General features: G+C 37.6%; 17 protein-coding genes across 35 annotated transcripts; 11 read left to right on the forward strand and 6 right to left on the reverse strand.

Moving 5' to 3' along the window:
* Nucleotides 1–3805: 3805 nt before the first annotated feature.
* Nucleotides 3806–16892, forward strand: LOC114152533 (mucin-2-like). Its single transcript, XM_028030446.1, has 23 exons — nt 3806–3869; nt 4068–4323; nt 4416–4533; nt 4851–4941; nt 5032–5159; nt 5247–5463; nt 5812–5937; nt 6017–6131; nt 6691–6841; nt 6937–7044; nt 7124–7193; nt 7293–7430; nt 8345–8509; nt 8683–8777; nt 8860–8983; nt 9077–9332; nt 10080–10146; nt 11413–11592; nt 11705–11944; nt 12025–12181; nt 12563–12676; nt 13130–15755; nt 16856–16892. The coding sequence occupies exons 1-23, from the start codon at nt 3806–3808 to the stop codon at nt 16890–16892; spliced, it is 5643 nt and encodes a 1880-aa protein (XP_027886247.1).
* Nucleotides 16893–17776: 884 nt separating this feature from the next.
* LOC114152538 (intestinal mucin-like protein) lies at nt 17777–24357 on the forward strand. The gene is made up of 16 exons (XM_028030459.1): nt 17777–17942; nt 18370–18617; nt 18773–18956; nt 19036–19216; nt 19319–19500; nt 19628–19697; nt 20654–20754; nt 21564–21595; nt 21678–21855; nt 21946–22050; nt 22153–22193; nt 23339–23437; nt 23525–23653; nt 23743–23782; nt 23874–23991; nt 24104–24357. Exons 1-16 carry the CDS (start codon nt 17801–17803, stop codon nt 24312–24314), a joined length of 2061 nt encoding a protein of 686 aa, XP_027886260.1. The 5' UTR covers nt 17777–17800; the 3' UTR covers nt 24315–24357.
* Nucleotides 24358–26086: 1729 nt separating this feature from the next.
* LOC114152557 (mucin-2-like) lies at nt 26087–47404 on the forward strand. Its single transcript, XM_028030486.1, has 44 exons — nt 26087–26910; nt 27118–27373; nt 27466–27583; nt 27913–28003; nt 28188–28312; nt 28397–28613; nt 28925–29050; nt 29130–29244; nt 29936–30086; nt 30182–30289; nt 30369–30438; nt 30538–30675; nt 31183–31347; nt 31521–31615; nt 31695–31818; nt 31912–32167; nt 32281–32333; nt 32432–32535; nt 33388–33542; nt 33684–33822; nt 34769–34879; nt 34967–35146; nt 35377–35616; nt 35700–35856; nt 36293–36412; nt 36534–37295; nt 38628–40501; nt 40655–40829; nt 41161–41408; nt 42124–42313; nt 42419–42617; nt 42702–42877; nt 43015–43084; nt 43665–43765; nt 44460–44491; nt 44570–44747; nt 44838–44942; nt 45044–45084; nt 45194–45313; nt 46295–46393; nt 46481–46609; nt 46699–46738; nt 46830–46947; nt 47060–47404. Exons 1-44 carry the CDS (start codon nt 26838–26840, stop codon nt 47268–47270), a joined length of 8355 nt encoding a protein of 2784 aa, XP_027886287.1. The 5' UTR covers nt 26087–26837; the 3' UTR covers nt 47271–47404.
* Nucleotides 47405–50405: 3001 nt separating this feature from the next.
* Nucleotides 50406–62841, forward strand: LOC114152567 (mucin-5B-like; the record flags this gene model as incomplete). The annotated part of the gene is made up of 30 exons (XM_028030498.1): nt 50406–50539; nt 50651–50689; nt 50792–51053; nt 51172–51286; nt 52257–52347; nt 52431–52537; nt 52623–52836; nt 52934–53059; nt 53750–53867; nt 53987–54125; nt 54259–54363; nt 54472–54541; nt 54656–54793; nt 54874–55038; nt 55116–55210; nt 55324–55450; nt 55537–55789; nt 56387–56436; nt 56526–56632; nt 56732–56883; nt 56986–57124; nt 57210–57317; nt 57997–58176; nt 58263–58502; nt 58628–58784; nt 59320–59448; nt 59968–60118; nt 60232–60275; nt 60385–60558; nt 60662–62841. Coding segments are annotated over exons 1-30 (6054 nt in total), but the record flags the coding sequence as incomplete, so codon positions are not given.
* A 12-nt stretch (nt 62842–62853) lies between these two features.
* Nucleotides 62854–76100, forward strand: LOC114134233 (mucin-2-like). Its single transcript, XM_028000672.1, has 19 exons — nt 62854–68686; nt 69174–69382; nt 69780–69951; nt 70045–70289; nt 70378–70561; nt 71094–71295; nt 71383–71561; nt 71657–71726; nt 72753–72880; nt 72968–72999; nt 73077–73245; nt 73347–73451; nt 73717–73757; nt 73832–73954; nt 74404–74505; nt 74612–74740; nt 75031–75070; nt 75427–75550; nt 75643–76100. The coding sequence occupies exons 1-19, from the start codon at nt 62914–62916 to the stop codon at nt 75818–75820; spliced, it is 8205 nt and encodes a 2734-aa protein (XP_027856473.1). The 5' UTR covers nt 62854–62913; the 3' UTR covers nt 75821–76100.
* Nucleotides 76101–77618: 1518 nt separating this feature from the next.
* gtf2h1 (general transcription factor IIH, polypeptide 1) lies at nt 77619–85589 on the forward strand. Of its 2 annotated transcripts, none has more exons than XM_028004567.1 (15): nt 77619–77807; nt 78149–78317; nt 78453–78645; nt 79888–80053; nt 80161–80254; nt 81090–81239; nt 81340–81419; nt 81520–81653; nt 81736–81823; nt 81914–82002; nt 82844–82961; nt 83650–83740; nt 83844–83959; nt 84056–84148; nt 84325–85589. In XM_028004567.1, exons 2-15 carry the CDS (start codon nt 78164–78166, stop codon nt 84409–84411), a joined length of 1653 nt encoding a protein of 550 aa, XP_027860368.1. In that variant the 5' UTR covers nt 77619–77807; nt 78149–78163; the 3' UTR covers nt 84412–85589. The 2 variants fall into 2 exon arrangements, with proteins under 2 accessions (XP_027860368.1, XP_027860377.1); XM_028004576.1 differs by lacking the exon at nt 77619–77807 and adding an exon at nt 77911–77929.
* Nucleotides 85590–86795: 1206 nt separating this feature from the next.
* On the forward strand, nt 86796–101057 carry hps5 (HPS5 biogenesis of lysosomal organelles complex 2 subunit 2). 2 transcript variants are annotated; one of them, XM_028028170.1, is made up of 23 exons: nt 86796–86964; nt 88371–88513; nt 89471–89581; nt 90774–90838; nt 90942–91134; nt 91399–91529; nt 91927–92145; nt 92221–92292; nt 92385–92473; nt 92731–92909; nt 93208–93366; nt 93597–93756; nt 94630–94747; nt 95066–95212; nt 95646–95714; nt 95802–96355; nt 96466–96586; nt 97429–97578; nt 97665–97784; nt 98692–98805; nt 98897–99003; nt 100002–100293; nt 100675–101057. In XM_028028170.1, the coding sequence occupies exons 2-23, from the start codon at nt 88406–88408 to the stop codon at nt 100733–100735; spliced, it is 3339 nt and encodes a 1112-aa protein (XP_027883971.1). In that variant the 5' UTR covers nt 86796–86964; nt 88371–88405; the 3' UTR covers nt 100736–101057. The 2 variants fall into 2 exon arrangements, with proteins under 2 accessions (XP_027883971.1, XP_027883963.1); XM_028028162.1 differs by having other exon boundaries at nt 88401–88513.
* A 1914-nt stretch (nt 101058–102971) lies between these two features.
* On the forward strand, nt 102972–113088 carry epx (eosinophil peroxidase). The gene is made up of 16 exons (XM_028028227.1): nt 102972–103359; nt 103420–103510; nt 103577–103752; nt 103937–104069; nt 104768–104897; nt 104982–105188; nt 106084–106450; nt 106527–106687; nt 107188–107446; nt 107526–107696; nt 108409–108646; nt 108717–108928; nt 108998–109162; nt 109768–109851; nt 109939–110035; nt 110778–113088. The coding sequence occupies exons 1-16, from the start codon at nt 103272–103274 to the stop codon at nt 110833–110835; spliced, it is 2637 nt and encodes an 878-aa protein (XP_027884028.1). The 5' UTR covers nt 102972–103271; the 3' UTR covers nt 110836–113088.
* Nucleotides 112814–122747, reverse strand: rab3il1 (RAB3A interacting protein (rabin3)-like 1). Its single transcript, XM_028028195.1, has 10 exons — nt 122456–122747; nt 119803–119986; nt 119573–119668; nt 119251–119328; nt 118905–119141; nt 115533–115661; nt 115325–115437; nt 114018–114117; nt 113878–113944; nt 112814–113792 (listed from the first exon to the last, which is right to left on the reverse strand). The coding sequence occupies exons 4-10, from the start codon at nt 119314–119316 to the stop codon at nt 113707–113709; spliced, it is 798 nt and encodes a 265-aa protein (XP_027883996.1). The 5' UTR covers nt 119317–119328; nt 119573–119668; nt 119803–119986; nt 122456–122747; the 3' UTR covers nt 112814–113706.
* Nucleotides 122748–125287: 2540 nt separating this feature from the next.
* On the forward strand, nt 125288–132910 carry best1 (bestrophin 1). The gene is made up of 9 exons (XM_028028183.1): nt 125288–125579; nt 127792–127886; nt 128661–128894; nt 129040–129194; nt 129294–129371; nt 129453–129605; nt 129685–129765; nt 129851–130002; nt 130083–132910. Exons 1-9 carry the CDS (start codon nt 125428–125430, stop codon nt 131167–131169), a joined length of 2187 nt encoding a protein of 728 aa, XP_027883984.1. The 5' UTR covers nt 125288–125427; the 3' UTR covers nt 131170–132910.
* A 264-nt stretch (nt 132911–133174) lies between these two features.
* fth1b (ferritin, heavy polypeptide 1b) lies at nt 133175–135915 on the reverse strand. 2 transcript variants are annotated; one of them, XM_028028218.1, is made up of 5 exons: nt 135836–135915; nt 134366–134469; nt 134121–134267; nt 133797–133922; nt 133175–133702 (listed from the first exon to the last, which is right to left on the reverse strand). In XM_028028218.1, the coding sequence occupies exons 2-5, from the start codon at nt 134465–134467 to the stop codon at nt 133544–133546; spliced, it is 534 nt and encodes a 177-aa protein (XP_027884019.1). In that variant the 5' UTR covers nt 134468–134469; nt 135836–135915; the 3' UTR covers nt 133175–133543. The 2 variants fall into 2 exon arrangements, with proteins under 2 accessions (XP_027884019.1, XP_027884010.1); XM_028028209.1 differs by having other exon boundaries at nt 135733–135905.
* A 1330-nt stretch (nt 135916–137245) lies between these two features.
* Nucleotides 137246–147797, reverse strand: incenp (inner centromere protein). Of its 7 annotated transcripts, none has more exons than XM_028002563.1 (21): nt 147562–147797; nt 145635–145782; nt 145424–145531; nt 144610–145229; nt 144458–144503; nt 143778–143838; nt 143558–143693; nt 143129–143165; nt 142852–142936; nt 142614–142754; nt 141707–141724; nt 140214–140323; nt 140005–140125; nt 139822–139929; nt 139379–139509; nt 138663–138783; nt 138414–138503; nt 138227–138256; nt 137971–138030; nt 137699–137855; nt 137325–137506 (listed from the first exon to the last, which is right to left on the reverse strand). In XM_028002563.1, exons 2-21 carry the CDS (start codon nt 145772–145774, stop codon nt 137331–137333), a joined length of 2496 nt encoding a protein of 831 aa, XP_027858364.1. In that variant the 5' UTR covers nt 145775–145782; nt 147562–147797; the 3' UTR covers nt 137325–137330. The 7 variants fall into 7 exon arrangements, with proteins under 7 accessions (XP_027858330.1, XP_027858364.1, XP_027858382.1 ...); XM_028002581.1 differs by having other exon boundaries at nt 140086–140125; nt 143778–143841; nt 147562–147795; XM_028002554.1 differs by having other exon boundaries at nt 143778–143841; nt 147562–147795.
* Nucleotides 147798–148488: 691 nt separating this feature from the next.
* Nucleotides 148489–157113, reverse strand: pgghg (protein-glucosylgalactosylhydroxylysine glucosidase). Of its 2 annotated transcripts, none has more exons than XM_028004225.1 (14): nt 156831–157113; nt 154746–154990; nt 154469–154679; nt 153329–153764; nt 153127–153246; nt 151974–152105; nt 151790–151901; nt 151039–151111; nt 150415–150551; nt 150190–150323; nt 149309–149404; nt 149137–149234; nt 148834–149057; nt 148489–148722 (listed from the first exon to the last, which is right to left on the reverse strand). In XM_028004225.1, exons 2-14 carry the CDS (start codon nt 154987–154989, stop codon nt 148646–148648), a joined length of 2094 nt encoding a protein of 697 aa, XP_027860026.1. In that variant the 5' UTR covers nt 154990; nt 156831–157113; the 3' UTR covers nt 148489–148645. The 2 variants fall into 2 exon arrangements, with proteins under 2 accessions (XP_027860026.1, XP_027860018.1); XM_028004217.1 differs by having other exon boundaries at nt 154746–155046; nt 156831–157112.
* A 2433-nt stretch (nt 157114–159546) lies between these two features.
* Nucleotides 159547–183604, reverse strand: LOC114153378 (protein phosphatase 1 regulatory subunit 12A). 6 transcript variants are annotated; one of them, XM_028031904.1, is made up of 24 exons: nt 183230–183603; nt 174581–174711; nt 174318–174436; nt 172788–172944; nt 172546–172690; nt 172373–172447; nt 172171–172250; nt 169260–169453; nt 169042–169151; nt 168761–168955; nt 168513–168595; nt 168203–168292; nt 167902–168003; nt 165713–165814; nt 165549–165639; nt 165329–165460; nt 165137–165239; nt 163982–164085; nt 163806–163877; nt 163640–163726; nt 163460–163564; nt 162779–162829; nt 162495–162545; nt 159547–160704 (listed from the first exon to the last, which is right to left on the reverse strand). In XM_028031904.1, exons 1-24 carry the CDS (start codon nt 183503–183505, stop codon nt 160618–160620), a joined length of 2742 nt encoding a protein of 913 aa, XP_027887705.1. In that variant the 5' UTR covers nt 183506–183603; the 3' UTR covers nt 159547–160617. The 6 variants fall into 6 exon arrangements, with proteins under 6 accessions (XP_027887705.1, XP_027887714.1, XP_027887722.1 ...); XM_028031913.1 differs by having other exon boundaries at nt 163818–163877; nt 183230–183505; XM_028031921.1 differs by lacking the exon at nt 162495–162545 and having other exon boundaries at nt 183230–183604.
* Nucleotides 183605–184768: 1164 nt separating this feature from the next.
* pnpla2 (patatin-like phospholipase domain containing 2) lies at nt 184769–194475 on the reverse strand. The gene is made up of 9 exons (XM_028031953.1): nt 193989–194475; nt 192162–192394; nt 191913–191978; nt 190182–190391; nt 189564–189624; nt 189010–189210; nt 187972–188104; nt 187037–187159; nt 184769–186789 (listed from the first exon to the last, which is right to left on the reverse strand). Exons 1-9 carry the CDS (start codon nt 194173–194175, stop codon nt 186471–186473), a joined length of 1533 nt encoding a protein of 510 aa, XP_027887754.1. The 5' UTR covers nt 194176–194475; the 3' UTR covers nt 184769–186470.
* A 4723-nt stretch (nt 194476–199198) lies between these two features.
* Nucleotides 199199–209979, forward strand: pidd1 (p53-induced death domain protein 1). The gene is made up of 15 exons (XM_028004230.1): nt 199199–200360; nt 201600–202013; nt 202125–202277; nt 202377–202422; nt 202522–202723; nt 203656–203805; nt 203909–204082; nt 204569–204716; nt 204799–204934; nt 205030–205180; nt 205261–205384; nt 205483–205598; nt 207042–207149; nt 207404–207600; nt 209282–209979. The coding sequence occupies exons 1-15, from the start codon at nt 199886–199888 to the stop codon at nt 209514–209516; spliced, it is 2829 nt and encodes a 942-aa protein (XP_027860031.1). The 5' UTR covers nt 199199–199885; the 3' UTR covers nt 209517–209979.
* Nucleotides 209980–210950: 971 nt separating this feature from the next.
* On the forward strand, nt 210951–229484 carry slc25a22a (solute carrier family 25 member 22a). Of its 4 annotated transcripts, XM_028035258.1 has the most exons (12): nt 210951–211173; nt 213442–213629; nt 218993–219189; nt 219290–219415; nt 219544–219599; nt 219678–219768; nt 221168–221222; nt 225333–225393; nt 225548–225692; nt 225775–225929; nt 226018–226093; nt 226214–229484. In XM_028035258.1, exons 3-12 carry the CDS (start codon nt 219170–219172, stop codon nt 226365–226367), a joined length of 939 nt encoding a protein of 312 aa, XP_027891059.1. In that variant the 5' UTR covers nt 210951–211173; nt 213442–213629; nt 218993–219169; the 3' UTR covers nt 226368–229484. The 4 variants fall into 4 exon arrangements, with proteins under 4 accessions (XP_027891059.1, XP_027891050.1, XP_027891067.1 ...); XM_028035249.1 differs by lacking the exon at nt 213442–213629; XM_028035266.1 differs by lacking the exons at nt 210951–211173; nt 213442–213629 and adding an exon at nt 214529–215545.
* The last annotated feature ends 5384 nt before the right edge of the window (nt 229485–234868 follow it).

The raw sequence follows: 234868 nt of genomic DNA on the forward strand, positions 1-234868 counted from the left end.
GAGGAAGCTGTCACTTACTATGCAAAGAAATAAAAATATATGGGTAGTTGGAGCATTTATTCTATGGTAAGAAATGATGTTTGAAGAAGTAGATTTAAACCTAAATATAAACTAACTTTATGTAAAAAGACAGCAGTAAAAGTTGTATAGCTTACAAGGAAACCTCCAAATCAGACAAACCCTGAGTCAAGAAAAAGTTTCTCTCCAGGTTGTTTACTGTCATCTCAGGTGAGTGAGGTAATTTTATTACCTTCTCAAGCATAGTAAAACTTACTTATATCATTAGTTTTTGCACTGTTGAATATAACTACACGTAAGCTTAATTATTTAAAGATCAAAATTAACTATCTAAGGAAAGATGTGCTAGTAAAGATTACCTGACAAAAATAAATCCTCTTTTCTTTCTTCACTTTAGAAAATAAATTCAAGTATAAAATAAATTGCATTAAAACATTCCTACTTTTCAGAGTCCCACTTCTCATTTATTAGGTTATGTTTTTTGATGCAAAAATTCTGTAAAGACTGCAGAAAAACAAGTCTAAAGGAGATTGGTTCAGAAAAGCGATGAACTCAAGTGACCTTGATGGCAGTGATGTGTGTATAACCCCACTGCCACGCCCTCAAACACCCTGATATGAACTCTTTCACCTAACGGTAAGTGTCTTGCATGCTGATGTAAATACAGATATTGCTTTGCAGTACACAACATTTTCAAAACTCATCAACAGTAAAAATTAGACAGCTTAATCTCCATGGAGTTACAGGAGTGGGAAAAAGTATTTGCACTGTTACAGATTTATTCTATTTGCTTTTCTTTGCAACACGTCGGTGTCTCAAATCCTCAGTCAAATTTTAATCAGAGCTAACCTGAGTAAATAGATGCACTTGTTTTCAATCAATCAATCAAATTTTATTTGTATAGCACATTTCAGCAGCAAGGCATTTCAAAGTGCTTTACATCATTACAAACACAGAAACACAATGCAACATAGAATCAACAATCAAAACACGACATTAAGTCAGTTTCCATCAATAAATTTGTAATTGATTACGTTTCAAATACAATCCTAAACAGGTGGGTTTTTAGTCGAGATTTAAAGGAAGTCAGTGTTTCAGCTGTTTTACAGTTTTCTGGAAGTTTGATCCAAATTTGTGGTGCATAGATGCTGAAAGCTGCTTCTCCTCGTTTGGTTCTGGTTCTGGGGATACAGAGCAGACCAGAACCGGAAGACCTGAGAGGTCTGGAAGGTTGATACAACAGCAGCAGATCTTTAATGTATTGTGGTGCTAAGCCGTTCAGTGATTTATAAACTAACAACAGTATTTTAAAGTCTATTCTTTGAGCTACAGGGAGCCAGTGGAGGGACTTTAAAACTGGTTTTAGTGAGAACGCCAGCAGCAGCATTCTGGATCAGCTGTTTGATTGATTTGTTGGACAGACCTGTGAAGACGCTGTTGCAATAATCAATACGACTGAGGATGAACGCATGGATGAGTTTCTCTAGATCTGGCTGAGACATTAGTCCTTTAATCCTGAAAATGTTCTTCAGGTGATAGAAGGCCGACTTTGTAACTGTCTTTATGTGGCTCTGAAGGTTCAGGTCAGAGTCCATCACTACTCCCAGGTTTCGGGCCTGATCGCTGGTTTTTAGTTGTAATAACTGCAGCTGTGCATTGACTCTAGATCGTTCCTCTTTAGGTCCAAAAATAATAACTTCAATTCTGTTTTTCAAATAAATTTAAGATAGAAAAGTATCCAAACCAATGTATAAAGAAGTAATTATTCTCAAAGCAGCTTTTAAATCTATTGCAGTAGTTTAAGAAAAACTTCAACTCTCTTTTTCTTTTTCCCACACATACTGTAGGTTTTTTGACATTAAACAGATTTATTCAAGGTCATGTCCACTCTTTCACCAGATCTACAAAATCCTCATTTTGTGTGGGTTTTTGTGCCATTCAGAGTGGCCATCTTTAAATCCCCTTTTATCTTGACCAGATGTAAAAGCACCCACATCTTCAAAAAACTTTCACTTTTGTCTCGTATTTTCGCTCGGTGATGGGACACAAATAAAGTCAGCCAGACTGAACTGTTCTCTTATTTGATGCCCTCTGTGCATCTCAACCTTGGGGAAACAGAACGGGTTCCACACTTGAGTTCTGAGTTTCAAGAATTAAAATTTGAGTAGAGTTGGAGGAGACCTTTGTACAGAAAAGAGTGAATGGGTATAATATTGTAGGAGAGTAATTGCTCTACATATTAATTGGTCTTTAATGAAGAGAGACTGATGTATGTCTACAGGGGTTTGATGAAAGTAAAAGTAAATTTACAGATGTTTAAAGTGATGATCCAACATATATTATCTATGATTAATCTTAAAGAGATGGTTTGTAATGACTTAAATTTACTCATTTGCATTTACTTTTAAGCTATGCTGTGTAATTCAGTGAGTAAGTAAATATTCAATAGACAGCATAAGTGACAGTAGTATCCGCTGTACTGCAGTACATTCAAACAACCATGCATTATCTACTGTACATATTGACTTTAAAAACTTTTTATTGATTGATTTGAAAATCCTTGTTCCTTATGCACTGATTTGAATTTTTAAAATCTGTTATTTTTAATGTTTTAAAAATATAATTTATTAGTTAAAAGTACCAGAATTAGTCAGAACTTTTTTTTGTGTGATTTCATAATTTACTTACAACACAGCTTGTGCAAATGTTGTAGTACTTCACAGTTCAAACTGTAAGAAAGATTTCTAACCTTTATCAAAGCTTAGCTTTATTAGTACTTCAACATATTGGCTTTCAAAAATATAGTTGGTGGTGTAATTACTGCATTACGTGGCTGCATCTTAACGCGTTTCCGACCCGCATCTTGTCTGCTAGCTCACTGAAACAAACAATTAATACACCTCTTATATACTCTTATATAGCGTTGTCTGGAAATGATGTGATTCACTTCAGGTAGAGAATGGCAGCTCACACGGATCCACATTTGCATCTACATCCTGCACCAAATGAATTTCATTTGAGCAACGCGACACAAAGGATGTTTTTGTTACTTACTCAAACAATCTCATGAGTTGTGGTTTCAATTTGATTAAAAAGAAATGCAGTTGATTTCAAATTAGTAGAAATTTCCAATTATTTTTTATTTAAAAAAAGAAAAGAAAATGCAAAGGTCATGTTTAGTATAAAGGAACATTAGCTGTACCTTTGTTTGTGCTGCTTGGGCATCAGAAGGAACATTAGTTTGTGGTTTTTATAAACTACAACTAATACTTTTGTTGACCAACACTTATCATCGAAGGTTACGTATTCTGTAAAAGTGTTCAAACAGCTCTACTTTCTTTATACCGTCCATCTAAGAAGGTACTTGCTCACATTTTTTATATATTATGAATGTGTCATAGGTGAGACTTGGGTAACCTAAACCCAAAATAATGATCTTAGAAGAAACATAAATGAAAGTTTACCTTTACAGATTATAAAAACCTTTGACTACTTGAAGTAAACATATTTTAAAACTCATTAAAGACTTTTGGCTTATTCGCTCTGCTGGAGACCGTGTCAACATAATTCTGGACTAGATGAGTGACAAGGAGTTTGATGTTTGATTAAGACAATGCGGCCTTTGTGATAAGATCAGATGACCATACTGACAATATTTATCATCTTGGCATCTCACCAGTAGCCACCAAAAGGTGTTATCAAAACAATGGGAAATATTAATATAAAAGGGCCTCTGCTTCAGCCTCACTATTTTCTGCTTTGAGACAACAAGCCCACAGTGGCAAGCATGAAGTGGACCGTGGTGTGGTTGTATTTCTTCAGTTTTGCTGTTGAAATCCAGGCCACACTGGGTAAGACTGACAACTTTTAAAATCTGACTGCATGGCTTTCTCTGAAATTCATTATCTGTTGTTTGTAAATCATGTCCAATAAGTGCTAGCATTTTAAATCTCCTTTTCCAAAAGATAATTATTGTTCTAAACGTAATGTGTAGACATAAAGAGATAACTGTCTTTTCTTGGGGGTTTTTTTGTCTTTTACTGTTCTAGCTGACAACCATGTCAACAACATCTGCAGCACTTGGGGCACGCAGCACTTTAAGACCTTTGATGGTGATGTGTTCCAGTTTCCTGGCTTGTGTGAGTACAACCTGGTCAAAGACTGCCGCGAATCCGAGAAGAAGTTTTCTGTGCACATTAGACGAGAAGAAAATGACGGAAATATAACAATACGTTATGTTGTGGTCACCATCTCTGAAAATACATTCAACCTAACCGAGACTGAGGTCACTGAAAATGGGAATCCGTAAGTAAAACACACACAACAATACACTAATTAACACATTTTTACATTGTGTTTGTCATTTAAATCTTCAAACTTTTATTCTCTTTTATCAGAGTCACTCTGCCACACTACAGTGGGGGAGTAAAGGTGGAAGAAAGTACATTTTACATCAGGCTTCGAGTTACTAAAGTCGGCATTACTGTCATGTGGAACCGTGAAGATGCAGTCATGGTATACACCTTTTTGTTTGAGTCAATATTTTTTTCCAAATCAATAAATCACATCGACTGATTACATATAGAGGTCAGAGTTAAAATAAATACATTAGCTCTCATTGCTGGATGAAACAATTGGAGATACAATAAATTTCTGGTGAGAGGAAATTATGAGATAATAAAAACTGTTTGGATTGTTGGAAACATTGGACTTTAACTTAACACTTTTGAACATTATAGGCACTGTAAAAGAACAGAGACTTTGACATTTTCTTTCTGGTATGAATAATGAAAAATAAAATCAAACATGATCCTCTCTGTATTGTGATTCAGGTGGAAGTTTCAAACAGATACAAGAACCAAACTTGTGGCCTTTGTGGAGATTTCAACGGCGTCCCTGTCTATAATGAGTTCATGGATAATGGTATGTAGTTTATTGAAGTGTGTAAAATATTAGAAAATAAAATAAAATCAGTCATATCTTTAATGTACATTACTTCATCTTCATGATCAGGTTTTAAAATGACTCCCATTGAGCTTGGAATCAAACACAGAGTCCATCTGCCAAACGATGAATGCAAAGACCCTCATGTGGAAGATGATGAGCCAAAGACGAATGTGTCACATTCATGCAAAGCATTTGTAAGTTTAACTCACTTGGTTTTCCACTAAAAATGTTAAGTAATAACATGGTGACTTTTTGATTTCCGTCATTTTTCCTCACTACAGCAAACTATCTGTGAAAAAATATTTAACGGGGATTCCTGGAGTTCATGCACCAGCCTGATTGGTGCTGAAGCTTTCATCAAGGCATGTGTGGTAGACATGTGTGCCTGTAACAACGGTACCAGTGACTTCTGTGTCTGCAGCACAATGTCTGAGTTTTCTCGTCAGTGTTCGCACGCAGGAGAACAGCCACCCGACTGGAGGAAACCTGATTTCTGTGGTATGATTCATGTTTGTCCCTTTACTCTAATTCACAGAATAACGGGTACAGAAAGAAATATTACAGAACCAAACAACAAAGGAATGTTTATCATTTCAAAGGATGACAATATTATTTCCCATCTTTCTCAGTTTCTGTTTATAAGTATGGTATAGTGCTTTAAAGGTTGAAGCTCGTCAGATTGTCATATATTTTATACAGTGTTGAATATATTAAAAATCTATACATAGCATTCAAATTTGCCGGAAGTGACATCAAATTTTATTAATTTTTTAAAAATCCTGCATGATATTCTGCCCAAATATTTCTATGAATTACCTTTATGTATGGCACCATTTATCTTCACAGGTAAACAGTGTCCCTACAACATGCAGTATGAAGAAAGTGCTTTTCCTTGCATGGATACTTGCACACATCAGGACACAAGATTAGTGTGTGAGGACCATAAAACAGATGGCTGCTTCTGTCCTCCTGGTTAGTTCTCTTTACATTTAAAATGTGTATTCTGCCACTGTTAATTCATCTTCACCCAATGAAACTGTTTTTCTCTCAGGAACGGTGTTTGATGATATTTCTGAGAGAGGCTGCATCCCTCTGTCTGAGTGTCAGTGCAAGCATGACAAAATCTACGACTCTGGAGAGGTTTACCGTCATGAAAAAACAAACTGGTAGGTTTCAAGGTGTTTACGGAATGTCTTCTTGATGGTAAACGTATCTTTTTTGTTGCAAAGCTGGCAGAATTTCATAAAACATACATTAAAACAATAAATCTTAATGTATTTTATTGATATTTCATACAATAAACCAAGTCAAAATTACATAATTTTGAAATGTATGAAAACTTATAGAACTCACATTATTCAAAAGTAAAGTTAGAAAATTATACATATATATATATACTGTGTATATATATAGTTGTACTCAGCTCACTTTACACTTGTACCTGTTTCTAGCTTGGTACATCAAGAGATTGATGTCTAATTTTTTCTGTTCTTGCTTAACAAAAGCGTCGCCATAGCATGATTTTGCCACCATCAAGTAGAAATGGTGCATTCAGTATGATGCAAAGAGTTTTCTATATGAAAATTATGTAGCTTTGTTACTTGTACAAAATTTTTAAACTGTTGCTTTTCTTCCACTTTACAATAATGTCCTGATTTGTGTTGGTCTATCATATTATATACTTAGAAAATTTAAATAAGTGTAATAAAGATTTGTATTTTTCAGTACTTGTTCAGAGGGGAAGTGGGAGTGTGAGACTTTCGAGACCCCGGCTACATGTGCAGTTGAGGAAGGTTTACATTTCACAACATTTGATGGTACTACTTATACCTTTCATGGAAATTGTCTTTATACCCTGGCCAAGGTGGAGAGCAAGGTAAATAATGAGTCATTTTCTAATTGCTGATAAATAATACAAAGCAGACATGAAAGTGAAGATTTCTCTGTGCCCAAATGTTTTATATATCTCAGGATGGAGTAAGTCCAAACTTTACTATTCGGGCCCAGTTGGGACAATGTGGAGAAAAAAAATCTGATATTTGTCTAAAGGCTCTTAAAATCCATCTGGGCGTAGATAATGTGAGTAAATTACAGATGTTAGTATTTACATTCTCACAATATCAACAGATCACTCATAATTGGTTCTGTCTTTCTACAGGTATTAATGTTTACATCTGAGGGAAAAGTTCAACAGAATATGGAGGACATCAGTTTGCCATATTACTCAGGTGGGTCTGACAAAAAGCAAGTTTTAATTGAGCTCATTTTTTCAGTAATGGAGTTTCTATTTGTGTAACATCAGGTGACTTTTCTGACATTATTTACAGGGGACATCAAAATATTTCATGCTTCATCTTTTCATATTTTGCTCAATGCCAAGTTTGGCCTCCAAATTCAGATCCAGCGTGTTCCTGTTATGCAAGCCTACATCAGTCTGGAAAGCAGCTACAAAGAAAAGACACGTGGTGAGTTTTATGTTTTCCTTTAATTTAGCCAACTTCCTTTATAGACCATGTATTGTATGATAATACAATACATGGTCATGGTCAAAACCACACAGGGTTCTTGTGCAGTCAGGAACTGCATGGAAAAGAGTAACATTTCATTTCAGTGTTTAAAGATTGTAGGAAAGTATGGAAAAAATCAAAAGATGGAGAAATATTTGCATTTTCATACTTTATTCTTTCTGTCACATTTCATAAACTTTTTTCTTGTGCCTCTTCTTCCTTTTCTGCCTCTGTCCTATCTTTGTTTTTTCCTTGTTTACTTTCTTGTGTCCATCCTTCCTTCCTTACCTCATCTTCTGTCCTTCTATGCTTTCTTCTTCTTTCCTTGCTTTTGTCATTCCTTCCTTTATTGTTTCCATCCTTTTTCATGTACTGCTAGCTTTCTTTCCAGGTGTAATAATATCAAGCATCTTTTCACATTGATGTAATTTGGCAGTGCAGATAAAAACAGATTTGACTGATAAAAATAAAAATTTTTCAAACTACTGTTATGTTGAGGGTTCTGTTTATGTGTCCCACTTCAAAAGCGTTGGTGGGTTGGATGTGGCGCCCTGGGCCTTGAGATTAATATATGTGAACTAAAATATACTTTATCTGTTTGTCAATCTGTCAATATAGACTAATTAAATGGTATATTTTTTATACTGCTAAAAAAAGACAAAACAAGTACAATAATTAACATTCATGACTATGTTATACATTTGAAAAATTATTGTTAAATTAATAATATATATTCCACAATAGAGGTAATGCAACCTGAAACACATGAAAAACTTCAAGAATCATATGTTCAAGACAAAAAATAAAGAAATTTTCCTCCAGTTTGGATGTTTCAGAGACTAAGCAGTTGTTCTTCTGAACATGTTCTTCAGGTTTATGTGGAAACTACAACATGGCTTTGAATGATGATATGAGGACTCCACAAGGGAGCCAAGAAGGAACTGCTGTAACTTTTGGTAATTCTTGGAAGGCTGACCAAACATGCCCAGATGCAGGCAAAGAACTTGATAGACCCTGTACCGACAGTATGGAAACTGGTAAAAAATTAAATTTAACAATGATTTTTTTTCCAATCAAATGAAGCCCATTGTAGTATTCTATTTAACAGTAAAGCTTTTCTTTTGTTGCTTTGTGAGTATATATATTTAATTTGTATTCAGTATATTTCAGGTTATTGGAAGTGTAAAAATAATTTTACATTTAATTGTAGAGAATTATGCCCGACATTGGTGCGAAATGCTCAGAAATTCAACTGGTTCATTTGCAAACTGCCATTCAGAGGTTAATCCTGACTATTACTACAAGGTACAACAACAACCTCTTCTTTCAGATTTTAATTCTGTTTAATTGGACTATAATTTTCTTAAAGTGTTCTTTTTTTATGCAGCGCTGCCTTTACTCCACCTGCAGCTGTGAGAAAAGCGAAGACTGCTTATGTGCCGTCTTCACCTCTTATGGTCGGGCTTGTGCAGCAAAGGGAAAGTTTGTGACAGATTTTGGAAACCAATGCGGTAATGTGTCTTTAAGTTTCATGACAACACATTAACTGTCATATATAAGTCTTGTAACAGTTAGGTAATTTTCCCATATTATCCACAAAACAGAGAAACACACAAAGAACTGTCCATCAACTCAGATCTTCACTTACAATCACCGGAGATGCCAGCTGACCTGTAGTTCACTGAGCTCAGATCAGCAGAGCTGCACTTCACATTTCTTGCCAGTGGTTGGCTGTTTCTGCCCTGATGATCTCTATCTGAATGAAAAAGACACTTGTGTACCCAAAGAAGAATGTTCCTGTTCCTATAAAGGAGAATACATTGAAGCAGGGAATTCTCTCAACATCGATGCTGAGCACTGGTGAGTCAGAAGAAATCTTAAATAATACGGTTACTGACGTTTTTTTTCTCCCAGTAACTAGCATTATGCTACATATCTGTTACATTGTAAATCTTTTGATGCTTTTCCCAAGTGTGTGCAACGACGGAATGCTTCACTGCCATCCCCGGATAAACCAGTCCTTCAGTAAGTTACTGGGCCATTCATTTCCTTGCTTTCCCATAGCACTGGTACTGGTGTAATCTTGTGAAATGTGAACAAGTACGTTCTTTTTGTACAGCATGTCCTGCTTCAAAAGTGTACTTCAACTGCTCCTCTACAAGCGCCAAAACCCTTGGACCACATTGTGCTAGAAGTTGCCTGAATCTGATTGACAATATTTGTGTGAGTTTTTGTCTTGTTAATCTTTGACGAGGATCAGAACTCCTGATATATATTTTTTTCATCTTTAACAATATGTGGAGCTTTTGTTTATACGCCACTGCAATGTGCTCTGTGAACATATCAGCTTGTGTGAGTATCTTCAAACTAACTAAACATAATGAATACTGGTTAAACAAGGGCCACTAAAATAGACCATGTGTCACATGTGACACTTGGTGGTTCTGTACTGATGTCTTTCACAGACTGTAGATCTCTTAAGACAGTAAAATAGCTTTAATTTAATGTTGGTTGAGGTAGGCTCACCCAACAAATTAATGTTTACAGCGAAAGATGTCAACTATTTCTGAGTACTTTTGAAGAACTGTGTATATCTTATTTTTCCAGGATGCATCAGAATGTGTATCTGGCTGCATGTGTCCTCCTGACCAGCTTGATGATGGCAAAGGCTCCTGTGTGAAAAATGAAAGTGAATGTCCATGCCAGCACAATGGTAAATTCTATAAACCTGAAGGGACATTTCATCAAGATTGTAACCTCTGGTAAATAAATATACTACTTGTGCTGCATTTTTTTAGACTTAAAACAATTTTCTGTTGAACATTTTAAGTTTGAATTTGATGCATTTAATAATTCTGCTTAATTCTATACATTTATTACATATTTAGTACTTGCAGAGGTGGAAAGTGGATATGCACAATGAACAATTGTTCACAGAGCTGCATTATTTATGGAAGTGGACATCACAAAACATTTGACATGCAACGATATGAGTTTCAAGGACATTGTTCTTATGTTGCTATCAAGGTAAGTTAATGCAAAAACCCTTTTAAAAACATTTGTCTGCAGCTGGGTTTTGGTTACTAGGAATTAAATGGGATTATTTAATGAATGAATAATGTGAATATCACTACACAGCAGCTGGAAGGAGATTACTTGGTAAAATGCAGATGCTAGCTATCAGACACAGGATCTTTGTTAGTAAAAGATGACTCACTACTTTGTGCACATCAACAAACTAGTTTAAGAAAAGGGAAAGTCTAAGAATCAAGCAGACATTTGTGTTTGAAATGATTTAATAAATTTAGGTATGATCTTAAAACTAAATATCTATGTTTCCTGAAAATAAAGCATTTGCATAGGCAGCCATATTAATAGGAGAGTATGACAGTATGTTCTTTTGAGGAGCAATTTATGTGTAGTATTCTTAGTTTGTGGGGTTTAATTAATTAAAACTAAATATCTATGTTTCCTGAAAATAAAGCATTTGCATAGGCAGCCATATTAATAGGAGAGTATGACAGTATGCTCTTTTGAGGAGCAATTTATGTGTAGTATTCTTAGTTTGTGGGGTTTAATTAATTAATTTATTATTTGTTCATTATCTGTTCTCTTGAACACAACTTAAATAACCTATTTTTGTTCAGAATAATTGTTTTAATAAAACAGCAGAGAGTGACATTGAAGTCATCACAGAGGATGAACCATGTGGATCCACAGGCACAACATGTTCCAAAACTGTCAGAATTCAGCTTGGGGTAAGGCAAAATACAAAGACACAAAATGCTTTCTCCAAACTTAACAACTCCTTCAAGTAGCTTTAGGTATCAAAACAGATGATACAAAATCAAATAGTACTAAAAATATTGAAAAAAATGTTTTGTTTTGTTTTTTTGTTGTTTGTTTTTTTTACAAAAGTTAAATATTCTTTATATTTCAGAGAGCTACGATCATCCTGTCAGATGGAGCATACAAAGAGGAAGGTTTGGAAAATGGCACAAAAAAAGAATATCGAATAACAAATCTGGGCTTTTATATTGTGCTAGCTTCTAAAATAGGTCTAACTGTAATTTGGGATCGCAAAACATATTTTGTTATCCAGCTGGAATCACAATTCATGGTAAGTCTCAGCAATTGATTATGAGAACAAACTACAAACTTGGCAATGTTGAGGCTAATATTAAAACATGGCATAAGATGTGCCAATGACTGACTTGTTTATATTTGTGCAGGGTCAAGTGTGTGGACTGTGTGGAAATTTTGATGGCAATGGAGAGAACGACTTCACCACCCGGAGTGGGTTGGTAGTGAGCAGCCCATTAGAGTTTGCAAACAGCTGGAAAGGGGACAGCTCTTGCTCAGATGTGGATAAGCTTATTGACGCTTGTGAAAAAGCACCTCATCGAGACCATTGGGCAAAAATGAAGTGCAACATCATAAATGGAGACACATTCAAAGAATGCCACTCCAAGGTAGTACAACGGTTGTGTGTACAGTGAAGATGTTGCACTAAAAGTACAAAACCCATCCATAATTTTGCATGCCTAAACAGGTAGAGCCTCTTCTGTTCTATGAAAACTGTGTGAAAGACACATGTGCCTGTGACACTGGAGGGGACTGTGAGTGTTTCTGTTCAGCTGTTGCAGCTTATGCTCAAGCTTGCAATGAAGCTAATGTTTCAATTTCATGGAGAACTCCAGAAATCTGTCGTAAGTAAACAATATCTTCTTGCACTTTTTTAAAAAGTTTGTTAGATACCTAGTAAAGAAATAAACTGTTACTGGACAGATAACTTGAGCATAGTTATATTAACAAAACAGGAAATATTACTATGCAAAAGTTGCTTTAATTTTTATTAGCTATTGAGTCAATAATGAAGTGGGAAGAAACTCTAAAAACAAACATAAATATGGTCTGTAAAAATATTGAAAAGGAAAGGAGCAACACAGCCTTCTAGATTTTTCATCAAAAAACAAAATACTCTAATAACAAATATCAATTATTTTTATGCGATGATGGTGTGATTTTAAAAGAAAATCACACTTTAAGTTGACAGTTTTTTAAGTATTGTTTCTGCACTTTATTTTTAGCTGTCTTTTGTGATTACTACAATGATCATGACTGCTTATGGCACTACCATCCTGGGACTCCAAAGTCATACCAGACTTGTTCAAATTATTTTCTACATGTTCCAAAGCTTGAAGGTAAGTTGTGATTTAAGGCTTTCTGAAATAACAAGTAACGATGACTAAAATGAATTTATTCAAGCTACCCATTTGGCTGACTTTATGAGGAAAATAAAAGATTATTGTAAGCAAAACGATTTAACACAACAAAAAATAAAAGAGTTTATATTTCTTGTGAAAGCAATGTTTAACATATTACTATTTATAACCAAAAATGCTTACAAAGTCTATGTTGCAATTTTGCAGGTTGTTACCCTCATTGCCCAGAAAAGGCCATTTTTGATGATGAATCAAAAAAATGTACGCCAGAATGTACACCAGGGAAAATAATTATATTTACTACAACAACCACAACTCCCACCACATCAACTGAGTCTACAACCATACCAACTGGAACCACAGAATCCACAACACTATCAACTAAGTATACAACTGTAACATATCCTAGTACTACCACAACTCCCAACACAGAATCCACAACACCTACACAATCCACCACAACTGAAACACCAACTACAACACAAATAATTACAACTCCCACCACATCAGCTGAGTCAACAACAATACCAACTGGAACCACAGAATCCACAACACCATCAACTAAGTATACAACTGTAACATATCCTACTACAACCACAACTCCCACCACAGAATCCACAACACCAACAGAATCTACCACAACTGAAACACCAACTACAACACAAATAATTACAACTCCCACCACATCAGCTGAGTCAACAACAATACCAACTGGAACCACAGAATCCACAACACCATCAACTAAGTATACAACTGTAACATATCCTACCACAACCACTATTCCCACCACAAAATCCACAACACCAAAAGAATCCACCACTACAACTGAAACACCCACTACAACCACGACAATTACAAGTACCACCACGTCAACTGAGTCTACAACCATACTAACTGGAACCACAGAATCCACAACACCATCAACTAAGTCTACAACTGTAACATATCCTACTACAACCACAACTCCCACCACAAAATCCACCAAACCAAGAGAATCTACCACTCCAACTCAAACACCAAGTACAACCACAACTCCCACCACATCAACTGAGTCAACAACAATACCAACTGGAACCACAGAATCCACAACACCATTAACTAAGTATACAACTGTAACATATCCTACTACTACCACAACTCCCACCACAGAATCCACAACACCAACAGAATCTACCACAACTGAAACACCAACTACAACACAAATAATTACAACTCCCACCACATCAGCTGAGTCAACAACAATACCAACTGGAACCACAGAATCCACAACACCATCAACTAAGTATACAACTGTAACATATCCTACCACAACCACTATTCCCACCACAAAATCCACAACACCAAAAGAATCCACCACTACAACTGAAACACCCACTACAACCACGACAATTACAAGTACCACCACGTCAACTGAGTCTACAACCATACTAACTGGAACCACAGAATCCACAACACCATCAACTAAGTATACAACCGTAACATATCCTACTACTACCACAACTCCCACCACAGAATCCACAACACCAACAGAATCTACCACAACTGAAACACCAACTACAACACAAATAATTACAACTCCCATCACATCAACTGAGTCAACAACCATACCAACTGGAACCACAGAATCCACAACACCATCAACTAAGTCTACAACTGTAACATATCCTACTACAACCACAACTCCCACCACAAAATCCACCAAACCAAGAGAATCTACCACTCCAACTCAAACACCAAGTACAACCACAACTCCCACCACATCAACTGAGTCAACAACCATACCAACTGGAACCACAGAATCCACAACACCATCAACTAAGTATACAACTGTAACATATCCTACTACAACCACAACTCCCACCACAAAATCCACCAAACCAAGAGAATCTACCACTCCAACTGAAACACCAAGTACAACCACAACTCCCACCACATCAACTGAGTCAACAACCATACCAACTGGAACCACAGAATCCACAACACCATCAACTAAGTATACAACTGTAACATATCCTACTACTACCACAACTCCCACCACAGAATCCACAACACCAACAGAATCTACCACAACTGAAACACCAACTACAACACAAATAATTACAACTCCCACCACATCAGCTGAGTCAACAATGATACCAACTGGAACCACAGAATCCACAACACCATCAACTAAGTATACAACTGTAACATATCCTACTACAACCACAACTCCCACCACAAAATCCACAACACCAACACAATCTACCACTACAGCTGAAACACCAACTTCAACCCCAATAATTACAACTCCCACCACATCAACTGAGACTACAACCATACCAACTGGAACCACAGAATCCACAACACCATCAACTAAGTCTACAACTGTAACATATCCTACTACAACCACAACTCCCACCACAAAATCCACCAAACCAAGAGAATCTACCACTCCAACTGAAACACCAAGTACAACCACAACTCCCACCACATCAACTGAGTCAACAACCATACCAACTGGAACCACAGAATCCACAACACCATCAACTAAGTCTACAACTGTAACATATCCTACTACAACCACAACTCCCACCACAAAATCCACCAAACCAAGAGAATCTACCACTCCAACTCAAACACCAAGTACAACCACAACTCCCACCACATCAACTGAGTCAACAACCATACCAACTGGAACCACAGAATCCACAACACCATCAACTAAGTATACAACTGTAACATATCCTACTACAACCACAACTCCCACCACAAAATCCACCAAACCAAGAGAATCTACCACTCCAACTGAAACACCAAGTACAACCACAACTCCCACCACATCAACTGAGTCAACAACCATACCAACTGGAACCACAGAATCCACAACACCATCAACTAAGTATACAACTGTAACATATCCTACTACTACCACAACTCCCACCACAGAATCCACAACACCAACAGAATCTACCACAACTGAAACACCAACTACAACACAAATAATTACAACTCCCACCACATCAGCTGAGTCAACAATGATACCAACTGGAACCACAGAATCCACAACACCATCAAATAAGTATACAACTGTAACATATCCTACTACAACCACTATTCCCACCACAAAATCCACAACACCAACACAATCTACCACTACAGCTGAAACACCAACTTCAACCCCAATAATTACAACTCCCACCACATCAACTGAGACTACAACCATACCAACTGGAACCACAGAATCCACAACACCATCAACTAAGTCTACAACTGTAACATATCCTACTACAACCACAACTCCCACCACAAAATCCACCAAACCAAGAGAATCTACCACTCCAACTGAAACACCAAGTACAACCACAACTCCCACCACATCAACTGAGTCAACAACCATACCAACTGGAACCACAGAATCCACAACACCATCAACTAAGTCTACAACTGTAACATATCCTACTACAACCACAACTCCCACCACAAAATCCACCAAACCAAGAGAATCTACCACTCCAACTCAAACACCAAGTACAACCACAACTCCCACCTCATCAACTGAGTCAACAACCATACCAACTGGAACCACAGAATCCACAACACCATCAACTAAGTATACAACTGTCACATATCCTACTACTACCACAACTCCCACCACAGAATCCACAACACCAACAGAATCTACCACAACTGAAACACCAACTACAACACAAATATTTACAACTCCCACCTCATCAACTGAGTCAACAACCATACCAACTGGAACCACAGAATCCACAACACCATCAACTAAGTATACAACTGTCACATATCCTACTACTACCACAACTCCCAGCACAGAATCTACCACAACTGAAACACCAACTACAACCCCAACAACCACAACTCCCACCACATCAACTGAGTCAACAACCATACCAACTGGAACCACAGAATCCACAACACCATCAACTAAGTATACAACTGTAACATATCCTACTACTAAAACTACTCCCACCACAGAATCCACAACACCAACAGAATCTACCACAACTGAAACACCAACTACAACCCCAACAACCACAACTACCATCACATCAACTGAGTCAGCAACGATACCAACTGGAACCACAGAATCCACAACACCATCAACTAAGTATACAACTGTAACATATCCTACTACAACCACTATTCCCACCACAGAATCCACAACACCAACACAATCTACCACTACAGCTGAAACACCAACTTCAACCCCAATAATTACAACTCCCACCACATCAACTGAGACTACAACCATACCAACTGGAACCACAGAATCCACAACACCATCAACTAAGTATACAACTGTAACATATCCTACTACAACCACAACTCCCACCACAAAATCCACCAAACCAAGAGAATCTACCACTCCAACTGAAACACCAAGTACAACCACAACTCCCACCACATCAACTGAGTCAACAACCATACCAACTGGAACCACAGAATCCACAACACCATCAACTAAGTATACAACTGTAACATATCCTACTACTACCACAACTCCCACCACAGAATCCACAACACCTACACAATCCACCACAACTGAAACACCAAGTACAACACAAGTAATTACAACTCCAACCACATCAATTGAGTCAACAACAATACCAACTGGAACCACAGAATCCACAACACCATCAACTAAGTATACAACTGTAACATATCCTACTACTACCACAACTCCCACCACAGAATCCACAACACCTACACAATCCACCACAACTGAAACACCAAGTACAACACAAGTAATTACAACTCCAACCACATCAATTGAGTCAACAACCATACCAACTGGAACCACAGAATCCACAACACCATCAACTAAGTCTACAACTGCAACATATCCTACTACAACCCTTACTCCCACCACAAAATCCACAACAGGTTGTCCTAAATGGAATAAAATGGTAAGTTGCATAACTAAAAACCCTATATCAAGCTATTTTTTAAATTAGTAAAATGTTGTTTTTTTTTTATTTTTACTTTACTTTGTTTGATGTCATGTTACTACAAATTTATAGTAGTTGTAGCAACCTATCCCTGAATATCCTCTTTTCTTTATTACAGCAAAATGAGACCTTTTATTTTTGCAACTGCACCATGGCCAAATGTATTGGAAGCAATACTCTTCAAATAGTACCCTATGAATGTCCACCCATCAAAAACATAACCTGTTCCAATGGAAAATCTCCTGTTCTGGTATATGATGAATTTCAATGCTGCCAACATTATCAATGTGACTGTAAGTTATTTGGTTAAAATCTTTAGGAAATATACCAAAAACTAAATATTTTGACCACTCAAAAAAGAAACAATACAACAATATATTATAATGAAGATTAATTTTACGAATCGTAACAGTGATTAGCACAAATAGTGTTGCCAATTGGTTGAGAGTAGCTATTAGCCTAATCAAGCACAACTGCCTAGCTCTTTTTCGCAAAGGGATTCTCCCATACAGCTCAAATAGCTTTTTGGCAATGTGTCATTTCTAGACTCTTCAGGACATCTGTGGATTATATTCTTTCTTTTTACAATTGGTGTGAGCCGCAGCATACAGCCTACTTAATCTTATGCAAGTGGTCATAATATATTGGCTGATCAATACATTCAGTCAAATGCTTCTGTATTAAACAGAATAAAGATTTTATTTCTTTTTTTCACTCCAGGCGAGTGCAAAGGGTGGGGAGATCATCATTACAGCACATTTGATGGACTATCCTATAAATACCATGGAAACTGTTCCTATTATTTGATGAAAGAAATTGCTCCAAGGGATGACTTGGAAATGTACATTGATGACATCCATTGTGATCCTTTTGAAGATCCTTCATGTCCTCAATCTTTAAATGTAAACTATGGAGCTGAACATATCAAACTGGTCTATTTTATTCTCAATGGACAACCAGATTTGAAGGTAATACAAGATGATCCCCCTCTGACTATCAGCTTTCATACTGAATACAAAAGACAAACAAACATGACTTGACCAATATACAATGTACTTGCATGTGGGATCAAATGTCTGTTTTAGCCTTTTTTGATATCTTAATTCTTGTGATTAATTTGCAGGCATTTACGAATGAAGTGAGTCTAAAGCTCCCTTATTGGAAACAAGGTGTTAAAGTGATGAGCACTGGCACTAATTTAGTTTTAGAGATCCTTCGTCTAAATGTGGTTGTTAAATTTGGAAGAACTGGATTTAGTATCAACCTTCCATATAAGTACTTTGGAGGAAACACACAGGGTCATTGTGGTAAGAACTCTCTCAGAAGACCATCTGTGTTTATCTTCTGGTTTGAATGTAGATAATGACACTTGAAAATTTGTGACAGGAACTTGCACCAACAGTCAAGCTGATGACTGCTGGCTGCCTGGAGGAACAGTATCAGAAGGTTGCACTAAAATTGCTGATGGCTGGCTTCTAGAGAAAGATAGAGGCTGCAAGACTGGAGGAGAACCACCTTTGAAACCTCCCTGCAGTTCAAGTTCTGTATGTAAACTCCTTAAAAGCAGGTACTTTGCAACTTTGTTCTGTATGTATTATTTTTCATTGTAAATTAGATTGTAAGCTTTCATTATTTTCTCTTATGATGTGTCTTTTTCATTTTCCACCAGTGTCTTTGCTCAATGTCATTCCCGGATCTCTCCAGATAATTACTACAATGGATGCGTTTCTGATAGCTGCCATGTTCACAATGGAGCGAATGCAGTAGAGTGCTCAAGTTTAGCGACCTATGCTGCTGCCTGCTCTGACGTTGGAGTTTGTATTCACTGGAGAAACCACACTGGTCCATGTGGTACAATATTTCTTTTTGTCCAAGTGGAAATCTTAAAACCAAAAAGAAGTTTTTCAAATCTAAATTGTAATTTGTGCTCACAGTTTGATTAAATAAAACAAACTAAATTGTTGTTCTTCACCAACAGCCAGTGACTGCCCATCAGACAAAATTTATAAACCTTGTGGACCTGCAGATCAACCATCTTGCGAAGACAGGTGAGTTATAAAAAGTAATTTAATATATAAAGTTATTTCCTCATATTATTATGCTAGGGACTAGTTGTTTTTAGTGAAAACAAAAGAAAATTGAAAAAAATTGTGAAAGCAACTCTGATAATATCAACACCTTCCTTTTGAATCAAACTTGGTTTATCAGGTGTTGCTGATTAAAAGGTTAGATGCTTTATAATATAAATAAGTAAATACCTGAATATGTTTTAATAGGCCTCAAGAAGTCTTTCTGAGAGTTTTCTCTTGTGTTTTAGTTACTTCTTTCAATCTGTCAATTCCGCAGTTTTGATCAATTCCACCTAATTTGTTTGCTTTTATAAAAAATACAAAAACAAAAAAAAGAAACCACTCAACTTCAGCAACATTTAACGTCAAAATTATTCACACCTCTGGCAGAGACAGAGTTTAAATCATTTTAATCTTCCAATAAGTTTAGAAAAGGAAATTAGACCTTATTTATTCTTTGGAGATGTCTTAAACAATGGCAAATGTAACAGAAGTATAATCCATCCATTCATTGTCTATACCCACTTATCCATTCAATGTCCCAGGGGACCTGGTGCCTAATTGCAGGAGTTCTTGAGAAAGACAAGAACTCTTTGTCTTGAACACAATGCCAATCCATCACAGGGCAATATAGCAAAGAATAACCATGAACAAACAATTTATGGGCAAATCAGAGAGAAACAAAATATCTAAAATGCTTAGTCTACAAAGCAGAAGTATTAAAATTTTGTTTTCAAGGGCCAGTGTACTGCAACTTTGTCTCATAAATTTGTCTCATCTTTAGCATACCTGAAATTGAAACCCATAAATGCAGCATAAGTAGCAATATAACTTAAAAACCCAATGATAGCAATATTAATAGCAAAACACTAACCACTAAAGGAGCAATTAAGATGCAATAAGGAATAATGATTTTTTTTTGGTTGTTGTTGCAGTCCTAATGATCCAGGTATGAACTTCACTACAGAGGGCTGCTTTTGTCCTGAAGGAATGAAACTATTTAGCAGAGAATCAAAAATATGCGTTAAAAATTGTGGTAAGTATGTAAGAACAATTCTGAGGGTACTGTATGTTTTATTCATAAGATTCAAGATTGAATCGTTGGTTCCTTCTGTTTGCTTTTCTAGCTGTCTTCGAGTATAATTAAGGGTCTTATACATTCTGGTGATGTTTATCAGTGTGCTATCCAAAATAATTTGCAGTTTTTACAACTACTGTTTCCATAAATATAAAAATACCAAATTTATCTTTTAGTTCTTAATGAGAGAAAAATAATGTCCACAACACATCAAAACAATTGTCAACAAATGAGAACTGCACGTTTTGTGACAAAAATAAGCATAATTATAAGGCGGCAAAATGTTACCGAGCCAAGTTTACCTTTAAATGAACATCAAAGTGTTTCGCCTAGTGTATAACCAACAAACCCAAAAATTGTGCTGACATACATTAAATGAGCTTAACCTATCCTATTATTTGGGTTTTCCCACTCTGTCTAAAAATATCTAATATACCGTTTGCTTGCAGCATATTTTTAATTATTTGTCCAAAAGGGTACATTTTGGGAATTTTGTCTCTGTTTGACACATCAATCAATCAATTTTATTTATAAAGGACCCTTCATACTAAAAGCAGCTCAAAATAACTTGTAACATCTTACAAATTACTAGTACTCACAAAAAAACCTGTTGAAATTGTAGTGTTCATAATTTTTATTAGGTGTGCAGTACTTGGGGAATGGAAAAGTATCTTAATCCAAATCACAAATAAAAGTGACTTATTTCAGCATTAGCAATTTAAGAGAGAAGATACTCACATAATTATGTTTATACTATGTTTTAACAGGCTGTCTTGACCCTAAAGGGACGCCCCGTGAGGTGAGCCAGACATGATTGTCATGTAAAGTCCTCTACTTCTTCCGTTAGATATTAAACTCAACACTTTGGTTTCTTTTTTTAGTTCAATGAGACATTTGAATACCAATGTCAGAACTGTGTCTGTGATGAGTCCACCAAAACTGTGATCTGCAAGCCTAAGAAGTGCAAACACACAGCTTTTCCAAGATGCATGGATCCAGGATATGTTCTTGTCAATCAAACTGATCCATCAAATCCCTGCTGCAATGTCCACGTTTGCCGTAAGACACAGCAATAATGCTGATTACTGTTTGCTGCTCGTAAGTCTTTAAATTTGTAATAAACTGAGTTTTCCTTCTTTGTGTAAACAGAATGTCAGGTCCACACTTGTCCGGACATCAACATGAACTGTGATGTTGGATTTAAGCCAAACATCAGTGTTCCAGAGGGAAAATGCTGTCCAGAACTTAGATGTGGTGAGTCTATAAAATCAGTTTGAACCTGCATAGTGCCAAATGGATAAAGAATCACTTTTATGAGACCTTTTTTTTTACATGATGGCTTATTTTCTTTCCTAGAACCTAAAAAAGTCTGTGTGCTAAATGATGTTGAATACAGGGTAAGGGACATATATATTGAGGAGTTCTTTTAATATATGTTTTAATTTTATGGTATAACAATGAATTTATGTGGAATTGTCAGCCTGGTTCTTCAGCTCCTGGCCAGAAATGTGAGAATTGCTTCTGTTCCTCAAACTCTTCGTCTGGTGGTCTGATGGAAATAAAGTGTGAGAAAAAGCAGTGTGAAAAAAATTGCAGAAAGGTGAGGAAGCCAATGTAATGTGTATGGGAATATGGTCACTCTGATGGGAGAAAGTGTTGACATGAAGTTAAGGTACTAAAAATATAAATGAGATTCAGGCATAATCTGAGATATCTACATGTAAATGTCCACTAACATTCTCTGCACTTGTAAACATAGGAACATGGATTAAGAAATGCCAGCTAATGCTAAAGGAAAATGGATTCAGAATGCATAATAATACATGGACTTTAGGGCTTATTTACAAATGTTAAAACTAACTGCTTTTTTGTGGAAATCAGACAAGCTAAACATATAGTAAAATCTATACATTGAACAGTTCATCATTTTTGTTTATAATGTCTCAATTTTCAGTATGGTGGGCCAAATTTTATTGTTCAGTTATAATGTTTGCTGTTGTCAGAAGATAAAATGTACAGTATATTTAACAGTTTCTTAATTAGAGTTTAGAAAAATTGTGTTTTGCCAGCGGTTCAATATCAATATAGCGGAATCATAATTGCCATTCCTGGTTTATTTCTAAGTATGTTTAGGTGTTGCAATTTCCCTGAGAAAGTAAAGACATAAAGCAGATTAAAAATCTGTGGCAAGATTCAAATATTGAGGAAGATTGGGCAAAAATTGCGATCTCCACATAAGCAAAGCAATATCCCAGAAAACTTTTTAAAAAACTATTTTCCACTGAAGGTTTTACAAAAAGTAGTGACTCTGACTTCACCTAACTGGATTTTGTTTGTAAAGGTTTAGAAAATTATGTAACATTTCTGTTCAATTGTGTACAAGCTTGTCTTGGTCTAGTGGAGAAGATCCAAATAAAGAACTTTGTAAATGGGGGGTAATTGCTTGACAAAATGTTAAAAGGGACAAGAGGTGTGAATAAATTTACAAGTAACTGTATTTTAATCTGACCTTCAATTTAATTGAATTCGCTTCTTATTTCAGGGATTCAAATATGTAAAATCCAAATCAGATGAGTGCTGTGGGACATGCCAACAGACACACTGTGTATTCAGTGTTAATGGCACTGAGATACTCTTACAGGTAAACTGAAACATCGCTGTACATTTGTATTAATTTCAATAAGTCTGAAACACCCAAGTATGTGGTTATCTGTGTGGTAATTTCCAGGAAGGAGAAACCTGGTCACCACCAGAAAATAAATGTGAAAGTAAGACTTGTGTTAAGAATGGTGAGACTTTTACAGTCACCAATCAACAAATCATTTGCCCAGCATTCCAAGAGAGCAACTGCAAGAATGTAAGTGTCTGGTTTAATGCATAGATCTAGATTGGATCATATATGGAGAAAAATTCAAACTTTTTGTTGTTGTTTTGTTTTCTATTCAGGACACAATTCAGACTGCAGCAAATGGCTGCTGCAAAATCTGTGAGTATGATTATTTTTCTTTTCTTTACAGTTAAAGATACTGAAAAAAGCACAAAAACTGACATTTTTCCTTCCTCTCACATTTTTAAAGGTGTGGAAAAAGAGAAGGCCTGCAGACTGGTTAGCCGGAAAACTCCTATCAACCACAATGGCTGTCAGTCTAAATTGAATATGCCGTCATGTGAAGGATCATGCGACACTTTTACCAAGTAAGTATGACATTACTTTTAGTTTTTCTTCCTCTGGAAAGTTATCAAATCATTTATTAAGCAGTTGTGAAGTAAAGAATGTGCTGATTTTTTCTGTCCTTGATCCTTTCAGATACTCTGAAGCAGCAGGTGCTATGGAGCATTCCTGCTCCTGCTGTAAGGAGAGAAGTGCCAGCAACCGCACTGTTACCCTGGCGTGTAAAGATGGTGCGCACGTCCAGTTCACTTATGTGCATGTGGAGGAGTGCGGCTGTGGTCACACAGAGTGCACAACACCCACTGCACTGCATGTTCGCAGAAAGCGACGCTTCACACTGCAGTGACCCAACCCTCTGTCCTCATGTGGGATACAGATGTATCTCCAAGAATCATTTAACTAATCATTAAATCTCTCACAAAATAACTGATATTGTGGAGTTTATTTATCAGCTGATTGAATAAAAAGATGCAAGTGAAATCAAGTCTTCTGTCTTTTATTGTCTTGTGTGGGCCAGCCATCTCAGCTACAGCTTGTGGTTCCTATTTATAAGAATAGTTATTCTTAATACCCTGATCTCTGAGTAATTACCATATTTGCATTTTTTCTGATTTGTTAGTGAGTTAGGGTTACCCTAACCCAATTGCAAGACTCAGCATAGTGGCATAAAATCAGTAACCATTTAAAACAGTCCAAGGTTAGGGCACAAAAATTAATTCCAATCAGAGGTATCTGAAACAAGTCCAAAAACAAGTTGAGTCAAAATCACTGCAAGACAAAGTTAAGATAATGGCAGGAATGCTTGACATAAGGGACAAAGGCAAACTGGCAAGGGGAAACTGTACAGTATAAATGGAGAAACTAAGGCATACAATGAGACACGGGTGGTTGACTATAGACGGGAACCTCAGCAAGTGAAGTTCTCTAAAACAAAACAGGAAGTACGTGCACCAAATAAACTGTAAGATCTCAAACCAAAATATACAACTGTAAATCAATCAGCAGAGCTGGACATAATTGACCTGACTTAGACACTCTAGAGAATCTAAATACACAACTAGAATTTTCTTTTCTGGTTAAGAAAATAAAAGCCTAGGAGATCAAGGCCTGAACTTAAAATGATTCAGCTCAAAGTCATTTGAACAAATTTACATTTTAGCATGTGTGAGAACAGCAGAACTAGTTTATTTTTCTTTGTACTGTATTCAAACTTCATAAGATAAAATTAGTTATGATGTAGATCTTGATATTTTAAAACAAACTTGTAAAGCTAACAAGTGATAAATCATTGTTAGTTCTTATACAAATTCATATTTGTACTTTCAACCTTTTATATTAGATCATATTACACTAAACATAATCTGCAACTTTTGCTGAAGATGATGAATCACATAAAGTAAGGATTTAAAAAATATAAAAATTAATATTTACATGTACTGATATAATTTTTAAAAAAACATCTGAATGTAGCAGTAAATTAAAACAGCCAGTGACCACAGTTTCTCACTTCTTCTTGAACTAGATTTTAATGACGGTTGGTTCTCACTTCTTCATTGCGTGACCATTCTTGAGAGACGTGTTTCTTGCAGGGCTGCAAAATCACAGCCATTTTGCTCCAAAAATTGACCCAATCTGCTCCTGGCAAGCATGATAATGCTCCTCCACACTGCACAGCTCTCTGATAGCAGACGCCATGCAGCGTGTAATACAGGATGTACCACCCCTGAAATGGTTCCACAAAATGGAGAAGACTTGTGAAGGATCTGCCAATGGAGATGAATCTGCCTGGGGCAGAACAGGTTACAGCCACGCCTGTGGAGAAGGGGCTGATGGCACCCAAAGCTCAGAGCTGGATGATTCATCATACATTTTTTGGCTATCAAGGCCTTCCTCTGTGAAATTGTGTATTTCTTTTGGAAACTTTCCTGAAAGCTCAGTGTGTTTCGTTCTTACATGTCGTTACACAAAAGTCAAATAGAAGGATATTTGTAAGGTGGCAAAGACATTTACATAGCATTGGAGCTTGTCCTGAGGTGTTTTGAAAGATGGTCATAAATCCAGGAAGGCTGAAACATTGAGTAGTTGATGACAGTTTTAATGAACACATATGATGAAAAACAAAACTTACAGTCAGACATAATTTAGAGGTGAATCCAAAATTGGGAACCAGAAACATTAGCATGATGATGAGAATAAACAAGGTACAAAAAGGAGGAACCAGGAAGGAGGAATGACAAAGAGGTAATTAAATAATTGGAGCATGAAGTTACGGGTGTGAAGACAAAGAGACTGAGGAACAAGGAATAATAATGAAACTAGAATCAATAAAGCAAAGTGCAAAAAAACTCAACAACCAAGCATATTTCCTTTTTTGTCTCCAAAGACTGAAGAAGAAAAGGAATAAGACATTAAGCAGAGAAAACAGCAAAGGTCCCTGCTGTGCAGATTACCATTAATTAGAATCTTCGTTTTCTTAGTTAATTTTTTGTCATTTCTAATTAATGACAAAAAAATTAACTTATAACACCTTAGTCATAGCTAAATGATTTAGGAGAAAAAATATAGCCAGATCAACCAATAAATTGTTTCTATGAAAGGGTAAACATGGAGATGACAAACTTGGAGCAAATCAAACATTATCTTATTTGTACTCTCCAGGAGTGTCTTCCCTGTTTAATTTTCTCACATGCTTGATGAAGAAAATACAGTACAGCATTTAGAGATATGTTGAACGTCATTGACAAGTCCACACAAAAAGGCGGTTCTAAAGCTACACAGAAATCTAAATCTATATGTGTGTGTATATATATATATATATAGCCTTGACTGTCAGCCTCACTTTTATCTGCTTTGGGTCAGAAAGCCCACTATGGCAACCATGAAGTGGACGGTGGTGTGGTTGTGTTTCTTCAGTTTTGCTGGTGCTGCTCAAGCCAGGCAGGGTAAGACTTGCATATTTTAGATTCTAAAAATATTTTCTATTGAAAATATTTTGGCACTACAACCAAAATTGTAATTTCTACTGGTTTAAAAGACAATCAAGAGGTTTGTGATGTTAAATATAATTTTCTAAAAATATAAAGTAATAAATGTGTGATTTCAAGATTATATTTTGTTCAAATTTTTGCTGTTTAATTTTGCTGTTCTAGATGACAACCATGTCAACAACATCTGCAGCACTTGGGGCACGCAGCACTTTAAGACCTTTGATGGTGATGTGTTCCAGTTTCCTGGCTTGTGTGAGTACAACCTGGTCAAAGACTGCCGCAAATCCGAGAAGAAGTTTTCTGTGCACATTAGACGAGAAGAAAATGACGGAAATATAACAATACGTTATGTTGTGGTCACCATCTCTGAAAATACATTCAACCTAACCGAGACTGAGGTCACTGAAAATGGGAATCCGTAAGTAAAACACACACAACAATACACTAATTAACATATTTTTACATTATGTTTGTCATTTAAATCTTCAAACTTTTATTCTCTTTTATCAGAGTCACTCTGCCACACTACAGTGGGGGAGTAAAGGTGGAAGAAAGTACATTTTACATCAGGCTTCGAGCTACCAAAGTCGGCATTATAGTCATGTGGAATCGTGAAGATGCAGTCATGGTATACACCTTCCTTTACCCTCCTATAAGTCAAGAGTTTTTACAAATCACTTAATCACATTGTCGTAATGTGACTGACTTAAAAGAAACACATTTAATTTTCATGTCAAATGAAACAATTAGTGATACATTAGCTAACGTCTGCTGAGAGTGCTTCAATTGTTGGAAACAGGGAACTTTTTAAAATAATTATTTATGATGTATCTTTTAACATGATAGAAATAAAGGCTTGATGGTTGAATAACATCAAAGTCAAACAAAGACTGACCTCTTCTTTCTGGCATAAACTAAAAAAATGTGAAACATGATCCTCTCTGTATTGTGATTCAGGTGGAAGTTTCAAACAGATACAAGAACCAAACTTGTGGCCTTTGCGGAGATTTCAACGGCGTCCCTGTCTATAATGAGTTCATGGATAATGGTATGTAGTTTATTGAAGTGTGTAAAATGTATTGGAAAATAAAATAAAAACTTATTCATATTCATGACAGGTGTTATGTCATGTTTATGACAGTGTCATGACAGTCTTATTCACAACCCATCAAATAAAGTGTTACCATATTCAGTCATATCTTTAATGTTCATTACTTCATCTTCATGATCAGGTTTTAAAGTGACTCCCATTGAGCTTGGAATCAAACACAGAGTCCATCTGCCAAACGATGAATGCAAAGACCCCCCTGTAGAAGATGAATCAAAGACAAATGTGTCACATTCATGCAAAGCATTTGTAAGTATATAAATCAGTTTTTTTCCAGTAAAAATGTTAAGGAAGATGTTGACTTTTTGTTTCCGTCATTTTTCCTCACTACAGCAAACTATCTGTGAAAAAATATTTAACGGGGATTCCTGGAGTTCATGCACCAGCCTGATTAGTGCTGAAGCTTTCATCAAGGCATGTGTGGTAGACATGTGTGCCTGTAACAACGGTACCAGTGACTTCTGTGTCTGCAGCACAATGTCTGAGTTTTCTCGTCAGTGTTCGCACGCAGGAGGACAGCCACCCGACTGGAGGAGACCTGATTTCTGTGGTATGATTCATGTTTGTCTCTTTATTTTTTGTTTTTATTTATTTTTTGTTTTTAAGACTGTAGTTTAATGCTTAAGAGGTTATTGGAGCCATAAAATGTTATTTAACATATTGTTCTTGCATGATATTTTTGCCTAAATGATTCTATGACTTACTAACTTCTTTATCTTTGTATATTATGTATATACACATAACCTGCATCTTAACTTGAGTCGAGCAAATCTCAATCTCGTTGTAATCTGTTGATGACAATGACAATAAATCTTATCTTATCTTACTGCTCATTATTTATGGCACCATTTATCTTCACAGGTAAACAGTGTCCCTACAACATGCAGTATGAAGAAAGTGCTTTTCCTTGCATGGATACTTGCACACATCAGGACACAAGATTAGTGTGTGAGGACCATAAAACAGATGGCTGCTTTTGTCCTCCTGGTTAGTTCTCTTTACATTTAAAATGTGTATTCTGCCACTGTTAATTCACCTTCACTCAATGAAACTGTTTTTCTCTCAGGAACGGTGTTTGATGATATTTCTGAGAGAGGCTGCATCCCTCTGTCTGAGTGTCAGTGCAAGCATGACGACATCTACGACTCTGGAGAGGTTTACCGTCATGAAAAAACAAACTGGTATGTTTCAAGGTGTTTACGGAATGTCTTCTTGATGGTAAATTCATCTTTTTTGTTGCAGCGCAGGGATTTTACCAGCACTTTCCTTTATTATATTTCATACAACAAAGGGAAAATAAGGTCATAGTGGATGAAAAACAATCAAATTCATCACAATATTCACACAAAAAAATCTGAAAAGTGTTATATGTATTTGTATTCAGTTCCCTTTTTGTCTGACATCCATTTCTAACAGCTATGCCCACTTTTCTTTGCAAAGTAGCTCAAGCTGGGTCCGATTGGATGGAGAACATCTACATCAATTTTCTGTTTAGTGTTGTTTAGTCTCAACTCCACTGCAGCCTTTAACACGTTTGCTTTCAGGATTTCCCTAAATTTAGCATAATCCACTGTCCCTTTATTTTATCTCCATGCCCATGTCATGACTCTGCCACCATCATGCTTCAAAGTGTAAATTGTGCATTCATTATTATGTGAACAGTTTTCTATGTGAAAACTACAGTTAGGAATATGATACATGTTTGCGGTTATTACTTGTATAACATTTTTAAATGTCATATTATTTCCCTTCCACTTCACAATAATGTCACATACAAAACAAAAATCACATACAATTCTGATAAAATGCTTTAAAAATTAAATGTGTATTAAAACTTTTGCAAGGTTTTATGAACAGATTTGTATTTTTCAGTACTTGTTCAGAGGGGAAGTGGGAGTGTGAGACTTTCGAGACCCCGGCTACATGTGCAGTTGAGGAAGGTTTACATTTCACAACATTTGATGGTACTACCTATACCTTTCATGGAAATTGTCTTTATACCCTGGCCAAGGTGGAGAGCAAGGTAAATAATGAGTCATTTTCTAATTGCTGATAAATAATACAAAGCAGACATGAAAGTGAAGATTTCCCTGTGCCCAAATGTTTTATATATCTCAGGATGGAGTAAGTCCAAACTTTACTATTCGGGCCCAGTTGGGACAATGTGGAGGAACAAAATTTGATATTTGTCTAAAGGCTCTTAAAATCCATCTGGGCGTAGATAATGTGAGTAAATTACAGATGTTAGTATTTACATTCTCACAATATCAACAGATCACTCATAATTGGTTCTGTCTTTCTGCAGGTATTAATGTTTACATCTGAGGGAAAAGTTCAACAGAATATGGAGGACATCAGTTTGCCATATTACTCAGGTGGGTCTGACAAGAAGCAAGTTTTAATTGAGCTCATTTTTTCAGTAATGGAGTTTCTATTTGTGTAACATCAGGTGACTTTTCTGACATTATTTACAGGGGACATCAGAATATTTCATGCTTCATCCTTTCATATTTTGCTCAATGCCAAGTTTGGCCTCCAAATTCAGATCCAGCGTGTTCCTGTTATGCAAGCCTACATCAGTCTGGAAAGCAGCTACAAAGAAAAGACACGTGGTGAGTTTTATGTTTTCTTTTAATTTAGCCAACTTCCTTTATAGACCATGTATTGTATGATAATCAAAACCACACAGGGTTCTTGTGCAGTCAGGAACTGCATGGAAAAGAGTAACATTTCATTTCAGTGTTTAAAGATTGTGGGAAAGGATGGAAAAAATAGAAGGATGGATAAATATTTGTACTCTTAAGACTATTCTTTGTAAAAGGTTTACATTTCACAACATTTGATGGTACTACCTACACCTTTCATGGAAATTGTCTTTATTCCCTGGCCAAGGTGCTCTCCACCTTGGATGGATGGTATAAGCATCTTATACCATCCACCATACTGGATGGATGGTACAGACATTTCCGTACTGTCAAAAGAAAAAAAACTTAGATAACTGAGTTTTATTTGAGAAAAAAGAGAATATTCCAGTGAGGAGGTGATACAAAAAAATTATGGAAATGTGCTGGAGCTTGGACACTTTGGTGACTTGTTGTTCTTCTGAACATGTTCCTCAGGTTTATGTGGAAACTACAACATGGCTTTAAATGATGATATGACGACTCCTCAAGGGAGCCAAGAAGGAACTGCTGTAACTTTTGGTAATTCTTGGAAGGCCGACCAAACATGCCCAGATGCAGGCAGAATACTTGAAGACCCCTGTTCAGTCACTATGAAAACTGGTAAAAAATTAATTTAACAATGTTATTTTTTTCCAATCAAATGAAGCCCATTGTAGTATTCTATTTAACAGTAAAGCTTTTCTTTTGTTGCTTTGTGAGTATATATATTTAATTTGTATTCAGTATATTTCAGGTTATTGGAAGTGTAAAAATAATTTTACATTTAATTGTAGAGAATTATGCCCGACATTGGTGCGAAATGCTCAGAAATTCAACTGGTTCATTTGCAAATTGCCATTCAGAGGTTAATCCTGACTATTACTACAAGGTACAACAACCTCTTCTTTCAGATTTTAATTCTGTTTAATTGGACTATAATTTTCTTAAAGTGTTCTTTTTTTATGCAGCGCTGCCTTTACTCCACCTGCAGCTGTGAGAAAAGCGAAGACTGCTTATGTGCCGTCTTCACCTCTTATGGTCGGGCTTGTGCAGCAAAGGGAAAGTTTGTGACAGATTTTGGAAACCAATGCGGTAATGTGTCTTTAAGTTTCATGACAACACATTAACTGTCATATATAAGTCTTGTAACAGTTAGGTAATTTTCCCATATTATCCACAAAACAGAGAAACACACAAAGAGCTGTCCATCAACTCAGATCTTCACTTACAATCACCGGAGATGCCAGCTGACCTGTAGTTCACTGAGCTCAGATCAGCAGAGCTGCACTTCACATTTCTTGCCAGTGGTTGGCTGTTTCTGCCCTGATGGTCTCTATCTGAATGAAAAAGATGCTTGTGTACCCAAAGAAGAATGTTCCTGTTCCCATAATGAAGATTACATTGAAGCAGGAACGTCTGTCAACATCAAATCTGAGCACTGGTGAGTCAGAAGAAACCTTAAGTAGTGGTTATATTTTTTTTCAGCATGAATAAAATGGTTGTAATTTGAACGGCATCTCTGTTTCATCATATGAACTTGATTCTTTTTCCAAGTGTGTGTGCCAATGGAAGGCTTCATTGCCATTCCTTGAAAAAGCAGAACACAGGTAGGTAATTGGGGCTCTCATTTCTTTACTTTCCAATAACATTGATATTGGGTTAACATTAACATTATGTATGTTGAAAGTATTTCTTCTGTTTACAGAATGTCCTCATCCAAAAGTGTACTTCAACTGCTCCACTGGGATGGCTGATGACCAGAGACCACACTGTGTTCAACGTTGTTTGAATCTGGATGATGATGTTTGTGTGAGTTGCTGTCTTGTTTATCTTTAATGAGATCATCTCCTGATTATTTGTATGTGGATTAATAGTAACCCTTTGCTAATTTGTCTATTTCTGTGTGCATCTATTACCATAATTTTTTTTCACATAATAAATAAACCATTGCAGACTGTCCTCAGATCTGTGAAAGTATAGATTCTTTTTGCATGATAGTTGTGAAAGATCAAAATAGTTATTTTCTTTTTAAAATAACTTTAAAGGTGTAGAAATACTTTGAAGTTAATTCTCCATTTAAGTTGCCTCAATAGACCAGTGCCTGCCTTTGACTGATTGTTTTGTGAAGGAAACAGTCAAACAGAAGAAACTTTCTTTGCAAATATTTATTTTATTCATAAGTTAACCTTTAGAAAAAATGGGTTATTTTCTGTGGTATAGATATGACTCGGCTGACTGTATGTTAAAAATACACCTTTTTAGGGATAGTTCATGGGTCACTGCAGCAAACCATCATTAAAAATTGTTTTAATGTATTCATGATTAAAACTCTTTATTTTGAAGTATTACTTAGCTTTTTTCACTCTTACATGTTTCAGATTATCACATGCATTTTTATATCAGACAAACATGACCTGAGTTTATGTCTTTTTTTTTCTTCAGTTCTTAACTAGGTGGCTCATCAAGCAATACTTTCATATAGCCAAAACTGGTGGGCCTCTGAATAGTTGTCTTTATTGATATATTGTTTATCACTTGAGAGAGCAGATCTGATTGAATATTAATTGAGATAGACTAATTCCATAAAATAATGCCTACAATGAAAACTGAGAATGATTAATTGCTGTGTATCTACTTGATGACTCTACATTTCCTTTCCAGGATGCATCAGAATGTGTATCTGGCTGCATGTGTCCTTCTGGTCATTTTGATGATGGTCAAGGCTCATGTGTGAAAAAGACAGAGGATTGTTCATGCAAGCACAATGGTCAATTCTATAAGCCTGGAGTCGCAGTTTACCAAGATTGTAACCGCTGGTAAAAAAAAAAAAAAAAAAAGAAAGAAAGAAAAAATCGTTATGCTGCTTGTGCTGCATTATTTAAAAAAACATTTTGTTGAAAATTTTAATTTTAAATATAATGCATTTATTTTGTTTTGCTTTTACTCTACCCATTTAGTATTTGTAGAGGTGGGAAGTGGAAATGTACATCATACAGCTGTTCACAGAGCTGCATTATATATGGAAGTGGACATCACAAAACATTTGATAAGCAGCTATATGAGTTTCAAGGAGACTGTTCCTATGTTGCTGTCAAGGTAAGTTTATACAAAAACACTTAAAATGTGTTCAAAACTGTGGTTTTATTATTAGAAAGAATATCTAAGCTTTTACCATATAAATAACACAAATATAAATTGCCTCAAAGCAATTAAAACTTTTTTTCTATGAAATGGCTAATATGCAATAACAAAACACAATAGGAATTTGAATGTAAAGCTACATCGCTTTTCAAATGTAACCATACCCCCTAAGCTTTTTCACATCTTTGTCAGATTACAACCACAAATGTCACTGTAATTTATTTTCCCTTTTTAGAGATATGTAAGTAAAGGCACTAAACACATGCACACAAAACACCCTTCACATTGTTATTCACAAAATACAACCAGCAATATGTACTTTTACTTTTACTTCACAATTATGAGCTTGTTTGTTTGCAGTGGACGATCAGACAAAATCATATCAAAGTAGATTGACGTTTGCAGTTGTAACGAAACAGTTATGAAAAATTATTGTTTTTGTTTGCACTGTATAAATGCTGCAACCTCACTGACTCCTTGAGGCTATTGCGACGCAAAAATGGAGGTTCAAAGTTAATAATAAACACACTAAATCTATTTATCTAAAGGCATAGCTACCAGAAAAAAGTACCTGGTAAAATGCAAAGAATGCCATCAGATAATTACTCTGGACTTTTGAGAAGTACTCTGACTACTTTGTCCATATTAGCAAATTAATATGTTTAGAGACTGTGTGAGCATGTTAGATTTTTCCATAGGGTAAATGCTAGAAATTCTTGAAGCATAAATATTCTTTACAGTAAAGAATATTTATTGACAGTAAGGTCAATATGTTCTACTCTATCACACAAACTAATGCAAAGGATGCTCTTGCTTTCAAAGCAAGAGTACTTTCTATAAGTTCATAATGTATAATTTTTCAGTACTAATGGAAACCAATTTTAAAAATGTATTTGTTTAGAACAAATGTTCTAATAAAACAGTAGAGGATGAAATTGAAGTCATCACTGAAGATGAACCATGTGGATCAACGGGGACAACATGTTCTAAAACTGTCAGGATTCAGCTGGGGGTAAGGCAAAGAACTCAAATGATAATACATATTGTGTTGGAATGGTGTTCATGATTTACAAAGAGTGAAATCTTCTCTATATTTCAGAAACATGTGATCATCCTCACTGACGGCACTTTTAAAGAGATAGTTTTGGAAAATGGCACCGAAATACCATACGAAATAATAAATCGAGGCTTCTATGTTGTAGTACATTCCAGCATTGGTCTAAGAGTAATTTGGGATCGCAAAACATATTTTGTTATAACACTGGAACCATATTACAAGGTAAGTCACAGTAATTGGTTTCTGGGTAAGAAATAGATATTTTCTTTTCAACTAACTCCAACCTTCGGCCATCCGCAGAATACAAACATTTCTCAGTTCCACTACAATATAGAATTGGTGACATGCTTTTTCTATATGTTGACTAAAAATGATAGATACAATCTCAGTAAAATGTGTTTCTTTACATGGTATAAAATGTGCCAATGACTGACTTGTTTATATTTGTGCAGGGTGAAGTGTGTGGCCTGTGTGGAAACTTTGATGGTAATGGAGAGAACGACTTAACCACCCGGAGTGGGTTGGTAGTGAGCAGCCCATTAGAGTTTGCAAACAGCTGGAAAGGGGACAGCTCTTGCTCAAATGTGGATAAGCTTATTGACGCTTGTGAAAAAGCACCTCATCGAGACCATTGGGCAAAAATGAAGTGCAACATCATAAATGGAGACACATTCAAAGAATGCCACTCCAAGGTAGTGCAATGGTTGTTCTAGCAATGAAAATATTACACATGAAGTATTAGAGAAAAAAACTATCATTTTCAATGCCTAAACAGGTAGAGCCCCAACCGTTCTACGAAAAATGTGTGAAGGACTCATGTGCCTGTGACACTGGAGGAGACTGCGAGTGTTTCTGTTCAGCTGTTGCAGCTTATGCTCAAGCTTGCAATGATGCTGGTGTTTGCATTTCATGGAGAACTCCAGAAATCTGTCGTAAGTGAATAATTTTCCTCCTGTATTACTATATAAAAATCTGGGTGTTTTTCTTAGTCTGTTGCAGTTTAATAAACTTTAGAACATCTAACTCTGGTACACTTCTTCTCAACCTCTCTTAATCTTCAACCTGGTATTTTCACGAGCTGTAATCAGAAATCCACTTACTGAAATAAAACTTTAGTAAGTGTGTAGTTAACTTATATAATGAGTTAAATTTATTACATTATTGAATGTATTTATTGATTTGTGACTGTAAATTTCCATGGTTAGTCAGGACAAAGGATTCTGATATAAATTATTATCATCATGAACATAATCCTCAAAGAAGAAAAAACAGCAATTTTTTTAAGATATAGCATCACTTGAAAACAAAACCAATTTTCAAACTGAAATGTTGTTCCTTTAATAAATTTTTTCTACAACTTCTTCTTAGCTGTCTTCTGTGATTTCTACAACTTCCACAATGAACAATATGACTGCTTATGGCACTACCATCCATGTACTCCAATCACATATCAGGGTTGTTCAAGCTATTCTGTTCGAAGGTTTGAAGGTAAGGTCTGAACTAAGGCATTTTGAAGTTACAAAACAATATAAAAATCAAATTATTTCCAATGCTCTCTTTGACTTCTATGTGCAATGCACTTACAATTTTCATGCATACGTTTTTACAGGTTGTTATCCTAGTTGCCCAGAGTATGCCCCAATATTTGATGAAAAAGAAAACAGATGTGTGGAAAAATGTCTGATAGAAATAAATACTACAACAACTGAACCTACTACTATAACATCCCCAACAACCACAAAATCAACAACAGAATATACCACTACAACCGGAACATCAACTACAACAACTACTACAACCACTACAACTACCACAACAACCACTACAAGTACACCAACAACCACAGAATCAACAACAACTGAAACAACAACTACAACCCCAACAACTACAACTACCACAACAACTACCCCTACCACCACAGAGCCAACGACAACTGAAACTACAACTGAAACACCAACTACAACCACAACTACCACAACAACTACACCCACAACAACAGAATCAACAACAACTGAAACTACAACTGAATCTACTACTGAAACACCAACAACAACCACAACTACCACAACTACCACAACAACTACTACAACTACCCCTACAACCACAGAATCAACGACAACTGAAACTACAACTGAAACACCAACTACAACCATTACATCAACCGAAACACCTACTACCACCACTTCAACCCCAACTACTACGCCATGTACTCCTGGTTGTGAGTGGTCAGAATGGTTTGATGTACATGATTCAAAAAAAGATAAAAACGACAATGAAACATATGACAACATCAGACACAATGGCCATGACATATGCTATCATCCTGAAAAAATTGACTGCAGATCAACTGACCTTCCCGAGATAGCCCTAAGTGACTATTTGAGTGAAACTGGACAAAAGGTTACCTGTAATGTTGACAGTGGGCTGATATGTAAAAAAGAAGACCAGCCAAGACCATACAAGTGTTTTAACTACAAGATACGGGTCTGTTGTAGCACATGTGAAATTACCACCACAACTGAATCTACAACTACAACCACTACTACAACTGAAACACCAACTACAACCATTACATCAACTGAAACACCAACAACAACTTCTACAACCACAACCACAACTACAACTGAAACACCATCTACAACAATTACATCAACTGAACCAACTACAACCACTTTAACTACAACTGAAACACCAACTACAACCATTACATCAACTGAAACACCTACTACCACAACAACTACTACAACAACTACCCCTACAACCACAGAATCAACAACAACTGAAACTACAACTGAATCTACTACTGAAACACCAACTACAACCACAACTACGACAACAACCACAACAACTACACCCACAACAACAGAATCAACAACAACTGCAACTACAACTGAATCTACTACTGAAACACCAACTACAACCACAACTACGACAACAACCACAACAACTACACCCACAACAACAGAATCAACAACAACTGAAACTACAACTGAATCTACTACTGAAACACCAACTTCAACCACAAGTACCACAACAACTACTACAACTACCCCTACAACCACAGAATCAACGACAACTGAAACTACAACTGAATCTACTACTGAAACACCAACTACTACCACAACTACCACAACAACTACTACAACTACCCCTACAACCACAGAATCAACGGCAACTGAAACTACAACTGAATCTACTACTGAAACACCAACTACAACCACAACTACCACAACAACCACAACAACTACTACAACTACCCCTACAACCACAGAATCAACAACAACTGAAACTACAACTGAATCTACTACTGAAACACCAACTACAACCACAACTACCACAACAACTACTACAACTACCCCTACAACCACAGAATCAACGACAACTGAAACTACAACTGAAACACCAACTACAACCATTACATCAACCGAAACACCTACTACCACCACTTCAACCCCAACTACTACGCCATGTACTCCTGGTTGTGAGTGGTCAGAATGGTTTGATGTACATGATTCAAAAAAAGATAAAAACGACAATGAAACATATGACAACATCAGACACAATGGCCATGACATATGCTATCATCCTGAAAAAATTGACTGCAGATCGACCGACCTTCCCGAGATAGCCCTAAGTGACTATTTGAGTGAAACTGGACAAAAGGTTACCTGTAATGTTGACAGTGGGCTGATATGTAAAAAAGAAGACCAGCCAAGACCATACAAGTGTTTTAACTACAAGATACGGGTCTGTTGTAGCACATGTGAAATTACCACCACAACTGAATCTACAACTACAACCACTACTACAACTGAAACACCAACTACAACCATTACATCAACTGAAACACCAACAACAACTTCTACAACCACAACCACAACTACAACTGAAACACCATCTACAACAATTACATCAACTGAACCAACTACAACCACTTTAACTACAACTGAAACACCAACTACAACCATTACATCAACTGAAACATCAACAACTTCTACAACCACAACTACAACTGAAATACCAACTACAACCATTACATCAACTGAAACACCTACTACCACAACAACTACTACAACAACTACCCCTACAACCACAGAATCAACAACAACTGAAACTACAACTGGATCTACTACTGAAACACCAACTACAACTGCTACAACCACAACAACCACAACTACCACAACAACTACCCCTACAACCACAGAATCAACAACAACTGAAACACCAACTACAACCACAACTACGACAACAACCACAACAACTACACCCACAACAACAGAATCAACAACAACTGAAACTACAACTGAATCTACTACTGAAACACCAACTACAACCACAACTACCACAACAACTACTACAACTACCCCTACAACCACAGAATCAACGACAACTGAAACTACAACTGAATCTACTACTGAAACACCAACTACAACCACAACTACCACAACAACCACAACAACTACTACAACTACCCCTACAACCACAGAATCAATGACAACTGAAACTACAACTGAATCTACTACTGAAACACCAACTACAACCACAACTACCACAACAACAACAACCACAACTACTACAACTACCTCTACAACCACAGAACCAACGACAACTGAAACTACAACTGAATCTACTACTGAAACACCAACTACAATCACAACTACGACAACAACCACAACAACTACTACAACTACCCCTACAACCACAGAATCAACAACAACTGAAACTACAACTGAATCTACTACTGAAACACCAACTACAACTACTACGACCACAACTACCACAACTACCACAACAACTACCCCTACAACCACAGAATCAACAACAACTGAAACACCAACTACAACCACAACTACGACAACAACCACAACAACTACACCCACAACAACAGAATCAACAACAACTGAAACTACAACTGAATCTACTACTGAAACACCAACTACAACCACAACTACCACAACAACTACTACAACTACCCCTACAACCACAGAATCAACGACAACTGAAACTACAACTGAATCTACTACTGAAACACCAACTACAACCACAACTACCACAACAACCACAACTACTACAACTACCCCTACAACCACAGAATCAACAACAACTGAAACTACAACTGAATCTACTACTGAAACACCAACTACAACCACAACTACCACAACAACCACAACAACTACTACAACTACCCCTACAACCACAGAATCAACGACAACTGAAACTACAACTGAATCTACTACTGAAACACCAACTACAACCACAACTACCACAACAACCACAACTACTACAACTACCCCTACAACCACAGAATCAACAACAACTGAAACTACAACTGAAACACCAACTACAATCACAACAACCACAACAACTACTACAACAACTACCCCTACAACCACAGAATCAACGACAACTGAAACACCAACTACAACCACAACTACTACCACAACTACACCAACAACCACAGAATCAACAACAGCAACTAAGTCTACAACTAAATCATTGTCTACTACCACCACTTCAACATCAACTACAAAACCACCTACAACTACACCCATCACATGTGCACAGTGGGGTGTGCAGGTAAGTTGCTTCACTTCAAACCCCTTTAATTAATTTTTGGAGGGGGCGGAGGGACTGTAATTATGTATTTATTTTTGTGGTATTTTTAATGTTGTTTTCTTGCTATTTCTGTTGACATCCTATCACTGGTTCTCTTTTTTTTCTTGTCTACAGCAAAATGAGTTTTTTTATTTTTGCAACTGCACCATGGCAAGATGTATTGGAGGCAATAAAATTGAAATAGTTCCATATGAATGTCCAGCTATGGAGCCCGTAACTTGTGCCAATGGGAAAGACCCTGTTCTTGTATATGATTATTATCATTGCTGCCAACATTATGAATGTGACTGTAAGTTTTCTATTTAAAAACTAAGAAATTTATAAACAGCTGAACATTATGCTCACTGTAGATTAAGTTATTCTTATCATCCAAGAAAATATCCATGTACTTAAAAGTATAAATAGCAACAATTAATCTATAACAGCCCTGGGCTTCAAATGTATTTGTTTCATAAAGAGCTTCCATGTAAGGATGAAAATATTTATTTATTTATCACTTGTGTGAAGTGGTGTGGCAAATGAAGAACCTAATTGTACTCATGAAGGGAATCATATTATTGAGACTGTTTAGTGGATAGTTTTTGTTTTTATTAAGTACTTACATTTTTCTGTCACTGTAGGTGAATGCGAAGGCTGGGGAGATCCTCATTACATTACTTTTGATGGCAAATACTACAGTTACCAAGGAAACTGTACCTACTATTTGATGAAAGAAATTACACCAATGCATGGCTTAGAAATTTTAATTGAAAATGTCCATTGTGACCCCACTGAAGATGTTTCCTGTCCTCGAGCTTTAATTGTAAATTATGGAGCACAAAGTATCAAACTGATCAACTTTAATCTTGGTGGACGACCTGATTTGAAGGTAACACGTGATGACCTTTTTTGAACAATAGCTTTTAAACTACATATACATGGTGGGTAAAGTCTTAACACGTCAACGTTTTTCTCAGAAGGTAAAAGAAATGGCACAAGGAATACGTGTTGAACACACTTGAATAAATATATAAAATATTTGGTGAAAAAGCCTATTAATATCACTGTTTTGAGGTGTGTGAACGGGCTGCAATTGTGTGAGCGTATTATTTATTATTATTACTGAAAAAATTCTATTTGATATTTCTATATGTTTTTGAAGTTCTCTGAGTCTGCCTAAGCTCTTGGGAAAAGAAATCATAAGAGGGGCACCTGGCTTGTTACAGCTTGAACAACACTCCTGTGAACATTTAGAAGTTTATAAAACTATAACTACGGTGTGTTTTGCAATTATACACATTTTTTGTGAAGGTTTATTTGATTTTACAATAGGTCCACTCTGGAAAAGACTAGTGATATCACTGTTATTCCTTCGTTATCTAAATTAGGTTGGGACAAAGTCACTTTTTGCAAGCCATCAGTGGATATTACAACAAGCTTTATTTGCACATAAGAGGAGGAATGCTATATAAAAATAAATATAAATTTGTAGACTAATTTATTTTGATTTTATCGTATGCATATACACATTACATGCTATTATCACTAACATGCAATCAAAATATTAGCTTCATACTAATATTATCTACTTCTGCTTTTTTCAGGCATTTAAAAATGAAGATGTAGAAAATCTAAGGCTCCCTTATTGGAAAGATGGTGTTAAAGTGATGAGCACTAATATTAACTTGGTGTTAGAGATCCTTCGTCTAAATGTGGTTGTTAAATTTGGAAGAACTGGCTTCAGTATCAACCTTCCATATAAGTACTTTGGAGGAAACACACAGGGTCATTGTGGTAAGAATGTCCTCTCAGAATGCATCTGTACACAGATATACAGATAGGGTTTGTATACACCTTTCAGTTTGAATGGAGAAAATGACACTAGAACATTTTTGATAGGAACTTGCTCCAACAATCAAGATGATGACTGCAGATTGCCTAGCGGTACAGTAGCAGAAAATTGCGGTGTGATGGCTGACGACTGGCTTCTGAAGAAAGATGAGGGAAAAATTGGCTGCATACCTAAACGTACACCTCCACCGAAACCATGCAAACAAAATCCAGATTCTGTTTGTGAACTGCTTAAGGACCCCTCAGGGTACTTTACAAATCGTCTTGATCTGTATCATTTTCTTCAGCTTTTTAAATAGTCTTTTTAATGAAATTTTATTTTCCACTTCAGTGCCTTTGCTGAATGCCATTCCCAGATCTCTCCAGACAATTTCTACAAAGGTTGCGTTTTTGATAGCTGCTATGTTCACAACCGGGCAGTGGAGTGCACAAGTTTGGAGACTTATGCTGCTGCCTGCGCAGAGATTGGAATTTGTATTGACTGGAGGAAGTACACTAATATATGTGGTACAATATTTTTTTCTCAACATAGAAAATTCAAAATAAAAAAAACACATTGTATTTAGTTATTATTTCCTAGCACTGGAATTTGAAATTTTGTTTTCATATTTTTACTGTTCTTTTTGTTTGCTTTTTACCAATAGCCAGCAACTGTCCATCAGGCAAAATTTATAAATCTTGTGGACCTGCAGACCAACCAAGCTGTGAGGACAAGTGAGTTCTAATAAAAAGTTGTTTTTTTGCTGCTTGTTTTAGCACACAATTAATTAGCAAATGGAAAAAAGAAACATAGGAAAAGTAAAGGAACAGTTAAAGCAACCCAGTTATATCACAATGATCCCCTTTAAATCAAAATTAGTTTGAGACAAACTCAGGTGATCTTTATTAAAGGATGAAATACTGTCACATTCAATATATTAGAATATTAATGTAAGTTCCTTTAACTCAGGAACTCAATTTACTCAGCAAAACACATTATATAGATTTATTAATATTAGAAATAATTGGAATTATTTTCCACTGGGAGATTTTAAAAATATTAACCAGATATAAATTCTTGGTCCCGTTCAGATTAGATCTAAAGCATGCCTTTGCTTTTACTTTACACCTTCTACAATTTGCATGGTCACTGGATTTCACTGTTATTGTCATGTCTCAAAAATATTCATTTATAATTAGCAATGTTTAAAATGTGATTACATTTCCCTTGGCATGAAATGCAAAGATCAAATGCAACATAAATAACGATTTTAACAATAAAACACATGATGTTTTTCATATCTAAAACTTGCAGTCCTAACGATCCAGTCATGAACTACACTACTGAGGGCTGCTATTGTCCTGAAGGAATGAAACTGTTCAGCAAAGAATCAAATATTTGCGTTAAAAGTTGTGGTAAGTATGTTAGAACAATTCTCAACATCTGTTTCGTTATTAAGATTCAACATCTTTGGTTCCTTTCATTTGCTTCTCTAGCTGTCTTTGAGTTTAACAAGAGTCTACATTCTGACGCTGTTCGTCAGTGTGCTCAATATGTTCACATTTCTGTATTCAAAATATATATGTGATATTACAAATACTGCTTCCATAGTTATTAGAGTAACGAAGCTTGGTTTGCCTTTGAATGAACTAGTGTCTTACGTAAAATTAGACAACGCAGCCAAAAAGAGTGTATGAACAAATAGTACACCTGCTTAATCTATCATTTGGGTTTCCTCTTCCCATCGAAAGATTTCTGATATACGGTTTGCTTAGAGCATTTTCAACTATCTGTCAGAGAGTACCTTCTTGGGGATTGTGTCTTTCCTTGAGACATTTTAGGACGTACAAGAAATGAACATGAAGCAATAGTGCTTCATGTTCCTGGCCCTTTGCTATTTCTATTTTACTGTAAATCTAAACCAGTTTCTTTGAGTTCATAGATACATGATACTTTATTTATTTTTTGCAGTGATTATATAAGTAAAACAGTACCAAATAGTTGAATCCAAACTAAAAGTAACTTATTTCAATAAGCTATTTGACAAGAGCATTAGCATATAGAGACAACAAGGAGACTCACATAAATATGTTTGTGCTGTTTAAACAGGATGTCTTGATCCCAATGGGAAGCCCCGTGAGGTGAGCCACACTTGATTTTCATGTACTGTTCTCTACTTGTTTTTTATACATTTAAACCAACATTATTATTTTTTTCAGTTCAACGAGACATTTGAATACAAATGTCAGGCCTGTGTGTGTGACGAATCCACCAAAACTGTGATCTGTAAGCCTAAGACGTGCCCACCCACTGCTTTACCAAAATGCATCTATCCAGGATTTGTTCTTGTCAACCAAACTGATCCATCAAATCCCTGCTGCAATGTCCATGTTTGCCGTAAGACACAACAATAATGCTGATTACTGTTTGCTGCTCGTTAGTGTTTAAATTAGTAATAAACTGAGTTCTTCTTCTTTGTGTTAACAGAATGTCAGAGCCATGCTTGTCTGGACATCAACATGAACTGTGATGTTGGCTTTATGCCAAACATCAGTGTTCCAGAGGGAAAATGCTGTCCAGAAAGTACATGTGGTGAGTCTATAAAATCAGTTTGTACATACATGAGGTCCAATGGATAAAGAATCATTTTGAGTGATCTTTGTTTTTACATAAATGTCAACTTTCTTTCCTAGAACCCAAAAGAGTCTGTGTGCTAAATGATGTTGAATATCAGGTAAGGAATATATTAAATGCATTGAGAAGATAAATATGTACCTTTTAATATTTAGTCATTGTTAGACTAAAAGTTGCAGGCTAACATTGAATTTATGTGGATTTCTCAGCCTGATTCTTCCGTTCCTGGCCAAAAATGTAAGAACTGCTTCTGTTCCTCAAGCTCTTCATCTGGTGGTCTGATGGAAATAAAGTGCGAGAAGCAGCAGTGCAAAGAAACATGCAGAAGGGTGAGGAAGACAATGTAACGTGTATGACAATGTATGTATGCGTACTTGGCTGCATACATACACACTCAACTGGCCCTTTATTTTCCAAAGGGCCAGTTGAGAATGAAAATAATTGCAAATATTAAGGTTTTACTGCAATCAATGTTATTGCATCGACATATATGACTACCTGAATCAGAGCAAGACAACATGATTACGATATTACAGTTGCCATTAAGTAAACACCAAAGGTGTTGTACAGCATTCCAGGACTAATTGGAAAAAAATAAGACACATTCTCCACTAACAGAACAGATTAACAGAAAGGTTTATAACAGCGATTAAAATTTGCAGTTTCAAATGTCTTAAGATTCTCCACTATAGCAGATGAAAATCTAGTTTTTTACATCTGTTTGACTACTTACAGAAAGTTGTAAAATCCTGTTTTATTTATGTAAAAAAAAACTTTTAGCAACATGAACTGTTTTTTTAATTACATATTTTGATGAGTAATTTGCAAGTGCCACGTCAACGAGTCCCTTTGGCAATCTATGAAAAATGTTTAGACTCTCTCTATAGAAACTCATAAGCTCATTAAGGATGGTGGACACATTTTTTTAATACTAAAGAAAGAAAACAAAATAATCCTGATTAATCATAACCTATGCTGTTTTTAGCAGTAATATTGCTATTGCATAATTTTCTGACATTGCACAGCCTCCTTAAAAGACTAGCATGTGTATCTGTAGCAAAAGTGGCTCTGCAAGCATTAACGTGGGGTTGCAAACAAATGCAGCCTTGACAAATTGTCTGATTTAGAAAATAAAATACAAAATTATATCAAATATTCACCACTTCTGTTGTAAGTTATTTTCCAGCATACACAGAATATTTGGGGTGATAACAGAAATGTTGAATGGGTGTGAATAAATTTATAATTAACTGTTTTTGTTATTATTATTTTACCATATGGATGTATTGAATTAGCTTTTTTTCTCTCAGGGATTTGAATATAAAAAACCCAACTCAGATGATTGCTGTGGGACGTGTGTGCAGACCCAGTGTGTGTTCATTGTTAATGGCAATGAGACACTCTTAAAGGTAAACCAAATCCTCTCTGTGGGTGTGTATTAATTTCTGTAAGTATAAAACAACTAAGTATGTGGTTATCTGTGTGGTCATTTTCAGGAAGGAGAAACCTGGTCACCACCAGAAAATAAATGTGAAAGTAAGACTTGTGTTAAGAATGGTGAGACTCTTACAGTCACCAGTAAGCAAATCATTTGCCCAGCATTCCAAGAGAGCAACTGCAAGAATGTAAGTGCCTGGTTTAATGCATAAACCCACACTGGATCATATACAAAGAAAAATTAAAACTTTTTGTTGTTGTTTTGTTTTCTATTCAGGACACAATTCAGACTGCAGCAAATGGCTGCTGCAAAATCTGTGAGTATGATTATTTTTCTGTTCTTTAGAGTTAGAGATACTGAAAAAAGCACAAAAACTGACATTTTTCTTTCCTCTCACATTTTAAAAGGTGTGGAAAAAGAGAAGGCCTGCAGTCTGGTTAGCCGGACAACTCCTATCAACTACAATGGCTGTCAGTCTGAGTTGAATATGCCGTCATGTGAAGGATCATGCGTCACTTTCACCAAGTAAGTATGACATTACTTTTAGTTTTTCTTCCTCTGGATGGTCATTAAATCATTTATTAAGCAGTTGTGAAGTAATGAATGTGCTGATTTTTTCTGTCCTTGATCTTTTCAGATACTCTGAAGCAGCAGGTGCTATGGAGCATTCCTGCTCCTGCTGTAAGGAGAGACGCGCCAGCAACCGCACTGTTACCCTGGCGTGTAACGATGGTGCGCACGTCCAGTTCACTTATGTGCATGTGGAGGAGTGCGGCTGTGGTCACACAGAGTGCACCACACCTGCTGCACTGCATGTTCGCAGAAAGCGACGCTTCACACTGCAGTGACCCAACCCTCTGTCCTCATGTGGGATACAGATGTATCTCCAAGAATCATTTAATTAATCATTAAATCTCTAATAAGGTATAGCATACTTTGTGGAGTTCATTTATCAGTTGATTGAATAAAAGCATGCATCTAAGTTTCAGTCTCCTGTCTTTAGTTATTTTGATTGTGGCAGTCATCACATATTCCCCACTTGCTTGCATATATTAATGATAATGAAATGTTTGAATATTTACAATTTCAGAATAATAACTTTGGTTGTTCTATGAACAATAAAAAATATCCTAATCTATATAAAACATTGACCCTTTACAGCCCTGCAAGTATAAGCATGCTTGGCAAAGCTTATACTTGTATATACTTTTTTTTGGGATACAAATGCACCACAAAATGCTAGGGATAAAACAGATCCATCCATGATCTAAGATATTAGCATGACAGAAACTTTCCGTAAGAAGGAAAGATAGAAATTATAAATTAGTAAGAAGCTTTTTTTTATTATATAAAGTATATATGTATATATATATATATATATCTGTCCTTGATCCTTTCAGATACTCTGAAGTATGTACTCTGTATGCACATTTCAGATACTCTGAAATGTGCAGTCCTTGGCACAGCCAAGATACTGCGCAGAACCCTCAAGCTCCCAGGCCTCTGGTAGAGGACCCGAGCTCAGAGGATAAGAACCACCCGCGGTGGGTGAGAAGGGAATTTTTATATATATATATATATATATATATATATGCTGTATATATCACTTCTTCTGTCACATTTGACATAGAGAAGATGACATTTTGTCTCATTGCTGTTTCAACAATGTTATTTGGCACTCACTTCAGTGTGTGAACTCCAGTTTTCTAAGAAAACTTTCAAATGTTGTGTTTATCTGACATGATGCTGATGTATTTGCAAATAGACACTCAAAGACAAAGAAATCTGAATAAACACAAGACCAAACATTCTTCTCAAGGATTTTGTAATAGGCAGAATAATTGTAGGTTTTCTTAATTCAGCTGCTTAGGTCCTAAACCAGGGGTACCTTAAGTTGGTCCTTGAGGGCCGGCATCCTGCATGTTTTAGTTCTCTCCCTGATTCTGGTAACAACCTTTTCAGCATGTCAATGTTCTTCTTAGGACTCTAATGAGCCATCATTGGATCCAGGTGCGTTAAACTAGGGAGAGAATTAAAACATGCAGGATGCCGGCCCTCGAGGACCAACTTTGGGCACCACTGTCCTAAACCAATAGACCCATACCATCACTCTCACCTGAAATTCTGAGATATTTCTTTTACAGCATATTTAACAAAAAACACTACATTTTTCTGTCATTGATCCACATAATATTGTCCCAAAAGTCTTGTGGACCATGAAGATGGTTTTTTTTAGCCACTTAGAGATCTGACTTTGTGTTTGTTTTCTGCAAACATGGAGAAGCAGAATTCAGCCTCTATGCACCACAAATCTGGAATGTCCAGAACAACCAAAACACTGAGTTCCTTTAAATCAAGGCTAAAAATCCACCTGTGTAGAGTTGCTTTTGAACCTTAATAAATGGAACATTGACCAACGTATTTGTTGTGTATTCATGACTTTAATGATAGCACTAACCAAAATATAATGTTTGTTACTTGTTTCTCAATTGTCGACGGTATGTTGTTTTTATGACTTTTTGTTTTTGTGTTTTTATGATGTAAAGCACTTTGAACTGGTTTGTTACTGAAATGTGCTATACAAATATAACGTGACTGATTGAAAGGCAGAAGAAATTTTTACTCTCTGAGAAAAAAATTATCTTGACAGCCCTGATGGCTTTCAGCGTTGGCATGACAAGGAAACCCCACCTTAAATGTTTTTTACACAGCAAAGGGGAGGGACGTCATCATGATCTTTTTCCTTCAGTGGAATAATAGAGCTTCAGGTTATGCAAAGGCATAACCTGCCTTTGCATAACCTAGTTTCAGGTTATGCATTTGCATAACCTGAAACTATGCCAGCTGGCAGTTGGTTATGTAGAAATCTTTCTTGGGGGCATCCCTCATGGACAAAATCATCAGGAAAGCTGGCTCTGTACTGGGACTAAGGCTGGAGTCCCTGGAAACTGTGGTGGAGAGGAGGACACTGAAGAAGGTTCTGTCTATTATGGACAATAAACAGAACCCTCTCCACCACATAGTGGACAGACAGCGGAGCACCTTCTCACAGAGGCTGCTCCAGCTCCGCTGTCGTAGGGACAGATACAGGAAATCCTTCCTGCCACATGCCATCTCACTGTACAATAAAAGCTAAATCATTGTTCTGCACTAATCAGTCCGATTTTGCACAACTGCACTATGGCACACTTGCTGTACATATATTTACATATACATATCTGCATTTTTTTTTTTAAATCTTTGCAAGGACTGCTCTTAAGTTGCTTTTTATATTAACAGCATTTTATATTTTTACAATTTATAGCATTTTATATTTTATTTTTATTTTATCTACAACTACTACTCAGTGGTAGTTGTTATTGTGTCTTGTCTCTATGCTGTAACTGCGAAGTAATTTCCCTGCTGAGATGAATAAAGTACTTCTATTCTATTCTATTCTATTCTATTCTATTCTATTCTATTATGACTGAAGTCCATTGTCCATGTGGTAATAACTGAGTTTTTCAACAGAACAATGCTGAAGTTCACAACGCCTGCCTAACACAGGCTTTCATCCCGGGAACTAAATCCAATTGAGAACACTTACGGTCAGATGGTCAGGAAAGTTTACAAGAATGAAGACCAGTTGCAGATAGTGGATGCCCTCAGTGAAGCTTCCTTAACTACTTGGAACAACAATCCCTCAAGCCTCCTGGAAACAATTCAGGTTAATTTATATATATATAATACCAATTCACAAATTAGATTTAGATTTCTCTTTCTCATTGTTTTACTTGTGGGGATTTACTAAGCATAACACTAGGAAAACAGATGTTGAAGGGCGAAGACAGACTTGAGCAAATATTTGATCAGTGCATGGTAGGCTCAAGTAAGTCAAGAAAAGGTATTAGTAACTCAAATACCTTTTCGTGGGAGTGATATTCATGGAAACCAAAGTCACAAACGTTGACACCCAGATGCGTTATATATAAGATAACGCATCTGAAGTGCACTAGTTGGCTCAAGTATCCAACACAGGACAGGGACGACTGAGGAACCATGAGAGGAGTCAGGCTCCTTTTAGAATGGGCGCTACCATGGCTCATTCTAAGTCTTGGACTATCTGCAGTCTCCTCTGGTATGTAAATTAATAAGAACTGATCAGAGCTCTATGCCTGACATAAAACCTTATTCTCATTTTAATTTACAATTTTTGTCTAACCGAAAAATTTCTTTCTTCTTTTTAAAGTACAAGTTCAAAAAGTGGGAGAAATGGCAGTGATTAAAGGTGAAGATTTAAATAAACAATATATTTGATTCTTTCTAAAGATAAAAATATTTGTATACTTTGAATTTCTCTATAATGAAAATTCTGTCCTTAAAAAAACAGAAGTGAGAGGTTCCCACATCAACCAGTTCTGCAGCACATGGGGGAACTTCCTTTACAAGACTTTTGATGGGGCTTTCTTCCACCTTCCCTCCACCTGTAACTACATCTTTACATCCCAGTGTAAGGGCAGCTATGAGAGTTTCAATATTCAGCTCCAGCGACAGGAAGTGGACGGGGAAGTCTCCATCACCAGAATTCTGATGAAACTGAATGGGATTGTGGTGGAGTTTGCCAACACTTCGGTTATGGTCATGAATAAACCGTGAGTTTATTGTTTTTTTTTTATGTGTTTCTCTTTTCAGATACTAGTTAATCTAAAGGTTTATACTTATGATTCATGTTTTATCATCACACTATAATTGCTTATTATCCTTTTCCAGTGTCTCCATACCATTCAGTGAGGGTGGCATTTCAATTGAGGAAACCATGTCCTATATTAAAGTTGAGGCTAAGTTGGGACTGACATTCATGTGGAATCAAATGGACTCTGTCTGGGTAAGTTTTGTTTGCTTTTTAAACATTTTTTAAAATTAAGGTAAATTAAACTAACTTTTTTTATTCAGTTCACCTTATATACTACTTGCAAGAAATTGTTTTGCAAGATATTTTGCAAGACTAGTTGGTTGAGTTCATACTCAGTTGTGTATAATCCAAATTATTTCAAACTGACCCATTAAATTTTAATGCAATCCAATTATACAGCCACATTCCACTCTAATTACATTTCATTAGATCTAAAATTAGTTGATTGTGAAATGCCGAATGGTAAAATATTAGAGAGATTTGAAAATTCTTTCTGAAAAAGGTTTTTTGGCACGTCTAGAGTCAAAAGTAGCTGTGACACTTTAGTGCCTTCCTTAGTGACGTGTAAATAATCCTACATTATTTGGACATAAGGCAAAACTCATGATTATTCATTGACTGACAAAATAGCAAATATATGGCCCTCATCAAGATCAATTACAAGTCTATAAAATAACGTTACATCAAATCTTTGAATAAAAAAAAAAACTAAACTAAAAAAAATATTTTAAAATACATTTCTGTCGCTTTGCATGAAATATATGTTTTGCTGAAATATTCGTAATCAGTCATTAACATATTCTTTACCAGTTAGAATTCCTTTGTTATAAAGTTTATAAGATTATATAAACATCTTCTGATCAGTGGTCATCAAGAAACATTTAGAAGCACTTTTAATGAAAATGAAATGTGTTTGAAAAGGAAAAGTTATTTGATAATTAAGCAAACTACTTTTGAATGACAGCATATTAAACAGGTGTCAGAGAATGTTTATACTGCTGTTTTGTAAATGTTTGCTCTTTGGGTTTTTATCCAACTGTGTGCACTGAGCACTAAAAGAAAGGCAGCTTGAGCAAAACTCAAGCCAGGTATACACAGATGGGCCAAGATTCCATCTGAAGATCTGTATTTGACTTAATTCTCAATTTCATATGCATTTAAGGTGGAGCTGGATGCCAAATTCAAGAATCAAACTTGCGGCCTGTGTGGAGACTTCAATGAAATCAAGCTTTCTGATGAGTTTGTCCAGTCAGGTATGTACTTCATGCATACGCTTCACACACAAATGGACACACATGTATCAAAGTTGAGAGTTGTGTTTTTCTTTTCAACACAGAGGTTTCCATAAGTCCTGAAGAATATGCGATGAACTGGAAAGTTGATAGTCCCACTGAAACTTGCAAAGTGGTTTCTTCCCAGGCTAACAACAATTGTTCAGATGGGGTAATTTTAAAAATTTGACATTTTGAAGCTGTTTTAGATTGATAACTTCATTCAATTAATGCGTATGACAAACTTAAACTTACAGAACAAACGCTGCAAGAAGTTGCTGTCAGGACCTGAATTTAAAAGCTGTCGCAAACTAATTGACTCTGAGTCCTTCATGAAAGCCTGTGTGGAAGACTTCTGTTACTGCAACAGCAACAGCAGTTCATGCTTATGTTCGACTGTGTCTGAGTACGCCCGACAGTGCGCCCATGCAGGTGGACAGCCAAAGCAGTGGAAGACAAAACAATTGTGTGGTAAGAGATGAAAAGGTTTTGTTCTGTATGTTTTGTACTACAGCTACATTAGAGTCATTTAATACATTGCAAGACATATTTTTTATGTTCTGGGTAGAAAAAACATGCCCTTTCAACATGGAGTATAAGGAGTGTGGTAGTCCCTGCATTGATACCTGCAAATACCGGCAGAAAAGTCAGCTGTGTGATGAGCACTGCATCGACGGATGCTTCTGTCCTGCTGGTTAGTTTCACAGTTATTATTAATTTGTAATCCAACTGTTGAACATTTTATAGTGTGATACTTGTACATTTGTCTTGTTATTTATGTTCCATAGTTAGATTGTCAAGTTAAGCCTCTTATAAATGTGCACTCTTAGCAATATCTAAGCCTTAACAGTTGAATTTATTTTGTTAAGTACACAATAGTACTCTGAGTGTTTACAAAATTTTCAACAGAGATCTTACATGTTCTCATCTCTAGCATGCTACCTTATTCAAACAGTAGTTGGCAAACTTTCAGATTAGAAAGATAAGTAAAAGCACAGAGTAGTAAAACTACTTTGAGTGTTGAAATATAAAATAGGTCACAGCCTTTGCTAGAAGCAGCCCTCTGCTTGTACAAGTTATTACAATGGGTCATTGTACAATCTATTACACAAAACTATTCATATCATCTCTAACATTAACTCTGTCACTTACACTAACATTATAGGATATTTAGATGCCACTTAAAAAAAAATCTGAACTATCCCTTTAAAATTTAAAAGTTAAAACCCTTAAAACAATTTAAAAGAATCATACATCTGTTATAGTCTCATAGTGTCAAAGCCAACACTCCCACATATATAACACTTACAGAATTTGATCTGGATTATATTAGTGTTATAATATTGACAATAATAATTACCAACTAATGCTTGTCTCCTCCAAGGTACAATCCTTGATGATATCTCAGAAAGTGGATGTGTTCCTGTTGAGCAGTGCCCGTGTTTCCACGAAGGCGAGACGTATAATACTGGGGAATCAATCATAATGCCCTGTAAAAACTGGTAAAAATAAATGAATGAATAAATGAATAAATAAATAAAAATAGATTACAGTATGCTTTAATATCTGTTTCTGAGATGGGAAGTCCAGTGAATTGACAACAGAATGTGTTTTTTTATAGCACCTGTTCAAAGGGTGAGTGGAGCTGTATAGATGCAAACTGTCCTGCTGTCTGTTCCATCAGAGGAGGCTCTCACTTCTCCACCTATGATTATAAGACATACAATTTCCATGGAAAATGTTCCTATATTTTGTCCAAGGTAAAGAGATATTAATAAAAACACATAGAACTAAATAGAAAATAAATGTTAGTTTCTTTTAAGCTGAATTATATTGAATTCCAATCAGATAATTATTTGATATCTGAATGTATTTTTCACCTTGTGGCTTTAGATTGAAGACAATGCTTTTACTGTGCTTGGTGATTTCGACAAATGTGAAAGGTCTGAAAAATCAACTTGTCTGTCTGCCGTCACACTTCTGTATCAAAATCACACGGTAAAATATTTGTCACACGTGCATGAGACTATATATTTAGATATCTGTGTGTATATATTTACATATAAAATTTACTGACTTGTGTTAGTAACTTGTGTTTTCCCAAAGATAATTGAAGTTAAAGACAAAAATGAAGTCTCATATAACCAACGGGTCTTTGAACTTCCTTTTTTCCTGGGTGAGTAGATGTTTTTTATTAGTGTGGCTTTTTCAGTGAAAATGCAACATAAATTGGTTTTGCTTGAAGTTTAATGAAATGTTTGAGATTTTATATGATACTTTCCATTTGCAGATGACATTAAAATCTTCCGTCCTTCTACATTCTTTACCATAATCCACACAAACTTTGGGCTTGATCTCGAGATTCAGGTCGTACCAATTATGCAGCTCTACATCAGAGCCGATGTCTCATTGAAGAGTAAAGTTATGGGTATGTTTATTCTTTAGGAGTTTTAATTGTGTGTTTGTGTTTTTAATTGGGCATAAAGTTTAAGTGTTATATTTATGTAGGTCTTTGTGGAGATTTCAATGATAACTCAGCAGATGACTTCAAAACTACAAGTGGACTTCCTGAAAGAACACCAGAGGCATTTGCCAACACATGGCGAACCAAATTAAATTGTCCAGATGTGAAAAATGACCTTGCAGACCCCTGCACTTTAAGCATTGACAAGAGTAAGTCATTGACATACTGTAGTTATCCATATATCACCCATAGTGCTCCACCAATTAACTTTTTTTTTCTTTTGTAGACACATATGCAAAAACCTGGTGCTCCCTCCTGACAGACACAACAGGGATTTTTTCACATTGCCATTCTAAAATAGACCCAGAAGAGTACTATGCTGTAAGCATGTAGCGCTTTCTGTGCACATCTAATTTCTATTTCTTTTTTGTTTTGCTCTTCATTTCCCATACCTTATAATGTTTAATCTAATCTTATGTCATTTACCTTCACAGACTTGCCTTTATGACACTTGTGCCTGTGAAAACAGCGAGGAGTGCATGTGTGCCACCTTGTCCTCATATGTCCATGCATGTGCTGCTGAAGGTGTATCCCTGAAAGGCTGGAGAACAGATGTTTGCAGTATGTCTAAGATGAACAAAATAGATAGAAATGCACAGTCTAAATAAAGCAATTATGCACCAAATATTCCTTTCCTTTTTCAACAGACAAATACACAACATGCCCTTCGACATTTGTGTACAATTACAAAATGACACACTGCGGTCGAACTTGCCGCTCTCTGAGTCAGTCGGACGTGACTTGCAAGGTTAAGGTTACCCCCGTTGACGGCTGTGGTTGTGCTAAAGGATCTTTTCTAAATGAGAAAGGAGTTTGTGTGTCAGCTTCAGAGTGCTCCTGTTATGCAGGAAACAAAGTGATACAACCTAGGGAGAAGGCCGATGTCCAAGGACAAACATGGTAAGGACTTCTAGGTGTCAGCAAGGGGCATACTGATATGTCCTACTCAAAAGACAAGATAAAATGTAGGTAATACTTTGTAGAAATGTAAGACTGCTCATTTTTGGTGCTTTTTGAAGGTTTTGAAATCACATACTGTTTGTAGGAATATATAATTGGTGTGGAATATTCAAGTCCAGGTTTTACCTTTTCCTATGTTACAGATTTTTAATGCTGGTCTATTTTTCAAGTGGTCTAAGTGCTGAGAAAAAACATTGAAATACTCTCCTTTTGTGCTGTCACATGAAGAACACAATTTACATACTCGGAGCAACTGCGTAGTGTTTTGAAATACTATCTTGTCATTTTAATATAGACTGCACAAACAGACTATACCTGTTTACTCCACTTAATGCAAATTACTCCTGTATTTTGAACCATTATTTGTTATTTATCTGCTTTGAAGTATAAAAAAATACTTTTTGTGGGGAAAAAAGGTATAAAATTAATTTTAAAGACAAAACTTTTTTTTGTTTTGAATGAATACCAATTTCAAGACTTTGTAATTACACTCTTAATTTTGTTTAACATATTTTTTTTTTCTGTCTTGCAATTCAGCACCTGCCACGCTGGAAAATTAAGTTGTAAAGGAGAGCCAGTAGCTGAGAGTATGTATCAAGTGCTTCAGTAAGGACAAGTTTAAACAACAGAATGCGTTAGATTGCAGTTTCTTTTAACGATGTATCATTGTCATCAGCATGCACCAGTCCCATGGTTTTCTTCGATTGCTCCAACTCCAAAGCACACTTAAAGGAAAAGGGGTCAGAGTGCCAGAGGAGCTGCGTCACAATGGACTCTGAATGTGTAAGACTCAGATGCTGGCAGATTAATACTTCTAAATAAAGAGTACTTATATGTTTAAGCAACTAAATAAACCGTAAATAAATTAACCATATTACACAGGTGAGTTCACAGTGCGTCTCAGGGTGTGTGTGTCCTGATGGCCTGCTATCAAATGGGAAAGGAGGGTGTGTAAAGGAGGAAGACTGTCCTTGCCCCCATGATGGAAAATACTATAACCCAGAAGAAAAAATCAAAGTGGACTGTAATACATGGTGAGATTTCATTCGCAGATTTAACAAGTACCAGATTTTTACACATTTCACACCATTCTGTCTCTTTTGACTATTAACTTCATATATTGATTAAAATCCTAGCACATGCAAAAACAGGAAATGGGAATGCACAGAAAATGACTGTGGTGCGACCTGCACCATATATGGAGAGGGGCATTATACTACTTTTGATAAAAAGAAATTTGTCTTTAAGGGGGATTGTGGCTACATCTTCTCTCAGGTATAGTTTGATGTGTTTTTATTTTTCTTAGTTGTTGTTCTTGTGTCAAGGTAAGTTTTGTTAAACTGACTTCAAATTGTTGCAGGATTATTGTGGAGACGATGTGAATGGTACCTTCAGGGTCCGGACCGAAAACATCCCATGTATTGAAAGTGGAAGCATTTGCTCCACCAGTATTAAACTCTACTTGGGGGTATGTAAATTTGGAGAAACACTGCATTGCATTCACAAAATACTAAGTTTTTTAGCCTGGTGATCAGTGCTTACATGCAAGAAAAAGTTTTGATGATACTAAACTATAAAAACTATATCTTTTTTTAAGTTGTAAAAAGTAGTGGTTTAAACCAAGAGTTTTCAAAGTGTAGAAAAAGCTAGCCTCCCATCAGAGAGCAAATCAACAACTAAGATTTAAGCAACCTTGCAGGTGCTACACTCGACATTCAATTCATTCCATCTGATGTGACTGACAGTTCTTTAGACTCCAGTAAAAAATAACAAATAAAAACACTGTGACCATGGAGCATCTCCATGAAAATCTTAAATCATAATTCCTTATATATATATAAAATAAATAAAATGTTATTATTTTTAAAATATGTTTATTTTTAAATATTAAGGAGACAGGATTCTCCATCCTTAATCAAATGTTTGCAATTAATTTTTCTTGTTAATTTATTCCCCTCATGTTGAGTCCCACCTGAAGAGGTTGTCATGCTGTTTTTTTTAACAATATTTAATTTAGAAAGAAAATAACTTTCCTTTAGATTTTCAGATATAACTGCAGTGCCTCCAGCTGTTCAGCTAAAGTTTTAAGCATCTAATTGAGTGTGAATGTTTCATTTGGTGTTGATGTGCTTTATTTATCATTTTAGAGGAAAGAAATTGTTCTGTCAGACGAAAGTGTCAAAGTTATCAGTCAAAGCAACGGGATTGACATACCTTTTAAAGTCCACACTATGGGTATATATGTCGTCATTGAGGCAAATAATGGCCTTCTTCTAATCTGGAATAAGAAAACAACAATCATGATCAAACTCAGCTCCACATTCAAGGTGAGTGAGGAGAATATCTAGAGTTTCTTGAATAAATATTTAAGAGCTTTCAATTCAGAAATGAGCATGCTTTTATTTTATGGCAGGGCAAAGTTTGTGGCCTGTGTGGAAATTATGATGGGGCTATCAAGAATGATTTCACTACCAGAAGCAACGCAGTTGTAGTTAATCCAACAGAGTTTGGAAACAGTTGGAAACTGTCATCCTCCTGCTCAGATGTAAACACCACACTGAACCCGTGTGCTCTGTACTCTAACAGACGTGCATGGGCAGAGAAACACTGCAGCATTATCAAAAGTGAAGTGTTTTCTGCCTGCCATGGCAAGGTGAGAAAAACTAAAGACATTAAATGCTAATGATAGTATAAATAAAGACATGTTCTTGCATAAACAACTAGAGAAGAATACTTTTCATTTGTTACCTGCATTTACAATTACGTTTTTCAAAAAAGGTGGAGCCAGAACAGTACTATGAGGCTTGTGTGGCAGATACGTGTGCCTGCAACACGGGAGGAGATTGTGAGTGTTTCTGCTCAGCTGTAGGAGCATATGCAGAAGCATGTAATGAGGCTGGAGCCTGCGTGAAGTGGAGAACCCCCACCATATGCCGTAAGTTTGGATTGGGTTTCTGAAAAGGCAGAAAATAAATTATCCCTGTTGGTGCTTGAGAACTCTGATGGCTTATGGGTAGTAATTCATGTTTGAAAATACAGAATAAAACACAGTTAAGATAACAAGCTTGCTTTTTGTTGTGTGTTAGATCTTAAAAATACATGCTCTTGCTACATATTTTATTTTCTGAAAAAAAATTACAATGTCTTGTATCTTGAACAAATACTTTTGATCTCATCAATACTACATATATTTGTGTAAAAATACTAACTTGAATTTATATTGTTGATTTCACAGATTCAGTTATGATAAATTTACCTCACCACAGAATAATTTTTTTCAGTGTGAGTTAAAAAACAAACATGTGGAAAAGGTTTTACCAGAAAGTGTTCTGTTGGACCATTATTATCTCCAGATACAGCTAAAGAGTAGTGACAATCAATTAATGAGGATAATGAGTCATGGAACTTATAAATACATGTATTACATATTCACTCAAAATATTCAACTTACTTTTATTCTGTTTTATCAGCTCTGTTCTGTGACTATTACAACCCTGATGGAGAGTGTGAGTGGCACTACGCTCCATGTGGAAAACCATGCATGAAGACATGTAGGAATCCTTCAGGGAAATGTTACAATAAACTTCCACCACTGGAAGGTAAGAATGATAAGAAAAAAAAGCATTTTAAAACTTTAATTTTATTAGATTGGTGACAAAGATATTTTATGTCAGATTTTTAAATACTCTTCAGGTAAATCCCATTAAATTATCACAGTTAAAATTGGGGATGCTTACTGAAATCAATAGGGCTTTTTGCAAACTTCCACTGCTCCAGAGCCCCTTTCAAATTATACAAGTGCAATAAAAACACAGACCCAAAACTCTCTTTGTGACTTACTTTATTTGCATAATAAATGTCAAATCCCATATTCCAAGACTGTGCTCCCCTTTTGTACTTGATAATGGCTTAGCCCTATTTTGTTGCCTGTCAAAATGTACTAAGTGCTGCAAACAGAAGCAAATCTTTATTTCTTCATCTATATCCTCACGTCATGTCAGTGCTTCGGCAGATCACCTAGCCATGCAGAACACATGAAGATTATCTGAAATCTGAAAAAAGGCTAAAGAAATTACTAAACCTTCTCTGTGCTTTTCTAAATGAATTTACTTCATAAGGGTGTTATCCATCATGCCCGTGGGAGCAGCCTTATTTTGATGAAGTTAGCATGAAGTGTGTGTCTGAGAAAGAGTGCGGCTGCTATGATGAAGACGGAAACCATTATAAAGATGGAGAGTCAATACCTGCAAGTGAAAATTGTCACAAGTGGTAGGATCCTTTCAAATATACTAATTTTGCGATGTTTAGTAAAGGAACAGGTTTCAAAAACAATATCTACCTAAAACGTCAAAATAAACTTTTATTATTTCCTTTACTCACAGTTCTTGCTCTTCAACACAGCCGAGATGTATTTATGATGTGAATGGTAAGGCAAAAATGTGTGCATATGTTTTGCAAAACAGGAGCTAGATTTTTGTCATTGTCTGCAAAATTATTGAAAACAAATCGTCATGAGCCATGTCATTATTTTGCAGCTTGTACCTGTGTCTACATGAATAACACCTACAAATATGACACTACAGTCTATGAAACACATGATGGAGATGGAACCTGCATCTCTGTTGTTTGTGGACCAAATGGAACCATTATAGGAAAAATGGTACCATGTATACATACACCAACAGCACCTTTTACATTTACTACGACTGGTAAGATAAGACACATAGAAATGCTGTGACACATATAAATTCATTTTAGAGTGTTTTGAATTAACTTTCTTTAATTTACCTTTGTTCTCATGTTGCTTCACAGCAAGTACTACAGAGCAGCCTGTAACTACAACTAAACCTGTTCCTACAGTCACAACTCAGGCAGTAACATCAATTCTGACTTTTTCAACTACAAGAGTTTCCACAAGTTCTAAAACTACAATGGTGTCTTTGTCATCGTTAAATCCATCTTCAACAACGTCTACAGTCACTGAAAGCCCCACAACTGAAATAGTATCAACCACAATACCTTACATAAAAACAACTAGCACTGAAAAACCCACAACTACAAACATAATTACACAAAAATCTACTACACCTTATACAGCAACCACAATCAAATTTACAAAAGTCTCCACAACACCTTACACAGAGACTCCTACTACAACAATAGAGACTGAAAAATCCACAGTCACAACAGCTCAAATTGAAAGTACTACTACCAATCCCGAAACATCTACTACAACACCCAGTGACTGCTATATTTGCAAATGGTCAAATTGGATTAACAATGACTATCCTGGACACAATAGAGATGGAGATTATGAAACATTAGAAAAGATTTCTGATCCAGATTTGAGTGTTTGTAGAAAACCACTAGAAATTCAGTGTCGAGCCAATTTTTTTAAAGATGTGCCTTTAGAAGATTTAAATCAAAATGTAACCTGCAGCCCTACAGATGGACTAATCTGTCGTAATAAGGATCAGACACCTCCAAAATGTTATGATTATGAAATTCGGGTAAAATGTTGCACTTACATATGTGGGACTAGCACAACAACAATTCATACAGGAAAAACTACCCCAACAATAGAGACTGAAAAATCCACACCAATAATTACATCAAAACCTACAACACCTCATATAGAAACTACAACTACTGGCACTCAAACATCTGAAACTACAAACATAATTACAGAAACAGTCTCCACAACAACAATTCATGCAAAAACAACTACCCCAACAATAGAGACTGAAAAATCCACAGTCACAACAGCTCAAATTGAAAGTACTACTACCAATCCCGAAATATCTACTACAGCACCCAGTGACTGCTATATTTGCAAATGGTCAAATTGGATTAACAATGACTATCCTGGACACAATAGAGATGGAGATTATGAAACATTAGAAAAGATTTCTGATCCAGATTTGAGTGTTTGTACAAAACCACTAGAAATTCAGTGTCGAGCCAATTTTTTTAAAGATGTGCCTTTAGAAGATTTAAATCAAAATGTAACCTGCAGCCCTACAGATGGACTAATCTGTCGTAATAAGGATCAGACACCTCCAAAATGTTATGATTATGAAATTCGGGTAAAATGTTGCACTTACATATGTGGGACTAGCACAACAACAATTCATACAGGAAAAACTACCCCAACAATAGAGACTGAAAAATCCACACCAATAATTACTTCAAAACCTACAACTCCTCATACAGAAACTACAACTACTGGCACTCAAACATCTGAAACTACAAACATAATTACAGAAACAGTCTCCACAACAACAATTCATGCAAAAACAACTACCCCAACAATAGAGACTGAAAAATCCACAGTCACAACAGCTCAAATTGAAAGTACTACTACCAATCCCGAAATATCTACTACAGCACCCAGTGACTGCTATATTTGCAAATGGTCAAATTGGATTAACAATGACTATCCTGGACACAATAGAGATGGAGATTATGAAACATTAGAAAAGATTTCTGATCCAGATTTGAGTGTTTGTAGAAAACCACTAGAAATTCAGTGTCGAGCCAATTTTTTTAAAGATGTGCCTTTAGAAGATTTAAATCAAAATGTAACCTGCAGCCCTACAGATGGACTAATCTGTCGTAATAAGGATCAGACACCTCCAAAATGTTATGATTATGAAATTCGGGTAAAATGTTGCACTTACATATGTGGGACTAGCACAACAACAATTCATACAGGAAAAACTACCCCAACAATAGAGACTGAAAAATCCACACCAATAATTACATCAAAACCTACAACACCTCATATAGAAACTACAACTACTGGCACTCAAACATCTGAAACTACAAACATAATTACAGGAACAGTCTCCACAACAACAATTAATGTAGAAACAACTACCCCAACAATAGAGACTGAAAAATCCACACCAATAATTACATCAAAACCTACAACTCCTCATACAGAAACTACAACTACTGGCACTCAAACATCTGAAACTACAAACATAATTACAGAAACAGTCTCCACAACACATTACAAAGAGACTCCTACCTCAACAATAGAGACTGAGACAACCACAACAATGTTTAAAGAGACATCCACAACACCTCATTTAGTAATTGTAACCCACCGACCTGAAAAACCAAGTACAGCACATTTAATTACAGGAAGAGTCTCCACAACAACAATTCATACAGGAAAAACTACCCCAACAATAGAGACTGAAAAATCCACACCAATAATTACATCAAAACCTACAACACCTCATACAGAAACTACAACTACTGGCACTCAAACATCTGAAACTACAAACATAATTACAGGAACAGTCTCCACAACAACAATTCCTGCAGAAACAACTACCCCAACAATAGAGACTGAAAAATCCACACCAATAATTACATCAAAACCTACAACACCTCATACAGAAACTACAACTACTGGCACTCAAACATCTGAAACTACAAACATAATTACAGGAACAGTCTCCACAACAACAATTAATGTAGAAACAACTACCCCAACAATAGAGACTGAAAAATCCACACCAATAATTACATCAAAACCTACAACTCCTCATACAGAAACTACAACTACTGGCACTCAAACATCTGAAACTACAAACATAATTACAGAAACAGTCTCCACAACACATTACAAAGAGACTCCTACCTCAACAATAGAGACTGAGACAACCACAACAATGTTTAAAGAGACATCCACAACACCTCATTTAGTAATTGTAACCCACCGACCTGAAAAACCAAGTACAGCACATTTAATTACAGGAAGAGTCTCCACAACAACAATTCATACAGGAAAAACTACCCCAACAATAGAGACTGAAAAATCCACACCAATAATTACATCAAAACCTACAACACCTCATATAGAAACTACAACTACTGGCACTCAAACATCTGAAACTACAAACATAATTACAGGAACAGTCTCCACAACAACAATTCATGTAGAAACAACTACCCCAACAATAGAGACTGAAAAATCCACACCAATAATTACATCAAAACCTACAACACCTCATACAGAAACTACAACTACTGGCACTCAAACATCTGAAACTACAAACATAATTACAGGAACAGTCTCCACAACAACAATTCCTGCAGAAACAACTACCCCAACAATAGAGACTGAAAAATCCACACCAATAATTACATCAAAACCTACAACACCTCATACAGAAACTACAACTACTGGCACTCAAACATCTGAAACTACAAACATAATTACAGGAACATTCTCCACAACAACAATTCCTGCAGAAACAACTACCTCAACAATAGAGACTGAAAAATCCACACCAATAATTACATCAAAACCTACAACACCTCATACAGAAACTACAACTACTGGCACTCAAACATCTGAAACTACAAACATAATTACAGGAACAGTCTCCACAACAACAATTCATGTAGAAACAACTACCCCAACAATAGAGACTGAAAAATCCACACCAATAATTACATCAAAACCTACAACACCTCATACAGAAACTACAACTACTGGCACTCAAACATCTGAAACTACAAACATAATTACAGGAACATTCTCCACAACAACAATTCCTGCAGAAACAACTACCTCAACAATAGAGACTGAAAAATCCACACCAATAATTACATCAAAACCTACAACACCTCATACAGAAACTACAACTACTGGCACTCAAACATCTGAAACTACAAACATAATTACAGGAACAGTCTCCACAACAACAATTCATGTAGAAACAACTACCCCAACAATAGAGACTGAAAAATCCACACCAATAATTACATCAAAACCTACAACACCTCATACAGAAACTACAACTACTGGCACTCAAACATCTGAAACTACAAACATTATTACAGGAACAGTCTCCACAACAACAATTCATGTAGAAACAACTACCCCAACAATAGAGACTGAAAAATCCACACCAATAATTACATCAAAACCTACAACACCTCATACAGAAACTACAACTACTGGCACTCAAACATCTGAAACTACAAACATAATTACAGGAACAGTCTCCACAACAACAATTCATGTAGAAACAACTACCCCAACAATAGAGACTGAAAAATCCACACCAATAATTACATCAAAACCTACAACACCTCATACAGAAACTACAACTACTGGCACTCAAACATCTGAAACTACAAACATAATTACAGGAACAGTCTCCACAACAACAATTCATGTAGAAACAACTACCCCAACAATAGAGACTGAAAAATCCACACCAATAATTACATCAAAACCTACAACACCTCATACAGAAACTACAACTACTGGCACTCAAACATCTGAAACTACAAACATAATTACAGGAACAGTCTCCACAACAACAATTCATGTAGAAACAACTACCCCAACAATAGAGACTGAAAAATCCACACCAATAATTACATCAAAACCTGCAACACCTCATATAGAAACTACAACTACTGGCACTCAAACATCTGAAACTACAAACATAATTACAGGAACAGTCTCCACAACAACAATTCATGTAGAAACAACTACCCCAACAATAGAGACTGAAAAATCCACACCAATAATTACATCAAAACCTACAACACCTCATACAGAAACTACAACTACTGGCACTCAAACATCTGAAACTACAAACATAATTACAGGAACAGTCTCCACAACAACAATTCATGTAGAAACAACTACCCCAACAATAGAGACTGAAAAATCCACACCAATAATTACATCAAAACCTACAACACCTCATATAGAAACTACAACTACTGGCACTCAAACATCTGAAACTACAAACATAATTACAGGAACAGTCTCCACAACAACAATTCATGTAGAAACAACTACCCCAACAATAGAGACTGAAAAATCCACACCAATAATTACATCAAAACCTACAACACCTCATACAGAAACTACAACTACTGGCACTCAAACATCTGAAACTACAAACATAATTACAGGAACAGTCTCCACAACAACAATTCAAGTAGAAACAACTACCCCAACAATAGAGACTGAAAAATCCACACCAATAATTACATCAAAACCTACAACACCTCATACAGAAACTACAACTACTGGCACTCAAACATCTGAAACTACAAACATAATTACAGGAACAGTCTCCACAACAACAATTCATGTAGAAACAACTACCCCAACAATAGAGACTGAAAAATCCACACCAATAATTACATCAAAACCTACAACACCTCATACAGAAACTACAACTACTGGCACTCAAACATCTGAAACTACAAACATAATTACAGGAACAGTCTCCACAACAACAATTCATGTAGAAACAACTACCCCAACAATAGAGACTGAAAAATCCACACCAATAATTACATCAAAACCTGCAACACCTCATATAGAAACTACAACTACTGGCACTCAAACATCTGAAACTACAAACATAATTACAGGAACAGTCTCCACAACAACAATTCATGTAGAAACAACTACCCCAACAATAGAGACTGAAAAATCCACACCAATAATTACATCAAAACCTACAACACCTCATACAGAAACTACAACTACTGGCACTCAAACATCTGAAACTACAAACATAATTACAGGAACAGTCTCCACAACAACAATTCATGTAGAAACAACTACCCCAACAATAGAGACTGAAAAATCCACACCAATAATTACATCAAAACCTACAACACCTCATATAGAAACTACAACTACTGGCACTCAAACATCTGAAACTACAAACATAATTACAGGAACAGTCTCCACAACAACAATTCATGTAGAAACAACTACCCCAACAATAGAGACTGAAAAATCCACACCAATAATTACATCAAAACCTACAACACCTCATACAGAAACTACAACTACTGGCACTCAAACATCTGAAACTACAAACATAATTACAGGAACAGTCTCCACAACAACAATTCAAGTAGAAACAACTACCCCAACAATAGAGACTGAAAAATCCACACCAATAATTACATCAAAACCTACAACACCTCATATAGAAACTACAACTACTGGCACTCAAACATCTGAAACTACAAACATAATTACAGGAACAGTCTCCACAACAACAATTCAAGTAGAAACAACTACCCCAACAATAGAGACTGAAAAATCCACACCAATAATTACATCAAAACCTACAACACCTCATACAGAAACTACAACTACTGGCACTCAAACATCTGAAACTACAAACATAATTACAGGAACAGTCTCCACAACAACAATTCATGTAGAAACAACTACCCCAACAATAGAGACTGAAAAATCCACACCAATAATTACATCAAAACCTACAACACCTCATACAGAAACTACAACTACTGGCACTCAAACATCTGAAACTACAAACATAATTACAGGAACAGTCTCCACAACAACAATTCATGTAGAAACAACTACCCCAACAATAGAGACTGAAAAATCCACACCAATAATTACATCAAAACCTACAACACCTCCTACAGAAACTACAACTACTGGCACTCAAACATCTGAAACTACAAACATAATTACAGGAACAGTCTCCACAACAACAATTCATGTAGAAACAACTACCCCAACAACAGAGACTGAAAAATCCACACCAATAATTACATCAAAACCTACAACACCTCATACAGAAACTACAACTACTGGCACTCAAACATCTGAAACTACAAACATAATTACAGGAACAGTCTCCACAACAACAATTCCTGCAGAAACAACTACCCCAACAATAGAGACTGAAAAATCCACACCAATAATTACATCAAAACCTACAACACCTCATACAGAAACTACAACTACTGGCACTCAAACATCTGAAACTACAAACATAATTACAGGAACAGTCTCCACAACAACAATTCATGTAGAAACAACTACCCCAACAATAGAGACTGAAAAATCCACACCAATAATTACATCAAAACCTACAACACCTCATACAGAAACTACAACTACTGGCACTCAAACATCTGAAACTACAAACATAATTACAGGAACAGTCTCCACAACAACAATTCATGTAGAAACAACTACCCCAACAACAGAGACTGAAAAATCCACACCAATAATTACATCAAAACCTACAACACCTCATACAGAAACTACAACTACTGGCACTCAAACATCTGAAACTACAAACATAATTACAGGAACAGTCTCCACAACAACAATTCATGTAGAAACAACTACCCCAACAACAGAGACTGAAAAATCCACACCAATAATTACATCAAAACCTACAACACCTCATACAGAAACTACAACTACTGGCACTCAAACATCTGAAACTACAAACATAATTACAGGAACAGTCTCCACAACAACAATTCAAGTAGAAACAACTACCCCAACAATAGAGACTGAAAAATCCACACCAATAATTACATCAAAACCTACAACACCTCATACAGAAACTACAACTACTGGCACTCAAACATCTGAAACTACAAACATAATTACAGGAACAGTCTCCACAACAACAATTCATGTAGAAACAACTACCCCAACAACAGAGACTGAAAAATCCACACCAATAATTACATCAAAACCTACAACACCTCATACAGAAACTACAACTACTGGCACTCAAACATCTGAAACTACAAACATAATTACAGAAACAGTCTCCACAACACATTACAAAGAGACTTCTACCTCAACAATAGAGACTGAGAGAACCACAACTCCAATTGTCATTGAAACATCTACAACACGTTACGTAGAAACTCCAACCTCAGGAATTGTAGAAAAATCTAGCACCATCATCACTGGAGAAACCACAAAACCAGAAAGCACTGGCAGAACAACATTGTGCTCTTGCAATTACATGAATCAGGCTTTCTCACCTGGTAAGCTTTGTACTTTTTTCATAATTTGTTGTTGCTGTACTTGATATCTATTTATATATCAAATTTAATTAACAGATACTCGTATTGTAATAAGGCCCTGGTGACACTCAGATCCTGTGGTTCTGAGAGCAGAGGGGAAGGGGAATAATTGTAAAGGGGGGTAGGTATTGGAGGATGGGAACAGGGGAGGTCAATGCCGCCCCCACAAAATGCCACTCTAGGCGGTTGCCCTTGTCACCCATATGAGAAACTGCCACTGTACAGAAACTTTAACCTGGTTTTACTCCTGTATTTATTAGCAGAATAAATTCAGATGGCAAATGATGCTCATTTTGCCATCGTATTCTTACTTGATGAGGGCAGTGTTGAACTGTTTATGAAATATTCTATTCTGTTCTATTAAGAAAATAACGTATCAACAATTTCCATTTTTTTCTGACATAATTTATTAATTTTATCTCAAACTTTTCTTTTTACTGTAAATTAGGTAGCTTCATGTACAACAAGACTGATGGAGTCTATTGTTTCACTGCCTACTGCAGTTTGAACTGTAGTGTTGAAAAGCATGCCAGACCGTGTCACCCAACAACTCCACCAAGACCTCCAGCTACCACAAAGAAAGCTGGAACTACAACACACATTGGCACATCAACACCTCCTAAGATAGACTGCCCATTTCTTACACCACCGAGAAAGGTAACCAACCTTATACACTGTCCATATTAAAAATAGTGTTGATTTAAAAAAAAAAAGACTTATCACTCAAGGCAGTTTAATGTGAAGCAGCTGAGAAAATCTGTAAAATTAATTATTTGCTTGTGCTTGTTGGCAAATGTTGGCAAAAAGCTCACTACATATACTGAAGCAAGCAAAAAATATATTTGCTTGTTTACAATCTCTTCTTTTGATTAGATTACATTGCCTTTAATGGCTTGACCACCACGACCAACTGTTTAAAAAAAGTGTAAACAAGCATTCAAATTATAGCCAATACAATTTTGGGTATTTGTATTCTACAATTTGAATATATGCCAGTAGAGAGTTTAAATATAAAGACTGTGGTTGTATATTGCTGAAAGTATTTATTTTACAGGATGGAGAATCCTGGAGTTCAGACAAATGCACCAAAAGCACCTGTGAGAAAGGAAAAGAGGTCACAGAACATGTACCATGTAAATCAGCACCCATACCAGTTTGTGACAACGGTTTTGAACCTATTAAGGTTTTTGACAAAGGAGGCTGCTGTTTTCAGTACGAGTGCAAATGTGAGTTTGATGAAAAAATTTCACACAGCTACAGATAGCTACATGCAATATTTTGTGATTAAGCACAATTTAATGTTAATATACTGTTTTCAGGTCTTTGTACAGGCTGGGGAGATCCCCATTACAATACATTTGATGGCCAATATTACAGTTTCCAGCACAACTGCACATACGTCTTGGTCAAAGAGATAATTCCCAAATACAATTTAAAAATTCTTATTGACAATGAAAATTGTGATCCTTCTGGAACTGTGACGTGCCCCAAAGCTTTGATTATATATTACAAAAACTATGAAGTAACTCTTACACAGAATAGAACCCCAAAAACTCAGAATTTGGTACGTATGGCTATCTCTAACCTTCTCCAAATATGTTTGTATTATATAAATGTAATCATGCTTTTTTTCACCTGTCATTCATGTTTAGATATATGTTAATGGAACAAAAGTGACTCCACCCTACTCAAATAAGGACTTCATTATTACAAGCGCAGGAATTCAGATGGTTCTTGAAATCCCAGAGATAGATGCCACTGTTTCATTCACTGGGCTTCTGTTCAGTATTGACTTGCCATTTTCACTTTTCCACAGCAACACAGAAGGACAGTGTGGTAAGCAACCCTATAACTTGTGACAAGCTAAAAATAAATGGTGATTCTTATCTTAGTAGGTAGAAAAATATAATGGCACTGTTTAGTAAAAACATTTATAATAGCATTTTGTTAACAATGGATAAATACTTTTAGTTGAAATCACTACATCTCCCAAAGAAAACTTTAATTTATAGCTTTATGCAAGAAATAATTAGAGGGAAAACCCTCGCTGCACAATACCATGATGAGGAAAACAACCAACATGCAGTCGATACAAAAGTCTCCTCACCCCTGCCAGTTTTCATGTTTTAAAAACAATGGTCCATTATGAACCATTTCAACACCTTTAATGTGACACACATCCTGTACTATTCAACTGAAGAACAAACTAATCTGCCAGAGCTAAAAATGTAAGAATGAAAGAAGGGATAGAGTCTTGAATACCAAGGTACCAATGGTACCAATACCATTCACATTAGGAATGTTAGAAACCTTTTCTATTTGTGAGTTTGTAATCTATTTCCTATGGATGTTTCTTCTTTTTAACAAGGCTACTGCGACAATAACAAGAAAAATGACTGCAGGTTACCAAATGGTGAAATTCATCCATTATGCTCTGAGATGGCATATAACTGGCATGTAAAGGATAAAAATAAATCATACTGTGAATCTGTGCCTACTCGACCTCCTCCAATAATAGAGCCAACGAAACCGCCATGCAAACCTGCCCTCTGTGAAATCATAAACCACGAGTGAGAATTTACAAAATAAGTTGAACATGTAAAAACATTTTTCTGTAAACCTAATTTAACTTGTTTTATGTTCATTTTTACAATAAGGATGTTCAAGAACTGTCACAAAAAAATTGCGCCCAATTCATATTATGAAGCTTGTAAATTTGACGTTTGCCAAATGCCAAATTCCACTGTGGGCTGCACCAGTCTGGCGGCATATGCCATGATGTGTGCTGGGGAATCTGAGTGTATAGACTGGAGAAACCTGACTAAAGGAGAGTGTGGTAAGACGGCTTTGCTTCTGTAGAAAGTAATTTCCTCTCAAATGGAATTTTCCATGCATGTTATTGTTAATGCAATATACTTCTTTTTGTTGCAGGCTACAAATGCCCAGAAAATAAAGTATACAAGGCCTGTGGGCCAAGTATTGTTGAAACCTGCAATGCAGGGTAAGGACACTGCTTTTGCAGTTTATAATTGAAAACTGACAAACAACAATGAAGACATTTTTTGCATATTAGGATGTCTGTCTGCCTAACATTGACTATGCAAGCTAACAAACCTTTCTAACAAATTTACTTGTCTTTTATCACAATCAGAATGTACAAATACTGACCAGTGAATTCTCAAATACACTTTTGCTTCAAACCATGCTCAACCTCACATTGACAAGAAATTTTCTATCCATCGTGGCTGCCAACAGTTTTTTATCAACACCTACAAAAAATATTTGAGAATAAAGTATCACCTACAGGTTAAATATTTTCAAATTGTCATTAAGAAAAAAACTCAAGAACATTGAAGAAACTATCTAATCAATCGATAATCATTCGCTTTGCAGTTTCCAAGTCTAGAATTGCTCCCACAATGTATTAGGTGGCACCAGGAGTGGTGTAATTTGGTTTCTGTAGTGTCCTGTAATCAGTCAAAACCAGAGAAAAGCTCAACATAGACAATGTCTTGTAGGTCATTTAAACAGTACTACCAGCCTGTGATAAGAGCTAAATCTGGCTTCCTTCATATCTGAAACCACACATATCCCCCTGAAAGGATCAAAAACAAACTACATGTTGAAATAATAAATTTTCAAAGTCAGTTTATCTATTGTTATGCCAACCAATTTGTTATATCACCAAGCGATATTAAATTGAAACGTAACTGTGGTCCCAAACACAGTTTATAGTTAGCAGTTATACTGTAAAACAGAGCAGTTTTCTGAAAGTTATTTATGTAACATAAAGTATCATCTCTGTGATTGCTATTGTTCCTGGTGTATTTATAATGTTTGACAAAGTGTTTAAAGCAACATGGTGTCAAGTGAAAGTGGTAACATTGAAGTAAGATTCCTTGGAAATATTTATTGTTTATTTGGGATATTTCCTAATGTTTACTTGAATGCACTATGCTGCATTGTGATTCCATTGTTCTTCACAAGTTGGAAGCTGAATTTTAACTGTCATTTGTTTTACATTCAGATTCAATAATAAGCTCAAACAGCAGTGTGCAGGACAAGAAGCTACTTGCAATGGATTAGTGGAGGGATGTTTCTGCCCTGTGGGGACGATGTTGTTTGGTCCAGGCTCTGACACCTGTGTCTCATCCTGTGAGAATAGTTTTTGTTCTTTGCCAGAACAATGAACAATGTATTTTTGTTTAATATTCAATTAAACCATTTTTATTGTTTATTAAGGTTGCACTGGACCTGCTGGTGAACCTAAACAGGTATATTCTCATACATTGTCTTTTTTCTATCAGTTTGTCTGTTGCTGTAACATATATTTTTTTCATAATATTAACAGATTGGTGACACATGGAAAAGTGGCTGCCAGCAATGCAATTGTGACAAAAGTTCTCTGAGTGTTAAGTGTGAGCCTCTAGTTTGCCCGACACAAAAACCAATAAAGTGCACAGAGGATGGCGAGGTGTTGGTAAACCAAACAGTTAACTGCTGCCAGGAACTGACATGTGGTAAGCAATTTCAATTAGTACAACTGCATTTATGACATATAACATGTTTTAGCAAAAAGAATCTAAATTAACTAACTGATATACACCATGTTTACCAACAGAGTGTGATAAAAAACGCTGTTCATCACCAACACAAAAGTGTGAACTTGGCTTTGAGTTAAATGTCAAAGTTTCCAATAAAAGCTGCTGCCCGGTCTTCACCTGTGGTACGTTTCTTACTATCACTACTCATCATTATTTATTACTGATAATAATAATGATTGTTTCCCAAAAAAGTATAAAAAATCATCTTTCTATTGACTACTTCCGATTTCAACTCGTCAATTACTGTAAATACCTCACAGTGTTTAATTCAGCTTTCCATCATTACCTTTTCCCATGTTCACTTCCTCTCTTGAAACAACCCAGCAGTTTTTCAAATGCAAAAACTAATCTTAATATCAACATAATCCCTTTTACTGTCTCATGTAGAACCAAAAGGTGTATGCGTCTACAATGATACAGTGTACAAGGTAAGAACTGTTTTTTGCTGTTTTAATATGTCGTACCTTGTATGTATAAATACTTTTCATTGTGTTTCCCACAGCCAGGTGCAAACTTTTCCAAGAACCCATGTGAACACTGCCTCTGCACAAACAAACAAGATCCAAAGACTAAGCTGAACACCATAGAGTGTCAGCAAATACAGTGTAACGTCATTTGTAAAAAGGTAATTAGATGATGTTAATGCCAGTTAAGTTGTATATTGGATAGAAATATTTTACATTATAGAAAATGTTACTCATAAGATCAGATAAGTAACTACAAATGTATTTTCTAAATATTAAAAGTTGATGCTATGTGACTATGACATATATGACTATGTGCATCAGTTTGGTTTTGGTACTAATGGTAACAGGTTTATAATGGCTCAACATTTCTTAGTTATTTCAAATCATACTCTTTAATTTAGATGATTATTCCCGATACAATTTCTGACAAAATACTACAACTATCCAGTTCAATAAATTTTGAATCATGTTAGTGTTGCAGTAGAATGGATGTTATTTTATATCTTATTGCCAGATAGCATTCCTTTACTAGAGCTAGAAGTTGTTAAAATTACATAGACTAAATTATTTCCAATTAGAAACTTATTAAACTGTACATTTTTGATAGGGTTACGTGCATGTGGATCAGCCTGGAGAATGCTGCGGATCATGTAAACAGACACACTGTATTTTTGACGTCCCTGGTTTGAACTCGCCAGTAATTCTTAAGGTACAATACAAACATACAAAAAAATGCTTAACAGCTTGCAACCTTCATCGCAGTTCTAAGTCACATTGTGACTACACTAACCCTGCTCTTCTACGCATGTTCACAGCCGTCAGAATCGTTTTCACCACCAAACGACAACTGCACCCAATATGATTGCCAGAAGGTGAAAGATGAATTCATGGTTTTCAGAAACCAAACTACATGTCCTGCATTTGACCCGGACAACTGTGTTCCAGTGAGTATTAAGTGCCTTAAAGAAAGTTGATGTGTGTTTTGGTCTAAGATGATAATATAGTATATAACATTTTTATAAATAAAATTTTTTGCTTTACGATAAGTGGGCTTAATAGATGCTTAAAAAATGACTACTTTGATCTGTAAAACAGTAATAGCAATAAAATGAGTTCAGGCATGTGAGGCGGGTCAACATTATACTTTAACAAAAATTAGGCACTGCACACTTCCAACACAGAAGTGTGACATCAGTGATCACAGTCACACGTGTAATTTTTTTATGCATTTCAGGGAACAGAAACAAGTGACATGAATGGATGCTGCAGAACCTGTAAGTATCGGGTTATGAACTTGCAAAATACTACATAATGTTTCAAAAGATGTTAGTATACAAAAATGTCAGCCTCCAATTACATCTTTCACAACTATAAATACATTTTTGGTTTTAATTTTAAACAACTTTTAGGCTATAAATTACTTAGTCCCTTAGCTTTCTGCAATAGAATGTGTCAATTGAGGATAATGAGGATGTAAATACTTAGAATTTTGTCAAACAGCATAGAAGCCTAAAAAAGTAGAACATTTTTAGACAAGAAACAAAAATGATAAACTTAGATTTTTTTTTATTGTCCATTATGTTGTCCCTGCAAGTGTGTGTTTCTAAAACTAATTATTTGTGGTTCACAGGTACACCTCGCTACAACTGTGAGCTTCACAAGAACACTACCAAACTGTACGTAAAGAACTGCGAGTCAGTTGAGCCGGTGGAGCTCACATCCTGTGGGGGATCCTGTGAATCATCCTCATCTATGTAAGATTTGTAAATCATTTAACTAAAGCGTATGCAGCAGAATCTACTAAAAAATTATATGTTGACATGGATGTCTCTGTCTTTATTTACAGGTACTCAGTGGAGGCCAACAGTCTCATGCATTCTTGTACCTGCTGTCGAGAGATTGCTACCAGCAAGAAAGAGGTGGAGATGAAGTGTTCAGATGGCAGCAAAATTAAACAGGCATACATTTCAATTGCAAAGTGTGGCTGCCAACCTGCTAAATGTAAAGAGTGGGACAAACGTTGATGGGACACACGATTAAGGCCAACAATGGAAATTTTAACTCTTTAGGGGAAACAGATTAATACTTATTTACAAACACTATGGGTGCTTTCATGCTTTGAAATACGCAGCTCTGTAGATCGAACTGATCCAAAATATTTTTAAAAGCACGTGCTTATATGGAAATTTTCTTTAGGGTGGAATAGCTTTGAATATATATTCATCTTTTGATTAATAGGAAATTGCTGTATCTGCTGTTTCAAACTTCTGTCTTTGACTCAATAAATTTCTAATTCATCAATGATCTGAGTGTTTTTTACTATGCTAAATGTTTATTCCTTAGTACAATGCAATAGTTTTTGAAGTCTATTACAATAACAGCATTTTAGTTGTCTGTTTTCAGTTGGTCATTATTACTATTCAGTTTGTGATCATTTGTTTAAACTGCATGATCATAACATGTGGAGGGAGAATTCAATATTTTTACTTTATACATTCATAAAAGTATTCTCTCCTTGGCACAATTATAAAATTTACTTAAATACTTAAATGAAACTAACTAAAATTACCATACTTAATTACAGTTATTCTGTTTGGTAACTGTTTTGCAAGGTCTCTTTCATGTTTCTGAACGATTCCCATTTATTAACTTGCACCATATGTTCAGACTGTAGAGAGGGTTTTTCACTAAATAAAGAGACAAAATATATATCCAGATTTTTTTTCTTCCTTCCAGTAAATAAAAAAGCAGTTGTGAACAAAAGGTGCCAACTATTAACATAGCCAGTGACTTGCCTAAGAAGTAGTTTTAAGCTTTTGACCACTTGCTAATTACAAATCTGTCATTTATATTGCTGCAAAATGTATGAAAATCTATCTTTTCTTTCCATTTTGGGACCAGAGGTCATAAAAAAAATAGAATTTGTAATTGCATTATTGAAGCAGAGTTTGGTACCTTTGACTGAAATGAGTCAATGCAAACTGTTCACAATTTAAACTGGTATAAATATAAGTTTATTTGACAAAATATTTCACTAACTATGATAGAGATAACACTTACGAAAACCCTGAGTTTTTTTTAGATAGGAAATGATATAGAAGATTTAATGTATCTAGTATTTATCTTTAGTATCTATCGTTGAGATTTGTGACAGTGCTTCTGCAAAATAATTATTTTTTTGTGGGCCCTTTAATAAAACATATAAAAACAGAGAAAAGAACTTCCAATGACAATAGTGTTTAATGTGTCTTCTTGATCTCTAAATGGTCCAGCAGAAAGAAAATAACAAAGCTTGTGTACAAACAGGAAGTCTAATTTTTACGTAAACCAGGTTAGTCTTGGTTTAAACAAGCTTCGCCTCCATTCATTGAAGTTACTCGGAGTGGGTAGAATTATCCAGGAATGTAACTAAAGTAAGAATAGCAATACTCATAATAATTAAAAGTGAAACGTACGATATAGTACTTTTTTTATTTTTTCCCCCTAAAAGGTAAATATAACAGTAGCTAGCTCCTACTCACCTCTGCATCACGCATTCTCAATTGGAAAAATTGATTTTTCTTTTCTCAAAACCCCAAATGGCTGAAATTAACTAGAAACATGACTGCATTCCTAATTATTTATCTCTGAAGATAGCAACATAAAATGTTTTTTTTATGGAACATGTTGCTACGTTGTTTGAAGTTGCAACAAAAATTGACGGCTAAATAATATGTTGTTCTTTGGTTCTACCTCTGTGTGGCGCTGTGACGTTGGAGTTTTCTGTGGGGGAAGTTTCCTGTGTGGAACTGTTTGTTGGCAGTTATTTATCTGACTCGGAATCTTTTCAGTGTAACACGACGTCTAGCAGTTATGTCGCCCGGCGCAGGAGTCAGACCGTTCTCTGTTAGAGTAGTTTAAATTAATCTTAAAATTGTTCAGTCTGAAGTTTTGTTAGCCTGAAAAATATCTTTCCGACATTATGTGTTCCGTTAGAAGGACGTAATCGTTGCAGTATTGATTTATTTTAAGGTAAAGTAAGTTTGCTGCCGACTTCAGCCTGAAGCTTTTTCTTCCTCTCTGTTAGCTAACGTCAGTCTGGTTAGCTGCTCTAAGGAGATGAAACTGTACGCTTTGCAGAGGATATATTAACTGTAAGGGGAAGAACGTATATATTTAGGCTTTAATCATTGTTTGACATAAATGTTTTGCTTATATCTTAAGCACAAAGTTAAGTGCTGTAGTGAAATCTCCAGGCTTCCGATATGCTTATAGCCTCTTTGCGGGTCTTTGTTAATAAATTGTCCTTTCTAAGCTTTTTTTCACACTTTTTTTTATGTGTCCCCTTAAACATTGGCTTTCCGTTCTACCAGTTAACTGTTTGGGCCATGGCATCTCTGTCAGAGGAGGTTCTGCTGGTGGTGAAGAAAGTCCGTCAGAGGAAGCAGGATGGCACACTCTACCTGATGGCTGAAAGAATAGCCTGGGGTCCAGAAGGCAAAGACCGCTTCACTGTCAGCCACCTGTATTCAGACATCCGCTGTGAGTCCCTGCAGAACTAAAACCAAAAATCTTGTGTGTTTGTGTTGATTTCAAAACGCACTTTACTGTTCCATGTGTAACAGAGAGAAAAGTGTGTCTCTATGTATGTATCATGTGTGTTACACATGTGTGCAGGTCAGAAGATCAGTCCTGATGGTAAAGCCAAGATTCAGCTCCAACTGGTCCTTCACACCGGAGATAGTACCACATTCCACTTTGCCAATGAGAGCACTGCACTTAAAGACAGAGATGCTGCCAAGGAGCTGCTGCAGCAGCTACTGCCAAAGTTCAAGAAGAAGGCCAACAAGGAGCTGGAGGAGAAAAACAGGTAAAAATCCTTCTCTGGTTTCAGACTGATCACGTTCATCTAACTGGATTATTTTAATGTTTCATTCTCTAGCATTCAAGAAGAATAACTTAAACATTTATCAATTGGAGAACACGTGCTAAAGCTTTTGTTAAATTATAATGCACTGTATTGGGGAAACGTTATTACATTGTTGTTTAAGATTGCAATAATGGTATTGGCTCCAACATCATGCTGTCACCATCATCTTCAGCGATCTTGAACATCTCAATTACTAAAATATATGTCAGCTTTGGGCATCAAAGGCAGTAATTGTCAGAATTATATAGATAATCTGGATGTATATAAGTTGGAATATTTTTAACTCGCCAGATATCGTATTCAGATTGTCTATTGCTACTGCACTGCTGCGAATATTAATATTGCAATTAAGATTGCAGTTTGATGTCTTCTGCTGCTCTAAAGTAAATGCTTTAATAGAACCACTCTGTTGTTTGATAACAATTACACACATAAGAACACTTACCGTATGTGTGTAATTCTTTATGAACACATTGTATTTCAGTTAAACGGTTTGTTAAATCCTACATTACTCCAGTGTTTTTCCCTTTTTTTTGTTTTTTGATTTACTCTGTCCAAGAGAACGTTTTCTGTTGCTAAACGTTGACAGGGTGGCAGATGAAATACTTGGCAAAAAGTATGAGTTGTCAACAGCACTAAACAAGATTACTAATTAGATATCTAGAGCTGTCCCTTCTCTTTCCAAAATATCTGTCAGATAAAAGTGGAGAAAATATTAATGTTTTGTTAGGCTCAAGCTAAATGTTTGTGTAATGTTGTAGATGCTGGATTTATTTTCAAATTTCTTGACCAGGTATTGCTGAACACTCACCAAACTTCCAAAGGATAATGAATGTATTAGCTAGACACTGTGTTGACTAATTTAAAATGAAATGTGAGCAGGATGTGGGAATATCTGGAGGAATCATTTTTATATTTGCAAAACAGACAAAATTGTCCATACGGCATTTATTTTTGTCCCAAGAATTTAGCAACTATAACTAATTAGTGTCCACATGGGCAAAGTTTAAATCTGAATCATTTTTGTGTGATCAAAATAGAGTAGGGTCTTAACTTTATGATATAATTGCAGTCATTATTCTTACGTAATATTAATTTAAGAGTGAATTCAAGTCAGATTTGCTCTGCAGCTTTGTGTGGGAACTCACTGCTTACCTCCAGTGTTTGCTGCTGCTCCGACAGGATGCTTCAGGAAGATCCGGTGCTTTTCCAACTGTACAAAGATCTTGTGGTGAGCCAAGTGATCAGTGCTGATGAATTTTGGGCCAACCGGTTAGGAGGCATGAATAATGGGGAACCTGCACCTTACAACAACAAACAGGAAGTTGGAATCTCTGGAGCATTTCTAGTGAGTACATCTAATATAAAAACTACTTTATGCTTCCTTATGACAGTTTTGAGTATATTAAAAAAAAAATGCTGCACTTGAAAGGGCTTCATGTTTTTGCTCTACAGGCGGACATCAGACCACAGACTGATGGCTGCAATGGCTTGAGATATAATCTGACTGCGGACATTATCGAGTCCATATTTAGAACATATCCTGCAGGTAAACAAAAACGGTGTCTTGTAGAAGTATCCACACCACTTGGATTTTTCTTATTTTGTCTTTTTACAATCATAAACTTCAATTCTAACTTATTGGGATTTGATGTGTTAGACCAAAACAACAATGTGGAAGGAAAGGATTATCAAGATTCTTGACAAATAAAAACCTGAAAGGTGTAGCATTCATTTGTAATCAGCTCCTGTGATTTGATGCTTTGCACAACTACCTTTCATTACTGTTAAAGCTGCAGTTCTTTTCTGGTAAAGCTCAAGCAGGTTCAGACATGTAGAGAAAGAATTTTTATTTTATTTTTTTTGTAAAATAACTCAGACCCAGATTGATTGAAGTGGTTGCAATGTTCAAGTCTTGGTCCAGATCCTTAGTTGTATTTTGGACTGAATTTTGGCTGGGTTATTCTAACAAATGAATACACTTGTGTAAACAGCTCTGGCTTTATATTTAAGGTTAAAGTTGTTATCCTCCTGGAAGGTGAACCTCCACCATAGTCTAAAGTGTTTTGCAGCCTGTTAGCAAGTTTTCTTCCATAACATAACCACTGCTTGTTGCTGCCATCATCATATTTCATGGGAGGGACGGTGTGTTCAGGGTCAGGATTAATACTGAGTTAGATTACTCACAGGTTGACTCTATTTGCAAATGACGTGACTTCTCAACTCAGTTAGTTACACTAGATTTTACTTAGGGGTAAAAGCGCATTCAGCTCTGAATATAAATCCATCTCACATCTTTCAGACTTTAATTTGTACAAAAGATTAACAAGAGAAAAACCCTATCAATCTAATAGTAGCTGCTTGTTTCTAAACCTGTCTTGCAGTGAAGCAGAAGTATAGTGAAAATGTGCCTCATAACCTGACGGAGAAGGAGTTCTGGACGCGCTTTTTTCAGTCTCATTATTTCCACAGAGACCGCATCAACACAGGTTCTCAGGATATTTTCTCAGAATGTGCCAAGCAAGATGAGAAAGGTAGCTGTTGACCAGTCACACCGAAAATGCAAGTATATATTTTCCTGTGCAAAGTGAACCATATTTAGTAATAATATTATACTGTTTTTCTAACATGCAGGGTTAAAATCTCTGGTGATCCAAGGAGTGAAGAATCCATTGGTTGACCTTTTGTCATTGGAGGATAAAACATTAGACGAGGTGAGAAAAGTCAGCTGCAGTAATGAGAAAAGCTTCCTATGTATTAACTAGTAACTTTATTCTATGTCCACCTTAAAAACAACTTTTTATTGTGAAACAGGGTTATGGGATAAGCAAAGCCCTACCTTCAACCTCAAATGCAAACAAGTCAGTGAAAGAGAGTAGTAACTCTGCCATTATAAAGCGATTCAACCATCACAGCGCTATGGTGCTGGCAGCAGGCTCACGCAAGGGGTAAACATCAACATTTCAAATAAATCAAATACGTTTGCTCTCCTGTCATTTCCTTTCTGCTAACTTTATTCTGGTTTTAAAGAGATGTGACCACTGACCTAGCCAGTGAGACTAGCAGCACAGACGGCAACTCCAGAGATTCTGATTTCTTTCAGCCTCCACTGAAGAAGGTATGATGCCTCTATAAACTTCTTACCTATTTTTTCTCCCCACAATGATTGCCACTATGAAATGATTTGTTTTATTGGATGTTTTTTTAGGTTAAACTACAAGAAGCCATAGAATATGAGGATCTGCAAAGGGAAAATACTCCTAAGACAGTGGCGTTAAATCTGAAGAAGTCTGACAGGTAACGTCTGTTTGATTTGTCTGTTTTGTTCCATTTTAAACAGGTTGGATTATAACCTGAAATTGAAAGATGTAAGGACATGGATGCCTTGGAAGTTACGTCTACTACATCATCAGTAAGACAGCATGGGAAGAAAATAAGACTTTTTGCTTTCTTTCCTCAATAAATAAAAATATTGTAATTTCTAAAAATGTTACTTTTACATTTTTTTATTTATCTTTAAATTACTTCTTTTACCTTTGATGTTCAAGATCACAACTTGACTTAAAAAACACAAAAACAACCAGATAAATGCACAAAAACAAATCATACGGCCATCCCTTTTAGATCATGGTTTAAAACCATATCTGGTTTAGATTCCAAACATGGCAGTAAAATTTTTATTATTTTGAATTTTTATAAACAGAATTAAGCTGGCAGAAATTCCAAACTGAACTTTAAAGGATCTGTATTAAATGTACAATGAGCTTGTGCCAATAGTCTCAAACACAGACTTGATCTAAAATATCTTCAAATGGTGACTTTTACAGCACCAGGCTGAAATTTGTGGAACATATCAAAAACAAAAACCGTACAAGACAAATATTTTGTACTAAAACGGCAGAAATTTTAGTACAAAACTTAAAATTTAGATGTTTACGTCTGTTTACATTTTAGAATTTTGAAACAGATGTGGTCTCTGTACTTTTTATAATTTTCAAAATTTGGTGGGAAAAAAAATCTTATTAATACTGCTAACAATTAATTAATATAGACTATCTGTATGTCTTACAAATGCTGATTAATATGTTTATTGGTGAGTCCTGGGAATTAATATTCATTCCTCTTGTTTCTTTCTCAGGTATGCTCATGGTCCTGTTCCACTTCAGTCCCAGCAGTATACAACCAGCCAAGACATCATCAACTCTGTTGGCTACATCCAGCAGGAGATGGCCAATTACAAACCCAACCTAACTCGGGTCAGATTATGTTTTATATTTCTGGATATTTGTCACACATTTTGTTGCTAAATGAAAATCACACTCCCTTACAAGGCGTTTTAACACATTACCAAATTACACCAGGTTCTTGCACTAACGACTAACCTCACATATCATGTTGTTTATGTTTTATCTGCACTTGAAACAAACTTTGCAGAAGACTGGTTTATGTATTTAACAGAAAAAAAGGATGTTACACTGTTCTAACAGGTTTACTCGTCGTCTTCGGACGTCTGTTTTTGTACCAGGAAATGAGCAGAATATGTAAAGGAAATTAAATTTGTTTCATGAGGTCCCTCAGCTCATGGGGACCTCTGAGGCACAGAGTCACTTTATATGTGCAGAAAGACTCTTCTGGGAATAAATATCACAACATGAAAATAAAATCTCCACTTACTACAATTTTTATTTACAAAATCCATCTTAGATTAATCCAATAATGATCCAAATCCAAAAAAGGATTAACAGCTTAGAAATGTTCCCATTTCAGATGATTAAAATATGGGATTTGAAATAAAAGACAATAATATAATTGAGCTTAGAACTACCATTCGAGATCATTTACAATTGCCTGTATATCTAGGATGTTTAAAAGTGTCTTTGAAATTACAGAACATGAAGTTTCTGAGTTTTAAAACAGAATCTGTGTTACTGTACAAATATTTAGGTGTTGTCCAGCACCACAGCAACCTCTGCCATCGCAGCGCTCTCTCCAGGAGGCGTCCTTATGCAATCTGTTGGACAGCAATCCATAAACCGTAAGTATGCAATAAAATTTTTATTTAAAAGGTTATTTCATGAGGCAAGGAGATAAAGTTACTCTACTACTTTACTTATGGTATTTATTTTTTATTTTTCCAGAAATGGTGCCCAATGACATCCAAGGAGAGCTGAAGCACCTTTACATTGCTGCAGGGGAGTTATTGAGACACTTTTGGTCCTGTTTTCCTGTAAACACACCATTTTTGGAGGAAAAGGTGACTGATATTGATTTGTTTAAATTCCATATGCTCGTGATTTCTGTCTGGTTTGAAATCTTTTGCACTTTATACTTGTATATTTACACGATACAGGTGACAAAAATGAAGACAAACTTGGAAAGATTTCAATTGACCAAGCTTCGTCCTTTTCAGGAGAAAATCCAACGTCAGTACTTGAGTACAAATGTGAGTCACTCAGACATATTTTTTGTGACACGGGCTTTTTTACTCAGTAATAATTAAATTCAAAATGTGTCTATACTGTGAAAGAAATCTTGGCTATCTGTGAGACAACCTGTGCACATAAAGGTCAAATAAAACTAATAAAAAATACTTAAATTTAAACTCTGATGTTCCAACAGCTTACAGGGCACCTGGAGGACATGTTTCAGTCGGCCTATAGCAAGTTTCATATTTGGCAAACCCGCAGGATGATGAGGAAAACCTGACCTGGGAATTTATTTGTCAAAGAGAAGATGAGAAAGACTTTTAACGTTTAGAAGAAAGACTTGGGAAGATCCTCTATGCCGTGAGAAGACCGAGTGGAGCATAGTTCACAAGGGCTCATTGAGGGTATAGAGGGAAGCTGCTGCAGCCAAAAGTGTTAAACAGAGTATAACTGCATCTCAGTCACAGATAACTATTAGTTTCATTGTTTTCTTTGTGTTTCCTTCATTGTTGAGAGAACTCTGCTTGTAACGGGTTAGCAGCAGGACTTTGAAAGTGGTGTAACATGACCAAACTTCAGCTGGAAGTCAGACAGAAGGCTCCCAGGACAACACACTGAGACGAGATGGGGAGGACGGCTGTCGTGCACACGGCAGAGAAAAAAATACTTTGACACACAAAGCAACCCCATAAAATTGGGGTGAAGTGAAAGTATTAAAGAAAATCTGGAGCAAGAAGGCGCGTAAACAAAGCAATACTGTTAAGACAATTCACACTTGAGTGCATTAGTGTGTATGACTCAGTGGAAATCGTCACTGGTTTTTAATGTCTGCACTGAGGACAAAAAATAACAGAATTAAAGTGAGGTATTTGTTCATGCCAGTGTCTTCTCCAAATAGAGTGCTTCATTCTGTTTCTTCAGCTGCAGCTTACAGTTCCTGTATTATAAATGTAAAGAGTAGTAATTTATCTGTCTGAGAGAGGAGTTTGACTACAGCCAGGGTTCTGAACTGTGGCATAATGGTTGTGAATTTTCTTTAATGGTTCTGAGAAGAAATGTCAGTACCTGTCATTTGTAAGGTAATTAATTAACCATGATGTGGGGCTAACAGTGGTGGTTTTTACACAAATGGCTTCCAAGCAAGTTTCTCCTCCTGCCAACCCACCCTCAACTGAACACATTCCAACTATAAAGTGCATTTCAAGAAGAAAAAAAAACTTTAATGTAACTTATTAAAAACTGTAAAGACATTTCCTATTTGGATTTAAAGAAAAATAATATTGAAACATTTTGTTTTTACCCTCACAGCGCCTCCATGTGGTTTTCCTGGCCTGGGCAGAAAGCCATGTTCCCCATATTAAAAAGCACTAGGAAAACAATGGGCTCCTGTAGGCAAAACAAATAAAAGTTTTAGTACATTTGCTGTTGCTTCATTAGAAAAAAAGTCACAAAAACCTTTGAGAATTCCCAGGACAAAGTAAAGCAAAAAACTGTGAACTACAAACAGTTGTTGAAGGCCACATGCAGGTCATTTAACCGGAAAGGTAGAAGTTTGAACTGGGAATAAAATCAAAGCAAACTTAACTCTGTTTACAGTTCCAAGTAGGACAACTGGTGTGACTGCCGAACTGATTTGCTAAGAGATAAACCTAATTACTATTGGCAAAAAACGTAACTGCATTGTTATGCTTTTAAGCACTTCAGCAACAAAATAGTTCTTTGTCTGGATGATTTGAGATGCAAGTCGTCAGTAGTGAACATTTGTTTTACATTATTTACTGCCGCTATCAGTAAGCTTTATGAAAGGCAACCATAATGGATTTGGATATCAATGTTGATGACACCCAACCTCTTTTCTCTTAGCAACATTTTTCCCCCCCCCAAATTGACTTAAATAGCAAATCTGTGGTGGATAGTGCTGAAGATTAAAGTGATGGCAAAGAAACTTTCCAACTTCAAAGATATGAAACTCCTCGCTCCAAAGATAAATTATTAAAACATTAATGGAAATATGCTACATGTGGTAAGGTTTGATTGCTGGATTGCCAATACATATTTTTCAATTGGTTATTGAAAATGATTTTTTTTTTTAAAATTACATGCCTTTTTAAATGAAACATAAATAAAAACCTTTTGTACTCCATCCATCCATCCATTTTCTGTTCACCCTTGTCCCTAATGGGGTCGGGAGGGTTGCTGGTGCCCATCTCCAGCTACGTTCCGGGCGAGAGGCGGGGTACACCCTGGACAGGTCGCCAGTCTGTCGCAGGGCCTTTTGTACTCTATATTGTTTTATCTGTTGATGGATATCTGAAACAAACCCTTTCATATTTTATGTCAGGAATAATTTTCCACTTTATTTATTGTGTGAAATAGGTCTAGTTTTGGGAATTCGATTTAATTTTCTCTGCAAAAAAATAATGACGACGTATTTTTATTTTCTCTCCAGCTTTTGTGTTTTACCTTTCCTTTTGCATTAAAAATGAGAGAAGGAAAAAAAGACCCTTTCTTACTGGTGGTTCTAAGAAAAAAACCTTATATTTGGTTATAGACGCATGAAGACCACTGATCTACAAAAAATCATAACATTTTAGTCAATTCTTTTATTTACATTTTGATTCTGAGAATGCAGAGTGTTGGTTTCTGAGCGTGCTGTAAGGAAGCTGCAGCGCCGCTTTCAGGAAGTGTCAACACATCAGCTGATTTCTGTGGACGGAGCTGTCACGGGTGTCCTGGCTGACCCCCGGTCAGAAGTCAGTGGCGCTGACCACTGACTATCTCCGGGGATGTAATCAGAAGCGCTAACGCTAAACAGAGTCGCCCCGTCCATCCGGTGAGTTCAGGTGTAAAAAAAAAACATCTGACAGTTGGTTCCAACGGCTGTGTTTGTGCTAGTAGCATGCTTGCTAACCCGTTGGTGTCACGGTTTAAAATGAGACTGCGGGGAGCTGACACTGAGCAGATGTTCACGTCATCTCCGTGGAAATAAAATGACATTAGGTGGAAAATGTTAGAAAAATCAAAAGCCGCGGTTTTTTTTAGTAGTTTTTGGTAGCAGCGGTAGCAGCAGAGATGTCAGATGGGTCTCGTGATCCAAACTGCCTTGAATCAATGGCTCCATTCTCAGCTCACAGCAAAGTTCAGCTATCTTCCCACTGAAGACTGTGGACTAACCGAAGACTTCATATATTAAAGTCATTCTTAATTCTATAGGTAGTCCTAATTTAGACCTTTTTGTATTTGTGTCGGTTTAGACCAAGCAAAACTTGTTTGTCCTGTTTTTAAGGTTGCATAATACGTTTTTGTAGACAGAATCTGATGTTCATACTTAGTCGATTAAGTCAGCTAAAACACCAAAATGAAATTTTGCCAAAACTGTTGAAAGTGTGAGGCTGGTGTTGACTTGCAATGTGATTAAATGCACATTTGTTTTTATCTTCAAGTAACATTTAGGACACCTTATCCACAAACACAGAGAGCAGTGACATGGAAAACAAGATGTATAAAACTTTTCATACAATACTTTCCATTCTGGCTACTAAAGAAGCCAGAATCATTACTTTATAGTAATGATGAAGCCAGAATTGTAACATACTTAGAATTTCAAGAATTTTAAGTATGTTTGAGGAATTTTGTGGACCTCCTTACAACAAAATGTAATCCTAACAGTAGAGTTCTAGCAAATACCAAGAGAGTGGTAGGAGGTGACTTCTTTAGTATCTCCTATATTGCTTTTTCAACCACTGAGTTTAGGAAGCAGTTGATTAATGTAATGTTTGTTTTGAAGTATTTCTCAATTGCTCATTACCAACTGTGTCCCTACAGTACAGGTTACAGTAAATGTAGTTGGTCACAGGTTTAGTTTCACTTCTGCTTCCTCATGAATTCATGCAAAATCAGAAGTCAATCCAGGACAAACTGTATCGGGGTGTAGCTTGTTTGCTGTCACAATGGTGTTAGATCTTTGTTGGTTTCAATTTCCCCTTTGTGGCTTTAATGAGTAAAAACATTCCTGGATTTCAAAGAAAATCTCTACTAGGTTGTGGTTTCTAAACCAGCTCACTGTTTTACACAAGCTGTTTTTCCTTAGACTGCAGAGTAAAACAAAGTCACGGCTGGTCAATTTACCAGGGCAGGTCCTCTGGTGAAAGTCATGTGACAATGTCACATGTCTCCATGGCAGCAAAGACACACTCTGACATAACATGTTATTGTTGATGTCACTCTCTTCTCTCTCAGACTTTGACTCTATTGTTGTTGACTCTGCAGCGAAGATGCCTTCGATACCGGTTGTGCCTGAGAACCACAATCACCTCCTGGCAGAGTTTGACTGCCTCGATCCGCTCCTCTCTGCTCTCCGTTTTGACTCAGGCAGGCTCAAGGTAGAGTCAGCCATCAATCACATCTAATAAATCGTTCCAGTTGAAGACTTTATAGCAATGATTTGACATTCTACAATATTTTTCAGTAATGCAGTGATGCTCAGTAAATTGAAGTATTATTGAAAGACTCGTTCTTGTCAGTAACTCAATTTACATTCTGAAGCACAGATGTTAATCTGTGCATACACACTGATGTTTTCAAATGGTTAATTATGATGATTTTCTGCTTGCAGCTAGTTTAAAAAAACATTGATTTTCTTAGAAGATTAGAATATTTACATGAGACAGATAAAAAGCCTTTTAAGGAAAGGAAATGTGAGCTTAATAAAAAAGTATGTTTAATATCTTAATAATAATAATAATTTTCAAAGGGTACTTTTAATCTGACAAGTATCATCAGAGTGCATATTCTAATTTACTGAATATGACTGCATAATATCTTTTTTTCAAATCTACCTCTACAGTTGAATAAATGTTCAGGCATCAGTGTTTCATTCCTATTATGAATGTAAGTCATTCATAATAGGAAAAACATGCAATATATTGGTGACTGTTGTCATAACAATATATGTTATGATACCTAAATTATTAAAAAGTCCATTCAACTACTGAAAAAAGTCGATATTTACATCTCAACATCAAGGTTCCATTGAAAGCGTTTCTTTTGGTTGTAGTTGCTGCTAGCAATTGGAAGAAGTTGTTTGAGTTTCTTAATAACTTGACCACTTGCTTGTGTCTGGGGGAAAAACTATGCTGCAATAAACAGTTATTTTCTCCAAATATGTTAATAGAGACCCTTACTGAACAATACTTAAAAGTTTTGATTGTTCCAGTGCAGGTTATGAGATAATACATTTGCGATTATATTGTGCATCCGTACTGTGAGAATGTTTGTTTTTTCTTTGGACACTGATTGTCTCGGTTGACTCTTTTTAATGTGACTGTGTTGTATTTCAGTGTACCTGTCTGGCGGTGTCCAGGAAGTGGCTCGCATTGGGAACGTCAGCAGGAGGGTTGCACCTCATCCAGAAGGAGGGCTGGAAACAAAGACTGATTCTGACTCACAAGGTACTGTAGATGTTTTAGTTTCTTACCATTTCAACTGCATATTAAGTGAAGTGTTATAATGTTTGTACCCAGATTATAGCTATCATCAAAATATGAAAATTGGACTCACCTTTTTCCAACATTACAACCCCAAACTGTATTTTATGTGACGGAGGTGATGTGGAGAGAAATAAAATATATATTTTTTATCTGGTAAGTATAACCTTTTACTATTCAGCCCCCTTCACTCTGATGCCACCAAATAAAATCCAAAGCAATCAGTTTTCTTTTGTGTTACTCAGTTTCACTAAAAATCCAATCCAGTAGTAGATGTGATGGCACTAGTTTAATAATATGTTTACACCATAATTATGTTTTATGAGGTAAAGAGGTGGTAAAGTTATTAACTACAAGCACTAGAAGTTGTTCCATTGCCAAAATAGCAAATGTCAACGAGAAACGACTTTTTAAGTGAAACCTTGTTACTGAGACAGAAACAGAGAATTTTTATTATTTATCTCCAGTTGCTATTTGTTATCAGGGGTTTATGTCTGCTGTCAACCCAGTGCAAAGGGACATAAGCTAGTTTAATTTCTAGTTAGTCTATTTATCACAAGACATTCATCAACATTATCAGGTGTTGCATCTTTCTCTGTTATCGTTCAGCCCCACCCCAAACCTTCCAAAGTCCATTGTTCCACAGGAACGGGGTAAATATGTGGAAGAAGGTAATCTGGTCAGATGACGGCAATTATTACCTTTTTGACTTAACTCCAAAATACTAGGTAGAGCGTAAAACTAACACCTCACACAGAGCACACGTTATGGGGATACTTTATATTCAGCAGAGAAGGAAACACTGATTAGGGTTGATAAGTAGATAGATGAAGATAAATATGGAGAAATTCTGGAAGAAAACCAGTTGGAGTCTGTAGAAGACTTGCAGGGGCCAAGTTACACCTTTATACTGAACAACTCAAATCATAACCAGAGCTAACAAACTATCGATGTGGTTATATTTATGTTACACAAAAACATTTATGAAAAATACATCATTTTCCTTCCGCTTTGCAATTATACATTCCTTTGTGTTTGTACAAATAAAACAAATTCAAGTTCATGGTTAAAGATCAAGTGTAACAAGAACTATTTAAGCCACTGGAGCCTAAGCCAGGAACGTATCTTAATCTGGGATGACCTTTCTCTACCTCAGGAGGGATCTATCACACAAGTGGCATGTTGTCCTCATGATGAAGATTTTATTGCAGTTGCAACAAGGTCAGTCCTTTTTCCTGAAACTAATGACATGTTTGTCATTGAGTGAATTGTATTTTTTATTCTTACATTGCCTGTTCTCTGTATTCTGATGGCTGTTGTCCAGTCAGGGTCTGGTGGTGGTGTGGGAGCTGCAGCTGGAGCGGCGAGGTCGTCCAGAGCGCGTCAGCGTGTCATCGGAGCACAGAGGACAGAACATCACCGCCCTTTGCTGGGATACAAGCACACTTAGGGTTTTTGTTGGGGACTCTGTTGGCAAAGTGTCGTGTCTGCGGGCTGGATCATCTAAACTGGGCAAGGTACTGGCAAGAATGATGTTTCGCTCTACAAAAGAAACCAAATACAAAGCTGGTATTCATACGATTATAAGCCTTCTTTAACTGCTTGGTAGATGCATTTATAATTTTTCTATACTTGTTTGATTGTGATGAATTTCTTGAGCCCAGCAAACTGAATCAGTGTTGCTCCTACTTTCTGTGATTTTTGCCATTTCCATTTAATTTGTTGTAGGCTTGTCAAATGAATGCCTAATCGAATTATTTCAAATTCTTTCTCTCCTCTAGGGGTCAGCATTTGTCATCTTTCCTGTCCAAACTGTTACTACTGTTGACTCCAGAGTGGTTCAGCTTGGATATCAGGATGGGCGCCTCCTAGTGTCTTCACTCAGTCGCTGCTACCTCTGTGACACAGAGAAGTGAGTAACTTTGAGCTTTTCTCTGTCTTGGGAATCTTTCCTGAATGCAAAAACTGTAATTTTACAAAGATATTGACTCAGTGTCTGAAAATTAGACAAAACACAAACTGAATCTTTTCCTATGTAGAGATTTGTAGCGCTTGATTTGCTTGGTTTTACAAAGAATTTTCCATTTGTTGTTTTGACATTTGCCTTTTTTAAATTAATTGGAAACTTTGGGGATCTTTTTTCCTAGTTGTAAAGTATAAAATACAAAGTCTTTCTCTGATTTATCCTCAGGAAAAATCAGAGAAAGAGTGATTTAAGTCTTTAAGTAGTGTTTGTTTATTTTTGTCTTCTTGTCCAGCATAAATTAGCAATTTTCAGAGGTTTGTTTTGCTTGGTTTTCTGCCTGTAGGGAGAAATTCTGGCGTGTTGGAAATAAGGAGCGTGATGGGGAATACGGAGCCTGCTTCTTGCCCCAGAATAGGGGATTATTAGTGGGACAGCCGCCGCTGCTGTACTGCGCCCGGCCGGGGTCCCGAATCTGGGAGGCTAATTTTAACGGCGAGGTTCTGAGTACTCATCAATTCAAAAAGCTGCTCGCCTGCCCACCAGTCCCTTTAATCACTTACAGGTACATTTTATTATAACTTAATGTGTTGCAATTAAGGCAGGACTTACAATGTGTATTATCTACCTCTTTCTGCAGAAATGAGCCAAATTACAATCCAGCACAGAGTAGTCCGCAGTCTCTCGGCTTCCCTAAACTGCTTTATTTTGGGTAAGATCCAAAAGCTTTTTAGAGTGTTGGTTTTTATCTGAGTTGTGTTACTTCCTAGAAAACTGTCATTGGTGCTTCATGTATCTTTTCAGAGACCAAAATCTGCTTACTTGGACCGGTTCGGCCATTTATATCTTCACACCTCAGAATGGACAGGTCCTGCTGTGGACTGAAGTTAAAGGTTTGTGTTCCCCCCTAAATTTCTGTAGCACCTGACGGGAGAAACTAAGCTGGGAAATGATTATTTCACTACAAACTTTGTATTCAGTGATTTAATTAAATATGTTGTTTTGGCATCTTTTTTATCCAGCAATATATTTCCATTTGATCCTGGAATAATCCCATAAGTCCTTTTGCAAGAACGTCATGCAAACTTTCCCATGTTTCTGTGTACTTTATATTCTAAATGAATATGTTTGAATTGAACTTTTCTTGTAGACTTGGTTGACATTGCAGTCCACCGCAACGAGCTGTTCTGCCTCCACGGCAGCGGCCATCTGTCCCACCTGTCTTTGCTGTCTGCGGAGCGCTGCGTGGAACGTCTGCTGCGTAGAGAGTCCTGGACTCTCGCTGCTGCCGTCTGCTGCATGTTCCAGCACACAATCACGACAAGCCGGGTAAGACGTACGGTGAACGACTTCATCTCTGTGTGAAGTGTACGAATAGATTACTGTCCAGGCTTTCCTGGTTTTAAATATTTATATTCTTGTGACCAAATACAAAGTCTATCTAACTATTAAGCTAAACGGCAACAATAGACAATTAATTCTATTCAATTAAGTTCAATTTTTCAGTTCTAAATCGCAACAAAATGTAATCTAGGTGCATTTGTGGGAAATCTACAATGTCCAAATAGGTTTAATTAACCAGGTTTAAAGAATGACACATTTAAAGAATCTGTCTTATTCAATTCAGGCCAGGAAGTCCATTCCCATCGATCGCCTGGAATACCTGAAGTCTCAGCTCAGTTCCAGCGCGCAGACGGAGCTGATTAACCAGCTGGAGGAAGTGATCCTGAAGCTGGAACCGCTGGATTCTGCATCCAGCAGCCGCAGGAGCAGCATTTCTTCACATGTACGAACAAATCTGGTTTAAGAGTCCTGTTTATGACAGAAACACACTTCTCTTTAATTTTATGATTCTGATTTTTCTTGGCTTATTTGCAGTGGATGCTCTTTAGCTAACAAGTGAAAAAGTCTTTTGTTCTAAATCATTTTGCATCAAATACCACAATTATACTTGAAAGTTTGATTGTGTCACATTTTTGCAACTAGAAACCAATTGTCTAATCTGTCATAATCTAGGAGAGTTTTAACGTCCTGGACTGTGGGATCTACCGTGTGATCAGCCGCAGAGGAAGCCAGTCGGACGAGGAGACCAGCTCCCTCATGAATCAGTCCGTGTCAGAGGAGGAGCGACTGAAAGAGTTCAGCTTTGTCCAGGAGGAAGACCAGGTGGATCATGGTAAGAATTTCAGCTGTTACATCTGGTAGTAATCAGTGTTGTTAGGTATTGCCATTCTCATCTGCTTTAGATAGTTCAAATTTAACATTTTGGCATAGAATCTGGTTCTTGTTGCATATTTTTTTATCTTAAGTTTGTCTTAATTAGAGCATGCTTCTGCACTGATTGAAATCATAGAAAAATCTCTCCACCTAATCATAGTCAAAATTAATATTATTAGTGAGATCAGGAAGCTTTGAATGTGTCTTAAAGATAATTTTCTCTAAAAAAAAAAAAAGAGTTAAAGTCATGTACAAATACTAAAAATGGTATCCTGTTACACTTTGTCTTGTTTCTTTATTTACTCGTTACTTTTCTCTTTTTTTGTCGCCTCTGTATATATTATTGTGATTTGGGTGATTGTCTGAAGCAGGAGGAAACGTCTTTTCTGCCTCTAATTATAGCTTTAAAAAACTGTGAAGTTATTTTCAGTTTAACACTGTCAGACAAAATAACCAAAACCTATTTGCTAAATCAGAAATTGGAATTTGAATGAATGACTGTAAAGTGGCTGATAATAACTTGACTCTTACTCTTTGCAAATCTTTTTTCCTTTGCTGTTGCACCTCCTGAGTTTGTTGTAAACAAAGCTGAATAATCACAAAAGGGCCCCATTTCTGCTGAGTTGTTGACGTAAAATGTCTCATCTGTTCCATTGCATCTCACATTTGTCGCCATTTTTGTTCTGTTTTTTTTTGTTTTCTGCGGTTTTTGATTGCAACCTCTCTACAATCTTCCTCCGCTTGCATTGTTGTCCACTGCCTCTCATCATTCCCCTCCAGCACTCCATCCATCTGTGTTTTTCCTCCCACTCCTGCCCCCATCTTTACTCAGATCCACAGAGCGCTGAGCGGCTGGAGGCCGATCGACCTGACCAAGGCCTGCAGTTTCACCTCCCACTTTCATTCTGCACCAAACACCCCCGCATAGCTTTGCAGGCCGTTAAAGACAGGTGAATTAAAACCAAAAGAATGCTCAGGTTACACATTTTCTGGTTTATGATACTGTTATATATAATTTTTATCATAATAAGAAATGAAACTAAATTGCAGCTGTGCTTTGGGCGGCCTACTTCCTCATTCCACTGAAAACAAAAATCTGTTGTTTTTTGCCTCCATAGATGTACATTTGTTGACACATTTGTCAATTTTCAGTCTGAGCATCCCACATTCGTTCTTCATATGAAACAGTTGGATCACAGTTCTGCTTCTTCTTTAACTGTTGAGCAATGTGAGTTAATTTTTTTTCTCCTCTTATTTCTTTCCAATAGCGTTTCTAGTTTTGTCAAGAAGACGACAGAGAAGATCAACACCCTCCAGATGAACTCTGAACTCCGACATCGGCCTGAATTTAAAGAGAGCGCACAGCCCGACACGTTAGCCAGCACAACATCCTACTCAGACGAAATGGAGATTGAGTAAGTAGAGATCTTTAAAATATCACCTAATCCTCTGTGTTTACTACAGTTTTTCTAATGTATTCAAACACTGTAACCTTTTTAATGTTCTATTAGGCATACACAAGCTTCAGTGTGTTTTATTGGGATTTTATGTAATAAACAAACACAGCTGGTGATGCCAAGTGGAACTTCTGATCTACAGTCAGAATAGTCGGCTAGTCTGCTTTGAAAATAAATGAGCTTATTTGTGCTATATCAACCTGCCCATATTTAAAAAAAAAACAAAAAAAAAAACATGGAGTGTGCATGACAACATATGTACATATTGTTTCTTTCGCTTGTATGTTTTTTTTCTCTAAAGTTTACAGTATATATATTTTTTATTTTGCATATTTAAATTCCAAGTATGTGACACAAGCTGAGTAAATTTGATTCTGATATTTGTTTAAAGAGTTTATAACGAAATATCAAACGCAGAGGCTGATATGGATGAACTTCGTTCAGCAACAGAGCAAGCTGTGTAAGTACTACACCACATTTACCATATTATTGGGATTTTTATGTTATTATTACTATTAGACTAATTATTATGTTTTCCAACCATCAGCTCAGAGATACAAGATCCTTTGGTGCTCCTGGATCCAGTCTGCCTTAGAGAAGCTCTGATGGAGTGGCTCCCTGTGTTGGAGCGAATTCTGGGCCCTGCTGTTCTCCTGACAGCTTCTGTAACCAATTCCACCCTGGATGGATCAGGAGAAGATAAATGGGACAGGGATTATTTGAGCATATGCACAGAGCAACAAAGAGAATCATCAGAAAGTGTTACAGAGGAAGCAGAACTTGGAGAAAAAGAAGTCCTCTGTGAGAAACAGCCGATGGTCGACACGACTGAAAACGTCGCTGCTCTGGAGAATCATCCGGAGCCCATCCGAGTGGCGTCTCCTACGCCTTTACCATCAGATCTGGAAGCTAATCTCAGCGAGCTGGCCACTCTTTACACAGAGCTCAGCTGCTTCAGGAACCAGCAGGAGGTGCCGGAAAGCACAACTTTCCTGCGTCGCTACTTCTTCCTTCTGGACCAGGAGCGAGTGAGAAGAATGTGCCTTCTTTGTCATCAGCAGCGACCCGAGATGATGAGCTCGTTCTCTGAGGCCATGCTAGGTTAAAAACTTGTCTTTAAAAGGGACTGCACTAAAAAACAACACTCCAGTTTAATTTATTATTTTAAAAAAAAAACAACTGATATGTAACATTGTTTTTGTTTCACCTAGCGCTCACTCAGTCCAGCAAGGTGGTTGAAATTATTCAGAGGGGAGATTTGCTGAAATCTCTACGAAGCCTCAGAGAGCTGCAGCCTTGGGGTGCACCGCATCTCCTTGCTCACTTCCACAGGTACCAATGTGTGATTTTAAAGTATTAATGTATCTAATATACAAGGGGTCCATTTATTGTTGAAAAATTACATATTTAAAATGAACAACTTAAAATGTCTTTAATTTAAATTAATTTGCCTTAAATATGTTAAGCAGATATCTTAAATGTTATTGTCGCATGACTAATATCGTATACTCTAAATTGGGGGATTTTGTCACTCAAATTTTTCTGTCAGGCAAATGTTTGAGTGGCGCACAGACATCATCTTTATGTTCTGTGACTCGAGGTGGTTGATGCTACTGCTAACTAGCTGCTAATATACACTTGCCAGTTATCTAGCTACCTTTTTGGTGTCTGCTATGACTAAGTTCAGTTTTATCGGCAGTTGATTGGATGATCTGTTGCCTATACGAGGCTGGGTGACCCAACAATCTTTAAGCTTGGCATTCTGGTGGTTAAGGCTGTAGAAAGCCATTGTATGTGAAACACAAAGCTGCTGCCAAGAGCCACAAACCCCAGAAGGTTTTAGTTTCACTGTTTTTGCTGTTCTTGATTGTAATGCAGTTGAACCACCCAACCATCCCCATATTTGTAGTTTTATTGGTCTTAAATTTCATTCAAGGTTGCATTTAAAGGATCTTAAAAAGTCTTAAATTTGACTTTTTAAGTCCTGAAACCTTCAAATGCCCTGATATATTTACTGACTTACTAATGTTGATTTTTTGAAAACAAGACAATGTGTTTTAGACATTGTTTAAAAACTGTTTTGTAGATGGTTAATCCCACCTACAAAACATACATGAAGTATGTTTTACGTACATAAAGTTTCTTTACACATAAAGTTTTCTCTTATATTCCAGGCTATATGAGAAGCATGGTGAGGCAGCTGTACGCTCGTTTTCCCAGTTCTATCCCATTATAACACCTGCTGACGTGGAGACGGTGGCTCAGCGAAGCCACTTCCTGGCGTACCTGGATAATCTTGTACATTCAAGAGCTGAGGAGCACAGGTGCGTCTTATGTGTTCGTATTTTTTGTAGATTAACATAGATACTTTGCTGAGTGAATCTATAATTCAGCAAGTTGTTTCTGCTAGGTTGTCATTTCTTCAGTCGCTCCTTGAACCTGAATCATTGAGACAGGATTGGCTGGAGCTGGTCCTGACTCACGATGCCCCTCAACACGCCGATACCCTGACCTCTGATGGAAGGCCCCGGTATTACGCTTTTAAGTATTCAATCATCAGAAACAGAATTTTCTGATTCTGTTTCTGACACCATTCAGCAGAAATCGACTGATGTCCAAAATTAGATGATGTTCAGTTTGATTGACCCTGGTGGGAGACAGTAACCCTCTTTGGTTATGAACTGTGTGATTGAGTGAAGAAAATCTAATGTTAGCAATTTTCAGTTTCAGTCATGTTTAGAGTAAAGACAGAAGCACAGGAATGTGAGAAGATGTTAGTGTTTAATTTGTTGATTACAAAACGAATCTTCGAAGCTCATGGAAACATTTCAAGTATTAAAAAAAATTATTTTCATAACACAGATGCAGTTCATTAGTAAGACAAAGAAACTTTTATGGTACAGAATAGTTGTTTGATATATTGTTTTACATGTTCTGCCTCTTGATTGATTTTGAAATATTGTTAGCCGTTTGGAAATCTTAGCGTTCGGGTAAGAATCTACATTCTTCAGAATAATACACACGGAGACTGATGTTTTTAGCAAAGCTAGCTGCTCTAATCGTCTGAAAGACACTTTGAAATGTGAACCCTTTTCTTTGTTATAAATTAAACCCTATTTTCCCTGCACAGTTGACATAACACCACCTCTGTTCAAACTCACAGCAGGAAAGCTAAAGAAATGTCCAGTTTTTTTTTTTTTCTTTAACATAAATTAGATTCAGTTCAAATCCGTTTGAGCAGATCATAGCTTAAAAAGATTGGAGATTGGCCACAAATTAGTGAACATACTTAGTAAAAAACAATTTTGTCTCAATGTACGTATGTGTGGAAATAATACAAAGTGAACAGATCTTGAAAACTGTATAATACTGGAACCACAACCTGGTCCAGTTTAAGAAAAGAAAATGAGAGGGTAAAAGTGTGTTTTCTGCTGCAGGTGGCGTTCACACTGTTTCACCTGGGGCTACGGACGTCTTTTGTCTTTGCTCATTCGTCTTCCTGCAGACATTTCATCTAAAGAGAAGATGAATGAGATGTGCCGCAGTCACGGGTATTTCTGATTATTTTTCATCAAAGGAAAACTGTCTAGTCTTCATGATGTTGGCGGTATGCTGCAACATAACATGTCCATGCTTGTGCAGCTATTGGACGGGTTACCTCTACCTCTGCAAAGAGCTGCAGCGTCGCACTGAAGCATTTTCCACCATCTGTCAGCTGGATGACCTCAGCCTCCTGGAGGATCCTGATGGTAAAACTGTTAACAATAATTACAAAAACAATCAAATCAAATAAATCTCTTTGAATGTAAAATGAGCCGTTGGGTTGTTGTCACATGATGATCCAAACGTCTAAGTTAAGCATTAGAAACCAGCTCTAAAGCGAGGAGGAGGCCTCAGGTTTCATCTGTCTAACACCTGCAGTGCAGCTGTATCTCCCTGGACCAAAACAACTTGCATGTTGTCAAGTGACGAGAACTCAAATACTGAACTCAGAGAGGCCTGGAACCATGACCCTTACAACCCCACTGGTGAACGTAACAGCCCTATTTATGAATCCACCGGGTCTATAAGTGGACTCGAATGCTTTTTTGAAGAGAGGTGAAACATTCTCAAGTATCCAGAGAAAAACTCCTGTTGCCTTTTATTTAAGTTCTGGGATAACAAAACAATATTGTTAATCACTTTAGTTTTTTTCTGCCTTAATTCAAATAATTGGTCAAATTAGGCCTAGTTGTCACCTAATTTCAAATGTTTAAAAACAACAGTCAGTGAAAATCATGTACATTTAATGGGAAAGTAAGAGGAGCTTTAATAAACTACATGTTTGTTTTTGTGTAGCAATAACTTATTTTTATTTTGGGCCATACCAAGAACATGAATATTCTCAAAGAACCGGTTGTGGTAGAATTTACTAGCAAACTGTTAACATACTAATAAATAGCTATCTCTGCCGGTTAGGGTTAGGCATAGGGTAAGGGATAGGGTTAGGGTTAGGGTTCAAGACTAGTACGTCTTGAAATGAACTAATATTGATTTTCACATTTATGTAATTTGGCAGTTTACAGACAAAAACTGCTTTTATTTCATTGATAAAATAATGTTTTAAGCACACAACTGGTTTTTGAAGGTCTTTTTTATGTGGCCCTCTAGAAGGAAGAGGGCCGCTTAAAAAGCCGCAGTGAGCCAGATCTGGCCCACGAGCCTTGAGTTTGACACTTGTGCCTCTGATCATTCCACACGTTTTCAGGTGTTGAACCTCATAACCTGGACGAGTGGAAGCTGCTGATCCAGCTCTCTCAGCAGTATTGCCGTGTGGCAGACCCACAGCTGGCCACAGATGTGAATGGGAGCAGCTGGTCCAACGGCTCCACGAACTGCGAAGGACGGATCAACCCGGAGAGTCTGACCCTCCTGCTGGCTCGGACGCTGGGGCCTGACCGAGCCCTGGAGCTGCTGCATGAATGTGGAGTGCAGGTGGTCCTTTCAGCCCACTCCCAGCTGGTGTGTGACCTGCTGAGAGTCGCCGAGAGGAGGCAAAGGTGAGTCAGACTGTCAGTAAAACAATGTAGAAAAAAAACCCCCACTTTTTTGAAACAATTTTTTCTATTAGAAATACCGAAATAGTCTAGTAAACAAATGTGCATATCCTACTTTGATCCATCTGGTTTGGTTGAAGCTAAGAGTAGATTTAAATTATTAACTTTTCCCCACTAATTTTAGAAAAGATAATCCTTTACTAGTCCCCCAAGTGGGAATTTCAAGAGTTTTTTAAATATATTTTATCATTTTAAGATATGACATGCAGGTTTTGTGTTGTGATTAGAAGCTAAAACACATTTGAAGTGTCTGTAGTAAAAGGTTGGAGCCTTAAAAGGATCTTTTAAGAGTCAAATATGCTTTTTCTTGTTTTTGATTTTCAGGGCGATGATTCAGACCATGCTGGAGCGCTGTGATCGGTTCCTCTGGTCTCAGCATGCCTAAAACCTGATTGGTGCATCAATCCCTAACTTAACAGCTCTGTGATTTCTGTCTACACAAAAAAAGATACTAATGCTTTAGTTATAAGTGTTGTCTTTTTAACGCCATACCATTGACTATCAGTATTCATGCATTACTTTGCATCATTGTTTTCTGTCTAATATTTCAGACTGTTTTTGCACGCTTGAACATTTATCTATTATATATCTGTGTATTAAAGGCCAAAGAAATTGTCTTCCTCCTCTTGAAAAAAATATACTTGAATTAATTAAATGATCATGTTAAAAGCAGTTTTTATTAGTTGAATAAAATTGTGAAAACGGTTTTATTTTGTTTGCTTTAGAGATTGAATGCTTTTAGTGAAAATGATTGTGATCAAGCCACGTGAAAGTATTTTGCTTGCATGTGTTAAAGCCACAGCTGCAGAAAATGTTCTCTCCCCCATTAAAATTAATCTACCATAAAAAAATGTTTGTTGTTGCAAAAAGGGAACATGAACAAAGTGAGCAGAATATCAAATATTACTTCTCTGGTTATATTTTATTAATTTTAAGGCAGCTTGTTTTTCTACTCCCAACATTGGAGGATAAGTAATGTGGGTCAAATGTGATCAAATTAATAACAGAGTAATGAAATGAGGTCAGTGACCCATTTGATGCTATCACACACCTGGAGGATCAAAGAGGTGAGTTTTTCACCACATCACGTTTGACTTTTAAAGGCTCCAAATGGGCAAAGTTGCTGAGTGAAGACTCCCACTGTAATTAACTGATATCGTTACGGATTTTCCCTCCTATTTTTTTAATGCCATGTTTTGCTTCCTCGTTATTTCCCAGAATCCCTGCCTCCCTCCTCTTCCCGCCCGTCCACCTGTCTGTGTCATTGGCACAGGGATGATGAGATGAGACTAGGAACAACACAAACCCGATTGTACTAAACATACAGAGAACTTCAAAGATACGCTCTGACATTTTGCAACAGATCATTTAATTTTTCCCTTTATTTATTGGGATTTTTTGTGATAAACGTGTAGAGGAAAGAAAAGGTTACATACTGTAGTTTTCAAATGTACTGTGTGCATTTGTTTACTCTCACCCTCGTAAAGTTATGGTGACTTGAGAAGTTTGGTAGAATTTATTAGTGAACAAACATCATGGAAAACTTAGAAACAGCAGATGGAGAAAGAAAGTTTAAAGCAGGATTAGGGGATAAAATATCTCAAGCTTTATGTATGTCATAATCAATACTGAATACTGATATGCAAGATGCGTCACTGGTCACTGTAAACGAATCCACCTCTAAAACACAGGAGACAGTGGTTCAACCAGAAGAGAAACAACCAATTAAGTGTAAGGACGTCAAGAAGACCCCAGAAGAAAATTTCCCCACAACATCAATTTGCATGACTTCAGAATCATCCACTGAAAATGTGGATGAAAAACATGATAGTTCTGTGCTGGAAAAACAAGGTGATCAGGCAGACTGCTTGGAAAAGGAGACCTTTATCAAGGGAAATGCTATCTCTGCTCCTCAACTGGTCACTGAAAAGGAATAAATCTCTAAAACACAGGAGACAGCGGATGAGCTACCAGAGAAAGAGCCATTAACATGTAAGGACAAGAACAAAACAATACAATGTCTAACTGTCTGAACCAGACAACATCCAGGTGGAGAAGTTAACTGAGGTCTCTGACAATCAAACTCAGAAAAATGTACCTGAGGTCTCTGACAATCAAATGCCAGAAGCTGTAGGCTACAAAAATCAAAGTTACAACAATTCTCAATCCCCATCCCTTTGCTTAACCCTTATCCAACACAACCATAAAATGTACTTAAACTGATTATTGACCTTTAACAACATGTATATATATTTTTACCATTATCTTTTTCCAAAAGATCATGTAACGTTTGTGGCTCTGAATGAGTTTTATTTCACTGGGTGAAAATGGTTCCTTTGATTGTAAATGTTTCAGACCTGCAGTCTAAAATACACAATCCCTTCAAAATACATTAAAGTCTTTGGATGTAAAGTAATTTGGAAAAGCTACAGGGTTGTTTAGGCTTTTGTAAGGCACTCTGTCAGTAAAACACTGTTTTACTCTAAATTTAATTAAACCATAAAACCTCTGGCTACCTCAGTGTTACTCTCTGTATTGTTATGAGGGAAAAGTACAGTTCAGGAATTTATTGGAAATGCTAGTTTGACAGAAGGTTTTCATCATGGGCCAGAAGACGGATTAGAAAGGTTTTTGGGTAGTAGGGAGTCCGGCGTTTGATGTTGCCTCGCTGTCACCAGAAGCAGTGATAAGGGGATTCTGCACATACCTGTTATCTCCGCTGCCTGTGTATCCGCGACACTATAACACCCATTGCCTCCAAGAACCAATAAGAGTGAGGACTGCTGTGATAACAACTCATTTTCCAAGCATTGCTGAGATTTGACGACTTACAGAAAGCCCATAGTGAGTTGCTCTCCTTACTGTTTTTTATCCAACAGCCTCATGCAGTTTGCTTGAGTCACCCACATGTCTCATTTCAGATGTCAGCATCTCTAGTTGGACTTGCTCTTGTCCTGCTCGCCTTTCCGGAGCACGCTGTGATGAGTACACCATTTGGCAACAGCTCAGGTAGGAGTTTTAATTGATTATTTCTAGAAAGAGCTGTACTGACTGCACATTTGTTCTCAGAAACTGCATATTTGGGTTCAGCATACATCCATCAGGCTCTTCAGAGAGCCATTGAGCTGACGGATGCTGCCTATGCCCACACGTCTGAGAGGTAAAACCTCTTGATTATGGGTTAAGATAAATCTGAAAAAGTCTAATTGGAAAATCACATTTTCAGGGTGAAGAAGTCTTATACTGAAGGTGCCCTCAAACCCAGTGACCTACTGGCCCAGTTTAAACAGATTGAAACCAGAACCCGGACTCACATTCGAGCTGCTGAGCTGCTGGACAACACAGTGGAGCTGATCCGAGAGATGGTCTACACCAACACGATGGTGCAGCCCAAGCCGTATGGTACCAAACCCATTTCAAATCAAAGCATCTGAACCTGCAGCTCAGATTATTCAGGATTATATAGTAAATGACCATGTGTAGCATTTACTGTTTAACAGTTGCATATTTTACTATAATTCAGATCTAAATGGAGGTTGAGGGAAATTTTTGTTTTTATAAAATGCTGTTTGCATTTATTTCTTAGAGCTTTTGAGTGAAGGAGACGTGGAGAATCTGCTGCAGATGACCGGTTGCTCTGCTGAGCTGCACACCCTCAGCTGTCAGACAGGCTGCATGTCTGAGCGCTACAGGTCCATCACAGGCGAATGCAACAACAGGTGAGAGTGCAGTCACTGACACGCAAAATCATTCATGCACCTTTAACCTTTTTTATTTACATTTTAACATGTTAAAACTACAAACTTCAAGATAGTTTATTTGGATTTTATGTGATAACATTTATATTTACAGAAAGTAGCGCATAACTGTGAAGTGGAAGAAAACATTTCTTTTCAAAATGTTTTACGGATAAAACATTTTACACATTTAAATACTGAGAATTTTTTTAATTCCTCTTTGCAAAGCAGCTCAATTTAAACCCAACATATTAATATCTAAAACTGATTTATTGCAGCTCAGACTGTTTATTAGAGCAGATGAGTCTCTGCCCCAGCCTCTAACAGGGTTTATTGCAGCATTGCCCTGTATTTAGCTTCATCCATGTTTCCTTTAACCTACTTTCTTGTCAGTGCTGAAGAAAAACATCCCCATTGCTTGATACTGTCACCACATTGTAGATCAAATCTTTTGAGTGTCAATAGATTCTCCCACCTGAGTTGTGGCTCTGCAGCTTTTCCAGCTTCCCGATTGATGCACTCCTTGTCTTTTTGCTCAGTTTCAGTAGGTGGTGTTGTCTTGGTATATTTGGAGTTGTGCCATTCTCTTTCCATTTCCAGATGATGAATTTAGCCGTATTTTTACGCTGGTCTGTTACATAAAATCAAAATAAATTAGGTTTGTTGTGTTTCCTGTTCAGACAACATCCAAGATGGGGTGCTGCAAACATCCCATATTCCCGCTGGCTGCCTCCAGAATATGAGGATGTGTGGGGGACGCCCAGAGGCTGGGACCCTGAACACACCTACCATAACGTCAGCCTCCCTCCTGTAAGGGCCCAGCTGCAGCTCACACTCCCCACAACCCCTCTGTTTGCCTCCAACTCTATCAATCTCCATCTTTTTATCATCCAGGTGAGACTCGTGTCACAAGAAGTGCTGTTTACTCACAACGATAAAATCTCTGTGGACTCCACTCTGTCCCACCTGCTGGTGGACTGGGGTCAGTGGATAGACCACGACATGGTGCTGACCCCTCAGAGCCCCAGCACATCCGTCTTCAAGACGGGCGCTGACTGCACCCGCAGCTGCAGCCGGGACTCGCCCTGCTTCCCCATTCAGGTGCACTTCACTCACTTTTCTCATTTGTTTCACAAATTCTGATATGATACATTATGTGAGGTTTTAGAGTATGATCACTAAACGTTTTGAATTATGCCTGCTCTGCTTTTGTGCAACAAGGAACTATTTATCGCTCAGTGTGAAGTATCTCCTGAGAGAACTGGGTTAGGAAAAGGAAATCTGTTCCTCTTTTTAAGCAGTAAAGTTCTCCATAACTCATTGGACTCTTTTGCTGTACAATAATTTACAGATGCCTTAAACAAGGACTTGTTCACACTTGTTCAAAGAAAGTGATATTTTATTACCCAGCTGTAAAATATCTGAAATGTATGATATGAATTTTCATTCAGCCTCCTTTACTCTGATACCCCTAAACAAAATCCAGTGCCACCAGAAGTCACTTGAAGAACAGTCGTTTTGTGTGTAATCCTGCTGTTGTGCAGCAGGATTACACTGCTGCGTTGGAGACCAAGAAGCAAAGCGGATTGGTCAGGGAAGTGCAGCTACATGCACAACTGTGAAAACAAAACTTTGACAGAACATAAGTCAGTTTGAAAAGAAGAATAACAGTGAATTTGAGTATCTAGATGTGTCTGTCACAAAATCCCAATGAAATATATAAAAGGTTTTCTGTGATAAAATGTGAGAAATAATGCATACTTTGGCAAGGCTATTTATTTCACATGAGGCAAAGACAATTTGTTGTGCATATCAAGTAAACTCATCTAATACTAAGAACAGTCAAAGAATAAATGGAGTTATCACTTTTGTTCATTAGACTTCTATCTTACTGCTGTTCTACAGTTTAGATGGCTGTTATATTTATTATGGTTAGAAGTGAATTAACATGGAGCAGATTCCTCTGCAGCATTAAAAGTTATAATTTCCCTCTCAGATCCCGCTATCCGATCCTCGCAGCGGCGTCCAGAGCTGTATGCCCTTCTTCCGTTCTGCTCCCAGCTGTGATAATGGAGTCCTGCCTCCTCGCCAGCGGGAGCAGCTCAACGCCATCACCTCCTTTGTAGACGCCAGCATGGTGTACGGCAGCTCCCCCGGCTTGGCCTCTGCTCTCAGGAACCAGTCGTCTCCTCTGGGCTCCATGGCCCTCAACTCCCGGTACTGGGATGAGGAGTTGCCGTACATGCCGTTCCTGTCCCGGGTGCAGGCTCACCTGGACCCCTGCGGTCCCCGTAACTCCTCCACCGTGTGGGCGTCGAGCAGATCGGCACTCAGGGAGAACACCACTTCATGCTTTCATGCTGGTAAGCAAGCAAATGTTGTGAATTATTCTGCAGACTTGCATGCAGGTAAAATATTTAAAAAATATATATTTTCCAGGGGATTCAAGAGTCAATGAACATCTGGGACTGATTGTGCTGCACACACTCTTTCTGAGAGAGCACAACCGGCTGGTGAAGGAGCTGCACCAGCTCAACCCTCACTGGAGTCCAGAGACCCTCTATCAGGAAGCGAGGAAGATCATCGGAGCCATCCACCAGGTGTCTGCAGCAGGTCCACCTGGACTGGGCATCTGCACACTTTACATCCAAACATTCAGTTCAGCTAAATAAAACTTAGAGTCACAAATGTTACACAGCCTTTAAAAACGTGTTAGGATCATATCATATCGTATCTTTAATCCAGACACAGAACAAGGTCCATAGTACAAAAGATAAAACAAACAAGATAATAAAAATATTTAAAGAAATAAGATTTAAAAAATAAACAAGGCACATAATATTGTTCACTAAGTCACAAATAAATGATGATGCCAATCATATTTAAGATACCAATTTCAAAGCGTCAAATTACAAAGTCACATTTTTTTTAAGTTATGTTTAAAATATAATATATACAGTATTTTCTTTAACAACTGAAGGTAACATAGTTAGATTGTGCTATAAAATGGTGCCAAGTGCCTGGAAAAATACATAATACTCCCCTTTAAAACCTGGTTCATCCACATCCGAATCATTCCAAGCCGGTTTCCCTTTTCCAGATCCTAACCTGGGAGCACTACCTGCCACGGGTGCTTGGTGAGAGCGCCATGTCCCAGCTGATGCCCCGCTACCAGAGGTATGATCCAGATGTTGACCCAAGCATCGCCAACACGTTTGCTACGGCGGCGTTCCGTTTTGCTCACGTCACTGTTCAGCCAGTAGTGAACCGTCTGGGTCCAGATTACACCTTTAACCCAGAGTATCCCCCTCTGCCTCTGCATCACTCACTGTTTGCTTCATGGAGGGTCATACAGGAAGGTAACCAAGGTCCTATCTGAAACCATTTTAGTCAAGTTTTAGTGTTTGTATTTCATTCTCTCCTGTTGTTATTGTTTAGGTGGTATCGACCCAGTGCTGCGAGGCATGCTGCTGTCTCCCGCCAAGCTGCAGACTGCAGGTCAGATGATGGTGGAGGAACTCACAGAAAGGCTGTTTCAGGCACAGGGGGGGATGCCTCTGGACCTCGGGGCCCTGAACCTGCAGAGGAGCCGGGACCACGGCCTGCCTGGTAACCAGCTTCCTCACCTCACAGACACAGAGCATGGCTTCTTTATCGCATTGCTTTGAGACCAAAATTAAGCAAGCAAAAGTTTAGTCAACATTTAAGCTGCTAAGTAGGGAGGATAACTAGTTCCTCACTTGGAAATATGTAGGGATGCACGATATTATCAGCATGGTGTCTGTATCGGCCGATGTAAGCTGTAAAATTTAATATCAGACATTCTGTCAAAATATCTCACTGATATAAAAGGTGCTGTTTTTATATGACAAACCAGTAAAAATGATGCCTGCAGCACAGCACAACATCAAATTTACACTATTAGAGCGTTGTCATTGTCTTAGAGAGAGAAAATGTCATGAATAAATTTGACATTAAACAAAATGCAAGTTGAAAAGTGTTACATCATTTTCAGCCTTCTTTTTAGCATTTGCTTTTGGTGGCAGGCTAAATTGGCAAAGATAATGTAGTATTTTATTTCCACAGTAGAGAAAGTCATATATTTTCAAAAAGTAGGTATAGGGAAGAAATATCAGTATTGTATGTTATCGATCAAATGAGTTTTAGTATATCAGCAAATCGGATATCGATGAAAAGTCTAATATCATGCATCCCTAATTTTAATTTTTTGGGAAAAGTTCATTAGGTATCCACAAATAATGTGTCTCTATTTTGTGTTTGAAATTTATTATTCTCATCTTATGCTCTTCTCATCCATCAGGGTACAGCTCATGGCGCCAGTTCTGTAATCTTTCTGTTCCCAACACGATGTCAGATCTGGCCGAAATTTTGGGGAACTTCACTTTGGCTCATAAATTTGAGCTTTTATACGGAACACCGCACAATATCGATGTTTGGGTCGGGGCCATATCTGAGCCGGCTCTGCCCGGAGGACGAGTGGGACCGCTCCTGTCCTGCCTCCTGACCAGACAGTTCAGAGCACTGAGAGACGGGGACAGGTAGGAGTCAAAAGAGCTTAGAGTGATTATACAGAAAAGTGGAGAGTTTAATCTGTTTTTGTCCGTCCAGGTTCTGGTGGGAGAGAAATGGAGTTTTCACCAGAACCCAGAGGACACACCTGCACAACGTCTCCCTGTCCCGCATCATTTGTGACAACAGCCACATCAGCCGTGTCCCTGTGGACCCGTTTTCACGCACCGAGAGCCCTGAAGACATGCTGGCCTGTTCCCACCCACTCATCCCCCATCTCGACCTCGGCCCTTGGAAAGAGCCTCACACAGGTGAGGAAGTGGGGAAAAAGAAAATCTGCACTTTTATCGTTATTTTTCTGAAAACTCTGTCTCCTCCAGATCCCGTCTGTGGCCCGATACCCAGGATTCACTCTGGCTACTCTCTGCTCTGCAACTTCACGATCCTTTATCAGTGTCGGGTTGGATTCAGGCTGCTGGGCTCTGCATCCATCAGCTGTGATGCAGAGAGCCAGAAGTGGAGCTCTCCGCCTCCAACGTGTCAAGGTAGAAGAAACATTTCTGCAAATGGTTCATATAACCCAATAAGAATATTTGTGAGGCCTCTTTAACAAAGTTGATACTTTCCTCAAAACCCTGCTGTGTCTAATTCTGTCGTTAGATTACGCCCTCAGATGGAGGATTGAAGTACTACAGGCAGCAAGTGCCAATTTTATTTTTAAGAAGCAGAATTTTATGTATACAAAGTCCATTTTTGAAATGGATTACATAGAATAAAATGTAAAATAATAATAGTGTTAAAGCGCAAAATAAATTGAATGTCATTGATTGTTTTACAGAGAAAACGTAACAATAATTTCTATCTGTTACAATACACTCTGTAGGCACGTTTAATTCATAGCTCAGTGCAAAAGTTCTTTTTAGTAGATTTTATTATTTATTCAGTACTTTAAATACTGAGATAAAAACTGGACTACATATATAGCTTCATTTAGATTTGAATGTACTGAAAGGAATTTTGATTAGTATCAAAATACTAATTACAGTGACAGTTTGTATGATGCAAACTGTCACTGTATAATTTTGTTTTGACGTAAAATATAAAAAGTAAAAGTGTTCATCTATTACACCGCTAAATTTTTTTCGTGTAGATATCAATGAGTGTGAGGAGCTGATTTCTTCTTGTCCACAACATCTGGAATGCTTTAACACAGCAGGTTCCTTCGTTTGCTCAGGTCAGTTCAGAACAATGAGAACATGGACATAGTACTGCACATGTTAGGAACATGCGTCTGTTCTAATCCCAAACTGCTGTGATGCAGAGCCCTCCCGCCTGTCTGCTGTCTCCATCGTGGCTGCAGTGATAGTGGTGATGGTTGGTGCAGCCGGCCTGGTGCTGCTCCTGATCTGTTATCGAAGGTGAGCTAGCAAAAATTTAAAAAGATCTCATATAGTTTTTCTCGCAAAGATTTTCAAATATTTTTACAACAAATTACTACATCAACACAAGATAGTGAACACATGTGAAGTGGGTGGAAAAGGATGCATGGTTTTAATTTGAAAGGTGAGGGATGTATTGGGCTTTACTCCGTTACATCTGCAGGATTTATAGCAAAATCAACTTCCCTCAGAAATCACCTAATAAAAAATACAGTCCACCTGTATAGCTACATCTCTACGTACATCAACCTGGACACACTTTAGTCTTGGTGGAGTTGTACATAATGTGTTGCGGGGTTGTTTTTTTCCAAAAGGGGAACCATGTTAGAGCCAAACAGAAATGGATGGTACTATTAAAAAGGGACCCTGGAAGAAAACCTGCTAGCTTGAAATGTCAAAGTTTAGACCTAAATCCAGTTGAGGATTATTTTTCAGTCGCTCTCCATCAAGTTTGGCTGAACATTTTGTAATTTGCAAAACAGAACAGACAAAAATGACTGTTTGAAAGTGCAAAGCAGGCAGAACTCCCCAAAATACTCACAGCTGTAATTGAAGTAAAATGTAACTGCATATAAAAACATGATGAAACCCATTTCCGCTTCAGCAGTGCGTGCTACTTTGGTCTGTGGCATCACAGCGGAATAAAATATGAGTTAATAAAATACAGTTTAAAATATTGTGAACACTTCTGATTTAATGTTAATTAATTTGTTTCTTGCAGATATTTCCCAAAGTCTGAAGAGTTGATCTCTGCTGAATGTAGGCAGGAGAAGAGTTGACCTCTTTTAATCTGTTTTTATATTAATTTGACTACTCTGATGGACAATTTTGTCCCTTTTACAAATAATGTTTTCACTAAGTGTTTGAACAAGTTGTTGTTTAATTGTAAGCCCCTCCCCACATGTGATGTCACGTTTTGTCCCCACGGTTACGACAGCGTCCATTCATAAAACCCCGGGCCAAACTATTCGTACTCGTCTCCGGCGGTTTGTTGTAAACAAGTCATGAAAACAGAAGCCGTTTTAATCCGGAAACTGGAAATCTTACAGGAACGATTGCTCCAAAAACAGATTTCCTAGTCTTAGTGTGACTGAGCCTGCTTACCGCTTACAAACCTGTTGGGAAACCGCGGGCCAGAATGTTTTCCTGTCACGGTGACCGGAGAGAAGAGGCAGCCTGGGACCTCACGGCACCACAAACATGTCTGCCATATTGTCCATGCTTGATTGCCTGCATGCTGTCCAGTCAAGACTGTTTTTATAGTTGACTAATGAGCCAACCAATTCACTTTGACTTTATGTGTCATTTTGCATTATTTATTAAACCAATAGAACTTTGGACAAAGGAATAGCTATAATCAAACTGTCAGAGACAGATGGTAACTAGTAACATTTACTTGAGTAACGTTTTGGTAAAAATTGACTTTTGGGAGCAGCTTAACTACACAGCAGCCTTACTCTTGAGTAATATTATGTAGTATCACTACTTAATTTGAAAGGTAAGAGTAAATTTTACTCTTACTTGAGTAAAATTTCTAGATACTCTACCCACTGTGAGTAACCAGATACACACATGTAGTTTGTTAAAGTGAGACCTCTTGTTTCTACACAAGCCTTGCTATTCTAATGTTATTTTTTATCTACTGAGCAGGTTGTCACTTTTCGAGGTCAAGTAAATATATAGTAAGCACCATATATTGTCACCTGAAGTACTTTTTTTTTTAACCTTCTGTAAGTATTAATGTTATATAGCGAAACTACTTGGAAAAGTGTTTATTCTGCTTAAAATTTATTTTTTAAATCATTTGTATCAAATTTTTATGTCTAAATACCAGAATTTGCACAAAACTTTATATATTTGACATCATAAATTTGATGTTACTCAGTACTTGAGCAGCCTTTTTACTAAATACGAGTAATATTCTTGGATGGCTACTTTTTACTCTCCTTGTCAAGTTGTTGACGTAAAACTACACCTTAATGTTTTGATGATGCAATATTTAAACACTCCTTGTAGGTGGAGTAATTAAGGTGGGGTGAAGATTAAGTCACTGTGCTTAAAAGAGGTGAACTGGCAATTACTTGTTGAGATTCTATGTAAACAGTTACACTATGAATCAAGTGTGACCCACAACAGACATTTTTCCTTTGTATGTTCACAGTACATACATAGTTTCAGTGAGAACATTTTTTAAAATCAAATTTCAAAGTTTATAGTTTTGACAAATTTTCAGGCTTTCTAGACTTTTCTAAAGATTTCCAGAGCTTGAGGAAAGTCATTAGCACTTACCTCAAAATATAAAATACTACAGGTTTCCTGTAAATTCATGGTAAATGTTTTTACAGCTTTAGCGTCTAATGAAAATATCTATATAAGAAGCAAACAGGGAGAGAGGAAGGACAAGAAAGAAGTGGAGGTAGAAAATAAGAAACAGAACTAGAACAAAAAAAATTAAAAGGATAGAAAGGTGCTGGATGGTCCTGCAAAAGGAAGGAAGGCAAGACATAAAGACAGAAACAAAAGAATAAAGAGCATAAAAAAGGAGGAAGAGAACAAGGATCCAACAAAAGGCAGAAGGAAAAGACGTGGAATAAAGTTACATTAACAATTTAATATTTTCCCACAGTGCATCGCTTAGTTTGCTTATACCTCTGGCCTGCTCTGACAGGCAGTTCTTACAAATGAACCTGAAAGGAAACCAGTGACCCATTCTGAGTGTTGCAATTAGAGTGAAATAAACAACTCACACAATTAACACACATTTAAGCAACAGTGCTTTATGTTTATTGGAGTGTTTCCATTGTTACTCATCATTACATTGACTTACAAAAAACAATCATTTGGCTAAGAAGCAAATATTGCACAGTAAATCATTCATGTTTTATTCAAAACAAAAGTGGGCTACTATAAGAAATTTACACTCTGAGGTAAATCATTGTCTAATATGGCTATGTAATTTATGGCTTGTTTATTGTACTGTTCATTGAAGAGTGCAAATGTACATTTGAAGCATTGTAATTAACTGTAATAAAGCTCTTATCCTCTGTACAATGTAAAGCTGTGACTGCTGAGAGTAAAGGTGTGATTAATGAGAATATATCTGATTAAATAAAGGAATCACATGGAGCTGCAAGAGGCTGAAGGTGACTAGTTTATGATGTTATTATCATGCAGAGCAGGAAGAGCATGCACACACGAGAGACTGCGAAGACGTGTTGAATTGTATGTCACCTGAATGCAGGCAGGAGTTGAGCTTTATATTTCTGTGAGAAACAAATGTTGCTGAATTTTTCAAGTAAGAGACAAACTCCGTGGAGTGGTTCTGGTCTGTTAGGTCACTCTATATCAATACATCTATTGAGCTCCAATAAGAAGTTCTGCAGAACATTTCTTTAGAAGATAATATCCTTCCCATTTCCTAATGGAGCCCAAAAGTGGCGATAACAGGGGGAATACCACAGCAATAATCCCATAATTATTTTCAGGTCGTAATCAAGCAGGTGGTTTGATTTTCTCATCACATTCCCAAAATGTAGCACATTTCCTGCTTCCCTTCACTAATGATGTACAACCTGGTCCTGAACTGAAATTAGACTTCTCTAACTCTCAGACTTGTGACTAATCAGGACTCAGTCTGGCTGGGAAGTCATTTAGCTCTGGTCCGTCAGGTAGAAACCCAGCTTAGCGACAGCCATCTCTCTACGAAGTCGCATCACCTCCCAGAATATCTGCTCCGCTGAAAGATGACGGAAAAATATGACATCAGACAAGATCAAAGTTAGCAAAACAAAGCTACAAAACAGATGCTTATGTTTACTTACCATTTTGTCTCACTAAGCCCTGCAGGATGTACCGGATATACGTGAAAAAATTACACACAGCCGTGATCTGGAAAGATAACAAGAAGTATTTAAACTCTGCAGCTCTCCACGGCAGCAACAGAACGATTTCTAGCAGTTACCCGAGCTCGGCTTGATGGAGAGATGTAATAGTAGCTCCCCTTGTCTCCCAGCTTGATGCGATGTTGGCAGACTCGTGACAAGCCGCTCAAAGCACATTTTCTACAAGCAGAAAAATCAGCTGTTAAGACATTTCTGCTCCAACAGTGTCGACAGTCAGTATTTAATAGAGCGTCAAACTCTGCACTTTTTGACCATTTTGTCACTTTGAAACCACAAACTGAAAAATTCGTGGGATTTTACGAGACAGTCAAAACAAAGTGGAGCACAATTGTGAGGTGGTAGAAAAAAAAGACAGTTTTCACAATTTCTGGGCTGCTTTATACAGCTGCATGTGGCAAACATTAAATGAAACTTCTTGTGTCGTTCTTTCGCCAGTGTTTCTCTTCCCGCCACTGTTCCACAAAGGCCAGGTTTGTGACGCATTCAACTGATGTCTTGTTAACAAATTCACACACGTAGTTACTCTGCAGAGTTTCCATGGTCATCTTTGCCTGAACGAGGTGTTTAAAGCTCAGGATATTGTTTTACAACCTAAATCTGCTACAAACACTGACACGTATTTATGGTCTGCTGTTTGTTCAATAATGTTCTTGAACGAACCTCTTTCTTCTTAACTGAACAGCTGTATTTAATATAACATAATTAAATAATTCAACTGTATTTAAGGGTGTGAGCGTAAAAGGATTGAATCCCAATCCAAGCTTCTCAGATTTAGAAAAAACAAAAGCAACCAAAAAAACTTATCTTTTTTTCTTCACTTTTGCTCTGTGCTGGTGTCACATGCAATCCCAATATAATACAATGAAGTTTGATCGTAAAATGACAAAATGTAAAAAAGTTAAAACAGTGCAAATACTTCTTCTGAACAGAGATGAGTTATTTTTAAAAGACATTCATGAAAACAATATAAACTCTAACAGAAAGTTAGTCATAGAAAGATAAGGAAACGGTTGTAGATTGCAAAGACATGCAGAGTTTAAAGATTGTATTTTTAACATTTAAATCTGGACGAGAAGACAAGAACACAAGTTAGTGCAAATTATAAAGTTTGACTGATTCCTGAGAGGACTTACGTCTCTACTGAAGCCCTAAATCCACTGGAAAAGACAAAGATTATAGATGAGACAGTGACTATTAGTGTGCCCATAGATCCAACCGCTCAACGTTAACAAGAGTGGAAAACTTACAGCTATAGTATCAGAAATCATCAGTGAATGAGTCCAAACCACAAACAGTGACAATGATTTGACCACCAGGTAGTGAAACAGAGGACAGAACGGCAATCGCTACAAACACGCAAACTCACTTAGGACCTCCACACTCTAAAGCTGATGCTTTCACCAGCGGTAAAGCCGACATGGCCACAGGTTCGATGGTCAGGGAGTTGTTTTCCACTGCTCTCTGGACCAGCTGGGACAGCTGTGGAAAACAGGCAGTTAAATATCCACACACATGCACACATTCATGAGAGGAGCAAGGTTTGGCTTCTGTAAAGGAGGCAGTGAGACTCTGACCTCTGATCTCGTGAAGGAGAGACACGGCCCGATGTCTTCGCGGTAAACTCGACTCAGGAAGGCGGAGGATCGGTCCAGACTCGGATGTTCCCTCCACAACAAAAACTCTGCAAACAGAACCGAGTCCATCTGTAGAGAGAAAGCAAACAATCACCAACACAGTCAGTGAACTGACTACTCGAGTCATGAAGCGACAACGTACATTAACCACCTTTAATTGGCAAGTTAGTATGATATAGAAAAGGTTTACATGAAAGAAGAAATCATTTTATGTTTAAAAAAATATATTTGCATGGCAAGATAATAAAAAACACTATTTTGTGCTAATGCATAATTGTGAATTTATTGCAAATTTTCCACACAAAAACTTTAGGTTTAAGTGAGTGCTAACTCCCACCTGTAGGTGGCAGTATTTCTGACGTGATGTCAGAAATACTGTGATCGATATGCATAGTAGCAAAAATTGAGCCATTTCAGTTCTCTAAAAAAATAAAAATGTTTGTGTCCAATCTGTTTTCTCATTTTTTCATCTTTATTTTCCTCCATATGTAGATTTTGGAAGGGGCTTAGAGAGGGGAAAAATATAGCAAAAAGTTCTTGCAAATATTTCTAGAGTAGTGTCTCAAAATCGGAGATTTTGATTGCAAAAAAATAAAAAAGATCACAAAATAATGGTAAAGTCTTGGAAGGACTCAGGGTTCTGGTAGTTCTCAGTTACATCACAGTAACAGCTTAAAGGATAATTAACACGTTTTAATCTGGGATAATTAACTTGTTAAAACCACGGACTGATGCAGCCTCCTTCAGGAAAAGAAAATATCATGTTCAAGAACAACCACATCTGGCTTTTTATTTTATGAGAAGTTGGTGAAGATTTTGGAATTATTTCTGATAACTTCATTATTTCATCCACTTTACGTAATGCATCTGTACCACCAACAGTGAACATCCCAACTTACTTCTTTTGATGTACACATAATTGTTTTAGGGCGGGCAGACAAACCAGGCGAGTTTAAGCTTATGGTGTGGCCTACCCAAATCTATTGTGCATCCAGAAGCCAAAAAATGTAAGTGAACTTTTGTAAAAGAAGCTGGTAAAAGGACATTTATTTAACTAATAGCAGGGATTATCTATCTATATATACAGTGCAACTGTATATCCCTTTATAAATTTCAGAAAATGCATTTTAAAGAACAACTTCACCTTTTTGATCAAGTGAAGTTGTATGTTGTCAATCACTGTTTTGATTGTTTAGCCTCATTTTCTGAATATTATGTTACAACACACATTTAATTAATTATTTGCACCACTAATTATATGTTTGAATTTAACTATTTAATAACACCTATATATAAATTGTTTATTAAATACATAATTTAAGCATTTAATTAAACATTTACTTGTTCTATGGTGGATTTAATAAATGTTTTAATGATGTATTTATTTATTTTAGTCCCTTTTGACCATCCCTAATATATTCATTCACAATATGAATTGTAGCCCTGGTAGACCTCCGTGTGTTCGTAAGGAAAGTTTTTTAATGGAACAGAATTGATATTGTTTCAAAAACTAAAAATCGAATAAAGATTCTACATTAAATTAAGAATCTGGCTTTGCATTGATTCCAGGAGGACGTCCTCTCAGGTGTCTCTGCACCATAAGTTCCTGAAAGCGTGAAACAGTGTGGAGGGATTTTAAAAAAAATTTTTTTGCAGCACAGTGGCAGAGTTGGTACACTGTTGCCTTGCAGCAAGAAGGTCCTGAGTTTGATTCCTGGTCCGGGGTCTTTCTGCACGGAGTTTGCATGTTCTCCCTGTGCATGCATGGGTTCTCTCTCCGGCTTCCTCCGACAGTCCAAAAACATGACTGTAAATTCCCTAAATTCTCCTCAGCTGTGAGGGCGTGTGTATGTGTGTGGGTGTGTGTGCATGGTTGTTTGTCCTGTCTGTCTCTGTGTTGTTCTGCGACAGACTGGCGACCTGTCCAGGGTGACTCCGCCTCTCCTGACCCCATTAGGGACAAGGGTATTAGAAAATGATGGATGGATGGGCAATCCAGAAGCGTGTCTCCTCTTTAATCATGAGATCCTTCACTGGAATCATATGACCTTCTGACTATTGCTCAATAGCCCTCAGCCTTAGTAGATATTTTTCCAAATTGCTTTCCACACGACTAACATTACATCTGCTCCTTTTTCTAATATTTGCCTCTCGTTTTTAGTCATTGATGTCACAGATCTCTATGATGCTTGTATTAAGCTTTCGCTGACAAAAAACCAAGCGACTGCTATGGTAATGTAACTGTAAGATGTTCAGCCAGTCATTATTAAAATGTTCTGATAATTATTATATTTCATGTCAAAATATGTTTCCTGTGTGTTCACTTTGTGATCCTTAGGGCTTAAACTTTTAGTGATGCATTTAAAAACCTGAAACTAGAAAAATTACACTCAAACTCATTTTTGCTTTGGGCCAAATCAAGATCTTAAAGGGCCGGCTGTGCCAAAATGTATTGATAAAACCTGTTCACAAGCTGTTAAAATGTCAATGAATTCTTAAAATTAAATAATATTATTGAACATCTTTTCAGTCCCTCCAGGATTTTGTGATATTTTATTGTGATTTTTTGCAATAAAAATCAGAGTGTTTGTGGTATTAATTTGGAAATATTTACACTTATTTATGACAGTAAATGTGACTTTTTACTTTATTACTCGTATAGATCTTGGACTATAATCTGACATCAATTAAGGCGGAGGCAGCTGTTTAGTACAAGTAAGAAAATTTTTGACAATTTTTGAGAAAAATCTGCAATAAACTCCCAATTATGTATGTGTGGGGATTTGTTTATTTTGTGTGAATTTCCACTATAGTTTTCAAGAAACTGGAGGGACTGATTGATATAATTTGGCAGTAAACGGATAAAAACTGCATTGATTTGATTAAAAACATAACTTTTAAGCAAGCTTGGTGTTTAAGATCTAAAGGGCCACATTAAAAGCTATGGCGGGCCGGATTTGGCCCACGGGCCTCGAGTTTGACACAGGTGCACGACAGTACAGCGAATGAATGTCTTACAAGCAGTTACCTGTTTGTTATCAGTTCCTATGCCCTCTCTCTGGTCCTGGCCAGCATTTACACTGATTGACTGGCCTGGCAGTAGACAGAGAATCAGAGAGAGGAGAGCAGGAACAGCAGGCTGAGAAAGGAAGAGAAAACCAGCGACAGACAGGAAGAACAGGTCAGGGAGAGGTTAGTGGCTGCAGAAGGAAAATGAGAAGAGAAAGAGATGGAGTTGACTGAAAAGGAGATGAAGCTAGAGGAAAAAAGGAATGTGCAAGTTCTGGGGGAAAAAAAGTTTCTCCCACTTACCTCTCGCTCCTCTGTAGCCACAGACTGAATGGAAACAGTAGAAGGTTCCGGTTTTCCAGATGAGGTCTGGAAGGCTGCGCCGACGCTGTTGGTGCGGATGTGGCCCGCACCGCGCCTGTAGGAACCCCTGGAGCCCGATGACTGCAGCTGGGGATGCAGCTGCCGGTTCGGTGAGGAAGGCGTGGACGTCAACACCAGAGTTTTGAGCGCAGTCACCTCCGCTTGCAGAACATCAATCTGGGAAGCAAAATCCAGACATAAATGTTCACTAACTGTGTGAAATAGAAGAGTAAAGTGGACAAAAGGCCTTATTTATGACAAGGAAATAAACAATAACGTGGCACACCTTTCCTTGAGCCTCCTTCAGTTGTTTCTCTGCCCCTGCTTGTTTCACATTAGCTTCACGTACCATCTTATGGGCTTCCTGTCGAAATAAAGTCACCACATGAATAAAACAAAACAATGCATTTCTAAATTTTTCCAGCATTTGAAAAATTATGCTGATGACCCTTTTTTTCCCTGAGAAGTTGAGAAGTACTAAGGAAATAAATTCATCCAGATTGAAACGTAAGCATCTGCGCTCATTCCATAACTCCAACAGCGCGGCTCCCAGTCAGCAGCTAGCAGAGTTAAAGTCCACTCAGCAGAAAGCGGCGAACGCTGCTGACCTCAAACAGACTGGCAGTCAGCTCCTCCAGCTCCTGCTCCAGCTGATTCCTGACTTGCGACAGACGTTCGCACTCCTTGTCTTTTAGTTTCAGTTCCTGAGATGCGAAGAAGCAAACGACAGAAACACATTTTACTGCGAAGAACATCTGCATGGTCAGCTTTTTCTTCCCACCCATTTTGAACTATATTCAGTATGCCACGCGTGCAAACACCAAGTAGGTTATGATACCCTCTTTGCTGCGTCTAGCTGTTCCCGGAGGATCTCTGACCCCTTCTCTCTGATTTCTTTTTCTTTAATTTCCAGTGAGGAGCTGCGGAGCCGGCAGAGATCGTCGTGCGGTCTGCCTGAGATGGGCCCATCCCGGCTTCCTCCCTCCACTGTGGTCACCGGCTCTGGATCCAGATCTACCAACCTGCAAAAAACACAACATCATAAACTCTTCAGGAAAATACTAACGTAAAAGGGGAATAGAAAACATATGTTGTTGTGTTGAGTACATGTCATAAACGTGTGCAGAAAGAGATTGTGTTATGCTGTTTCAGAAAGATTTTTATTTACCACCTCAACACCTCCAAACATTTGGCATCATTAAATTATTTGAAATACAGAAAACTAACCCTGGTATTCTTATATTTACAGCCGTGGAGTTCAATAATTTGTAGAAACCTTTACTGCTCAAAAAGAGGAACACATTTTCTCTTACTAACCTACTTACGTCAACAGATAATATACAACATTTACTGGGATATTTGGTATAAAGATGTGTAAAAAGCTGTAACATAAATTCAATTTTTCTTGCAGTAGCATATTCTCACACTGAACTTTGAGCACATTTATTTAGAACGGATTATTTAAACAAAACTATTGCCACAATTACTCCTCGGAGTTCATAAAATAATAAACAGAGCTGAAGATTTTAGATGTATACTTTAAACTGATTGCTGTATTTAATTAGAAAGTCATGACTTCCTGTTTCCCTGAGAAATAACAAAGACGTGATACAGAAAGAGTTCGCTCAGTTTTTAAAATACAAGAAACACAAAAATAAAACCTTCTTCAAGGTTCTGATTGAAGGAAATTTTTTCAGAAGATTTCAAGGTTTTGCTTTAATATGTCTCCATTCAGTGTGATAATATTCTCCTGACCATAAACAACCTACAATACAATCTTGGAGTGCAAGTGCTCTTGTGACAGACGTCTGCTCCTTGTCCTCATCTCACTCTTCTCAGAGTCAACGCTAATAATAAGATTGTTAACACCCATAACTTGCCTTCCTTTCATTGTTGGACTAATGGGTCTTTTATGACGTGATTCTGCTGCAGTAACAGTTTGTACAGTCTGGTATCTTCCATTGCACGGTGTGACAAATCCAGCCTTTATCAAGCTCAAAACGGTTGACTTGTTCTAGTGCTTTAGTTTTTGAAATTGAACAGTTTGAACAGATATGTAATCATCAGAAAATTGGGACAGGAAAAGAAACGTCTGTAGATTCAACCATTAAAGTGTTAATTAAAAAGATTAAAGCAATTGGGACTGTGACAAATAAGACTACATGAGAAATCTGGTTCATCTCACCACCAAACGATGAAAATGGTAAGAGAGATTACAGAAAAGCTTTAAAAGGTTATATTGGGCCACCTAGTCTTCATTAAAAGTTATATATTTTAGGACACTTGTGCATGTCTGACACAAAATGAGAGAGTTGTACACGTTTTCCATTGTGATTACATAATTGAACCGATATGTTTAAATATGCATCCCCCATTCCTGTCAATGACATTGGCTGATTGCTGGTGTTTTGATCCAGTAAAATTATTTTGTTTAATTTGTAAGAAGATGAGTAGAATTTTAAAATTGACAAAAGACAAAGTAGGATGATGATTTTGAGCACCTGTCTACCAAAAACTCAACTGATTTGAGACATTTAAACATGCTTTAATCAAAAATTGTAAGTAGTTTCTACCTCAGTCTGTTTTATTGTTACTTTGCCATGCAGATTTATTAAAAAAACACCTCTGTAATCTACTCCTAGAACGATTCTAATTCTGAGTTTAATAAGAAAATGTGCATTTTGTAACTTCAATAAATATCACTCATTGTTACTGTGTTTTGGTCTGGGGTTATAATCTATCACGTTTTATAAGAATCAACTGGTCTAAATAGGGATTTAGAGCAAAAATAAATCGAGAATAAAGTGTAATATGAGGTTTTCAGATAATGTCCAATTTTTCCATGCAGTGGCAGGCAATAGAAAAAAGCCTTTTGTTTGTTACAATTGGAGCAATGATGTTTATGTACAAAGTCCCTATAAAAATAAATGAATTAAATTAAGTGCGAGATTTGGGGGGGTTTTTTAATACAGAATGACAATTGTCATTTGTGTAGGAAAAAAAATACACCAACACCATGATTTCCTTGGAGGTCTGAAGTAGGAAGAGCAAGAAAGTGAATCTCAGCTGGTGGCAATGTGAACTGACCTGGAGCAACTTCAGCGTTTACAGCACAGTAACCGTCTTAATTTTTAACCTGAACACATGATTTCATTATGCATGTATCATTTCAGTATTTGGATTTCCTTGGAGCATTTAAAAATATATATTCTTTAGATGAAACAGCCTGGATTGATATATAAACCCTTTGAATTTTATGACATGTTTTAGCTTTAATATCTGACATCCTTTCCCCCAACCTCGGACCAGAGAGGAACCACGAACCATAGTTTGGAAAAACTTTGATTTTGCATTCGCAGCCTTTGGATGTCGTGCTTTAGTAATATTTAAATTCCCAGTTTGAGTCGAAGAGTGGATGAATAAGGTTTTTAAGCAGTCTGAGCTAGTTAGCTGTCAATCCCAATTCTTTAATCTTTAATGCTCAGCCTTACCCTGTCAGCGTCCAGGACAGCAGACAAATACCCCCACTGGTGTCCTCACGCGTGTCAGCCTCCCCTTTCCTCCTTTTTTCTCCACTCTTCTTGTTGTTAGACAAATAAACAACCCAACAAAGTGAGCTAAGGGTAGCTAGTTTCGCTGAAACTAATCCCAGCCGTTTTAAATCACAGGGGAGGAATGCGGACGCTGACGTCGACAAGAAGAAGAACAGCAGCAGCAGCAGCAGCAGAGAAGGAGCAGGACTCAAAAACAAAAAAGGGAAAGAAAAACAGTATAGCAGTTTGGTTTATAACACGTTCCTAGTGTGCCGTTCAGAATGTCCTATAAAATACTCATTTCCTTAGACAGAAAACAACTTTCTCCTTTTCTTCTGCCCTCCTCTCTGGTCACATGACAGCACCTCCACTCCCAGTTTCCCGTCAGACTCATCCCAGCAGACACAGATACTATCACAATACAAAACTGTTCTTTAGGCGCAGTTTTAAAGCCCATTTCAAGTCCAGGGTATTTATTGTTTAATGCCAAACTTTAATATCAAAGTGAAAACCACAAACATAAAGAAAGAAGTGTCATGCAAGGATTACAGAGACATAAACTGGCTCAAAGACACTTGATCAATCCTAACTCTATTTGTGTTGGCTTGAGCTAATAAATGGAGGGAATCCTATAGTTGGCACCCCGGGCAAGCATCTCCTTCCGGGGCCCAACACAACAGCATTCAGTAGAAATAAAATCTATTTCAATGTCTAATTTATCAGAAATGTTAACATATAACCAGAAAAGACATAGCCTCTAATGACACTCACTTTCTATCCTACTTTAAAATCACGTTTTATTTCAGAAACTTAGAGTCCCACATGTTTTTCCATTGTGCTAAAAAAGCAAGAGATACTGAGGCTGATTCTTCCCTGAGCAAAGTTATTTCTGATTTGAGGCATGATGTCATTTTGGTTTAAAATGTGGCCAGAATGTTGAACAATGCAAAGCTCTCTACACGTCACTCACTTTGACGCAGCACAATCTCGCTCTGTTGTGGAACAACAACACAATAATAGATGTTTTAGCAGTGTGCACCGCCCAGCTCCTGCCATGTGAAAGCATACCTCTCTCGCTGTACAGCAGGATGTCTTTACAGTGCTACATTTTGCCTAACCTAGTGGCATTTTTTATTTCCACTTACTGAACATCCAAATAACCAACAGAAACTTGAATAACCTTTGGGGGTTTTTTGCCCACCATGTGATGTGCCGCCCTGGGCAGAAAGCCACACTGCCTATATCAAATACTGTCACTGCCATGTTAGCATAGACTTTCAATTTTGGTATTTAAGCAAATAAAAAAATGTTCCCTTCTGCAGATTTGTTGCCACTGTTTGCTCAGAAAGTGACACTTACTGTCCAACAACACAGCCTTCCTCTGCAGTGACCCTGCTGGACTGGTGTTTGACTGCAGGCACTTTAGATGTCCCAAAGAAAACTGAAGAGGAGTAGACTGCTATTCCGGACCGACCTGCCTTCAGGATTTCATACCCTCGGGTGGATGAGGCTGAAGTCGGTGGAGATGAGGAAATATGGACGCTGTGAATTCCCTCGAAAGCATCCATGTGGTTCTGTCTCTTTCTCAAGCAGTCCAAGTGAGAAGCAGCAAATTATCCTTTGTGAAGAATTGCTTTGGCAAATTGTTGAAATTGAGCTGGATATACCTGATGTCTGTGGTTTTTCAGCACTTGACAGAGAAGAAAGTCAAAAACAATACCTTAAAATCCACACAGCAGGGTGAAAGACTTTTTTCTTCAGAAGTTATGCTAAAGAAATACATTTTCTTTCAGATAATCAGACGTAAGTTAAGCACCACACTTGTAAAATACTCTAAATCTACATGTTTAAAATAGTTTTATAACTAAAAAAATACAAAGTAAATACTCACCAGCATGATTTCTTGTTGCCAGAGCACAAAAATCTGCAAAAACAGCACTTTTCTGCTTAGTTAATCCTGTGAGTTTAGTTCACTAAACTCTCCGCACGTCGCCCTGATCTGAGTCTCCTGGTTTGGCAGGAAGGGTTAATCACTAACCTCTGCTGACCAGTAACAACTCAGCTGTACACATTTCTTCCAGCTGAGGGGGTCGAACATAGTTTTCACCTGAAGGCTCAAAACCGCTTCAGTCAAACAAATCAAGTGTTCTTTCAGAGATAATGATATGTTCAGACAGGCTTTTTTTAGTATAGTAAAATTAATATGTGTGTGTATGAATTAACAACTTTAATATGTGATATGCTCCTCAGTGTCAGATCACAGCACTCAACATTCATGTCTATTTTGTGGCAGCAGTGCGGTGCTCAAATTTGCTCAGATTAGTAGGATCTGGCCTCACAATGCAGCTTTGTTGCACAGACAGATTAACACATCAAGTGACCGGAGGTGTGGGAGAGCCTTGCTTGCTTTTTCCTTTCCTTCTTTCCCGTTTCCAACATTGTCCCTGGGCTCTGCCTTCCCTCATCTCGAGCAACAACAAGTAGGATGGCCAGGTGTTTTTTTTTTCATATTGGTGAGTGCATCAGTCAGTTCTGAGCGTTGTATAGTAAAACTTTGAAAGGTGATCTTTAAAAGGCAACTTCGTGGTGTGTTTTAGCAGATTAATTTGAAAAACATTACTGTAAATAAAATCACTTATTTAATGATAGACTGACTAAATAAAATGTGTTTTGCATTAGAGCAATGTGCTAAATCTCAGCTCATAATGCAGGTAAATCTTTAGAATAATAAAAGTGTCATATATATTATAAAACTAATCCCTCTGTTCGTTTTTGTAGATTTGTTTCCAGGTTGGGCTTATGAGTTCCAGTTCAAACACTGAAGTTGAACTCAAGCAAAGCCCAAAAAACAAAGACTCTCCATCGGGTTCTCTCATGTTAGACCACATTCTGCCTACAGATTGGTCTAGAAGAAGCAGTGAAAAGCAGCAATGACAGTGACATACTCTCGAAGAGTTGCTGATGCAGGTTTGGGGACCTTTTTTCACCTGCTCCTGCGATGGAAAGGCAGCATCTACAAACTGCTGTACAGAGAGCTCATCATCTTCACTGTACTCTATTACTTCTTCAGCATTGTTTACAGGTAATCATAGGAGTCGATTAATCATTTAAAACCTTCATTAAAAACAAAATGTAGTAGGATTCTGCATAAGTACAGATAAAAGCTCTAATAATGATGTGTGGTGCTTGTTATGATACATGTTACTACAATCTGATGGATTCTGCATCATTATTAAGTATCTAAGAAAATCAGGCGTTTCCTCTCACATTGACAGCAGCAGTTGGGTTTTTTTTAAAATCCATTTTAGAAACAGATTTAGCTGTTTTTATTTTTTTAATGCAGATGTGCTACCTTAAAATATATTACTGTGTATGAATTAATAGCAATATAATCAATTAACTATTTTGATTACATGAGCTATAAAAATTCCCTCTGAAGAATGAATTTGTTACCTAGCCCACTTAGTGATTACATCAATTTGTGGAAAAAGCAAAGCAGATTTTGAATATTTCTCTTAATTACTCAAGCATAAAAACAATACATAGTATATATATCTGTATAATCAATGATTATATTGATTATTAATCCCTCCAATTATTTATTCAATTAAAGAAACAGAAAGCAAACACAAATTCTATCATTTACATTTAAACGGTAAATGGAGGATTTCCTAAATAAAAACTAATGTTGTGCTGGTCAGCCACAATAAAAATAAAACTACAAACACAACAAAGAAATAACTTTCCTAGATAAAATACCACCTTTAGCCTGAAGCTGTTTCACAGTCAAGGTTTCCAATATGTAATCATCAAATAAAAATGCAAATGTATTTTTAGTTGGACAAAAAATATTGAGAATTAACTTATCAGTTGTTCTAAATTTGTAAATAGACAGCCTAAGAAGAAGTGACATGTATTTCTGTTTCAAAGAATTAAAAGCATTTTAGTATTAAACAAAGATAACTACAAAGTACAAAACAGATTTTATTTTTTAGGGGGACAAACAAATCTGGCCCAACATGAAAAATGACAGAGAGAAAATCTGGCCAAAAAGAACAAGAGGGTCAATGTTAGAGATTTTTTAGTATTATCATTTTATTTTCGTACTCTAGTTCACATTAAGTCTATAGATCTTTGTGATTTTCTGTTTAAAGTAAATACCTATCAGTCAATGTCACATTTCTGGTAACAGAACGCCTTACAGGCATTGGAGTGACCTAGTCAAAGTCTGGACTCATATGAAATTGAGATCCTGTAACTGTAAACATTATGTTGATGCTCAAAAACACCCCAATGTGGCTCAAATAAGACTATTTTCCACAGAAGAGTGGAGTTGCTTTTATGTTATGGAAGAATTAATACAATAATTAAACCTCTTATTGTATAAGGGGTAATTAGCTTTGGTATTTGGAAGGATTGTTTGGGACAGGTTTTTTCATGTGGAAAATAAAATCATCTCTTTGAAATAGTTTGTTTTTTGGCTTTTATCTTTGACTTACAAAATTGTTAGAAATGTAGAAATGTACATATTAGAAGAAACAAGTCTGTAAAGGGGTAAATGCAGATCCACAGGATTGTACTTTGACACATATTTACAGAAATTCAGTCAAAACTTCTTTTAGCAAAACACTTCAGGGTTACGGCAAAAACATCAGTCAAGGATACTTTGAAGGTCCTCTGGGTGAACAGTCCCTGCAGGTTTAAGGATTAAGAAGCCTTGAACCGGCCTGAACGTAAATCGAGTGAATATCTTTTCTAAGCTTCAATAGTCAGTCATTTAATAAGCTCGTTAAAACATTGTTCTGAACAACTGAGGGCAGTTAATAGTTTTATTATTAAGCATAAAGCTTAGACAACACTCAATATTAGGTAAAGTTTCAAATGTGAGAAATGTTTTGGCGTACATTTCTGAAAACATTCCTGACACAAAATAGGAGGATTATGTAGAGAAAAAAGCTTGTTTGTGACCACTTGCTATGTTGCTACTTGTGCAAATCTCTCTGCTTCTGTCAAAAATTATGTTTGACAGAAGCAGTAAGCCCCTTACGAGAGTTTCAGCACACAAACTGAGAACCACTGACAAGAAACTGAAATTACATTTGAAAAGATATTTTGCAGGACTGTTCACATCAAAACAGGTCATGGGTTCAAATCCTAGTTAAGGATTTTCTATGTGGAGTTGGCATATTCTCCCTTTGCATGGGTGTATTGTCTCCACAGTCCAAAAACACGCATGTTGGGGTAACTGGTCACACCCTCACTGCTTATGAATGAACTTTGTTTTTTTTCACCAGGTTTCTACTAAGCAGTGAGCAGAAAAGGTTGTTTGAGAAGCTGTCAATATATTGTGATCGCTACGCAGAACTCATCCCTGTGTCATTTGTGTTGGGTGAGTTGGTTTTGGTGGTTTTAAAGGTGAATTGTTGTGCTTTCTTTAACAGGTTAGGATAGTTATATATGCTACACAAAACATGTTCATCACACTTTTTTGCATAAAATCTTTATGCAAAATGATTGAGCAGACTAAATGAGATTTTAGTCTGCTCAGTTCTGCTTACCTTTGAACTCCTTTCGGAATGAGGATTTCTAGAACCTCTTGCCACTTCAAATCCAAATAAGCTAATGTTGGCCACGTCCTGCAACTCAATGTTTGCACTCGCACATAAAAAAATGGCTGCAAACAGATGTGCAATTATACAACTGTACATCTTTGAAATGTAGAAAAAGAGCATCTTGCACAACCAACAAGAATGCAGCAATTGGTTTCTGGAAGGTAAGTCAATAACAAAGCACTTGTCTTTTCCAGCAGCCATTGTACAGCTCATAAAGCAGTAAAACCAGCTGACCAAATGTGCTCCAGCTCCTCTTGTAGGTAGATAGGCTGGGATTCGCTGGTGTTGCTATTGTAGGTGAAGGGCAGTGACATTACATTTGGAAGGTTTTTAAAACAGCTCATGTTCCAGACACCAAAAAATATTAACTTATTGCCAAAAAGTGTTTTTTACATGCTAGGTTTGTTTTTAGAAGTAATAGAGATCCAAATGGAAGTGCATAAAAATGCAAAATGTGAATTTTGCATCATACAGCCCCTTTAAGTCAAGCACAAATTCTTGAAACTGTGATTCGTATCTGATGTTAAATTTATTTTGTTTTTAAATAACAGGTTTCTATGTGACTCTGGTTGTTTCCCGTTGGTGGGGTCAGTTTGAGAACATACCCTGGCCAGACCGTTTGGCAGCACTAGTAGGAGGCCATGTCCGTGGGACCGATGACACTGCAAGGCTGACCCGAAGAACACTAATGCGCTACGTCAACCTCTCAGGAGTTCTGATCTACCGCTCTGTCAGTACTGCCGTCTACAAGAGGTTTCCAACCACTGAGCATTTGGTGCAGGCAGGTACGGCATGGCAATGAAATCCAATAGGCTTACAAATGAAAAACATCCAACGGGTCTTGAAAGAATCTTGGTGTATACTTTTATACCAACAGCCCTGTGGTATAAAATAACACTTTCATCTCTATGATATGTTTCTTCCTTCCAGGTTTGATGACCTCAGAGGAACTGAGGCACCTGGAGGATCTACCTTCCCCCCACAACAAGTTCTGGGTGCCCTGTACATGGTTTGTTAACTTGGCTTTGAGAGCACGGACGGAGGGTCGCATCAACAATGATGTGGCTCTCACAGCCATTCTCACTGTAGGTCTTTGTTTTACATCAGCCTGTTGGCTAGACATGAATTAACTTATAAACATCCTTCATTTTACCTGGACCATTTTTTGTTTTTTTTCCATTCAGGAGCTGAACAGCCTGAGGGCAAAGTGTATGAAGTTGTATGGTTATGATTGGATTAGCCTGCCTCTCGTCTACACTCAGGTTGGGGGGATTTATTTTCTACAATAGGGATCTCAATAACAGCAGTAGCAGTTAAACAAATGACTGATGCCTTTGAATTAGGTGGCAACAGTTGCGGTCTACAGCTTCTTTCTGGCTTGTCTGATCGGCCGACAATTCCTGGATCCTGCGCAGGGATATCCGGGACATGATGTGGATTTCTACCTGCCGGTTTTTACCCTGCTGCAGTTTTTTTTCTATGTTGGCTGGCTGAAGGTGAGACAAAGTTAAAAGATTATTATCACTTCTGACTTTTAGCTTTCAATAACCTGATCTATTGTTTTGATGGACTCAGGTGGCAGAGCAACTCATAAACCCTTTTGGTGAAGATGATGATGACTTTGAAACAAACTGGCTAGTTGATCGAAACCTGCAGGTACAAACTATTTCCCAGCTGTATTTTAAATTTAACAGACAGCGGCTGTTGTGTTTGACTTGTGGAGGTTTCCATTATGTCTCAGGTGTCTCTTTTGTCCGTGGATGAGATGTATGACAGCCTACCACTGGTTGAGAGGGACATGTACTGGAATGAGTCGGAGCCCCAGCCTCCTTACACTCCTGCCAGTGCTGAACACCGTAAACCCTCCTTCATGGGTTCGGCTCTAGATATCAGGTAAACTAATGTGTTTATTACCTGAAAAACAATCAAAGAATACTTTACACCTGGGTAATTATCCACTTGACGCCCTCTAGTGTTCCTAAGGAGGAGATGGAGTTCCAGTCCAACTTGGAACAAATCAAAGAACATGAAGAAGCCAACTATACCACTCCACTACTTGGAGGGTTGGGCCGTCTGTTGGGCGTCCAGTCCCCAAACTTTCCTCGCTCATCCCGGGTTCCTCTGCTTCGCCGCCGCCCTGGAGCTCCACTGAACCGCTTCCCTCTTTACTTGCACCCAGAAGCACCATCGACCCCTACTCAAACCCGCTACCCTTTGAACCAGGACCGGGATCCGGACTATGCCTTCTCCACTGTTCCCATGTATGAAAGGCCAGGATTTTACAGCTGCCCCCAAACACCAATTCACTGTGTGCCCCCGGCAGTGCCTCGCCCTCGGCATCCCCGGCGGACCCAAAACGATTGGGATCGCAGCTGTAGCTCCATGGCCCCTCCGACAGTGGGCTCCCAGTTACTGGCTCCTGACACACCCAACCATCTTCCACCACCTCCATCCTCTGCATTTCCCTGGTTCAGTGGGGAGGGAGATTCACAGAGTGGACCAGCATTCTCCTTCCCCGACCCAGCACCGGAACTCTGCCCAATATCTAAACTCAGACCAGGACATGGCCTACTGTCCCGACGCCCGCCTCCCCCTCGCCTCACTTTAGAAACCCTCCCAGCTGCTGAAAGCCAGCCAGGACTCCTGAGTGCTCGGGCAACGGGAGGTGGAGGTGAAAGAGTGTTCTCATTCACTCCCCCCTCTCACACAGCGGCACCAAATCCTTGTAATCCCAACAGTAGCTCCGGCAGCATTAATGCAACAAGCACCAACAGCGCTGCCACAACAGGAAGTCTTTGCAATGGAACAAGCCACAGTGGTTTTAGCAACCATGGAAACTTCACCTCAAATCCGAGGATGAGCAATGGGAGCGGAAGTGCTGGGTCGAGTACCAACATGAACACAGTTTCTACATCTGCACCTTCACAGGAAGCGAGTCAGCAAAGCTCAGCCAATGATTCGGGAATCTCATTGACTGAGGGGGATCTGCTGGGAGTTCTGGTGGATGGTGGGATGAATAAGGAAGAGAAAGGGAGCAGGACTGAGGAAAAAACTAACTAATTTGAAGCCTTTTATATATTTGATTCTATGTTCTATGTTCAATCAATGAAATAACAAGAAACATTGTGGTAAAAAGGAATTAGCTCTTTGTGACTCTTGTTGAATTAGTTTGATGACAAGAGATGTCTTAAAGCCAGCACCCAGTCATGCTGAACATTAAAGTACCTTATTACATATCTAATATGAAATCAATATGTATGACACATTGCTGGATTATGTCAAACTCACATCTGCAAATTAAGGACTTTGTGTTAAAGCCTATTTCCTGAATTAGCTCAGAATTAACCTACTTCTTATGCAAAAATCCCCTTAAATGAACTGACACTGAGCCAATAAGAAATTTCAGAAACTTGTACACTTCTGCTGAAAACCAAGCTTAACTGTTTATATCCCAGTTCTTAGCTTTGTGTCCATCTGTATGCTATTAAATTATATATTAAATAACATGCTGTGATACTTTTATCATTGTTTATTTAAATAAAAATAAACCCCACAAATGATTTGAATATTATTGCTTTATTTTCATAAGCTTTTTTTTTACGTACAAGAATATTCAATGTTGTAAAGTAACTACAGAATACTGAACTCAAATTTTAAAAGTTATGAAGAAACTGACCAAAAATTATAACAACAAAACAATGTTTTTCAATAATGAACAAAGTTTGGAAAATATATGGTGTAATGGGTATCCATCACTTTAAATAATAAAAAAGATCAATTTAGAAAGAAAAATATAATCCTTACTATTTTCACTATCTATACTGAGTACAAGTGTATGGCTTTGTTTCTAAGACTGTAATTCAGTTCAAAGTACAGGTTATGGCTATAATGCTAATGAAAGAAACCAATGCTTCATCGGTTATAAGCAAAACAATTTTACAGTTGGCAAATATGAATATCTTTTAGCAAGTTCTCCTTCACACTGGTCTGAGACCGCACCACAACCTCAAGAGTCAGCGGTCCCTATAATGCATGATGCAGCTTAGCAATGTTTCTCCAGACATCCTGGTGGTAGGACATTATTTACAAATTCTACAGGAAAGAGCCTGGAAGCAGCATTGCTGCTCCCAAAAAAAAGAAATCCGCATGACGCTTGTGCATTTTGCCCTGAAGATTTTTTATGTGTTGTGCTCCTTATGGAGTATGAATCCTGGCGTTTTAGAAGCAAATAAACTGCAAATATAGACAAGGAGATTGTTGAAAGTTCATGTCCAGAATGAATGGAATGAATTTGCATTGATGTCTAACGGCAGCCGTGGTTTTGTATTTAGATCTGGAGGGCGGTGAGAAGGATGAGAAAGCTTTCTGAAATAATTTTACAATAAAAACAGCACAACTCTAAAAATAAACTGAAACAGTGATTATCAAAAAGCCCATCTTGAGGACGTTCTGTGTGGATCCTGCACTTGCGAAGTATCTCAGATAAAAATAATTACACTGGTTCACTGAGTTCAGGACAGAGAACCCTTCAAGTGCATCCTCTTGTGCTCTCAGAAAGCGAACGAAGATAAAGTTTGTTCCTCTACATTAAGGCTGAAACTAATGATTTAGGACCAGAAACCGCTTATAATTATAGGTAAATTCTGCAGATTATGAGGGAAAACCCTAGTGTAGTGGTATTCCCTGTGGCAACTCCATTGCAGTAGGATAGCCAATAATGGAGCAAGAACAAATACAGCTCTGGAAAAAAATTAAGAGCCCACTGCAATGAGCCCCATTGAAAACCTCATGGTTATTCCACCAAATATTGATTTCTAAACTCTTCCTGAGTTAAAATATTGGTATTGTTGTTTCTAAATGAATATGAACTTGTTTTCTTTGCATTATTTGAGGTCTGAAAGCACCGCATCTTTTTCATAATTTTGACCATTTCTCATTTTCTGCAAATAAATACTAAATTTTTGGTTGGAATTTCTGAGAAATGTCAGTAGTTCATAGAATAAAACAACAATGTTCATTTTACTCAAACATATACCTATAAAGAGTAAAATCAGAGAAACTGCTCATTTTAAGTGGTTTCTTATTTTTTTCTGGAGTAGTATATGTGCCTAGTACTAACAAGGCAGTATGGCATTGCTTGCCTCCTCGTTACAATGAGGTTTTCGATGATTCAAATGGTTTTGTAAATTCTGGAGAACATAGGGTGGTCTTAATCCAGCTGTGAAGGTGAACTTTTCCCATCATACAACCACTGATAAATATTACTTTGGCATGGTCTAAACTCCAAACACATATTTATCTAAATATTGCCACAGAAGATTGATGCATAAATAACTATAATGCCACATGAAATGATATTTTGAGAAATTTTGCATGACCTTTAACACAGAATGCTTCCCCAGAGGTGAAGATGGATGATGATTTGCTACTCAGTTTAACTGGCTTCCATTCCCATGGTGTGCTTGTCAAAGAGGTATTCGGCCATCCCATTCTGAGGAGCGCCCATGCGACGCAGGTTTGAGATCCAGTCTGCCAGCTGTTTGATGGATTTAACCTGCTCATCCAGAAAATGTGTTTCTACAAAGTCACACATCTGTATAGGAAGACAAAAGACATTGTATTGGAAAAATGTCAGATCACAAGGAGAGATCTGAAACTGCTTGTTTGGCTGCTTGGCTGTTTCTCACATGAGGATCATTGTGTTCGGCTGCCATTTTCTGCAGGTCCAGCAGGGATTGGTTTACACTTTTCTCTAGCTGCAAAGCACACTCCAAGGCCTCCAGGCCGCTCCCCCACTCGTCTCTATCGGGTTTCTAACACACAAATAATTGACTCGAATTATTTGAGTCAATTATTCAATGACTCAAAATCGTGTACATATTCAAGAGGACTGTTTTCAACACACAAAAGTGCACCACTGGTTGTGAAATTAGGTTTTACATTCTAAAAATGACCCAACTGCTGACAAGAACAAATTATTTCCATTGATTAGTAAAAGTATCTTTGCATACCTTAATGTCCTGCAGGAAAATTCTGCCTCCACGCTTGTTCTGCAGACCCATCAGCTTCTCTGCATGCTCACGCTCCTCTTTCGACTGGGCATTGAAGAATTTTGCAAAATTTTCTAGGGATTTATCATCCCTGTCAAAATAGTATGCCTTAAAGAAAAGAGAAAACCGGGCAATAAAGAAGCAACACATTTTCCACTAAATTATAAAATAATACACAACAAAAGTGGCTTTTAAGTGTTTCTCACCATTGAGAGATAAACATAGGAAGCATACAGCTCCAAGTTGATCTGTCTGTTGATTGCAGCCTCGCAATCCTGGTGGAAGTTTTGTCGGATTTGGGAAGTCATTTCTATCAATGTTACAACAATGAATGAGAAAATACCGTCAACATGTCTGCAGGTCAAATCCAATACAAAATACACCAGGATACAATAAGAAAAAAATTAACAGGGTTTCCTTTTGAGATGTCATCCAACATTTAAGGGACTAATCTGAAGAAAAAGGTCACTTGTCAGTACTGGTGGCGCACACAAACAAATCTCACACAGACAGACCATAACATTGTTTGCATTGTGGTAAAAGCAGTCTGCATGCAAAAGTATTTACATCCCATGAACTTTGTCACTTTATAACCACAACCGTCAAATTATTCCACTGAGATTTTATGTTGCAATGCAACTCAAAGTAGTGCCTGATTGCAAAGTAAGAAAAAAATGTTTTACACATGACAAGTGTGGCATGGATTTACATTCACTCCCAGCACCTCTTTGTAGAACAATTTTTCTCTGTCATCATCGCTGTAAAGTCTTTGGGAGTATGTATCAGCTTTGCATATTTAGAGCCATTTCTTTTTGCAAAATAACTCAAGCTAAAGACTGAACAAAAAGCACAGAACATCAGTTTTCAAATCTAACAAAACTTGTTCAACGCATAAATATGTGTTGATACAAACTTATACATGGTGGTTCTGGTTGTACTTTTGGTTTTACTGTCTTGCTTATTCAAAGCCTCTATAGTGTTTTCAAGTAACTTAACTATTTCCACGGTTGCTTCGTCTTAAAGGTTCTCCACAATTTAATCCCCGTCTGTTGTGATGATGCTGTTTGTACACATATATTCTGCAACAAACCTTTTGAGGCCTTTGCAAAGCAGCAGGTTTTATATTTGATTAAATTGAGCACAGGTGACCTCAATATTCTAATTAGGTAGCATTTAAAACAGTCTGTTGCACGGTATTTTATTAAGAGGTAGCAGATGATAGAGGTATAAATGCACCACGAAACCTTTACCTTCTACTTCGCCTTAAAGCTCTACTTTTTATTACCCCGTCTTTTAAAATCCCAATATAATACAATAACACTTGTGGTTTTAACAGTCACTTCACTGCAAATTTAGATCCGTATTGATCCACGCATGGCCTGCATCTGTTAATATTCCGCTTATCAACTATAAATAAACCTTTATGGGATGGTTTCTATCTTAAACTTGGAGCTGGTAAACCATAAATTTCAAATCGTTCATAAATCTCACAGAAAAGCCCAGCATTAACTTATGCTAGCTAAATAATGCGGAGCTAACCCGCTATAAGCTGTTAATAGGAGCACAAACCTACCTGTTTCAAATATTTTCAACTCTCCTTTTCACTTTAGTAATAACTGCTGGCTGTATTGCAGTTCAATATGTTTAATATTAAAGGTTTAAGAGATACACGCCACCTGAATGTTACTCAAAGTCACCGCACCGCTTAGCAGAGGCGCCCACCATGTAAACACGTCAGGAGGTGGAGTGTGTTGCATTCATGACAGTAGGAACTAAGCAACACTGGGTTGCAATCCCTTATCATCGTTCACTCCCATTATTATCGCTCTTTACTAGACATTAACGAATTATATGCATTTTAATCGACAGAGCCCGCCAGCGACATGTGGCAAAATAGTGTTTAAAAACAAACTAATCAAACAGGGTCACGTATGCGTTTTCCGAGGTGACTGGAAAGCAGCACTAAGTTAATTCAGCGCTGTTTTCCCCTTTATGCGCAGTGGTTAAAACTTTGCAGAATAACGTAAAATGTCAAAATGTTGTAGATCAGATTCTAATATCAAAGGCAACATCAATCAGTGATGTTTTCTTATTTTGAGATGAAGACGCCACCAAAACCAGTCAAAAATAATTTCCACATCTATAAATAGTATAGCGATTACAGCCTTTTGGTTGAAGTTGTACAAACAAGACAAGTAAATTCAACATATTACTTCAGCATAAAGTTTGCTATAAGAAAATATTAAAAGAAAAACACACCAGGCACTATAATCTCCAGATATTTAAGGTGAGATTAGTAGGATCTCAACAGCCTACATCAAGGTGTGCATAATTAGGCAGCTTCTTTTCCTTAGGCAAAATGGGCCAAAAAAAAAAAGAAAGTTATTTAAGTGAATGAAGTCCAAAACTGTAAAAAAAAAAAAAAAAAAAAAAAAAAAGTCCTGCAGCACTCTTGAATTGCTAAGATATTGGGGCATGATCACAGAACTATCAAACATTTTGCTGCAAATAGTGAACAGGGTCACAAGACAAAAACAAAAAAGTTAATTAACCACCAAAGATTTGAGAAGAATCAAATGTGATCAGATGCTTGCAAGGTGAAGGCAGAGTTCTGGTGTGGGCTGGTGTTATTACAGATGAGCTAGTTGGACTTTTTCAGGTTGAAAATCAACTCCCAAACCTGCTGGTAGTTTTTAGAAGACACTTTCTTCTTTCTTCAAGCAGTGGTGCAGGAAAAAAAGTCTACATCTTTCTAGAAAACCATAATTTTTATGCCAGGCAATGTTCCATAGCATCCATCAAAGTATTCCACTATGTCATTTTTCACAGACCACCAACTTTGGTGGGTTTTCAGATACGTCAAGGCCTCTAAAAAGCCAATTAATTTGATGGAAGAATCATAGCAGCGTGACTACAATAGGCCTTTGCAGCGATTTCACTGCTTGGGCCTAAACATGCAACCAAGCAAAATAACTTTCCACATTCTCAGTACTGTATGTTGTTTTTTTTCCTACATTACTAACTCAAACTAGCTCTAAATCATGTTTTCTTACTATTAGAAAACCTCTAAAAAAAAAAAAAAAAAATTACAATGGAAAAACTTTATTTGATACAGATTTAAAACAATTTTAATACAGCAGCAAACGCCACACTGTTTTCACTTAAAAGGTCTCACTTCCCTCCAGTTGGAGGAGAGTGCCACACTGCAGAGCTGGTGCGTTTAAAGAAACGTGGTTTGCTTTTGTAAAATATGTTCTCCAGTCTGAGTGGCTCAATGGGCCCAAAGATGGAGTCCACATCAATAGGGTTGAAGTACTGCTTCCCCATTAGCTGCTTCAGATTGGCACCTGGAAAAGTAAAAATAGTTTGACAGTTTTGAAATGGCATATAAGCATTATGTGCAGAAGAACATGCACAAACTAATATTTAGAAAGCCCTACACTGGTGGGGTTGCAAAAATCAACCAAGAACCCCAGACAAAAAATGGGGTTCTTGCTTTTAAATTTTGCAATATAAATAATCTAACTGCTTATACACACCTTCGGCCCAAGAGGGAATGGGTTTTCTCGGGGCAGATTCATCATCTGTTGAATCATCGCTGTTCTGGTCCATTCCGTAATCCTCTGGATTTTTTGAAATAGTCAGCATCTTATTTCCACCGTCAGGAGTGATGGCGTACGACTGAACTGACATTTCCTGCAGGGAGAAAGTGGAAAGCACACAATGAGGCTTGGTGATGAAAAGTAGAAGTTACAAAGTAGAAGCTTTTAGAAAACCTGTGTCAAAAACCTTTAAAAAAAATAAAAAATACCTGCAAGTCCACAGTAACATTTAGACCACCCTTCCCTGCTGGCGTTTTCATTACAGAGTACTGGGAGAATGAAAAAAAGAAAACAAACCACAAAATAAAGACAACAGTAGGTCAGGGAAAAAATACATGCAAGTTGCATGAAAACTGACAGCATAAACTGAGTTAAAAGAAAAACAAAACAGAACTTTGTATACAAGTTCTTAGCTTGTAATCACTGAATGAGTGAATGCAAGCTCTAAATTTGAGTAATGCTTACCTCAAGGTCAACTGTTTTATTCAGCAACTTCTTTAATACAATTGAGAGGAGAGAAAAGAAATGTTGAGTTTGTAAGATCAGACAATAACACATAAATGCACAAAAAAACATCTCAATTTAAGGATTTTTGCATCACAAAAACATAATTTAGAAGGATTTTCCACCAGACTTTTGCCCGTCAGCTTACTTGTGCCTCAGCAGCAGCAGCTTCTCTCCGTTTCGCTTCTTCCCTCTCTTTCAGAGCTTTCTCTTTTGCAGCCAGCCTCTGCTGCTCCTCCTAAAATAATTTTCATGAGTGTCAAATATTTCCAGTGCACAAAAAAGAAAGTATTTTTCCTACTGCCGAAATTCGAATGCTGATAGTCCAGTCTTCACAATAAAATAATTTTTTGATTTGGCCTGAAAGCATCACAGCACAGACGAAAACATTTCTTACCAGTTTCCTTTTGTCTTCCAATGCTTTCCTTTGCTCTTCCAGCTCTCTCTTTTCTTTTTCCCTGGCTGCTCGCTCTACCTCACGCTGTAAAGCAAGAGCCTTTTCTTTTTCTACCCGTTCTCTGCACACACACATTAAAAAAAATCAATTACTACAACGTGGCATCGCTAAAATAACTTAGGTAAATGCAACGTACATCTTGACCTGTTTGCTTTTTGGCGAGTGCCATTAAAATATGTTGGAAAGAAGGGGAGGGGAAAAAGATTAAGTAAATAGACTGCATCATCCCAGCCTCTCTCTGTGATGGTGCCGTCTTACTTACTGTGATAACTGTCGCAGTGATGAATTAACTGCATGATAAGTTAAAATTAGCTCTAATTTCTATTCTGATTAATATTTTTCGAAGAACAATTTTGTTTACAGGATATTTAGAATATCTTCCAGTTCCACTGTTAAAGAGTTCTCTACAAAATTAAAGTTTATTGGTCTTTTGAGAAGGTAAACCTGGATTATTATGTCAACATGAGTGTATCATTTTAAAATGGCCTCTAAACAATAATATTATCGTTTATCACAATTTATCATGCAGCAAAATTTGTTATTGCCTATCCCAGAGCGAAATTGAAATTTCACATCTTTTGTTTTACCAATTACATACTTTAGTATTTTTTTCCTGAACGAATACCAATAATTGCAGTCACTCATTTCTAACAGACCTTTCAGCAGCAGCTTGCCGTTCCCGCTCCAGTTCTTGCTCCCTCTGGCGCTCCAGAGCTTTGCGAGTTTGCTGTTCCTCCTCCTCCGCTTTCTTTTTGGCGGCCAGCTCCTGCTGTCGTTTCTCCTCCTCCTGAGTTTCAAGTGCAGGTGACATTTATAATTTTGTATCCTCCAAAAATTAATAAAAATGTTGAAGGTGAATAATATTTAACTTTTGTCATGTGGATTAAAATGTCCATTTTATTTGACTGTTGTGTGCATGCTTGGCAAATATAAAATGTTTTTGTATTAAAACATGTTTTAATACAAAATGTTTTAAAACAGTTTGTATACAGTAAGCTTATAAACATTTCAGTTGGGTGACTAAAGAAAAAAAGACAATATTTATAGTGGTAAATGAGAAAATTGCAGGGATAAAACAGAAAAAAATTAAAGTTTTCACCTGCTGAATCTTTTTCTTTCTAGCTTCTTCTTCTAGCTTTTTCTTTTGCTCCAGCTCTTCTTGACGCTTTGCTGCCAGTTTCTTTTTCGCTTTCTCCTCAGCCTGACGCTGTGTAGACAAAGAAATAAATACAATATTAACAAACCTAGGAGCAAATGAAGAGCCACCAAACCTTTTACATACTTTATCATTTTTCTCATCAATTTGAGCCATCTTTTGTTCAATCTTCTTTTTCTTTTCCTCTTCCCTCAGATCTTCCTTTACCTTTGCCTCAAACACTCTTTTTATCCTGTCTTCCCTTTTCCTGTGAAAACAGTTTGTCAAAGTGAAATTTAAATAAAAACAGCTTTGTCAAAACAACTACTTTTATTTTATTCCAAGTATGGTAAAACCTCTTCTGCTCTTCCTGCTTTTTCTTCTTTTCTTCCTCCATTTTCCTCATCCTTTCTTCCTCTTGTTCCTGCTTCTTTCTAAGAGCCTCCAGCTTGTGACGCTCTTTGGTCTGAAAGAAGGAAAAAAATATATAGAAAACAGATTATCAGAAATATAAAAGACAAAGTGTTACAATTAGATGTAAGTTTTAAAGAGTTAATGATTTTATCGATAAACATTAAGATGGCTGTGAGGAGGGGAAAAAAATAGAAACCAGTGAGTTAGAAACACAAGTTGCATTTGGATGCACAAAACCTCAGAGCAACTAAGAGAAATGGTAAATGTGGGGACAATCCCTGTATATGTGAAGTGGTTTACAAACTTGATAAAAGGCTAAAAGAAAACCATTTTGTAAACACACACAGTAGAGTAGCAGGAATTTCTTTACGTCAATCTCTTGGAGGTAGAACAAAACTGAAGAATATGTCAAATAAAAAGCTACAAAGCTGTGCTGAAACAAATTTATCTGTTATTCTGCAAAAAAAAGTATTGTTTACAAGCTAAATATTCAGCTTTAGCCATACTGATAAACATTTTGGTTACAAAAATGTATTGATAGCACAAACTCCATAAAGGAGGGTTGAATTTGTAGTGATGCATTTTAACCAATACCAAAACTCCTAGTGAATGCTTGAAATTTATTGTGGGACATTTTCATTTGTAAATAAAATTTCATGACAATTAGCAGCAGAGCCTCACAAAAGATGTATAGATTCTCTTTGATGGTCTGTCAGCGCATAGATGGCTATTTTACAAGATGGAGGGGTAAAAGTCTTTTCCAAAGTGTGGAAAAACAAACAAAATGAGAGATGACTAATCAGCAATTAACAAAAAGAATTATAACTTTGAGGCTCACTTCATACTTGATAAATATATATCATTATATGCTAGAAACAACTCAAGAGGAACTGATGTTCAAGGTTCAGATTTAACTGAACCTTAAATGTTAGCTGAAAATGTTAGACTGAAAGAAAACGGCTACCACTGTTTCCAATCGTCTGTTTTAGACAGTCAGGATTTTATTGTTCCTGTTGACATCGTCCCCACTTGCTGGCACAGAATGGGCCCTAAAGCAGATTTAAAAATTAGAATAAAACTATAAGAACAGATTTAAAACACACACACCCAGAGTGAAGTGATCAAAACAAAATACAGCTAATGTTTGGTAATGGTGAAATATTACTATATCTATATCTATCAACCCCTTCCACACCTAAACAGTGTCTCCATTTCACTTTTGGGGTTTGAGGTCTACGTTTAGCCTCATTTTCAGAGAATAAATAAATTAGTTTCTTAATTTTTATGAAGTGTTCCCCAAAAATTATATTTGTAAGCATTCTTTAGGATGCAACAGTGGGGAAGGATTTTTTTTGTGCAAGTGAAATTTCATCCTTCACACTATGGTTAAGACACCACCCGATTCCTACAGACAGTGCTTTAGCATGACACTTACCACAGTCCCCATGTTTATCTGAGGAAGAAACAAAAACATTTAAGCCAAAATTTTGCAACTAAAGCAAACTGGCACAAATGTTAATAGGATTTCAAGGTTGTTGTTCTTTTGCCTTGTTAGGAAACACACAGACTAAAACTTCAGTGATGAGATGCAATTAACTCATAATGAAGAACTTGTGTGATTTATTCTGACTGGACAAGATGGGATATCACCTCAGAGCCCAAGTTAAAGGGTTTTGCTAGTCAAACGTATTAGTAAAAGACTTTTCACAGGTCTGCCTAAATGTCAATCAGAACGCTTCTGTTTGCGTTCTCACAAACTATTAAAACATCGGCCCAGTTCTAAGGTCCTTACACTGGCTACCTGTATCTCAGAGGACATGCTTTAAAATACTTTAGCTGGTTTAGAAATCACTAAGAGGATTAGCACTATAATATAACAAATATCTGTTATTGTATCAACCTTACAGACCAGTTCTGGTTCTGACCTTCTCTGGATCCCCACAATCAGAACCAAACATGGAGAATCAGCATTCAGCTTACTATACACCACAAATCCAGAAAAAAATTTCCATAAAACTGAAAAAATGCTTTAAATTGAGGCTAAAATCCAGTTGCTTACAGTTACCTTTGGTTGATAACGGGATCATTAATTTGAGTCTGTTTTGCAAATTTTCATCCTTTTCCTTTATTATAATGTTTGCTGTTTTTATCATGTATTTGAAATGGCCTGTTGCTATAATGTAATAAATGAATTTGCGAGGGGGTTTCTTAATTTCCGAGGACAAGTAAAGCTTTACCAGTTCTTTAAACAATCAGAAATCACAACAGTGGTGAAACATTTTAGTAGCAACAGTCTTAATTAACAGTATTAATTTGGCACCGTCAGTGAGAGTGAAACTTACTTTAGGATCAACTTTCAGAGGAGTGGCCTGTTTGATAAAGGATTTTATCACGGCGGTTCGGCCAATGGAGCTAGGGGTCATCATCAGCATCTGATTCTTATTCACAGTGTGAAGAAAAGCTCTCATGCTTGGTTTCATTGTCTACATATTGGAGAGAAGACAATGTTCCATGTATTACTTCAATAATAAACCCACTTAATAGTTTAAAAACCGCCCCAATAAGATTGTTGTGTCGTACACTTTGGCTTTTCTTCGGTGGAGAGAAGCGCTTCGTGGGGCTGTACTCAGTGTCTGGGGCCTTTCGTTTTGTGCTGAGGCTCGATCTAAAGACAGAAAAACAAAAATGCTAAGTTAATTTGCATATATATGTATAAAATGTTATACACAGCACTGACATGTCTTTATTATTGCTAACATGACAGTACTCTTATTTCTTTGCAATTTGGGACAATACCCAAGTCCAAGTGTTAAAAAAAACAAAACACACACATCACACTAAAACTGAACACACACACCTTTGAGTTGCCTGGCTTTGTTTCCTAGCAGCAGCCACTGAATGAAAAAAATGCAAACATCAATTTAATACCATCAGAAAAGTTGCGTGGTAGTTCAACACTGCAAAAAACACAAAATCCTAATTCTTAAGTATTTTTGGTCTAGTTTCTAGTGCAACTATCTTATTATACCCAAGATACAAATAATGCACAAGTGACTTTTCAACAAGATATAGGAGATCGTTTTAAGTCAACAATTCTTTACTACCGAGTAACAAACTAGTTACAGAGGCAGATTATTTAAAGTTTTTTTGTAAGTTAGTTTTTTCTTATTCAATTTCAAGATACTTCCACTAGAAAGGAGACAAAAATATTTTAAGAATTTGTGTTTTTTTACAGGGAAAATCATAATCAACAGAGTAAAAGCAAAACTATGACAGGATCTCATACCAGACTTTTTGGCAGGAGTGCTCATTTTAACCACAGAGCAAAACAACGGAGGAGGAGCCAGTTTGGGAGAATTAGCAGCTACAGAGCGAGTTACGCGCTCAACAGCAGGCACAGGGACTTCACGACCGCTTTCAGGCTTGTTTGAAGGAAAGAGAGGAAGAAATTACATAGAAGACAACTCAAAGGAATAAGTTAAACACACTAAACAAAGACAAGCTACCTTTGAAGCTTCACTTGCTTTTTCCGGCAAGTCATCAACAATGTCTTCAGTTTCTGCTTTGCTGCTAAAGTGAATAAAATAGTATAGATGAGGGACACTGGATACTGCCTCATGAATTAAATTGCAGCATCTGGTGGATGAGGGTAGATTATAAAAAGACAAGAAAAAGCCATGGTTCTACTGTACCACTGGTGGTACTTCAGGAATCTTTACAAAGAATAGAAATACAATGGAACATTTTAACTATTCATGAAGTAAATATGATGTGAATAAACTTATCGGCTCTAAATCAAATGTGTTGAATGCATTAATACTAGGACTTTTCACCATTTGCAGTACTGTACATAAACACAACATGTAATATGCACATAAAAATAAAAAGCAGCTTTCATTAGCAGTCACATATCACACATCCTCAATGAAAAGATTCATTTCCACCAGATGGGCAAAAAAAGCTCATCTATTAAAACGTAATTTTTCAGAAAAGAACATTTTTGTGATTTATTTTGAACAGATGCAATTTCTGAGAAACATCAGCTTAGAATTTAAAACAGAATTGTGAACCCCCATTTTGTTAACCTCAGAGCCATTTCCATTCCTACAACTGTAAATGCACAAAAGAATGTAAACTTCCCAAATGAAAAATTGATATTAAATGCAAAGAAAGCCGTTTTACTCACACTTCCTCATTATCCTCATCTGCAGATTCCATTAAGGCGCTTGATCCTACGCAAACAAAAAAGAAAAGAAAATCAAAGACGAGAAAGAAGTTTAATCAAAGTGAGGAAGAATCTGTTGAAGATGTCTGCATTTGGGAGATTAAATAGCTCACCACCAGTGTTGCTGCTGCTGCTTGTAGAGGTGCCCATTCGAGTAGACATCCTCTTGAGCATAGAGCGGCGTGAAGCCCGGCGGATGGATTCCTGTGTCATACTGTGCCGAAGACCAGCCAGTGAGTGCCGCAATTTGAGGGAGCAGCGTGCAGAGCTCCGCCTTGACCTCCGATCAGCTGCAGCTATTGCTATCTTTGTAGCTGTACGACCCGGAGACGCCTCTGGCTTATTAGCAAGTTCTGCAGACAAGCGATCCTCTGCTGAGATGTTGACGACCAACTCCGCTGAACGAATCTTCGGAGGAGACTGAGAAGTGATGCTTGCATTGTCAGATTTGGTTTCTGCATTAACTTTTTGAATTTTGTCCACTTCATCCTCTTCCTTCACCAGCTCTTGCTTCTTGTTCTGCACATCTTCCTGCTTGCTGCTGTCACTGAATGACAAGCTTTCATCTACATCTTCAGGCTTCGTCTGTTTGTTTTTACGGGTAGCACGTTTTGGTTTTGGAGGGTTACTAGCCTTAGAGGTTGAGACCTCAGAGATCGCTTCTTCTTCAGGAATCAAGTTGAAAGGTTTAACAGATGATCCACGAAGATTGCTACGCTTTCCCTTTGAGAACCTGCGTCACATGCAACACAAACACAAGAAGTTGCAACACAAAACATAAAAAGCTGCGACAGACACAGGTACAACATACCTGTGTCTGTGGCAGTGTCATAACAGTGTCTTCAGTTTCTGCTTCTGTCATTAAAAGGGGTAATGACCTTTTTATGAAGGTCATTGCCCTTCATGAAAAGAAATTATCAAACAAACCTCCTTGCTTGACTTTCCTCTTGGCGCCCTGCAGACACCCGCCTCCTGCGACTGTTCTTTTTCTGTGATGGCGTTTTCGGCATTAGTTCTGGTTCAGCATTAAAGTCTCTGAAAAAAATGAGAGAAAGAGAGAGATGTACGTTAACAAAAAAAAAAAAAAGTTTGGCAAGAATCCATTTAGCAGACCTTCACTGCAATAAGGTAAGCCTACCTAGAGAACATGCGATTTGCTTCTTGTTGTATCTCTTCGAGCCACACCATGTGGACATTTTCGATCTCATTGATGAATTCCTGCGTCTTTCCCACAAACATCTCCGCGAGGGAGCGCACTGACGGCAGCACGGAGTTCATGGTGGCAGCTGTAGAGAGAAAGTCGAGTGATTATTAAACTGTTGACTAGATCGCATATGCTTTCACAGAATGTGAGCTTTGTTACACTAGCTATCCAGGTCAATGTCTTACCAAAAATAGTGAGTTGTAAAGTAAGTACAGAACTGCAAGTTGATTTACTGTACATCTCTGTTAAAAACTGCAATGGTGGTTCTATTTAATTTACTTCCAGAAATTATTTAGTTCATCCGAGGAGCTGCATGTTGGGAAAAAGGCTCCATTTTTTTTTTCTTGTTTTCACTACATGTGTTTTTTTTGGAAGTTCTTAAGACTTCAATAATGATTCAAAGAATGATTCATAAAGTTTATAAAACTTCAACCAATAATTATATTGAAATTTAAATTTAAGAGTGACATTGAATGGGAAAACACAGTTGAAAAACTTAACTTGGATAATTTATCCAATTCCCAAACTAATAAAGCACTTGTCCTGTGTGTCTTAGCATACATTTATTGGAGTTTATCATAAAAATTGCAACATGTCCAGTATGTTCTTCTTTTTTTTTTTTTAACAGTAGATTTTAAACATCATATGATTGCTAATTTCCACAGCAAGTGCAACTTTTTAATGAAATGCATTGTCATGTGGTACTTTCATTTATTTTTTGAGTTAGTTGATGGCTGCTGTGAAATACCTGTAAAAAAAAAACAACTTTCACAATGCAATATAAGTAAATGCCTTTTTTGCAGCATTATGCTACAATTTGTATAGATTTTTTACACAGAAAAACTGCAACAGCATTATCTTTTGGGAGACATGACATTTCAATCAGGAACAACCTTTGTTGAATTAAAACAACTAAATCTAAAGTGAAGTGAGTATGCTTGGGTTTAACTGTGCTTTGCAAAACAGAAAAATATTTTAGAACTGAAGAATAAAAAGATATTGTAAATTCCTTTCTCCATTAACAAATAAAAATGTTCAAGCTCATTAAACCCTGAAGTAAAACAATACCTTTCAATTGATGCTGAACTGTTTTTTCATCACCATTTTGTTCCTTTGATTACTGTTCTGCCTTAGATACTGTATTTAATAGCATATATTTAATAATATTTTTTTACTTTAAATACTACACTATGTATGTTATGCTGTTTGCACTTTTGTAGATGCTACAATGACAAAACCTCCTCTGTAAATGACAACAGTGATCATAAGACTTAAATGTTGTAAAAGGGGCATTTTACCTTACGTTCAAAATAAACATTATTAACTAAACTGTTATGTTCAGTTATTATTCTTTTCACAATGGTCTATAACCAAGAGATTTATGTTTATAATTATTAAACCTTATATTTTAAAATTTCCAAACAAATTATGCACACTTCCGGAAGCGACTATGCACAAAAATAACCTGAAATCGCTGTGGCGTCAATTCACACGCAGTATGAATTCGTCGAAGTATTGCAATACTTGTAATTTTCTGCACTTCCACCTACAATAACCCAAAGATAGCATCAATACATTTGAAGTACTTAGGAAAAAATGACGTAGATAAAGTTAACAATAGCAACTATCGGTTTCAAAGTGCAGTATGCTAGCGTGGGGGAGGGGAGATTTGTAAGAAAATCATAAGGAAAACTACAAACGGCCGCGATTTAACCGAGAAAAAAACAAAACAGACTTTTGAGTTGTAAGTAACACTAGCAATAACGTTTCAATTTCTATCTACTCCAAAAACCACCAGAAGACTAACGTTAAAATGTTAACGTTGTAACGTTTACAAACATAGACGAGCATCAATATTTACCTTTAGTATCCGCGTTTCTTTACGTCAACGAAGACCGTTGGTCTGTTATTTATAGTAAAAAAAAAAAAATAAAAAAAAAACTAAATCAATCGCATATCTGCACTAAACAAAAACGAACTAGTAATAATCCCTACGTTTGTACTTCGGCTCTAGAAGTGAGGAAGACAACAGCTATTCTCCCAATAACCCGCTGAAACCGTTTTTAACTTGTTTAAACCACGGCACGGCACGGCAACCAATCACAGCGCAGAACAGCTTCTCCGAGTGGCTCGATGTTTTCACCGTGACATCCAAGATGAGCGGAGTTAACCTTGCAAATGGCAGCAGCGAAGTATGCGGGGAGTGGCAACTGCGGGGTCTGAAGTAATATAATATAAACGCTGCAGATCCTTAGGGCGGCGTTACTGTTTTAGAGTCAGATTTAAATCAACCAATCACTGGTTAGAATTTTCGTGTTCCTCTTACGACACTTTTGCACATCTTTATGGCAAAGTGACAAAGTTGTTGTTTTCGCTAATACGTTAACCTTGTGAACAATCCAAAAGCCCTTTTCAATTCTTTCGTCTCTTTGTCTTATGTGCTTCTGTCACTCGATGACATAGTATAAGGCTGAATCCACCAGCTGATCCATTCTTGTGCCTCTTGTGAGTTTATCAATATAAATATGTACAGAAGAGGCATGTTTTTTCCCTACAGTTCACGTTCAAAAAAATATTTTTTGGCAAAATACTTCTGTGGAAATCCATATTTAATTACCCAGCTGGGATTTTTTTAACCTTAATGTACCTTTGTTCATTAATTTAAAAAAAAAAGTATATTTAAACATAGGTGTAATTGAAGAAACACTATTAAAATCTGTTTGCATGTTTCTTTTTGAATTAAACAACATGACATTTGCAAGATCATTTGTGACAAAGGCAAAAAAAGTCCAAATTAATGTCTTTTATTGTTTCTTTATAATATTACCAATAATTTTCCATGTTTATTGTTGAAAATTCCAACACACAACACATATCACAGACATAATAATTTTGCATATTTTTCTGTGAATGAAGTGATGAGGAGGAGTGACAAGGCTCTTGTTTCAAAGCAGCCAGCAGAAAGACGGGGGATCCATTTTACATATACAGCCTGCTTCTCGAGGAAAAGTGACTGGCTGTCCTGAAATGACAGATGTATAGTATTCAAAGACAAAGCCATTTTATTTTTCTAACTTCAACGTTTGTTTAATGAAACACAAACTGTAGCTGCATGTCACTGCTTGTGTGTTACCTGGCATTAGAGGGATTTTAGCTCCTGATGCCTTCAGGACAATTTGCAGCTTCTGAGGATTAGTGTTTCCAACTCTGCCAGTCTGTTCTCTGAGTATGACGCAGACATCATCTTTCCTGAGCAGCCAGTCCATCTGATTGCCCAGGTAGTTGATGCCACGGACACACAGTTCACAGATCTCATCAGGAAGCAGCGGGGCAAAGGCCAAGCATTCTTTCTGAACTCTAAAAAACAGTGAAGCCTTTCAAACACCGTCAGTAGCCATATGATGATCTGAGCATGTTGGAGGGATAAATAACTGACCTGAAACCCGTGTACCCAAACAGCACAGCCTGCAGGAATCCTCCCATACCTGTGAGGAAATTTACTGCTCCAGAGCCATCGGATGATTCACTCCATACCTGTGAAGAGATGTGATGAAGTGTCCACTGAGTCATTGTTGGTTTAATGAGCGCGTGTGAGTCCCTCTGCGTACCTGAAATGGCCCCTGGATGTTCTTGAAGCACTTTTCAAGTAAGCGTTGCGCTTTCTCAGCTTCGCCCAGCTCCAGCCAGCCTATTGCAAACATACCCTGCAGATGGAAAGGAAAATTAATTTGTTCAAAACTTAGGACGCTATGTTGTGTATGTACTTTTCAACATTCACAACCACAAACTTTAAAGCATTTTATATTAGATGCCAACATAAAGTGATGCATATTTTTGAAGTGGAAAGAAACTGATATACAAATTTAAAAAGTTTTTACAAACATAATAACCAACACCCCAAATCAATACAACTGTATGGGGGTATGTGTTCATTGGTTTTGCACATCCAGATAGTGAATTTCCCAATTGAATTTCGGTTTGATGTTCTTTAACTAGAACATCAAATAGGATTGGATATATTCCATTTCATTACAGCTCTGGTTGTGTGTTTAGGATCATTGATATGCTTCAAGGAGAACCTCCACCGAAGTCTCAGGTTTTTTCAGGATTGTCCTACATTCACCTCAATCCCTTGTTTCTCCCTCACCTGTCTGATTTGTTCCTTCGTTTTCACTATCTTATGTTTTTAACAAGAGAGTTTCTTTAACACAGAGTTAAATAGTAGCTAAATGATTTTTGAAGGTAACTAGTTGAAGTGCATTTTATTTATGGGTATCAGAGTAAACTGGGGTGAATACAAATGGACATTACATTTTTCAGATTTTTACATGTAAACCTTATCCCAATAAAATACCTTGAAGTTTGTGGTTGGAAGGTGGCAAAATAAGAAAAACTTCAAAAGGTCTGAATACCTTTCCAAAACACTGTTCATATTTGTAAAAGAGTTTGTAAAATGTGCTGAACATGCAACTCCTTGCGCCTAACTTACCCACGTCATGGCTGGTCCGTTTGGGTCTGTGACCGGCTCGTAGGCTTCCAGATCAGTCCTCCTGACCTCCGGAGGCATCGGCAGGCCGAGGGGATACCCCAGCATCACTGTGTCTGCCTGTTTCACCGGTTGACCTGTGTGTGACAAGCAGCAGAAAGTTTAGATGTTTTCTAAACTCTGGATCCTTTTTTCCTGGTTTGGTGTGAGAGAGGCACAGACTTCAACCTTTACTGTAGCCATCATACTCCGGATGGTACTGCAACTCTTGGTCAAAAGGTATTTCGATGCGCTCAGCCACTTCCTGCCATTCTTTTGGAGCCGAGTGTTGGACAAGATCAGCCAACTCGACAGCAAACTGCAGACTAAGAGAGGAGAAACTACTTTTTTGGATAATATTTATGACCTAATCTGTAATGTAAAGCAATCTTCACATTCTTTGACGGTCCTGGTAAACATGTGAAAATAAACCCCATTTTACTACTGAAGCATAATCAGTAGAAATAACTTTTCTTGTCAGAAATTTTCAGTTATGAAGACAAACACACATTTGCCTGATTTTTCTTTCCCATTTTGATCTGTTATTTGCCACGTCATATTTGTACACAGTGAAACAGCAAGTCATGGATTACTAAAACGATTGTGATCAAAATAAAGCTTAAATGACAAAAAGGCTTCGGATACACTTCATTTTGAAGCTTTTACAGGGAAGCCAATCACTGAGGGAATTTTGAATATAACAAATATTTCTTATTTTTTCCCTATATGTATACATATATATATATATTACCAGAATGCCAATGAATGCAGGCGGCGCTGTCTCTTATAATGTCTAAACTCTAACACAAATACCTGAGTTTTGCCACTGTGTTGGTGTACACTGAGTTGTTGACGTTGTAGTAATATTCATCTGGCGGCATAACACCTAAATGCAAAAAAGAGAAGCATTTTGCAAGTATTCATTAAATGTATTATAAGTGCCTATAACAATTAATTTATGCGAAGCACATAAAAATGTGATGAGCATATTTCTATAACACGTTTAGTTGAATCTATTAATGCATGCAAAATGGGTTTTTCAGTTGCAATTTTTCCAAGTTATGAAAGCTTCTACAAAAGTTTAAAACAGGTATCCGAATACTTAATTTCTGTTTAAAATTACCATACCATACATACAATAATAATAGTATTAGTAATAGTAATTTTACATAATCCAGAAACAAATGTTCAACAGTTTAAAAAAATGTGCAGCAGAATATTAACGGAGAAAAGGGCCAGAAAAATCCAAGGTAATTTCATTTAATTTATGCTTTGTCTTGTAATTTAAATGAATTGTGATGGGTAGCAGGTAACGGGTTCAGTTTGCATTGGATTTTAGTCCACTCATCATTTAATTCAATGTCTTTAGCACGTTCACAAATTCTTCACCGTTAAAGTAATTGGATGATATGACTGAAAGCACTACTCTTTTCAACAGACTCATGAACCCGAGTCCTGATTCTTTTAAAGCAATGTTATGCCAAATAATAATTCAAACACAAAATCACCAGGGCTTCTGTAGTTTGGACCTCTTTAATGCAGCAGGTAGTTTCTTTATTCTTACCCAACAAGTGATATTTCTGGTCGTCAGGGTTCCACTTTACCCTGGAAACCCAGTAATCAGCCACCCCAAAAATCACCTCGCTTCCCCTTCCCTCCGTGAACATGGACAGATCCTGCAACAAGCAGCTCAGTCAACTTCTCAGAGGCAGAAAACATGATGGGAAGTAGGGGTAAGTGGTCGTTACCTCAGTGAGGTAGAGATAGTGTTGGAAGGCCAGTGTGACATCTCCGTTGATGTGAATTTCTTGTTGCCCATAAATGTCATCCGGACACACCTCTCTCCCTGACACAGCACTTTCCCAAGGGAACTTCAGCCCCTGGAAGATAGCATACGCGCTTTAGAAGACTCAGACAATGTTATTGTTTTTCATTGTTGAAATCTGGAACCTGAGCTGCATTCAGCAGGATACCTTTGCCTAGAAAAGCTTTGACTTCAGCATTTTCCTTGTCTGAAAATGGACGGAAAAAGAAAATGAGTCTGACTTTATTCCAACCTGGTTGTCTAAATATTGTTTTCTTCCTCTCTCTAATTTTCATTTTTCCAAAACTCGTCTTTTCTTCTCTACTTTTTCTTCCTTCCCTATTGCCCTTTCTTCATTCCTCACTTTTCTTTCCTTCCCCTCTGTCTTTCCTTCCTCTCTTTCCCTTCCCCCCTTCCTACTGCTCTTCCTTTCTTCCTCCCTCACTTCCCTACTTCCTTTTCCATTTCTCACTCCATCGTTCTCCATTTTAGCTAATTAAGTAATAAAAATGTCTCATTCGTTGTATCTTATTTTATACGCTTTAGGTTAGATTTTAAGCCGGGTTTTCCCCAGTATATTATAAGCCTGGCAGGCCACCAGGCTTTACTTGTGCCCCCACCAGGCTTAGCATTGCTTAATTATTAAATTTTTTTTTAATGTTTGCATTTTTTTAAGACTTTATAGTTGGTGTTCAGATATTAATCTTCCAGTCTTCCAATAACACATAATTATAAAGAGATATTGTCACATTTCTTTTCAAGTTTAAACCTTTTTTAACTCAAAAACACGGCGGGTTGCTGGATGAATGACTGCCAAGCGCCCCAACCACCAGGCTTAGCAAGATTTCTGGGAGACATTTTGATAAGTATTTAATGTATTTGTAAACACAAGATAATTTTTTTATGATGTCCTAAAAGTACTATATGTACTTTCTTCTCATCATGACTATGTGAGGCATACCCAACATGTCTCTAAAATAGGTTACTTCTTAGTTTTGTAACAGACTGGTACTTTAATACATACTGTGTTCAGTGTTTCATGGTTTACTAGAAGAAAACAGAATGGAGAGGCACCATTCTCCTGTTGATCAATGTACCTTGTAGCCTTGCTTCTGGGCATTGTCTTTTGCACCGTCTATTGTCCCAACTCTGTACTCCAGCACGGATCGGGCGAGCTTCGGGTAGAACAGCGCTATCCCTGGATACATCCAAATATCCTGTCAGAAAAAAAGAGGTATACTGTGTGATATAGAATGCATAGCAAATAAACAGGCTGCAATCAACTTTCTAGAGCCTCACCTGATCCCAAAAAACATGACCCCAGTAATCCTGTCCGTCCCCGCCGTTAGACAGCCCGCCTGGACTCAACCCACCGAAATAGCTGGAGGTGTCATGGATGGACGGGAAGGCGCTCAGGAGGTAGAACATGCAGCCGACAACAGCTTTGCTGAGGGTCTCAGACCCCATGACCTCCACCTTGCTCTGCAACCACAACTCCTTCCAGGCCTTCTCGTGAGATGGTCGCAGGTTTCCAGTCGCCATCAGGTTCAGGCCCTCGTCGTAGCTGGACTTGGCATCTTCCAAGCTGTTGGCCACGACCAGGATGAATCCCCAGCGAGCTTTTGTCTGCTCCGGTGGCAGTGACACAGTGGAAGGCACAGGGGTCCAGATTAGGTGGACTGTGGGACAGGACTCTCCTGGGAATTCAGCTTTAGCCGTTTGTCCTTGAATATGCCTGGAGGGACAGCGTGAAGAGTAAAAATTCTAAAACAACTTGAACTTTTTCATATGATGAGTTGTTGTAACCAGAGGTCGGTAGAGTTCCCCCACAATTTTACAACTTCAACATATTTTTACTCAAGTAAGAGTAAAATATAGCAGTCCAAGATATTACTTAAAAGTAAAAAAGCATTTGGTAAAAAGGTCTACTCAGTTACTGATTAACTAGTCAAAACACCAATCATTTAATACTTATAATGACATCATCAGATGACCAAAAAGTAAAATTATGTAGAAATGTTGGTGTTTTAAAGACCAAAATGAAAACAATTCATAGAAATAACAGAATAAAATGAGAAAATCAGGCAAAAATATTTTCCAAATTAATTTATTTCAATATAAAACTTTAGAAACTTTAACAAAAATTGCAGGTGCGTGTCTCAGTCTAGCAATATTTTGATAAAAACAAGCTTGTTCTTCATTCATTGAAGTTACTCACAGTGAACAGAGAATCCAGAAATGTTACTTAAGTAAAAGTAGTGATACTTCATAATAAAATTACTCAACTAAAAGTAAAAAGTAATAAAAAAATACTCCTAAAGGTACATATTTTTGAAAAAGTTCTTCAAGTAAATGCAATGGAGTAAATTTAATAAATAATATTAACTTCATACAAACAACAGCCACTGCTATGGAGTAAAAAGATGCTGAAAGCCTCACCTTCCACCTTTGTAGTCAGGAGAAGACTCAAACTGGATGTCTTTGCTCTGAGGGGCGAATGAACTGACCAGATTAACTACAACTGGCTCCTCTGAGGTCACCCGGCGCTCCAACAGAACCTCCATCACCAAGATGTTGGCATAAAAACGGTGACAGTATAGAGACTGCGAGGCAGTCACACTGGCTGAGCTCAGAGTGTGGGAGAAAATACCTGAAGGTGAGAGGGAAACATTTTAAAAAAGAAACAAACAGCATCACTTACTCCTGTAGAGACTACCTGTGTGGGTGTCCAGGGTGTAGTTGTGCTGGGCAGGTTCCTCTGTCTCAATCTTTACAGCCAGAGGGCAAGGGACGTCAGCTCTGTGGCAATCTCCAGCCGCCCCATTATAAACACCACCCATGTGCATGATGCTGTCGAACACCTTCCAGCCCAGGAGCCCATTTGCAAGAGGAGGGAGGAAACGAGGGTCCCTGGGAAGGGTGTCGGTGGTGAAGACGTAAGGGTCCGAGTCACAAGACATGCTGTGAAGATTATCCTCTCACAGTCACTTAATGAAAGCGACGCAGAATAATTTTATCTAAAGAAACCACAGTTAAAGTCATTATGAGTGACATATGAACAGTTAGGTTGAAAAGTATTTACCAACTTACAGGTTTTACATACAGTATTGTATATAGTTCAGCTTTTTTCAGTACACATCATGTACATTTTTGGAAAAGTCATCCGACTCAGTTGCACATCCATTGGATTGCAAGTCCGATATTTTTCTTTGTAATAACTTTGTAATTCTCCCTAGGTGTGAGTGTGTGTGCGCATGGTTGTTTGTCCTGTCTGTCTCTGTGTTGCCCTGCGACAGACTGGCGACCTGTCCAGGGTGAACCACACCTGTCCTGTTTCTATTTTAATTTGTTTATTCATTTTTTGTTGTACCTAAATGATTAAGATCAAATAAATTTTATTAACAAAATGCAAATAAATTCAAAACACTGCTTTCAAATGATGACTTCATTTATAAATGGGGAAAACTAACTCTTTGACACAAATTGTTTTAATTTAGTTACACTGGAGGTCAGACCACAGTATCCGACTTCGACTTTAATTGACTTTAGTTTATTTATCTTTTCAGGCATTCAGAAGTGGTTTTGCTGGTGTGCTCTTTTGTAAAACTCAGGTGATTTTGAGCTAAAGGTCACAAATTGATCACCAGACATTCTTCTTTTCTTGTACAGGGCAGAATTTGTGGTCTCAAACCATCTAATTTCTACCACCATGTTTGATAATCAGTATTTTTTAAATCTCAAATTCTAGTTTGTTTTACACTAAATGTGCATTATTTAAAGGTTCCACTCTTGTCTTCTTTGTCCACAGATTATTTTCCTCAAAGACTTAAGGATCGTCAAGATATGAATAACATTTTCCTGCTACTGCACATAAATGTACATGTTGTCCATCGTCCTTTATTATTTCCTTAAAAGTTTTTGAAAGTATTTATACTTTGTTTCCTGTGGGCACTTAAAAACCTCAAAAACCTAAGTCAATAAAGTTGATCTGGGTATTTTATGGGGGGAAAAAAAAACCTTGAGTTGTTTTTGGCCTAAATTGAATTAAGATGATTTTTTTGTAAATTGCCTTTAGACAATGTTTGTTGGGAATTGGCGTCATATAAATGCACTGAATTGAATTGACCTCTGCGATTGGATGTCATTTTTGTGTGTCTATTTCTTTTTATTGTTGAATCACAAACATTGATCCTGAGCCTGCAGAGCTTAAAATGTTGTTCTAACTTCGTCTGGGAATCCTGGGAATGTTCATTACTGATCCATGTTGTCTTCACAGTGTGGTTCACTGGAGTCCCAAAACCTTAGAAATTACATTTTAAACCTTTCTAAACTGATTAATGCCAATTACTATTTTTTCTCATCTTACCTAAATGAATTAAATAACAATTGAAGAACTGCTTTTAGTATTTACTCTATTTATCTTTGCCTACATTTTGTCAAAAGGTCTGAAATGTTTAAGAATTTATTTGCTTCGAGCTCGTAAAGCAAGAAGACACCAGATCAATCAGGGGGCGTGAACTTTGACCCTTTCAATATCACAAGATGACCAAATGTAAACTTCAGTCATGTGCTTTCATGAATTGCATACAATGAGATGCAGACTAAGCAATAAGCAAAAGTAGAAAAAGGTTAAAGAGTATCTGTAAATTAGCTTGAAGACATTCCTCGCCGCTCAGTGATCAAGCTATTCTTAACACAGTACATCAGCAAAGTTGCATTGATTCATTTTCGCATTAACAGGAAGAAGGATCTGTTTCTAACACAAAGAGGAATGCAGATAAAAAAAAAATGGTAAAACAACCTGAAGAAGTTCCCGAACCGTCTATTCTTTACATGATGAGTTGCAGAATGCTTCCTCTGTGCTCTGATTTCTCTCAGCTTTTACACAGTCACAAAGAAAAGCAGTGCAGAGATGTTCATAAAGTGGATCCAAGTTTGTTTTGTATCTCTGCAGACAGAGGAGGTCTCTCTTCTGTTTTTGTGCTGCAGGGAAAATCTGGACGTAGTGTTGGTCTACTGAAAAACCTGGCATGGATTTAACATGGAGGGTAAATATCAGTCCCAACCCAGCTGTGCAGCAAGGATTCAAAAGTTTACATAGATTTTATTCAAATGTCCTCCTTTCATGGTTTCTCTGGACTTTAATTGTGTCATGAGCTTAAAAGGCTGCTGTCTCTCTCTCTGTGTGTGTGTGCGTGTGTGTGTGTGTGTGTGGGTGGGGGTGTTTACAGTTTGAGCAGCAGGATGACATAACTTGGCAGAGCCAGCAGAAATACTCTGCAGGTCACACTAAGAGTGTTTATGTTTTCATCTCGTCACTCAGTCTGAACTAAATCATCTTTCCTGTCTGCAGCTAATTAGTGGCTTTGAAGGCCTTAATTTCTGTCGCTACTTTGTTTTGTACTCTGGACTAATAGAGTTTGACAGTCGTAGAGAATGCAAAGATTTGAGACTGAGGAAGCGGGTCGAGGGGGGTTTGATCAAGGTATATTCATATATTTTGAACGGTCCAGTTAAACTCCAGGTCAAGCACACAAAGTTAGAAAAAGGTGGTGCTTTCATACACATCCTGCTACAGGTTTTAATGTTTCCTGCTGATATGGTAAAGAGAATAAATGCAAAACCGCAAGTTTTTACCACCAAATTACATCAGAATATCTTGTGCAGACCTGTTTAGCAAACTCCACACACTTAGTTTTGTTATGGCAGTATGAAAACGATTTTTCCTGTTATCACCTCTAACAAAACAATTTCCTATGAGGAACCAAGAACTTTGAGGTTCAGTTCAAAAACTATTGTTATCCATTTTCAGGTCTAAGTCTAAACTTAAAGCCCAAGGCGACAGAGCTTTTTCTGAGGTGGATCAGAGACTATAGATCTGCACATTAGGAACATTAGGAAATTTCTAATCATTCTTAGAGATTCACTTTTATGAACTGACTTTTAGCACGTTAGCCCAAACATTTTATCTTACAGCTGTTTAGTTGTTCTTGTATTTTTAATGCTTTTTATAGTTGATTGTACCAGTGTTAGGCATTTTAGTTGCATTTATCTTGTGAAGCACTTTATCCAGTTTGAGCTATATAAATAAATATAGTCAAATCAGCCAGATTATGCTGCTGCCATAAAGGGTAATTTCTTTTGGCACATCCTCTGCCGAGGTGAAAATAAATATGAAGCATGGCGTATAACGCTATAACACTGCAAAACAGCTGGAATGATTTGCAAGTGTCTGCCTGAGGCACTTAAACATAATCCAACTTTGTTTAGATTGGGCTTTTATGACTACAGGTCCTCCCATCTGTATAAAAATGACAGTCCTAACTATACATTTTCCTAGTTGGACTGGAGCATTACATCAGCTGATCCTCTTGGTGGCACCAGGGAGCCATTTTGTGCAGAATCTGGCATCATGCCGGCTGTCAGAGCCACAAACCCTGGGAAAAGCAGCGCTTTGTCCATATAAGGCTGCAATCCATCCGCTTCCCTCTTCCTCCCCAGCTCCCTTCCTATGCCTTTCTCAGACCTGAGGGATATTTACAGAGAGCGCGCCTTGGCCGGCCTGCTCTTCCTTTTTAGGAGCTTCGCCTGCTGTCAGATCTCCTACCATCCAGGACAGTGGTCCATCTCTGCTCTCGGATGGGCCAAACAGATGGATAACTTGTGTCAGCGCTGGTGCCAAAAGACATCAGGTCTCACGCAGCTTTGCCCCAGATGTGCTCCTCCGGCACACACTCATTCTGTCCCTCAGACTCCAGTGATGAATGGTTCACCTGGGAACAGCAGCAGATTAATGCAACAGTACAGACATGCCGTAAATACATCTGGGTAGCTCCATTTCCTCTTTTAGTCTCAGTTAGTGCTGCAGCTGTTGTCTTCTTTTTTCTCCCACAACTGATACAGGCCATCTGTCCACCATACACAGAAAACCTCCGCACTACATGCATGGATGATGTGGTAAACCACCGTCAAAAGGAGCAAACTGATAACTAATACACTTTACAGACACATTTCGTGCATTTCAGCAAATTAAAATTAATTTTAGACATTTACTTTTGAAAAACTCAAAGATTTAATTGTATTTAATTTAATTGTATATTCAAGCTTTGCAATATCTTTTTTAAATGTTTACTTTTGCTATTTTTTATGATTTACATCTGAGAACCTGAAATTTGGTTCTTGGAAATTCTGATTACGTAAAATAAGTCAAATTATCCTCCAGTTTACAAATGTTAGCTTTACGTACTAATTATTTAAAATAGTTTAGCAGACATTTATTTGCAACAAAAAAAATCTGTAAACACCACAACACTGTAAACCTGAAAATTAATCCTAATTAAAGTTTGAAATAAAAATTTCTAGTAAATCTGAGGCTAGGTTTTTGAACTAAATTGTTGAAAAAATTACATTTGACAGTATTTACAGCAATGAAACTATAAAATAATAGCCATCTTGCTTTGAGTACAAACATCTGATGGATAAAAGCAACAAAAGTGAGAGGTTCAGAATAACCAAGCGAGCTTTGAAAAACACTTTTTTTTATTATGGTGCAGAGATCCATATTAGAAAACCAACATGTGAAGCAAGGCTACATGGAATTTTACTTCAAAGGGTATATAGACTTACATTTACATACATAACCATGCTTCTTAGGAATTGAAAATGAAAAAAAAGAGAAAATAATATCAATGGTAACAATTAAAAACCATTCATAGAATAATAGATCTGGACAAATTAGTCATTTCAGCAACTGTGCAACCTTTGAATTTGAATATTCTCAGGCTGCATCCTCAGTGAGGATGGCTGCTGTGGTTTAAAGTCGTCTTTCTAAAAGACCGGGCAAAGGGTCACAGATTTATTTTTTTTATTGCTTTGCAGAGAGTAAAGTGCTGTGGTCCACTGACCTGGTTCGCCTTTAAGAGCTTGGAGTATGTCTGCGATTACAGAAATAAAACAAAAAGATGCAGGGAAGTGCATAAGTGGAGAGAGGTAGGTGGGTTCAAACACTAGCATGTGGCAGCAAAACAACCCAACAGAGCTTCACCGACGCCCCTCGCCTTCATGGCATGGTTTAATACAAAAACGTAGAGCCTAAGACGTGCCCTGGAGATAAGTGACAGAAGAAGAAAACACCAAAACACTTGGACCTGGTGAGGGGAAACATTCTCAATGTATGATGTGAAATGTGTTCACAAAAGAATAAATACAAAGTGGATGCTTTAAGAACCAAGCCATGTTGTGTGCTCAGTGGAACGTGTATCGTGGGAAGGAAGGAAGGATGCACTCAGTGGGACGGTGTGCGTGCAGGTTCCCTGACGAATAGTCACAGTACGTCGATGTGGTGGGAAAGCGCGTGCACAGGTCCCTCCTGTGGCAACTGAGCAATAAGGCACTCAAAAGACACTCCAGCTGTTCATGAAGAGGCATCACAATCCAAGTGAAGCTGCAGTGCTCGTGTGCGTAGAACTTTCCATTGCTTCTCTCCCTCCGCCCCCTCACCCTTTGGCACTGAGAGGAATGTATGGAAGCGGTGGGATGGATGAAAGGAGTGAGGGGGGGAGAGTTCCCTGGTGGTCGTCTCTCTCAGTCTATTTGGAGAGTTTGCTGATGACGCGGATCAGTGCTCCATTTTCATCTTTAAGACGCTGATTGTCTGCTCTCAGGTCAACCAAAACCTGCAGGTAGAAGTTGAAGCTCACATTAAATCAAGTCTGAACAGGGAGTATGTAGAGTCAAAGTGCGTTTTAGTGTCGTCACTTGGAATCTTTCACAGCGATTAATCAGACTCACCATCTACATGAAAAATCCCATCCGATAAGAAGTACAAGATAAGGATCGCAGAACTTTGAAACTTTAGTTTTATTAACAACCAATTATTATGTTTGATAAGAGGATGTAAAATAACTAGTGGTGGACCAATTGCAGTTTTCTGGCTGATCAGCAGATACTGATTTGGTTGATATAATTTTTTTTGTGTGTGTGTTATAAGGGCACTATACACCTTCAATGTTCCAATCTTTGACATTATACAATGACTGTGAAATCGCAGATCACCCAAAATTAAGGAAATTGTGGCCAATCAATCAATCGGTCGACTGATCAACGCACCCCTAAAAATAATAGCCTCATATTCAAATGAACAGTAAAATAATTAAAAAATATATATGTAATGTGATGCCCTTATTTTTTTTCTTGAGTGTTCTTGAATTTAAAATCAGAACACAATGTTTATTTCTAGTTTATTTCATGTGGTCAGCTGGATTCTGCTTACATACCTTATTCTTAAATGATAAAAGTGATTATTTCATCCAAAGATAAGTTACTGATTTCTCCTTTAAGAGAATCAGAAGCCACTGCACTCAAATATGCAGCCTAGAAATATATTTAATTGATGGTGTTAAACAAGGAACCCAAACCAACAGCCCATTAAACAAAACAAAAAAGATACAAGCCTGTGTTTGGTTATTTACAACAACTGTACAAGGGAATTAAATATACCTAGTAAGTAATAAGGGTTTCCTAGAAACCAGAAGTTAAGGAAAAGCAAATCACACCAACCCTGGCAGGACAACAGTGTGTATTCCAACTGATCAGACTAAGAGCTAAGAGCAAACATTTTTATAAACTACCAGAGATCTCCTGTGGTGCTACTTTAGTTTGAACATAATGACTGTTTGTGTGGTTCATGAATAAAAATATTTCAAAACAGCCAAATTTATCTTTCCTGTAAGTAAGGAGGAAGTTGTAACCTCCTTTCAGCCAGCTGACCAGGAGTCTGTAGGAACAGGCGAGGGAGGGGCGACACTAGAGCTGGGAAATTTCACCTAAAATCAATACTATGACATATTGAGCATTTCACCTCGATAACAATAAATGGATGATAACTACTTCACAGTCAGTTGTTTCGATGGTATGATTCTGCTGGACTGGTTTTTTTGCAATTAATGAATTTTTAAACTACAGTATCTGAAAATAAACAGAGAAAATGTTGCTATTGAATAAATAAACTCAACTGAACAAGTTTAGATGGATAAAATACTTAACTTCCGACGTCCTTGCTGAACCCAAAATGTTGAGTCTGTACTGAAGCTCTAATGGAAAACGGTTCTGTTGTGTAACAAATTATGAAACAAACACCACAGGGAGCCAGAAATAACTCAAAAGTGGCTTCAGCTAAGCCATTTACAGTACAGTCTAGCCACAACACTTCTTAAAATATAACTTGCATTGTTTTCCCAGTGGTTTTGTTAAACTGCCATGGCTGTCTCAGCATCTCAGAGCTCAGAAAACAATCAGGTAAAACTGGGCAGGCAGGTGGCAAACACCAACCTTATCACACCATCTGACCACAGTGAGAGGCAGCTCTCTGCAGCATGCTCCCACAAGCCAAAGCCAGGCCAGTCGAGCAGAGAAGCATGCAAAGTGTCAGCGGTCCTAAGAAGTCTCCCTCCAAACCATTCCTCACCTTTAGCTCCTCCTCCAGCTCTGCCATGCGCCGCTCCAACATCCTCCGGTCCTGGTGTCAGAAAAAAACGTGAGGGGATGGGAGGGGACAGAGAGGAAGCAACGCAGAGAAGAAGGACAGAAGTTGAGTGAAAACAAGTGAGGAAGTGGTTTAAGTGGGGGAAGAGAGGAGAGTGTGTCAAACGGCAGGGGTGGCACTAGTGAGGCACACGAAGCTACAAAAACTACGAAAATACAAACCAAGCGAGAGAAAATATCGGCAGGAAGGGTGGGAGTTAGTTTTACCTTTCTCTCTAGGTCCAGTAGGGCTGAACAGTCAGTGAAGCGTTCTTGTCTCTGTTGGGCAAAGAAAATACTTTTTTAAAATCAACAACACCAAAGGTTTTCAAACAATTAGTAAAACAAAATTAAGTAATTATGTTACCCTCAGTTGTTATACAAATGCTATATGCATCATATATGACTTAAAATAAATTTTACTTTGTAATTTATGCCTTGAAATTGGGTCTTGTCTCTTTAAAAACTCCTGCTCTTTCTGAAACTCTGCCTTCAGGAAGTCAATCACAACAAAGCTCCTCTATTAGCCCTTTAACAACTTCTTTTTTTTTTATCAGCTTTGCACTGAGCAGTAGCTCAGTCAATGTGCAATTCCAAAAGTGGTGTTTACTAATTGCTGCTGGCTAGTCTGAAGGAGCTGAGTGGCCAAGTTGCGGGGGAAACGTGGAAACTGCAGCTTTGAGGACGAGCTGCGGCTTGAAGGCGGAGCTACGTCCAGCTAGGCGTTTTGCTCAGCTGAATGGTTACCAAGAGAGATTCAAGGATTTCTCAAACATGAAAGCATGAAAGAATCAAGGAAACACTCCAGGTATGCTTCTGATGAAGGAATAACTTTATAACATGACGTAAAGCTCAAAATATTTTACATAGTACTGCCTCTTTAAGCAGGGAATTGAACTTCTTCATCACCTGTGTTGCCTTCTCCAGCTCCACCCTGGTCTGACTAATGATCTTCTGTGTGTCCTGCAGTTGAGCTTGGAGCTGGCTGTTTTCTCTGGAAACCTCCTCAAACAGCTGTTACACACACACAAAAGCAATTAATAATAGAAGTATCACCACATAGCAAACCAATCAACTCCAGCTGCTGACCTTTTTAAAATCTTTGCTTTCCGATCCTTCTCTCTGGGTGCGGTTGCTATACGAGGTGTCCAACCTTGAACTCATGTCTTTGTCTTTCTGCATAGAGAAAAACAAAACAAAACAAAAAAAGGTAAACATGGCTGCTGTATTTATTTAATTATATTTGATTACGCACATCAAGTACAACCTGTGGATCCAGCCCACTCCCTGAGAACTCCTCCTCTCCACTGGGCTCAAAGTCTTCACCCTGAAGAAGACAGATGGTTTAAAACCAGAGTCAATCTGCAGCTTTTCGCTGCTCCAAACCTGCTCCTGCAGCAGTTTTCTCCATGAAGACGGTTTCGTGTTTACCTCCCCGGTCCTCTGTGCCTTCCTCCTGGCCCGGGCCTGTCTCCTCTCTCTGCGCTCTCTGGCCCATTTTTCTGTCTCGCTCTCTCCTGTGATGGACTCAACATCTGAGCAGAAACACACAGCATGTCAGATGTGAAAAAGAAAAAAGAAGTATCTAAGGGCTTATGCTAAAAAAAATTCATATCAATTGAACTTTTTTCACTTGAGAACCTAAAACTTTTATGTATTTTATTGGACTTTTATGTAACAAAGAAACACAAATTGGTGTATAATTGGGAAGTAGAACAAAAAGCGTACAGTACATGGTTTTAGTTCTTTTTATTTAGAAATAAGCTAAAAGAACTAGTTGGAGAACATTTGAGAACATTAATTCCTGCATAAGATTCTACACTGCCTTTGTGTCTGGACTTTAACTGGGCCATTCTTATGCTTGAATATAATTTTTTATCTAATCCAGTCCATTGCAGCTCTGATTGTAAGTTTAGTGTTCTTATCCTGTTAGAAGGCGAAGCCCCAATTCAGTCTCAAGTCTTTTGAAGCCTCTAAAAAATTCTTTCAAGCATTGCCCTTCAGTTAGCTCAGTTGTGCCATCAACTCTTACCAGCTCTTCTGTCCATGCAGTAGAAAATCATTCTTCCAGTATGATCCTAGTTTTCCACAGCAGGCTAAGTAGGCCAAAAAGTTTTAATTTTGGGCTTCTCTGACCAGAGAGCTTTCTTCCACATGTTTGATGTGTCCCTAAACAAAACTCGTGCCCAACTTTAACTGGGACGTCTGATGTCGTTCTTTCTTTCTTTCACAGCATCTCTTTTGCCATTAATCCATAAACGCCAGATTTGTCAATGGCAAAACTAATAGTGTGTAGTTGACAGATTCTCCCTGCCTGAGCTGTGAATGCCTGTAGTGCCTACGGAGTTAAAATCTGCATTTTGACTTCTTCTATGAATAATGTAAACAAATTCTATTCAATTGAATGAAAATAAAGAATAAATACTGGAGAGAAAATGGGCTGAAAATTTGCTTTTTATTTGTCATTATTTTCCTTCCACTTCACAATTGTATTCTTTCCATTGGTCTATCATATGAAATCCCAATAAAATGCATTAAACTTTGTGAATGTAAGATGCTTTTGGAAGGCACTGAAGAAGTGACTACCTTTTCTTTCAGATGCCAGAGGACGAGCCGAGCCAGCAGGCTGAGTGAGACCCAGCAGGTCCGACTTCTGCAGGCTGGCAATACGAGATCTCCAGCTCACTTCCTGTAAACGCATAATTTTAGTGTCGCAAGATCACAAAAACATGAACGGCACAGTCAAACCGGTCTGTAACCATTTCAGAGGGTTCTTACCCCTTCATCTGCCTTCTTCTGTTTAGCTTCCTTCTCTTTCTCTTCTTCCTCATTCTTTTCTCTTCCTTTGTTGTCTGTCTTCATGGTTTGAATTGTCTTTTCTGCCTCCTGCAAATCTGTTAGCGTAACTCCCTTTGAATAAAAGAAAAGAATGATGAAGCAAACACACGGTGCAGCCGAGGTTCAAAGGCAGGGAACAGGTGGGGAGGTAAATCCTGACCTGGGTGGAGCGCCGGGATTGCCGCGCATGCCGGGAGCGAGCTTTTCTCTGCGCTTCCGCTTCCTCATCTCGCACAGGTGTCAGATACGACCTTTGTGATCAGAATCGCTATTAGTGACAAAGCCAGATCACCGTCTTTGTTTGGTTAGATGTTTTGTTCTTACTTGCGCCTCTGTTTGCTCTCCTGTTCGCTTGTCATTGTGCTTTGAGAAATTGAGGTGATGGTTGACGGTGGTTCCTTCTTTTCCGTCTGTTCCTGAGGAGTTCTTTGGGGAAAATGTTTTAAGGTGTTTATGTTCAAAATTAGGCAAGAAATACACATTTGGTCATATTTTTCCCCCATAAAACCCTCAAATATTGAAAGTAGGGATTATAAATAAATCTTATGTGACCTTTACATTTTCTTAAAAGCAGATTAGTCAATTTACAACTCCTTTTTGGCAACAAAAAAGCCCTCATAACCACTCTTTTTAATAATACATAGTCATTACCTTGTTTGGATGATGATTTGACATCTTGGTTCGCAGTTTTTATTTTACATAAATGACACTATTTTTTTTTAGCAAAAAACGTTTCCATTTCCATTCCATTCCAAAAAACGTTGACCAGACGGCTGTGTTTAATAGCCGTCTGGTCAATATTTGATGACTTTTTCTACGAAAGCCATTAATGTAGAAAACCTGTGAGCTCTATCAAAATGAAATGGGTGAAATGCACGGATTTCCTCTTACCCACCAAACGGCCTCTCTGCTATAAACAACTTTTGCTCTAGGATCATAAAAAATTGGAATTCTGGAAAAAGGGAAAGAACAACCCAAAGCTGAGGCAATAGTAAATAAAACACCTCATGCTGCAGCTACTACAGATAGCTTGAGCAGCATGTAACCAGCCTGAACCCCAGTACAAGCTGTTGTTTATGATCATAAGAAAATATATCTCCCCCTCCCACTTTTTTCCCTTCATTTTGTCTCCTGTATGAAATATCTGCTTATTTCCACAGATTTCATTAAATGAATAACGACTCTCTTTAAACAATCTTCCAACATAGTTAGCTTCTAAGTACAGTGTTTTTCCCCTCCATGTCTGAGCCAAAGTAGCCTTGTTATTGCTTTTCTAAGCAATTCTGCCCAATTCTCATCTACCTTTTGTGCTTCGTTCGCAAATTTTCCCATAGAGCTGGATTTCTCCAGTAGACTTTCAACAGGGCCAATCAGCGAACAGAAAGACGAGTTGTGAACAATGACGTCAATTTCTGTGCTGTTTTGGAAATGTAGTCTGCCTATGGTTGCAGTTTAGCAACCTCAGCAGAGGAAGTCAATGTAGCCATTCAAACCATGTTGACCACACTTCAAAATATTGTGCCATTAAAGTCAGAGACAGAGGAAATACGACATTTTATTGCTGGCAAAGATGTGGTTCAGCTCAGCACTTGGGACATGGTTGTTTATAGCATGTGCTATTTCTGGTAAGCTTCATAGTATAGTTTCTTTTACAGTCGTTACAGCCAAACGTTAGCAATTGGGTAAATTAAGATCCAATCATTTAAAACTTCAACAGAGTGCAACATCATTTCTCAATAGCCGAGGTTCCTGCTGGATGAAGCAAAGAGTACAACAAGGGACTGTTTTTTAAACCAGTCTAATAAAGGAGAGAGAACTCAGATTGTTTGTAGCATTGGAATATAGTGACCTATGAAGAAACCAACAATAGAGCTCAAGCAGTGTAACGAATGGTGTCCTGTGAATAATGTTCTGACAGATACATTACTGTGGTGCAATTAAAACCCCACAACACAAATATGGGTTAATTATGTAGACAAAAGTGAGACCAACACAATCACAACATGGCAGGTTAATATAAAGTAGGCCGTTGACACACTTGTTGGGAGAAAAAATGCTGCAGCATGTCTGTTCGCATCAGAGTAATGATGTTGGTCAGAACTGGAGCAGAAACTGCAATGACTTTTTAAATGCTGACAGATTTCAAGCAATTTGAATATTGTTTTTATTCAAAAACCGGTTTTTAAGGTCTCAAAACTACTACCATTAAATACCTTTGACTTTCTACTTCCTGGATAAATAGCCACATCATTCTTCATTTTAGTCTGAAGACTTAGATGTGAGTATCCCTAACTTTGCCTCAAGTGGACAAAATGTTATTTATTGATGCTTTAGCTATGCTTTTCAAATGTAACATTATCACTCTTCTGTAACTTTTGACTTATTTTTTGTGGGTTTTGACTTGTCTTATTTAAATATTTCTTGATATTAGGCAGAGAAGTAAATATAGTACTTTGCGGCTAGAAGTCTGAAAAAGAAAAACTTAATATATCTGCAAATTTAAGGTAAAATACCTCTGAGCTAAAAGACTATTAAGGCGGCTGTGACCAGCAGAGCTGGTTCCTGTACTCGATGAGGTCACGTTGGCGTCATCCAGTCTCTTTACATAAGACGAGCTAATAAAAGAACAAAATAGGAAAGGTAAACAAAAGCACATATTACACTGTAACTTTTACACATAAATTAGTATTTGCAGCTATGGAGGGTAGGATGTGAGGGTGGGGTTGCTGTTGTGAGCTGTGACAATGCAAGCACACAAACACTTAAACGGCAGAGCAAACACATACGAAACAGGTGGGGAGCAGCGTGACTGACCTGTGTAGCAAAGATGGTGTGGAGCTAGTGAACTCATTCCCTAACTGACTATGATGTCGTCGAGTGTACGACGAGCTACGGCTTAGCCAACTGAGAGAAAAGGGAGACAGAGTGACAGGGACACATACAGTACAGACCAAAAGTTTGGACACACTTTCTCATTGAATTCAATGAGAAGGTGTGTCCAAACCTTTGGTCTGAACTGAGTACAGACCAAAAGTTTGAACACACAGTTGTGTCCAAACTTTTGGTCTGTACTGTACGCAGTGACTTCGATTCTGCTTCTCTACGTTGGACCATTAAATCCTACCTGTTGGAGCTGTCAGAGCTGTTATCTGGAATACTGAAGAGTCTCCGTGTCGGAGTCGGCGGCACTCGAGCGAGTCTTGGCTCCTGGGAAAATGAAAGAGGGAGACTTTGGTCTGTTTATCAGTTATTTATGCAGCTCAGTGAGATGAAGCTCTAAAAGACGCCTTTATTTGGCTCGTCATGTTCTTGTTAAAGGAAAATAACGGCAGTACTTTTGTGGGCGCATAAATCTTGGAAACGATTGTGTACCTTGGTGTCGGCGTCAGAGCTAAGGCGGGGGCTGGAGGCGGAGCGGCTCATTCCAAGTCCAGAATCTGTGGCTCTGCTCGGGTCCTGTACAGAGTCCGAGAGCCCAGCTGAGCCCAGAGTCACGGAGCTGCCCGCTTTCCTCAGGGACGTTCTCCATGAGCCGGGGGACTCGGTGGCTGGAGGCTTGCTTGGTTCCTGCCACATGTGCAAAAGACTTGGGTTACAAAACTCTGTAAAGTGCAGTAAGCACCTGGTATCCATGCAGCATCTCTAAAGGCTACCTTCTTTAGCTGGCCTGCAGTGGTAGTCGCTGACATGGAGGTAGAAAGCGCACTGGTGGTATTTCGTTTGTTGTTCAAGTTATTTATGATTTCTCTGTTTTTTGCTTTCTCTGCAACAGTAAAACATTACGCAGGTCAAAAATCCTCCATACAGATTCACAGAGACAATGTCAAACCAAAACACAGCAGCTTCTCCCCTCTCTTTAAGCCCCTCTCACCTGACTCCGTGTCGCTCTCAGACTCGCTCTCCTCCTCTGAGCTGGAGCTACTGGAGGCTTTCGCCTGGCTCTGCCCCGTTTGGCCTTCCTCCTCCTCGTCCTCGGCCGGACTGCTCGGCAAAGCGGGAGGCGGGTGCTTCTCCCGCTCATGAAGGCATATCTTGTCCCTGCTGCTCATACGGGAGATAGAGGTCCTGCGGTGCAGAAGGGGGTGGAGGGGAGGAGCCCGAGTCGGGGAAGGAAGACAGGTGGCATGCAGGGAGCTGATCAGTGAGGGCGACCGTACAACGTGCAGCCAATTACAGCGAGCAAGCAAGCGTCAATCGGCACATCAACAGGTAGCACCGCTGGACTCTTCTGGTAGTGCATTGTTTTTGAGTTGTCACCAGATTTCTAATTGGATCTTCAATTTATAATTTCTTTTGCTTTGATTTGTTTAAAAAAAAGCAAAAGAGCACTAACTCAAATGAAAAAAACAATGCCTGGTCTCAGTGTCATGTTAGCCACTTATGATCAACAAAAGTATTAATAATAACAATTTAAATTTTTTACATTTTGTCATTGTAGAGCAACAAGTCTTTCCTGAAAAGTATCCCCACAGCATGATGCTGCCACCAGTTTCCTCTAATTTATTGTGCGATTGATTGATTTATTGTTTATTGTGACAGGTCTACATACAATTTTGCTAGATAGTTAAAAGTTCAGATTCAGTCTAACGTGGCTGCTTCCACATGTTACACCTTGACCTGCACATTTCAGCAACAAGGCAGCTCAAAGTGCTTTTCGCCATAAAACTGCCATATGTATTTAGAGTAAAAATGAATAAGAAAGCTCACCACCACATATTTTAGATTGTAATTTGCAAAAGTATTTCCAAAATATTTGAGTACAATTTACCTTAACCCTACACAACAACTTTGTGCTGGTCTATCACCTGAAACTCATTACAGGTTGTGGTTGTAACAGGACAAAATTTTTAGTACAGAGTTTTGTAGAAATAAAGCTAAAAGTTTTCAGTTCTATGACTTTCAAAGCAATAATTATTGGTAATTACTGGTTGTTGATAGTTGTAGTAAATAAGCTGCTCTCAGGAAGGCTCAGAATGTTAGTTTAAATCATTTAAAAAAATGATTTAATCCCTTTTTCTCCACTGAGTCATGTTATTCATACAGCCGTATAATTAGCATGATTGAAGTTGTACTAAGTAAAAATTAAAGAACACTGTGTGCAGCTATAACGTTATAAACACTATGTGAGGGTGATTAGTGGTTTTTGGGAAACAGACAAATAATCCCTGTCCGGATTTAAAACACTGATGTAGAGAAAAGTCTAAGAGCCACAAATGCTGACAGGAAAGTGGGATGTGTCCATTACTGATCTTATGTAATGGTCACTGGAACACATTAGTCAAAGCATTTTATGTATGTTGTGTCATTGCCTAAAGGGCACTGCAGAGCATTAAGACTTTTAAATGGCAACATTTTAAGTTTTAAGACTTTTTAGTAGTAGCTTCCATTACTTCTTTCTGACTGCATGTCATGTGGCATGTCTATGTTTACTGACACTAGCCAAAAGTGACTGTTGGTCACTGATGTCACTAATAGCTATGTGGAAGTACAATGCATTATGTCCAATCACTTAAGTTAAAAGAATCCACACAAAGTCAATAATGATGCTTGAATTATTTGGAGAGCTTAGCGCACTGAGCTGCAGCAAAATAATGTCAACCTTCTTTGAAACCAACCACAGTTCTGTGGTTAAACAGAATGTAGACCAATCATGTTTTCCATTTTCCTTCATAAAATGTAGTCGCTAACCTCAGAAATTAACATTAAATTTGAGATTTTTCAACAAAATGTCACACTTTTTAAAACTTATATTTATGAAATCTATTTTTGAGCTATTTTTCTTTACAAACATTCCTTTAGAGTTGTAGAATATTTACTATGGAGCCTGAGAAACCACAGACTTGACATATAAATAGACGGATCAACAGACAAACGAATGATGGGAAAACAGACAAAGTCAAGGATGACTCAACAAACAAAAGGATGAGTGGATAGAAAAATGAATGGGCAAAAGGATGGATGAATGGACAGACAGATGAACAGAGTGAGGGATGAGTGAATACAGACAAACAGGAGGATGGATGGATGGTAGAAGAACATACTGATTGACAAATGGACTTTCAGATCTGCAATCTATCAAGCAGAGATTCTGACAGGGAGTCTAGATTCAGTTTCTGTTCCACAATTACCCATATCTGGAAAATACGTAAATTGTATAATTTCCCCAGATTACACTGGAGCCCCTGTAAATCAGACTAACAGCACAAAGCGTCCTCTGCCTCTTAATGGCTTGATCTGCAGCTCTCGTCCATGACTGCACAGACAGTTCTCAGGGATCGAAAAGGAGAAAAGCCAGAAGCTTCTGACAGCAGCAAGTAGCCACTTTAAAACTGCTGATCTAACACCGATAAAAAGAAATGTACCAGATGTCTTACTGGTACAAGTACTTCACATAAAGGTCCTGGTTACTTCTACACAAATGAACTTGAAACAGCTATTCAGATTGTTTATGACAGATGAAGGACTTTCCACAATAAAAAGATCAGAACTGTCATTATTTATGTCTAATTTTCCATTTACCATTTATATAATTATGATATACACAGATTTTTTTTCTTAACTTCTAACTGGCTTACTCCTAAATTACAAATTGAGACCAGTAAGTATGCAGTATGACACTAAGACAGACAAAGTCACTTCAGCAGTACATCAGCTCACAGGAACGCTTGGACTGTTAAAATCAGACTTGCGTGCATGCAGACAACTGGTACTGGGCTTTATGGGATTCAGCTAAGGAAGGGCAAAGTGTGTACCAACACACACACACATATAGTGGCACTAACCTGCGAGTGCGGACTGGTACCATGGAGATAGGTTGATTGGTCTCAATAACAGGATTCTGTTTCTGTTTCTCGCTGCGTAACTGAAGAGGAATATAAACAGACATAAACACAGAGAACATTCTGTGCCGCAGCACCATCAATCAGATGGAGTTTATCTGAGCGGGTGATAATAGCTGCGGAGCTCGTTTGAAGGCAGACTTACAGCGTTCTGTTTCTTCTGCAGCTCCTCCAGGGTGTCCACGAGGTTCTCGTCTGCAACATCAAGAGGCGTTTGACCCTATAAGGAAATTAAGCCGTGTTTTATCAGCTGCAACCGACGATAAAGCTTCAGCGACTGATTTAGGAGTGAGTAAAGGTCATGTCAGTCGGCCTCACCACGTTGTTGACGGCGGCCATATCGCACATGTGGTCAGCGAGCAGGGTGCACACCTCCTCCTGTCCCCAGTGAGCTGCTGCATGCAGAGGCGTCCACCCGTCTATGTCCCTGCAGTCCACATCTACCCTACACTGTAACAGTACCCTGAGAAGGTGAAGAAGAACAGGAGGAGGGGCAGACATGGCCATGAATAAAAGACGAAAGCAAAACAAAACAAAAAGTCCGTCATTTGTCTTCTTACTTGAGGACTTCGATGTAACCTTTGGCTGCGGCGACATGCAGAGCTGTAGCCTTGGTGTTGGGGTGAGGCGTCAGGGAGCCGCCTCCTTCCAGCAGCGCCGTGGCGTCCTGCAGCATGATCCTCTCCTCTTCCTTCCGGGCTTTATCCACATCTATCCCTGTGAGGCCGATGTGAACAACGTGGGAATGACAAAATCGTTTTTTAAAAAATATGCATTTAACTAAAACCGTTTCCAGAATGAAACCATAAAACATTCCAAAAGGAGATTCTTCTCATATACTTTTTGGAATTCTCCAAGAAATTGTGACCATATGAAGGTACGCAACATATTTAGACCTCTCAGGTCTCCTGGTTCTGGTCTGCATCCCCAGAACCAGAACCAAACATGGAGAAGCAGCATTCAGTTTCTATGCTCCACAAATCTGGAACAAACGTCCAGAAAACTGGCAAGATGCTGAAAGACTGAGTTCCTGTTTAGAGTTGCCTCTGATTAATAATAATAGGAACATTGATTGACAGATTTTATGTATTTTTGCTTGATGATTTTTATGATGGCATTAATGTTTATTGCTTGTTTCACAATTGGTTACTGTATGATGTTTTGTTTAAGGTGCAGCACTTTGAACAGCTTTGTTGTTGAGTCTTGACAAGACTTCTGCAACTCTACTTCAGCAAGACATCAGCAATTTTCATTGCAATATCTATCGATACAATACTTAATATCATATTTCAAGTGCTATGTATGTATGTGAATTCTGCCAATCAATAGTATATATCTGGCACATTGAATAGACTTTAACAGACCTTGATACCTACATATGATGCATATCTTTAGTGGTTGAGACACAAAAGTTCAAATAGGGGTGAATGTCATGAAGGAAAAAAAGTCTGAAAAATGTGGGTTGACTTTATTCAGTATTGACAATATTCAGATGCTTTTCTGCTATCACAGAGCTCTCGTTCTCTCGTTTAGATTTGTATATTTTTATTTATTTATGTGAACTATTATAAAACAAACCAAATTACTTTTCCTCAAGTTGTGGCAAACTATTACTTCTTTAATTAATCTACATTTATCCTCAAAATACTTTAACACTGTTCGACTCCTAAGATTTGAGATGCAATGATAACTTGGCTCGTGACCAGGATTTTTCAAAAAGTTTAAAATGTAATCATTTTCTAGTTACTGAACATACATGTTCATAGATGTTACTGAGGGAAGAACACTCAAAAATACCTGTTAGAAAAATGAAGACAGAGGAAGATGTAAGAAGCCATTTAAGAAACAAGCTATTCTCTGAAATGTTAGAAAGTTGCTAACTATATTTTAAAAAGCTGCAGAATCTTTCACTATATTGAAGTCTTTGGTCCAGATTTCAATGTTTGATTCTATGACATAATTAAACAATAAAAAGCTTCAAATAAAGCAATGGGAGTTAAATGGATTTCTGATTATGATTCACTTTAGGTTCACAATCACCTCCATGACTCAGCAAGGCACCTCCGATGGCGATGTGTAAATGAGCTCACCTTGTTTTTTGATTTCAGCTCTGAGAAGCCTCTCCATTACATCTTCATTGGCCACATCCAGAGGAAGCTCTCCTTCGCTGTTGACAGCCCCAACATTAGCACCGTGCTCTATCAGGTACCTTCAAAACAAAGAGATGGTCCGCAAGCAGTTAGAAAAAAAATGTAAATATATCAATCTATAATTTACATACTGAAAAAATGTTGATCTGAAACAAAACACAGAGTCTGCAGTAGCCAGGATGATGACAGTGAGAAGGACTCACTTGGTGATCTGGATGAAGCCGCAGGAAGCTGCAGCGTGCAGAGGAGTCCAGCCCTCATTGTCCCCTCTGTTGACGTCGCTCCCGTTTTCCACTAGAAACTGCACCATCTCTGCGTTTTCATCGATGCATGCCTGACAGGGAGACAAACAAACACGTCAAAATCACTGTGTTTGATTTGTTTAGTTTGATTCATAAAAGGCCTGAAGCTGAGAACTCAAACGGATAATACAGATGTTTGTTTCAGAGGGTCTCCAACCCATTAAAAATCAGTTTACATTTTCAGTGAGAAAAGGGGAAAACTCCAGACATTTCCAAACTCTATTAAACCTAACTAAAGCAGCAGAGCTAAAACAATGACCACACTGTATACTTGCTGTAATGACTTTCTGCTAAGGGAGCTGCTAAAAGCCCTCAAGTAAGTTTCTATTAAAGATCTCAACGTGACCCAACCAAAGTCCCGAGATAAATCGCATGTGAATCTCATGGGATTGTTTTATGCTTTTTAATATTTATGAATAACATCACAGCTTTACCTATTCTGAAACAATTTGCTTTGTATTAGTCTGTTAGAAGTTGCACACATAAGACATAAATATAAAGGAAATACAAGCATGCAAAAAATGCTTGGAAAATTACTGTTACCGTAATTCAAACTGATCAATACGCTGAACTAGTTACAGTCCTACGAAAAAGTATTTGCCAACATATACATTTATTTTTGTTTTCTATTACACTTAAATGCTTCAGAACATCAAACCAATTTAGTATAAGATAAAGAGAATCTGATTATATGTAAAATGTAATTTCCAAATGTTGATTTTACTTATTAAGGGGGGAAAAAAAGCAATTGCTACTTAAAAATTTTAACTTTGGTTCAATTTTACACAGGATTTCTGATATATGTGTATTTCTTCACCTTAAACATTTAAGCATGACACAAAAACACCCCACAAGAAATTTACAAGTGGGAAATACTTTCACACCACTTTATAAACATTCCCATAAAATGAAATGAAACATTTTATTGTTTCAGTTGTTTTTCCCTCTTCTTTATGCATGAAGACACAGCTGAATATATTCATACATCTGAAAAACATGACAATCAAGCCAGACAGGATTCTTGATGCAAGAAGATAACATGGATCATATTACTAAAGAGCACTTTAAGACTGTGATTATTACATTTTCCTTGCGCTTATCGTGTGTTTTATTGTGTCCTTTTGTAGTCCAACATTTCTGATTCAAACACGGCGGAAGAGAACAAATGCATGGCAAAAAGTGTCCAATAAAGATATATTTGTCCTAAAACAGAGATCAATACAATGAAATTGAAAATGTGTATTATTTTGATTTAAACTTCGTAAAACATTTTATTTCTTGCTTTGCTATTGTGCAGAAATGGACAGTTAAATAGCCATATCTGCACAAATTTGCATATTTTTGTATGCTGGGTAGAGGGTAGTATTCAAAGTATTTTTAAATGATTGGTATTCAAGTCCCTGATGTAACTCACCGCACCGTACTTGTGGTATGTTCATGTGATTTTACATCAGACGCTACTAAACTGCCAGCGAGCTGGAGAACTGCTTTTGTATATCCAATTTTTATTACTTCCTTTCATAAAACATAACTTTTTCACCTGTGCATAGCCTGTAAATATGTATTATAGAGTGTGCACATTAATTTAAATAATAATATTAGGTGTTACTCACCCTTTACAACGACATTCAGCGTGAATGAGAGACTGTACTGGCTGCTGCAGTCTCCTGTCCAACTATAATATTTAAAGGAAAGTTTATATAATGCATGCTAATGTTAGTCTTCCATTTAAACAAATTGCTCTGGGTGAAAACATTGCCCAGGAGGAAAAACTTCAAATAGAGCTATACTATTCATCTATATTCAGATAGTTCCCATTTTACCGTAAGCACATAAACCTGTGCGTCACCCATTTATCAAGAGAAAAAAAAAATTTGCTTTGATTTTAGAAAAAAATGGTGTGTACTTTTAACTTTGTACACTGTAGTCCAGTAGAAAAAAAACTGAAAAAAATAGACTGAATAATTACTTAAATTCATTTGACAAAAGTTTTAAATTAAAGTTCAAAGTTGTTTTTTTTTTATTAAACAAAAAATATGATGACCATTCCCTAAATGGGCAAATTAGCTAATAGATATCTTGTTGAATTACCTGACTAGTAAATAATGAGTGTTTAAGGTGGAATTGTGGTCAGAGACGACCAGTTGGAGCATTTTTCCATCATTAACCACTGATGACGTAAATGAGCAATAATGAAATATAATCTGCCAGAGGTCACATGGTTGAAGTTGACTTCCTCTGCTCAGGCTGTTGGATGCAGTGGTTGATCTGCGAGCCACACCTACATGCCGCACTGAATGCCTCACCAGGTGACAAATATTACACACCCAGTTTCACACCATGGGATGTAAAAAAACAGGATTCTTCTTCCACTGAACTGTGCTCTAACTTGCAGTATGGACTTGTTTCCCTGTAGAAAAATAAAAACAACCTCCAATGTAGTGCTTTTCCGTGGAACCTTTCCAATAAAACCGTCACAAACCTTTTCATTGTACGAACCTGCAGAAGCTACCTCTTTTGTTGGCCAACTCGGACATGCCTTTAGTACACACAAGCATCACAATAATGATCCATTTCAATGGAAAGAGGATATTTGAGACAGGAAGCTTCCTACAGAATCAGCAGCTCGGGGCTGCTATAACCCAATCCTATCACAGTGTGGCTCCTTTCAGATCCAATCCAATATTTACATGTGACATTTTCTCCTGCTTTTAGCAACTGAGTGCAAGTATCTCTACGGAAACCTGCAGCCTAATGTTTCGCACCCATTGCCTTCAGCACTTGCAGCACTGTATACCCATTAGCAAGAAAATCAAGATTTGTTACTTCTTCTCACAGCGCTCCTAATGCTTTTGCCAACTGAGTACACCTGAGGCAGTTCTTGATTTTCCAAAAAAGGGGTCCCGCACTGAGTTTTTTCTACCCGAGTGGTTATATATGCATCCAAATGTATTGAATTGACACAAAAAGTGGCAAACAGCTGAACAGAAAGACCAGATTAAGGCGTTTTAATGACAGTCAGCTGTTTTTTGTCTTAGCAATGAGTCAGAAATTGGCAATACAAAAGGTTTCAACCAGCCCCAGGAACAAGAACTCTGTTGTCACGTAGAAATAAAAACATAGACGAGACAGCCTACATGCAGCGCCTTGCAAAAATATTCATTTCCCTTAATTTTTTTCCCTGTTTTTCACCTCAAAATAAAATCTACTGCAAGAATTTAAAGACACATTATCACAATAACGTCCACTAGCTGGTAAATTAATTGTTGAGAATGAGTATGAGACCTCTGCGACAGACTGGCAACCTGTCAAGGGTGACCCTGCCTCTCGCCCGGAAAATTTGCTGGAGAAAGGCACCAGCACCTCCCAACCCCGCTAGGGACAAGGGTGTTAGAAAATGGATGGATGGATGGATGGATGGATGGATGGAGTATGAGACCTGCAAACTAGGGCTGTAACTAAATTATTTTAGAAATTGATTTTTCTGTCAATTATTCTTATGATTAATTGGATTTAAAAAATGACATATCCTCCAGATTTTCCCATTTAACCACTTAAGCCTATTTATGCAATGTTAGAATTACATAAAAGATACAAATAAAAAATTTTTTATTCCTTTTTAAAATAAGAAAATAAACATTTTACTGCCTGAACTGAAATGAGACAGCATCCCTTTAGCGTATGCTTGATCATTTGCAGTGAAAAAAACATACTAACAGCAAAGTGAAAACCTTAGCCCTTTGTGCTTGACCTAACAGTGTAGGAATGATTTGTTCACTATCTTTTGGGATTTACAGGTTAATAAAATGACAGCAGTAGGTGCTCAATATAAAACTTTTTTTTACAAAATTTGAACCAGGTGAAGTTAAAATTAAACCACCTGAGGAGTTCTGGGCAGAATATATTTACAGACAATGTTTTTTTTTTTTATCGTTAAGGCAAAATGTATATATTAAATGTATATATTTTTGCAGTTTTCTCTTAATGACTGCTTTGAAGATGTTGTTCTTTCAAGAACTGGCCTTTTCTGATTGTTTATACTTTAGTTAAACTATCACTAAATAAGTTGACGATTATTTCAATAATTGATATATCAAGATTAATACAATTAATTGTTTCAGCCCTACTACAAATCTATAAGGAAAAGACAATCAACCTAAACAGGTCACAAAAGAAAAACACAAATCTGGAGAAGCCGCAAAGAACCACAGCTCTGGTAGAAAGTCTGTTGAACAACGATCGGATACAGACCAGTGGAAGGAAGGAAGAAATGTGTTGCCGAGAGAAAGCCCATGAAAATCTGTGAAGGAATAACACTTCACATCATCCCAACTGTGAAACATGGTGGTGACACCATCATGCTGTGGGCAAACTTTTCTTCAGCAAAAACAGTGAAACTGGCCAAAGCTGATGAAAAGAAGAATGGAACAAAACAGTTCACAATCCTAAGACTGAGCAGGAGCTTCACTCTCCAGCAGAACAACGATCCAAACAATTAAATGGTTTATTAGCATATTCATGTGTTAGAATGACCCAGTAATACCTGAATCTACCTGGGAATTTGCCAGAAGTTACTCAACATCTTTTTTTTATGACAATTAATCCTTTTGCAATTTCAAACAAGCACTAAAATGAATAAAACAGTGAAAGATAGTAATTTTTACTTAATAATCAACATATTTATGTAATTACGAAAACTGGAGATTAGTCTAGGTTTGTCACAATCACACATTTTACTGAACGATAAATTGTCCCAGAAATTATCGCCATAAACAATAATATTGGTTTTTTTGAGACAATTTTCAAATAATATATTGATATTTGCATAATAATGCAAGTGCAAGAAACTAATACACCTTAATTTTGCACAGAACAGCCAACACTGTGAATGGAAGTTATATCAAATGTCCAAAATAAAAGGCAACAACCAAAAACGATGAATAAAAATTAAATAGAAACCACTTTCAACCAAAACCATAAATAAAATTGATAATAAGACTCTAAATAAAATTGGCCTTCAAAAAATAATCATTAGAATGAAAATTATCAAGCTCATTTTAATCTATCATGCGATTAATTGATTAATTGCTTGTTGCGACAGGCTTAGATAAGTCTTATTTTATTTGTTGACTGATCCTTGTAGCACTGACCACACAGGAAGTTGTGACCGCTCTGGTCTTTAGGAGAAGCCGTCGCACCCCACAGATGCATTCTCAAAGTTTTCTAAGCCCATACATAGGCTGCTCTGCTTAAAAATAGCTTGATATCACAAAACGAAACAAAAACAGTGAAGACACAAGGATGATGTTAGTCTTGCAAATGTTCACTCATGAACAAATGGCATTCTGATCTTCTCCCAGCATCAGATGATAAGTTAAGAGATCTCAAAGATGATGACAACTAATCACCATGACAACAGAAATGTCTGTAGTAAATTCTAACATGATAAATATAGAAGTCAAGACTTTTAACTGGAAACCACACATATCAACCGGTGGCCTGAGAAAAGAATAGGAATCATCTTTTGGGGACATTTTCTGGCAATTGCTGCTGAGAAACCTCCTTCTCTTTATTTATTTGGATGTGGATAACAGAATTTGCTAATCTGAAGTAAAAGCCGTCAAATCAACATCAGTAATTACAACTCCTCAAACTGAGTCGAGAGTAATGAGAATGTTTACATGATGCTAAAGCCTCACACAGAGCCGCTCCCCTCCAGGAGTGACTTAAGCTACCTAAGAGGCTTTGCTTTTGGTCTAAATCAACTAATCGCAAAGCCACTGAAGGCCTTCTTTCGTTCCTTGGAATATGAGACAATTAGCGGGAAACCAGGTTGGGGGGATACAAATTTGCTTGTTGTAAGAACAGAAGATGACGCTTGCAAGCGACGCCAAAAAGCTTTATTCGCCCACTACTGAGGGATGTGTGTTTGTTTGGTGGGAGGGAATCTGAACAAGTAGCTGAATGAAAGAACAGAGGGCACTTCTTGCTCCTCTGAAGGCTTCAGAGGTGAGCGCAGACCCTCCAAGCAGAGTCTTTCTCCAAGTCATCAAGTGACTCATTGTGGAAATCGCCTTTGACAGCAGCAGCTTGTGCTGTTTGAGGAATGTTTTCCATTTCTTCATCTGAAATCCCTGAAGTCCCTTCCACAGGGAACTGGCAGAGAGGAAGGAGGAAGAGAAAGAGTGAGCGAGGCAGTCGGAGTAGGAGGAGGAGGAGAAAGACGGTGTTGTGGAGAAAGTCTTTGGTTGGTGAGGATGGAAAATTTGGAAAGAGTAGGCCTATATTTGATTCAAGTTGCCAGGCAACAAATGAGCAACAGGGGAGGAACGGGATGGAGGGATGGATAAAAACCTCAGTTGGGTACCACATGGGGATCAAACTTAAACAGGAACACTTTATACAACTTTTATCTTGGAGTTACTATCGCTTCCTTAAATATAATACCCAGTAGTGCATCGCCCCTCCCCATAACAAACACACATCAGCATTGACGGCCAGTGTAAAAACAAACTTCTAGATCTTCTTTGTGTTTATTTGAGTCAAAAAGATCATGTATCATTAAATATTGTGAAGGAGGACCAACATTTGACAAATAATAATTCTAAAGCATTCAAGTTGCATTTAAATTAAAAGAGGATTCTGTGTTACATGAGCCAAAATTTGACTCTGGTGACCCTCAAGTCACACAAGCTGAAGAAAACAAAGGAGATAAACTTTGACTCTTACAAATCTAGTTATTTCTATCTAAATTGTATCATGTATTTTGTGGCAAACTGGTAGTATTGAGCTCACTGTGAGTCTTGTGGCATGGCTCACTTTCATCAGATGATGCAGAAGTACTAAGTTTGGATTTGAAAATCATCTCAGTGGAACACAAACAGTGAGCTTGGAAGCTTGTCCTTGGGAACAAATAATGATTTACTACAAAACGAAAACGAAACCTGTTCTATAGGTAAAAAAAACTATAATAAGTTTAATTGCTTTCACAGAAAAGTCCCACTGGTAGCTATAAATGACTGGAGCATGCGCAGCTCTTTTGGGAACCTCAAATATGGGGGGGGAGACAACAACAATGTTTACATCTCCTTAAATATTACATATGACACTCGCTGGCTTTGTCTTCAGCTTGCGTAAAGAGACGACGACGTGTTTGACACCCTGTGTTATAAATGAAGAGGAAATGCAGCATCACAGAAGGTTTGTGTGACAGTGATGATGTCCAGAATGCAGCCCACTGATGACACTGAAGCAGAAAGGAGGGAGGGTCTCTAAAGTTGAAGACAGAAGACAGAAACATCTCTAAGAGCAGTAATCCTCGGTCAGTGGACAAGAAAAAGAATATATAGCCAGTCTAATTCCCTTGTCACACAATATAAGTTTTCCTGAAGATCATGACACTTCCACTGCTCCTATAAAAATCATCAATGCCCTTAAAAAAGCCCTCGATTAAAAGCAGTGCCATCTTTCTATGCAACTGGATTCCTCAAATGCCTCTGATACCAGATTTCTTTTAAACAAGCAGTTGGAGGGTTTGCAAATTAGCTTCAAAACAGAACCAAGATGGTTCAGATATACGCGCCAAACTCGCAAAAGGGGTACAACAAGGCCCATTATTGTTGTCCATCTAAAAACCTAGAGCTCATTCTGAAGTCACTTCAATGACAATGTAATTTCTTGCTCTGCATCCAGCCTCGCAAAGTCTTCTGAGTAGTTCCAAAAACTTGGAGGTACAAGAAATTAAGTGGTGATTAACTTAAACTTCCTTTGCGATAAAACTTTACAAATACAGTTGAATTGATCATTAAAATTCATTCGCAGTTTTGGAAATGAACCTTTTCTAATTCCTAACACTTTCTGCTCCTAAATTAGTTAATAAAATTCTGAAACATAGATGCTAAACTATTTTGACCAGATCTTCCTTGCAAATTAGCTGAATGATCTCAATGGAACAAACATAGTAAAATAATAATCTATGAACTGTAACTTGAAGCATCCTTTTTGGAATAATTTCCTACCCTTGCTGTAGTTATAGTTTTTCTACACGAGGACCTGTTTGTTCACTAGATCATTACAATATATTACTACACAGGGAGTGTCTGCCTCAACCCTGCTAGTCTGCGTCTATAAAAGATTATCATCCCAGGAACATTGATATGACCTCATTTTACTGTGACATAAAACTAAAAAAACCAGGCAAGAAGTATTGAACTAACCAGGGGAAAAAAATAAGGTGAACGTGTCAGGCTAAAGTAAAGAAACTGTGACAATCCACACACAGGCCAGAAATTCTGCCTAAACCTCCCTGAACAAATCCAAGCATTCCGATGAAGCTGCAGAACCTGCTGCGGTAAATACTCAGCAAATGTTTACTTTGTTTCCTAGAAAGCAACACATTTTACCTAACGAGCTAGATAACCTGAACGCCTCATTCTGTGAGGCTCATTAACGGATAAACGTCGCGGTAAGTTTAGAGACAATCGGACGCCTGCAAAAAATGACAAACAAATGTTGTGTCCTGATAACAGACACAAAGCTAAAACTGTCCACCTGGTGAAGCGCTGTCAGCCCGTCTACGTTGGCGTGGTTGATGTCAGCTCCTTGTCGGAGTAGCGTCGCCACCTCCTCCCGGTCTCCGGCGGAGCAGGCGGCCATAAACACGGCTCCTTGCGCGAACTGCACCTTCGCGCGCCGAGTCCCAGAACCGCCCGTGGTTTTCCGAGTCTCCGACCCTGTCCGGTCCGTTTCCGAGCCCAGCCATCGCTGGAGCTGATCCTGCCGTCGCTGTTTGGCAGCTTCGGACCGGGAATGGTCAGTGGCCGCCATCTTCCCCCTGGTGTGTCCCCGGACAGATTCAGCTCATGGTACGAGGAGGAGAAGCAGCGGAGTGCGGTGTTTAGATTGAGCCTTCTCACCCCCTGCCCGGGCTGCGCCACCTGGTGGACGATCTCTGCAATTGAAACCACAAACTTCGCTGAGAACTTCAACGGCAGCCCCCTGGTGCCTTCAGGGTCGGCTCGGAATTTACTTACAGCAACACAAGTGTATTAACTACGCTGAAGTTAGCTTCAAATTCGCTGCTTCAGCTTGAGCACTTAACAAAATGTTTTTTTAACGACACCTAGCCACCTTTGATCCCCTATCGAAAATAATTAGAATGGACACACTTTCATCTCATATTCTATAAAACACTGCAAAATGTCGCAGTTGGAAGCATTTTTGCCTTGCAACAAAAAGGTCCTGGGCTCAAATCCCATCCTGGACTCTTTCTGCATGGTGTTCACATGCAGGGGTTCTCTCTGGGCCATCCAGCTTCTTCACAGCCCAAAAACATGACTGTTAAGTTTAATGGTCTCTCTGAAATGCTCTTAGATGCGTGTGTGTATAGTTATGTTTTTCTGTGTGGCCTTGTGATTGGCGACATGTCCAGATTACAAGGTGTGCATGCACGTGTAGGACTCTCCATGTATTCTTGCTGCCTCCTACAGTCCACGACATAACAGTTAGGTCTAAATTGCCCCTTAGAAGTGAGCAAGGATGGACAGATGTTGCTACTGTTAAAGTCACACAAAATAGTATTTTTTTTCTTACACCAAATATAACAACAAAGATAATTATTAAAACAAAAACTTGAGAAGTGACAAAAGTGATACACCTAAAAAAGTACTTTGCAAAATGTATGCTTCATGCCAAATTGCATCTTAATATGTGGTTTATAATGGAGGAATGATAAATGTAGTTTAACTTTTTTTAACTGACTGAATTGCTAAAAACCCACAACCATCTAGCGTTGCAATCCAAACCTACAGTGGTTTTATAGGTATGGGGAATGAAACCTAGTCTAAATTTGGTGCATGAAGAAACTACTTTTTTCTGTTTTCCTTTTTTACTACTTGACATTTTTGTAATTTTCTACTTCATTGTCATTACAGTTACAGTTTATGCCACAAACCACAAACAGTGAAAAATCCTCTGTAGTTTATAATTGAACTTGGGTGGTTTGCAGCATATGCCTACTGCTGCTCCTGTTTGTCTTGTCATAAGATGGAAGTTTTTCTGTTGTTGTTTAACAGAGTTGTAGTTATATGCTGTAGTTAATCATGGGGAGTACCAGTTTATTTTATGATCACAAATTCTAAACATGATGACACCTGGTGACAATTTCAGCACATTACATTGACTTGGCAAATAACATGTTTTTAGCAAATCAAATGCTCTATTAAAATGAAACACACTGTACATGACGAGTACTTAAAGAGCTTAGTTACTTAATAAGTAGAAAATGTGCAGTTCTGAAAAAAATGATTGACACTGAACAAAACACCAAACATATTTTAAAATAATTAACTAAAGTGAGAAGCAGTGGAAAAAAACAACAATGAAAAATCATAAAAACTATGATTGGAAATATACATGACCACTACAGTACTTTCATGTACTGCATACACATCAATTTGTTTTAGCCATTTACATTAGTACATTTGTTAAAAACAAAGTAAGCTTTCTTTAAACATAGTGCATTGGAAATGGCATCATGCAAATGGAGTAACTGCTTTTAACAAACCAACTCTAATGTTTTCCGTTTTGTCCAGTGCTTCCTGCGAGCCAAAAGTAATTGCAGGCAGGAAAATGCTGCTTCACTTTGTGGCTGACTGCCTTCCACTAAAACCATCAACACTTTTCTTTTATTGCGCTAAATCTTTGTAACATCCTGTAATTCAAGTTTCTGCATGACTGACTAACTGTGCAAATTTTAAGTGTGCTTCTGTTGATGTAATACTCCCTGAATGCTTGTAGCTAATGGCTTATTTCTGACTCAGACACTGGTTCAAAAATGTCGAACACCCAGTAAATGTGCCTGTGCCTTAAAAAACTATTTATGGTTCTTGAAGTTTTGTAGATTTTTGCCACGCCTTACACCTCGCTGTAGTTTTTGGAATTTTAAGTGGAAAATGAAACAGTTGACCATAACTGTGAAGTGAAAGAAAATGGATGCATGGTTTTGGAGATTATTTACAGTTAAATATCTGAAAAGTGTGGCATGTGGCATGCCGCATGCATTTGAAACAAACAAAAACAAAAAAAACACTGTGTGGCAGAGAACTAACACTGCCAATAACCCTGAACACATCATCCAGACAGTGAAACATTGCAGTACCATGATGTGGAGATGCTTCTCTTCCACCAGGATAAGAAAGCAGGTCATAAGTTATAAAACTGGGCTATCCTTGAAGAAAACATGTTAGACGATGTATTAGACCTGAAACTCAAACATATTTATGTATCGGAAAGGCCCAGTCAAAGTCCAGGTCTAAATTTGGTTGAGAATCTGAGGAAAGACAATCTGAGGAAAGACTTGCTTTTCACGTTCCCTTTCCATCCATTCTGACTGAGGTTGACTAATGGGTGAAAATGTCAGTCTCTGAATATCTAACGCTGTCAGAGACATATCACGAAACACTTCCAGGTGTACATGCAGTGAGACGTGGCTCCAGCAGGGCTGATTACAAACACATGCTATTCTCGTATTTTTGATTGGCGAAAAAAGTGAAAACCATGAATTTTTCTTCCATTTCACAATTATGCACAACTTTGTGTTGGTGTAAACTTAAGGGAAGTATGAATTCTTTTTCAAAGTACTATATCACTACTTCCAAACACTACACAAAGTAGCTGACTGCATTTCAAATGCAATATTGACATTGCAACTTTAACATATCCAAGTGTAAAAATTCAGCCTTATTTTTGTTTTTCACTAATCCTGGATCAGGATTGTGATCACAGCTGAAGCCTACCAAAAGCTCTTAGATCTACTCAGAGGTTTAGCAGGTTTGCCACCTTGAGGATTAAAATAACCTTTGTGTTCTGCAAAGTCTTGTTGGAAAAAGCTAGCCACGCGGCTGGTCTCTGGTGGGATCCGTCTGGTTTTGAAGGAGCCTTGCAGGTCCATGTCGATGCAGAGAACTCCAGACAATAGCCGGTTCTTGTACCGGTCGAACACGTCCTGCATTGAAGAGCCGCTGCTGTTCATCCAGGCGGGAAATAGGTTGCTGGAGCTGGGCTTGGATGGGAGGGACTTGTAATGGTAAAGCTCCAGGTGGCAGAACAGCCTATTAGAAAAGATTGCAAATGAAAAATTAGCTCAAATTAGCTCTGATTGTTGACATATCAGTCACTTTGAATTCCTGCCACCCTCAAACGGCTAAAATGATATGCTTCTGCAAGCCTTACAAAGCTGAAATCCTGCCAAGATCAAATGCTGCAGAGAGCAGCCTCTGTTAGTCAGGTGTGTACAGTCTTGCCTGACATGTTATGCAACATTAGGCTGTGACTATAACTGTCGGTTTTATGAACTACCTGGCAGATACGTGCTGTGAAAAGTTTCTGGAAGCCTGACGCAGAAGACGTAGCAGGATTTTCAGTATCTGCTCTCGGATCCAGCCCACATCCTCCTGCACATCTGGAAGCCACTCCAGAAGCCTGCACATGGAAGACATCATCATCAGTCGGTGCACAACATAGCATCCCCAGTAACAGCGATAAACATTGCCCTCAACTATCAAAAATGGTGCACCTGGTAAAGTTTGCACAAAAGTCTTAAAATAAAGTTAAGTTGAGAGACCTGGTGATGAAGAGATGCCATTTTTATGCAGTCCTCACTGTTTATGGTTTCAAGAAAAGCTCAGGTCTTCCTCCAACCTTGTTTGTGCCAGTTACAATTGTTTTAAACATAGTAATTGCTAATATGAGTTTAAATATGGACAAATGTATGGAATTAACATTTTTATTTTAGCCTTTCACCTGAACACACATTTGCAAATTGTGAATGAGATGTTCCACTGTCTTTTAAATTTTGAGATCAGAGAAAAGGGCCCCTGTGTCAGAGGAATAGTAACTCAAGGATTACTAATTAATAAGTTCATAAAAACTGTGAAACTGTAAAAAGAGAGTAAACTGATATTGCTACAGGTACCAATAAATGTTGCAGCTGTGACAATAAACAAGCATACTTCAATTAATAGTTGCATTTTTCTAAGTATTCAGTGTGATACTAAGCCTCTACATTACAAAACGGAAGTTATTCTTGCAGCCTTTTACCAATTTTCATAAGGGGTGAAAATAATGCCCGCACAAAAACGTGGATGAAATAAACTTCAAATCTACGCAGTTTCAATACTTTAAAAACATTGTTTCCTGAAAAATGGCTTCTGTTATGAAACATACAATCAGACACGTACAACATTATCAGAAACAGTAGGAATGGGGTGTGATGTGATGACGTCACACATCACCTGAGAGTCAAGGACACAGCAGACTCCAGAGGGAGAGTGTAGGGGAGCATCATGGCTGATGCCATCCTGACAGGGAGCAGATTGCCCAGAGACTGCACCAGGCTCCTCCTCTCCAGGCAGGCCTCCAGTAGAGCTGCAGGGGGCGCCAAACATGCAGAAGTTAAAGAATTTCACACGATTTCACAGGAAGTTATGTTACTAAACACATGTTCAATTTAGTGAATATAATTTATTCTGTCACGCTTCATGAATATAGTTTGCCACCGCTGTTAACTTTACGGTTTTAATAATGCATTTGAAATATTCTTTTCTCAAAGTGGACAGATAACACAATTTAATTTTAAAAATAGATAAATACTTGGGTGCATAATTGGATAAATTTCTTGTGAATTCGTTTTCAATTTACACCAGCTTAATCATACACACTGAATATAAGCAAGTCTCAGCTTGACCTCATGTCGTCTTGGCAGAACTGGTAGAGTTCACTCTTTGCAGAGACTTTTAAGCATAGCCTACACATTTTTAGCAGCATTTACGATAGTTTTTTTTTTGGGTAGAATCATTAGAAAACTTTATACTGGGCGTACAGAACCAGTTTTGATGTGTATATGGGCTCCTTGTCCAGTTGGTAACTATAAAGGAAATAAAATGTTTTTCCATCTACAAAAGGCATGTATTACAAAAGCTGAAAAGAGCTAATTTGTTGATTAAAAAAATTGACACGCACCAGATATGTCAAAAAGTACCAAGAAGCATATTAAGTACCAAAAGAAGCAAGCAAACAAAAATATTCAGGGTCAGCAGTCGGATACATAAACTTTACTGGAAATGTGTTTTTACAATAGCTGCAATAAAAACTTTTAAAAAAGACTTAAGAAAACATGTTTAAGAATTGTTTTAAACCTTAAAAACGTCTGATGTTAATGAAGCAGAAAAGAAGAACAAAACAAAACAAAGACTACTGGAGACTTTCACACAAACTGCAAATAGATATAATAAATACTGTATGATACACTGTCAGGTTGAGTGAAATCTTACCTTTGTGCACGGCAGGTGGAAGATACTCGATGATATGCTCATCTAGTGAGGAGCTGGCATGAAACATCACTTTTGCCTCCACCTGTGGCTTCTCTTCTGCCTCGTTGTTTTTCTCAGCCCTCCCTTCATCACAAGCCTTTAGTTCTTCTCTGTTGGCCAGGAATGCTTTGTCTGTTTGAGGCCCGGTGCAATTAAGCAATCCTGAATTTCACACAAAACAGATATAAACCTTACTGATTCATCAATATATTCTATTAAAAAATATATAATATCTCTGGTAAAGGTGTTTTTAACAAATATACATTTCACTGCTGGTGTGTACTTAAATAACTACGGCGAGTAATTCGAGCTTATCACAAGAAAAAAACAGCCGATTGATTTGCTGACATGGTAAAAGGAAGCATGAGTTTTGATAATGTATCAGGACCGACACGCCATGTACAACCTAAACATTTGTGGTCATGAGACAAAAACAAGAAATCAATAATGCTAGTTTATGGCCAGATTTATTCAAAGGAGCTTTGAGGCTGTTCACAGAATAAAGCAAGTCTTACCGTTTCTCTTTAAAAAGTGCAGAGCATCTTTATATCCCTGCTTGCACATGGACTTCATAACCTGCATTCAAACACACATTTATGTTTATCTTTTATGTGTCAAAGTAGTCCAGTGTGATCACTCCATCTTACATGCTGTTGTTTGTGGGTTTTAACATTACCTTTTGTAATGTTTATAAAATGTTTAAATTGTTGAGGCGAATTTTCTGTTTTGATTTTGTTTGTGTCCTCAGATATTTCATTATGTCTTGTCTTTGTAATTTTTGCAAAAGTATGATTTTATTGTAATGTTTGTGGTGTGTGGACCCCAGGAGGAACAGTCTCTACTACTGTAGAGACTAATTGGGATTCTTAATAAACACGATAAATACATTTACAGAAATCTCAAAATGCTATAATCAGTAAAACAATTAAACAGCAACCAATACGGTCCATAAAACACAGATCCAAACATTAAAAGATTAGAACAAGACACATTAATTAAAAGAAAATCATAAAAAAGGTTTTTCTCCAATTGCCTTGCACTTGCACGATCACGTTCACAAATATCAAAGTTTTAGCATTACAAAATATGAAAAAACTCTAGGGGTATGAACACTTTATTAGAGAAAGGCCTACCATTGGATCTGGTGGGAAAAGCGCCCTAGAGACTCTGTATAGGTTGGGGAGGGTGAACTGGATGCTTGTGTTGGTGAAACGTAGCTCGTGGATGTTGGTGGAAGTGTCTCGAGGGCAGATGTCACTCTCTCCGGAAAAGGGGGAGACCGTGATGGTGTTCTTCAGCTCGTACTGCGGCAGGTTGTTGGAGATTCCCCCGTCAACATATCGCTGAATGGTAAAAGATAAATAGCAGCAGAGTAAACAGAGCCAGATCAATGAATGCACAAAGTTTCCACAAACGGAACTGAGGGGGCCTTCATCCACAGTGCAGGAAATAAACAGGATGCGATAATAGTGAACTCATATCCTCTGTATTGATAAGGGCAGGTTTTTATCAAAGATTATGAAATGTCAAAGCTACCAACCAGACATTTAAATGAAATCAATCAAATAAACTTTAGATAAATTCTCCCCTACAGAACAACATCTTAAATTTTCTATTTGTTTGTAATTTTTGTTATTAATCTTGATTAGATTTTTTTTTTAATTCACAGGGTTCCATGCAAACAACATCCCCTTAGTAACATTACATAAACCACAAAGCAACTGATCATAGCTGTTAATTTATTATTATTATTATTATTATTATTATTATTATTAAGCTCTTTATTGTTGTTTTTTTTAGCTAATTTCTTCTTCTGGAGTGTACTCTTGTATTCTGCAGAGCTGCATTTAAGAACTGGAACCAAGCATGAGAATAAATTTATTGTCGTCATCACAGCATATATTAGAAGGTTTTTAAGAGTCAGAATTTGGCTCAGACACATAGAGTTGGATCATTTGCAACTCTAAATCTGTCAGAATTTGTCAGAAGTTGCTTGTTAACTATAATTTATGCTAATGCCAGTAGATTAACTGATCCCAACCATATACACACAAATCCGTGTTTTTCTTCGGGGTGTTTTTCAAAATTGTAGCATTTTGTGAAATCCTGCGGTGCAAACCCATACATTATTGCACAACTATTTTCTTTATCGTCAGTGTACATTTGTGAGAAGAAAAACTAAACCACTGGTTAGTCTCTTTACACACACATACAGTGTGTGTGCGTATGTAAAGAGACTGTGACATCAGGATTTAAGTCACAAGAGGGCACTAAGGAAACATCAAATTACATGTGAGGCCACCTGATCACATTTTGGCTCTGCCACTCTCTATGTTTTTCCTCAATCCAAACACAGACACACACACACACACCCTTTCTCTAATACAATGTTAAACTTCGAAAAACCCGTCACAAAGTTCACAGTGGGAGGGCGGTACTGCTGGCATCACTCAGGGATATTTCTCAGAAAAAAAACCTTTGCACTAGAAACATGCCGAACAAAACAGAAAAGAGGAAAAAGGAGACTTTCCAACCTCCCCCCTGAGAGTAAAATTTCAGACAAACACTAACGCTAGTGGAATTTTATAACCACTGTTTACACACATGTGCCACTAGGAACAAACACATCCTGAAGGAATGGAGGGCCCCAACGGTGACAGAAAAAGAAAATGTGCCAAAAGCAACGAAGACAAAACAGAACGGAGTAAACCACTTTGAGTTAGAAAAAAGACAGACTGTTCTTATATCACATCAGAAAAGTCAGTTTTAATGTAAATCTTCCCAAATCACAGTTAAATTCAACTTAATTAGTCTGAAAACAGAAGAATGGCATCAACAGGAAAAGCAAGAGAGAATTTACTCACCACTCCTTGAAGTGTGGGAGGAATAAGGCCACAATACACTGGGATGTAGGCACTGCAGACACATGCCTAATAAAAAACCAAATAATTGTAAGTTAGATACTTGAGCCCTTTTTGGAGTGTATTTGTCTGGGCAGAGTAAGAGTGTGAGAATTAGAGGAACTTTACTTGTTTCACTCCAGACGAGTGAGAATAGGCAACTCTGTATGTAGCTGTAAAAAGTGTCTAGTCTTAATGTTATTTAGTATATACCTGAATCAGCTCCTCCTTATTGTTGAAGTGAGACACCAGGACGTTTTCTCCATCTGCCACACGGGTCAGAGAGATTCCCAGTCGCCCGTTGGCCCGATGGGGGCTATCTGCGGGCAGAGTCCGCTTCAGGACATGACGGACAATCTTCACCAGATTAAAGGAAGGGTGCATGGGTCCGAGGAACCGCTTCCTTGCCTCTTTGGCGACTTCAATTATGCTTGCCCCAGCATCTCCTGCAGTTAATTACAGGAACGACAGTTCACAATCATGTGGATCACAGCCAAACATCAGGGTTAGACATTTATTGCTTTAGTGAGTGTAAACTATTAGACTGGAGTAAAGTATTTGAAATTATGTAGACAAATAAGCATCTTTGTACAGCTTTACAAAGAATTCAATGTAAATATAGCACCCAATATGTATTATTCTGAGATGAGCTAAACGACAGATAGGATTCTCTTTATGTATTCATCTGGGATCATGGGAATTGTTGAGCAGAACCTGGAGATAGAAAAAGCTATAAATAACAACCCCCCAGAATGACAATATTAAGGTACAATGAATAACAACAATTAGCATTGTTTTTACACTGAATAGTTAATATATAGACACTAAGATACCTTTTAGATACAGTTATTTAGGTGAGCTATTTCATAAAAAAACTAATCAGAAAAAACTAATCATTTTGTTTGATATTACTTTAACCAAACATAAAACCCAGTCAACTTCAAGTTCAGGCCATTTGGGGAAACTTGTCTTGACTCTTTTAAGTTTACTTTCCCAAACAAGCAAAAACTTACACTTAAAATAAATTACTTGTATTGTTTGAATAAATGTATGAATGTGAATAATGTCAGTTGAATATCTTGATAATGATTATTAGTATGAACAAAGTTATGCTAAGGTAAATGTTTTTAAGTTTTCCTCTTTTCTAAAGAGGGCTGAATTTAATTTGAGCCAGTTTCTGCCTGAGCTGAACCAACTCACTTCAAGAGAGGAAGCTAGTTACCATAGGTAACTTAAGTAATATATCCAATTAAAAATAAGAGAGTTTATTTTGATAGCTTAACATTACATTACATTACTTTGCAATTTTTTATTATATTTATTTTACCTTAGAGACACTAAAATGCTACATCTACTTGCTGTGGTAAATGCTATAGGTTTATGGTCTCAATCTAAGCCAACTTGAACAACATAAGCAAAAAGAAAATGTTGGTCCAAAGAAATAAGTTAATAATAAATATATGTTGTTCATTTAGAGTTAACCAACAAATGGCAGTGATTACTTTGTAAAACCTTGTGTCAGCTTAATTGCACTGAAATTTGCTGTGGAGTTAAACAGTGACGTTGCATTACGGGATGAAGCAGACTATGTGCTTTTTAATTACTACTTTGGTTTTGTTAACAGCCTGACTTTCACAGAAAATAACTGTTGTAGAAGATTAATATTTTACAGTGCATTGAAAAAATTATAAAAACATATTTGAGCGTGTAAGCAAACTTTACTACTGTTCTTGTTTTCTTTTCTTTATATAAAACTTTGTTCATTCTTTTATTACACTATGTTCAATGAAGTCAAACTCTACTCAACTCAAATAACCCCCCAAATCTTTATTCTTAAGACACTTATGATGATTTAAGGTGACAAGAAGAAAGATTTTATTTGAGCTGAAACTAAAAGTAATATTAAAATAGGTTACATTCTAATTATTTTGTGCCGGTTTAATGTTACAATCCATGCAACTATTGCAACTAACAATTGAAACTGGATGCCATAGTCTCTCCATCCTATGCAGGTGCACGCAGACAACAACCGGTACATACCGAGACACACTCCAGTGACCAAAGCAGTGGCGGTGAGGGCCCCAGCAGAGGCTCCATAGATGTGTCTGGCATTCTGCACCAGGAAAGGAGCCTGCTCCTGCAGACAGCTGGCCACACCGATGTGGTAGATCCCCAGGAAGCCGCAGCCTGCGAAGGAGATGTTCCAGGGCGAGTCTAACGGGAACATGCTTGTCCAGAGCTGTGACCGGGAACGCAAAAGCTTAACTCTGAATTTAAATGTTGCCGTTCACGAAACAGCTTGCACGTTTCTTTTGCAATAACAGACAATAAAATTAAAAGCATTCCCCTTTCGCATGACGTACTTAAAGTACTAAACCTTTACCAGTTAGTTTTGTTATTGCACAGCAGATGTCCTCAGCTAGCGATTAAAAATGAACATAGTTTAGAAAGCGACACGCAAATTCCTTAACACTGAAGGTTCGTAGCAGCTTTTAAATAAGCTAGATCGGAGGAAATTAATAAATACGTAGTAAACTTTGGGCGATTGTTATTATTTCACATGTTCTGTTTGCTTAACCAAGAGGGAGGATACAGGATGAACAGCTTGACCAATCACATTTCAGCCGGAAAAGAACCTTGACCAATGAGAATTGAACAAAATTACATTTTAACCAATCATAGTTTTCATCGCTGAATGGCTGATGAAGTCAGCTTGCGGTCACTTTTTTTCTGACATTGTCAAAAGTTATTTCCCTAGGCGGAACTCCACGCTTTGTTTTGTTCAATGTTTATGTTCCCAAGTTAAAAAAATAATAATTCAGAGACCAGAGGTCTTATTTTGAGTTTGTTTCACAATATGAATCTTCGAAAGAATCTGGAAGAAAGGTGTACTGATTTCTGGAACCCTCTGTTTACATGACAATCGCTGAAATCCACAATGCGCTATATGAAGCTTTTCATTTTATAATACGGCTGCGCCAACAATAAAAGGTGACTTTTTTTTTTTTTTTTTAACAGTGCCTGTATATTAGGTTTAGCTTTAACATTTCCTGTTATTAACAAAAATATTGGATGTTTTTAACAAAAGAAAAATTGAAACCCCAAATATTAGTTAAGTGCACTGTGCAATATCTCTGACTGATCACTTCCTTGAATAAACTGTTCGCAGAATAAGACAAAAAAACAAAACAGTCCATGTTGAGAAAGGTCCAGATTAACACATCCTATTGTGAAAGCAAGATGTGCTACTTTCCCTGAGTTTATAGATTTCTATTCTAAAAAGATACCACTGTCTGAATTAGCCGTAATGACTATAAATGAGAGAGAAAATTCCCCAAACATCGGATATTAATAGCGATAATGAAGCGGTTTTATTCATGATCAGCTCTCAGTGAGATAAGCAGAGTCCCTCTAAATGAGACGAACATGGTGAACAATAAAGACGCCAGATCAGGGTTTTCCTAAAACATAAGTTTTCATGAAAACCAATAAACAGCAATTCATATTTAGCGTGCAAAGCACAAATAAAAATAATTTATTCCTATTTTGGTCACAACCAGAAGAAAATGAAGACAATGAAAAAGTTGGCGCCGGGCGAAGAGAGGCGATCTGCGGTGGCTGCGGGTTGTAAATTATTTAATTAGCCCAACTGTTAATAATTTAAATAGTTAAATAGTAGTCTGAAGGCGGCATGCGCAGTGGCTGCTGAAGCAAAGTGACTTATTACGTGACGACATAAGACTTTGATCCCTATGACGTGTAGATGAACGTCATATATCAGGGTCTTTATTTGCTAGTTCTTTTTCTCTAACCGTCACTTTGCACTTGTTGGTCGCAGAGCCCAGATCTGTTTTTGTTCCTCAAACTTGAAAAACCTACAACAGCCATGGCCAATAGAAGGAGTTCTCCATCTACTGAGACCATTACGGTCGAAGCATTGGAGGCGGTGGTCGACCGCCTCTTTATCAACATGACCCCAGAGGAGTGGTTGAAACTGGCAGCTGGAAATCCAGCACCCAGCACCACCTCCACTCTGGGAGAGATTTTTGGAGATATTTTGAACATATTTACATCCAATGTTCTGGAAAATCTCCACAAGCAGAAATTCACCATTGAGGGCTTGGAGGCAGTCGTGGGCAACAAAGTTCCAGAGACATTTGCTGAAATCATGGACGTCGATGGAGACTACCATACCGAACACACAGTGAATTTAAACCGGCTCACTGTGAAGTATCTGCTGGATAGAATTTACCACAGCTTGGGCTCGGATGATACTCCAACAAATCATGTCGAGCATACACCTTGTATATCCATAGTCAGATATATGGTTGAGGAAACCATCTCGATCATAAAGGACCTCATGGTTAGACTGCGTGCATCCAATGAGGAATCCATAAAAGTAGCCGTTGACGACCCAGTTCAGCCTAAAGAGCTCGCAGACGTTGAAATAGAGATGACAAACCAAACTGCTGAGCCAAAGTCAAAATGCAAACTGACAGGGAAGATAAAGAGGTTTTTCATCAAATTTGCTCGGAAACATTCATCTAGGGTTGCTCCAGAGAACGTACCAGAGAAACCAGAAACCTCTGAACCTAATGAAGTCATTAGGTCATTTTAAACTTAGTTAGAAGTTAGGTCATTTTATACTTGTTCGTGTTACGTAGTTAGTTCATTTTAAACTTAGTAGTTAGGTCATTTTATACTTGTTCGTGTTAAGCAGTTAGGTCATTTTATACTTGTTCGTGTTACGTAGTTAGTTCATTTTAAACTTAGTAGTTAGGTCATTTTATACTTGTTCGTGTTAAGCAGTTAGGTCTTTTTATACTTAGTTAGTAGTTAGGTCATTTTATACTTGTTCATGTTACGTAGTTAGTTCATTTTAAACTTAGTAGTTAGGTCATTTAAAACATGTTCGTGTTACGTAGTTAGCTCATTTTAAACTTAGTTAGTAGTTAGGTAATTTAAAACGTGTTCGTGTTACGTAGTTAGGTAATTTTAAACTTAGTTAGTAGTTAGGTCATTTAAAACGTGTTCGTGTTACATAGTTAGGTAATTTTAAACTTAGTTAGAAGTTAGGTGATTTTATGTTTATGTTGATTTGTTCAAAACAAACATTTGCTTGTTTTGTGGGAAATGTGTGAATTGCAAGCAGACTAAATGAAACATGGAATCAGAGCATCTGCAAAAGTAAATGAACCACAGCTGCACTGGTAAAGACAATCAGGTAAAAGACTCAGGTAAAACACATGTGAGTGCTCGAGTAATCAATTAAGCAGACCAATCAAATGAGGCATCCTCGGGAAAAGTTTTGAGGTGCACTTGGTTAAAAGGGAGAGGAAACCAACCAAACCACTGTTGTATCAAGGCATAAAGACCAGATTAACAATGCCGAGAGGAAAGGAGACATCTGAGGACATCAGGAAGAAGGTGGTAACAGCCCATCAGTCTGGGGAAAGCTATAAGTCCATCTCCAAAAGATTCCAGCTTCATCCATCCACTGTGAGACAAATCATTTTCAAATGGAGGGCACTAGGCATCACCGCCACTCTGCCCAGTGGACGGCCATCAAAACTTACACAAAGAAGCACCAGAAAAATAATAATGCAGGTAAAAGCCAACCCATGCATCACCTCCAGAGAGTTGCAGAGACTCTCTGTCAGCGTCTGGGATAAATGTACATGCGTCTACAATCAGGCGAAACATCAATAGACATGGCATTCATGGGAGAGTTGCTAGAAGGAAGCCTTTGCTTTCAAGAAAGAACAAAGCTGCCGGTTTAAACTTTACCAGAGAGCACTTGGACAAACCAGAGGCTTTCTGGAAGTCCATTCTCTGGACGGACGAGTCCAAAATTGAATTATTTGGCTATAATCACAGATGCCATGTTTGGAGAAAAGTAAACACTGCATTTAAAGAGAAGAACCTCCTCCCAACAGTGAAGCATGGTGGTGGAAATGTGAAAGTCTGGGCCTGCTTTTCTGCCTCCAGACCTGGACGACTCCATATAATACAGGGAACCATCAATTTCCAGGACTATCAACAAATTCTTGACCAGAATCTCCTGCCATCAGTCAGGAAGTTGAAGCTGGGATGGAAATGGATTATGCAACAAGACAACGACCCAAAGCATTCCAGCAAAAGTACCAAAGTATGGCTTAAGAGAAAGGAGATTCACACTCTGGATTGGCCCAGTCAAAGTCCGGATCTCAATCCTATAGAAATGCTGTGGCAAGATCTGAAACGGGCAGTACATGCCAGATGTCCCTCCAACCTCACTCAAGTGGCAGAGTTCTGCAAGGAAGAGTGGACAAAAATCCCAAAAAGCAGATGTGAGACACTCGTTTGTGGTTACAGAAGATGTTTAGTTGAAGTAATGGCTGCAAAGGAGGTGCCACAAGGTACGAACTGAAAGAGTTCACATACTTTTGCACTTGGCAGATTTGCTGTTTTTTGACAGATAAAATACTCAATATATTATATATCAGTATCTATATTGAGATACTGTCTGAGTATAATGTTATTATGAGATATTATTATAATGAGTATCTCAATATAGTATGTTGAGATACTATATAATTATATACTATGAGATACTATCTCATTGTATTGATATAGTATAGTATCTCATTATAATAATATTATAATTATCTCATGAGATAATTATAATAATATTATAATTATTATAATTATCTCATAAGATAATTGTAATAATATTATAATAATATTATAAATATTATAATATTATAAATATTTATAATATTTATATTAATTTATTTATATTATAAATTATCTCATTCAATGAGATAATTTATTATAATGAGATAGAATCTCATTATAATAAATTATCTCTTGAGCTAATTTATTATAATGAGATAGAATCTCATTATAATAAATTATCTCTTTGTAATGAGATAAGTTATAATTATATTATAATTTATAATGATAAATTATAATATAATTATAAAAATTATAATTATCTCTTTATAATGATATAATTCTTTTTTTTTAATTTATCAGAGTGGCCCCGTTTATTTTATTTTCACGTTTATTTTAATTTCCATTTATAACAATATTAAATATTTATTAAAATGTTCTACTTTAAATTCTGATGGGAACCCTCGCACAAGAAATATAGATTTATAAGTTTTTGCTTGAATGGTAAACCAAAACTGAACAAAGAAATCTTTTTTTTAAATTGTAAGCAATCGCAGTTTGTTATTCTGCCAGAATAAAAAGCGACACCAAGCGCCTAAATGAGAAGTTGCATCGACTAGACACGTTGACACCGTTGTCCCGCCCTTAGTTGAAACTTTGGCGGTGCTACTAACTTCACGCTTGTTGTAATATATAAGAACCAGAGAGAGGGGCGGGACCGTCAGCACCCATTAGATTCTAATACCCGCATTAGTGTCTTCTCTATTTGGAACCCAGGGTAACTTAAAACAAGCGCGCCACAGTGACGCAACGGATTTGCTTTAAAAACGTTCTAGAACCAGGAAGTAGCGTCACACAACGAACAGTCAATCCCGATTTTAAAGTTTCCTGTTTTTATCCTGGAAAACTGTGATAGCTAGGAGAAAAACATATATTTTAAAAATAGTATGCACATTTGGTGGACTATTTAAAGATAGTTATGGCTTACGTTAACTTAAGAACCGTGTTTGCGACTTTGACGCTTACACTTTCTTCGTACAGTGTATTTGTCTTGATAAGGGGTTCTCACCACTTATCCTTACTGCCATGAAGTACAAATTTGTCTGTAATCAGCCATGTAACGTGTTATGGAAAGTGAGAACCCCAGATACATCACTGCAGTAGTAGTAAGTGATTTTATAAACTCTTTTTTATGGAGAGAAAGCCTCAAGAAGACACAACTCTTCATGAGGAAGGTGGAGACCTTGATCTTCGTTGGACTGTAAAACAAAGCAGGTCAGAAGATGGAGAATAACGCATCCAAAAATCTAAACGTCTCCACAGCTTTGCCGGCTTGTAGGGAATCGGTACCTGGATTGAGAGAACCACATCATGCGCCTGGAGCTGAGGTTGCTGAACCAGAGAGGGGGGCTTACTCAGCGGACCCCAGTGATCGCTCCATCTCAAGCCTCTCCTCTTCTTTCTCGTCAATGTTTCAACCTCTTTCTTCATCTTCCTCATCTTCCCGTGGCTCAATCCTGTCTCTGTCGCCACCCTTGCCTCCTTCTGTGGAGCTTTCTGCAATCATGACAGACACCAGGCTGACCCTGGATGTTTACCTAGGAGGAGCAGCTGCGTTGCCTTTGGTATGGGGGTATGACCCTGATCATCTGAGGGGCATCAAGTACCTGAGACTGAGCTCCGAGGACGAACCTGGGCTTGATGCTGCACTGGATGTCCTTCCCCATATGACAGGTCTTCACTCTTTGGCCATTCGGGGTAACATATCGCATCACCAACACATTAGCATGCATATTGCCATATTTTTGTATTTAGTTTAGATAAATTCTTCTAAAATAATAACTAGCACTGCTTTGATAAAATGTGATTTGGTTGTCTGGCAGGTTGTTGTAACACAATCAAATCACAGTCTTGTCTCTACTTACTTTAGGATTTCAGTAGCAACAATCCTTCCTGTCAAAATCACATTGTCTGTTACTAGATAGAACTGAGAATAAAGATAGCTAAAATATGTTTTCTACTTTTACCACATGGTGTTTTAAGCTCTCCATTGTGGAGACTGTATGAGGAAAAAATACAAATAATAATCTTAGGTGTAACTTAAAATGTGATTGCGTGACTTGAGATGTATTGTAATTTGAAAATAACAAATTAGTAACTAAGCTAAGCATATTTTCAGATATCCATATATATATATATATATATATATATATATATATATATATATATATATATTCATATTCTTGTGTCTTTTCAAATGTCTAAAATACTCTTTTCAGAGCTGATTTCAGCTCTAGATGCTCAATGTTCATGTTAGGTATTGAAGATAAACATTGTGGGTATCTCAACTATACTTTTTAGAAAGGTGAAATTCCATTTTCTAAACTTTTATTTATGAATTCTCATGAAAGATTGTATGGTGTTCATTGCCTTTATCAGTAATTTGATTGGAAGAAGGTCAGTTCAGAACTTAGAGTTCTGAACTGACTCCCAAATCAAACTATAGCCTTCGTAATAATTCACGTTTTCCACCATTGGATTTTGTTTTGTTTGAGTGGCCAGGATATAAACCAAAGAGTTACATTTTATTCAAAGTTACTTTTGAAATGTAATTGTTTTAAATTTTAAATTAAATTTTAGACCTGTAGAAAGGTAATTAAGTAGGATGCAAAGTAACTCTGATTTAAGAGTGACTGACAGCACATTTGCATTCACGTTAAAATGTATTTAGGTATTATAAAGGAAAGTTGTTCCTTTTAAGAAATTTGTTCCAGATATCTACAAGTTTTATCCTAAATATCTGGAGCTGACTGTCAACACATCTAAATTAGAAAAGTGACACCATTTATTATTGTAAGAAATATATAGGTATTTTAAAAATAAATATAAAAAATTATTTGTAGACTGAACAAAAGGTAGTTTGGATAGCTAAAATAAAACATATGCTCTGAAGATGTTGCTTTCACCATCTCCTGTATTTACTTTTCTTTCTTGAAGGACATCGTTTTTATGACTCACGAGGTGATCCCCTGCCTGGACTCCTCACCAGTTTGCCAGACTCCACGTCAAATCTGTCTCACCTGAAACATGTGGATCTCTCTTTCAACCAGCTTACCTTTATGCCATCATGCCTGCTCCAACTGCCGGCGCTGTCCATGTTGCTTCTCTGCCACAACCACATCTCAGCTTTGCCTCCAGATCTAGGCCAATTATCATCCTTAAACTACCTGTCCCTGATGGGGAATAAATTGGTATCTCTTCCCCCAAGCGTGGGACAACTAAAAGCGCTGCAGAGGCTCGATGTATCAAATAACGTTCTCCAGCAACTGCCTGATGAAATTGGTTTCCTGGGGGAGCTTGTTAAGTTAGAATTGTCTCGCAACAAGCTGAAATGGCTGCCAGAGAGCATGGGTAAGAGGTTCAGGGTGAATTACGGTTTTAGATATAGACCACTTTAGAAATAAACAAGATATTCTGTTTGCTGGGAGTTAAGTTGTTGACGAGTTTTTATTTATTGCACAGGCTCTCTTGTTTCTCTCAGGGAACTGGTCATCTACAGCAATGAGTTCCGGGTAATTCCAAAATGTCTGAATGAACTCCCTCTGCTTACAATGGACGTTCGCGATAATCCTTTGGGAAAACCCCCAACCCCGCCTCCACTGCCTCCTGTACTGGGTGAGGAGACATAAATTGGTTTATGCTTAAATTTCTTTTATTGTAATCATGCAATGCACTTTTTGTATTGTACTCATTATAATTGTCTTGTCTTATCAGATCACCCAAAACTCCCAAAGTTGCATCTTAGATTCAACAAGCACAGGTACAGCTCTGCAGTGACGTGATCAAATTTGTAAACTAACACTGCCTGCTTAAGCATTGCAGGACGAAACCAAACGTGTCCCTCTCCTTTGCTCTTTAGCTTCTTTGTTTCGTCTGCTGGTTGCCATGTGTTTCTCCCAGGAGGGGCTGAGCTGATGTTCCCCCCTGGATGCCTGATGACAACCACCAAACTCATGTGGGGCGAGAAAAGGCCAAACAGGAAGTGGGTGTGGCTGGAGGAACACGACATCCTGCTGAGTCGGCCCCTGGAGCTTCGTCCTCATGGTGTTACGTTTTTGAAGGTGTGAAAATGATTGGGTATAGTTTATTACATTAACACAAATGTACAGTGCCATGAAAAAGTATTAGTAAGCATGCCTCACTTCTAGAGAAGTGAGGCATGTATTCTCCGCTTTTTGCTCTTATACGCTTAAAGAGCATCTGGGAAGCATTAACCATGCTTCAGTTTGTCAAAATATATTAAAGCCTTACTTCAAAAGCCTTAAATTAATCTCTTTACTCAAATTTCTGCTCACAAATATCCCATTATGACAATATCAAAAAAAAAACATGTACAATACTCACAGCCTTTAATTGATCAATTTAATACAATTTGGAATGAGGATGTAACAAAACTAAATGTGAAAAAGTAAAGCTGTGTGAGATTATGTTAGAGACCATTAGTGAACAAAGAGCATCATTAAGAGCAAGGAACATGCCAGTCGCACAAAGGTTGGCATTTTGTTAAAAATAAGGTTGTAATTGCCCTTTTATGCATTTTTAGAATTATTGTAGTATCTAAGATACCAAATGTTTAATATGACCAATATCTGTTTAGCCACACTTTACACAATTTAATACAGGCTTGGTTGAAAAGGTTGTTTTACTCTTCCACCATGTAACAGGAATGCTGGACAAAAGGCAGTTGTTTTTACAGGAATGAAAACATGGAACTCCCTTCCTTTGTCTGTTTTAAGTGCAGCAAATGCTAAAGCTTTTACAAGAGCCCTATTTAATTAGTTTATTATATACTATTATAATTCTACATTTATGAATCAGTATGCTAGGTCACTGGTGTTAAGCGTGTGCAACTGTTTTTGTGATAAATGTTTTTCTACAATTTGGTCTTGGGTTAGGATTATCCAAATAGACAGACTGCTCTATATTAATGCGCCGACTATTTATTAGGAATGTTTTTGGGTTTCTCGGTTCATGTTTTTGTTGTTTACTTCAGCCTGTGGAGGTGTGTGTGCCGTATCATCGGACCAAACGAGGGGAGGTGGTGTTGCGCACGTTTGACGGGCAGACATGGAGCACTCTGCCCACTGAACTCAGGAGAGGAAGTGAGGAGCATTGTTGTTATCCTGGGGGACGTCCAGCCAGGGTAAATGAGAAAATCTGAAATTGGACCGTAAAGTTTGTTTTTCTATTTTAATTCAGATCATAGTGTTACTTGTGGAATAAAATAAACTTTTATGTTTTTGTAGCTGGCATGTTCCTCTGTGAGCCACTTCTCTTGGTTTATGGCAGTATCCAGACCTGTAAGGGATACATGGTCCGTCACACCAGCAGGAGCTCTTCTGGTGTCCAGCTCCAACCCTGGAATAAAGCTTCACTTCCCTCCTGACTCTACTGCACAGACTCGCACTATAACCCTACAGGTGAGGTCAGCAAATGGCAGTGAAAAGAGCACAACCTTCTAAGATCCAAAACCAAAATTATTCCAAGAAAAACCAATGGGTGGCAACAGCTGGTTTGTTTTTGAACATACGTTTGACTTGATTGTTTGATTGAAGTGTCAGTGTGAGTAAAAAGCACAGAGTAAACCTTGTGGAGTCCAAATGATCCATCTCTTTAGACGGCAGGTTGGTTATTAAACCTCCCAACCACCGGACATTTGACAAACAAAAAACATCTCTTAAAATAATGAGAGGCTCTAAAAGTTATGGAAGTAGTCATAACAATTCCAAATACAAAATTAATTACAGACTTTGGTTCCAAATTTACTTCAGTAGATCCTAAATGCCTAAAGAAAAAACTAAACGATAGAAGTTGTGACTTACAAAAATTCAACGTAAATGGCCACAACAAGCAGGTACACCATTGTTACCATGAGCAGTTGTTGATGCATCTCTCTCTCTCTCTAGGTGCTGCAGGTGTCTGAGTTTGAGGTGCAGGCTCTGTGTGGTGACCTTCAGGCTAGAGTCAGCCCCCTCCTCTGCCTCTCCCAGACTCCTACCTCACAGTTCCTGCAGCCAGTTAAAGTCCAGATCCCTCTGCCGCCAGGAATCACAGGTTCCATCGGCCATCATAGTTTTCACATGCGTGCATGAGCAGAATATTTTAGCATGCATTAACATTTACTGTGGATCCACAGGGCATGAAGCCGATGTGTCTCAATTACATGTACTTCACGGAGATCCAGCTGCTCAAACCTGGACTGACATTACATCACAAGTGTCTTTGTATGTTACCCATCTGTATGCCATTTTCTACATTACTCACTTCTCCTGGTAAGCTGCTGTGCTTTGTTATGCAATTTCCAATTGACATACTCCAGATTGTATGCTGGGGGTGTTGTAACTGTGGTTTATCTGCTCTATTACAGGTACTGGCTGTGGTACACTACACAGCGTTGTGTTAGCGGGGTGGTCAGAAAGGTTTATCAACGGCTTAAACAGTTTAAAGTCCAGTTCCTCGTCCTCCAGCGGAAGTCGGATCCCGCTCAGGTTCTGCTGCAATGCCTGCCTGCTAACAAGGTTTGAAATCTCACCTTTTGACCTTCTTTGGAACCTCAAGTATAGATGCTGAACAGTAATTATGTGGGTTTTCTGCTCAGATGGAGGGCAGAGTTCAGTCTTTGTCTGAGCAATATGATGGACCTCACCCCTCAGACTTGTGTGACCTGCTGGAAGGAGAACAGTTCTTCGCTGGCTTTGAAAAGGGCTTAGACATCGTCACAGGTTGGAATTCATCTTTGCTGCCATTAATGTTGAATTATGTGTTGCTGGGTAACATCTGTAAACATGTTTTTTTTAACATGTTTATTTATTTTCCCCAGACAGGCCGGATTGTGTTGAGGGGCGTCTGTGTTTTGTGTTTTACTCCAGTCTGAAAAATGTGAAGGAAGTGTACATTTGTTCTGCTCAGGGGCAAAAAGGGCCAGTGAGGGGACAGGTAAGAAACACAGAACAGTGAATAATAATGGATGTTACATGCCCACTCTGCAGATAATACAGTGAGCAAAGAGCATAACATTTTAATTTACATTGAGTACTTACAAAATATATGTCGATCAACCCTGTTGCTTTGCTTCACTTTGATTACTTTCAGTTTAGGAAAGGAAGCCTGTTTTCCTAAAAACAGGCACCCCACATCTAAGACCCAATAAAGACAAAATAAGACGCAGATGTTGTTCTATTGAAATAAAACATGGTTGGATCACTCCAAGAAGGAAATTGATTTATTAAAAATTAACATTTTTTCTTCTATGTGTTTCATATATCTCAGCCTGACTCTGAATGTGAAAATTTAAGTGCAGAAAGGGCTTCAAAATTCAAATTTCAGTTAAAGATTACTTAAGACTCCTGTGCATTTGTTGTCAAACATATTTCTTTCTAGAAGTCATCTTTAGTGAACTTGGATATAATCTGTTTGGTAACCTATGATAGTGTAGGGAGGAGGGTGTTCTAATTGAAATATTTTTGTGTTAAGTCTATAGTTGGCTCCCTTCTAAAACTATTAAGAAAATAATAAAATATTCTCTTACAAACGTTCTGAGAATCCTTCATGCTGTTTGTTTCATTCATTTTCTCAGTGCTCTCTGTCAAATATTATAACACTCTTCTTATGCTGATGGTTTGTGCGGAGGATGTGATCTGTAATTCTACGGTACTTTAAACCTGCTGAGATTTGCAAGGTGCTATTTTTGCATCTGCACGGATTGCAGGTGTTATCAGTGAGGTGTGCTGCTCCTGCTGCACATAATAAATCAGATTACGCCATTAAACATGGCGGTGTCCTTACACTGGGTTTACCTGTACTTCTCCACTGACTGCCATTAGCAGCCAATATGAAACTGATACAATCAGCTCATCGAGATGAAGAGAAAACGAGATTAAACAGCTCAGTCACACCTCACTTTACATTATTTGGATGACGGGAATAAAGATAGACACCGGTTTTCATCTATGGAGTCCTTTGATGCTACTTGCTTGCCTAGTCACAAGATAAAAATATATAGTTGCAGCTTTAAAAAACTTTGGACTGCAGGCTGTTTTTCAGTGAAGTCATTCTTGGAAGCTGGAAAGAGCATAAATAAAGGTTGTGGCTGAAACAGATGTCATACTGTCCTTAGTGGGGTAAAGGTTGAAAGAGGATAACTTTCTGTACTTGTTTATAGGAAACACGTTGCATAATAGGAAATAAGTTAGATGATGTGATTTGAGGCCTTTTGTACAGTTTATGGCCTCACTGGACCTAGTGTCTTTCTTTTATGACTTAATTTTGAATTTAAAGGGAAACAAAAAGACCAAAGCTTGAACAAATAGCTGTGGGGATGTTTGATGAGCAAGTTGCAGTTTTTAATCTAAATGTTTGTGTTTGTTATTCATTTTTCAGGTGTCATTCTACAGAGGGGAGATTCCCAGTAATCTGCCAGAGGAAGTAGCCAAAAAGAGGAAAGGACTTGACACCCAGTGGCTCGCTACTTTACCATTAAGACTTCCTGTCAGTTAAAATACCAGACATTGTTGTTTCCCACTTTTCACTTACACTGTTGCTTTTCTTTATCATGTTTCCATTAATTTTTTTTTACCTTTATATATAAAATATTTGCAAAATATTCACACTATTGTTTGAGTTGCTCTTCTTGCTTTTTGTTCATTCCACTGACAAAAATACAGCTTTTCTAAACCTTTTTGGCTTCTTTTTATGAATAATATCGATACCTAAAGGGGAACATTTCCATGTTTCACTTGCAGGCTCTGAATTCCGACAACAGTTTTAACATGGAGGAGTTCCAATATCCCCCCCTGAACCTGGGTGACCCAGAGAGCGGCTACCTTACAGAAGCCAACTTGCTGTCCATCTCCCTGCAGATTGGACGGGACTGGCGTGTCATTGGTATTAACCTTGGGATGAGCTATGAAGTGTTGGACCGCATACAGTACAAACACAGGTGAGAATAAAAACATTTAAATAAATAGTTGTCTTGGATTATGTTCAAAATAGAATTAGAATGTGTCTCACCTACAAAGATGTTGGAATTTTGTATTTTCTATTTTAGAACTGTGTGATCATCAGAGAAACTTGACTTTGTGATTTTAGGTTAAAGCAGATCAGTTTGATTATGCATGATGTAGATTTAAGCCTTTTTTGGTTGAATCAGACTTATTTATGCACATGCAGATACTTTATGGAAGTGGAATTGTGTTTCTTTTTTAAGTCAGATTAGTAGCTTCACTTGTTTTCATAGTGTTTGAGATGTTTTCAATGTGTTTTTGTAAAACAGGGAGACATTTCTCCAGTGTTGGTACAGGAAATGTTTTTGTTTTTATTTAACAGAGATGTTATGATACCACATCAACTCTTGTGTTTTGTTGTTATTCTGCAGTGAGATGTTTAACTTCTCTTTTTAGGTCTATTGTGGCCGATTGGTAATCAGAAAAAGGGAAATAATTTTAATGAATATTTTTTCAGCGTTTTGAGATGAATCTGGAATACAACTGTTATCTGAAATATTGTCTAAATATGCATGCACCTTTTCTCTGTACAGTTCATTGTGAAAGTATTTGAAACCCTTGAGCTTTCTCACATTTTGTGGAGTTGCAACATTGATGTATTAAATTCAGGTTTTACGTGAATACCAACACAAAACAGTTCAAATTTGTAAATTGGAAGGAAAATGTTTTATAGTTTAAGTAAATGTTTTGAAGTAAAACTCAAACAAGTGTAGTATGCATTTGTAATTAACCCTGCTTTATCCTAAATCCAATTACTGCTCTAACTCAAAAGGCTTGCAGCTGTAATTGAGTTCAATAAAAACTGAATCAGGAGTCTGAATAGACTACTCTTTTAGTTTCCCACCTTGCTCCCAATTATGCACTACTTTGAGATGTTCTATTGCATAAAGTCAAAATAAAATACATTACAGTTTTGAGCTTCAATTAGACAACATGTAGAAATCTTTAATTCACTTTTGCATATTCAAGATAATAATCGGGTAACAAAGCTTGTCTTGATTGTGGAATAGGTTGAAAATCATTCAGAACTCCAGCTTAAATCTTGCTAGAATTTACATTTGCTGTAAAGGTAATTTATGTAATCAATGTGCAAACATGGTAAAAGAAAACCTCTGGGGAATCCAGGTAGACTGAGTTGGTATGTAACTACAAAAGAACCAGTAATAGGAGAACATTTTGATTGCTTTAATCAGCACTGTCAGCCATCATTGAGCCATCTGGGACACTGCAGGAGATTACACACAGGCTGTTTACTCATCTGGCCCTCCCCCTTCTCCTAAGCCAAAAAACCCACTCATGACGCATCCTGTAGATGGAAAAAGATGCGTTATGTAAAGTCAAAGATTAATGTCCTTACAGCAGGAATATAGTGGTTATTGTATGGAGATTCAAATGTCTTACTCTTAGGGGGGCCGTTTTTAAATACACCTATGACTGCAGATTACACTAAATATATAATGAGCATACATTTCTTTCAAATGTTCACATTGCTGCTACTGATTGAGTTGTGAACAGATGTATGCATGCATGGTGTATTTTTACACCATTCTTTTCCACTGAGGCAGCTGCAGCTGGCTGCTTCATAACGCAACATCTCTTGTTTGTGTTACTCGCCAGGGACAACCTGGGTGCCTTAGTGCTGGACATGCTGTTTCACTGGGCCCGAGGACAGAGGAATGCAGGACCTGGGTCAGTGTCCAGGCTTGTGGCCGCTATGACAGAAAGCGGCAGGAGGGATCTGGCAGAGGAGATCGAGGACATAGTCAGTCTTGGAAGGAGAAAGTACACGGAGTCCCTGAAGAGAGTAGGTCTGGAAGCAGAGAGCTCCTCTGTTGGGGAAGCACAGCAGTAGATGAGCCCACACTGGGCGCAGATGGCTGCTTTACACTTGAGTAACCTGCTTGTTTACACTGAGGCCCCGATCATCCCGACCAGCTCTCTGATCAACTGTCATAATGTGCAAAACCCTCTGAGACACCACCCTCCAACTGGTGGGGCTTTTTATAAGACTTTTTTTTTTTAAAGTCAACTGGATGGACTGCATCAGGACCAGTTCTGTGGTCGGCTGGCATTTTGAAGATGCAATTTAGAAAGCATAAAGCTACTTCTAATGTAATATATTTCTAATTGCATAATTTTACATAACATTGTGTAAATATTTTGACTCTGGGATCAAAATATTTCTGAAGTGCTTTTGACTGGCATCTACAATTGTTGAAGATCATTTGAAAGAAAACTGGGATAATTGAGATCTTGTCCTGAAAATTATGTTTGTAATAAAAAAATAATGCTCCAATGCAATTGACAAAATCTGACCATATGTTGTCATTTAATGATAATAAGCAATTTGGTTATTTATTAGCTCCCTATTATTATAGTTTATTAGCCAAATTTTAATTTTATGAACATTGGTCTTCTGAATAACGATTATATTTATCTTATGGAGTGGCCAACTCAGGTTGCTTTCATGAATATGATAGAGAATCTGTGAAGGAAGCTAAAGATTAGAGTGATAAAAAGGAGGCCTTCCAACCTGCAAGAGCTTATCATCACAGATAAAGCCTCAAAATTGCATTGGTAACGTGAAAGCTTTGAAAGCAATGATCAAAACTGTTTGCAGAAGTGTTTCCATTATTTATTCGGCTCCAAACAATTGTCTTGATAATGTTTGTGGTTGATTTCTTTTCTTTTTTTTTTAACTATTCACTATTGATGAAATAATGATCATTTGAGCTTTAGAACATAAATTGTATAAGCCAGGTTTGTTTGTATAGCAAATACATAATAAAAAGATACACTCACTAATTATAAAGGAATAAACATTAGATCATCAAAATCATCGTATAACAACCTTAGGCATAAAAAAGCAATTACGTAGCTTTACAGAGTTTTTTTGTAAATTCCACCAAACACAGTGCACACACATCAAAATTAACTATATGTTTTTGTCTTTGTTCTATTTTTAAAAAAACCTTTTTTCTGCTCTACAAAACTGCATTGTCAGTGCATCTGTTAGAATAGATCACTGAATAGTTTTTGTGAAATCCATGCATTGTTTTTGGTCTTTAATTTGACGTGTTAGGGCCGCATTCTCAGTCTCAACCCCAATATAGCAGCTCTTGCCATTTTTATATTTTTATCCCACAAGGTCATTGTGCAGCGATGAACCGTCATGATGACGTAGGCTACCGTCCTACCATCCCCCTAGCCCCCAACACCTTTACTGCACTTGTGTGTGTAATTCTACTATACGCCACTAGAGGTCTCATTCAGATTCCCTGCTATGGTTTGCAGCAGCTTCTCTCTTACCAGCCAGTCTGCTCCCCTCCCTCCCTGCCCGCCTGCCTGCCTGGCTGCTTGCTTTCACTCCCACCTCCTCCACTGGACTCAAATGCTAGTAATTCCCGTAGGTTAGCTGCTATTGGAGTATCAGTCAAATACACAGAGTGAAACCGCATTGATTTCACCCCAGAATCACCCCGGAGGCACAAGCAGCGGAAACGACTCTGGTATGTACATAACGGGGATGCTCGTTGACGTTTTCTTTGAAAAATTCTCTCTGCTTTCCAGTGCAGGGAGTGTATATTTTGAAAATATCACCTGAAGATAACCTAAATACTTATCGTACATTTTTTAGCTAGGTGTAAAATGAAGTTAGCTGCATGAAGCAGTGGCTGGTAATGCTGGGGCTAAGATGCGCCTGACTGTGAGGTTGTCATTGAGTAACGGGAAGGAAATAATTTCCCGTCATGCAGTAAGTGTAGCAGTTTTAAGCTAAAGCGGATTAAATATGCATACTTGGCAACAACGTCGGCTTTAATATTTAGCTAGTGAAAAATGGCTTATGGCCATTACGTGCCATAAAATCGCCGAACCATTAAACACGTACAGGTGGTATATTGACTTTCCGTCTGTAACACAGAAGCGGTGGGTCGGCTGTCATCTTTAAGGGTTGTATAGACATTTGTAGTTCGCTTGTTGTTGGATGCTATCAGCATATTCACACATTAAACTGTGCCATTCTTTCTTTTTGGTAGAACAAGAGGAAGATACCTTCTGGTTGTAAATTAGAGTCCTAAAGTTCTTTAAAATATACAACGATACATGTTTATAAATTAGTGCTTTACAAAATGAATAATGCTCCTTGAACTATTTGATATTTTCTCAACATGAAATCATAAACCTCACAGTATTTAATGGATCACCTGACCTGCAAGTCTTTTGCACCCTCGAACAGCTATCTCCATCTTTTTTAATTTACTCTTATTTTCATCATCTCTGCTGAATGAAAGCATCTCCACAACATGAAGCTTTCACCACCATGTTTCATAATGGGAATGACCTGTTAGGAGCAACCTGGAGAATCAGTTTTCTCCCACTGAAAGCGTTTTGATAGTTGGCAGAAAAGTTCATTTTGCTCTGACTTGACGAAAGCACATGGCTTGTTGCAAATGGGAATTCGGATTGCTTTCTTTCCACAATTAAGGCCATGTTGGTGGAGTGTTAGTGAATACATGTCCACAGAACTGAAACTCGAGTTACCATAGTCCTTGGCTACTTATTTTTGATCAAAGCTGTAATTTTGGAGAGCTTAACTGGACAGCCATGACTTAGTAGGTTCAAAACTTGGAATGATATTTTATAAACTAAACTTGATTTTAACTTGCGTGATATTCATGATGCTCTTTGTTCTCCAACCTGTGAGGCCTTCAGAACAGCAGGGGTTTGCACTGTTGCCTTCTGGATTCAAATCCCAACCCAGGGGTTTTTCTGCATGGAATTGTCACATTCTACCCAAGAATGGTGGTTTCTCTCTGGGTACTCCAGACTTCCTCCCTTAGTGCAAAAAAAATGACTGTTAGCTGTATGAGCTGGACAAAGTGTGTGTGTGTGTGTGGATGGTTGTTTGCTCTGTGTGTCTCTGTGTTACCCAATTGGTGACCTGTCCGTATCACACAACCAGCACCAGCAGCTATGTGACTGCATAGAAGATTAATACTAATGTAAGCCACACTTCATTTGTAAAATAATTTCTCTTCTGCTCAAATATGCACTACTTTGCATTGGTGTAGCACATAAATACCAGTAGATTACGTGAAAATAAAATAATAAAAAAAAAGTTAAAGTGGCCTGCATGTTTTACAAGCCACTGCACCATCAAGGGTCATTATTCTGTAACCCAAGGCATCCACTGTAAAGGCTTCAAAGCCTTGTAAAACATACACATGGGAATATTTATTAGCTGAGCAGGATGGCAGAGGAACTTGCAAAAATTTATTTATTTTAAAACTGGCACTGGGAGCCTTACTTGTACATGTATGGAAAAGTTCAGGCTATAAGTGTGATAAAGCATTCCAACTACTTGGAAATAATTAATGAGGTGAGTCATTCTTAGGTGTTAGGTGACATCCTGTGGTATCTGCTGGAACTGTTCAGCATTTTAGACCAGAGCTTAGAAAATAGCTTTACTATGACTCATCATACAAACCTTGTTTTATTTTACTAGCTAGACTAAAGGGATTTCACAAAAATGTGCTAAGTATCCCACAAGCAAGAGGCTCACTGCAGGAGAAGGATACTTTTGTATCATCCCTGTGTGAGAGTTGTACCTTCATGTTGCAGTCTGCTGCAATCTGCAAACTGGAAGCAGTTGCAAAGATCCACTTTTTTTCCCCCTCCACAGAATATTTTCCCTAAGTCATTTGGATGTTTTTGGTGAAATGTGAGAATGTGAAGTTAGTCAGCAATTATTCTTCTCTTTTTTTTCCTTCAAATAGTAAGAAAACTGAGATTGAGGCAAAAGCGTGAAGATAAAGAAACCCCCAGATGGTTTACAGAAACAAAGCCTCCATGTACTACCTGTGGAGTCAGAGGAAGGACCAAACTCTTCACCTTTCATCTGCACAAAGAGCCTTTTTCTAAAACATAAAGCCTGACTCAACCTGATATCATTGGCCCGCAACAGGTGATTTCAAAAAGCACTCTGTTGTACTGTTTTAATGGCTGCAATATGATCTCAGAGCAGAGAATCAGTGACAGAAAATGTGTTTCTATGCCCAGATCTCACTCTTCTGGCTCTAAAAAATGGTTGGGAGCGAGCTCTCATAAGTATGTATTAAGTTTATAATCCTGATGGTGTAGGGAAGAGGAAATGTTAATCAGATTTGACAGATTTGATATTGTAAATGTTATCCCTTGGTCCTGTACTGCTGTGTAAGACTAAAAATATTCAGTATCTCGTAAATATTTGCAGCATTGCAGTAAAGCATTAAAATAGGAGAACACAGATAGATGTTAGTCTGGAGGATTATGACAAGCATTCCTTTTATTAACATCTATACGACCAATATGGACACATTGTCATGAAGCTAAATCAGATAGTAGATTATGCATGAGTCATTTTATTACAATAGTCCTTTTGCATTACTTTCTGTTTATACCTCATGTCTACATATCTCAAACTCTGGATTCATTTAAGTCATTCTTTGGCCTTGGACCCGAGTAGATTGTGAAACCCTGAATGGTTGTTTTGACTGTCTTCTTATTTATTTTCTTGTACATTACACATTATTTTATTCTGTATTTATTTTCCTTTTTTATCTGTTTTTAAATGTGGTAAATGAAAAAAAAATCCATAATGGCGTGAATCACACTTACATATTTTCTTAAAAATAACAAAGGAACTAGTCAAGTTGTCCTTGCCAGCAAGAGCTGCCAAAAAAATCAGCTTTTTACGTAGCCGTGAAAATATTTTGGTCCTCTTTTCCTTGCAGAATTGTTTTAATTCAGCCACTTAAGTTTGCGGAATATTTTCCCAAAAGATGTGATTTTGGAAAATATGAGAATGTGATGTTTGCATTGGTTTTTGCCTTGGAAGTATTCCATGAATTACATTTTTGTTTGATCTCTTTCATAAGATAGTCATGAATACTGACCTCAACAGAGACAAATGAAGCATACATCCCTTTAGATGTTGTTCTTTTGTGATTCTACTTAAGTCATTGATGCGCTCTGTGGTGTAGCCACTCCTAGGACAGTTTACCACTGATTTGTGTGTTGTCCATTTGTAGATAGTGGCTTTCAATCGTTTGTCTTGCAGTCCCAAAGTCTTACAAATGGCTTTGTAACCATTTCCAAACAAATAGAGGTCAATGGGTTTGTTTGTTCTTGAATATCTTTAGATTTGAAATTGACGTGTTGCTTTGACCTACTTCATTCAGCCTGACATTACGTGATTTCTTAATGCTAGACATTAGTCAGAAATCAAGCCTGAATTTGACTAAGGAGACTTAACCAAAACATGAAGTTAATCCCAATTATTATTAATTACTAAGAGGGACGGGGGAGTTGTTTCTTTAATAAATAAAATCATAATAGTACTTTTGGTTTTTACTCAGTTATCTTTAATATTACAATTTCTTTGAAAAGAGGGCTGATACATTTTCATAACAGTTCATATTATTAACAGTAATAGAAATATTAATAATGCAATGTAGCTCTAAACAGATGGTGCCTTGCGTTAGATCTGACCACTGTGATCTTGCAGCTCAGAGCATTACCCAATATATCTGCAGAAACACACTTCTGCTGTTGGGAGCTCAGTGTGCAGTGTGTTAATGGAACCAGCACATGTGAGACAGATGAACTGGTATCTACTGCCTGCTCTGAGCTAATGAAGAAGCTGTATTTGCTTTTCATTTTCTGTGCTGTCTTCCCAAGTCACATGGGTTCTTTTTTAGTGCTGATTGCAACAATCTTTGTCACCATAGCCACTCACTTCCTTGTATCTTTAGCCAAACTTGAATGTCATTCATTCACCAAGACCTTTACTCAGTCGGCACTTAAGAAGAGAGGAGCAGCACTGGAGCTTAGATTGAGAAGGTATTTGCCTCTGGCTGGTTGATTTGTGTGAAATAAATATGATTTGCATTCAGTTTGTGTTGGAAATAAATCGAGAAGGAATAGTCTGCAGATTCTTAAAGCTTGATTTCATCTCTTCAAGGTGAAATACCTTAAAGCAGTAGCTCTACCAACTACATCACTTCATCTTTAAATTATCCAGGCATTGATCCTGTTTACTTTTCCCTAATGCATCTGAGTGCAGACGTGCATCTGTCCATTTACTTATCTGCCTCTATTTGCGACTGGCAGGCTGCCATAGGTTTTCAGTATGACTGCAATAGTAAGAAAATTAAATATGGAAATCATCAAACTTTTCTATTTAAAATAAGCAAATTATGCCACTTGAAATGAAATATATTTAATTTAAATCCACCTTATTATTCAGACTTAAAAATTTTGAACTTAACTGAAGGCCATGAAGCATGCTTATGTTTGGTATGTGTAATATTAAATGTGTTTGCATGTACAAATTACTGTGTTTTAATCATTGATACTGGATTTTCACTAATTGGCAGCAACAGGTTATCATATTTACACGTCATATCATAAATAAAGAGTTAACAGTCTTATTGAATAACTTGTTCTGATGAACAAGGGTCACAAACTGGACTGCTATTTTTTCAGCACCATCATTGTGTGTTAGCTCTTCAGCTAATCAGCTGCATCCTATAGCTGCGTTAGTAAGTTGGCTAAAGTTAAGTTCAAGGTTCTGCACTGGTTGCATAATCACTTATTGTGTACTCATCAGTACTTATCAGCTACTGTGGTGCAAACATAAAAAATGAACTTTGTTCAGAAATGTTCAAGAAGGTGAGATTTTTTAGACCTCTCATGAACTGCTGATAATTTAAGAGCAGATATACAAATTTTGATTAACTGGGTGCAGAGTTTGTACTGCAGTTACTTTCAATTCCATTGTCAAAATAGAGAAAATAAATACAAAAAAAAAACAAATGAATAAGAATAAAGATAGTATGCACAAGACAGGCTTAACAGGACCCATCAGAAGTTACATAGTTTTATAATATTATGATGCGTTATTTAAAATCTTATGCAGAGTACAGTGGACACCCAAGAAAAAAAAGAAATTGTAGCACAGATTTGCCTTGAGTTTGATTTAATAAAGTAAAAATTTCTGTCCGTTTTGAGTGCAATAGCTTTAAGATCTAGCAAACTGCCACCCTATTGTTGGATTTAAAGTGCTGTGTGGTCAACCCACTCTGCCTGAAGTTTATCTCAGTTTGTCAAAAACTGGATTTTTCTTGCAGCTTTCAGCTAGATGTATTTTATGCTCCAGTTCTGAGCATCATTGTTACTCAGACACCCACTGGCTCCATTTCTCCAAGTCTGACTTTTCTCTGCATAATTAGTTGTTTACCATGTTCATTTATCTGCGCTTTAGTAATGTATCTATCATAACTTTATTTTGAGGCCAAAGCCTTTTATTACTTTAACACAATGCAGAAATATTCTACGTTCGGATATAGAGCAATTTAGTGAGATTGTAAGAGATTCCTTGCAGCCTTGGTTGATGACGAGTTTTTTTTTTTTTTTCCTGTGGACACTTCACAGTGGACCTACTTGTGTCCAAATACAGAGTCTAATTGTCATGACAAGACACTGCAGTCAGGCTTAGGCTTGGGGACATGTCCAAGCGCAGATGCAGTCGTGTGGATTAAAGTCGACAAGTAATGTTGATGGCATGGTGGAGAAGGATGGAGATGTCAGATTCACGCTGCATCTCACAAGGTGACAGGAATCTGGACTACCGCTACATTTAGTCTTTGGCACGTGGTTATTCAGTGGTCTAAAAAAATGAAGTGCTGAGTATGGAGTTAACACGTGTTTGTTCATGGGGAAGTAACTGTCAGAGAACAGAAACTAAAAGAACATGCTGTGAAAGGAAAATTTAGGCTAAATGTCACCGCTGTGAGAGAAAACAGAGCTAGATGTGCAGCAAAGACACACTCTCAGTGACCTCCTCTGAACCGCCTATCTGCTCCTCCTTCCTCCACCCCTGGAGCAGCCAGTAAAAGCCTCCAGTCCCCCATCCACCTAAACACGCCAGATGCTGCTGCGCTCAGTGCCAGCTAAGGTTCCCATGAATCTAAAACATCCACTCCTGCTGTTGAGTCTCCCAGAAAGAAGATCTGGGAGAATTTAGGACATTACCGTTGGCGTGTGCACCCCCCCACACACACTTCACACTGCAAACCCACCAGTCAGCAAAGATCTGAGATGCAAAAGCTGCGTTTACTGAGTCGTGACTCGTGACTGAGAGAGAAACGTTGGGGGAGGGCTGGTGGGAAGGAGAGAGGAGGAGAGCAGAGGCAGGTTTTGATTGGTGTATGGAAGGGTGGAGAGGGAAAAAAAAGGGGAAATTGGAAGCATCTTTTCACAGTAAAGACCCTCTGCGTCAAAAAATAGTGACACACATCTTGGATGTGTCGTTTTTTCCCCCATGTTTTCTTTCTGCATGCTACATCTGAAGCAGGCAGATTTAGCTGTGCTTGTTTTGCTCCAGTTTCCCGGCGAAAGCGCGTTTGCATAAAGCACGAGGCTTCAAGGTCACATGATGAACAGATGCTGTGGTGGTTAGAGTTGTTTCACCGAAGCCATTATAGCTTTATGTTAAGAAAACTGTCAGAAACATTTTCTTCTATGGCAGAACTGCTTACAGCGATCTTAACATCTGCTGTTCAGAGAGGAAATGTGTCTTTTTTTGCAGTTAATGCAAGAAATTTGCTGTATTAAGCTTTGTAGTTTTTTGTTTTTCTTTTTACATATCTTAGCAATTGCCTCATTGTGCAAATGAACGACAGTCACTGGCATCAGGCCTGGTTCAGTTCTGGTTGTTAAGATGTTTTAATTATAACAACCTTCAGGATACAGGAACCATTTTTCTCCCATTTATTTATTTCCATTTTTTTTCTCTGAATAATTGTTTTCAGGTATCACCTATTATTATGAAAGAAGTAGCACCACATCTGATTGTACCTACAGTGGTAATGGAATGTAGTGGTAATGAAATGAAGCTAATTGATTGGTTATTTCTTCAAATAACTATTGAGAATCTGGAATCTTAATTTTGTAAATCTGAGGATTTTTTTCTTACAGATTTAGAGCTATTATAATGCCTATTTGAGTGAGTTACTCTGTTTAACACTTTCAGCTATTGTAGTTCTGAAGCTCTTTCGTTACGTTTTGAATATTAGCAGTGAACATCATTGATTGGTGTCCTATAATCTTCTCTAATCTCCACAATGATATTCTAGTCGGACCAAACCTAATCCATGTTGATCTGTCACAGTCTGCATCTTAGCTTCTTGAAATGTTTGTTGTCTGTGTGCTGGTCCTGTTTTCTGTTGGGATATTTCTCTATCAGAATCACTTTACTCAAGCAGGTTTTTCTCTCTTTTCTGTCAGACTTACTTGAAGTAGCAACAACTGGATTAAATCGAGTGGGAAAACAAAGGACGACACCACTTTGTCTCACTTAGATAGCAGAACACCACTGGAAATATCATCTCAAAGAAAATAAACATCTCCAGAGTGACCAGCTAACCAACGTGTTTTACTGCGACCAGCCGGGGGTTCAGATAAATGGCTGATAAACAGATCAGGTAAAGATGACTGGGATTCATGATATTTTAATGATTTTGTGATATTTTCTTTTTCCTTTCATTTTTGTAACTTTTTTATTTGGTCTTCCGTTTCATGCAGTTTGCCTGCCAAATTGATCAATGGAGGGATTGCCGGGATTGTCGGAGTGACCTGTGTGTTTCCCATTGACCTGGCCAAGACTCGCCTGCAAAACCAGCAAAATGGATCTCGCCTTTATACCAGCATGTACTGTATAGAAGCTCTTGCCTTAAATCGCAACAGAGTTTACGGTTGTGCCATATTCAGAACTGATCTGTGTTGTCTTGCAACTTGTCCAACAGCACATGACCCCTGTTGTTGTTGTTTTCTTTCAGGTCAGACTGCCTTATTAAGACCATTCGATCAGAGGGGTATTTTGGGATGTACAGAGGTATGTCAAACACTTTTACTTTAAACTCTGAAACACACAGTTTTTCTTCATGGCTTTCTGTTGTTTTTATTCTCCTAGGAGCTGCGGTGAACCTAACGCTAGTTACACCAGAGAAGGCTATCAAATTGGCTGCTAATGACTTCTTCAGGCATCACCTCTCCAAGGATGGGTGAGGCATCAAAGTGCTGAGAGCCTGACTTACATTCACCTTCTCCTCTAATTCACTCTGAAGATTACTGCCGTGTTTACTAACATATCTATAGCTGAACATATTAGCTGCCTGCGCTTCCACCCCAAGGCTCCAGTTAATCCTTCACCTTTTTGTCCTCTTCTTGAATACTCAGAGGATTTTAAGATGCTACGAACTGTGTGGCTTATAACGTGTCTTGCAAAAGACACATTATTTATATCCCTTAAATTTGACCATATTTTGCTACATTACAACCATAAATGTACATGTAATTATATGTAATTTCCCAATATAAGCTAGCATATAATTGTTAGAGTAAGGTAATACTTGGTTATAAGTAAAAATTATGCATATACATTTCGCCCCATAAATTTAATCATATTCTTATATTGGAATGGTCCAGTCCAAGTCTAGAGCTAAACTATCAGATCTTTGTAAAGTCTTCATAGTAGCTCTTCATACATGCGCTCCAATCATCCAATTGAACTGAGGTGCTTCTTTAGCAATGAGCTTTTGTGGTTTGATCTCCTCAAAGCTTGTAGAAAACTGTCTCTGGACAACTTTCAAGTCAGTTCAAGAAATCTTTGCGGGTGATTTGAGTTAATCAGCTGTTTAGGATGTGACATCACGAGTTTCCAATATTAACTTATGTCAATGTTAAAAATGTCTGAATCACAAAATTTAAGGTTTTCATTTTCTTTAAACCGTAACCATCAAAATTACAAGAAATAAAGTCTTGAAATACTCTGTGTGTGATAAAACTATATAGTATATAAGTTTCACTTTCTGAAATTAACTTTTCATGATATTCAAATTTTTGTATAACGTTCATTCCCCTTTACATTTCTGCATTACTTTGTGTGGCTTGTCACATAAGAACCCAATAACATACACTGATAATTGTAGTTGTAAGGTGTAGAAGAGTAAATAACCCAAAAGTAGTTAAACGAGTATTAATACATTTGAAAGGCACTGCATGTAAAGTCACTTATATATGCACCAGCAACCCTCTTATCAGAAATCTGGTCGCCAGGTAACAAATAATGGTTCCATATCTCAAACATTAGCAACCATTATCTGGTTTTACTGAAAGCAAGAAACCATTGTCCGCCCCTAAAAGCTGCATTCACTGATAAACCCGAAGCTTTCTAGGACATCTATCTTAATCTCCATGGACACAAACATGCAGGCTGATGAATGATTGACTTGCCTGGTCCCAGTTGCTCTCCTTGTGAATTATTAATCTGTTCCTCTTCCTGACATGTTGATACAGAAGACAAAGATTAGCATCACAAGAACAAGCAGTACCTTTTTCTGCTTTCAAGGATGTTAAGGAATAAAGTTGATGTTTGCATTGTATCTTTCTTTTCCTCTTCAGAAAGCTCACTCTGGTCAAAGAGATGCTGGCTGGGTGCGGAGCGGGTACATGCCAGGTAAATGAGGAAAAAGCTGGCGTAGCTTCAATTGCACCCTACTTTAATCCATCTGAAACTCCTGACTTTAGCACACTCAGGTTGACTCGGGCTGCTGCCTCATTTGTCTCTGTCCCTGCAGCTGCAATCAGCCACAACCACATTATCGCGGGACATGGTAGTCAAAGAAACACGCTTAGAGTCTGTAGACGGTGTGATCTGGGTCTGATAGTGAGCTGTAATGTTCTGGTCTAATGAGCGATCTGCAGTCACTGTAAGGCTGTGCTGTGAGCAGGAAGGTACACGGCTAGCTGTGTAGATGTGTGTGATCAGAGAGGAGACATTGTGAGAGTGCTTAGCCATGTGCGCTGAGTAAGTGAGTCCGAAGGAAATGCTTCTCATCAATGAGGGCAAAGACTTCAAGCCTTAGGACTGTGATTAGATTAAGTGCAGCAGATCTTGGATTACAATCGCAGCTGAGAACGTGGTCGTCTCACCCTTAATCTAGTTAACTAGTTACTATGGTGTAGCTACAGGGAAGGCCGAGGCTTGACATTGAGCCAATTGGTGCCAGTAGATTTACACCAGACACACACACAGTCTCACTCAGTATTTATCTAAATCGAGTTGAGTGGAAAAAGTGAAAAAGTCTTCAGACCACATTTGTCATGTACAATCTTTTTAATTAAGATTGTATTTAAAAAAACAACACTAAATAGTGCATAGTTGAAAACTGGAAGGAAAACAGTAAGGGTTTTTCAAAAAGCTTCACAAATTAAAGTGGAATGTAGTTTTATTTAAATCCCCTTTTTTCTAAATAATTTAGTTGAACCTTTCTCAGTATAAATACAGTGGTTTTGTGAAAGTTTTAAAGGATTGCTAGAGTATAATAGTGTTAAACAGTAGTGTGAAGACCAAAGGACATAGCAGATAGGTCAGGGTTAGAATTGTGAAAAAGATTAACGTAATTATTAACCCTCCTGTTATGTTCGTTTCTAGGGCACAGCAAAAATGTTCGTGGGTCAATTTGACCCGGGGAGTGTTTAATCATGCCATAGTGTCAGAAACCAAAAAATTCCTCCAAAACATTTTTGTATCTAATTATTAACTCCAATACTAACCATTTCTATCAATATTTGTGCAATGATGTTTTTCTTATTTCTCAGAAATTAAGGATCAATGACGACAACCTACTCATTTACTCATTTGGACATAAAAAATGGAATTTACATTTTTAATGTCCACTGAAAAAAACCTAGACACAAAAAATATATAATTTTCTTGAAATGATCTTTGGTAAATTTTTTTTATATTACACTTCTTTTTTTTTTTTAATGGGTGATCTTTATAATTGAATTTGAGACACACAAACTGTTCAGGGTCAAATTGACCCGCTGACTAAAATCAAGACAAATGAGTCATGCAGAGAGTATTTATGTTTCCCTCCACTTCTGCTGAGTGTCACTCAGTGTGGGTGGAGTTTGTCCACAAGAACAGAAAATATTCCTGACAAAAGTTGTCTGCTTTCTCGCAGTTTCCTAGTGAAGTAAAGAGAGTGGTGAGAAAGTGGGCGTGTGTGTGTCGGCGTGTGCATGGATGTGTGTGGTGTTTGTGTGGTGAAATATGGTTCATAGCTGCAAGGAAACATATAGAAATGGACATTTTTAATCTTTTTTTGCACTTTAACCTGACTGCCGGGTCAAATTGACCCGAACAGTATCTATGTAAAAAGTAGACCTAGGGGTTGGTACAGATGTGTAAAATGAATTAATTTTCAATTTATATGTAGAGTGCACCTTTTAGGACAAATAGAAAAAGTTTCATGCAAAAAAAATACTTCCAACTATTTTAAAAAAATCTTTTAACTTTAAAACGGGTCAATTCGACCCGGAACATAACAGGAGGGTTTTAAAGGATTATTTTTATTAATCAGCAACAGCAGTGCTCTGTTAATCCAAAATTTTAATACATCTCAAACATAAATGTTTAAGCAAGTACAAATGAGGTTTTGGCTTTCTTAGGTAAATATTTATTTGTGCAAAATTATTGGGCAGCTATTATTATACAGAATTATTGCACATCTAAATAAAAACACAGATTTTCTCACCTCCTATTTTTTTATCTGTTTTAGTGAGAATTATAAACAAACAACTTAAAATTTTCCATAAACATTTTTTACTATAAAAAAAGAAACATTGACAAATATAACCCCCCTCATTTTCAATAACGGTGATAAAACTTTTTCATTTATGAAGTCTGTCAAGTTTCTTGTTCTGTTGCTGATCAGCTTTTTATTCAGTTATCAAGACACTTCAGAGAGATTGAACTGCCTAAGTTTTTAGTTAGGTTCAGGTAAAGCGAAGAACTGGCCATGTTACAAGTCTTTCAAATTTGGCGCCTTTACTTTACTTGGATTCATTGTTGTGCATCAAAATGATAGTCTTTTTGAACGATGCAGACTTATTTCTGCCCCTCTGCTTGACGAAAGTATTTTTTAAAAATTAGCAGTAGGTTTGGGGGTTGATTTTGAATCCATCTTCAACCAGAAAAGGTTCAAACAACACATCACCCCATCCATACCAGTACCCCTAATTCGAAGTGGATCACTGATCCAATCATGGCCCCATCTATCTGGGGTAAAGAGTCATAAAACCTTTGATAAATCTGTCTTCAGATATTTCTTGGCCCGGTCTTCACCTTGGTCAGTGGCAGTTGAGTTTCAGCCCACCTGACAATGTCCATGTCTCTAAGCTCTAAACATCTTGTACTTCTAGCTATTAGAGGCAGATTATAGTTATAGAAAAGGACAGTGCTGAAAGATAATGGCTTCCTTGTAGCTTAACACTTTATTTTTCTTTTCTTTGTCAACATGTTTCTTGTGACCCTGTTGACTTTTTGCAACAAAACATCTGATAGTTCTGTGATCCCGCCCCGATATCTTATAAATTTCAAGAGTCTTCACTGCTCTGACAGACGTTTGGTAATGTTTGACTTTTCAGAGTTGGTTAAATCTCTTTTGGCCCATTTTGCCTAAAGAAAGAAGTTGCTTAATAATTATGCACACCTTGATATAAAATGTTGACGTCCTTAGGCAACACAATTCTTCATTACACAGATACACATCACCTGATAATCATTAGGCATCCAAGTTCATCCAGCTTGGAGCTAGAAAATATGACATGGTGAAAATACTTACTTACCTAATAAGTGTTGATATAGTGTATATTATAAAATCATATTTCAAGGTTTAAAAAATTTAACAGAACTTTATTAAATCTAGCAATCAAAGAGTATAACACACCTGCAAACACTTCAAGACATGGCCGTCCACCTAAACTGTGAACTACACACATCTGGCCTTGCGAAGAAATATAGTGTTGAAAGAAACCCAAAACAATTCTTGAAGGGAACACAGCAGGCATAAATACGCTCTGGTCAGATGAGACCATCATTTTGCATTGCATGTTTGAAAACTAACTCTGCTCATCACCCTGAACACACCATCATGTTCTTGAAATATGGTGATGTTAGCATCTTGTCGTGGGAATATTTTTCTTTAGCAGACACTGGGAAACCAGTTGAATGATGTTGGGAAAACGAATGAAACCAAGCACAGGGAAAAGCAGAATACCTGCCACAGCCTACAAGAGACTTAATACTGGGTTGCCAACAGGACGACAACCCTAAACACACGGTCCCAGCAACAAGGCTGTGGTCAAAGTCTAAACCTAAATCCAACTGAAAATCGGATGCTCTCCATCTATTTAGGCTAAAATTGAGCTAACTTGACAATAAGAAGATGGAAAATGGCAGTTTAGATGTGCAGAACTGGTAGAGACATACCCAAAGACTTGCAGCTGTAACTCAGGTATTGACTCAGGCGAGCTTAATACAAACCGATGCCAGATGTAAAAATCATATTACCTGTTCCTTTCAGTTAATGATTATAAGCTGATTTGTTGTGGTCTATCAGGTAAAACTTCAATAAAATAATTTGAGAAATGTGATACTGACTTGACAAAATGTGGAAAAGTTCAAGTAGCACTCTAAATTTCTACTTTTTGAGAGACAAAGCTTGTGCTGCATGCGTGGATGTTTTGTTTGACACATTTTATTTCTGTTTCTTCACAGGTTGTTGTAACAACTCCTATGGAGATGTTGAAAATCCAGCTGCAGGACGCAGGGAGGCTTGGTAAGAGGAAATTGGACATATTTTTCAATATCACAACCTTCAGTGTCATTAGGAAAGAGCGCCCTCGTGTGGTGTTGTTAGAGAATATACATACACATTTTGTATTGGATAGCATTAGGAACTCAAGATGTATTTTGCTTCTCATGGACTTTAGCTGCTCAGAGGAAGCTCATGCCAGAGACGGTGGCAGCAGGAACTGTGGAGACAAAGTCCCCGACAGCCATGCAGATCACCAGACAATTACTGAGGGAAAAGGGTATTGCTGGACTCTATAAGGGCCTTGGTGCCACACTGCTCAGGTAAATTAGTGACAGTTTCTATAACAAACTCTGATCCATTTTCCATGCCCAGGCCTGACTCTTCTTTTTGTTGCGTATGCAGGGATGTTCCTTTCTCCGTCATCTACTTCCCCCTTTTTGCTAATCTGAATAACCTGGGGAAGAAAGACGCAGAGGGCCCCGCTCCTTTTTACGTGTCGTTCATATCAGGCTGCGTTGCAGGAAGCACAGCGGCTGTTGCAGTCAACCCTGTTGATGGTGAGCTGCCGTGTTTTGATGCATTTTCAGCAGCATACACACCGATACTTGACGTTTAAAGTCTTAACCTGGGCTTACTGAATTGCAGTGATAAAGACTAGACTTCAGTCCCTTACTCGAGGAAGCACAGAAGACACATACTCTGGAGTGATCGACTGTATCAGGTGACCTCATTATGTCTGTACAGCTAAAGCAAGTGTGAAGTCTTCATTATTATCTCTGCAGGCAGATTATTAATGCTGCTCCTTTGTTCTGGTGTAAGTAATGACTTATGTCTTCTCCAGGAAAATCATGCGCAACGAGGGTCCTTCAGCCTTCCTGAAGGGAGCCTACTGTCGCGCCCTGGTCATCGCACCTCTGTTCGGCATCGCCCAGGTCGTCTACTTCCTGGGCGTGGGCGAATATATCCTCAGCTTCTTGCCTAAGAAAAACAACTAAGACGCGCCTCTGTTCTGCCTTCCCTCCCATGATGCATTACATCAGCTCCATGAGGATTCGTCTGATTCTTAGAGGTTTTTTTTTTTATTATTTGGATCTCATTTATTTTTGTTTTTAAATTGTTGTGCTGAATGTTCAAAAAGTTCAGAAGGGAGCCTTTGTTTTGCCAAGATGCCTGTGGCAGCGCACAAGTTTCCAGTTGGCAAGCTCCGCCACAGCAGCTTTCTGGAAATCATGCTACAAACAGAGGTCTGTAATTAAATGATTTTATTGTACTTTTAAATATGATTGTCAAACCTAGCAAATTAGATGTACTGCCCTTGGCTGCAGCAGCTCTGCAAGCCGTTCAGTAATGCTCTTTGGAGGCTTCATTACCCTTTCAATATCAGAACTACGTGTTGCATTTTATGTGAAATTTCTATTTTCCTCTGCCCTAAATTGAGCAATAAAGTCAAAATCTTCTGTTAGAAATATATAGAAAATCTGGAGTAGGCATGGGCCAGAATGAAATTCTCATGGTATGACAAGTATGTGCACAAAAACATGATAGTACTGGTTTAGACATAAATTCTGAAACAACAATTCATAAAATTCTTTTAATTTGAAGCAGAAAATCAAACAAGTATTGCTACTCCTGCTAAAATTATACTACAATGAGTTATGATATTGTTAAATATCAAATATATTATGATTAAGAATATTAATATTTTATTGATAAATGGACACAAGCAAATATGCAAGGATTTAGCTTATTATTATGCAGAACATAAATTATACACATAGTTTTGTGGTTTTGTTGTTTAGAGAGAGAAACTATAGTGGTCTACTAATATTATTAGCTGGTTAATTAGATAGCTAGCCTGCAGCCAGCTGCTGAACAGACACACCAAAGTGTGACAACAAGTGATAGGTGGAAATCAGTTGGCTTTCATGAACAGCTAATTTTGTTCTTTCTTGAACACAAGGACAAAAGGTAGCAGCCTTTTTAAGCCAGCTGACCAACAGCATGCAGAAATAGTTTGGGGAGGGGCTTCGAAAAATGTGTTGTTGTTTCCATGGCTCCTTGTTAGAAAAACCTTTAGTTGAAATAACTGTATAATGTAAACCTTCAGTGTAACTTTTTAAAACCATTGTAATACATTGATTTCAGTAATCAGCCCATGCCTAATCTGGAGCTTTAGAGCATTACTTAGAAAAAAGTCAAACAGTCTTTATGTAATGAGAGAATACTAAACAGTGGGAGTCTGGTTCATGCCAAGTCCCAGGGCAGTGTGTTGATGTGATACCAGCTCACTCCCTATAATCTTTCCTGGGAATCTACTTCCCTTTCCCTGTACAGTAAGTGGTTGTAATGAACTCAGCGGTTCAGCTCAGAGCAGGCTTTGATTGCCTTGGCTTTTTAAGGAGATCAGGTTCCATCTGATATTTAGCTTAGCCACAGTGGTTCTAATGTTTGGCCTCCGAGAACAATGTCTGTTTTTTGTTCTCACCCCATGCAACTTCTGATTATTGTGAACGGCCACAAACTATGTGGTGCTGAAGTTTAAATTCGAAACAAAATCACAGTTGAGTGATCATCGAGGAGATTGCCTTTGAGCTTTAAAACCCTTGCGTGCTGAAATGTTCTGCAATCTGTGATTTACTGTGGATTTCTAGATGGTCAGACATCATGTTGTGAAACCTGTAGACGCAGACTTGGTTTTTTTTTTGTTTACACAAGAGTTTGCTCTTCATTTTCCAGCTTTGTCCAAACTTGCGTTCAGTGGCAGGACCCAAAGAGCTAATGAAAAATGTTTTCATTCATTTGAAAAGTCAGACCAGTGCGCTCTCAGTGTTGTGTGATTTGTACCAAACATTTCTGCTTGTTTGCTTTATTGGTTTTGTTTGCTTTAAGCTGCCGGGCGTAAAAAAGAAAAAAGAACAGCCCTGTCGTATCTTGTTTATGCATCACAACACTGAGGCGCCCTGCCATTGGTGTATCTAGTCGGAGATCAAGGTGACTTTGATGTGTATTATCCAATCACATTCCTTCCTTGCTCCCACTGGTCAAGCAGCTCTTCACTTGTTCTGTTGCACTTCTGATGCAACTTTTTCAGTGTGATATCATTTGTGGGAGTGAGCTTTATTTATAGATATTCCCTCCTAGAAGCAGTATAGTGTTATATATTTGTATGGGTTTTTTTTAGTGTTGTATTGTCTACTTTGTTATCTATATTGTACATATTCAGATGAAATGGACTCTGTTTTAGAATTTATTGTTTTTGTACATTTTGGTTTATTTGCACACCTACCTCTCCACCTTTCCCATTCAATTCATGTTGTGGTGATTTTATGTTAGAATGATAAGTCAAATGAAGGAACATCAAAGAGTTTTTTTATTACTGTACGCCAAGGGGAACACTAGCTGATCTTCAGATGGATTTTTTTTTTTGGAGGTGCCATTTTCCCGGACTATGAGTTAAATCTGTGGGTTCAGCCACTTGTTTGAACATAGGACCAAATGAAGAATCTTCCTGCTGAAGTTTAGTTTCCAGTGAATGACATAACAATAAATAAATGCACACTGAGGAAGACGAGCTCTAAGGAAGCTGCTTTGTTAATGTCTGAATGGTGCTTCTTCTACGAGGCTGCTGCAATACGACAGAGGCTGCACTAAAAACCGAGGCGGCTAAACTCAGCCTCTCTCCACGTCTTACTGTAACTGAAAGCCATAAATCAGGGAGGAGACCGCTAGACACCAAGTGGCATCTTTCAACAGTGGAAGCAGACAATAAGTTTGAGGGAGGTGAAAAAAGCAAAGAGAACCACCAACTCATTTAAATTTGTCTTTATTATTATTATTAATATTATTTTCTTTGACATTCTGACTTGATTTTACATGCATTTCTGTTCAGATGTTTACCTGCAGTTATGGGCATGGATTTAATTTAACTTTTCTTTTTCCAGGTTAGAGAGATGATACTTTGTACAACTATGTTTTTTAAGAACAAGAATTGGGTGCTTAGTATATATTTCTAACATGGGTCTAAATCCACCCAGGGTCAAAATTACACATTGCATTGGTTAAATGCTCCAGGAGCACAAGCAGCAAAGCAGACCCTTACAAAAAAATCCCATGAAAGTCACATGTGACTTTCAAATGTGATCACATGTGCCACATGAAAGCCACACATGTGGTTCACACAACGTTTCACATGTGAATGATGTGAATCACATGTGAAAGCACATGTACATGTGTGACTTTGGAACATTTTGTGGTAAAATCACATGATTCCCATGTGATACACGTTTTCACATGTGTATCACACGTGCATTACGTTTTATATGTCTCACATGTGAGACACATTGATACACAAGATGTGAAACCCATGTGGATCACATGGTATACCAACCCATCCTCACTCCCAACTCGTCATATTTTGACGCATGGGACGGTCCGTCCTCGTCACATGTTGACGCGCAGGGTACCCTTTCGCGTCAATATGTGACGCGAGGTGTTTTACACTATGCCTTACCATAATTTTTGCCCTAAACCTAACCAAATCGTTGGGTTTTGAAGGTTCGGCAGCAGTTACGAGAACCCTTCGCGTCAAAAATCCATGTAAAACATGTGACATTCCCAAATTGTCAACATGTGACGCTGAAGGACCCTGCCCAAGTCGTCAACATATTGACGCAAAGGGTACCCCCTTCGCGTCAATATGTGACGCATGGTCAGAAAACGTCCCAACTCGTCAATATATGACGAGTCGGGAGTGAGAATGTGTTGGGTATACACATTTGCAACACATGCAACAGGTGTGAAATAGTTGAAAATATATACAATTATAAAATAATGGAGCCACATTTTTTTACCATGAAAATTTCCAAATTCTTCATATTATTCACTTTTGTGAGGTCACATGTCAATCTCATATAATTTTATAAGACATAACTGCATACTAAAGTAAACTTGTAGCTATTAATCAAGACTTCCAAGACAAGTATATATGTACACAAACAACAATTTATTTACTTCTTTTTGAAACTTGAGAGCCAGAAACAACTTTTAACATCTGAGCATGACACCATACAGATTTGCCCCAAATCAGGCCCAGACAATAAACGTGTGGAAACCAGATGTGTAGAAACAGGTTTAATACCATCAGTGCCAGTCCAGAGAGGGAAAACAAAACCTCAGATAAAACCTCAGCGACTGATCCTTCACGTTGTTTCAGGAGAGACTGTAGCATTCGACTGTGAAACCAACATTGAGTATCCTTAATGTCTTCAAGGAGGGTGAGAGAACACACACACACACACCCACATGTTGGCATTGGTGGCTTGTACAGGGGTCTCCTTATATGTTCCAGTAACCACAGGTGAAGGTGCTGTGGGTGGTGATGCTCAGGTGGGGAGTTTTCCTTCTCCAGTGCTGAAGGTGATGAGGTCTCTGGCTGTTCTGATGTGTTGCCCCATTCATTCCTCATCTGAGCTTCACTGGTCCACTGGCCTCGAAACAAAGCTCATATGACCTTGACTACATTTTATGTACACACACAGCAGAGTCCTACTTTTACATTAGCATGTAATTTACCAGAATGACATGCGGTGCTCTGATCTGCTAAATAAAGCAGCATAACGTGACGTTGTTTGGTGACTATCCTGTGCCAGGCTAAAAAAACACTTCAGTTGATCACATGTGGAAAATGGGAACCACATGTGGAACATGGGAGAACCACATGTGACCCCATGTGAATTTAATGGAATTTTTTTGTAAGGGGTCCCTCAGCATGATGCTGCCTTGGTACTGTCAGGGATATCACATTGACTCCACTGATCATTCTTTTTAGTGTTGTGATAAAACTAACAATAAGCTTCTAAAGGCCCTGATATCAATTCTACTAAAGATATGAGAGTGATTCTTTAATGTGGGAACTTAACAAGCCAATAAGAACATCAGATATCTAGAATTATGCCTGAAGCTTGCTGAAGGTCTTAGAAAACAAGTGATTCAAGACATTTTGCCAAATATAAATAATAAAACATAGAGAAAATCCTGTAAAAACTGTAAAACTAGTTTTGTGATCTATTATTGTTCCAACCTGGAAAAGAGAAGAGCTGAAATGCATCATTAAAAGCCCAACATCAAACATTTCTGCTCTAAGTAAGTGAATGTAAAGTTCTGTCCAGAACCTGTATGCTGTGATTATGGTGAAATGGTCTGTTGTAATGTTGATATTACTGCTTGATTTATTTTTAAACCTCATCCCTTCTCCTTCTCCCTCTTTAGATTGTTTTCATCAGTTTTCAGCTGAATCTCAAAATTCTTCTTGCTTTCTTTTGTTTTGTTTTTTATTCAGCTGTGAATTGTTTCACCGACCTTGTGCATTCGGTTGTGTATGTGCGCGTGTGTGTCTGATAGTGTAGTGCTGTAGTTGAAGTGTAGTTGTTGGTGTGCTACGGTTTCTCTTTTTTTCTCTCTCTGTTTACTCCCTCTGTGTGTGTGTGTTTTTTTTGTCACAATCCTCTGCCAGTATGCAGGTTGTGTGCAGAGAAACTTCTAAAAACACCAAATGTACTATTCGGAGTGTGTACAATCAGAGAAAGCACAAGGGATTTTTAGGTATAAGATAGCACATGTTTCTCTCTAAATACTCCACAAGCTGATTTGGAGAACATGTGTCAAACTGATTTATTTCTTTGAATCTGTTGCTATAAATTTCTATATAAAAGAAACATATTTATCTGCAGTGCTAGTCAGAACTTTGCATGCACTCATCAAATCGTTACATGTAATTATTTGAGTTGATGTTTTGCCTGGATACCGAAAGGATTCTTGCAAGATTAGAACATTACATCGGACCAGTAAAAAACATTTCTGAAACAAAAATGTGGGCTTAATGAAAAGTGTGTTTAATATGCTTTTATAGGTTCTTATAACTAGATCTCAGAACGGTACGTTCCAATTCATTGAATATTTTCTTTTTATAAATAATGGTAAATTCGGATTGTTTTGGGATCTTTGTCTTGTTGAAACACCAAAATGTGTTTAAATTTTAACCACCTGACCTGCAGTAGGTTGTCACCCTTAAATGCTGGAAAATTGGTTAAAAATGATCAAGAAAGAAGGTGAACTACTTGCAAACTACGCACCTTTATCTCTAATCAGATGTGTGGTTGAAATCTAAGTGTTGTTGACTGTCTTAACAGACACATTAGAACAGATTTTTTTAAGAGATACAGCAGGTTGATGTTAAATTTTTAGAAATCCTTGACTATAAATTTTGTTCGCAATGCTAATGTTGAAATTAAATAAACATTTATTGATGTTGATTTGACCATCTACCAAGAATTGTGGTCAAAAATCTAGCCAGAATCATGTCAGACGCTATAACAGCCATGCTGTCAAGGTGCAACTAGTAAAGAAGAAAATGGGACTCGGATGTACATTTTTTGACCGTGTGTGGGCTAGAAAAAAAATCCATGATAAATTCAAACCTGGAACCCTATGTCTGTTTTAAAAATAATTTAAAGCTGTATAATTATTCCTCCATGTGTAAAGATTAGCTTCAATTAATCAGAAAGCGTACCCAAATTATTCAGAGTGTATGCAAACATCTGACCAGCACTGTATATTTATCTATGTCTGTAAACCTAGAGGGCTGAGACCCACATGGTAGTGTCCACTATGTTAGATATAAGCAGTAAGCCACAAGATGTATATCGCCTACATATTCTATATGAATCAGATATAAGAATGTAACTTAGATATTATGAGATGTATTATAATTATTGTGAAGAGTTTATAACATTTTAATCTGAAGATTTGTGCTTTACACTTTCACTGAAAAATTCATGAGCCAGCTTACTGTTATGCAATAAGTAGCCACACACACTAGCGTGTTAAGAGAGGAGGCACTGAATACAACCAAGTAATCACAGCATCACACACACACACACACACATACAGAGTATTATTATTGCAACCAGGAAGCTCAGAGGCCGTTCGGACTCTGGGCTCACCTCGCAGCCCTTGTTCTCTTCCTCCAAGAGGAACCGTGCAATAAAGCACTTTAAAAAACGAGGACCCCCGCCTTCGATCTGCTAAGCCTCTCTATCACAGAGGCCGTTTGTGAGGTAGTGTGGTGAAAGGCACAGTTGTTTGTTAACATTTGTCTGCAACGCAATGGAAAAGAAAAAAAAAAAATTGTGTTCTGTGTCACAATTTACTGTTCAATAAACTGACTGTCCTTAAATTGCCTGTCGTAGTTGTCTGTCCTGAAGGTTGAGAGCCTTCCACTCATCACTGTATCTGCTTTCAAGGTCCAGCAATTATTTGACAGAATACAAAAGAACTGACAGAGTGTCTTTGTCTGTAATAGTGCTGTGGAAACAGGAAGGGGAATGGTTTTGAACAGACCAAGGACAACTGTGTGACTCCTCGAGGGCACCTGCAGTGGCTGCCTCGTAGCCACCAGATGTCACTGTGGGACTGCGGTGGAGTTTCTGGGAAAAGCGTGAGCGTCACCATCAGGCACTACAGGTGTCTGTTCATTTTTAGGTGGTGTGACCTGTAAATCACACCTTCTAGCTGCTTTCTCTTATTTTTTTCCCCTAAAATATGCAAACGTCTACACACCGGAGGCTTAAACACAATTACCCTTCCTACCTGAGCTCCTTGTGCTTTCGCTTGATTAATTAAGCCTGTCTAAAAACTTAAAATATGCACAAAAAATTGCTTTCCACCTCATGTTTGGTTTTTGACTTAACAGATCTCATAAGAGGGGGTGCTCATTCATTTTTAATCCTGATTTATTTATTCATTTATCCAGCATTGCTTCATGGTGTTAGCTTGTAGAGTGCTATTTTGCACATCCCTGCAGCATTATTACATCATAGTACTTTCATGTAACCCTGTACGCACGCACACGCCATAACACACTCTGCAGTCTCCCTGTGTGCTTATGTCTTCCTCATTTCTTTTAGAGTCAGATTTCATATTGAGAGACACCTTTCGTCAGACCATCTACTCCAGTGTTTACTCGCTCACACACACTCACTCATCAGAGAGAGAGATTAGAGGAAGGCTCAACGAGACTTTGAAATCTGGAAATGAGCAGCAAGCCACTGTTCCTGTGCACACTCAAAATCCTTTTCATGTGTCATGACTTAAGCTTCCACCGTGAACTATTATTAGCCCTTTCTTGCTCTCAGTGGCAAGTGGAGGAGGAAGGGAGAGGCAGTTAAGTTGAGCTGAGTGATGGAGGAGAAGCAGGAAACAAGAGGTGGAGAAACAGCAGAGGGACCGGAGGAAGTAAGGGGCTGGTGCTGATGTGTATATAGGTCACTAAATCAATGGGAATAAGATTTTTGAAGGTGGTATTTATAGATACCAGTGGAGACAGATGCATCAGTGACAGGCACAACGTTGCTGGCAGCAAGGGGCTGGGCGGGAGGGGAGGATCTGGGAACCGAGTGCGGTCAAATTAGTCTGCTGAGAATTCTGCCCGACCAGCGGG

This window comes from Xiphophorus couchianus, chromosome 2 (genome assembly GCF_001444195.1).
Source record: "Xiphophorus couchianus chromosome 2, X_couchianus-1.0, whole genome shotgun sequence".
Taxonomy (NCBI): Eukaryota; Metazoa; Chordata; class Actinopteri; order Cyprinodontiformes; family Poeciliidae; genus Xiphophorus; species Xiphophorus couchianus.

Bases quoted from the DNA above. Each gene is read 5' to 3' on its own strand.
- LOC114152533 (XM_028030446.1), top strand. From the start codon at position 3,806: ATGAAGTGGACCGTGGTGTGGTTGTATTTCTTCAGTTTTGCTGTTGAA. The intron at 8,778-8,859 runs GTACAACAACAA...TTTTTTATGCAG, and splicing joins ATCCTGACTATTACTACAAG to CGCTGCCTTTACTCCACCTG. The intron at 11,945-12,024 runs GTAGTACAACGG...ATGCCTAAACAG, and splicing joins TCAAAGAATGCCACTCCAAG to GTAGAGCCTCTTCTGTTCTA.
- LOC114152538 (XM_028030459.1), top strand. From the start codon at position 17,801: ATGGCCAAATGTATTGGAAGCAATACTCTTCAAATAGTACCCTATGAA. The intron at 18,618-18,772 runs GTAATACAAGAT...ATTAATTTGCAG, and splicing joins ATGGACAACCAGATTTGAAG to GCATTTACGAATGAAGTGAG. The intron at 18,957-19,035 runs GTAAGAACTCTC...AATTTGTGACAG, and splicing joins AAACACACAGGGTCATTGTG to GAACTTGCACCAACAGTCAA.
- LOC114152557 (XM_028030486.1), top strand. From the start codon at position 26,838: ATGGCAACCATGAAGTGGACGGTGGTGTGGTTGTGTTTCTTCAGTTTT. The intron at 32,334-32,431 runs GTAGGTAATTGG...TTCTGTTTACAG, and splicing joins CTTGAAAAAGCAGAACACAG to AATGTCCTCATCCAAAAGTG. The intron at 43,085-43,664 runs GTGAGTTCTAAT...TAAAACTTGCAG, and splicing joins CAACCAAGCTGTGAGGACAA to TCCTAACGATCCAGTCATGA.
- LOC114134233 (XM_028000672.1), top strand. From the start codon at position 62,914: ATGTTTAAAGAGACATCCACAACACCTCATTTAGTAATTGTAACCCAC. The intron at 68,687-69,173 runs GTAAGCTTTGTA...ACTGTAAATTAG, and splicing joins GAATCAGGCTTTCTCACCTG to GTAGCTTCATGTACAACAAG. The intron at 70,290-70,377 runs GTACGTATGGCT...ATTCATGTTTAG, and splicing joins CCCCAAAAACTCAGAATTTG to ATATATGTTAATGGAACAAA.
- gtf2h1 (XM_028004567.1), top strand. From the start codon at position 78,164: ATGGCATCTCTGTCAGAGGAGGTTCTGCTGGTGGTGAAGAAAGTCCGT. The intron at 83,741-83,843 runs GTAAGTATGCAA...TTATTTTTCCAG, and splicing joins TGGACAGCAATCCATAAACC to AAATGGTGCCCAATGACATC. The intron at 84,149-84,324 runs GTGAGTCACTCA...ATGTTCCAACAG, and splicing joins GTCAGTACTTGAGTACAAAT to CTTACAGGGCACCTGGAGGA.
- hps5 (XM_028028170.1), top strand. From the start codon at position 88,406: ATGCCTTCGATACCGGTTGTGCCTGAGAACCACAATCACCTCCTGGCA. The intron at 92,146-92,220 runs GTACATTTTATT...CTCTTTCTGCAG, and splicing joins GTCCCTTTAATCACTTACAG to AAATGAGCCAAATTACAATC. The intron at 95,715-95,801 runs GTAAGTACTACA...TCCAACCATCAG, and splicing joins TCAGCAACAGAGCAAGCTGT to CTCAGAGATACAAGATCCTT.
- epx (XM_028028227.1), top strand. From the start codon at position 103,272: ATGTCAGCATCTCTAGTTGGACTTGCTCTTGTCCTGCTCGCCTTTCCG. The intron at 103,360-103,419 runs GTAGGAGTTTTA...ATTTGTTCTCAG, and splicing joins ACCATTTGGCAACAGCTCAG to AAACTGCATATTTGGGTTCA. The intron at 105,189-106,083 runs GTGCACTTCACT...TTTCCCTCTCAG, and splicing joins CGCCCTGCTTCCCCATTCAG to ATCCCGCTATCCGATCCTCG.
- rab3il1 (XM_028028195.1), bottom strand. From the start codon at position 119,316: ATGGTACGTGAAGCTAATGTGAAACAAGCAGGGGCAGAGAAACAACTG. The intron at 119,142-119,250 runs GTGTGCCACGTT...TTTGCTTCCCAG, and splicing joins TGAAGGAGGCTCAAGGAAAG to ATTGATGTTCTGCAAGCGGA. The intron at 113,793-113,877 runs GTAAGTAAACAT...GTCATCTTTCAG, and splicing joins GGGCTTAGTGAGACAAAATG to CGGAGCAGATATTCTGGGAG.
- best1 (XM_028028183.1), top strand. From the start codon at position 125,428: ATGACAGTGACATACTCTCGAAGAGTTGCTGATGCAGGTTTGGGGACC. The intron at 125,580-127,791 runs GTAATCATAGGA...TTTTTTCACCAG, and splicing joins TTCTTCAGCATTGTTTACAG to GTTTCTACTAAGCAGTGAGC. The intron at 129,372-129,452 runs GTTGGGGGGATT...CCTTTGAATTAG, and splicing joins TGCCTCTCGTCTACACTCAG to GTGGCAACAGTTGCGGTCTA.
- fth1b (XM_028028218.1), bottom strand. From the start codon at position 134,467: ATGACTTCCCAAATCCGACAAAACTTCCACCAGGATTGCGAGGCTGCA. The intron at 133,923-134,120 runs GTATGCAAAGAT...TTTGTGTGTTAG, and splicing joins TTTTCCTGCAGGACATTAAG to AAACCCGATAGAGACGAGTG. The intron at 133,703-133,796 runs GTGAGAAACAGC...CTTCCTATACAG, and splicing joins CCGAACACAATGATCCTCAT to ATGTGTGACTTTGTAGAAAC.
- incenp (XM_028002529.1), bottom strand. From the start codon at position 145,774: ATGAACTCCGTGCTGCCGTCAGTGCGCTCCCTCGCGGAGATGTTTGTG. The intron at 142,937-143,128 runs GTGTGTGTGTTC...TTCTGTCTTTAG, and splicing joins CAAAGCCAGGCAACTCAAAG to ATCGAGCCTCAGCACAAAAC. The intron at 137,856-137,970 runs GTATTTTTTATT...TTCTCCCTGCAG, and splicing joins ATGTTACTGTGGACTTGCAG to GAAATGTCAGTTCAGTCGTA.
- pgghg (XM_028004225.1), bottom strand. From the start codon at position 154,989: ATGTCTTGTGACTCGGACCCTTACGTCTTCACCACCGACACCCTTCCC. The intron at 153,247-153,328 runs GTGAGGCTCTAG...TTTTTCTGACAG, and splicing joins GTCATGTTTTTTGGGATCAG to GATATTTGGATGTATCCAGG. The intron at 152,106-153,126 runs GTACATTGATCA...GCTATCTTCCAG, and splicing joins CCCAGAAGCAAGGCTACAAG to GGGCTGAAGTTCCCTTGGGA.
- LOC114153378 (XM_028031904.1), bottom strand. From the start codon at position 183,505: ATGGCGGCCACTGACCATTCCCGGTCCGAAGCTGCCAAACAGCGACGG. The intron at 168,596-168,760 runs GTACACAATCGT...TCATTTTCCCAG, and splicing joins GCTCTGACGCCGACACCAAG to GAGCCAAGACTCGCTCGAGT. The intron at 165,815-167,901 runs GTATTTTACCTT...TTTTCCCCAAAG, and splicing joins AATAGTCTTTTAGCTCAGAG to AACTCCTCAGGAACAGACGG.
- pnpla2 (XM_028031953.1), bottom strand. From the start codon at position 194,175: ATGTTCCCGTTAGACTCGCCCTGGAACATCTCCTTCGCAGGCTGCGGC. The intron at 190,392-191,912 runs GTGAGTAAATTC...TTTACCATTCAG, and splicing joins CTCCCACACTTCAAGGAGTG to CGATATGTTGACGGGGGAAT. The intron at 188,105-189,009 runs GTAAGATTTCAC...CGCCCCCTGCAG, and splicing joins TCCACCTGCCGTGCACAAAG to CTCTACTGGAGGCCTGCCTG.
- pidd1 (XM_028004230.1), top strand. From the start codon at position 199,886: ATGGAGAATAACGCATCCAAAAATCTAAACGTCTCCACAGCTTTGCCG. The intron at 202,014-202,124 runs GTAAGAGGTTCA...TTTATTGCACAG, and splicing joins ATGGCTGCCAGAGAGCATGG to GCTCTCTTGTTTCTCTCAGG. The intron at 204,717-204,798 runs GTTCCATCGGCC...GTGGATCCACAG, and splicing joins TCTGCCGCCAGGAATCACAG to GGCATGAAGCCGATGTGTCT.
- slc25a22a (XM_028035258.1), top strand. From the start codon at position 219,170: ATGGCTGATAAACAGATCAG. The intron at 219,600-219,677 runs GTATGTCAAACA...TTATTCTCCTAG, and splicing joins GTATTTTGGGATGTACAGAG to GAGCTGCGGTGAACCTAACG. The intron at 219,769-221,167 runs GTGAGGCATCAA...TTTCCTCTTCAG, and splicing joins CATCACCTCTCCAAGGATGG to AAAGCTCACTCTGGTCAAAG.